Consider the following 288,358-nt stretch of genomic DNA (forward strand, 5'->3'; position numbering starts at 1 on the left):
CACACAATTTTGCTAGTATAAGCATTTCTGTATATGTTGGCATGCTGGAAAGCTGCATTGCAAAATTCAGGGGATTGGGAATTTTGAGGAACAACTGCGTTTCGATTCACATATCATTTTCAGGAAGTGAGAATTGGGTAGGTTTGCCTTTAAATGCCATCTGAATAATAATAATTAAAAAAATGCCCCATCCCTACTTACAATCCATTACCAGTTTGTGTAGGCTGGAACAGCTAGGAAATGGATTATCTACGCCTGAGGAAATAATTACAGCGCACAGGTGATCCATTGTGTAAAATAAGAAGAAGTTGGATTTGTTGAGCTTTAGGGGGGAAAGAGCGAGGAAAGCCAAACAGGGAAAACATGAAATGAAGAGGCTTTGATCACTAGATTGTGTCCTGTAAAAAGTGAGTGAATGAACTGTTGTTATTCCATTGTAAACATCTAGTGTGGAAGCAGCCTAATGTATGCAGCATCAGTTTTTCCCTGGATATCACACAAAAGCTAAAATGACTTATTTAGGGTGAAAAATGCAGCGTTCAAAATGCTGGGACACGTGAGAGTGAGGCGGCATAGCTTGCTAAAATGACCACGGTTCCCTGCTTGCTTTTGGTTTCACCACTGCTGTGTTCCTAGGAAGCCACAGCTGTGCTCCAGGCTGCCTACAGTGTGCTTCTGGATTTTTAAATCAAGGAGTAGGTGACAAACCTACAGAGAATGTATTATGTTCCATTTGAGGAAGGGAGTTAAGTTGAAAGTGTGCTTGCTTGCTTCCTCTTTTCATGTACCCTTCTGATCTGACTTGAAATGAAAATGTTTAAAGGTTGAGGAGCTGTAGCGCCGTGGCATTTGCTGCCAACCCTGTTATTGGGCAAGTGAAGAGGAGGCCTCAGGCAGCTGGTTATAGGTGTCCTGAAAGGGCAAGACATTGATGGTTACTTAATTTATTGCACCCCTCCAAAAAAAAAAACCCAGGAAGATATGCTTGTGGGATTGCTTGCCTCAGCTGCCAAAATGACTATGCACATTGCCTTGGGGTGGGAGCAGATGCCATTGCCTGGTCCACCTCCGGCAGTGAAATATTTGGGGCTGGCTGTGTTTTACCAGCCAGCTATTCAAAGAGCAAGAGCAATGGTAGGGAACGAGGGGCTGTATATGGCCCTCCAGCCCTTTCATTCTGGCCCTCAGAACTCTCCCCTGGCCACACCCCTTTTCCAGACCACACCCCTCACTGACCCTACATTGCAATCTGTGTGGTTTTGCCTACTGTCCTTGAATTCTCATAATATTTGAGAATTAGCTCTTTGCCCTAGCCTCTGACACCGAGGTGTGTGTTTTCAGGCCTCTGCCGTATTCCTGTGACTGTTTTTAATTTTTAATTGTGGTAACCTGCCCCTGGGACCTGCTGGTGAAGGGAGATAGTAGTAGTAATAATAATAATAATAACAAAACAACAACAACAACAACAACCATCACAATCCCACTTGCTCATCCGGAGGGAGGAAAGAGAGGGGTGTGCTACTGTATGTATAATATATTGCATTCCTTTCTGTGACCATTTGGGTCTCTGGCCCCACCCACCCCTGGCATGTAGCCTTCAGAAGTTTGCCCGGATTGGAAAGAGGTCCTTGTGGCTGAAAAATGTTTCCCATCCCTGAGCAAGAGGAAAGAAAGCTGCTCTCTTTCACCTCAGCCTGGACAACATGAGAAGAAGAAGAAGAAGAAGAAGAAGAAGAAGAAGAAGAAGAAGAAGAAGAAGAAGAAGAAGAAGAAGAATAGTAGTAGTAGTAGTAGTAGTAGTTTGGATTTGATATCCCGCTTTATCACTACCCAAAGGAGTCTCAAAGCAGCTAACATTCTCCTTTCCCTTCCTCCCCCACAACAAACACTCTGTGAGGTGAGTGGGGCTGAGAGACTTCAAAGAAGTGTGACTAGCCCAAGGTCACTCAGCAGCTGCATGTGGAGGAGTGGAGACGCGAACCCGGTTCACCAGATTACGAGTCTACCGCTCTTAACCACTACACCACACTGGCAGAATAAGATGATGGCAAGCAAAGGTGGAATAATGGATTGCACCACTTCAGAGTAACAATAGGAATTGCAACTTCTGAATGTTTTTCTGTGCCAGAACGCTCTATGAGTAATTAATACATATCTAACATTAGTATATTAGGTTCCAGATCAGCTTTAACTCCACTGTGCCAGAAGCATAGCTGTCAACTTTCAGATTTGAAAATAAGGGATCAGCAGCCTCGAAAATAAGGGATCAGCAGCCTCACCTGTCCCGGGGACAGTCTACGGGATATCTAACAATCCGGGATAGCAGCGGGAAGCACCGGGAAACGGAGCTGGAATAAGGGAATTTCCTGAAAAAAAAGGGAAGGTTGACAGCTATGGCCAGAAGGTGTTTTTTCTATTTGTAACATAGGGAAATCTTTAAAAATGTGTCAAGCACACTTCTGCAGTGTGCTATGTTCTATCGCCTCTAAATTCCTACACTTCATTCTGCTGCGTAGACCCAGCTTATGTCATTGGCATGGATCCCAAGGTCAGCTGAAATAGGTTTGCATCTGTTCAGGGCCTGGATGGGCTACCACCTGAGAACCCCATTCCTCCCTCCTTGAGTTCCATGCTGGAATGAATCAACATAAAAGAATAAAATCTTACACCTTCCATAATCTACGCTGAATACAGGGAGTGATGTCTTGACAGAATAAGAGGTTGGCATGGCAGCAACTGACTGCAAGCAAGTTATTTGTCTGTTTGTGCACCAACATCTGTTCCCAGTCCTCGCGTCTCTGAATAATCCTAGGAAGTTTCCCAAGTGGAAAGGTAGTAGATTGCTCAAGGTCATTCAGTTGGATAAGCATGTTCATGCGTGTCCCACAGATGGATAATTGAGAGCTGTCGAGATTAACATAAAGATTTGGAAATGAGGAGCAAGCAATCAGAGAAGGGTCCTCTTGATCACATCTGCTGTACATCGCATGCTTTCAAAGAGTAAAGTCAGACAGCACACCTATCGGTTTTGATGAGAAGAATAAAATCTGTAAATAATGGATTGGTTCTGTAAATTTTTTGGGTGGTGTTGGTGGAAAGGTTGTGTTGGTGGTGGGGGTTAAAGGTTGCTATCTCTTGTCATGTCTAGCTCTGACCTGGTGCCAGTCCTCAGAAGATGAACCAAATGTTCCATAGGTTGAGGACCATGAGCTGCAGGCAGGGTCTCCTGGAAGAATGCTGAAGATCCCCTTTGATTGGGGGAAGGGCTCTCTGGTGGGAGATCCTCCTGAAGAATCCTTGGAGGAGGAGGAGGCGGAGTCACCCATCACTCCTTGAGAACATCAGTACCAAAAGGCTGTGACAAGATGAAAGTATGAACCCACACACATCCATCAACATGGGGCCCACAGTCCACAGGAGGGCAATTCGAGAATGAGTTATTAACAGTTAATGGCCTTTTGGCTTTCCTCCACATGAATAGGAGTTCACTTTTTCAATAATAAGAATTATATGTGGGGCATCAGGATTTTAGAGATGCTTAGATGGGGCATGGCCAAAAAAAGTTTGGGAACCACTGGTACAGACCCAATGTACACTAATGGGAGGGCTGGAACTTTTTGCATGTATACATTCAAGCCTTATGCCCAGCAAAGGTTGTGGCACAAAAAGGAGTAGGAAAATGGATATGAAAAGAGAGTATATGAGTACTGGTTCAGAAAGCAGGGTTACAAAAAGTGGGCAGCAATTAATCACACAGCTTAATTCTAAAAAGGAAAGGATTCATAACTACCCAAAGCCCTAGACCAGTTCACCTGTGAGATCACCTTACCCAACCTGTGCCCTCTCGACTGCTTCGATCCACAGAATTGGCACTTTTATAGGAGCCATATATTACCCATTCCACATTTGTAATAACTCAGTCTTTTGGTGTGGCAGTGCCTACACTTTAGAACTCCCTGACTATTGAGATCAAGCAGTACTTCACAGTACTCTTTCTGACACCTGCTAAAACCATTCTTGCTTACCCAGGTGCCTAGAAAGTTGAGGCAATTTTAATCTGTTTTAGTTTTTTTCACTTTTGCATGTTTTAAATCAGGGTTGTGATATTTCTCTCTCTCAAGTTTACTGTTTTATCTTTTTGTAAACCACTTTGAGTTTTTTTTGGGTTTTTTTTACAATCAATCATATAATTTTTTACAGTCATATAATTTTTTATGAAATAAATAAAATAATAAATAGAGAGTGAGCACAGCAGTTAGCTACAGAGGCACACTAAAAATAAAGAGAACTAATGGGAAGGAGGCATATAGCTGATCTTGGAGAAAGTAAAGCACAAAGTCTGGGAGATCTGGGATCTATGCTTCCCACAAGAATTACAGAATCCTAAACCAGCAAGGCAACTGTGGCCCTCACTCATTCCTTGGTCCATAATCCAGCTGAGTGTAGGGCTGATCCTTGATATTGCTGAGGAGAAAAGAGGGGGTCCTGCTGGAGTTGTGAGTTAACTAACTATTGAGAACCTGATGTATACTTTAACTTCTGTGGAGTGGGGAGGGGGCTTCCATAGCGAGTGAATAATATAACACTTAAGTCCATTGAAATGCTTTTTCCTTCTGGTGCACTATTGTGTTTTGTAACATAAGTTTGAAGTGAAGAGTACATGACCTTAATTTTGGGGTGACCGTATCTTTATCTCTCTAATTTCTGAACAATAAATTCACATGAAAGGGGATTTAATTGTCTGCGTGAAGTTCGTCTCGTGCTTACAGAAGGATGGCTGGTAAACACAAGCATTAGTACACTGATCTTTTCTGCAGCTATTAGGGTCAGGATGTTAATTACTTTTATCAGGTTATGTTTGAGATAGGAGCTTCTACAGGGATAACAGCTAGTTCAGTGGGGCGCGGGGGGTGGGAATATGTTATATTAAATTTATGCCAGCTGCAATGATGCCATGCTCCAAGGACATAAACCATGCAAAAAGTACAAACTAGCACCCACTGCTGTAAGGTCCAGGCCTGGACAAAGAGCAATGACATAGGATGTGTCTATGGACCCAGAATCATTGTGTGGGTCATGAGTAAGGGTTTGTTCAAGAATAAGCAATCCCTAAGTCTCATTTACTGTCAGCAGCAGTGCTTAGGGTATTGTCTGGGAGGGTAGAATCAGTGGCGTAGCGTGGGTTGTCAGCACCCGGGGCAAGGCAAGTAATTTGCGCCCCCTAACCCGTGGATTTGCGCCCCCTAACCCATGGATTTGCGCCCCCTAACCCGTGGATTTGCCCTAACCCCCACATGTTGCGCCCGGTGCGGCCGGCCCCCCCTGCACCCCCCACGCTACGCCACTGGGTAGAATATATAAGGTTTCTGGATAAAACATGGGTCTCTGGCTTCTTGCTTCTGATTCTAGGTCCCAACCAGTGCCAGATTTATGTATAAGCTAAACAAGCTATAGCTTAGGGCCCCACTCTCTTGGGGGCCCCAAAAAAATTTAAAGGAAAAAACCTGGATGTACATTTCCAAAATATAAGATAAAAAACAAATAAAATAAAACCTGCATACAGCAACAGTGTTTTGTGTTGTGTATTTGTTATGTGCAAATGGCTTTAGATACCTATTAGGTCCATATAGCATATATTCCACACAAAAAACAGTAACAATTTGTTGTTGACAAAGGACTGCTGGACATATAAAGGGCCCCATTACCTTCAGTAGCTTAGGGCCTCATCAAACCTAAATCTGGCCCTGGTCCCACCCTGCCAAATTCTATGCTGAGCAGACCTTGGACCACAGGCATAGTGGGTGGGGATGCTGGCAGGGTGACCTGAGAAGAACGCAAGAGGCATGCACTCTTCAAATGCACTCTTCAACAAACAGCAGTTCCCTGATTCCTTCTTACCTTAGTACCAGCTATTCCTGTGCTAAAGCAAGGTTGGATCCGAAAGAGTTCCTACCAGAGAGGAATGGCAAACCAAGCTGTTGGACTATGCTTAAATGGCAAAGTTGACTGGATAGCTCAGGAACCAAGAGGACAAAAGCTTTAAAAAAGAATGGGAAAAAAATATAAACTACTTAGGGGACCACTGCAAGCAGATGAAACCATTAACAGAATTTTAATCTCACTTGTATTGTAACAAACGTTATGGACAATATGGATTGATATAAAATGTAGACTACAGAATAATATGCAGTTTTAAATGTTAACAATAGGGCCTATGAAGGGAATGGGGGGAAATCTCAAGATTCAGAGTAATCTCTATATATGGATATGAATTTGGATTGTTGTAAAATTGTATTGGTAAAACTAAATAAAAATGCTATTTATTTTTTAAAAAAGCAAGGTTGGATCCTCTGTCCACAATGGATTTAAGAATACTGCAGAGATCAATTTAGGTTTGAAGGTTGTTTAATATGCTTGGTGGATGGAAACCAAAGGATAGGCAAATGGGGCAGTGTTTACAATTGCAGCTTGACGATATGTGCATGCACTTGTACATCCCACTAAACCAGACAGGCCTGAATAAACATGCATAGGAGCAAGCTGTTGGTCTGATTCTCCTATGTTCCCTTTGTTGCCTTTAGAGAGTGCAAGTCTGATCTGTGGCCAGCGCACACTAGGCCATGAGAACACACTTCTTTGAACAGCAAACCCTGCAGCTAAATCCCTTGAAGGGAATGGACAGGGAGGAGGCTCAATGACCTTTAAAAGCACAGTGAGGAAAGATCTGTCAAATAGCTGCTTTCAAAAGTGCAGAGAAAGGGACTCCCCAAACATCCCACATCCAGCTCTTCCACTGATGTCTTGAAGGGTTGTTTTTGGCCAGAGCTTAAAAAGAAAAGCATTTGTGTCCAGGCAGGAGCTAACTTGTACATTTCATGAGTCTTTATTACTGCAAGCTCCTCCAGGCAACCTATTTGTTCATCCTGATTTGCTTGCACAAGGCTTCAACAGAGGTTAGATTATATGCATTCTTTATAGAGTGTCCATCCTGATTTGTTTGTGCAGCAGTTATTTATTTAAACAATGTGTTTACCAACTTTACTACAACCATAGTCACTAAGTGACTTGCAAAGGTTCAGTACAACAAATAAATATCAGTTGAAACTATGAAATAAAAATGCAATACAATAAAAATGCATGACAGATTTTTTTTTTTTGTTAAGTCTTCGGTAGTTAGAACTTCAGTAGGAAGGAGACTTGGCTGATTATCTATCTCTCTCTCTCTCTCTATCTATCTATCTATCTATCTATCTATCTATCTATCATCTATCTATTATCTATTGTTGTTGTTTAGTCGTTTAGTTGTGTCCGACTCTTCGTGACTCCATGGACCAGAGCACGCCAGGCACTCCTGTCTTCCACTGCCTCCCGCAGTTTGGTCAAACTCATGTTGGTAGCTTCAAGAACGCTGTCCAACCATCTTGTCCTCTGTCGTCCCCTTCTCCTTGTGCCCTCCATCTTTCCCAACATCAGGGTCTTTGCCAGGGAGACTTCTCTTCTCATGAGGTGGCCAAAGTATTGGAGCCTCAGCTTCACGATCTGTCCTTCCAGTGAGCACTCAGGGCTGATTTCCTTAAGAATGGATAGGTTTGATCTTCTTGCAGTCCATGGGACTCTCAAGAGTCTCCTCCAGCACCATAATTCAAAAGCATCAATTCTTCAGCGATCAGCCTTCTTTATGGTATATATATATATATATATATATATATATATATATATATATATACTGTTAAGCTTTTTTTAGGGAGGAAAGTTCCATGGGTGGGGGGGGCAGGGCAAAGTTTAGAGTTTAGGGAAGAAACTGTCAGACTGCAGTAAAGGGAAAAGGGGTTTAGATGCTCACTGAAATATCGCTATGGAAACAATCTGACTCACAGCCAAAACTAAGTCTTCCATTCCAGCGATCATGCAAAAATTGATGGTGGAGTGAGGGGCTGGGGCTGGATGCTCTTAGGCAAAATCAAAGGAGAAGGAGCCCATGATCGACAGTGATCGACCGGTCGACTTGTTGAACATCCCTGCATTATTACATCCATCAAAACTTATTTACACTGTTGAATTTATTTTAATGCTGCCAACAATTTCACGTGTACACAACCCCCCCCCCGTATATTCAATAAACATTTCCCAATCTTCTTAAAATGTATGTTCTTCTTGTTCTCTTATTCTATATGTTAGGTCCACAAGCTGCGTATATTCCATCAGTTTAAGTTGCCATTCTTCTTTAGTTGGGACTTCGCTCATTTTCCATTTTGGGGCTAACAAAACACAGGATGCAGTAGTGGCATTAATAAATAACCTTTTTTGACACCTGGGAATTTCCATATGAATTATCCTCAACAAAAAGGACTCTGAGTCCCCCCCTCGGGCATGGGGGGAGTGCTTTTAAACATTATTTCCCAATACTCTCTTACCCTTTTACCACATATGAAAGACTTGGCTGATGTCAGCTTGAAGGAAGATCTATAAAACTGGGCCTGCGTTACTAAACTTGTCGATCTAAGCTGTGCATCTGAGCCATGGGGGATCACTAACAATGCTTCAGTGATTGGCCAGGGATATAAGAGATTAGGCAGTTCAGGTATACTGGACCCAAATTGTTAGGGTGCTTGCAAATTAATACAGGAACCTTGACCCAGGCCTAGGAGTGTATGGGAAGCCAGAGAAGCCGTTTGAGCACTGGAGTTATATAAAGGCTGATTATCGTCTGTTCCCATCAACTGTCTAGCTGCAATAATCATGTCTTAAGGATATCAGTGCATGCCTCACCATGACCAGTCTATCCCTACCCAAGAACGGAAGTAGTTATATGACAATGAACATCCATCTTGCTTTGCTTGCAGGGCGTTTATATCTTTCATTAGTCCTCTGTCCATCCTCCACTTTTCAATGAGTTTCCCCATCAGCCAAACTACAAAAAGTGTGCTTCTTCTTTTTTAAAAGGGGATTTGTTCATTGGGGCAACATAGCAATGTTATCCACTTAAATGGTGCAAAGCTAAAGTTCTAATATATACTGATATTTCTCCCACAAATGAGTGGGAGTCTGGAGACACACCCTGTGTGTTCATGGGATTATTGCACAATGTTTGTATTTATGGTAGGTTTTTACAGGTCTCCACTTGAAGGTGTTAGTATCAGGAAACGTATCCACCATGTGTCTTCAGGATATTGACCCCAATGTCACCTCTCTGATTTGGGACAATACTTGAGCACTGCAAGGTTTCTGGGTACCAAAGAGCACAAACCTTTTATCCATCCTCACAGGTGAATCAACCAATACATATATACCATTATTGTGTGTGGGGGGGGAAACATTAGCAAAGTCTTTATTATGCAAGACTGGTTGTAATTTTCTACAGCAACCAACCCAAAAACGCATCAAGATAATACATTTTGCAATGTTGACAGAATGGTTTTGAAAACTATAACTTCTGTAATAAAATCTAATTGCATGGATACCCAGTCTTGGTCCTTAGAACTAGCAATTAGCAACATGTGTTTAATATTTCAAAATAAAACCATAACAGCTGCTAATTAGTTAGCCACATTTTGACAGTTTGGTGCTAATAAACCTGAATAATCTGTTTTTTTTGGATGCTAAAAAGATTTGAAGATTCTCTCATTAAGATATTATATTTTTGGTTTGAGGCAATAATATGTAACTGGGAACTCTCTTTCACAAACATGGCAGATTGTATGCTACTTAGCTGAGATCCACAGTGTGCCCTTTGCTATATTTCAGACATGTCTATCCTATTTTGAGCCTGACATCAACCCAAAAATGTCTCACACATAAAGGACATTTCCTGTTTTTACACCCCTCCCATCTTCCCTTCAGCATGGAAGAGAATGAAACTAAGCCAAAATGTTTCATAGGGATAGTTCACATATAAAATCCTCATCACATGAAGGCTAACTAATGGCACAAGCTTTTATGTACTGCAGTCTACTCCTATCAGATGCATGAAGTGTTATCCTGAGTTACAGGTACATACAATTAAAGAGGGATAGTAAACAAGGCAAAGGAAAGTGAAATGCAGAAAGTACAAACAGTAAGAATAATGATGTTAATAACAGCAGCAATTCAAAGAGCAGCTGGTGATAGCACAGATGATAGGAGCCCAAGAAAGGGGAGACCCAAGGGACCCCATTTTGTCTCATACACCAGACATTAGCTAGAGACTCCTTCTTGCTCCAAAACAGTAGACTTTAGCTTTTTGCCTCAGGAATCAGCCTTTTGCAAGCAAAGCATAGCTTTGGTCTCCTCAGCAACCTTTTAACCCGGCTCGAATGGAGAAGAGTGTAAGCTGTAGACTTTTCTGTCACTTTTTTAAACCCTCCTGACTCATTCCCCCATGTACATCAAAAATTGCAATGGTCTTCAGAAGCTGACTTGAGGCTGCTAAAATCCTACCCCGATCTTATGACCATTTTAGACCTTGTCTTCTTTACCTCTGTCCTACTTCCCTAAAAATTGTCCTGAGAGCAAAATAAGCTAGAAAACCCCCAGACAGATGAGATAAAATAGTACGTTGCTATAAATTGTCATGGTAAGTATGTTGTGTAAAATACTACAGCTTGCTTTAGGGGAAGCCACGACTATTTAAAATGGTAGTATAACACTTTAAATTTATGATGTGAATGTGGTGAGGGCAGGGCTGTCTTAAGCATATGCGCCCAGCACCCCCCCCAGGTTGCCCAGTCCCAGGCATGCAGGAAGGTGGAGCCAGCTGGCTATCTCAGGGTCTTGCTGGCTCAGTCACCCCTGAACTTGCAGTACAGAGCTGCCTGCAGCAGAAGAGCCTGCAGTGGTGCTCCGACCGATGGGCAGGCTCTTCCCCGGACTCAGCTCTCGGCCTGGCGCCCCTGAGAGCCCGGCATCTGGGTGCCCCGCACCCCTATCGCCTATGGGTAAGATGGCCCTGGGTGAGGGCCAAGTACAAAGCAATTGATTAATAATAATAATAATAATAATAATAATAATAATAATAATAATAATTTTTATTTATATCCCACCCTCCCCGGCCGAAGCCGGGCTCAGGGTGACTAACATCAAATATATAACATAAAATCAAACAATAATTAAATTACCTCCTAAAAACAGGTCAATTACAGAGTAATTGCAGTGTACATGCAGGTGTGAACCAGGATCGAAGCTTGTTGATTTGAATCTGAGATACCAATGGAATAACCTCAGGCTATGCAGCATCTGGATCCGTATTTTTTTCTTCTTATGAACAATCCCAGAAGATTTCAGATATGGTGATACATCAAATGGAAAGATAAAGCTTTCAGGAAAGAGGGCATATGGTCTTGGACTGTAGCAATTATAAAGTAGCAAAGCCACCCACTCAGTGCTAAAAATGATCATGCAAACTGAGCAGCAAAGTAAGCAGACGGTCTGCAAACACAGTATGTAAATTCTTTTCTAAAAAGAAAATATTGGGGATATTTCCCTTCCTCATTAAAAACAGTAGCACTGTGCTCTAGTGAGTTCAGACAGGGGACTTTCTCAGCAGTACTTGGAGAATGAGGGCCCCTCCAGACATCCATAATGCTTTTGGCTCATGATAGTATTGAGAGAGTTATACACATTCCTGTATTCAACACTATTTGCGCCTGCAAAGGTTTCAGGACACCATACTGCTTTGTTTCCAATCAGTTCACAACTTGTAACTTCCTGCTGAAATTCCTGTTAACTGTTTATACCACAAATGTTCTGGTTTATCTTTTGTTGTGCTATGGGGCAAGAATGGCCCTCCAAGGACACTTTCACACCATACATAGTGCTAATTTGAGGACTTCCGGTTGGAGGAATGGTGGACTGAGATATGGGCGCCCCTGCCCACAGAGTTAATGATGCAGTGCTGAGAGGTGACCAGTATGTAAGTTGTTAGCCATTGTTTAAAGGTGAATATTTATGACACCTGTTGAATCTCTGTTGGAAGAGTATCCACAGGATTGGGCCAGAGAAACTAAAGGCTCGGTTTCATGTCAATGTCAAATGAACCTCATCAACTTGGAAGACAACTAGGAAGGAACTCAGTGCGGGATATCGGATGCAAGCATCTTTCATCATCCCTCCGACATTTCTCTCTCCCCTGCCCCTTGATCACTGAGAGACGTCAACCAACAACATTCTTCTCCGATGTATTTTCCTTGAGACACATCCTGTGTACAGAACCCTCTGCTAGATAAGTTCAACAAACAATCAATCATGCCACTGGGCTGCACAGGCATTAAGCCATAATAGTCTCATAGAGCCTGCCATAGATATACTCACCATCTAGCTGTGCAAAACTGAACATAAAACAAAAATTCAATATATTGCACCAGCATACCACTTTATCTCTCACCTGGTGCATAAAACAATCTCTTCTCTGTCCCATATAATGCATCTACTCTTATACCTCTTATCACATCTATACTAAAAAATGTGAAACATACAGTAGTACCGTGTCATCATTGTAAGACATTCACAAATTTACTGTCCCTTCTTAAGGTGGTGCCGGTCTTAGAGGTGTGTGTGCCTGGCCATTCTTACTTTTGCAAAAAAAAAAAAAAAAAAGAGAGAGAGAGAGAGAGAGATAGAGAGAGAGAGAGAGAGATGGAATGGTAGATGTTCAGGGTCTCTGTATTTTTCAATTAATTAAGATGTATGAAATTCACCGAGGTAGGATCAGAATGCTAGCATTCCAAGCAAGTAACTGCTGAGTTATGAACAGTTTCAAAAAGTTCCGACAGCTCATCATTAGCTTGTACATGCCAAATATGATTTATATCCTGCTGCTTTCGAACTGAAACCAAGCAAGGAAGTTGCTAATCAGCATGGAAATAGCAGAGAACAAAAGGCATGGGCAGAACATTGAAATTACTGTATACAGTTGGAGTTGGTCAGAAGAAACAAGCTTCCGCCATGCATTTGCCAACCTGGGTTAATTGTGTCCTCTTGAAAATCACCACGTGTGGGTTTTCTTCCCAGTTGTATACAGAGTCTGTACATTAGAAGTTCGTCACATGTAGTGCTGTTTTGCTAGGGATGGGGAGAATTATATTCAGTTCACATTTCACGGTGAAACCTCCCTGATGAACACTTCCTCTTTGTTGCTGTGAGCTAGTCTGAAAATGGTTTACCATGGGAAAGTGGCATTCAGACAAATGGTGCTGAGCCCACTGTGTTTCCTTTTTGCTAAATGGAGGCAAAAAACATTCATATAAGATGGGGCCCAAGGAAGTTAATGAACAAATTCATTAAAAGCCCATTAACCAACCATGTAAGCTTTGTCCTTGCATCCACTACAAAGCAGAGAGAGGTTGCATTTGAAATGCCCATCATGTGTGGGTGGCTTGCAGAATAAGAAATCTGCCTTTGTCTGTGGGCTTTAAAAAATTGTGATATAAGCAAGAGAGCATGACCTCTTGCAGCATCGTTACTGCCACTGCTAAATGCTATGATTGCCCTATGAGGTTATTGAGGTCAGCTGCCTGGGGTGTTACTCTGGCATAGAGGTCCTTTTAAGGGTGTAATAATCATAACTCTTTAGTAAGTTTGGGAAACCGAAGAATAACTGTGGGGAGATTTATTTGCTGTTATTAGGGAGATAAATGCACACTGTGATTGGCCATAGTACATATATGGAGCTTTTAATCATACGATTTCGTCTCAGTATTTTCATAAACTCTCCAGCAGAAACATATCAGTGGAAGAATTTGTATGTGTGTGTTTGTGTGTGTGTGAGAGAGATGATATAATAGCAAAAAGAAAAGTACTGTGTTGTTTTTGATATGCATTTTTTTCCAAAGTGAGTCTTTGCTATTATTATTGTTGCTATTATTAATCATGCACCCTTCATCCTAAGGTCCCAGGGTGGGTGACAACAATTAAAACACAATGTTAAGAACAGTTTAAAGCAGCTTACAATTATGGAAATAAGGTGGGTCCTAAAATATACCTCAAACATCAAAAGCCAGGGAAAAGGGGTGTGCCCTGCCGTGAAGTTGAAAGACAGCCTGATTTCAAGTCTCCACTATACTCAGGATTAAAACTGCTCTGAATGTCTGCAGAAATGTGGTTTTCCACCTCTCTGAGAACTCCCCCGAAAGGTTATGTTGCAGGGCTTACGCAGTCCGAAAAGTAAATTAACGAGGCTCAATATTCAGCACGCTCTGGAGGCTGACCCGTCAGAGGTGTCAAACAAAGCTGGTGAAGGGGACATGGCGCCCAGCACTTCCAGGAGAAAGGGCACAAAAACCTCTAGCAGCCCTGAGGAGAGGGATTCGGTGAAATTTATTGCCAAAATAAAATAGGTTCTAGCGAGTGACTGGTCTGCTGCTCTGCAGCCACCTGAAACTAAAATTAAAATGTTACCTGACTGCGTAGCTGATGTAACACAAACCAGCAAATGAAGTGCTTAATGTTAGCCTGGCCACTCAATCTGAATTGCAATTACTCAAAACGACATGAGAAGATCTGGAGTGAAAGATTGAGGATCAGTCTAATAGGGATAGACCAAAAAAGTTTTGTCTACGCAGGATTCCAGAACAGGAGGAAATAGAGGACATGATTGCTTTTATTTTGAATTGGTTTGGCAGTTTGAGCATAGACCCCCCCTGCCCCCGCCACCACTCATTTCCATTGGCTCACGGAGTAGGCAGACCCCAAACAAGGGCTTCGGACATACCTAGGGATATTGTTGTGCATTTCAAAAGATATCAGATCAAAAATTCCATCTTCAATCCCTATGCAACTTCTGTGATCTTAAAAAGGGGAGTTGTTAAAGACTCATGGCAAACCCAAGATGTAGATACCTTCTGGCAGAGGGCTCTCTAAGGGCATATAAACTCATGCTTGCTTTCTTTTGTTGAATGGTTTCATCATTGTTCATCATTGTTCATCATTGTTCATCATTGTTCCACCCAACGTGTATGTCTTTACGGGGCCAGAGCAAGGGCCAGAGCAAGATAACGAGACCCAGCTTTACAGCTGTCAAACATGGCAGGTGCTGCTGAGTTGTATTTGATTAAGGTGTGTCAGCATTTGGGTGTAGTATATAAGGAGCAGCACCTAGCTCTCCCATTACCCTGGGGGATGGGTTGGTGGTTGGGTCTGGTTTGGTTGTTAATGTATTTAGTGTAAAAGGAGTTTTTGTTTTTCTTATTAAAAGCTTGTTTAAGTTATTTTTGAGTCCCCCTTTTTTAATGCATGGTCTCCCCAGCAAGCTCTCTGCACTACTAAACTGCAAATAGCCAACATATTTATGCTCGTAATATTTGTCAATTAGATTTTTTTTTTTTTGAATCTTACACCCAAACTCTACAACACTTCCAGGAGGGTGAAATAATTTTAGGAGGAGACATGAAGGAGTGTCTAAACTCTCAATCATAACTTCTGTGACCCTTGGCAGCTTTGGCACCCTACTGATAAGGAATTCATGTTCTACTCATACTGATCTCCCTCAGTGGCCTGTTTTGATTGTCTTTTCATCTCACAAAGCCTTTGGCCTAAAGTAACATGGATAGACATAGGAATTATTTCAGTCTCAGATCAAGGTCTCTTTGCCTCCAAGATATTCTGATGGACTTTTCACTCACTTTTACTGACAGCTAAATTGGCTAAATAAAAATTACAATAAGCTCTATTTCCAAGAAAAAGCCATTCCAGAAACTAAGGTCTCAATTTCATGGCATGCCATGAAACAAGTTATTAGAGGACGATGTATTAGTGAAGCAACCATAGGAAGAGAGAGAGGAACTTCTCTCCTCCTGACTACACAAGGAAATACAGAATTTGGAGCTCCTATGTTCTCAGTAGTGGTGCCCACCCTGTGGAACGCCCTCCCATCAGTTGTCAAGGAAATAAACAACTATTTGACTTTTAGAAGACATCTGAAGGCAGTCCTGTATTTGGAAGTTTTTAATGTCTGATGTTTTACAATTTTTAATATGTGCTCTAAACCGCCCAGAGTGGTTAGGGAAACCCAGCCAGATGGGTCGGGTATAAATATTATTATTATTATTATTATTATTATTATTATTATTATTATTACTATTAACCTGAGAATGCAGCACATTCAAACTTCTACGAGCTAAGAGAGCAGAGCTTGAATCTCTAGAGACAGATCACATTCTCCAAGCTCTTGTTGTGGTTTAGCCGTTTAGTTGTGTCCGACTCTTTGTGACCCCATGGACAGGCACTCCTATCTTCCACTGCCTCCCGCAGTTTGGTCAAACTCATGCTGGTAGCTTCGAGAACACTGTCCAACCATCTCGTCCTCTGTCGTCCTCTTCTCCTTGTGCCCTAAATCTTTCCCAACATCAGGGTCTTTTCCAGGGAGTCTTCTCTTCTCATGAGGTGGCCAAAGTATTGGAGCCTCAGCTTCACGATCTGTCCTTCCAGTGAGCACTCAGGGCTGAGTTCCTTAAGAATGGAGAGGTTTGATCTTCTTGCAGTCCATGGGACTCTCAAGAGTCTCCTCCAACACCATAATTCAAAAGCATCAATTCTTTGGCGATCAGCCTTCTTTATGGTCCAGCTCTCACTTCCATACGTCACTACTGGGAAAACCATAGCTTTAACTATACAGACCTTTGTTGGCAAGGTGATGTCTCTACTTTTTCTCCAAGCTCTACCATGCACCAAAAGAAGTTACTATGACTTTGGAAATAAAGCCTCGCAACTACTAGCGTGCACACTAAAGAAGTGGTGTTCAAGAAACTTGATTCTCTGCATACACAACACTGAAGGCTACCTCTGCTATGAACATCATAAACCAACCATGAATTTGAACCAGTCTTCAAAACCTCTACATATCTGCAGATCCATCTAAGGATGATATTGACTATTACCTGTTACAAATTGGACTGCTGACTTTGACCGATGACCACAGGACCTTTTTCCAAAACAAGTAAACTTTTTCCAAAACAAGCACTGTTTCCAAAACAAGTAAAGGATACAATTAGACAACTAACAAAAGGTAAATCTCCAGGATCTGATGGGTTCACTGGAGACTTTTACAAAACCTTTTGTGAGGCATTAGTTCCTCAACTGAATGCTTTATTTAACGACATGCTGTCAGGTGGTATTGTCCCCTCCTTGTGGAAGACCTCTAGAATTGTATTAATCTCCAAATCTAATGCATGCCCCTAATGTATTATTGAATGCTGGTGCAAAAATACTATTATCTGTAATAGCCCAGTGACTCAGTGTGTTTATTTCTAATTATATAGCTCTAGGCCAATCTGGCTTAATTCCTCAAGGGAATATTCCTACTGTTGTTAGAAGGGTTCACAATATAATTCACAATGCATACAAATTTTGCCCTTCCGCAACTTTTATTTCACTAGATGCCTTCAAGGTTGTATTGAATGGAGCTATAGCAAGAGACTCATAAAAAATGTTGTTTGGGAATAGATGTTTACACTTAATTGAACAAATTTATTTGGAATCCCCAGCTAACATTACCATTAATGGAATTGATTCAGCTCATTTCATAATGAAATGAAGGACCAAACAAGCCTGTTCACTATTGCCTCTTCTGTTATCCAAATTCAAGGAACTGAACAATCTGCTACTAATGATATGTGATACTAAAAAAGCTCTTCTGTCTTTACAGCAGGCTGATGTTGCTGGGTTAAAAATCAATTACAACAAATTGATCATACTGCCTATTATTTCCAAGATTTCAGAAAGCAACTAGTTATGCTCTAACACTGGCTTTAAATTGCTACATGGTGGGTATAGATGTCTTGGTGTAGTTATAACCTCAGCATTATTGTAAAGAAACCATAGGGATCGCCACAAAAAGACCACAGAAAAACTTCACTCTTGTAAGTGTTTAAATTTAAGCAGGTTAGGTTGAATTGCAGCAGCGAACATGCACATTCTTCCTAACTTTCTACTGCATTTATTTATTATTTTCGGATCCTGCCCATACCTGTCCCTCATTCTCAATTGACTTGATGGCAACACTTGATTAATAATTTTATTTCAGGAGGTAAAAGAAGCAGGAAGAACTGTCTGACCATGTATTAACTAAGGGAGGTATTGGTACCCCAAAACTTAAGTTGTATTATGAGGCTTTCCAGTTAAAATAGTTGACGCTTGTGATTAATTCAACTTTGAGATGGCACTGGACTCCACTCCGTTTATCAAAAATTAGAAAATACCATGCTAATCCATGCTGGAGAGACTGTGATTCCACTGGAACGCTACTGTATATGTGGTGAAATTGCTGTATCATTCAGAAGTTTTGATCACAACTCAAGTGCTAATCCCAGCTCTGGTGGTCTTCTCCTTGGAAGGGGGCAACAATTTCTCCATTGCTGATAAGTCCTTAGTATTCACATTCCTAGCTGCAGCCATATTCACAGTTGTGACTTATTGGAAACCTAACCAACCCCGCTCTCAGGAGGAGTGGCTTAGAAAGATTTGGAACACCTAATGCAATGAAGGAGAGCCCTTAGAGGCAAGTCAAAAATAGACCGTTTTCATTTGATATGACATAAATTCCTTTCCTTTGTCAACTCAAATGCAGAACCCACCAGACCTCCAATTTCCCAGGTTACTATGTGGAGATTAGCCTTCTTTCTTATTCTTCTCCCTGTACATTCTATTTATTATCACTATGTAAAGCTGAAACAAAAAAAAATTTTTTTTCCCTTCCAATAGCACCTTAAAGACCAACTAAGTTAGTTCTTGGTATGAGCTTTTGTGTGCATGCACACTTCTTCAGATACACTGAAACAGAAGTTGCCAGATCCTTCTATATAGTGAGAAGGTGGGGAGGGGTATTACTCAGAAGGGTGGTGGGAATGGGTGGTTGGCAGATAGCTGTGATGAGCCTGTTGACGACTCTTAACGACTGCAATAGGTCTTACAGGAAAAAGCAAGGGGTGAGAAGGTGAAAAATGGCTTTGTCATGTATAATGAGATAAGAATCCAATGTCTTTGTTCAGACCAGGTCTCTCCATGGTTTTAAGTTTGGTAATGAGTTGCAATTCAGCAGCTTCTCTTTCCAGTCTATTTCTGAAATTCCTTTGTAGTAATACAGCTACTTTGAGATCTTGTATAGAATGTCCTGGGAGATTGAAGTGTTCTCCTACTGGTTTCTCTGTCTTGTGATTCTTGATGTCCGATTTATGTCCGTTTATTCTTTGGCGTAAGGTTTGGCCTGTTTGTCCAATATAGAGAGCTGAGGGACACTGTTGGCATTTGATGGCATATACAATGTTAGACGATGAGCAATTAAATAGTCCCGAGATGGTATGTGTGATATTGTTGGGGCCAGTAATGGTGTTGTCCGGGTGTATGTGGCAGCAAAGTTGGCATCTGGGTTTATTGCAGGCTCTGGTGCCAGTGTCCGTGTTACGTCTGGTTGTAGTATTATTGTGGGTTAGGAGTTGTTTAAGATTGGGTGGCTGTCTGTAGGCAATGAAAGGTCTTCCTCCCAGAGCTTGAGAAAGAGAACTGTCATTGTCCAGGAGAGGTTGTAGATCTCTGATGATGCGTTGTACTGTTTTAACTTGGGAGCTGTATGTGATGACTAGAGGTGTTCTGTTATTTTCTTTTTTGGGTCTGTCTTGCAGCAAGTTCTCTCTGGGTATCTGTCTGGCTCTGTTGATCTGTTGTCTAACTTCATCTGCTGGGTATTTTAGTTCTAAAAAGGTTTATGTAAAGGTGTATGTAAAGCTGCACTGTCTGTTTTTGTTAAGTCCTGATTTCTCCCTCTCCTTATCTTGAATTATTATGTGTTATGTTTCATTATGGTCTCCTTTGTTGTGAAAATCACCTATGTAACACATGCTTCTTCTCTCATAACAAAATAACAATAAAGATTTCTTTTTTAAAAAAACAAACAAAAAGCTAGGGTAAAAAATATATATATTCAGCATTTTCCAAAAGCTGTATAATGCACCTTTGTGGGGCATTTCCCCCAATTTAGGGGCTGCCACAGAAAATGCACTCTCCTGCCCCTTCAGTGCCTCTGAGGGTGCTGGAATGACCCCTATTAAAACCCATGAGGGTCTGTAGGAAAGAAGGCACTCTTTCAAGTATTCTGAGTTGTTTAGGACTTTAAACAGGGTGACCACCTTAAATTGCATCCAGGAACTGACTGGCAGCCAATGCAGCTGTTTTGTTTTGTTTATATCTCACATAAGCTTTTCTTTTATAAACAGAATCCCAACCAGTAACCTAGCTGCTGCATTTTGACCCAGTAAAGGTTTCCTGGTCATCTTCATGGGCAACTCCACATAGAACGCATTGCAATAGTCCAATCTGGAAGTTACCAGAGCATGGGGTACAGTCAGTGGCAGAGAGCAGGCAGGGGCAGGGCTCGTGCAGGGGTGGTGTGCTCCCCCCCACATGCCTCTACCTCTGCCAGTGAGTACAGTGACCAAGTCAATGGTGTTCAAATGGGACTGTGGCTGCTGAACCAGCTAGGAAAAGGCCACTAAAGTCACCTGACTCTCCAGTGACTTCCAGAAGCACACCCAAGCTATGGACCTGCTCTTTCCAGGGGAATGCGAATCCATCCAGGTCAGGCTGTCTTCCCACCAGCTGGACATGAGAACACATGACACACAGCACCTGCCTTTTCAGGATTCAGCTTCAGTTCATTGGCCCACATCCATTTGTTCACTGCCTCCAAGCACTAGCCTAACAACACCTCAATCATCTTTCCTGATTCCGATGGAATGGGTGTCATCTGCATATTGATGGCTCTTCACGTCTCCGACTTACAGCTCCCAGAGGTTTCATACAACCTGCTCCCTGTGGGATAGCTGTTGAGCAGAGGGATTGATCCTGTAGGGTATGGGTGCTGCTTCACAAGCAGCTTCCCTGCAGGTAAAAGAGCACCATGGAGAATTTAAACGAACCATTGGTAAGAAGTGTCAATGGGACGCGAGTGGCGCTGTGGTCTAAACCACTGAGCCTCTTGGGCTTGCTGATTGGAAGCTCGGCAGTTCAAATCCCCGCGACGGGGTGAGCTCCCATTGCTCTGTCCCAGCTCCTACTAACCTAGAAGTTAGAAAGCACACCAGCGCAAGTAGATAAATAGGTACTGCTGCGGCAGGAAGGTAAACAGCGTTTCCATGAGCTCTGGTTTCCGTCACGGTTTTCCATTGCTCCAGAAGCATTTTAGTCATGCTGGCCACATGACCCAGAAAGCTGTCTGTGGAGAAATGCTGGCTCCCTCAGCCTGAAAAGCGAGATGAGCACCACAACCCCATAATCGCCTTTGACTGGACTTAATCATCCAAAGGTCCTTTACCTTTACCTTTTTTTACCTATCAATAGCAGAATGTAGAGCAGCATGGCTCTGAATACCAGTTGTTCAAAGTGGAGAGAGTGCTAGACTGGTGATTGGGAGTGGCTGCTGAGACCTGAAAGACCTACATTGGCTCCCAGTATGATTCCGAGCACACTTCAAAGTGTTGGTGCTGACCTTTAAAGCCCTAAATGGCCTCGGCCCTTCTGGCGGTTCCCTCACTGCGAGAAATGAGGTTACAGGGAAACAGGCAGAGGGCCTTCTCGGTGGTGGCTCCCGCCCTGTGGAACGCCCTCCCATCAGATGTCAAGGAAATAAACAACTATCTGACTTTTAGAAGACATCTGAAGGCAGCCCTGTTTAGGGAAGTTTTGAATGTTTGATGTTTTATTCTGTTTAATATTCCATTGGGAGCCACCCAGAGTAGCTGGGGAAACCCAGCCAGATGGGTGAGTAAATAATAATAATAATAATAATAATAATAGTAGTAGTAGTAGTAGTAGTAGTAGTAGCATTCAAGTCCTACCTGGAGGCATCTGGCTGGCCATAGCAGGTTTCTGGATTAGAGGGGTCTTTGGCCTGATCCAGCATATTTTTCTTATGCTTGTGGTACATGAGTGTAGCACTGCATTGTTGCATGAGTGCTTGCAACTGATTCCTGTACTCTTTTCACTTCACAACAGTCATTAACTGTTAGCATGAACTGATAACAGCCTGATATGTTTCCCAAAATGTGCACTGTATGGTTCTTTAAAGGAAACATGCTTCCTTTAAAAAACATTGCTTTAAATATATTGTTTAATATGCTTCCTTTAACAACAACCTTTTCACCTCAAACCCTGTTATGAAATCCAATTTCTTTCCCTCCATTCATATAATTGGTTGTTTCCAGGAGTTCTGCAACTGAAGGCAAAGAAGCACAAGTGATGCTTCACACATTAGAAAGAAAATTGGATTTTTTCCTGTTTCTTTTGACTGTCCAAAACGACAGAATACCAAAATAATATATAAATAGAATGGTGTCTGTGGCTCTTTAACAGAGCACTTCAAAAAAAGAAAAGAAATGGTTTGGAGGCAGGCCCCCTCCTCTTTCTCATTTTCTCTGAAGTGTGGAAATTCAGAGCAGGATTCAGAGCAGGGAGAGAGAGAGAGAGAGGAGTTGCCACGTATACTTTCCAGGTGTAGATTCATAAGGGAGCATCCATTGCACATACCTGTTTGGATGCTCCATTAGCAGTCCTAAAAGAGTAGAGTGGTACTTGCCTTGTCTGTCTGTGCATTTGTCGCTTTTTTCCCTTTTCCTTTTTACATAGACCTCTCGAGTTAAAACTGTGTCGCCAAAAGAGGTTCTATTGCCTTTCCCGAGAAAAGCAGATCTGTGGATCAATGGACACTTTGTGTATCTTTCTCATTAATAGGCTGTTTGTGATTTGGCAGCTTGGTAGCTTTGAGATGATCAGCCTCTTCCCTTGGAGGGCTTAGGGGAGACTGGAGCGGCGAAGCTTCTGCGGGCAGCGATCTGCAGCATGTTTGTGGAGTGAAGTGCTGGGTTTTCTCTGACTGCCCAAAGTTGGAGCGGAGCTTATGTCGTCAACTCAGATTGGACATGCACAGCTCTGAAGTCCCTGCAAAAAAGCTGAAGGTAAGTCCCATATATTACACTGAATACAAGGACAGGAGGGAGGAATGGACTGGGGTATCTGATAGATAAATATCTGCATGTATTATCAACACACAACTCTCTATTCTTCTGCAGTGATAGAATTGCCTTCATCTGACTAGGGCTGATCAATGAATGCCAATGGCTGTGGCTACCAGCAGGATAGCATAAAACAGTGTGAAAGGGCTTTAACTCTAAATATTTGGATGCAATCCCTTTCATTGAACCCTCAGCATGACTCTTTGGGGTCGTTTCCTATGAAGAATGTCTTAAGCTGGGAGAGTTCACTCTGTCCAATCTTTACTCCCAATTCAATCCTCTCTCAAGTCACTTAAGACTTTAAAAAAGAAAGTAATAGAACTAAGGAATACCAGCTGTGTACACACATATTTTGTTTTGTCCTGCTGTGTTGTCGATTCAAGCAGATTTTTGAAATTGACTATTGTCTGGAGGGGGAGACCTAGCCTAATTTGTCTCCAGTCTTAGATTCACTTTTGCTGGAAAGAGAATAGTCTAACGCATCATGTTACTCTTGTCTTCTGAGGCAGTCTTTCCAGCAGATAGAAAAGTCCTTCTTCCACACCTATCAGTGCCTGGTTGTTGTTGTTGTTTTTATACAAATCCCCACCCAATGAAACAGATGAACATACCTGTATCATAGCTTTTTGTGTGTATTTGTGTTTGCTGGGGCTGGTGGTCAACAAGCTGTTTGGAACAAAGGACTGTCATGTGTGAAATATCACCACACAAAGGACCTGCATCTTACACTCCATTCACTATGATCAACTTTTCCTAGGGAGACAAGGGGGAAAATGTGCTGACCAGTAGCTGATGGGCAGAAGCAGCCGAGTGAAGATGGAGAACACTACAGACAATGGACAGAATCAAACAGAGTTCTTGCCGATCCGGGAGGTGGCTACCCTTGAATACCAAGTGGTCACCATCTTCTTGGTCCTCCTCATCTGCGGGTTAGGCATCGTAGGCAACATCATGGTGGTGCTCGTGGTACTCAGGACGAAGCATATGAGGACCCCTACAAATTGTTACCTGGTGAGCCTTGCTGTGGCGGACCTCATGGTGCTTGTGGCTGCCGGGCTTCCCAACATCACGGAGAGCATCTATGGATCCTGGGTCTATGGCTACATTGGGTGTCTCTGCATCACTTACCTCCAATATCTTGGCATCAACGCTTCTTCTTGTTCTATAACCGCCTTCACCGTTGAGAGGTACATAGCTATCTGCCACCCTATCAAAGCCCAGTTTCTATGCACATTCTCAAGAGCCAAAAAGATAATTATTTTTGTCTGGGCTTTCACCTCCATCTACTGCATGCTCTGGTTTTTCTTATTAGATCTCAACATGGTAGCCTACAAAGATGCCACTGTAGTGTCCTGCGGGTACAAAGTGCCCAGGAGCTACTATTCTCCAATCTATATGATGGACTTTGGGATATTTTACGTCATGCCAATGATATTAGCAACTGTCCTCTATGGGTTGATTGCCAGGATATTGTTCCTAAATCCCATCTCGGCTGACCCAAAAGAAAACTCAAAGATGTGGAAGAATGATGTGGCTGCCCCAAACAAGACCAAAACAACCAACAAGGGTATCAACAGTGCTGTGGCTTCCAGAAGGCAGGTAGGGAAATGGCCTGCCAATGGCTTTTTTTTTTTTTTTTTTTTTGGAAACTGTAGTTGTAGCTGAGGTGGGTGGGTGTTCTGCTGCTTTTGGATGTAATGGAACCAACAGGTTTAGGAGCATTGTACCTCTGAATACAAGGGACGCGGGTGGCGCTGTGGGTTAAACCACAGATCCTAGGACTTGCCAATCAGAAGGTCAGCGGTTCGAATCCCCACGACGGTGTGAGCTCCCGTTGCTCAGTCCCTGCTCCTGCCAACCTAGCAGTTCGAAAGCACGTCAAAGTACAAGTAGATCAATAGGTACCGCTCCGGCGGGAAGGTAAACGGCATTTCCGTGCGCTGCTCTGGTTCGCCAGAAGCAGCTTAGTCATGCTGGCCACATGACCCAGAAGCTGTACGCCGGCTCCCTCGGCCAATAAAGCAAAATGAGCGCCGCAACCCCAGAGTCGGCCACGACTGGACCTAATGGTCAGGGGCCCCTTTACCTTTACCTCTGAATACAAGCAATGGAGCTGTGTCTTCACGTCTTGCTGGAGAGCTTCACAGCTCTTCCTGTTGGCATGATGGACTAGATTGACTATAGTCTGATCTAATGAGAACATCTTAACTTTTCTATTAAAAGTCCAAATACCTGACCTAGGACATGCAAAGAACCCTTCATCTGTCTGCAATTGCAGTCAAAGACGGGCGTGGTGACATCACAGGGTGCTGTTGACAGGAGCTACACCTGGGTAGGGTTGTTCTTTGTCTTATCGCTTCTTTTTGAGCAGATGTGATATATATTGTTGAGTGCTGTAAGATCCTAGGAGTTCCAGGTGCATATACCCAGCATTCGTGTTTCCTTTTGGGAGTGAGGCACAGAGGAGACTCCAGTATCTTTATTATATATGGTTTATTACACACATATATAACCAAGAGTGTCTTGCTTCTTTCATAGCTACAGCCTTGAATTCAAACAGTCCCCAGCCATGGCTCTGACTCTCTTCAGCTTGCTGACTTTTACATGCAACCTTTCACCCCCAGGTTACCTGTAAGCCAACTCTGAAACTTTCCTTTTAAACTCTGCTTTGCCTTCCAAACTAAACTCTGAGTTGAGAAAGGGGCTCCTCCCATTTGCTGTCTGCCACAAAGTCCTCCCTCTCTGGTTACCCTAATGGTTCATTACCTTCCTTTTGTCTTTCTTAATTGCTCATCTCCCAGGGGATTTCCTGACGCAGGAAACTGGTCTGGCTTAAATTTTAATGCTTGCTATATCCAATGTCTAGCATCCAGTTTTAACATGTCAAGCATTGTTTAAATTCTAACATTTACTGAATCCAGGAATTTAGGGTGTCTAGCACCCACAAACTCATAACAGTATGGTGTGGATTGGCCTCAAAACAGCCTTAATGGACTCCTGGCTCTGATGTAGCTTCTTACTATGTGCTCAGTCATGAACCCATATTGTCGCTGCAGAATATGGGAAACTCTTAAGAAGCCAAGCAAATGTTGGTGCCAAAGCACCTCAAGAAATCAAATCCAAAGGGATGGGAGTTCCATTGTTTGTTGTTCAACTGAGATGCCTAAGGAAAACTCACAAATAGGTGATAGATGTCCCCTAAATTTTCTCCCATGATTTGTTAATCAGGATGATTGCTTTAGAACATGGAGTTTTTACTTTCTGGCAGTATTATAGCAAATGTAATATTGGGATTTGTAGGATAGGCTCTACCTAGCCCAGTGATGGCCAAACCTGGCCCGCCAGCTGTTTTGGGACTACAACTCCCATCATCCCTAGCTAACAGGACCAGTGGTCAGGGATGATGGGAATTGTAGTCCCAAAACAGCTGGAGGGCCAAGTTAGGCCATCACTGATCTAGTCTAAGGGTCATTATTCCATCATCATAGTTTAACAGTTTTATACAGTGTCCATTATAAACTAGACCAGTGGCGTAGCATGGGTTGTCAGCACCCGGGGCAAGGCAAGTAATTTGCGCCCCCTAACCCAGGGCAAGGCAAGTAATTTGCGCCCCCTAACCCCTAACCTGCCGCCGCTGCCAGCTTCTTCTTGCTGCTGCCTGGGCTGGTCTGGTGTGGTTCTCTCTCGCGCTCAGCGCTGTGCTGGGTGGCCGCTGCACTGTCCCTCCCCCAGATAGTCCCTCGCTCTCTCTCCGCACCGCACGCCTGGCACCCACCCCCTCCACAGTGGGCGGCGACCCGGCGGCTTGGATCGGATTCGCACAGCCAGCACTGCAGTGAGAGAGAGTGAGTGAGCCAGGTAGGGGCAGAGAGCTGCGTGTGCGAGCGCGCCCCCCCAGATGTTGCGGCCGGTGCGGCCGGGCCCCCCTGCACCCCCCACGCTACGCCACTGAACTAGACACTGTACAATAGCAAGTGCAATGCATCCTTGCCAGTATATTCTAATTATGATACAATACTTATGGAAGTGAAAAGAAGCTGGCAAGGAAAATGGTTAGTTTTGCCAAGCATTGGGCGATGGGAAAAAAAATGCAAAAGAAACATTTGGTGCTTGATCTCAGCAGGCTATAATGAGGCTTCCAGTTATGGTTCCTCTTCTATATTTAGTGTAAAATTAACTAGAGGTTTGTTTGTTTGTTGCCAAATTTATGGCCTAGCTTTGAGGTTCTCCTTGCTGTCTTTTGTATGCACTCATGCACAATCTCATAAGTTACCTTATGAACAGAAGCCACACATTCTCATCACCAGCAGCAACTAACTATTCCTAAATGCCTGGGTAGATAGATTCCAGCTTACAGCTGGAATGTCAATAAGTTGATACCATGCACACTTTTTAAAAAAAGGTGTTTTAAAGTCAGGGAGCCACCACAGAGAAGACTCTGTCTCCATATCCACCACAGGGGAAGATCCAATGTACTTCCCCTGGTGATGGAACAAATAGTAGGCTTTGCTGAGGACATGGACAGGATCACACAGGGAGAAATGTTCCTTCGTATACCTGAGCCCTAAGTTGTTTGAGGCTTTGGGAGCCCGTGTGGTGTAGTGGTTAAGAGCGGTAGACTCGTAATCTGGTGAACAGGGTTCGCGTCTCTGCTCCTCCACATGCAGCTGCTGGGTGACCTTGGACTAGTCACCCTTCTCTGAAGTCTCTCAGCCTCACTCACCTCACAGAGTGTTTGTTGTGGGGGAGGAAGGGAAAGGAGATTGTTAGCCACTTTGAGACTCCTTAGGGTAATGCTAAAGTGGGATATCAGATCCAAACTCTTCTTCTTCTCTTCTTCTTCTTTGTAAGTCAAAGGTCAACAGTCAGTGTGGATCCTTCAAGAGCAATGTTATTTGATCCTTGACAGCTATCTCTGTTGGTTCCCTGGCAGCTGCATTTTTGAAAGATCTCAGGGAGGTTTATATTAAGTGGGTTATATATACTTTTAAATAAGGTGGCACCCATTTTGAGGGTGAAAGGACCCGCAGGCCAGGGATTTATCTCTGTCCTGGGTGTGGAGCCAAGCACTGCTATTGGTTGGTTGTTCCTGCACCCAGGGCAATGTCCCCAAATTCCTGTCGCCATTGGCTGATTTGGCCGCAGGAGGATGATCTGGCCTGCAATAAGCCAGTTCACAGTGGAGGCCCGGGACCCGCCCACAAAGCCACCTGCCTGAGATGCTTCTACATAAGGTGGCGCCCATTTTAGGCATGTCCAATTGATGTGTGGCTGCTAACATCTGGGTCCTTTTGGACCTGGAAGAGGAAGGAATGGAGGTGGAACAGAAGGGACGGAAATGGGAGCAGGGTGGGGAGGGCTTATGTGTGCTCCACTGATGTGCACTTTGATCCAGAATGAAACCGCCATGGGAACGAGGAGCTGCTTGTACATAAAAATAAAAGGACAGCTTCATTACAGTAAGTAACTATGTAAGCAGTTCCCAGAGCAGGGGGGCAGGGGTCATTGTGCCTAGGCTACCTTTGTCTAGCAATAGCTATAGCTGGCATGGCAATCCAAACTGCAAAGGGATTCCGTGCCACTGAGGCTACCTGGGGCTCCAATGACAGAGGTACTCTCAGACTACATGCCTGCTATTTCAGGGCATGTGCAACCACCACCATCTGCCCCAACCTGGAAGATTGTCCTCCCAATTCCCAGCCCCAAGATCCACTTACCCATGGGACCTCCAACTTGTTAGCATCCACTCAATTTATTGGCCTTCATCCAGTTAACCTGTAGAGGATTGTGCTGTAAATGTGTGGCTTTAGGCACTTTCTTGGGACCTAGACCTACTAATTAGGGCTGTTGTAAATATAGCATTGGTTCCTTGGGATGAAATGTGATAGAGAAACAGTTCTCTTTCTCTCTCTCGCTCTCTCCATCCCTAAAGTATGCTTGCTTATAAACAATATTGGCAGAATAATGTGCTGCAGGTGTGATGAGCTTCTGGGTTCAAGTCCTCCGAGATGCAAGGTGGTCCTGATGCTGACTGCATTTGTAAGACTGAGATTTGTTTTTCATTGTATCATCACAATCACTTCATTCCTCCCACATGAATGCCTGGGGTTGCTGCTGCTGTTGTTTTACAACAGCAGCAACAACATTCTTTCCAGGTGCCCTTTCTTTATTATCGGGCTCCATGCTGACAGAAAGAGAGGTGTTAACAAGGAGCATCCTTTCAATGCAGCCTTTGAAATCAATGGCATCCTTTACAAAACGTATACCTTTGTGTTGCTGGAAAGAAGTCTTCAATGAAGCCTCATCACAACACTTTCCAACGCTCAAATAGATTGCGGCTTTTGTATATCATAAATTGGCTCTTCTAGTCAAATTCTGTAGAGATATGGAATACTTAACTTGGGGTGCTTCGAGATTTTGAATGTTCTTCAGATATGTGAACACAGATCTGCTCTAGATGACTTTTTGGGGGGGGGTGAATGTCAGCATTCACCGGTGCACCTGAGTCAACTCACTTTATTTTTTTAATTAACAAAATTTGCCTGGAACGGATAGCACTCCCATGTGCTGAATTTCAGCATTCGCCTTTTAAAGGAGAGGACTGTTATTAACTGTTTTATTATTTGTCTGCCAGTATGCTTTTTATTGTGCTTTTTATTATTATTATGGATGTTCTGTGACGTGTTTTTAATGTTGTACACCGCCCTGGGATCTTTTGATAAAAAGTGGTATATAAATAAAATAAATAAATAAAATATATATCCAGGGGTGGGTGGCTATCCTTTGCCCAAGACCAGAGCTCTGTGAACCAAGTCTCTAGGATGCACATTTACCACTAGTCTGACAATTTGGAGCTAAGATGAGAGCTGTTGCTTCAGCAATGAAGGGGTCCCAAGCTATTTGGGGGTCTTGCCTGCTAGGTCTCTTAGCCCCCTTTTCAGGCAGGTGGCTGGCAAATGGGCCTATCGCAGGCCGGATCGTATTCCTGTCGCCAAATGGACCAGTGGCAGCAGGAGTAAGGTGATGTTCCCCTGGACATGGGACCAACCGACCAATTGCGGCCCTTGGCACTGTGCCCAGGGGAAGCTTAAATGCCCAACCTTTTCTCTCGCCACACTGGTTCTGCCACCCTCTCCCCCTCAGATTAGGGTTTTCATGTGCACTTTGACCTTGCTATGGGCAATGTTGGTCTCCTAACCTAACTTGGCTAATTGGCGGTGCCATTTGGGGTTTTGCCTACCTCATAGCAATTGTCACAACTTTGTAAGGCAGATAGGTATTGGGTAAGCCTAGTCTTGGTTGGAGGGAAGGTTGTAGCCTCCACCTGCCCCTCCATGGGGAAGGGTATCCTGTTAAAAGCATCCAGCATCCAGGAGGAGTGGCTTCTGCCCAGACGGAGGCTAGGGCGATACCACTCCTCCAACAGGAACTGCTTGGGATTTGACGTGGGCCACAGGGCGCCCCCCATCGGCTTCACCCGTAGAAACTCTCCCAGTGAACTGGCAGGAGTGACATGCACAGTTGCTATGCCTATGGCCAAACCTCACATCTGTAACCAATAAAGTTGTGCCCTTATTTGATTCCCAATCCAATATCCTGTGTAGTGTCTAGTGATTTACATCTTGGGGAACAGGGTGGTCATGGGGCCTCGATACACAACACCAACACCTTGAGTTGGGCATGGTAGCTCATTGGCAGCCAGTGCAGAACTTTCAGGACCAGTGTCCCATGGTCCCATCAGGCTGCCTCATCTACCAACCTAACAACTGTATTTAGCACTATCTGTAGTCTCCAGATCATCCTCAAGGATTGTTATCCAGTGGGCGCTCGGGTTGTGAACGTGATCCGTGCGGGAAGCACGTTCGCAACCCGCAGCATCCCCAACCCGCAATGTCGCGTCTGCACATGTGCGGGTCGTGATTCGGTGCTTCTGTGAATGCGCAAAGTGTGATTTAGCACTTCTGCACATGCGCAAGCGCCCAAACCCGGAAGTAACCCGTTCCGGTACTTCTGGGTTTGGCGCGGTGTGCAGTGGCGTAGCGTGGGTTGTCAGCACCCGGGGCAAGGCAAGTAATTTGCGCCCCCTAACCCGTGGATTTGCGCCCCCTAACCCGTGGATTTGCGCCCCCTAACCCATGGATTTGCCCTAACCCCAGATGTTGCGCCCGGTGCGGCCCGCACCCCCTGCACCCCCCACGCTACGCCACTGGCGGTGTGCAAACCGAAATCGCGCAAACCGAAGCGTCTGTAACCCGAGGTATGACTGTATATCTTTAAGCACAAGGCAGAAACATTGCCTTTGGCCTTTTAAACTGGGGAGGGGGGTGCTTTTGCTAGTTATGGGAGCAGAAAGGAGGTAAGACTGCTACCTTTGGGCATCAGTAACTGTTTCCCTCTCAAGGCTAATTTTGGATAGGAGGCAATTGTCATCACGATCACAATGCAGGAGGAAAGCCCTGCCTCCCCAACAGCTGTGGGTAGAAATATAAATTGGCATTTGATATAACATGTCATTTGGCTCTTAGGCTGCAGTACTGCGACACATACCTGAGTGTTGGAGTACTTGAGCTCAGGGGTACTTACACTCCAAACATGCATCGCACTGTAACATTCTGAGTTGGATTCAAATAAATTGTTGTACTAGCAAACATGCAGTGGGACTCCCGCACCACACCACACTGCACTGCCGGAGGGTCAAGAGAACACCCCAAAAAGTGTGCAGGGAAATAAGAGGGAAGTTTGTTGCATCACACAGGTAGAAGTGCTTGCACTGACAGAATGTTCGCCTTAGCTGCTATGTTGAATTCCACCCGCTGTGTTCTTGTCATGTCCCAGAGAAGAAAGGATGAAATGTATTACCAAAGCAATGTTTTGCATATACAAGGTCTAAGGTGCAGATATTTGCATCTCCAGGGGATGGTGGAATCCCAGCCACTATTACTCAGAGCAGATGAAACTGCATTTAGTGAGCGGATGGTCTAATCCAGTGAAAAGTGGCTTCATAGCTTCATATTTTCTTTATTTATAACTGGGGCAGCAGAATGCCAAACACAGACATCTGGTCCCATGTATGAATCTTAATCTGATTAATAACTACATGTAATTTTTGTTAGGATGTTTTGTTTTGTTTTTCTGTTTTAAACATAGAACAGTGTCCATTGTGTGCAGCATGTGCCACAGCAGAGATCATTCAGTTTGGAACTAATAGGTGAATTCTGTCAATGTAAAGTCAATGAGCCAAGGGGGTGGGTGGAGTGTTGCTTAGCAACCAGGCGGAACAACCTGAACGAGGGATCAAGTGCTCTGATTGGCTGTGTAGTTCAGAAGGAACTTCATATAAGACCTGAACTAAGAAAGGCAAAACCTCTCCGTTCCTTTCTCCTCAAATTATACACTGGTTTTGTTCAGCTTGCTCAGTGAATTGTTATCAGAACTTAGCTCATGTTAGCAACATGACCTTGATAACATATTGTTCTGGTGGTGGTTTCTGCCTGTACGCAATGGCCAGGCAGTGGTCTGCTTTGGCAATGCTGTTCATCAGAACTCAGGGGAAAGGAGGAGCTGTTTTCATATCCTTTGCAAATTTGAGTCCTTCTAACAGGCTGTGAACCTGGAGCCATCCAGGTGTTGCTGGAATTCAACTCCTATCAGCCCCAGCAAGCCAGCAAATAAATGACCAGCGATGATGGGAGTTGGAGTTCAACAACAGGTCCCTTGCCCCTGCAATAGGTGATCAGCTTTGACACTAACAAATTTCTTCTAAGTTTGCACAGCAGAATCATAGAGAAGTGTACTTTTTTCAATAAACAACAACGGTCCATTTCATTAAGGGTAGTGCAAGAAAGATAAATACCGATTTTTTCATACGCTAGTATTTCATTCTTATCCTTTTCCAGAATTCCCTTTGGGCTACCGTGTTTGTGCTGTGCTTAGCCAAGCAAGTGTCCAACTCTTCAGTGCAATCACACTGCTAATGCCGTCTCTGCTGTGGCCCTGAGAATTTTCTCAAACCAGCCAGGCACCTGCGATTTTGTTCCAGTGTATGCTGCAAGCAGATTGTTCAGCCTAACAATACACTCTCCCCTAAATTGTCCTCTGCTTTTAAAGAACTGAACTGTGTTATCTTACCTTATCCAGTTATAACCCTCCAGGCAGGCTATTTATCGGCTGCTTTTCTATTAAATTTTGAATTTCCACCGTCTTTCTGCTGATAAGTGTTTTTACCTGCCACAGTGATGATATTTTTTAGATGTTATGGTGCATTTTAAATTAGGCACTCAATATTATATGGTTTGTAAAATGTTGTTATAAATTGTGTTTTAATGTGTTGGAAGTTGCCTTGAAAGGGTGTTGTTGTTGTTGTCGTCGTCCTTCTTCTTCTTCTTCTTCTTCTTCTTCTTCTTCTTCTTCTTCTGCTGCTGCTGCTGCTGCTGCTGCTGCTGCTGCTGCTGCTTCCAGACTGTTATTAGGCCTTCCATTTAGACTACCATCTCCCTTCTATTACTCCACTCCTTTGATCAGGATTTTAAAATATTTTCAACACACACACAGAGCGAGACTTGCAGGAATGATCTGCCGAGTCACTCATCTTCACAACTAGACAGGGCTTAGTATCCAGGGTGGGGAAGGAAGCACATACCCAGGTGCAAAACACACCTGGTGAATTTTGAACACTGTGTGTGTGGGGCGGAGGGCCGTTAGTATGATTATTTCTTCATTAAGCTGTCCACTACAGGGGTCGGCAACATGCGGCCCATGGGCCGGATGCGGCCCACGAAGACTGTTTTACTGGCCCACAAGCCACCCCCGAACCAAGCCTCCCACTCAGTGAATCCCCCATGAGCTGCACTAAACCAGCACAGTGCAGGGACTCACCAAGCGGTGCTGGAAATCGCGTCTGTGCATGTCCAGATGCCAAAAATCGCTTCTGCACAGGTGCGATTTTCAGTGTCTGGGCATGCACAGAAGCAATTTCCGGCACCACGGACATGAGCAGACGTGATTTCTAGCATCACACTACGCCAGTCCGGCCCACGGACGATCTCCGTGGGAGTTATTTGACCCATGGCTAGTAAACCTTGCCGACCCCTGGTCCACTATTATGCTATGTATTATGTTTTTATTATCATATTTTGTAAAATATGTTCTTAATGTTGTACACTGCCCTGGAATCTTTGGATAAAGGGTGGTATATCAACCAACCAAACAACCAACCAAACAAACGTTCATGGCTTCCCCGAAAGAATTCTTGAAACTGTAGTTTACCTGTCACAGAGCTACAATTCCCAGCATCCTTAGCAAACTATGATTTCCATAAGCTATATGCTTTAAATGCATGGTGTGGATGGGGCCAAAGTCACCTTATGCAAGAAACCAGTTGCTTGGGGAGAAGAGCCATGGTTTTAAATGGCTTGGTTGACAAGGATTGGTCTCTGGGAACAGCTGACTCAGACAGGCTTGTTCTGCATCCTGGGAGGCAACTTTAAAGCACAGAACTTAGTCTACCAGGCTTATTTGGAGGAGGAGGTGGCTAGAAGCAAGCTAGCGGTACCCCTAGTTTCAGGTCCTTCCTGGCTTATTACACCTGAGGAGCCATGTGGTTTTAACCACAGCGTCTGGCTTGGTTTCTCAGCATAGAGAGCAGCTCACAGACAGCATAGTTAAGAAGCAGAGTCAAGGAAAGTATTAGGGTCAAGGAAGCTTTCATCAGGAGAAGTCTTGTCCAAATGCGGAGAACAAAAAAAAGAACAGCTACTTTGGCCAAAGAAATGCAAAATGAGGATGAAAACAAAAATCAACCAACACATTACTAAAAATATTAAGATCTACAGTAGAAAAAAAGAAAAGAAAACAGTAGAAAAAAGAATAGAAAAAGTAAACACTTTAGAAGCAGGAAATCAGCTAGGGCTGTGGTTGGGACTTTGGGTGACAAGGGAGTCAAAGGTGTGCTAAAGAAGGAAAAAGAGATCACAGAGAAGCTGAATGAATTCTTTTCGTCTGTCTTCCCAGTGGACAAAGTAGGGCAAATCCCTGCACCTGAACTAACTTTCTTAGGCATGGAGTTTGAAGAAAACAGTGGTGACAAAAGATGAAGTTCTAGGCCTTACTGACAAATCAAAAACAAACACATCACTGAGTTCAGATGGCATCCACCTAAACGTGAAAATATTGTCCTTCTAACAAGCATGTGCAACATTTCCCTAAGATCAGCCTCCCTATCAGAGGACTGGAAAGTGGCTAATGTGGTGCCAGTTTTTAGAAAGGGATCCAGGGGGATTTGAAAAATTACAGGTTGGTTAATTTAATGTCTGTTTCAGGAAAAGTTCTATGGTGCATTATTAAAGGTAGAATTAGTAAGCAGATGGAAGAACAAATGGCGATGAAGCAAAACCAGTGTGGCTTCTTCAAGGGCGAGTCCTGTCTAACTACCTTTTAGAGTTCTTTACAAGTGTCAGTAAGCATAAGGATAGGCTGTGATCCAGCAGACACTGTGTGCTTCAAAAAAAGCTTTTGATAAACCCCTTCAAGACTCACATGGAATATGGAGAAGATCAGTTACAATTTTTAAAGGACAAGAAGTGGAAAGTAGGAATAAACAGACAGTTCTTACCTTGAAGGGATGTAAGGTGTGGAGGTCACCCAAGGTTTTGTGCTGAGACGTGTGCTTTTCAACTTGGTCATAATTCACCTATAGGTGTGAGATAGCCAGGTTTGCTGATGACACCAAACTGCTTAGGATGGGAAGAAGAAGAACAACAACAACAGTAACAAGAAAAAGGTGGAGAGGAGTGATTGTGAGGAGCTCCAAAAAAAATCTCTTGAAACTGGGCAGATGAGCGTTTCTGATCATGAGTCCACCAATGAATGGAAAACACCCCTCTTCCCCAATTTCACCCTTCTGACATTAGCAGTCAACAAATTGTTATTATTTTCCCAGATTAGACCTGTTCAGAAGCATAGCATTTAACATTTGTAACTGAAATAGGGTCACGTTCAATGAGACTATAATACAGCACCCTGGGTAAGCTGGCTGTTTGAAGCTTGGAAGATCAAAGTCTCATTTCCCTCATTCAGAACTCAAGAGGCCAAGTTCAATGCAAATTCCACGTTGGAGCATATTTCACTATGGCGTGATCATTCAGGGAAAGGTTGTGCAAGAAATTAAATGTGATAGTGGCAACATTTTTAGAAATAAAAATTCCGTTGGTTTGCTTCTAAAGGTTCTCTTGTATATTGTTACAGCCATATTGCATATTGTCATTTCTCTCTGTGAAATTAAGAAATAACTTTCTCCCTATACTTCTGTATAGATTGATACCTAAAGATTTAGTGGTCACTCTTATTGGAAGCCAGAGGGACTATAGCTGAATGGCAGATCACATGCTTTGTATGCAAAAGGTCCCAAATTCAGACCCTAGCATCTCCAGATAGGTCAGGTAAAAGTCACCCTGAGCACCATATGTCTCAGGACACACACACCCAGCTCAAGGAACAGTGGTGCCCTGCCTGTTCTGATCCCTTGCAGGCCAGGTCACATGTCACCTCAACTAGACCTCTGATCTTAGCATTGTAGTCCTACAGCACTAAGATTGCAGATTATCCTCTGCCTGCTCTTTAATAGTAAACTGGCGGGATTTATCATATTCCTAGTCTTAGCACTGTGGTCCCACAGCACTAAGATGACAGATGAATGTCTGCCTGCTACCTTTTTAAAGAACAGAGGCTTATCCCCAAGCTTAGTGCTGTAGGACTACAGTGCTAAGATTAGAGGTAAACCTTTGCTTTGCTCCCAGCTTGAAATTTGTGAAAAATGGTCTGTGGAGGGTGGGCCAGTTCTGTTGCAGATATTAATATTGCACGACTTGAAGCAATAGGATGTATAAAAACTGACTTCTTTTGGAATAAAAATTGTCCAGACCCATAAATATGATTCAAAAGCTTTACTAACCAGAACTTTCTTCATAACAGATACAAAGACAAATAATGATACATCCAGATACTTCCATAAGGCATATACTTGTCAAAGCATAGGTTCATCTTCTTAGTAATATTAGATTACTCCAAACAGACCTGAAATCAAAAGTCTTTCTCTTCCTACAACCTCTATTTGGCTGGAAATGTTATCTCTCCTAGAAAGACCTCATTAGCACATCTTTCTCTCATGTGGCTGGAAACAAAATACCAAAGGCAATTCCCTTCAAAATGGTGATTTGCAGCTAAATACCTTATTCATGTGATCTAAGGTCATGTGTTCTCGAAGCTACAAAACTGAGTCTAACCAAACTGCAGGAGGCAGTGGAAGACAGGAGTGCCTGGCGTGCTCTGGTCCATGGGGTCACAAAGAGTCGGACACGACTAAACGACTAAACAACAACAACAAAGGTTCACATCAACAGTTAATTATTAACCCATCTAAGTACTTAGAGAGCTCTGCTTTGCTTTAGTATACCCTAATGGAATTTTCCTATGTTAAACCCTTAGCAATATACATACAGGCATTTTCCAGTGTGCAATTAAACAATTACATTTAACAAGTTCCAAATCCGCAGCCTAAAAGAGGGTTCTCAGCTGCTACTCTAACAAGAAAATTATTTTTAGGAAAGGCTGTGCCTGCCACATCATACCGCTTGAAGCGATGAGACGTGATAATTATATAATGAGATGTCCTAATGAGGAACCACCCGCAATATTTCTAAACCTTCCTGGAATTTTCAAAATGACTATCATATCTGTGTGATCAACATACAGTAGCTGTATAGAAGAAATAATGCATTCAGGTCCACAAGCACATCTATAATGGCACTGCGATGGAATGGGAGTCAGAGGGAGTGTTTATTATCTCAACATGATGAGCCATTCAGCATCTGCAGTCTTTTGCAGAAAGGTATGCAATTTGTGAAGGAAGAGATGTGCAGGGGTCCCAAGTATCATTCTGACTGAATACGCACAACACATTTCTCCCTTTGTGTTCTGAAATGGATAATACTCAATCTTTGGAACATGCCAGGCACAACCCACTTTTAAGTCCTGTTGTTTTTATTTGGAGAAGTGTTTGGTTTTTGCCTGTTTTGCATCTTCTGCTATTAGCAAACATTTCTGACACAATCCTCCTAATATTTACTCAAATGTATACAGGATTACCTTATTTTTCCATGTATTCGACAAGGGTGTTTTGACTCAAAAATCATGTCAAAAAATGGGGGTCATCCTATACATGGATGGGGGGGAAGCTGCGAGCTGGTTGGGGGGCGTGCAACTCCCTCCCATGCTGCTGCAGGAGAAGCGTGCTCTAGGAAGCTGTGAGCCACCAGTCAGCTGGTTGGCAGCCCACACTAGTGGCATGGGGGGAGCGGCTGCCCACTCTGCCAACCCCCAGCAACAGCCCTGCTGGGGTGATGGCGCGTGCGCAATTCCCCCTAAAAAAAGCTCATCAACATTGGGCCATCTCCCCTCATTTTCTTTAAATTTAGTCCCCCAAAATAGGGGGCATCTTATATATGGGGGTGTCTTATACACAGAAAAGTTTGGTAAATTCAAAAGGGCTTACTCCTAGAAAAGTATGTTTGGGGTTGCAGGTGTGCAGCACAATGTTATGCAGGTTTATCCAAATGCAAACCCCACTGTGTTTAATCATAGGTCCTAGTTGTGTAGAAGCTCTATACAGTCAGCAAAAACAAGACCTGGAGCTGACTGTGGCTCAGATCATCAGCTTCTTATAGCAAAATTCAAGCTTAAACTGAAGAAAGTAGGAAAAACCACTGGGCCGGTAAGATAAAATCTAAACCAAATCCCTTATGAATACACAGTGGAAGTGAGGAACAGGTTTAAGGATTTAGATTTGGTGGACAGAGTGCCTGAAGAACTATGGGTGGAGGCTCGCAACATTATACAGGAGGCAGCAACTAAAACCATCCCAATAAAAAAGAAATGCAAGAAAACAAAGTGGCTGTCCAATGAGGCCTTACAAATAGCGGGGGAGAGAAGGCAAGCAAAATGTGAGGGAGATAGTGAAAGATACAGGAAATTGAATGCAGATTTCCAAAGAATAGCAAGGAGAGACAAGAAGGCCTTCTTAAACGAGCAATGCAAAGAAATAGAGGAAAACAACAGAATGGGAAGAACCAGAGATCTGTTCAAGAAAATCGGAAATATGAAAGGAACATTTCGTACAAAGATTACCATAATAAAGGACAAAAGTGGTAAGGACCTAACAGAAGCAGAAGACATCAAGAAGAGGTGGCAAGAATACACAGAGGAATTATACCAGAAAGATATGGATGTCTCGTACACCCCAGGTAATGTGGTTGTTGACCTTGAGCCAGACATCCTGGAGAGTGAAGTCAAATGGGCCTTAGAAAGCACTGCAAATAACAAGGCCAGTGGAAGTGATGGTATTCCAACTGAACTATTTAAAATTTTAAAAATGATGCTGTTAAGGTGCTACACTCAATATGCCAGCAAGTTTGAAAAACTCAGCAGTGGCCAGAGGATTGGAGAAGATCAGTCTACATCCCAATCCCAAAGAAGGGCAGTGCCAAAGAATGCTCCAACTACCGCACAATTTCACTCATTTCACACGCTAGCAAGGTTATGCTTAAAATTCTACAAGGAAGGCTCAAGCAGTATGTGGACCGAGAACTCCCAGAAGTGCAAGCTGGATTTCGAAGGGGCAGAGGAACCAGAGACCAAATTGCAAACATGCGCTGGATTATGGAGAAAGTTAGAGAGTTCCAGAAAGGCATCTACTTCTGCTCCATTGACTATGCAAAAGCCTTTGACTGTGTCGACCACAGCAAACTATGGCAAGTTCTTAAAGAAATGGGAGTGCCTGATCACCTCATCTGTCTCCTGAGAAATCTCTATGTGGGACAAGAAGCTACAGTTAGAACTGGATATGGAACAACTGATTGGTTCAAAATTGGGAAAGGAGTACGACAAGGCTGTATATTGTCTCCCTGCTTATTTAACTTATATGCAGAATTCATCATGTGAAAGGCTGGGCTGGATGAATCCGAAGCTGGAATTAAGATTCCCGGAAGAAATATCAACAACCTCAGATATGCAGATGACACAACCTTGATGGCAGAAAGTGAGGAGGAATTAAAGAACCTCTTATTGAGGGTGAAAGAGGAGAGCGCAAAATATGGTCTGAAGCTCAACATCAAAAAAACGAAGATCATGGCCACTGGTCCCATCACCTCCTGGCAAATAGAAGGGGAAGAAATGGAGGCAGTAAGAGATTTTACTTTCTTGGGCTCCATGATCACTGTAGATGGTGACAGCAGTCACAAAATTAAAAGACGTCTGCTTCTTGGGAGAAAAGCAATGACAAACCTAGACAGCAGCTTAAAAAGTAGAGACATCACCTTGCCAACAAAGGTCCGTATAGTAAAAGCTATGGTTTTCCCAGTAGTGATGTATCGAAGTGAGAACTGGACCATAAAGAAGGCTGATGGCCGAAGAATTGATGCTTTTGAATTATGGTGCTGGAGGAGACTCTTGAGAGTCCCATGGACTGCAAGAAGATCAAACCTCTCCATTCTTAAGGAAATCAGCCCTGAGTGCTCACTGGAAGGACAGATCGTGAAGCTGAGGCTCCAATACTTTGGCCACCTCATGAGAAGAGAAGACTCCCTGGAAAAGACCCTGATGTTGGGAAAGATGGAGGGCACAAGGAGGGGGGACGACAGAGGATGAGATGGTTGGATGGTGTTCTTGAAGCTACCAGCATGAGTTTGATCAAACTGCGGGAGGCAGTGGAGGACAGAAGTGCCTGGCGTGCTATGGTCCATGGGGTCACGAAGAGTTGGGCACGACTAAACGACTAAACAACAAGAAAATTTGTGTAGAGTTGGAAGAGAGCCCAAGGGTCATCTAGTCCAACCCCCTGCAATGCAGAAATTACATCCATGACAGATGGTCATCCACCCTCTGTTTAAAATCCTCCAATGAAAGTTCAGTCCTACATGGGCAGTGGGAGTTAAGGTAAAATTGCATCCTATGTTAAATAATATGTGCCCTTCCGTTTGTGGAGGCATCTTTGATCTAGCAGAGGCTTCTACTAATGGGATTTTTTTTTGTCAATTTCCCCTGAAATTCCCTGCCGCTATGGAGCTGTCAATTTTTTTGTTAGATTGTTTTTATTAATTTTCCAATAAAAGACATCCAATTAACATATCAAATCATAATCCAATAAAAATAATAAAATAAAATAAAAAGTTTGAATTATCTTCCAAATTATAATTGTCAATTTTAGTCCTCTTGCTTGCTTATTTTTCCAATCCTAATTTCAGTTCTCCACATTTTGTAGCAATTGGCAACTTTATTTTAATTTAACTCATCATAAAAATTCACCAGCATTTAATGTGGATTTTTCTGGATGAACACATTTTGATTTACAGTTTTGATTAATATACACATATTTGAAAGCAGTTTCCCCTAATATATGCATTTTTGTGAACATTAGGTGAAGACCTGCGTTACAAAATTCGGATAAGTGTGAATTTTGCAGGACACATGTGTTTCACTTCACATATTGCTTTGGAATGTGTGGATTTGATAAGTTTTGCTTTAAATGCATGCTGAACAGAACTCCTCCTTCATTCCATATGCAGCTTCTGAAAATCTACTCCATAAGTTTGGAGGACTGCCTGAAACAGTTTGGAAAATGGGGCGGGAGCTGTAGGAGAAAGGGACTAGGCAAACATCACCTCTGATCTTCTTCCATCAGCAGAATCCTCCAGGAGATCAGTCTCTCACAAATGGAAGGAAATGATTGGATACAACCGATTGTGGTTTGATAGGTTTGGGCATTGCAAAAAAAGTAAGGATCCTGTTTTCACCGATGTGGATGATTTCCTCCCCCCTCTTTTTAAAAGTGAAACCTTTTATTAAAACATAGGTTTGAAAGCCAAACAGATATAGCAGCTGTGATATGACAAGCCCTCTCATTTGCACACAAAAGCGTTGAATGAATGGAGTGGAACGTTTTTCATATTTAGAACAGCATCAGATGCTACTTTTAAATGTGCAGCCGTGGTGGGGAGAGACATCAATTAGCCCTCCACTCGCTCAGTTTAAAAAAACAGCTTTCTTTCTTGTCTGCGTGACTTGTGACATGCCGCTATTCAAAAACAAAAGAATACTAAATAATTATTCCATGCAGAAATCTTAACTTGCATTTTTGGGGGACTGTGGCCAGTACCTTTGCCAAGCCCCTCTCAGTTACAAAAGCTGCCTTCATTTTCTGCTTAATACAGCAAATACTGAAATACAAAGCAGCCGCTGAACCTTAACAAATGAATGAATCAAATCAGGTATTTGGTGAGTCTAATTGAGGGTTGATAATTCTGTTCAGTGTGGGGAAAGCACTGTGGACCTCAAAGGTCATTTAAGGCCACAGAAGGCGACTGCCAGGACCCTATATCCCAACATCAGTACCTGAGTTGGCTGCAAATCACGTATCATATATACGTGCAATTTGCCTCATGTCAACTGCACAGTTTGGAAAGAGCACAGCTGTCCTTAAGTTCACCTGAACCTCCTGCAATAATGTTTCTCTACAAAATTCAAGCAGAAAAGAACACTTTAGCATCAGAGGCAAGGAAGGTCTTATTCTCTCTCCCTCTCCCTCCCTCCCTCTCTTTCTCTTCAACAGGTACATCCATAAACAAGTGGAACCTTGATAAACAAAAGGATTCTTTACTTTATTCTGTTTCTTCCCCATCTTTTACCCTAAGGTCCCAGGGTGGGTTACAAACAATCAAGACAGTTCCAAGCATTCAACAATTAAAAACATGTCCATATATGAAATCAATGCAAACATTTCAAAATAATAAAATATGTACTCAGTTCAAAATAGTTCCAATACAGATGCAGACTGGAATAAATGTGGAACGCTATGTTTTCCAAGCAGCTAGGTCTGACCCCCCCCCCCGAATACTACATTCCATTCCCCTTCCCCCAGACACCCATTCCCTGCAATAGGCCACTGAGTATTGCCCTATTCTCATTTGGCTGGTTTTGGGGGTTATAGGACTGCCCCCTTTGATCCCCCCATTTTTATACTTCTATAAACATTGGGGTTCCCCACAGCATGCTGCAACAGTCCTTTGGCTTCTTAGTGGCTACATTTCCATTCACACCTGAATTCACTGCAAGAGGGAGTAATTGCATGGTATCATTAATGAACTTGGTGCTTCACAAAGTAGCATAAGCCAAGAAGTCAAGTCCCTACCCTGCAGAACTTGCAATTTTATAGAAATATTATTCCCACAAAGCCCTGTTAATGACCCTTTCCTCACGCAACAAAACAGAAGGGTGGTTGCATGAGATACAGGAATGTAAACACACACAAGCTATCCATTCTTGGTTGCGTCAGCAGATGAACTGCAGTGTGCACATTTACCAATGGGAGCCTTTGGGTTTTGGACTGGAGTCTGTGGGCCTCTAGAAGTTGCTGGACTACAACTTCCATCATCACTGATGATTCTCCGTGTTTGGTTGGGGCTGGTGAGAGTTGAAGTTCAGCGACATCTGGGATGCCTTGGGCTCCCTATTCCCAGAGAAGGCTCAAAGGCAAGTTCTCAAGATCCATATTGTATTGAACAGAAAGGCCATAAGGCCTCCCCTGTTCCCACAGAAAGCTACCGCGTAATTAGAAACACTCTTTCAGATAATGGGCCTTGTACAGTGGTGCCTCAGGTTACATACACTTCAGGTTACATACGCTTCAGGTTACAGACTCCGCTAACCCAGAAATAGTGCTTCAGGTTAAGAACTTTGCTTCAGGATGAGAACAGAAATCATGCTCCGGCAGCGCGGCAGCAGCAGGAGGCCCCATTAGCTAAAGTGGTGCTTCAGGTTAAGAACAGTTTCAGGTTAAGTACGGACCTCCGGAACGAATTAAGTACTTAACCTGAGGTACCACTGCACTGGCAATCACTTCTGAGGGCTAGCATGTACATTCCCAGAATAGTATGGTAGATCCTATGTTTGGTGATTAATTTGGGGTGAGGAGAAACCCAGAAGTGCAATTCCAAACAAGAGCAGCATTCTTAATATGGCAGAGTGTTTGCCTGCTGCAGAGTTGCTTTGCTACTTAAGGAGCTTCTCAGCCTTTTTCCTCAGCTGCTATAAAAAGTATGAAATTCAAAGGAAGCAATAGCCTAATGAGAATATTGTACACTTTGGAGTGTTTTCATGTTTTAAAAGTACAACACTTTTACCATGAAGAGGGTCACCGGGGGGGGGGGCAGGGAAAGAAAGGTTTATCTCATCCCTAAATTGAAATCTTAAAAGGCTTCTCAATAAGGCCTATTCAATATGTTTTCCATACAAAAAGATCCCCCGATGATTCAATTTTCAAGTGCTGTTTCAGGAAGACTTGTTCAGAGGGAAGCATCTTGTCATTCCTGAGAGGGCATTAATGAATGGTTGTAATAATGGATTAGGTCAAAACACTTCAATGATATATTTTTAATCTCCTTTCTAAGTACTGTGGTTATGTTAAAACCCACATCAAGGCCAAATGCCTTGGCGATGCTCAATGTCTTAATGATGGATGAATCAGACTATTCTTCATCCCTGTCTCCATGTGTTCATTTAGAAGTCCATTCTGTCCTGTTTCTGCATCAACCTGCCATGCTTCAATATGCATTTTCTTACACAATAATATTTAAATATGCATTTTGTCCCAGTGTACTCCTGGTACATTGGGGGAGAAATCTGATTAAGTGCACATGTTAAAATAACCTAATTAATGCACACTTTCCAAAACAATACATGAGCTGAAACACAGCCAGCCTTCCTAGCCTTGCCAAAGTAGTTCATGTGCTTTACTTCAAGACTGGATTACCACCATATGTGCTCTATGTGGGGCTTCTCTGATTCTGCAGTCAGTGCAGAACGCTGCAGCACGATTGCTGACAGGAGTCAGGCCTTGTGCTTAGAGATCTGCGCTGCTTGCTGATTTGCTACTGGGCCAAGTTCAAGGTGGTACTATTAGCATGTGAAGCCCTTAACAATTTGGGACCAGTTTATCTACAAGATCGGCTTTTGTTGTTTAGTCGTTTAGTCGTGTCCGACTCTTCGTGACCCCATGGACCAGAGCACGCCAGGCACTCCTGTCTTCCACTGCCTCCTGCAGTTTGGTCAGACTCATGTTTGTAGCTTCGAGAACACTATCCAACCATCTTGTCCTCTGTCGTCCCCTTCTCCTTGTGCCCTCCATCTTTCCCAACATCAGGGTCTTTTCCAGGGAGTCTTCTCTTCTCATGAGGTGGCCAAAGTATTGGATCCTCAGCTTCAGGATCTGTCCTTCCAGTGAGCACTCAGGGCTGATTTCCTTAAGAATGGATACTTTTGATCTTCTTGCAGTCCATGGGACTCTCAAGAGTCTCCTCCAGCACCATAATTCAAAAGCATCAATTCTTCAGCGATCAGCCTTCTTTATAGTCCAGCTCTCACTTCCATACATCACTACTGGGAAAACCATGGCTTTAACTATACGGACCTTTGTTGGCAAGGTGATGTCTCTGCTTTTTAAGACGCTGTCTAAGTTTGCCATCGCCTTTCTCCCAAGGAGCAGGCATCTTTTAATTTCGTGACTGCTGTCAAGATCGCCTTACCCGGTGCTTTTTTCCTTAAAAAAAACATGTCAGTAATCACCATGATCCTCTCCCCCTTTTCTCTCATTCTCTCCTGTCCCCCTTCAATTAATTAAAGCCCCACTTTGTGCGACCCTCCCCCTTCTTCAACCTCTCCCCCACCTTGCCCCATCTGCTCTTCACACCCACCCAGCATCCCACCCTCCCAATTCTCCTTTTCCTCCTTTCCTCTCCTCCCAGCCATCACCTGCAGCATCCACACTCACGCAGCCACAGAACGGAGGACTGCAGCGCTAGCAGCAGAGGCTGCCTCCCCTCTTCTCTCTTTCTCTTTTCCCCCCTTCCTGCATACATGGAAAGAATGAGCAGAGGCAAAAGGGAAGCACTGCTTCCGCTTGCCCGGCTGCTCGCGGTGTATAGCGGCAGGTCCGGGGTGTGGTGTGGAGCATGCATTGCGAGGCATCTGAGGGAGAGTGCTGCAACCTGTTGACTGAGAGTGGCAACTACAGTCCCAAACAAGGGCCTTGTTTTACTCGCCACCATCTCAGCCTCCTGAAGTGAAGGACATGAGGCAGGAGTTGATAATGCAGGTGAGTTGTGCACAAGCAAGCTGCCAGCTAGCTCTGCAGAGGCTCCTTTTATTGACACAGTATGCAAACCAAGGCAGGTACATTTTGGGCTGTGACCATATTCCAGTCCTGAGATCGTGGGGTGGTACAAAGTTATTTTGGCACCTGTTTCCACAGCACCATTTTTTCCCCTTGCACAATGTATGACGAAGGAGACAAAGGTCTCAGAGACAAAGGTCACAGACAGGACACGGCAGACTACTGAGACCGCAAAAGGTTAGACAGAGGGCAAGATGTTCAGACAGCTGTGGCCTTATCTGTGAGGGGGAGTGTGCTCCGCACCCCAAGGTCATGCATGTAGACAGCTGAGGCTGCCTGTGGGCAGGAGTGTGCTCCACAACCCAGTGATCATTCCTACAACTCCCCTCTTAAACATGGTTGCTTGTTTGCTCTCCCCACCCTCCATTTACCTTATTGCAAGATTTTTTTTGGGGGGGAAGGTTACGGTACTGTGTACCATTGAGTACCACCAGAAAAAAAGCACTTGCGCCCACTTGACAGTTTAGATCTGCAGAATTGGCACAACTACAGGGGCCACATAATATCCGTTCCTGAGTCTATAAGAACTTTGTAACTCCCTGCCTTTTGAGATCACGGAGGTGCCTTCACAGTATTCTTTCTGGTGCCTGCTAAAAGCATCCCTGTTTAGACAAGCCTACCAGATGCTCAGAAAGCTGAGGTGATTTTAAACTGTTTTAGTGTTGTAACTTTTGATTTTTTAAAAAAAAACAATCAAGTGATGTATATATTATGTGAAATAAATGAATAAGCAAAGTTTGCAGTTCTCTGAATTTTCGCATTCCATTTCTCCAGACAAATAAATGTGTACAAAATTCATATACTGGGGTAAACTCCCAGTACGTTTCCGAGCACAATTCAAAGTGTTGGTGCTGACCTTTAAAGCCCTAAACGGCATTGGCCCAGTATACCTGAAGGAGCGTCTCCACCCCCATTGTTCAGCCTGGACACTGAGGTCCAGCTCCAAGAGACTTCTGGAGGTTCCCTCCCTGTGAGAAGTGAAGTTGCAGGGAACCAGGCAGAGGGCCTTCTCGGTAGTGGTGCCTGCCCTATGGAATGCCCTCCCATCAGATGTCAAGGAAATAAACAACGATCTGACTTTCAGAAGACATCTGAAGGCAGCTCTGTTTAGAGAAGTTTTTAATATTTGGGTGGGGCATAAATTATTAATTAATTTATTATTATTATTATTATTATTATTATTATTATTATTATTCAACTGTACACAAAAATGCATATATTAGTGAAAATAATGTCCATACCCCCTAATACAGAAGCCGCAGCATGCAGTCCACAGTAGCTTACCAGCCTTAGACTCTGAGATCCTCAGCTCACGTTGTAAAGTACCTGACTTCAGTGCCTTTCAAAAATGTATCCCCTTTGGGAATCGATAGAAAATTGCACTTCTCGAACCATTAGCTTTAAGGCATCATCATTAACTTCTGTTGGCTTCCTCTACAGTAAGTGCTTGGGGGGAGAAGGCCTTCAGCCTGACCTCAATAGATAATGCTTTGTTCTGCGTTCAGTTCTCTCTCTCTCTGCCACCCTGCCCCATTTCTGTAATAGTTCTGTCCCACAATCCCATTCACTATTACATTAATGGCTGGCTCTTTGCTCCTGATAAAATGGAGCACTCTTAATTTAGTGCAGTGGGAGAACGCCGAGTTCGAGCTTGTAACTGCATCAGATTAAAATAATTTCTCTTATTCTCTGGACAATTCTTGGGCAGAGGTTGTGCTGAAATAACTGAGATGCTTAAATTGCTTATGATTGGTTAGTATCGTGTAACCCCTGAAGTCTCAGACAAAAAGCTTCTAGCATGGGGAAAAGTATCGTGTAGCAAGTTATCCATTGACCTTTCTTTGAAGGACTGAGTCACTGCAGCACATTAATGAGAGAGTTGGGGCTCAGTTTCAATGATAAGAAAACAATTATGATTATTCAGAAGCAGCAGAACACTTTGCATTTTATTTTTTCAGAATTTGATGGCATGCTATAGAGATGGATATTAATATTATAGGTTTGCCGAAGTAGTGGAACTCATTCAGAGCTCCACAAACATGTGGAGGGATGGGGGAAATTTAATTCAGCAATCAAAGTCTGCTATTATTGTTATTATTATTATTTATTAAATTTATTAGTCTCTTTATCTTGCCCAAGGCTGTCCACAGGAATTTACAACCAGCCAACCCAAAACCCCTCACATATATACAATTAAAACCAAGGGGGAGGAAACTACATTAAAAACACCCCTCCCACTTCTAAAATGCCACAAATGGTTAAAGGCCAAAGGCCTGGTTATAGAGGAAAGATTTTGTCTGGTGCCTAAAGATATATAATGATGGTGTCAGGCGATCCTCCTTGGAGAAAGCATTCCACAAAGAGGGAGCCACCACAGAAAAGGCCTGTTCTCATGCTGCCACCCTGGTAGTAATATCATCATCAAACCTTTTATTGGCATCACATGCAAACATGCAAACATCCAAAACAAATCAATACAGAATTACCACTTCCCCAGTGGCACAAACATTTGCTAAAAGAAAGGAGGCAGAGCAGTCTATCGTCACATCTCTAGGTCTCCAGGGAGATCGGACGTCTGCAGTGTATTTTGACTACAAAAAACCAAGCCACTAACTTGGGGAGCTCCTGATCATTCCCCAGTAATAGAAAATGTATGACCTCCAACTCTGGTTTCCATTTGGGAATGCAGAGTTGACCTAGAAATTGCTGACGGAGATCAGCATATAGTTTACAATTAAGAACCATATGTGTAAGGGTTTCCACCAGGTGGTCTTCACCTGTGCAAGTTCTTTCTCCTTCCACCCTGCCTGAGAACCTTCCCCAAAGGAGGTTTGATGGATTTGAATTAAACCTGGCCAGCGAAAATGCCCTTCTTTCTTGAGAGTTAAGCAGAAATTCAAGGTAATTGTGGTTAGTTTCATGTGCTCAAGAAAGTTGAAAATAAAGAGGGGAACATGTTTTCTCTGCTGCTACTGTTAATTCCTGGCGCTCAATATCCCATAACCTAGTTTTTATTATAGCCTTGGCAGACGGTAGAGACATTGATCGCAAAAGTTCCACCGACAGCCCAAGTTGCTGTACCTTCTTGTTAAACTGTTGTAACCCTGGGGAAAGAAAGGGGTCTAACAAAACTTCGCTGTGGAGAGGATCTTTATCTGATGTAAGGCAGATGTTTAACCAGCATAGAAGAAATCTTGCCCAGATGACAGTCTCTGGTAGTAATATGCATTCCACCAGATTGCCCTTTCCCAATCTGGTGTTCACATTCTCCAGCTTGTTTTCTTCATCCAAGGCAGAGTTCAGTTGGTAGAGCATGAGATTGGGGGTCAAGGGTTCAAGCCCTACGTTGGGCAAAAAAAAATCCTGCTTTGCAGGGGTTGGACTGGACTCTACATAGAATCTTAAGATTCTAAGATTTTACAATGTTTTTAACTTCAACCCTGACACAACTATGGCAGCTGGAGCAGTGGCAGAGGAAGGGGGTTTGGGGGGGTGCAGTCCACCCCAGGTGTCATCACTGGGGTGTGTGTGACAAAATGAGTTGTTGTTGTTGTTGCTGTTTAAAAAAATTTGGGCTCACGAAACTTTTTAGGAGTGATGTGGTGGCTTAGACGCCTGCAGGTTCTGCACTGCCTGAAACAGCAGTATGGGAATTGTGTCTGCCTACTGCCTCTCCCTCAGCCGCCCTACAGCTGAGGGGGAGCGGCGGAGAGGCTCCAAGTGTCGGAGAGGCTCATCCCGCCCCCATGGGCAGATTGCCCTGCCCCTGGCTGCAGGACACCTCCCTGCACCAGGCACCCAAGCAGCTAGCTATGCTGCTGAGTTGGAGCTGCTGGGAGTTGTGGAAGGATGAAATAAACCCTGAAGTGTTTGCTGTGTTCCTTCCCTGTTTTCCCCTCCCTTTCTGTTGCTCACATGGTATTGTTTCCTGTTCCCCATAGGTTACCAAAATGCTGGCTGTGGTTGTAATCCTCTTTGCATTTTTGTGGATGCCCTACAGGACCCTGGTGGTTATCAACTCTTTCCTGTCTCGCCCTTTCCAAGAAAATTGGTTCTTGCTGTTCTGCAGGATCTGCATTTACCTAAACAGTGCTATCAACCCTGTGATTTACAACCTCATGTCCCAAAAATTCAGAGCAGCCTTCAAGAAACTCTGCAAATGCCAGCAGAAGCAGTCGGAGAAGCCCAACAACTACAGCGTGGCCCTAAACTACAGCGTCATCAAGGATACAGACCATTTCCACACTGAGCTAGAAGACATCACAGTCACAGACGCTTATCTGTCATCCACCAAAGTGTCTTTTGATGATACCTGTGTGTCTTCTGAGGTAAAGAAGCACTACAAAGCTTTAAATGTGTCCTTCATCTTAAGGTCCATGAAAAAGGTGTAACTGCGGAAGGTTTTTTGACAGAGGTAGAATTGATGACTAGAATCCAAAATCCAGGTCTTTAATAAAGGGATGGGGATAGTGTGGCACTCCAGGTATTATTGGACTACATCTCCCATTACTACTACTACTACTACTACTACTACTACTACTACTACTACTAATAATAATTTATTATTTATACCCCGCCCATCTGACTGGGCTTCCCCAGCCACTCTGGGCGGCTTCCAAAAAAATATTAAAATGCTGTAATACATCAAACATTAAAAGCTTCCCTAATCAAGGCTGCCTCCAGATGTCTTCTAAAAGTCTGGTAGTTGTTGTTCTCTTTGACATCTGATGGGAGGGCGTTCCACAGGGAGGGTGCCACTACCGAAAAGGCCCTCAGCCTGGTTCCCTGTAACTTAGCCTCTCACAGTGAGGGAACCGCCAGAAGGCCCTCGGTGCTGGACCTCAGTGTCCGGGTAGAACAATGGGGGTGGAGAAGCTCCTTCAGGTATACAGGACCGAGGCCATTTAGGGCTTTAAAGGTCAGCACCAACACTTTGAATTCTGCTCGGAAATGTACTGGGAGCCAATTGTTTATGCTGGCAGGGGCCAAAGGGCACTGGAATCCAACAATAATTGCATGGCCATAAATTCCCCATCCCTGCTTAACCCAATACACATAGAATAATAGAATTGTAGAGTTGGAAGGGACCCTAGTTCAACCCCCTGCAATGCAGGAATATGCAGTTGTCCCATAAAGGGATCGAACCTGCAACCTTGGCATTATCAGCACCATGCTCTAACCCACTGAGCTATCCAGGGGGCTGCTAACATATTTAACAACATTTTGATCCACAGATCACCTTTGTAATTCACATTTCTTCATGATGGATCTCAGAGCAGCTTTCTGTCCAGATGCTGGCTAGACTTTGTATCAACAAATTGGCTTTCAAAGGAAATTAGATAAAGCATGGAGAATAAGGCTATGGATGACTTGGTGGCTACCTGCCACTTCCAGGATCAGAGGCTATGTGTCTCTGGATACCATGCACTGGGAAACAACAGAGAAGGATGTCACCCTCCAGTGCTGCTTGTGGGTGTTTCTTAGGCATCGGGTTGGGCATTGAAGGGAATTAGGGTGGTGGACCAGATAGGCCTTTGGCATGACTAGCTCTTACATTCAGTGACCTCAGGAAGTCGAGAGGCGCAAATCGGAGACCACAGTCTGTGTCGACAAAGTGACTTCCGCTTGTGCAAAATGCTCTCTGGATCCCACTCATTGTTTATTATTTCATTGGAGTGTTTTGAAGTACAGTGGTACCTCCTCGGCTTAAGTACTTAATTCGTTCCAGAGGTCCGTACTTAACCTGAAACTGTTCTTAACCTGAAGCACCACTTTAGCTAACGGGGCCTCCTGCTGCTGCCATGCTGCCGGAGCATGATTTCTGTTCTCATCCTGAAGCAAAGTTCTTAACCTGAAGCACTATTTCTGGGTTAGCGGAGGCTGTAACCTGAAGCGTATGTAACCTGAAGCGTATGTAACCTGAGGTACCACTGTAATGGTCTGTGTTAATCCACTCCAGAGCAATTACAAAAGCCTGGTTGTCAAGTGGCAACAGAAAGAGCTACTTCATGCATCAATTCAGCATTCCTGTGTATTTTATTCTTCTCCTTTTAAAAAAACAAACTATGAAAGTTGGTCTGTCAAGAGGTAGGACACGATGGGTCACATTTGCATGACTTGTTTCCCCTCCTTGCTGCACACACCTCTGACATTTCAGGTGACTCATTATTTCAATTTCTCCTTTCAGGTGCTGTGACGTTGGAGCCTGCATCTGCTCTGTCTCTCTTACTTTATTTGATCTTGCAGAGCCACCCAGTTCTGAACCAGTCTGGTTGTTTTCTAGTTATATTTGATGTGACCGAGCTTGATGTTACAAATGCTGACCCTGCTCACACCACAGGGAAGCTGCTTCGTTTCATTAAACTATGCTTGCTATATGGAAACTAGGAGGCAAATGGCAGAAGTGTGTGCATTGTTACACATTCCTTTCTAAACCATGTGCTATGAAGCGAAAGCTGCCCAATTAATTATCCAGGGCAGGACTCCCCAAACTTGCATCCCGACGTGTTTTTGGACTAGAACTCCCAGGTGTTGAGAGTTGTTAGGATACCCCATTCCCCTCCCAGAGATACAATACCAAAAATGGCATTTGTTCCTCTTCCTGATGCAGCTGCCCACCCTCTATCCCCCACGATGGCTCACAAGGCACAGCAGTTTTCTGCCCCCTTTCCCCCACAGATGTGTTCCCTGCTGGTGGAAGGAAGCTGTGCATTATGGGTATGGAGCCAGCTCCACACAGGTTTCATATAGATAAGCCTACACATCAACACACTTGGGAGATAATATGGATGTTCCTTCAGAGTAAGTAACTCAGGGCAAACAGCTCTGCAGAACCGGAGGAAAGGAATGTGCTTGACAGAGAAGCAAACATTTACACTGTAGCAGTAAGCTTCTTTTCCAGATTTAAAATGTACATAGCAGCAGTGCTCTCTTGGGTTTTAATATACCAGTCTGGCCGACCGCTACTGTTGCTTGCCTCATATGCAACTGTAGTTTAAAGTGATTAAATTGTAATTACAGAGGGATCTTGAGAGCAAAGTGAGGGGAATAGTTTTTCATTCCATAGCAAATAGTAAAATTAAAATTTCTGAGCAATGTTATATTCAGCTGTACCCTGGATCTCAAACGCCTTGGCTCCCGAACAAATCATCCCTCAAATGATCAAAACCCAGAAATGAATGTTCCGGTTTTTGAAATGTTTTTGGAAGCTGAACATCTGACGGGACTTCCGTGGCTTCCGATTGGCTGCAGGAGCTTCCTGCAGCCAACCGGAAGCCGCACTTTGGTTTCTGAACATTTTGGCAGTCGAACAGACTTCCGGAACTGCTTCCGTTTGTCTTCCAAGGTACAACTGTATATATATATGTATGCTTCCTCTGTGAAGAGGGTTAAAGGACCTGTTACTCTCTTAGCATTCTCACACTAACCCAATTCAAGAATTCGCTCTGTGAAATTCAGCTCCCATTCTTCTGGGGCCTCCTTGTCATCTTGGCATTCTGTTTCATGATTCCCCTCTCCCGTAGCTTCTCTGCATATAGTCCCTTGTCCAAGTATTAGGATAGAACCACTTGACACTCCCTTCTCTTGTTCTTATTTCTGCAGCATCCTAACTCCTCTCTTTCTTTCCTGCTGAACTATCTGACTCACCCATGATCATTGTCAGCATGCAGCCTACTCTGCCCCAGCCCCAGCCCCACCACGAGGGAGAATCATATCATTGGAAGTTGCACTGGAGGCCATCTAACACAAGAAAAGCCTGCCGGATTGGGTCAAGGGCTCTTCAGCATCCTGTTCTCACAGTGGCCAACTGGATGCCTGTGGGAAGCCCGGAAGCAGGACCTGAGTGCAACAGCACTGTGCCCTCATGTTGTTTCCAGCAATTGGCATTCAGAAACATACTGCTTCTGACCATGGAGGCAGAACACAGCCAAATATAGCCTTATCCTACATGGAGTTGTTTAATCCTCTTTTAAAGCCATCCATGTTGGTGGCCACAATGAGAGGAGGATGCTGAACTAGGTTGGCTATTGGTTTGATCCAGCAAGCTCTTAACATTCCATCATTCTGGTACCACAATTTTTCACTAGTTCAGACCATTGCTTCATCTAGCTCAGTATTGTCTACACTGACTGACAGCTAGGGTTTCAGACATGGGTCTGTTCTAGTCCTATCTGGTGAAGCGAAGGATTGAACCTGGACCCCTTTGCATGCAAAGCATGTTCTCTACCGCTGAGCTACAGTCTGACCCCTATTTGGTCCCTGAAAAACAGGCCTTGTCTCTTTCCGCACTGCTCAACAGTATTTGTCACCATGGTCAGTCAACGTTTTGTGAATTATCCTTCACCTTCATAATTTTGGATATTTGTGAATATTCCATAGCATGCAGCTAGTTCACCAATGTTTGGTGGGAGGGTTTGCTGTGATAGCAGTTAGCCATTTTTAGCAGATGGATTTTGCCATAAAATTACAGGCAGAATCCCCTGCCCCCACAGTCTCATTCTCTCTTTGTCACATGCTCTTAAAAAGGGGGGAAGTGACTGATAGTGGAGAAATTGAGAGAACGAGAATCAAAGAGTGAACTTGAATCAGAGACCAGTTTGCACAGCCTCAAAGTAGCATTATTCAGATTATTATTTTTAATATTATTACATTGTACTCCGGGCCCTTTGTGACATAGAATATAATTTTGGTTCCAGCGAAATAGATAATACTGAGACGAGAAAGGCACTTTTCCAACAAAAGGCTCCGAGGTGTTTTTTCGGGCTGCAGGCCCTTGAGCAGCTTTTAAAATGAAAATTAAATGGCGGAAGCCACTCTTGACTTCCTCTTAACTCAGCCAAAATTAGCTAGCTACAAGCACATTAGTGCAAATACTTATGTGTGCTGTTAACTGTGTGTGTTACGTCAAGAAATAATTGTGCGAAGTGGGACTCAAATGAGCCTGAGAGCAGAATGCCAACCCATTCTCAGTCATCAAAAATCGCTCACGAGAAATGTTCCAAAGAGAACTGACGGTCCTAAATCTTTCTAAAGCAAATGTGGGGAACTGGATCTGGAATCATCTACCCTACAGGTCATGGACAAGTTTAACAGGTGGGTGGGTCCACACACCTCACAATCGCTTGTGATCCCCCTCCCATAGGTCTTTGCAGAGTGCTTTGCAAAGTGTTCCACAAGACCCGCTTGAGAAGGCAGCACTTTGAAAGGGGCTTCTCTTGAATGCCAGGTCTTGTTAAGCCCCTTTCAAAGTGGTATATAGCTCAGTGCTTCACAAGGGGCCGTCAAGGTTCAACAAGCTCACCATTTTGAGAACCTATGTCTGGAAACCAGGATATATAAGTCGTTACCAGAAATACATGCATACATCCATATAGTGCATTGTTTTGAAAACTTGAATCATATTTTCTATGCGGTGACTTTGCCATATAAATATTACATGGTGAACATTTTTGTTTGAATGTGGCTTGCATATAAGTGGAAACAGAATTAATTAGGTATGCAAAACTGCAGACAACTTTGCATATGAAGCATTACCATAATATCATGATTTATCGCTAGGTGTGCAAAGCTCATTCCGAAGTACAGAAGAATATATTGCCCTTTGAATTTTCCCCCCAACCTGATGTGATTAAATATAACATGCATTTCAAATTCATGAATCTCATTTTCATAGTTCAAGCATTGTGAAAGTGTCTGTTGGAAAACATCTCTGAGCTTGAACTAAATATTTTTATTCTTGTATTTGTGTTTCTGTTGCTGGAATTATGTGTTTTAGTGTGTACAGGATTTTGTAAGGTCTGAAGAAGTGCATTTTACTGCCCGCTTTTTATTTATAATATTGTATATTGTATTGTTTCTAGAAGGAATCATCTGCTCAGTTACTGTTATGAGACCTAATTTTGAGGAAAGGATTTTTGAGTGGTGACTTTGTACTTATTGATCTAGACCAGGGTAGCCAACATAGTGACCACCAGATGTTGCTGGAATACAATCATCTGTGACCATTGGCCATGCTGGCTGAGGCTGATGGAATATTGCAGTCCAACAGAATCCAGTGGGTACTTCCTTGGCTACCTCTGAGCTAGAGAGGATGAAATCAATTTGAGAAAGAACAGTATCGTGATACATGTTGTCAGTATGCTCAGTAATGGGAGCTGCATGATGCCAATTTACTTTTCATGGCTCCATGAATACAAAAATTTAAATAAACTTTCTGATGTGGAAAACCACCCAGTGTTTCTCTGATCAGCGATATAAAAAAGACAGCCAAATTCTTGAACGATTCTGCTGATGGCTGGAGTACTTTATCACTGTCAATTAGGGATGTCAGAGAATTGCGATGGAAACATAAATGGAATCGGAAATCATTGACGTTTGCTTATTCATCTCATGTCTCGAATGGAAATCAGTCCAGTGAATATTATCTGCAAACTTTGATGGGTCCCTCCACCTATTTGCATTAAGTTTGCTTTGCCCTTAAATGAACGGCTTTTGCATTGGAATGAACATTGTGGAATAATGTAATAACAAAGTAATCAATATCACAGATAATTATGAAAAACTCTGCCATAGTGGACAGCAAGATGAATATTGTAGGGGTTTTTCTTGGAAGCTGAACTACGTTGGAACAGAAACAGCACTACATGAGACAAATGTGCACTGGAACAGGAATCAATGCCTTCTTATTTCCATACTGTCAGTGATCTATAATTATATTGCCATTTAACTCTAGAAATGGACTCTAGAAATGGACATTCACAGTGCGTTGTTAGGCATGTTGTATTCAGAAGGCAATCCCATTGATTTCAATGGTGCTTATATCCAGGTAAAAAACTAAAAACATGTTTGGATTCCACTGCACAGGCCCCTACTGACTACATAGCTACACCACACAGAAGATTATCTTGTTTCCTGGGGAAGGGGGACCATTTTAATGTTGAGAATATTTTCTCCATTTCCAAACCCATTAATTGCTATTTTCCCCCAGATGGCAGTCACATACTGACAGAGAGAGATGCCACAATTCAACGTAGCCTGTCTGATATGCTACACGATCCTATCACTGATAGTAAACAATCCTAGAAGGTGGGAGGGAAGAGAGAATTAGTTTCCAAATCAGTCACATGGGTAATTCTAGCCAATTAGGAAAGGATTATGTCATATTATATAGCCAAGCTAATAGGGTTACATGGTGATGGCACTCATAGCAAACATTTCAATTAAGAGAGGGAGAGTTCCAGGATCAGTCTCACTGATAATTCTAGCCAGTTAGGAATCACATTATGAAAGAATGATGTCACACCGCAACATCTGACTTAGCCACATGATGAAGTCATTCACAGTAAACAAACAAATCGAAAGAAACTGCAAGAGAGTGCTCTTTCTGGATCATCCATATGGAATCATGTAGTGGAACGACAGCATAGCACTACACAATCAGTTTGATGTGGGTGCACGATTACATCACAGATGGCAAAAGAAATGCAATGAGTGTAAGACAGCTAGAAAGGTGAATGTATGCGAACTGGTGAATTGTGAAAAATCATGGAAAGGTAAGTCACTTTTCAACATTCTCCCAAAAAACAGCCAGTAGTTTCAGTTTAATCCTAATGCATACCTGTACACATTATGAATGCTTGCCACCACCCCTATAGATCTGTTAGCTGATCATTAACAGGATAGAAACTGACTGTTAACAAGGAGGGGGAATTAAAGTGAAAGGAGTGTAATGCAGTATCCTGCCTCTATTTGTCCATATCTCACACTGTTACTGCACATGGTGCATAGCACAGCTGGTTGGGTGAAGAAATACAATCCTAAATTCCTTCAGCGCATCCTGAACAAGAAACAGGCTGTTCATCGACATTCTTGCTCCAGTGAGAAAACACACACAGAATGTTCTTTGATGGATGCCAGGATTTTATTCTTTGTGACAAGAAGCTTTGTCATGGCTCTAATTAAGAAGCAATCAAATAAATCTCTCTCTAGCTCTCTCTGCCACTTCAGCTCCAGAATGAAAACTGTGAGAACTGTGATGAGAACCAAGGCAAAGTTAGACAGTAGGGCCAAGGGCCAAATTTACCCAGCAGTGATTCCTGTTTGGACCAGGAAGCCATTTCTCACAATCCAAACCCACCTGCCCCAAACCCGATGTCATATTTGATGTCAAGTATGGGGCAGGTTCCAATGTTCCAATAAAGGAACAATCAGGAGCTTAAAACTGAGCTCCCAATTGCTCCAAAAGCAGGAAACAGTTTGCATTGAAACAGCTACTAAAATAGCAGTGGCCAGTGGTATAGCGTGGGTTGCCAGCACCTGGGGCTGGCAGAGGGGTGTGTGGAAGGGTAATGGATGGAGTATGCATGCACATTCAATTGCCTAATGGCGTCCACGTCACCTAGGAGATTGGGGCCACAGAGATAAGAAAATAAGAGTCGTTCCGTTGTCTAGAAAGGTCACTTCCTGGTTCGCGTGGAGAAGTTGTTTTCAATGGAGCCCAGTGATGGAAGTACGCAGCTGGAGAGAGATATAGATCTGCCCCACCCCAGGATACAAAGTTTCTCCACTCGTGCAGTATGTCTCAAAGGGGCACGAGACAACATGTTCCAGCCCTTATTCACACAGTTATTTAATACTATCTTTCTGCACATACTTATATGAAGGAGCGTCTCCACCCCCATTGTTCTGCCTGGACACTGCCGAAGCGCCTTCTGGTGTTTCCCTCACTGCGAGAAACCAAGTTACAGGGAACAAGGCAGAGGGCCTTCTTGGTAGTGGCACCCACCCTGTGGAACGCCCTCCCACCAGATGTCAAAGAGAACAACAACTACCAGACTTATAGAAGACATCTGAAGGCAGCCCTGTTTAGGGAAGCTTTTAATGTTTGATGGACTACTGTATTTTAATATTTTGTTGGAAGCCGCCCAGAGTGGCTGGGGAAGCCCAGCCAGATGGGCGGGGAATGAATGAATGAATGAATGAATAATTATATGAGCTGCCTTATAATGAGTCAGCCCATTGGCCCCTCTGCATCAGCATTATCAACACTGATAGGCAGTGGGTCTCCAAGGTTTCAGGCAGGAATCCTTCCCATCAGTCAGAGGCAGCGATGCTTCTGATTACCAGTTGCTGGAAACCAAAGGAGGGAAGAGTGCTTGAATCCTGCTTGTAGGCTTCCAGCCAGGCATCTGGTTGGCCACTGTGGGAACAGGATGCTGGACTAGATGGGCCACTGGCCTGATCCAACCATAGCTGTCAACTTTTCCCTTTTCTTCTGAGGAATCCTATTCAGAAAAAGGGAATTTCCCTTTAAAAAAGGGAAACATTGAAAGCTATGGATCCAACTGGTTCTTCTTATGTTCTTATGCTCTTTGTAGAGTAGGCTACCTTCCAGCTACACAAAAGTCAGAGATTTACACACAATCCTAGTGATGCTCATTTTCCCCAGGCATCATCGCAGCTGAAGAAGATACTGAATCCTGGTCAAAGCGCTACAGAGTTAGGGCCAATTACAGGGATGGCTTACGGAGATGTCTGGGGTGGTCTAGGAAGAAGCCCACTTGAAGAAGGTCTTGAGCAGGGGTCAGCAAACTTTTTCTTTTCTTTTTTTTAATAATTTTTATTAACCGACCAATCAAATCAAATCAAATCAAATCAAATCACATCACATAAATTCCGAATTACAAAGCTGAATTTTAAATTTTTGTTGAGGGGACCCATATTTCAAGTTCCGAAGGGGGATTCCGATCATCTTCTTGCTGCTGCGTTAATATCCAAATCAGTCCAAATAAAGTTCATAATTCTATCCAGTCTTATCTTGCTGTTTCCACATCTCATCTTGTTCGTATATTTTTTCTTTTTTTCTTTATGATCTCTTCTGATAATCTCCTTAAGCAGATAAACCCCAATTGTAATCCTGTGTGAATTTTTCCGTTTGTCCAATCCTCATATTGAGATGGTTTCCATATATCATTGCTTTCATAAATAACATCGCTCTTTCCATCATTTATCTCGCAAACTGTCTTTCTTAAGTCCCTCTGAGGAGTCTCACACACAATACAAAAGCAGCTCTATTTCTCCTCCCAGACTCAAGTCCTCCGACAGAGCTTGCCAACATGGCGACGGTATTTTTAACTGCGTCATTCCAAAGCTCTTATACATTCCACTATCTTCTTAAAACATGCTTTGGTTAGAAAATTTATCTCCACACAGTCTTAAATCCACAGCTTAAGTCATTAAAACGACATTTCTGACGTGAGGGGGTGGGATTCTTGTTTAATCACATAGAGGAAAGAAAGGAAAGTTTTTTCCCCCTCCCCCATCCAGTCCCTTTGCCGTACCGAGTCTTGGTGTATCTTCTCATGATTTATTCTTGTTCCTCCGACTCGTCTTGTTTATCAGAGATCTCTTCAGTTAGCAGTCTTTACTCCCCCTCCTTCCTTGAAATATGTGCATTCGCTTCATCCTAATTGTTTCTTTTGAAGTTCTTGCAGCTAGTGGCGCGGATCAGAGACAGCGTCCAGGAGCGCCGAGATCCCACAGGAGGGCATTCTGCCTAGTGCCCCCATCCCCACAAATTCGGGGGTGGTATAGGGCACAGCAGGCAAGGGCAGCCCCCCCCCCCACAACCTTGGGGGGGTAGGGAGGCTATTTACTCCCATCACAGCCTCCTAATTACCTCGTGTGGGTCGGAGAGATGTTATTGTCAGCCATCTTCCAATGCGCCTCTAGTGGCCCCTAGGGGTCAGCAAACTTTTTCAGCAGGGGGCCAGTCCACTGTCCCTCAGACCTTGTGGTGGGCTGGACTATATTTTGAAGAAAAATAATGAATGAATTCCTATGCCCCACAAATAACCCAGAGATGCATTTTAAATAAAAGGACACATTCTCCTCATGTACAAACACACTGATTCCTGGACCATCCGTGAGCTGGATTTAGAAGGCGATTGGGCCGGATCCGGCCTCTGGGCCTTAGTTTGCCTACCTATGGTCTTGAGGGTTGGATAAAGAAGCCTGAAAGAGAAGGCCTGAGTTTCGCCACCCCTGGTCCACAGGCTTGGTAATTTTTTCCCACATGGATGGATGCTTCCACACAAGCCTGATGGAACAGCTTAGGAAAATTATGTGTGGAAACAGGAATGAACATTATAAAGACATTAATCCTTATTGGGTTGCTGAGGAAACTGTGGAGAGGGAGGGGAATCATGATAATGTTTAGTTATCTACTTTTTACATTTTAAAAAAATCTCCACACAGACTGCAATTTCCATTGTAAGGCGGAGAATATGCTTGCATGAAAGTGCTTCATAGATTGCACTCAGTCTCCTATAATGATCTCCTTGCTTTCTGGTGGATCTTAGATGCCTATAACGCTGATATCTGGCTGTATTTTATTATTGTGTTTTTTAAAATAAATTATTTGTTGTCAGAGCTGCCCAAGGTCCCAGCTCACAAAGGACCAACGCTGCTTCGTTGTTAAGTACAAAAGTCTTTATTGAAGTTCAGTTTCACTTCCAGAGCCGCAGCGCGCAGCTCTACGTCTCAACTGTCAGACCGCTGATGATCCCTCTGAATCTCCTCCCCCCGTACACCAGTTTAAGACCCTCGCCTTGCTCCACCTTTTCCGCTGCTCTTTCCTCCTCTGGGTCCGCCTGCCCGCCGGGGTCTCGCCCTTTCTAGCCTCTTCTGACGCTGATTCCCCTGAGCCTTCTCCCTCCCTCCGGCGGGCTTTAGGAGCTGGTTCCCCATCCGGGTCTCCTGCTGTCCCCCGCGCCTGCACATTTGAACTTGGCGCGCGCGCCCAGCCAGCAGCTTTCCTCCTGACCGTTTCACTGCTGCTGTCACTGCTTCCCCCTTCGGGGGGGCTAGCTGCAACTGACCTCCCCTCCATTCCCCCACTCTCCGATGGAGGCGTGGTCAGCCCTGACTCACCTCCTCTTCCCGCTGGAGGGGACACTGGCCCTGACACATGTGACTCTTCCCCCCCACTACGCTCTGGTGGGGAAACTGGTCCTGATCCCCCACTGCTGCTTTGGGGTTCCCCTCTGGCTCCTTGTTTCTGGTGCGTCCCCCCTGGGACCCCCCTTGCTCTGACCATCGGCGCCCCCTTCTGGGAATCTTCTGATTCGCTGGAGAAGCTCATGGAATCTCTCGGGCCACTGTCATACTCCCCTACGCTTCCCTCGGATTCTTCCCCTTCGCTCTCCAATTCCTCTCTCCCCAGTGCTCCTGCTCCTGATTCCCTGACATTTGTTAATACATTTATGATCACCATTCTGCTCAGGAGTTCAAGGTGGTGTAACATGGTTCTCCCCAACAAGTCTGTGAGGTAGCTTAGGCTGAGAGGCAGTGATGGACTGGCCCAAAGTCTCCCAGTGAGTTTCATGACAGAACGGGGATTTGAACCCTGGTCTCTCAGGTCCCAGCCCAGTACTCTAAGCACTGCACCACACTGGCTATATGAAGGCAAACTATCATCTTGCTGGTCACTTACTCCCCATGTGTTTGATAATAAAGACTCGGCCATGTTAAAAAAATAAATAAATCCTAGTTTGCAAACAGGTGGCATTGTCCAGAGATAATGATAAAGGCTGTGATATCTCAAAAGCATCGAGAGAAGATGCTTGAAGAAGAATTTCTGTGTTTTGGTGCTGCCATTCAGCCGTCTTAGCCCAATAAAATGTTCCTTGTGAATTCTGTTCCTGTTTTTATTAGCAATTCTTCAAAACGTCAATGCCTCCCATACTCCAGTTTCTAAATTATTATTCTAAATAATTATTCTAAATATTAATGGGCCTCATGGGCACAGATGTTTTATAATAAACTTATCTGAAAGCTTTAGCCTTCAAGGGCACAAATTTGCATTAAAAACAATTAATTTTAATGTGAGAAGAATGTCCTATTTTCCTGTCAGCATGATCTGCTTTGAGGTGCTATTTGTTTCAAGCAAGAGTCTTTGGGAGTCATCCATCCCCCTGTTTTTAATGATCTTGGATTGTATTATGTGGATAAAAGCAATGACTGATGCATGAGACATTTATATAATGGGTAAATTCCTGAATCAATTAAATCCAGCATTTACTTGCATTAAAGCTACAACTGCACTATATATTGAAAGCAGTATAATACCACTTTAAACAGTCATGCTTCTCCCCCCAAGTCCTGGGAAGTGTAGTTTGTTAAGGGTGCTAAGACCTGTCAGGGGACCCCTATTTTCCCTCACAGAGCTACAGTTCTCAGAAAGGTTTAGTGATCAATCTCTTTCCCCAGAAAACTCTGGAATCTGTAGCTTTGTGAGGGAAATAAGGATCTCCTTTCAACTAGTATACTAATAGTTTATGCTATCACAACCATGATGGCTAATAATAATAATAATAATAATAATAATAATAATAATTTATTTATACCCGGCCCATCTGGCTGGGTTTCCCCAGCCACTCTGGGCGGCTTCCAACAAAATATTAAAATACAGTAGTCCATCAAACATTAAAAGCTTCCCTAAACAGGGCTTTCTTCAGAAGTCTTCTAAAAGTCTGGTAGTTGTTGTTCTCTTTGACATCTGGTGGGAGGGCGTTCCATAGGGTGGGTGCCACTACCGAGAAGGCCCTCTGCCTGGTTCCCTGTAACTTCGCTTCACGCAGTGAGGGAACCGCCAGAAGGCCCTTCGCACTGGACCTCAGTGTCTGGGTAGAATGATGGGGGTGGAGACGCTCCTTCAGGTATACTGGACCGAGGCCGTTTAGGGCTTTAAAGGTCAGCACCAACATTTTGAATTGTGCTTGTTGTTTAAAATATAGGCTGAGGTGCTAATACAAACTTAGATACCAGAGTCTGTGCTACTGTCTTCACACAAATCATAGGAGATGAACAACCATTAATTCAACTTGGCAGCACTGGAATGTTTCTACAGGAGGCTAATATTGAATTTTAATTCGTACTTCAATCATTTTAAAATTGTAGAGCATTTTAAATCTTTGCCGTTTTCAGAACCAATTATTTTGGACTTAAAGGAGTGATAATGATAGCATCGCTTTCAAGAGAGGCCAGCTAATCATCTATCGTTCATTGACATATTTTGCTGGGTATTACAACTGGCCTGGAGGAATCTCTTACAGGAAAGGAGCAAGCATAGCAATATAATGAAATGAGGAAGCCTCTAAGTATAGCTCTCCAGCTCTGCCTCACCCCATCCTTGAGTGTTTTTGCCTGCCTTGAATATGTCATTGAACTCTAAATGCCTGTTGCTTACCTAGATGCAGGATGGGACCTCATATATATGTATGAAGAGTCTGCTATCAGCTGAGAGTCCCAGTAAAGAGGAGGGTGTCTGAGAAGAGACAGTGACATGGGACAGTGCCAATGGTCAGGTCGAGAAAACTACCGTTGTTCCACAGGCCTGATAGCAGGTTTAAGTTCCTGCTTCTGAATCTCACTGACGATCTTTTCGTAAAACGCCTGTTTCATATTTCCCCACTACATTTGCTTTATTTGAGTTTTGATTGCATTCCTGTGATAAATTTCGCAGCGATGTAATAAGCTGGAATTGCAAATGATAAGTTGAGTTTTCCATTCCTTTTGTCAGCTTGTCTTGGCTGAGCAATATATCCTGCCAGGAATTAGGTCAAGAAAAATGGTCAAAAGGCATGAAAAAACAAACTCGCTTATTTCCTGCAGATTATTGCAGAGCTGTGAACTTTATTGAGGTTCTGGGTGTGCCAGCTTTACATGAATGCAGGAGAGGTGCCCAAACCACACTAACTAATAACATTATTACCTTGTGGACGTGCACAACCCCCAGATAAAAAAATGTGAGGTTATTAATATCTGCCTTGTGTTAAATGTATTTTCCTACAAAGACAAATACCTGCAGAAGATACTGTCCCGAAACGCAACGGTAAGATGAAGAATGCATTGATAAATTGCTGAAAGGAGATGAAAGGTTTGGCTTATCAGTCTAATCATGAACCTGAATAATTGCACTTCTTTGGGGCAGAACAGAAAGTACTTGGCCTCCTGAGAAATCATTCCCAGTGTGTCAAAAATCTATTACTCTTTGTTTGAATAAGCAGTGCTGCTTGTCGGTTGTAATGAGAGGCAAGCAAGTGTAAAGATTACCTTTACAAGCATTGATCTAAATGCCTGGAGAATAACTTCAACTACATGTGTATACACCTCTTCATTATTAGTATGCTAGCACATCATGAACTACCTTTTGCTTCACGCTTACTATGAGTCATTCCCATAGAGCACAATGTTGCTGAAGGAGCATGCATAGGATTGCACCGTAAATTTCAGACACAATCATCTACAGAGAACATACCCTCCAACAATTCTCTCATGAAAATAGGGGTAATAATAATAATAATAATAATAATAATAATAATAATATCCTGCCCATCCAGCTGAATTGCCCCAGCCACTCTGGGCAGCTTCCAGCATATAAAAACACAACAAAACTTTAAACATTAAAAAACACCTATACAGGTGTCTTCTAAAGGTAGTATAGTTACTAATCTCTTTGGCTCAGGGGTCGCACAACTCCATACCCTCCAAAATTTCTCTGATGTAAATCGGCAATCTTTGTGTTCTTATCTTATATTTTTATGTTGTGAAGTGCCCTGAGATCCACAGGTGGTGGTATATATATATTAATGACACAAATGTTTCCAGGCTTTACTTTTCTGCCTATTTTCTGGTTTTAAATCTCTGCTGTGGTTCTCTCACCAAAGAGCACTTGCCCCAAACTTGGATCTTGGCATCCAGGAAGTCTCCCTCACCCTACCCCTTTGCCACCATCAGGGTGGCCATTTGTCATGGATGCTTTAGCTGAGATTCCTGCATTGCAGGTGGCAGACTAGACGACACTCAAAATCCCTTCCAACTCTACAATTCTATGATTCTGTGAAATCCCATCCTCCATGCACAGAGCTATGCTATGCTTATGAATGGAGTTGGGGAGAAATCCTCAGTTTGCAAGATACATGATGTAGGCCCATTCTATTCTATTAGTTGCATCATGCCTCTGAGTATCAGTTGCTGAGCAGAATTTTGATGAACTCGTGTCCAGCTTGAAGGCTCCCCAAAGGCATCTTGTTTTTTGTGGCGATCACACAGGGTCCCCGGACGTTTAACGGTCTATTGATCCCTGTGCCACCACTATGCTCACTTCCCCGCTGCCACCAACCAGTTACTCTCTGGTAAAACACTGAGTCCAGTCAGTTGTTAAAAGTGAACCAAATAAAACAAGTTTATTTTACAAACATTAACAAGTTTATGGTTTTTCAGATAATACTCCTGTCAGTATCTAAACTTTTGTTTCTTTACCGGCCTCTACCTTCCTAATACCTTCTGACTGATTATCTCAACTGTTTGACTGACTCCTCTTAACAAATTCTCTCACTCTTTCACACCAGACTAGCCCAACCCACAGACTTATCTTCTCTGTCTCTCCTAACTCCAGACTTTCTTCTCAACCATTCATGGAACCTCTGTGCTTAAACCTTATACACAGTTAACTCTGCCGCTTGGGTTCCCATTGGTTAGTCATTTTACAATTAGTTAACCCTTTCCTTATGAACCCAGTATGATGTCACACACATAGGAGGGCAAATGCCACATTGACCTCTGTGACAACAGGATGTTGGACTAGGTGGGCCATTGACCTAATCCAGCAGGTTTGTCTTTCATTCTTATCTCTTGGGATCTTTTATGCTTAGCTTTCCTGAATGCCACTACAGTTGCAAGAAGGCTAATTGGGAAAGATCACGTCTACCCTGGAAAAATATATCAGAGCATAAATTAAACCCAGCTTCTGCAGATGTTTTTTCAGGTTTTTCAGACAGAAAAGTCCCAGGTTCAATGCCCGGCATTTCTAGGTAGGCTGAGATAAGACTCCTCATCTGATATCCTGGGGAGCCGCTGCCAATTAGTGTAGAGAATACTGAGCTAAATGGACCAATGATCTGAAGCATGGGTAGGCAAACTAAGGCCCGGGGACTGGATCCAGCCTAATCACCTTCTAAATCCAGCCCACCCACGGTCTGGGAACCAGTGTGTTTTTACATGGGTAGAATGTGTCCTTTTATTTAAAATGCATCTCTGGGTTATTTGTGGGGCATAGGAATTCATTCATATTTTTTTCCAAAATATAGTCTGGCCCCCCACTAGGTCTAAGAGACAATGGACTGGCCCTCTGCTGAAAAAGTTTGCTGACCCCTGAGAAGGTTATTTTAAAGTTCAAATAAGGCAGGTTCTTATGTTCCTATGATCTCCTCCATGACTAGACAGGCCAACAAGAATCATCCTAATATTTTAAAGGCAACAAATTGCCCTCATTAAGTCAATGTCTACCAAAAGCCTGTGGTAGTGACATTCAAGTACTCAGGAAACGCAGAACATATTCCAGACAAATCTGACATCTTTCCATCTCAAAGAGATGCAGTTGCCTCCCAGCCGAGATCATTTTCAGGCTTATAACTTCTCAGCTGGCAGTCTGTTTCTGATGCTGGCAATAAATACAATTCTATCATATCATTAGATCTGGCTTAATGTGGCCAATATGATGCTGAAAGCAATGGATATAATGAAGATGAAAGCAAGGTCATTTAGTTACGCTGCATATTTTTAAAGGACAAAATAGGTCATCATTCATGCTGTGCTTTGCCTAAAGTGTCTTCAAATGAAGATCGAGAGACTGACAGCTAGTGTTGGAGGAAAAATCCACATGAGTTTATTGGTTGGCTCCTTGCTGCTCTGAAACTGTTAACAAGCTGTCATTCTTGAAAGTCAGTTGTCATCCATTATTTCCAGTTCAAAAGAACTTAAAAGTTCGAGGTTGTTCTCTGAAACTGCGGCTAAAGCTGATAACCTGTGGAAAGTGGATTTTTCATGGCAGGTTTCTGAAAAGGATATAGGATCTGGGGCTACCTTAAATCAATGGTGGTTGTGTAGGATAGCCTGCCCCCTTGCCAGGGTGCTGTCAGCAGCTCCTGGCTGGTTGCCCAGGAAAGTATAAAGATAAGGAGAAGTTTCTTACCATCCTTTTTTATTTCAAACTTTACAGAGAGAGGCTATAGAACCAAGCCTCTTGGATAATGGCGTTATCCCGAGTGAATCTCCACCCCCCCGTCTTTCCCACTTCCTCATTTGTCATCATCATAATCTCCTCTACAGGTGCCGCTAAGTGCCCTCTGTCTTTGAACTCTTTGCTCTCCTACTTTTAAGGCTCGCCAGGTTCTCAGAGATGGTGGGTCTGGATTGCTTTCTAGTGACAACATGTAAGCCAGCTGCTGCTCCAGCTCTGTCTGCTCCTCCTCTCCCATTATTTTCCAACTTTCCCCCTCACCTGCCTCTGAGCTGTGACCTCCCGCAAATCACTGTTGCAAATTTATAGTCTTCCCTTTCCTCTTCCCTGGAAGGGTCAGGATGGGGAGGCAATCTCCAGCACTCCCCCTCCTCTCCCCAGCCCCTGACACTCATATAACCAAAGTGCTTAAGTCTAATTAATACATGAAGGGGTTAATGCCATAGAGTAAGCTGCCCTGCCACACTTAGCTAGGTCACTCACCCTCACCTTGGAAGTAAGAAGTTGAGTTTATTGTTCCCTCAGTCTACCATGTGAACTTCAGTGTGTAAAGAAGTCTGAGCTGGTTGCTCCAAGCCTTTCTACAAAGCCATAATCATGTTCCTGTACAAATAATGTAGGAACTTTCACCACTTTGGAACTAACCCAAGTTTTGCTTCCCGGGTTTTCTGAATGCTGTATAGAAAAGCACATGATTCTGACCTTTGAAGAGTTTGTAAGTAATCCATTTTTAACCAAATGTGTGGTCTTTTTCTATGCAAAGGGAAGTTGGAAACTTTGGAAGGGACTTAGAAGGCCATATTTAAAGCTCTAGTAACCTGTGTTTCCACACTTTACTTTGTAGATTTTAAATCTTTGTTTGTCTTCTCTCAACAAAGAGTACTTGCCCCAAACCTGGATCTTGTCATCCAGGGAATTCTCCTCCTACATACCTAGTTTTCCTTTCCCTACCAACAGGCTGTTTGGGTACTTTTTTGGGTGGAGGTATAAAATGTGGTTAAGGAACCCTCCAGAATTTTGAGAGGCAGGGGACTTCAGAGATAGAATAGAAAGGGTAAATCTGCTCTCATGATGTTGGCTGTTGCCCTCTGGATGCTTTGTTTCTAAAAGAAAAGCAGAGGGACCTTTTCCCTAATATAAAAATGTTTGGATTCCTTAAAACAATAGATCTTCAAGCCACAGCCTCATTCAAGCCACAGCCTTCAAGAAGCAGGGATTTCTCTGTGATGCAACAACTTCTGTGGAACTGTCATCCTTTAAAAGCCTACCAGGCAAGTTCTGAAGGAGATCTTAAAAGGCTTAGGATTTGTGGGTCCTATGTCGTGATTTAATCTGGGGTCCATATGTATTTTCTTTTGGTTTTTATTGTGAACCACTTCAGAGGCTGTTTCTAGCATGTGATAGAGAAGCTATTATTTATAAAGGGATAGAGAGATCAGTTATATGATAACTTACATCCATATTGTGATTTTATTGCTATTTGAAAACAAATAACATAATTTGTATTACGCATTTTCTAAACGGCTTAAAGGTCCTGGAGGGCTATGGGCAGGTTATAAATAAAGTGCACACACACATACACAACAACCATTGAAATTCATCAGTTTGTGACACTTTGTCCCTAGGAATAATTTGAGTAGTCCTGATATTGCATGGATGATGGTGTCTTTAACACTCAGCACACTGCACAAATAACAGTTTGGATAGTTAGTTTCTCCTAGTGTTTCTTTGCTTGTTTTTTTAATATTGCTCCTACTAGGGTTAGGTTTTATGATATGTTTGAAACCTGATCATTTTTTATATGCTGATGATGAGGCTGTGTTCTGTAAGCCACTCTGATTTCACTGGGTGGAGTATAAGTTTCTATTTAAAAAACTGAATATAACATTTGGAAAAATAATTAAGACACTTAAAAGAGAACACCCCAACACACATCCATTCATCTTGACATCATCTCTGAAGATATTCTGCATATCTGTGCCTGGAGCAATGATTTCTAGCTCAAAATAAGTGCACGAAGCCTAATAAAAATGTTATTAGCTGCATCTATGGGAACTTGATGAGATCTTAGATAACAACAGCTCCAGGGTATGTGAATCCCAGCAGAAGATAACTCTAATGTCCATGGCTGATAAATTATATATCGACATTGTTAGCTGTTCTGATCATTGTGTTGTGAAGGAGAGCTAAATTATATTCTTAGAGAGGTTGTAGACACATGGACAATCACCACCCGAATCCTGGAAGGAACATCTCCCTGTGGAAATTGGTAAACATGCATGATGCCTTCACCATAAAGCAGATAGGTGGGATGATGGATCCTACTCTCCTCTCTCTTGTATATGACGTGTCTGCAATCTTTTATTTTCCCTGCTGGCTGGGATGCAGTTGGCATTGTGGTCTAAACCACTCTTGGGCTCACCGATCAGAAGGTCAGCAGTTCGAATCCGCACGTTGGGGTGAGCTCCTGTTGCTCTGTCCCGGCTTCTGCCAACCTAGCAGTTTGAAAGCACGTCCGTACAAGTAGGTAAATAGATACCGCTGTGGCGGGAAGGTAAACATGGTTTCCATGCACTCTGGTGTTCCATTGTGCCAGAAGTGGTTTAGTCATGCTGGCCGCATGACCTGGAAAACTATCTGTGGACAAACACCAGCTATCTTGGCCTGAAAGTGAGATGAGCGCCACAACCCCATAGTTGCCTTTGACTGGACTTAACCATCCAGGGGTCCTTTACCTTTTACGTTACCTATTTTTCCTGCAATATCATCAAACTTCCTATTTTTGTTACATTCCTTTATAGCAGTTCGGTCTCTGCTATATGCCCCAGACTGCGCTTAAGCTCACTGTAGAGACAAGATCTGAATTACAGGCCTTCTGGTTCACTAATCAGGCTAATAGGCACTGTACAAAATAGCACCTTTTCCATACCTGCTAGTCATAGGAAGAACTGGAAGTGTTTTGCTAAGCATCAACATCTTCCCACTCTTGTGACCAATCCTTACAACGTGATTTCACCACATCCCATTACGTCAAATTTATTTTCACAACCCTATGGACTAGAAACCTATTTCAAAACAAACCAACCAGAGAGATCCTTGGGCTGTAATCCATGCATTCATCCTGATTTGCTTGCACAGAGTTTACACAGAGATTAGATTGTATCTGGTCTTTACTGAGCCTTCCTTCTGATTTGTTCCTGCATTCCAGGCATCCTGTGCTCATCCTAGTTTGTTTGCAAGGTGCTTATCCACCTTCCTATTCACCATTTGTTGATTCCACACTTTTCAACACATTTCCTCATCACTTTTCTAACCGCAAAAGGTCAGGTTACCCTCCACTCCCTCTTTAAGTGGATTTGTTGTGCTAATGTGGCAGAGCACTTTAATCCATTTTCCTGGTGGGTGCGTTTCAACCCCTCCCACAAAATACTGACAAACTGGAGCCACCCTAATCCGTATACACCAACCGCATTTGCTCTTTTTGAAAGTGAATTCATGTGCTTGAACACCTAGTTGGCATATCTAGAATTCAGGGCTGAGAGTATAATGTGAATATTCATTTCAGCCAGTAGGGTTCGAAGCGGCAATGCTGAGAGACTGGCAGCCAAAACGTAACCTTCTGAAGCTTAAGTAACTAATATCGGCAAAACGCTTAAGCAACAAAAGATCTATAGGTGCATAAAGGCAGCCTTCCCATCTTGCCAGCTCAGCTGGCATGCAGGAGGGGCGGAAGAGCAAAGACATGCATTTAATTGATTTGTAAAAGATTGAGAATGTCACTGAGGTGCACTGAAGACTGTCTCTTTGGAAGAATGACTAAAGGGATTCAAAACCTTATTTTGATAACAAGGATGATAATAAGAAGAGAAAATGGTGCATGAATCATTCACTGTGCTAGTAGCTGGGGACTGTGAGAACCTAATCTATGACTCTCACCGTCCTCATAATATACCGTATTTTTCGCTCTATAAGACGCACCAGACCATAAGACGCACCTAGTTTTTGGAGAAGGAAAACAAGAAAAAAAATATATTCTGAATATCAGAAGCCAGAACAAGAGGGATCGCTGCGCAGCGAAAGCAGCGATCCCTCTTGCTGTTCTGGCTTCTGGGATAGCTGCGCAGCCTGCATTCGCTCCATAAGACGCACACACATTTCTCCTTACTTTTTAGGAGGGAAAAAGTGAGTCTTATCGAGCAAAAAATACGCTATGTGCTGCAAATCTTTGTCTTGGAGATTGAGCAAAAGTCTTTGCTTGGCTAACTAAGGAGGACCGGTTTAAATGTTATGCAGGGGGAATTGTTGCAGGAATAAACAGCAGGGATAGATGCATCTCTCGATGAGCAGTCTGTAATCTTGATAATTTTAATGGTTTTGCTGTTGGGTTTTTTGTTTTGTTTTTGCACATCTATTGTAAGCTGCCCAGAGGACCTTTATGTTATGGGGTGGTACACAAACCCCATAAATAAATAAACTACAAGCAACTCCCCATTTGTGCAGGAACAGCATGCTCATGACCACTGACGCATGGGCTGCTTTTAGGGCAGAACGGGCTGGGTTTATGTGCATCCTGTTGACCTGTTTAGTGCCTCGGAACGCAACCCCCGTGTAAATGAGGAGTTACCTGTGTAGTAAGCCTCTTGATGATGGAAAGCAGCTGGGAATAGTGACAACAGTGATGAAGGCATATGCACATCCACCCCAATGACTTCTGAATGTCTCAAGTTCTATTACTATTAACTTATCACATTTGTCAGTCACTTTATAACAAAGAAAAGGGCCCCAAGTGCTTTAGCAAGATAAACAACAACAAATGAAAGCAATTTAAGTCCAGTAAAATTCACAACGAGCAATACAAAATACATAGAATGCTCATTCAAGAGCATATGAATAAGGCCAAGTCCTACCCACCCAATCAAAAGATGAGCACCACTGTTTGTGTCATGAGTGTGCCATAATTCAGGGCTGAGGGACCTGTGGCATTCCAGGTGTTGCTGGACTACAACACCCATCAGCCCCAGCCAACATGGCCAATAGTCAGGGATGGTGGGTCTTGTAGTTCAGCAGCATCAGAAGGCAACCAATTCCTCATCCCTTGCCTGATATGTACCTAGGATTGTTAATTTTACTCAACAGCTGAACAAAATGGCATGTTTCATGCAACAGCAATGGATGCTCATCTTTTCCTCACCTTAGGCGAACCACTTCCCTGGACCAAACTGCCCACAAATTAAAAATTGTGTCCTCCTTACTTACAGGAAAAAACTGTATTTTCATTAAAACTGGAACTCTTCATGCCTCCATGGATGAGTAGTCAATGCAGAGGGGCCCTTCAGCAGCTAATCAATATGGCCAATGGTCTGATTGCTTGATGCTGAGCACGCTTTCATGTTGGGCATAATAATTAGAATTGAATCTGGGCTTTTTCTTTCTTTCTCTCTTTCCTATGAATCATGAGCTACTCGGGCCCTAATTTACAAAACATTTAAGCGCTAGAGAGGTTTGGAGGCTCTTGTCAAGGAAATAAGGATGCAAAACGAAAGAGCCCCAGAAGGACCAAAGCTTCGGAGAGAGGGGTGGAAGGAAATGTTTTGCTGACACTGAAGTTTAACCTTTTAAATTAATCAAAGTTGGAGAGAAGCGAGGGATGTCTCTTAAACGCTCACTGTGTTCCACCGAGAGCCCATCTGCTTGAGCCAGGCAAGATTAAAAACAAATCCCGTAGATCAGGTGCACCTGCTTGTATTGTAATACACTGTGGTGTAACGGAAGGATTTGGGGGGGGGGGGGTTGACAAAAGCATGTTGGATCATTAAATGCACACAAGGGGGCATTTCCCCCCTGCAGTGCACTTGTCAAGTATCAGCTAATTGGCTCAATTAATTGGCCTCACATTGTTCGGATCTGATGGGCATTATCACCGTGTCGTAATAAAATCTTCAGAATGATTTCTCTCTGACAGCATTTGCCAAGTTCCATTCGCTGCCTCTCTGTACTTACAGTGTGTTTGTTTGTGGGCATGCATGCACACAGAGAGACATGCATACTTGTGAGTTGTTGCTGTGCTTGCCTGACAAGTGCAAAAGGCAATCACTGCTAAACAAACAAACAAACAAACAAACAAACAAACACTAGAGCCACTGGAATGCTGCAGAAGATGAAGATGGCAGCCGCACTGGAGTTAGCAGGCTTCACTTCTCATTGGTTCTGGCTCTACCTGTCATTGGCTGTAGCTCCACCTACTACGGACCTCCCTGCCTTCTGCACCACCAGGCCTAATGGGCAGCAGCCACCACTGGTTGGATTCAACGCTCCCACAATTCCATCTGCTCTTTGAACGCCAGCAGCTGGTGTGATTTTAACATTTCTTTCTTTCTTTCTTTCTTTCTTTCTTTCTTTCTTTCTTTCTTTCTGACATAGTAAATTGTGTGCTATACTCATTCTGGTTAATTTATTTCTCTGTGCATGGTGTTGTTGTTGTTTTTTTAATAAAAAAAATATGTCGTGTGCACTGAACATGTAGCAGTGAAAGCCCCCTTCCCTTCCACCTGGAGACTGTGGGCTGCCCAACTTATACGGCCACCCTAATCGCACTGTAGAGCTTTTCCTGGCAGTCTTACTTCAGATTGCAGATAAGCAAGGGACTGCATATTCACCTCCTTGCCCACAAAAATAAGCAGAGAAAAAAAACAAAAGCAAATTAAGGGGAAAGGTTTGGCTTTGCCTTATCCCCGACATGTTAATTGTCTCTCTGTGTGGAGCATGTGTATATTCATGCATTCAACAAATATAGTCCACCCACCTACAGGGGAGAGCTGTAACTCAGTGTTAGAGCATCTGCCTTGCATGCAGAAGGGCACAGGTTCAATCCCCAGCATCACCAGGTATGAAACCCTGGACAGCCACTGCCGGCCAGTGTAGAAAATATAGACAATACTGAGGTAGGTGGACCAATGATCTGAATCAGTCTAAGGCAGTTTCCTGTGTTCTTAAGCAAAAAATTAAGTGTCTTGAAAAAACACACCTCAATGAAGCAGAACATGCACAGAGATTTATTTATTTTTTAAATACTGATTTTATTCTCTGCTTTATCATGTTCTATTTTTATTGCTAAACCACCTAGAGGATTTGATCACTAGATGACATATAAATACTGTTAGCAAGTAAAATATATTGAAATAAATGTCTATCTCCTATCTATCAATGCATTCAGTTTCCAGTCACTCAGTGGGTTGCTTTCTTTAAAAAGAAAGGAAAAAAAGGAGGATGTGATCAAATGCTGCCAGTTGCTCCTTTTAGAGCAAGGACTGGATAGAAATTGTTGGTTTTTTCTTTGGAGGGTACAGAGGACCATAGAATAATGCAGGTCTCCCACTCCATGGGTAGAGAGTAAAGATCAATAGGGGGCACAGGTGGTTGACCCCCAGAGGTCATGGAAACCTCCAGTGGCACAAAGAAAGGAGGCATTTGGGGAATCCATTGGATTTAAAGGTAAAGGTACCCCTGACCGTTAGGTCCAGTCACAGACAACTCTGGGGTTGCTGCGCTCATCTCACTCTATAGGCCGAGGGAGCCGGTGTTTGTCCACAGACAGCTTCTGGGTCATGTGGCCAGCATGACTAAGCTGCTTCTGGCAAACCAGAGCAGTGCGCAGAAACGCCGTTTACCTTCCCGCCAGAGCGGTACTTATTTTTCTACTTGCACTTTGATGTGCTTTCGAACTGCTAGGTGGGCAGGAGCTGGGACCGAGCATCGGGAGCTCACGCTGTCGTGGGGATTCAAACCGCTGACCTTCCGATCGGCAAGCCCTAGGCTCTGTGGTTTAGACCACAGCACCACCCACTGGATTTAAAATCTATCTGTTCCCTGACCTGCCCCCAGAATACTGTGGGGGGTGGAATATGCCGGACAGCATACATATCTTCTGTCCCACTGAGATCAATGAGAGCAAAAAGCTTCTGAAAGAAAAGCTTGCGGAAATATAAAAAGTCAAGAGAGAGTGAAAAAAGAACTACGAATCACACCTTCCATTATACTAAGCTGAGCCCAGGAGGGTTTTGGATTTAGCAATTTCTCTGCCTTCGGAGAAAGCCTTCGACAACATTTCTTGGCATTTTATGAAGAAAAATCTTCAGGGGATGGGGGTGGGTCAAGGGTTTGAAAATGGTATAAGTGCAATTTACTCAGAACAAAAGGCTAAGCTAATAGTCAATAATGTGATGACAGAGAAATTTAAGATAGAGAAAGGGACACGACAAGGCTGCCCAATTTCTCCATTGCTTTTTATTTCGGTCCTGGAGGTTTTGTTAAATATGATTAGAAGGGACCGTCTGATTAAAGGTATTCAGGTCGGAGCCAAACAATACAAATTGAAAGCTTTTGCAGATGACCTAGTTTTGATGTTACAGGAGCCAGAATCTAGTACAAAAAGAGTATTAGAACTGATTCAAGAATTTAGTCATGTGGCAGGATTTAAGCTGAATAAGTAAAAAACTAAAGTTCTTGAGAAAAACTTAACACCGATTGAGAAAGAGAGGTTTCAGAAGGAGACAGGTTTAACATTAGTTAAGAAAGTAAAATATCTGGGGGTTAATATGACTGCTAAGAACTTAAACTTATTTAAAGATAACTATGAGAAATGTTGGACAGAAGTGAAAAAAGACTTAGAAATATGGTCAAATTTGAAGCTTTCCTTGTTGGGTCGAATTGCAGCTATAAAGATGAATGTATTGCCAAAAATGTTATTTTTGTTTCAATCATTGCAAATTTTGGACAAGATGGACTGTTTCAAGAAGTGGCAGAGAGACATTTCTAGATTTGTCTGGCAGGGCAAGAAGCCCAGAATAAAATTTAAAATATTAACTGACGCAAAGGAAAGAGGCGGATTTGCCCTGCCAGACCTTAAACTTTACTATGAATCAGCAGCATTCTGCTGGTTGAAAGATTGGCTGCTTCTTGAGAACACAGACATGTTGGACTTAGAAGGTTTTAATAATGTTTTTGGGTGGCATGCATATTTGTGGTACGACAAGGTTAAAGCACATAAAGCATTTAAAAACCATATTGTCAGGAAAGCATTGTTTAATGTCTGGATAAGATATAAAGACCTACTTGAAAATAAAACCCCAAGGTGGTTGTCACCAATGGAAGCAAAGGCTCAGAAAAAGCTCAATATGGAAGCCAAATGGCCGAAATATTGGGAATTTTTGGAGCAAGAAGGAGACAAATTGAAATTGCAGAGTTTTGAGAAATTAAAATATAAAGTGCGAGACTGGCTTCATTGCTATCAAATAAGAGAGGCCTATAATTTGGACAAAAAAATTGGCTTCCAGGTGGAAAAATCAAAATTGGAAACAGAACTGTTAGATCCCAAAACTAAGATACTTTCAAGAATGTATAACTTGCTGTTAAAATGGAATACGCAGGATGAAACGGTTAAATCTGCTATGATTAAATGGGCACAAGATGTTGGACATAACATTATGTTTGCTGACTGGGAACAGTTGTGGACCACCGGTATGAAATTTACGGCATGTAATGCCTTAAGAGAGAATATTATGAAAATGATATACAGGTGGTACATGACACCAGTCAAGCTTGCAAAAATATATCATTTGCCCGATAACAAATGTTGGAAATGTAAAGAAAATGAAGGTACATTCTTTCACCTTTGGTGGACGTGCCCAAAGATTAAGGCTTTCTGTGAGATGATCTATAATGAAATGAAAAAGGTATTTAAATATACCTTCCTGAAGAAACCAGAGGCCTTTCTCCTGGGCATAGTCGGCCAATTGGTGCCAAAGAAGGATAGAACTTTCTTCATGTATGCAACAACAGCAGCAAGAATACTTATTGCAAAGTATTGGAAGACACAAGATTTACCCACCCTGGAAGAGTGGCAGATGAAGGTGATGGATTATATGGAATTAGCGGAAATGACTGGCAGAATCCGAGACCTGGGAGAAGGGTTGGTGGAAGAAGATTGGAAGAAATTTAAAGACTATCTGCAGAAACACTGTAAAATTAATGAATGTTAAAATGATGTTGGACTGAAAATAAGTGGCACTAGCAACAAAGTTAATAAGAATATGCAAAAATGGATTGATAATGGATGAAAATATAGAGTTATAATATGTTAAGATATAGAGTTAAGATAAATGAAAGAGGGTAAGGATTTGCTGATTTGATTATGTAAATGGGAATACAAAAAGGGGAGGTGTGAGGAGGTCAAGGAAACAAACTAATGAGTTTAAAGATATAAAAAAATGGATTTGTTTTTAATTTCTTCTTACCTATTCGTTTTTTGCATTTTGTATTTTTCTTTTTCTTTTTTCTTTTTTATGTATTTTTGTATGTTTTTTTTAATCTCTTTCTTTTTATATGTTTTCTTTTTATTCTGTAAACCTTTGTTGTTTCTAAAATCTCAATAAATATTTTTTTAAAAAAAAAAAGCAATTTCTCTGCCTTCACTTCTCCCTCCCGTCATCTTTTGGATTGTCCTCTTAGAACAGAACCATTAGTAAGAATGTCTAGTGATTGCCAAAAGTAACAAGGAAAACAAGCAATCATCCCCAAGGTTCAGAATTGCTAGATTAGATTAGCAGCAATGAACAATATGGACTGCACCAATAAATTTTACACACCCTTTTAAGTTTGTTTCCTTTGAAAGGAGCACCTGAAATCAATGAAACTGCTCAAATTGATGAGGTGCTGTGACATCATCATTTGCCCTATATGATCCCTGATTTGCAAGGAACGTGCCGTGAATAAGTAAACATACATAGGATGGAAGAGAAAGCAGAAATTAATTTAGTAAACAAGGCTTCTTGGATGGTACAATATATATTATCCAGCTAAGTACTTTTTTCTTGTTGCTGTATATGATGTTGAATAGTCAATAATACAGTGTGAGTAAAATACGCAGGGGGAAAAATCAATCTAGGCCTGAGGTCATAGACAATATTGAAAAGCAGTGCTGCGTCAAATCTCTGTGAAGTTCAGATATTTTGCAAAGTTCAATTTCTGACACTAAAGTTGCCGGAAGAGGGTATGGGTTGAAAGATGGGTGCAGAAAAATTATTCCACACTCATGCACATTTTTGTACTTGGTTGTGGTAACTGTTTCCCCAACCTACTGCTGCTTCAGAGCCATGTTTTAGTACCTAAAATTGAATTTCAACTGTAGCCAGTCAGTCTTCTCCATCTTCTTCCCTCTGCCTTCCCTTCCCAACCCCTTCTTCTAATTTTTATTTTTATTTTCTTCTTCCTTTACTCTTGGCTTTGATTAAATATGTCTAATTTTCTTCATGGTATTATGAACTGACATGCTTCTTCTTTTTTCATTTTACCTTTACTGTTCATTTTTGTTACTTGCATTCTTACAAAAATTAGAAAAGAAACTCCAGCAAACAATACATTCAAAAAGTCTGCAAAAATAAAACATGCCTTCTTCCTTTGTTTTAGGTTTGCCATAGTTCAATAAGTAAAAACCAGGACATCCCAAAAGTTGTTGAGCTTTTTCTTACAAAAACTCCAAAACCCCATGATTTTTCAATTGACTTGCCTAAGATCCATTTCCGCCTTTGAAATCCCGGTAATGTCCAGGAAAATCCAGACGTATGGCAGCCCTACTTGTTTTGACACAGAACTAATGAAAAGGCTTGTAAAACCTAGTTTTTCATCATCTAAAAGCAGATGCTCCACAGAGACAGAAGTAACTACTTGACACACTTTTGTGATGTCTGATTTTCCTTTTGTTAAAAATAAAGTGTTGCTGCTGCCTTCAATAAACAATTGATTTGTTTATTGTGTTTTAGGCCACAAGAGCCCTGCAAGTTGGTTGCTTAGTCCTATTCAGAAATGTAGTGAGTGAAAGAAGCCTTTGATTCAGAGATGCTAAGATTTTGCTTTTCTTCCAAAACGTTAAAGCATTGTTACCTTGATAAAGGATGGAGGTAGATTGAAGAAAGATTGATTGTGGATCAGTGAAGAAGTAGATTGAGTAAATGAAGGCTCTGAATAAAAGAGTCTCAGGTTTAGACATCTGGGAGAATACAGTTGTACCCTGGATCCCGAATGCCTTGTGAGTTGAACGTTTTGGCTCCCGAACGCCGTAAACCCCGAAATGAGTGTTCTGGTTTACGAACGTTCTTTGGAAGCCGAACGTCCAACGTGGCTTCTGTGGCTTCCGCAACTTCCGCTTGAGTGCAGGTAGCTCTGCAGCCAATTGGAAGCTGCGCCTTGGTTGTCGAATGTTTTCGGAAGTCGAACGAACTTCCAGAATGGATTCCATTCAACAACCAAAGTATGACTGTACAAACAGCATGAAAGGTAGCAGAACTGGAAGAAGAAGAAGAAGAAGAAGAAGAAGAAGAAGAAGAAGAAGAAGAAGAAGAAGAAGAAGTAGACTAGAATTGAGAGGTGACTCCACTATAGAAAGAGGCTATTAGGACTGGCTTGAACGTCACACACATCTAAGATGTGCACTCAAAACAGCAATGTGTGAATGAGAAAACACACATTTGGAACACCTACCCAGAGATTGGACCTGGTGTTGTCAGCTCTTTCTCATGTGCACATTCATTGACAAACTAAGATTTGTTTGCAAGCAATAATGGCAAGGTCCCTTGATGCGCAGAAATGGAATGTGCATAAACTGAGAAGCTGGCATAAAGCACACCTGTGTAAATTAAGCCACGGTAGTTACACCAGATCCAAACCCTGTTCAATGGGGTGGGTGTGTGTGTGTGCTGCTCTGCCTAAGCCTGGCAGAGGGAAAACAGAGGGGGAGGAGTTGGTGAGGACAGACAAAGCTATAATTATGGACTGCTTCAAAGGAGTTTCAGAAGCAAGAAGCAAAAAGACCCTCTCTTGGGCTCAAGGGAGAGAAACACATTGTATTGGACTTGCTATGCATAAATAATACTGCTTGCAATAGTTGCCACCCTGCAAGTAAAGAGTCATCTTCAAAGTCTTGTAAGTGGAGTTTACTTCATCACTAGGGCTTCAAGGGTAAAACCACTGTATCCCCCTGTATGACTCAGAAAAATAGCTAACAGGATCCAACCTAAATCCCCCATCTCTGATCTGGCCCATGTCATGCCCCATTTTGGAGCATGTACAGTGGCCTTAATTCAGCCAGCTTCAGCTCAGCTGGCAGAACAAGGATGGCCAAGTTACACTGGTAAATCTTTGGCTGAGCCAGGGTTGGTGGCTAAACACTGACTGAGCCTTGCTGTGCCTGCAATCAGCCAGGTGAGCCAGAGATCCACTGCATCCTAAACAGCTCATCCCTCTGGGTCTTCACATAGGATTGTCCACTAAAGCTGTAGCAAAAATGCAGCCTGCAGTTTCACAGACCTATTCTCGGGTGACTGTGTTTCTGGCAAACAGCTCTGTGAGCAGGAGAAATTCTGAAAAATTGCCCAGTGTACTTTCATGCTTGACCGTGGTAAAAAAAGCTTTAAGAAATGCAGGGGGGGGGGAGTGAGATTTCTAGCAGCCAAAGGCTTCAGATTTAATAACTCGGCTGCACAGGGGGAGGAAAGAGTTGTTTACGTTTCTCCTGTTTGCAAAGCTTCAGGATGAAGAAGGAGATTGTGTAAGTAAGCTGACCCCTCTGTGCAATGGGGAAGGATCTGGAAATTTGTATAAATCCTTTACTTTGACCAAAGACTGACTGCAAGCACGACCTAACTAAATCTTATGCATACATATAATTCCAAAACAGAATTTGCTTTATGGGAGAGCCAGAGCTCCAAAATCTGGAGACCCATCACTAATCAAGCATAATTGAAAAAGCTTTAATATGACCTCAGGGCTAGCAGACACACTATTTGGCAGAAGTATTGGTTCCAGCATGCTCGGCAATGGGGATGCAGTTTCTGAACCAAAAACCAGCACAGTCTGGATCTGGACCATGGCCCAGGGTAGGGAAAGTTCTCCCTTTCCCTCTGTGCCATGTTCTGGCTGGGAATTTGCCTCTCCCATAAAGCTGCTATTTGCTCCTGTACATAGAGCCTGCCTATAAGGAGCAGGTGTAGAGAGAATCTTCTCTGTGATAGTCTCCTGGCTGTGGAATGCCATCCTCTTATAGCAGAAGTGGGTCACCTGTGGGCCTCCAGATGTTGTTGGACGACAGCTCTCCACTATCCCTGATCTTTTCTCCTGGTGCTGATGGGAGTTAGAGACTGCCAACATCTGAAGGAATGTAGATTTCCTCCAGCCAGTGGTTAATTTTTTTCTGGGAGTACTCAAGGGTACGGGACGCGGGTGGCACTGTGGGTTAAACCACAGAGCCTAGGACTTGCCGATCAGAAGGTCGGCGGTTTGAATCCCCATGACGGGGTGAGCTCCCATTGCTTGGTCCCTGCTCCTGCCCACCTAGCAGTTTCAAAGCACATCAAAGTGAAAGTAGATAAACAGGTACCATTCTGGCAGGAAGGTAAACGGCATTTCCGTGCGCTGCTCTGGTTCGCCAGAAGCGGCTTAGTCATGCTGGCTCCATGACCCGGAAGCTGTACGCCGGCTCCCTTGGCCAATAAAGCGAGATGAGCACCACAACCCCAGAGTCGGTCACAACTGAACCTAATGGTCAGGGGTCCCTTTACCCTTACCCTTTACCTTTACTCAAGGGTACAGAGTGTGGCACTCACTCTAACAACTTCATGGTGAATACCAACACGTTTTTTCTGGGCACAAGTGGGATATAGTGGTTAGCGTTCGACTAGCAGCTGGGAGATTGGGTTTCAAATCCCCACTCAGCCACGAAGCTCACTGGGTGGCCTTGGGCCAGTCACTGCCACTCAGCCTAATCATCACGCAAAGTTGTTGTGGAAATTAAACAAGGAGGAGGAGAACCATGTCGCTCACCACAAGCTTCTGGGAAGAAAAGGTAGTATATAAGGTAGCAAAGAATAAAAAATAAATAAATAAATAAATAAATAAATAAATAAATAAATGTTACACGTGTAAGTCAGCAATTTCTTCTCCCTGTTTCCTTTTTTAGGAAATTACATAACTATTTCATGCAGAACAAAGGCCACATTTCTGTGTCAGTGAGACAAATTTATCTGGGTGAGACAAATTGGTGCAATGCTCATTCTTGTCAGCAAGAGTGATTTCACCTGGTGAATTCCCTCTACAAGAGCTTTGTAGAATCAATATTCTGAAGCTTCCTTGCATGTCGACTGCATGAATGTAGCTGACTACGTTGGAGTCAAACTGCCTCAGTCCAGGCCTCTGAGCCGGAAGGCAGAGTTGGATTCACAGATCATTCCCTTGGGGTTGCTTTTCATTGGAAACAATTCAGCCGTTCAGAGGAGTTACAAGGGGAGGCAAGTGGAGGGACAGCAGTGAAGATTTAGCAGCAAAGATAACCAGCTCACTCCTATTCAGACATGGCAGCATCTAATATCTTTCATTAGGAAGAGGAATGGGGGTATTGACACAAGCTGTGATCTTGTCAGTTTTCAGGCTAGGTTAGCTTGAGCCAATGATTGTGGGAGAGATCACTAGGAAAATAATATTCTGGAGATGCCTTATGCCAAGTAAAAGATTTTGCCACATATTCTTCTAATGAAAGCTTAGCTAACTGGTCACTTGATTCAGACTTCTTAGGAGCTGATGCATATGCTCCCAGACAATCTCACCTTCCTCCATATAATGAAACCTCCACAATGCATAATAACAATTTTGGTCTACTAGAGACTGAAACTCTCTCACTGTGGGAACTTCTACACAACCAATGTCTCTTAACAAAACAAATAGCAGAATCTTTACCAGAAGGGACACATTGGAAAAGGAATTTTCCAGTTTGAAAGCCATAATTGGTACACTGGTTGGGTTAGTGGAGAGAGGAATTCTGACTGCAGCCTTGCAGATGGGACCTCCAAGCAAAGAATTTGAAGTTGGTGATGGTTTGGAGGTACATCAAGATGATGGTAGGTCTGAGCTCGCTAAGTCCCTATCAGATTCAGTAGCTAAACAATTAAATGACATCTATCAAGACTGGGACTTGAACTCAAAGATCTGCTTTTACACCAATATGAATGCTCAGGAGATGGACTTGTAGAAGTCATTTTCCATCTGTGACCTAATTTCTTCAGTTCCAAGACTACTGAAAGTGGATGAGAGAGAGGAGAGAGCGAACTGTTTCATTTGTGATAAAAAGGTAAGCCCAATATCCTCTCAACTACATTACACATAAAAAAATATGTTCCTGTTGAAGTTGAATAATTCTGCTTGCACAAATTCTTCCCAGCACTAGTCTAATGTAGGGGTCACCAGTGAGGGGCCTGTGAAGGCCTTCATTGGCACCCCCAGGTGGCAGAGGGGGATATGCTCGGGCTTCTCTTTTTCTCTTAAAATGTAAGTCTCTACCCCCAGAAAGAAAGCTATGAAGCAAAAAGTGTGCAGATACACCTCTAAACAATTTCTGTGAAATGAGCCAGACTGGCTTCTCCCACCTGTGAGAGTGAAGTCAAGACTGTGATTGATAAATTAATTGTCTGGACACCAGGCAATAGTATTCCATGGGGTCCTAAATGGCTGTTATTTTCCCTGTCCCCTTTTTCTGGTGCTTGTAATCTCTGTAGTTTGCCCACTGGCACGACCCCCCTGGTCTAATGTGTTTTTTATTTTATTTTAAAGGATATCAAACTATTGGCAAAACGACTTCCCATTTAAAATCCACATGATTGTGTAGACCCTTGTCTTATACTCTGTACTATTCTAACATTATGTTCATGCACAATTGCCCTATCTGATTCGCTGTGTCTAGAATGCAGTTTTGTGCCCTGTATTAAAAAAAACCCTGGTTACACTTCATGGCAGCTTCTATCAGCTCTACAGCTGTTCACGTAGCAGATAAACAGATGTACCTTTTGCACAGCACATCAAATGGCATCAGGATTGTCAATAACCAGCCAAGTGAGACTTGCTCATGCAGGGGAAAGGCAGTAGGAGAAGTGAGCTGCATACTGAGAGGGTGCATAATAGTTAGCACAGCTTTTAAAATAGGAATGAAAAAGGCAATGGGGGGTTGGGGAGAGGTTTTCTTAATTCACTGTTACAGGTGACTAAATATTGACACTAGATAAAAAAACATTCTTGTTTAGTTAAGTCTACCCAGGTGGCACTGTAGGTTAAACCACAGAGCCTAGGACTTGCTGATCAGAAGGTTGGCAGTTCGAATCCCCATGAGGGGGTGAGCTCCCATTGCTCGGTCCTTGCTCCTGCCAACCTAGCAGTTCAAAAGCACATCAAAGTACAAGTAGATAAATAGGTACCGCTCCAGCGGGAAGGTAAACGGCATTTCTGTGTGCTGTTCTGGTTCGCCAGAAGTGGCTTAGTCATGCTGGTCATATGACCCCGAAGCTGTACGCCGGCTCCCTCGGCCAATAAAGCGAGATGAGCACCGCAACTCCAGAGTCAGTCATGACTGGACCTAATGATCAGGGGTCCCTTTACCTTTACCTTTACCCAGGTGCTTAGAAAGTGAAGATAATTTTTATCTGTTTTAGTATTTTAACTTTTGTATGTTTTAAAGTAGGGCTGTAATTTTTTCTTGATTTTATTGTCGTATATTTTTGTAAAACACTTGAAGTTGCTGTTTTTTTACAATCAAGTGGTATATAAATTTTATGAAATAAAAATGTTGATTCTGTATTTAAATCATGTCAGTGATTTGGACTCTGCAGAAAGTTGAGGTATGCAGTTCATACGTGCATAATTCTATATTCAATGGATATATTGACATGCTTTGGAAAACAGCTGCTTCTCTGGAAGCCCAAGGCCCAAAATAAGAACAGTTCATAACATAAACTGACTTCTTGCATGAGTAGAGATGGAAAGGAAGCAATGGCAAAGAGGGTGAAGACTTCCGTAGGATTTGAGTTGCACCTTGACCCAACTTTCCTTTTGACAAAGCAAAGAGAGTAGTTAGAAAGGGGCAGGGAGGAAAAGGCTGTAGCTGGTTAATGAATTGAACTGGAGCCCTCCTAAGTCCCACTGAGACCATTGGTATTGCAGAGCATGCCTGAAAGCTCTCTTCCTTGCTGCTGAAAACAGCAGACACTGGGGTTTTCAGCACCTTGGAGAGAGGCTGGATGCTGTAAGCATCTGGAAAGCACATTCTGGTACAGTATGCAGCCTCTGACTGAAATCTCATTTGGAGCATTAGGCAGCCTATTAGTTTTCTTCCTCTTCCATAAACATTACGTGAGTAAGTAGGTCGGAGAACAAATTGACAGGTCTTAACTTTGCAGGTCTGTTGAAAGCGTAATGGGCTGGCTCACAGAATAGAATTATCAATTAAATGCGGCTACTGGATTTATAGGGCACCTAAACGTATTGCATTAAAAACCCCAGTTCCTTTTCCCTTTTCTCCCAATACATATGTGGACTGCATGTGTCCTTGATGGATCTGTTCTGCACCCCCAAATATCCACCACCACTGTCAAATTTGGCTCCTGATTCCTTTCCTTGCTGCTTGTGTCCACCGCATTAGCTAGCTTATCACCCCTGCCCAAAATTAGGCTGCCCCTTTTCTGCCCTTTGTCCTGTATCTGGCCCTCTGATAGCATCTTCTAACTGGCAACTGCACTCAGAGGCCTGAACATAGAGTGTGCTCAGTACAGCATGTAACTGAATCTTCCATAACTTATATCTAAATATTTTCCCGGTGGAGCAACCTGTCTAAAATCACCAGCAGAGACCAAAATGTTGTGGTAATAAAAAATGGTGCATTTTCAAATGCTTCTAGCATTTTAATAGGATAGAGGGTGAGAATGAATGTGTGCTAATTATATATCCTTGGGATTTTGTTGGAGGTTTAATGGCCAATTTCTGTTGTTGTTAACATTGCCCTAAAGAAGAGCATAGTCTGAAAAGTGCACATTGGCTTTTGAAACAATAGCACAAATTTAGCAAGTTGTTTTCCTACACCTGCAATTCCCCTCTTTCTTCATTTTTCATGCTTTGCTGTGCCTCTCCTTTCCCCATTCATACCAAGAATGGCAATTGCTGCTGTCACTGAGGCCAGCCAAAATCATCCAAGAGTTTGTGTTTTGCCCAGGCTTCCGTCAACACAGAGATTGTTCATTCACACTTACTGATAAATACAGGGAAGCCTGGGTCTTAATGGGTGGCAAGTAGCGAGCTTTCAGATAGCCTGTCCAACCAGCAGCTAATGTTACTTCTTTGAGAGACCATTAACTAGAGCAGCTGGTTGTCCTTTCAGTTCATTTCTGATAGCAAAGATAATACCATAGCAAGTGTGATGCTCATTTGAGCTTTTCAGTCAGAAAATGCTCAGCAATATGGTTGGAACTGATGCTGCAATCTTGGCTACAGCATGGTGCACATTTCATGTGGAGTCTAGATATTAATTCTCCTCTCATCCTAACCCTTCTCCAGCTTCAGCTTTGTGCCACATAATAGCCCCCCCTCTCTCTGTGTGTGTATCACAGGCTGGACTAAGGAGTAATGGTGTGGGCTGCCCCCCTCCTCCTGAACCTTCCTGAGAACAAGAGGACAGTATAGATTTAGAACAGTGGTTTGCAGAAGGGCATAGTTCAGAGGCTGCAGAGGGGAATAGTTGGAAAATATTGGGAGAGGAACAGCAGAAAGAAGAAACACCAGGGAAGAGACAGCTGGCAGACTCAGTGTCTTTGGAGAGCATTCCTAACCTCCCCCCCCCCCCCCGCTCTCAGGACCAGATGGCCATTAAGAGTAGGAGAACAGAAAGTTCAGAGGCAGAAAGCTCAGATCAGCTGATGACATAGAATAGGAGAGACAGAAGGGGTTGGAGTTTACTTGGAGCAATGCCATTATTTAATAGAGACTGCATTCCTTCATCTCTCTCTGTGAATACTGAATAAATTAATTGGTAAGAACTCTTTTTGTTTTTCTGCTTCTTTGCTGCCACCGGTGGAGGGATCAAATTCCCTGAAGCCTGACAGTGCTCTTGCAACTGACAGAATGGGAAAGCAGTGCCACAGTAGTTCATACATGTGCTTTATTTGTGAAATTTTAATGATAGTCCTGAGCTATGCCAAGATACTACAGATATATGTACATATAAATAAACACACACAGAGAAAGACACATTTACACACACACACACACGTTCGGCAAATTGGCTCCTGCCACGTGGCTTTTACCATCCTCATATCTTAGTTTAGGCATTGGGTAGACGTAGTCTTGGACAGAGGGGAGGTTGTAGCCTCTGTCTGCCCCTCCGGAAAATGGGGTAGCCTATTAAAGGGATCCAGGGGAGATGATTCTGTCTGGACGCCCAGGGGAGGAGCTACTCTTTGATGTTCATCAAGAATTCCCTCTCTTCCGACTGACCCCAAATAAAGTACTTCCAGCAGGCAGACTGGAGGGAGTGTTTAAAATCAATGCCTATGCCAAACCTCTTACATATGTAGTCAATAAAGTTGTGGCCTGATTTGACCCAAAATACAACTTGTCATGTCTCATTATTTAAAGTTAATATGGTCCATTGTGTGGGAGGATGCCACACAACTCTTCATACTGCAAAAGTTCAGCTTTGCTGGTTAAGGATTCCATATGTTGCATCAGGATGTATGTATGTGAGAATGCGCGCGCATGCGCACGCACACACAGAGAGAGAGAGAGAGAGAGAGAGAGAGAGGGAGAAAGAACCTTCTGTTAAGGGCTACTACTATTTCCTCTGCTGCCTGCTCTTTGCAGAATAAAATACCCTTTTAACTTTTGATTGTGAAGTTTTCTCTAGCCTCTAGCCTGTACTGTGTTTGCTTTGAGAAAATGAAGCGTATAGAATTCTCCTCATGATTTAGGCAGGATATAAAGAAAAGCAAAATAAATAAATAAATAAAATGGACCCTATTGAGCTGGAAGAAAACAACACGTTCGCCTGGGCTCCCTCATTCTTACCCACTCAGTTTGAAAGTGATGCAGTCAAAGAGCTAAAACCCAAATATATGAATAAATAAAGCACAAAGCATCAAGGGGATTGGTTTTCACAAAACCCAATGCCGTTAATAAATAGAAATTTAATTCATTGGAGAAGGGAGAGATTGTAGAGAATGGTTATTGCCAAAAGGGAAAGAAGAGATTATCAAAATACAGAAATAAGCTACAACAGGGCGCTCCTGTCTAACGCAATGTGGACCCTTTTGAATGTTTGCCTTCAGAGTTTCTCTCAGGCTTACAGCTGGGAGTTTCTCTCTTTGGTTTCTGTGCTGGACAACAAATGTGGCTTTTCTTTTATGTCATCCCATCTTGCCCCAACAGGTAGCCTGAGGCAAAAGACCATGAGAGCAATTTATGACTAGCATATTCCAACCATCTCCACTCTTCAGTAGCATGTGCCTCACTCACCATCCTCCTTTCACTGGTAGGGACCTCATGGTTTTCTTGCTCCCAAGACAAACGTACACTTGCTAGCTTTAATTCGTTGTCTTGTTATGGACATTTCTCAAAAGTCCTGCAACCAGTAACACTTTATTTTATACTTCACTATCTGGGTTTGCAAGCTCAACCTAACACAGAGAAAACAGAATAATCTGGTAAATTAACACAACATGAATTAAAATAGTGCACATCAGTTACCAGAAGAAACAATGCCATTGCATGAAATGGAGAGAAATTCCTGTTAACAACAACAATAATTTATTATTTATACCCTGCCCATCTGGCTGAGTTTCCCCAGCCACTCTGGGTGGCTCCCAATCGAGTGTTAAAAACAATACAGCATTAAATATTAAAAACTTCCCTAAACAGGGCTGCCTTCAGATGTCTTTAACTTTAAGATCATTTAGATCAAGGCAATTAATCCTTACAAAAGAAACTCTGGGAGTTTGGTGGTACAGGTTTGGGCAGATTGAGCGGATGAGACCAAAAGTGGGCCCAAAGGTCAAGAAGGTGGTTTCTGGATGTGCTGAAGAGGGAAGTGAGGGGCAGGTGGGGCTTGTCAATCTGGGAAGGTAGCTCATCTAGGAGCAGGAAAACTCTGATTCTAAACCTCCACTGCATTGTGAGATATCTTCGGGAGAAGAAAAGGCAAAGGAGTAAACCCTGTACAAATCCAGAGTGTAGTCCCTAAAACGGTTGGATGGCACCTTGCATGCTTCCTTCCAGCAACTCCTGCAGTCAAGCTGGTGCTCTGCTTTCCACTGGGTCACACTGAGGCCAAGAGAGGGGTCTTGTCATCTGGGCAGCCCAGGACCTCCCTACATACTGCCAGGCTTGCACTTCAGTGCTGCTAATGCAGTGGTTTGACTTCACCCCTGGAGGAGTACTCCATTTTCTCTCGAGACAGATGGATGCCAATAATATATATTTATTTTGTTTTAATTCAATTGGCTTTTTTAAAAAGATTGTTTTTAGATGTACTTATTTTTATCTTTAAGTCACCTTGAGTGCCTGTCAGGGGAAAAGGCAAGGTAATAATAATAATAATAATAATAATAATAATAATAATAATAATAATAATAATAATTTATTTATACCCTTCCCATCTGGCTGGGTTTCCCCAGCCATTCTGGGCGGCTTCCAACCGAATATTAAAAACAATACAGCATCAAACATTAAAAACATCTCTAAACAGGGCAGCCTTCAGTTGTCTTTTAAAAGTAAAATAGTTGCTTATTGCCTAGACATCTGCTGGGAGGGCGTTCCACAGGGCAGGCACCACAACTGAGAAGGCCCTCTGCTTGGTTCCCTGTAACCTCACTTTTCGCAGTGAGGGAACCGCCAGAAGGCCCTCGGTACTGGATCTCAGTGTCCGGGCTGAACAATACAGGTGGAGATGCTCCTTCAGGTATATAGGACCGAGGCCATTTAGGCGTTTAAAAGTCAGCACCAACACTTTGAATTGTGCTCGGAAACGTACTGGGAGCTAATTAAGATCTTTCAGGACCGGTGTTATATGGTCTCAGCTGCCACTTCCAGTCACCAGTCTCGCTGCCGCATTCTGGATTAATTACAGTTTCCGAGTCTCCTTCAAAGGTAGCTCCACATAGAGCGCATTGCAGTAATCCAAGCGGGAGATAGCTAGAGCATGCACCACTCTGGTGAGACAGTCTGCGGGCAGGTAGGGTCTCAGCCTGCATACCAGATGGAGCTGGTAAACAGCTGCCCTGGACACAGAATTAACCTGTGCTTCCATGGACAGCTGTGAGTCCAAAATGACTCCCAGGCTGCGCACCTGGTCCTTCAGGGGCACAGTTACCCCATTCAGGATCAGGGAGTCCTGATCCTGATAATATATTTATAACAAGGAGAAACAGAGTTGCATCCTCCCTGTCCTGCTCTTAATACAGATCATCAGTCTGGGCAACAAAGGCTGGCAGGTCCAGTCCCCAAACCCAGATTGAAAAGACTTAGATAATATATATCCTCCAGGACTTCCTGCAATTTGTATCAACCAAGAAAAACCTCATGGCAATTTCAGAAGCTGAAAAACACATCTTGAGGCATGTCCCATCTACACAAACCACACACACACACACACACACACACACACACACACCAGAAATCAGTACAAGCCTCACCCCCATCCCAAACCATGGAAACACATAAGAAGGGGAAGTCTGAAGAAAAGAAAACCAGTGGAATGGACTTTCAAGCTTGTAATGTTAGAAGTAAAATCAAAGCTTTTCTTCATACAGCCGTACCTTGGTTTTCAAACATAATGCATTCCGGATGTCCGTTCGACTTCCGAAATGTTCAGAAACCAAGGAGAGGCTTCTGATTGGCTGAAGTAGCATTCTGCAGCCAATCAGAAGCCATGCCAGACTTCCGAGGCAAAGTTCGCAAACTGGAACACCTACTTCCGGGTTTGCGATGTTCGCGTTCCGAGTTGCTCATAAACTAAGCTGTTTGAAAACCAAGGTACAACTGTACTCTTAAAATATATGCAACAACTTCTCAACATCAGTTATGAATTAATTTTTTTTATAAAAAAAACAGATTAGGACTCTTAGGGCAATTCTTTTTATTTCAGCTAGTTTCAAATTCCTACTATTGCTATTTATCTTCCAGTGACAACCCTAACATTGACAGTACGATCCTCACCATGCCTACTCAGAAATAAGTCCTATTGAATCCACCAGGAACTTACTCCCAGGTAAATAGAATTAGGATTGCAGCAGAACTCTTTACAAATCACAGGCGCTGAGATTCCTGCAGCCTTTGCTGTTACAAAAACCTCTTTTAAAACTAGTCCATTTGTATTAAAACTAGTCCGAATGTATTGTGCCGTGTTGCAAAATCTTTACCCAGCAATTTCTGGTCATTGTTTGTTTATATTCTATTGGGAGGCTATCAAGAGAGCCAGAGCTGGATGCTGCTATTTCACAACAATGTGCTTTGCAGTCACTCATCCTCAATCAACTTGTCTTAGCATTAAACAAGAGTGACACCATAATGGAGATTAATGCCAGTCTAGGGAGTCCTTAAGCCTCTGCCAATGCGAACTTCATTTCCAGGCTCAGTCAGCAGTACATAACACAGCACACCTGCTCTTAATATTAAACACTGGAAGGCAGAGTCCCTTGGGGGCACAAACAGGATTGTTGCAACGCATAATCTCAGGGGTGCTGCCCAGAACAGGGAGATAAATGTAATAAATAAATATCCAGGATCAGAGTTTTGGTCTGGGCTTGATCTATGGCTCATCTGGGGCTGTTGAGTTTAGAAAAGAGGTGAGGCGGGGCATGGGTGTTGGAAGGTGCATAAAATTTTGCATAAGGTGAAGAACGTAAGGTTTTTGACCCCTTCTAATAATGCAAGACGGGACGTGGGTGGCGCTGTGGGTTAAACCACAGAGCCTAGGACTTGCTGATCAGAAGGTCGGCGGTTCGAATCCCCACGACGGGGTGAGCCCCCATTGCTCGGTCCCTGCTTCTGCCAACCTAGCAGTTCGAAAGCACCTCAAAGTGCAAGTAGATAAATAGGTACTGCTCCAGCGGGAAGGAAAACGGTGTTTCCGTGTGCTGCTCTGGTTTGCCAGAAGTGGCTTAGTCATGCTGGCCACATGACCCGGAAGCTGTACGCCGGCTCCCTCAACCAATAAAGCGAGATGAGCGCCGCAACTCCAGAGTTGGCCACGACTGGACCTAATGGTCAGGGGTCCCTTTACCTTTAATAATGCAAGAACCTTGGGGCCGTCCAATGAAGCTGAATGCTGGAAGGTTCAGGACGGGGGAAAAGGAAGAAGTAGGAATAGTTGTGATGGTCACCAGTTCAGATGACATTAAAAAGGGATTAAAAGGTGGAGACAGCTGTCAATGGCTGCAAGCCACAGTGGCTACCATATACTCCTTCCAAGATCAGAGACAGAAGGTCTTTGAACAGCAGTTACAGTGGAACACAGAAAGTTGGCTTATACCAAGTCAGAACATGGGCTCATCTAGCTCAGCATCTCTCTAGGGTTTCGGACAGGGAAATTTTCAGTCCTTCCTGGACATGCCAAGGGTTGAACCTGGGTCCTTCTGTATGCTACAGCAGCAATGGGAGAGAATTGTGCTTGATGATGTTGTTGATGATGATGATTCCCACCTGACTGGGTTGCCCAAGCCACTCTAGGTGGCTCCCAACAAAATATTGAAAACACAATAAAACATCAACCATTAAAAACTTCCCTGAACAGGGCTGCCTGTTTGGCATCTGATGGGAGGATGTTCCACAGGGCAGACACAACTACCAAAAGGCCCTCTGCCTGGTTCTCTGTAGCTTCACATCTCGCAGTGAGGGAACTGCCAGAAGAGCCTCAGAGCTGGGCCTCATTGTCCGAGTTGGATAATGGAGGTGAAGACGCTCCTTCAGGGACAAGGCCATTTAATTGTGCTTGGAAATTGACTGGGAGCCAGTGTAGATCCTTTAGAACCAGTGCTATATGGTCCCGGCTGGCTTCCTGCATAGGGGCTTCCTGCAGGCCTATAGTTGACCACTGTGGGAAACAGGAAGCTGGTCTAGAAATGTACCTGTACTCTACCTCTGCTGTTCTCTTAACAACTGTCCACATGCCTAGCCCAGGCAATTTTCAAGGAGAAACATACAGTATATGGAGAACTGGCCTCTGTGCCAATGGGGAAGAGTTCCTGGTGGGTCACATCCCCCCCCCCCCGATGTTCTCGCTAAACCAGAGGCATGATTAAAATATTCCAGGGTGAGCAATCACGTCCTGGAGAACTGTATTGTCATCTTGCTAAACAAGCGGTGGAGGCCGGTCCCTTAGGGCAAAATGGGGCAGTGCCTGTCCTTGTCTCTGGTTCCACTTATTCTGGGTCTCCATGCCTTCTGCTCTAGCGATCCCCAATGGGCACCAGCTGCCACCATCAACGAGAAGACAGCCTTTACCACAAATCAGTCTGAGTGGTTATCCGTGTGGGCTCTGCTCTCTCAGAAGAAAACCTGCCTGCCAAAATGATTATTAGTTCTCTGTAGCCTGTGGATATTGTACAAGACAGGTGTTCATACCTGCAGGCTTACAATCTAAATTAAGCATTTATTAAAAAGGGGAATTAAGTAAGATGACTTAATGAGGAAACTTGATTACTTCATTCCTAATTATCCCCAGTAACAATTGCTGCATCTTCTAGCCAGCAGCAGCTAAGGCAATTCCCTCCCTCCTTTCTTTTTAAACCATGTTCTCTGTTGCCTTTTGCCAACAGGAGCCATGCAGAATAGCAGGGACTTAAGAATTTGTGAATTATACAGTTATTTTGCCTAGGGTGAATCTTATTTTCTAATAGTCAAAGGCCTCCGTGGTGTCTGTGCTATTCACTACTCCTCACAGTTCCTTATGGCTCATTCCAAGACAGCTTATTCCAGGCCACTGCTTCTGTCTGTGATTTGTTTTGTTTTATTTTTTAAAAAATAGGGGTTTATTAGACACCCACCCACTATTAGAATATAGGCTGTCAGAAGTACAATGACTGTCTGAAACAAGACTGATAAAAGGAAGAAGAATGAAAAATTTGCAGGCATATATTCCTTTACTGCAGAGATGGGGAGCCTGTTATTATACTCTGGTATTATTGCATTCAAAGTCCCATCAGCCCCAGCTAGCATGACCAACAGTCAGGGGTGATGGGAGCTGTAGTCCAGGCTCACAGATTCCCCATTCCTGCTCTATTATTAAGCCTAGATTGCTTATTGGAATCTAGTTGTGTACAGGAAGAAAGGGGGGCTAGCCAAAGTGGCTGATCTTCTGAGTCCCACTATCCATTCATTTAATGTGCTGCAGGGAAAAAAAAGAAATGCAGACTCTGAGATCGTGTAGCGTAGCATTTGGTTTTCGAGCAGGAAGTCTGTGTCTTGCCATCAGCAAAGTTAAATGAGCAGACTTTGAAAAAACTCAGTGTGACACCTTTCACAATGAATAATAGCCCAGCCAACTTCAGGGTAAAAATTCTGTAGAAAACAAACAGGGAGGGTGTCTTGGTGGACAGTTCATAAATATTGGGCTGAGTCCAGCTATGGCCAGAATGCACATAAATGCTGCAACGGAAATAGCTTTTGACAATATTCCTAGCCCCTGTCCCCAAACCGTGACTTCCTGAAAGTGTTACAAAACATAACTCCAGAAGTCACCAGCATGCATGATTCCATGGGGATTCCATTTAGTATATTTATTTGAAATGTTTTCCCTCCCCAAAGACTCTCAGAGTTGTGCACACAGCAATCAATAAAGACAAGCCGTTCCTTCCCCACAGCATTACAATCTAAGGGTGGCATCCAGCAAAGGAAGGCTATGAGTAGACTTCCTTGACCATGGTTTTCTGTGGATCTGTGGGTATGGTTACCATCCAAAAATAACACAATAGGGAATAAAGAAGAAGAGAAGAAGAAGAAGAAGAAGAAGAAGAAGAAGAAGAAGAAGAAGAAGAAGAAGAAGAAGAGTAGTAGTAGTAGTAGTGGTGGTAGTAGTAGTAGTAGTAGTAGTAGTAGTTTGGATTTGATATCCCGCTTTATCACTACCTGAAGGAGTCTCAAAGCAGCTAACAATCTCCTTTCCCTTCCTCCCCCACAACAAACACTCTGTGAGGTGAGTGAGGCTGAGAAATTTCAGAGAAGTGTGACTAGCCCAAGGTCACCCAGCAGCTGCATGTGGAGGAGTGGGGAATCAAACCTGGTTCACCAGATTACGAGACTACCGCTCTTAACCACTATACCACACTGGCAAACTCAAGACACCAATTCTTAATACTCTCTTTCTCTCAAATCACTCCTCAATTGGATGACGCCCTTTTGCTCCCCCAATGTTAAGCATGAACCTTCGCTGCGTGGGGGGAATTCAATGGCGCAGCAATATGATTGTTCTCTGCCAGTGCGATCCTTTTTGCCTGCCTGCTGGAACAATCTCCCCTCCTCTCTGGTGATGTTTTTGGGGTTCTCCTAACCCTCCAGAGCTTGTGCCCATGAGGACTGGTAGGGTAGATGGTAAGGAGACCAACAGTAGAAGGCAGGCAAGTGAGGGTTGGCTGGGGGCAGATTGAGGTTGCTGGGACAGTGCTTCATTCATCCTAATGGATCAGCCTTCACTGTAAGGGATCTGGAGGGTCACAGGTGCCCAGCCCATTCTGTAGCATCTTTCTTGCCAGATGCTATTTCCAGAAAAACTTTACGAAGAGATGTCTCTTGAACTTTCCCCATAACTTTCAGAAACTCTCTTTGGCAGGAAGAAGCTACGGCTTGAATGGATATTCATTCGATGCATCGTAGCTAACCAAATTTCACAGTGGCAGGAAATGGATTGCATTTTTTCCATCTCTGTACAAAGCAGCTGCTGCTGCTGTAAATTATTTCCTTGTAAATTAAAATGTCCTACGCGTTTTGAGCTATTGCGCCTAGTCAGTGGCAGTCTCTGGAAAGGAAGTTTTAATGACATCAACAATTCATACGGCTCTGCCATAATACAATTTATTTGAAGTTTTAAAAAAGAACAAACACATTACTTCACAAAGTTAAAATATGTACAGTTGGCACTGGGGATATGGAAGTTTGATATGTTCATATTAACCTCCAGTGCCCCCGTCACACTCAATTCTGAAATTGACAAATGGAGTATGTGCCATGCGAAGTCCCCCTAAGTTCCTGGAGGTGTTCAGCTAGCCAAAATGCCTCTGGAGAAAAATGTGGGTCGTTATGGGTTGTGAGGTTTTGACTGAGATATTTTGCTTGTAAATCAGGTACAATCCATTTAAGCAAAACTGTAGATGTGGTGCTATTCATACTAAGCTGGTCCCAGTCACCAGCCTAACCAAACCTGCTCCTCGAACTAAGTTGTTATGGTTTTCTTTCTTTCTTTTTTTTAAAGTAATTTTTTAAAATGGCACCCTTTCCTTCTTCTGATGCTGCCTTGTTGCCTTTTCTGTTGTGGCATCCGATGCACGCAGAAAACAAGTTTGCCGCACACCTGTATCTGATCCGTAGAGCTATTCTCCTTATCATTTGACAGGACAAGGTGGATATAGAAGTCTGATTTCCATGAGGTTGCTCCTCACAGTGGTGATGTTCACAAATCATGCTAAACCAGAAAGACACCACCGCCAATCTTGGATTTGTATGCTTCCCATCTTCGCCTATTTCCTCCCACATGGCTGGGAGGAGACGTTTGGAAGCTTTTGCTTTTGGCTAGCAGTGGTTGGTCATGTGGCTTGGAGCAAGAAACCTTGGTCGGTATTGGTTAATTTGTTATTATGTCATGTATTTTTGTGTTTTTATGCTGTAAACTGCCCTGTGATCTTCAAATGAAGGGCAGCACAAAAATTAATTAATTAATTTAACAACAACAACAACAACAAGTCAAGGATAGGCCTTTTAATCCCAAAATTGCATTACAGCACATGTAACACACTCAGATTGAAACCTTTGTGCCATCCTGCTTTAGGAGTCAATTAATGGATAACACCGTATTTAGGATGCAAATTTTTTTACGTGGCAGGCTAAGCACTGGCTGCGCCCAACAGTCAATAATAACTTGCCAAAATCAATTATTTTAACCCATTGCTATTATCAAATGATAAGCTATGCCCTGCTGCTATGGAGGGATGTGTTTAAATTAGACCCACAATAATCTCTGTGTCCCTTAACAGTGGGAACAGAAGTGGCTCATTCCATTTCTTCCCTCCTGCTGTGGAACACAGTGTATGAAATGGGAGATCCAACCATATTTGGAATTAGGATGCTTCTCTATCTTTGCTGGGGATACACTATGAGATGTCGAAATCAATCTTTGTATGCTTGGGATGAACAAGATTTAGATGTGTGCTGCAAAACTTTGATTCATTGCAAGTACTATTCTATTTCCAAAAAGTGTACAGAAGTATCATTAAGAGGGAAATAAAACTTTTTTATGGTTAGATTTGCTCCGTTGGTAACCTTTGGAAGTTAAGCTACATTTTCCATGCTTGCCTTTTTTTGTCTGCTATAATGAAGACTATGTGAAGAAATGAGTAGGGAGCTATTTGTTTTTCTTTCTCTGCCACAAGAGAGAGAAAACAAGCTTCCCACAACTCTTAGCTTCATAAATGCTGACATGAATTTTAATGTTTTAGTATTTAACTTTTCGTTTGTTTTAAAGTATTGCAAATTCTTCTTGATCATATTGTTTTAACTTTTTGTAAACAGCTTTGCGGGTGGGCGGGTGTTTTTTTAACCATCAAACGGTAAATTTTATGAAGCATATAAATAAAAGTGCTGTTGTGTTCAGGAGAGGACTTATTATATAACTAATGAATTGTTATTTTATAAAGGAGCTTTTTCTCCAACAGTAAAATTTAGCTTCGCAGCAGGGCTGGCTGACGAAAGGAAAAATAGGTAAGTGCATCTTGCTTGTATCATGTCCACAAACTGGTTTAATTTTTCAAAGATCTCACCCTCGTCATGATCATACTGAAGAGGATTTTATGTGTGCCTTTGAACAGTTGCAGAGCAGCAACCTTCCTGTTTCTGCAACAGTGCTGAACCTCCTCTTCTCATAAGAGGCTTACCTATGGCATTGTTTAAATTCATTATCTCTTACCTTCAGACAGCAATAGCAGCTGTAGAACTGAGTGCCCTCAAACCCCTAGTTATTCTCCCTCAAATCAGAGCTCCTACCTCAACGTCGGGGGAAAGAAGACAAGAACATCAGTATTATTTATGTATTTATTTATTTGCTTGCTCTTTAAAAACCCACTTTATTTCTAAAAAGGTTGAAGATTTTCATCTGGAACCCAAACACAATCAAAGTTTACACATAATGAGAAGTTTCAGAGTTAATTAAAAAAAAAAATAGCAGAGGAAAGTAAGATGTTCGTGCTAACTATCATTTATCCGATGAGCCAATGCAAAGTGCTAAGCATGGAGACATTTATAGAGATGAAAAAGCAAACAAAACAAAAATGAAAACAAATAACCCCGCCTTTTTAACTAAGGCTGCAAATTACATTTTAATTATTCTGGTAGATTTCCACACACATATATATGGAGTGATTTGACTTAGCATGCCAGATAAGACATTGCTGTAATAAAAAAAAAATGAAGAAAAATGAACAATGTACTTTCAACCAGCTATTATTAAAAAAGATGTGACTGGAAACTATTTGGAAAAGCAGCAAATTAACCATTTCATGGAAGCACCTGCTGGAAAGAGAAAAACAAACAAATTCCTTGCACTTCCTTAACAGAACTGCAACCTTGCACAAATAATGAACTGTTTATTAAAAAATAAAGCCGAAAACTTCTCTCTATTAAATACAAGGCAAATGCGAAGATACATTTTGGTCATGGTGCGATAAATGTTGCTTTTGAACTTACAGCATACCTCTGTACTTTCCTAATAATTTTTTTATGCAGTCACTATTTGAGCCAATTTTGAATGCAACGATAACGCAATACGTTTGGTCATCAGTTCTCAGTGTTCACTTTTATTATGAAGAGCACTTTCGTCGTCAGAACGAACAATCTCTCGTTTGTTGCCTGGAACCCCAAAACGGGGTCATGGGTTTCAAGAGTCGCTACCAACTGCTTTGCAACTTGCCCCACTTGTCTTCCTTCCTTCCTGTTGTAGAGAACAGTAGACAGAGGAGTCGGTTGCCGATAGATGAACACGCGTCGCAGGCACTCGCAAAGGGCAGAATAGGAGTGATTTGGGGCACACGCCATAAACTTCTTGTCTTGCTTTGATGCTTGCACATAACCTGAAGCACACACAGAAAATAAAAAGAAGATAGGGCTACAGTGGTACCTTGGGTTACATACACTTCAGGTTACATACGCTTCAGGTTACAGACTCCGCTAACCCAGAAATAGTACCTCGGGTTAAGAACTTTGCTTCAGGATGAGAACAGAAATCGTGCAGCGGCAGCGCAGTGGCAGCAGGAGGCCCCATTAGCTAAAGTGGTCTTCAGGTTAAGAACGGACCTCCAGAATGAATTAAGTACTTAACCCGAGGTACCACTGTACTGGCCTCTGAAAAATTCAGTATATGAAGTGGCCCAAAGATGTGGAAATTCACCACAAAGTGTTATTCATTAAAAATTATGGGATGATTAAAGCAAAAATGCTTTAGAATTCCCTGTTATTTTCCACAATGAAGATTAAAAACATTGGACTGCCAGCTAAAAAAACCCAAAACCCTAAAGTGTTGTTGTATTTTTTACATCAACACAATCCTGAATTGAAATCTTCCAAAGGGTATAAGATGGGCAATACTACAGCACTCCTTCTGCCAGTAGTGTGCTCAGTGAAATCCACTCAAGTCAGTCAGCATGCCTGGAAATTTTTTATGGATTTCCCCCCACTCTGGAGCAATTAACTTGGAATTGATCCTCAAATTTGATCTGGGAGTTGTCTCGAACTAAGTTCTCCTGAGAGCAGGCCCGCAGAAATTAATGGCCATGACTAACTTAGACCCATTGGGTCTACCTACAACTTAACTGCACACAACCCTGAAATATGTTTTTTATCTGTGGACATAGATTCTATTTATGTTCTCCAGATGGCACTGTAGAACCCTTCATCCATAAAACTAATTTCTATTTAATTCTGAAGAAACTTGGCTTGCTGATGAGATAGTAATTAAGATTTTAGAGATCTCCATTCTCAATTAGTTGGCTATGATGAGGAGGCAGTAATTAAGATTATACTGATTTTTTTCCCCATTGTCAGTTGGTTGCTTATTCCCTTTTAAGTCATTACGGAAGTCAGCTTAGCGTTTAGCTACTTTCCAAGATGCAGCGATTTATCAACCGAGTTTTGAAAGACAGAGAGCTCTGTTATGGTTGAGATCAGAGATACTGCACGGAAATGTTGGAAGAGTTATGGACCACAGCTTTATAAGGAAGAGAAATGCTATTTCAAAAAGCCTTCCTCCCATACCTAAGGCGTTGAAGGTTGAAATGTGCTCCCATTTGTCCTGCTGATCTGGGCGTGGCTGCCAGAGAAGAGCATCGACATCATGGCGTAAGCAGAAGCATGGCATTTCCTTGGGATCCACGACCGTTGAGAAAAGGTACTGGTTGCTTCCAAGATTTACCTGCAGACAAAAAAAGGGGGAGGATCCTTTTAATACAAATGTAAAGCTTATCTTCTTGCTTATATGTAGCATTAGCAGCTTCACAGCAGTTGGGGGAGGGGAGTGAAAGAAAATTGATAGAGCAGGTATCCATGCACTGTGGAGGACCAGCAGAGCTATAGTCAGTTTTGGTTCCCCCCTTGCCCTGACATAGATATGAACGGTGGTTTACTTACACCAAGGAATGTTTTAGTGCAACATTAGATCCATTTAAAACCGCTTCCTCATGGTTCAAAGATTACCCTAAATTCTATTCCTAACAGCCGGGGGGCATGTTGGCTTAGAAGCTGGGACACTGAAGTTCAGACCTCCACTCGGCCATGAAACTTGCTGGTTGACTATGAGCTAATGGCTATTTCACAGTACTGTATAATCTAGCTCCCTGTGTCATCATGAGGTCAAAATGCATGCTACCTTGGACTCTTAGTAAAGGGACCCCTGACCATTAGGTCCAGTCGTGACCGACTCTGGGGTTGCGGCGCTCATCTCGCGTTATTGGCCAAGGGAGCCGGCATACAGCTTCCGGGTCATGTGGCCAGCATGACTAAGCTGCTGCTGGCGAACCAGAGCAGCACATGTAAACACCGTTTACCTTCCTGCCGGAGCGGTACCTATTTATCTCCTTGCACTTTGACGTGCTTTCGAACTGATAGGTACGATAAATAGGCAACAAATAAACCATACAGCACAGCTGTATAAATACATGTATAAATACATTAACCATTTTAGTCTGAATATAATCTTTACTTTTTAAATTTGTTCAGATTCTGAAGTTTCAGACAGGACTGAACCCATTTAAACTATGAAATTACTGGGCACGTTCAGGACGGGGAAGTAAAACAAGTATCAATATAGAGCTTAAGGCTATTGCTAGACATTACTGTTTAAGTATCTAAGCACTGACTTGCACCTCTGTTTCCTGTTTCTCCCCCCTAACGGTAATATTTATGTAGTGTTTGTTACTCAAAAATAAAAATAAAGAAACAGAAATTCAAAACTTCCTTTAGAAAGACTACCAGCGACACCTACTTTTCTCAAAACCCACTGGTGAATTGCCAGGGCTTGCTATATACATTGAACAACAGCTACAATTATAACGGTAAATGAAACCACCAACCCACAAGTGCCACGTCTTCCAAAAGAGGATCTGGGGGAAGAAATGGCTGCTTGCTCACAAGTAGTCCAACCAGCAACCAGTCAGGATGGGCAGCAGCTAAGCAAGGGTGGCGGGTGATGGCTTATAAGTCTCAGAAGGAGCCAGGGAGGAAGAGAGAAGCCAGAGGAAGGCAAAGGCTACCTCTGGAAGGAGGACGTTGCAATGGGTGCCGGGAGTTAGGAGGGCTTATTTATTCCCCCATGACAAGCAAGGTTTCTCTGATCTGCCAAGAGAGGACAGCCTGTGCCTAAAAGCAGCAAGGACAGCTGTCTAGATCTCTGAGTGGTCTGGGACCATGACAGCCCCATTTTGTAAAGATAATGTTTAAGCCAATTTAAGCACCTACTTCTCAGGCGTCTAATGGCATGAAAATAAACCGCTCTGCTTTGCATGCCGAGAAGGATTGAAGCAGATCCGCTAGATGCAAAGGCTACATCGCCAGCAGCTGTTTTTTTCAGAAAAAAGAACAATCTGGCTGTTTCAGCCAAGACAGCAACTTGTAACCAAAGGCAGGGCTAGCCGACATCTGAAGTCCAGAGAACTGGGGGCTTAAGCACCCGTCTGCTCTTCGGCTAGTTTGTTAAATTCTGTATCTACTTCAGGGTTGTTGTTTTTCCCTTTTTAAATATTTTCTTAGTTTAAGAACAGAGGAAGTCTTAGACCATGTCAGATCCAGCTTAGTAATGTATGCACTGGCTGGCAACAGCATTCCGTGGTTTCATGCAGAAATCTTTCTGCACACGGCAGCATCTCTGCCATGCGACTATGACCCATTTGTTTTCTCCTCTAAAGCAGGCTCTCTGGACGTTATTTGTTATTTGTTGCAAAGAGGCAAAACTGTAAGGCCACTGATATCAGGACTTGCCCGTTTTACACGTTTACATTTGTATTCCCAATCTCAGCACCACCAGTCGCTGGATGACACTCCACCCCCCACCCCCCGTGCTGCGGATGAACAGCAGAGACTGAGAAAGGTAACGTTTTCAGAGAAATGATTTTCTAGGTCAGGGAATCAGTATTTCTACTATGATTCTGAGAGTCCCATTGACTATACATCATGCACTGTCCGCAGTAATAACATTGCTGGCAGATTCTAATATCATATGCTGACTCCCTTGAATAAATAATGCCTGAATCCACATTACTTCAAATCCAACTCTGCATTAGGAACACCAGAATGGAAGGCCGTAGAGAAACGTAAGCTTCTCCATGGACTAATTCAAAACAGATTACTGTTATTAATATTATTTCCCTCTCCCCCCGCCCTTTTCTCCTTCTACCCAGTATCGTTGAACGTACACACTCCCCACACAAGTTAAGATCAAGAAGATGTCTCTCTTACTGGGATTCTCATGGTTCATTATAGTTCCTAATGAAATAAGGCAAACCTAATGAATACATTACTTTAGTAGTAGTAGTAGTAGTAGTAGTAGTAGTAGTAATAATAATAATAGTAGTAGTAGTAGTAATAATAATAATAATAATAATAATAATAATAATAATAATAATAATTTATTTATACCCTGCCCATCTGGCTGGGTTTTCCCAGCCACTCTGGGTGGTTTCCAACAAAATATTAAAATACAATAGTCTGTCAAACATTAAAAGCTTCCCTAAACAGGGCTGCCTTCAGATGTCTTCTAAAAGTCTGGTAGTTTGTTTTTCTCTTTGACATCTGGTGGGAGGGCGTTCCACAGGGCGGGTGCCACTACCGAGAAGGCCCTCTGCCTGGTTCCCTGTAATTTGGCTTCCCTGATTCTATTGTGCCTGATTCTATTGTGCATGCATGAGAACCTTAAGCTACCCAACTGGAGCCCATATGAAGGGGTGATGAAGTGCAATCCAGAGAGGTGGTTGGCTAAAATATGCTACATACTGATAAACATTAAATTAACCCAGTATAGATGGGAGGCGGGACACAAAGATGCTTCTCTGCTAGACAGCCTTCAGGATAGACATGTTTCTTGTGCATGCATTCAATTTGTTTTGAGATTTGTTTCCTACCATATGGTTCCCTGAACCTTCTGGGAACCTCACAAGAAAAAAGAAGAAGAAAAAGCCCAACACAGTATCTAAAGAGAGATGAAAAACCCCTGAGCAGAAAAGCATAAAACAGCATACTAGCAGCCTCCAAAATCAATTCCACTTACTCTCCCCGGCACCTACTGGAACAGAAAGCTTTTTGCTACTTAAAGATAAAACCAGAGGCAAACTGCCAAGCTTCTTTTGAGAAAATTCCATAATGAGGCTGCCTCTGAAACATGCACCTACCCACTCACCTGGTGCTCACAAGAGGGTTAGAGATCGGCTAGCTTTCTCAGGCAGCTGCAGGTTGGTCCCAAGGATTATTCTTTGTAATTCAAAATGGACACTGGGAGGGTCTGGGCACAAGTTAACGCCAACTGCATGCAGTGAAGAAGTCTGAGTGAACAGCTATTTGTGCAAAGGCTTCTTCCTGGCAAGCAGTCTACATGGATGTCCAAGTCAGGGCCGGCAACATGGTGCTACTCCTGGTAACTGTGTGATGCCCCCTTCACACAACTCACTCCTTGCAGTATCAGTTTTAGGCTTAAGGAGTAACAAGAGAGGAAACTGCTCAAAATTAGCAATATTCTCTTACTGGTGGATAGCTTCTTGTTTCTAAAATGGAAGAACTTTCGTCAGGAATTACCGTATTTTTTGCTGTATAAGACTCAATTTTTCCCTCCTAAAAAGTATGAGGAAATGTGTGTGCGTCTTATGGAGTGAATGCAGGCTGCGCGGCTATCCCGGAAGCCAGAACAGCAAGAGGGATCACTGCTTTCGCTGCGCAGCAATCCCTCTTGTTGTTCTGGCTTCTGAGATTCAGAATATTTTTTTTCTTGTTTTCCCTCCTCCAAAAACTAGGTGCGTCTTATAGTCTGGTGCGTCTTATAGAGTGGAAGATATGGTTAAGAAACCATAGAATCTTGCAGCTGTTGACTTCCGAGACCTGGACATTTGAAGGGGTATCTACAATGAAATACAGTGGTACCTCGGTTTATTAACTTAATCCGTTCCGGAAGTCTGTTCTTAAACCGAGACGCGCCTTCCCTAATGAGGCCTCCCACCCCCAGTGCCCTTCCACCGTTCGGCTTCCGTTCAAAGACTGAGGTAAAGTTCGCTAACTGGAACACTACTTCGGTTTTGTGGAGTTTGTATACCGAATAGTGCACAAACAGGGCTGTTCTTAAACCGAGGTACCACTGTACCTACATTGGCTCCCAGTACATTTCCAAGCACAATTCAAAGTGTTGGTGCTGACCTTTAAAGCCCTAAACGGCCTCGGCCCAGTATACCTGAAGGAGCGTCTCTACCCCCACTGTTCAGCCTGGACACTGAGAAACTGCCAGCTCCGAAGGCCTTCTGGCGGTTCCCTCACTGCGAAAAGTGAAGTTACAGGGAACCAGGTAGTGGGCCTTCTTGGTGGTGATGCCCACCCTGTAGAATGCCCTTCCATCATGTCAAGGAAATAAACAACTATCTGACTTTTAGAAGACATCTGAAGGCAGCCCTGTTTAGGGAAGTTTTTAATGTTTGATGCTTTATAGCTTTATTATCATTATTATCATTATTATTAGTATTCCGCTAGGAGCCGCTCAGAGTGGCTGGAGAAACCCAACCAGATGGGCAGGGTATAAATAAATTATTGTTATTATTATTATTACAATGACACTGAAATTTGTTCTGTACTGTAGGCGAACAACTGTGACCCTCCAGGTGTTGGCAGATTACAAGACACACCATTCTTGATCACCTTTCCTCATCTTATCGTGCAACAGATTGAAAGCCAGGTCCTTCTCTACAACCATGACTGCCCAAGCAATTTTTCCACAAGTAACAGCACCATACACCTGAGCCTAGTCAAAGACTGCCTTGGTTCATGTGTTCAATGTACATTATGGATGTAGGAACTTGGACCCAGATGGGCAAGAGATCGCAGAATATTGTGGAGCAGGGATAGAATCTGCATCAAGGGATGGTAGAAAAAGTGATCCCTCTCCCTCATCAACAGACAGGAGAGAAGAGTTGCTTGCTTTGAAATTTATCAGGCAAGAAATTAGCTAAAGGCACCTAGTTACCCAGTAATTTTAAAATACAGAAAAGCCCCGCAAGGTAGAAAGGACAGGCCTACTGATATTCTAAAGTAGTCTGCAAAAAAATAATTACAGTTTGCAAGATGGCAATTATTTTTGAGGCACAAAAGAAAATAGAAGCAGTCAATACCAACCCATTGATTACTAGGAAAAGCAGAAAAGAACATAAAGAGACACTAATGGCAGCTATTTCCCTTCATCTCTGACAAAAGAGATGTATCGGTTGTGGATTATTATTTTTTTGGCCAGACAAGATGAATTCACATTACAGTAGTCCTGTGCCTCAAAAAAACACTGGTTATATTACCTTGCATGCAAAGATTAAACACACCCAAACAAGATAATGCAGTTTAGCATGTTGATTAGATTCAGCCACACCTATATTCTAGAGGCAAAAATAATGTGCATCTCTGTTTTCATATAGAAAAAATACATTTAATTGTTAATTAACATCAATAGTAGCTGACAACAGCTAACTGCACTTTTCTGTCTGTGCAGGAACCCTGCACCAAGAATCCATGTCTGAATCACATTAGAAGTTTCCAAATTCACTAATGCTCTCGAGAGCAGTTAATTTCAAAGTAAAATGCGGACTGCTTTCAGCAGTGGCTGCCTCTGTGCAACAACTATGCATAATGCCCGACATTCAGGGCTGTTCTTGGATTCAAGCAGCATTCAAAGCATGGGCAGCTAATGCAGACGATCTGAGCTTGGATAAGCCTTGGGATGGCAAATCTTCATGCAGCTCGTCAATCTGCTAAAGTTGTCTATTTGTAATGCTGATTCCAAATGTCAACTTTTATCGGCAGAATGAGCTGCGTGGACACCTAGAAAAATTGAGGCAAGGGGTGACTGCAATGAATAGCTGGGGCCCGCAACAAGACCTGGCTGCTGATGCTTAAAATGGAAAAACAAAACAAAAACACACAAGTGAGGCGGGGAGATGGTACAGAGGAACTTTGAAACAAAGCCCACCAAGATAAGCTGCATTGTCAAGCTTCTGGCAGTTTGTGATTGATGAGCTATCAGCTGCTTGGTTTGGCTTCTCAGGTGCTTGAGAATGCCCTTGGTTTTGCAGGCCCAGGCAGACAGCAGACACAGGGTGTCTAATTGACCCTTTCCCGGGCTTCCATAGATGACTGGCAAGTTGCAATATGTGAAAGCTTATTTTAAAGCAATGCTCTAGAGCAGCGGTGACCAACTCCCAAGAGACTGCAATCTACTCGCAGAGTTAAAAACTGGCAGTGATCTACTCCCTTTTTTGGGGTTGAGGTCAAAGTTTTTGAGTTTTTTTTTTAGGAAGGAGGAAGGCCCATTTTGGGGGTCGGGTCAAAGTTGTTGAGTTTTTCAGGGAGGAAGTAAAATGTTGAGCTTTTTTTAGGGGAGCCACAATTGTTCAGCTTCTTTGGGGGGAGCCAATGATCTACCAGTGATCTACCGCAGATGTCCAGTGATCTACCAGTAGATCATGATCTACCTGTTGAATATGCCTGCTTTATAGAGGGAGGCAAAAGGAGCTGAGTGGCACCTGATCTCAGACAACCAATCTCTATGGGGATGTTGTTCCAAATACTATATACGCCCTCCAAGTGGCAAATGGACACACAGAAACAAAAGCAAATGAAATTGAAAGAAAAAAAGCACACCACCCCAATCATAGAGGCAAGAAAAAGTAAAAGAACCATGTTGTGGGGTTGAGCTTTGGGGGTGGGGGGAAACAACGACACAAAAACATACAAGGGCTAGAAAAATTCAAGAAGCACATTTCTAGCACCTATTGGCCACAATGACTACAAAAAGAAGCAGCATGATTTAGCAGAGCATTACTTCCAGTTGCTAGATGATACAGACAAACAGGAAGTTATATTCATTGTATGTTGCTCATCAGTGTCTGGCTGGCCAACAGAGTGCTGGATTAAATCATCTCTGGTCTGATCTAGCAAGACAAACATTGTGCTTACTTCTCATATGCATTTATCATCCCATACTAGTGAAAGAAGTTTAAGTTCTGCCATGTCTTTGGGTGGAAGATAGATCAGCTTGAAGAATGCAAATTGTTCAGGCTAACACTGTTGTGCATGCTTTTTTTATTTCTAGGGATTATTTCTGGAAGAAAAATGTGCATTTTGAAACCATACCAGACCCAGCTTAGCTTTGCAAATGTGCTAGCAGTTTTGTTCCCACTCTCCTCACAGCAAATGGCATAATTACATACCAGTGTCTTGCCCATCTAGTTTCAGAAGTAACCAACTGTATGCATCCTGCTCGAAAGGAGCAAATGTGACAAACAGGCATTAAGTACAAAACCATTTGCGTTGAACTGTCTTCCTTGGTTGCCAACTGGTAATTATTTGATACAACTGCATAAAGGGGAGTTTGCCTTTCTCATGAACATGTATTCACTGCTTGTTATCTATGCAAGCACTCCTCTTTTGCTGTCACAGTTAAGTGATTTCTACAAGTTTTTCTGTTTTTAAAATAATGAATGGCAGCAACCTTTTGGCTTAGATGCAAACAAGATGAGCTGTTATTTTCACACACAACTATTTAATAAAGGAGGAGAGAAAGTGCACTGAAAAATCAAAATTAGAAGAACGATATTACAATGGACTATTATACAAAGAACTGTGGACATCGAATCTACTTTATTTATCAGATCTACTTTATTTAGAAAACTTTGAACCTAATAGTGCACAAAAGACTGATTAATTTCCTGAAAGTGGTACATCTCTAAAGTACTGGGGTGTAAAGGTGCACTACTTGCCCTGGACAAAAGGAGTCAAGAAAGAGAAGGAAAAGAAAATCCTCTTCAAGAGCAGCTAAAGTGAATGAAAGACAGATAACTTGACTAGTTGAGCTCATATCTTGAGACTGGCAGTAAGCAGATAAATAATACTAATAAAGGAAGATGCATGGCTCCATTGGCCAAGGCATAAAGTAGCAAATCCCAGAAAAGTAACAGCCCATAAAAATAAAGAATTGCCTTACTATCTCTGAGAATTTTCAATCTTGGAGGAAGCAGGGGGGGCATATACCATATCTTGGCATGATGTAGGAGATAGTAAGTTTGCCAATGAGATCAAAAATATGACTTTGTCTCTCCTTAAGTTAGTGTTTGAAGTGATAACAGAAGAACTGGTACATGATATATACATTTTTTTTAAAAAAAACAGATTTGTATATCTAGCATCTGGAAATGGGATCTCGTCATCGGCGACTTCAAATGCTAAATCACTGCTAAAACTCAAAGATCAGCTAATAGCCATTCTGAATGCTTCCTACAAAGACTTGATGCAAAAGCTGTTTTAAGAAGTCCAGTGTGGAAACCTGTGCCATAAATTCAACCAATGAAATAAACATAAAGGGTTGGATGGAAGGTTAAGCTAATTCCCCTATCATCCATCTCCATTAGGCTGCCCCAAATGCTCCACCAAATCAGGCTGAATGGGGCAGCCTATAGCGAGAAGGGACAGGTAAAACAGGTTATGCCAGCCCCCAATTCTACAGCTGCTTTGACTTCTTCTATATATTTTTCACTCTGCTCACCCACCCAGGTTTCAGTAATATAGACCAGATCAGCCTCCTCATCCACAATCAGGATCATGGATGAGGGAGATCTTATTCAGAGCTGACCTGATATTCAACAGCAGCAGCTGCAGGCCCCACGGCTGGCTGATAGGACAACCACAATTCCCCAGGTGGTGGGGTTGGCACATGGCACAACCATTAAGTGCCTGTGCCATATGCCCTTTACTTGGCCTTCCCTACCTGCCCCTCTCCCAGGCTTCCTCAACCTTGACCCGCCAGATGTTTTGAGACTACAGCAGTGGCGTAGCGTGGGTTGTCAGCACCCGGAGCAAGGCAAGTAATTTGCGCCCCCTAACCCGTGGATTTTAGCAGGGGGCAGAGAGCTGCAAGTGCGAGCGCCCCCCCCAGATGTTGCGCCCGGTGCGGCCGGCCCCCCCGCACCCCCACGCTACGCCACTGGACTACAGTTCCCAGCATCCCTGACCACATGGGAGTTGTAGGCCAAAAACATCTGGAGGGCCGAGGTTGAGGAAGCCTGCCCTACCCTAAACCACTGCAAATGATCCCCCTGCTCTCTCCAGTTCCTCCCCTCCCAGGCACATCTCCCCTCCAATCATCATCATCACCACCACCACCACACACACACATGCATCCATTATAAACAGTTAAAACAATTGTAGCAGAGAAGCTGCCAGATGCATCAATACGACTTGTGCAGCAGTCAAGCTAGGAATAAGCTTTTTCGCCCTTCTCTCCCCTTTGCAGAGGGATGAAAGGCTTGGCCTGCCCCCCCCCTCTCTCCTCTCTGTCTCTCCCATTCACCTCCCTGCCACAAACAGCACCAACCACTTTCAGGCCCCCATAAACCTACATGGAATATGCAGTATATAAACTATGCAAATAAATAAATCTTCAGAATGGCAAGTTTTTCAAATCTTGTACACAGAAATAAAGAAAACTTACCAATATGCTTTACAAGGGAACAAAACATAGCAGCTAAGAGAGGACAATGCCACAAGCATTGTATTTATAATCAAGGACAATCTGCTTTTTAGTATATCTTACACAACTTGCATGCACATTACGTTATTCTACAACACAGAACAAACGACGTGTTGAGCCTGTTCGAAGATCATCTTTCCTGATGAGCGGAGTCCAGGCCCGGCAGATAGGTGGTGAAGGACTAATAATATCAGACCACAATGCAATCCAGTTCTCTGCTGGTAGGCAAGTAATTAAGAAATGCTTATTATCAATATTATTATCTTATGCTTACCACATGGGTGACATTGAAGGTGTTACCATCAAATCTGCACAGACTTGTGCTGTCTTCGAGAAAAATGTCGCATTCTTCCAGCTCCTGGGCATTGCACGGAGGGTTCTCTTTGTTAGGGTCTGGATTCTAAAACCAAAAATTAATATTACTTAGATTTTTAGGCATTCCAAGGGCATATAAAGGTTACACTACTGAAAAATGAGTGAGTGGGGAAAATAGCCACACAGTAAAACTAATATGATAAACAGCCACTAATGCAATACAACATGTACTGTATCAAATATTTCAAAGGTAGTTCAAACAAGCCAGGGCCATTCCAGGACCCCAGCAGGAACCCAGGGGGGCTCAAGTTGATCCGCATCGGCGGGGCTCCCCCTACTGGTGGTTTACCCTTCAAGGCGGGCAGGAGTCAGATATAGTCTGTTGATGCCAATGCCTAAGCCAATACCACTCAAATTCTGTAACCAATAAAGTTGTAGCCTAAATTTTGCCCATTAACATTAACCTAAATTCTGTGTCCTTGTGTCTTTATTCTTCTGGGGTGGCTTGGGGGGGTCTTGAAGTGCAAATACCCACTAATGCAATACAATATGTACTGTATCAAATATTTCAAAGGTAGTTCAGACAAGGTCTTCTTGAACTTTTGGAATAGGAGTGATTTCAAGGAACAAATGCAACATGGCAATGCTCCTTGGGCTGTACCATTTCATACCGCAGCTGAGACAGCAATTAATTCTTCACATAACATGCTAGCTGTACATATTTGAATGTGCCTTTAGCACAAGAAAATGTAACAGCTATGCTGCCTGGATAGCTCAGTTGGTTAGAGCTGTCAGGAGTTCAGCCTACACTCAAGTAGGATCCTGGCAGAGACACATGCCCGACTGGCATGTTCTCTCCCTCCTGGTCGATTGTTCGGGAGCTTCATAAGCTTTCTTCAGCCCGAACATCACAGCGACCGATGCCAACCGACATCGGCACACTTAGGGACCCGCAGAGTTTGTGCATCATGTGCATGACAGACCTCAGCAACTCAGCATATTGGCTAATCTACTTTATTTACATATAAGCACACACGGAGCACTGCAACATGGCTCCCTCTCTCTCTAGCATCAGACAGCAAAGAGAAAAAGAACAAAGGACAATAGTCCCACTTCACGGAACACAGGAACACAAACATCCTGTCTCCATCACTTCCCACTCTGTGGAGTCAAAACATATACCATCATGTGAAAGACAACAATCCTATGACTGCAATCATAGATCAGGAATTCTAACAAGAGCATGGTGCTGAGAATGCCAAGGTTGCAGGTTCAATTCTCATAAGGGACAGCTGCATATTCCTACATTACAGGGGGTTGGACTAGATGATCCTCATGGTCCCTTCAAACTCTACAATTCTATGATTCTATCACAAGTTTCAAGGACACTATTTTCACTATGGAGGCACTGAACACAAATGACCCAGTGCTCCCAGTGAATCTTTGAAATCACAACAGCTCAGAGTGGGAGGCTTCTACGACTTCTAGGGCTGACCATCTGTACAATGGAAAAACCACACACACAGGCCCGACGCAAGGACAAGTAAGACGATAAAGCAATTTGTGTACAGGCAACAAATACTGCATTGTGTAAATGAGCAATACTGCCACAGGCAGAGGTCAAATCAACTGTAAAATGAATGAGGAATATAAGAAATCGGCTTGAGAATTTTAAGTTGGGTTGGTGTTTATATGCTCCAGCAATGCATTCACTTTGGAAGCTGACAAAAATGGGTAACGAGAAAAGCCAACGTTTTAGTTTGTTCATGAACAGGCAAGATGAATAAAAATTAGTTCCCTGGAGTTGTTTGCAATTTGCCAGTTGCCATGCTACCCTTGACTGAATATTCAAGGGTCATGTAAACAAGTCAGGAATCTTCATCTTTAAGCACAGGAGTGCCAGAAGGAAAACTATCCAGGTTTCATATGGACACCATATATTCTTTGTTCGTGTGCTCAATTTGAGTGCAATTTTGATTTTTGATTTTTTTTTGGGGTAAATAGCATTGGAGAGCTTCTTGGGCCTATAAAGCAGGATGAAAGTATTCTAAAGAAATACAAGTGATAAAAGAGGATACTGACTTACTGGGAAACTCGCATTTACTGGAAGAGGGCTTGCTGCGCCACTCTCAATCACTCCCAAATGAAAACTGATTTCTCTTAAAGGGGATAAACAGTTGACTAAGACTAGAAAGAGCAAATCAAAAACTGAGAGCAGAATTTACTTATATATATATAAAATATTCATATATGGATATATCATTTTAAAATATGAAAGCGATTTATTGTGTGTGTATAAAATCAGAGTTCATCAGCTATCATGGGAAGATGTATTTTTAATTGCAGGCATAAGCCTGGAGGAATAGAAATTTTTTCAGGATGTGTTTGACAGTTTAAACAGAATTTGGAAGTTGTTCTTAGGAAAAGCAACACTATACCATATTTTAATACACTAGACTAGTTACTGGGATGCAGGGCCTCCGCTGAGAAATAATGCTCAGCAGCGCAGAAACCATTTGCCCTAGAGTCATTGCTTTTAATTTACAAGACCAAACATTTTCCATGTCTAAATTTTTATGGTTCACAGAAGTGAAACCTTGGTCAAAGGTATTATGAATCCAACATTAAGTTTTCCTCTCCTCCCCCCCTCCCCGAGTGAAACAATGTGAAGGATATGTAACAGATTTCAACCACGGTTTCCTAGATACAGTGGTACCTCGGGTTAAGTACTTAATTCGTTCCGGAGGTCCATACTTAACCTGAAACTGTTCTTAACCTGAAGCACCACTTTAGCTAATGGGGCCTCCTGCTGCCGCTGCACCGCCAAAGCACGATTTCTGTTCTCATCCTGAAGCAAAGTTCTTAACCTGAAGCACTATTTCTGGGTTAGCGGAGTCTGTAACCTGAAGCGTATGTAACCTGAAGCATATGTAACCCGAGGTACCACTGTAGTTATAAAGACAAAAAAATATGAATCTGAGGTTCTTACATTGAGACTTCTGAAATGTTTTTAATATTAAAATCTTTGAAATTTAAATGACTCATTTGTTAGGGAAAACGCTCTTTAAAAAAAGAAGAAAAAGAAACCAGAATAGGAAAGCAGCAGATTCCATCGTCAATAAAGCAGCATGACTAGATTAAAGGTCGAATTCCAATAGACTTAGCTTGACAAGCTAATAGCTTTTACCAATCTATTGCTATCCAGAAGTTTTGGGTGACAATTCCTATCAACCCTAGCAGGCAAGACTCTGTCATCTCAAACATCTGAAGGGCACCAGGTTGGCAAAGGCTAAGCTAAACTTTATCTTCATAGTATGCTTGGGATCTTAAATAGGCTTGGTAAGGTAAAGGTAAAGGGACCCCTGACCATTAAGTCCAGTCATGACTGACTCTGGGGCTGCGGCGCTCATCTCACTTTATTGGCCAAGGAAGCCGGCGTAAAGCTTCTGGGTCATGTTGGCCAGCATGACTAAGCTGCTTCTGGCAAACCAGAGCAGCACACGGAAACGCTGTTTACCTTCCCACCGGAGCGGTACCGATCTATCTACTTGCAGTTTGACGTGCTTTCCAACTGCTAGGTTGGCAGGAGCACGGACCGAGCAACGGGAGCTCACCCCGTCGTGGGGATTTGAACCGCCAACCTTCTGATCAGCAAGTCCTAGGCTCTGTGGTTTAGCCCACAGCGCCACCTGCGTCCCTATAATAGGGTTGGTAAACAAGGTTAAAAACTAACCATGACTTGTTAAGTATTATGCCTGCACCATGTCTGAATAATTACTCTGAAAGGTGCATTTGTTTTTCCACCGGGCTAATCAATCTATTTAAAGATTCTTGCTTTCAAGGATTATCGCCATAGTGGATGTCAATCATCACAGGCTTCTTCAGAGCTGGGATGAGAGATTCTTTCACAGCCAAGATAAGAAACAGAATTTTATCGTAGTTCCACCACTGTGCTGAAACCTGAGATAACGCACCACGATGCATGGAACCTTGAGAGGATGCTGCCTCCCGCCGTAACAAAAATACACACTCAAAACCTGGGATGAGAAAAGTTCACTATGTAAAGTCCAGAGCAAGGTGGGGTGCCTAGGAAATTATTATGAAGGTTAGGACTGAAAATGAAGGGGATTTGAGTGACTTGAGCACAGGGAGCAGCATTTAATCCTATTGATTATAAGACTTCAGGAGCAGCTGACGCAATGGGGCAATGACACCTTCTCAACAGCGGCAGCGCAGCATCATATTCTCTGCATTTTCTCTTGGTAACTTTTAAATGATTCTTCAGGTGCAGAGGGTCCTGCAATCCAAGTCAAAGCATGCTTGGTCCTAAGTAGGTCATACAAAGTTATTGGGACTTCCTAAAACACAAACAGATCTTGAATAGAATTGCAGCAAAGTTATTATAGCCTTGCATATATAGAATTGGGGTTTTGGGGTGTTTTTTTGGAGGGACACTGAAAGAAATGCATATTATGAGTTAAGAGAGTGAACAAAAGCACAGATCTGACATTTCACATTTTAGCTGTTTAACGGTCTTATTATTGTGAATTGTTTAATTGTTCTCCAGGTACAGTATGTGCAGCACAAAATGAAATAAATGGTACAACGTACTTTAAAATATGATTCGCTATTAATTTGTTTCTAAGTGAATAAGTTAACACATATTTAATTGATGGCAGTTCTGTACCATTATCACAAACAAAACAATTTTAATTACAGTGGTACCTTGGGTTACAGACGCCTCAGGTTACAGACTCCACTAACCCAGAAATAGTACCTCAGATTAAGAACTTTGTTCAGGATGAGATCAGAAATAGCACGGCGGCAGCGGGAGGCCCCATTAGCTAAAGTGGTAAGAACAGGTTAAGAACAATTTCAGGTTAAGAACGGACCTCCAGAACGAATTAAGTTCTGAACCCGAGGTACCACTGTACAGTATGCTTTTTGTTCTGAAAACACGCACACACCAATTCCTGCGGTGTTTACTGCTACTAACATTGTGTTCCAGCAGGCAATATACAGAAATATTTCTAGGATTTAAAGTTTTAAAATTTCCCAGTAAGCTATTTAAACAGTAACAGTCCAAAGAATTTTTTTGGGTACAAATCATCCTCAAGAGAACATTTTCTCATACCATTTATTGTTTCATCTGGCTTCATTTCAAAGACAACCGTGTGAAATTCTCCTTCCCACCCCTATCTTCTTGGTAGGTAGTTAGTATGTGTGGGGATGGCATTGGTGATGGAGACAATAATGGATGGCTAATTTCAGCTGACTGGGCCCAGTTTTAAACACATAATTCTTAATCAGGCTATTTGTTACAAAATCAAGGCCTGTACAGATTTCTCCAGTATGATAATGCCTGCCACTTACGTGATACAATTATGCGAAAGAGTATTTTAAGAAAAAAGTGGCTTGTCTAATTATTCCCTTGCTGACGGGTATGAAAAGTTGCATAGTGCAGCCTAATGAGGTACGTTTCTTGCCATGCATGTGATTTGTGAATGAACTAGGCAAATTTTCCACTCTTTAAAAATATAATAAAGGTAATAGATCTTCTTTACCAAGACTTTTTTGCAGGTTCAACAGTTTGCTTTTTTTAGATTATTATTCAAAATATCTGTAGACAGCCTAACATCCAAAAAACCTTGAAGCGGTGTACAAAAGGATCATATATATATATAATGACAACAACCAAAATAAAAACTGCTGCTGGAGGCATTGTAATGGTATCAGCTCCATGATCTGCCCAGAAGGAGAACTGGGAGGATCAGAAGTGTTAGGGCACTGTGGCGGTGAAGGAAGAAACATTCAACCAGCCAAAGGACCAAAGGGCAGCTAGTGGAGCATCAATAGCAGGTCCCAAGAAGGGAAATTTTGGAGAACAGGTTAAGTGGAGCAGCCCAGTGAAACACAGAAACAAGCAGGTGAGGGAGATTGGATACAGAGGCAAAGTGAAGGCAGCAGAGAGAAACAGACAGAGAAGGAAAAGGCAGCACAGAAGGGGAAGGCAGGCAAGTGTTGCCTCAAAAGCAGGCATAGGCAAACTGGGGCCTCCAGTTGTTTTCAGACTACAATTCCCATCATCCCTGACCACTGGTCCTGTTAGCTAGGGATGATGGGAGTTGTAGTCCCAAAACATCTGGAGGGCTGAGTTTGCCTATGCCTGCTCAAAAGTGTTGCCTCAGTATATGTGAAGGAGCGTCTCCACTCTCATCATTCAGCCCAGACACTGAGGTCCAGCACTGAGGGCCTTCTGGCAGTTCCCTCACTGCAAGATGTGAGGTTGCAGGGAACCAGGCAGAAGGCCTTCTCGGTAGGGGCACCCGCCCTGTGGAACGCCCTTCCATCAGATGTCAAGGAAATAAACAACTATCTGACTTTTAGACAGGCCTTGGGGTTGGGGCAAAAGATCCCGCAATTATTCGAATCTTCCAGTGACTCATAAGATAGAATAAAATGCATGACCAACAGCTACTCTAGGAAGGTTTAGCTGAAAGTCTTTAGCATGTGTTGAAAACGTAGGATAGACAACACATATCAGTGGGGAGAGTGTGCCCACTGCAGGTGCTTCCACATAAAAGCTCATTCATGAAATACTGGCTATTATGAAGAGGTCTAGCTCAAGTCTAGCTCAAAAGTTTGCACATTATTCTAGCACAAATAATGGACTACAGCATCTCTGTTGTTTCCAAGAATATTTTGAATCCTAGAAGATTAAGTTGAAACATTATAACAAATATGAATATACATCTCACACAAAAAGCATACTCAATAACACTTCCTATGAATTTGTAGCACATTATCAAACTTTCAGTCAAAATAAATATTTTTTTTTAAAAAACTACCCTTTATATGCATGCCTGTGGGTGAAGAAGGAACAGATTTGAAAACATGGGTGTTGGCTTTTTTTGTTCAAGTAACACCATGTACAGATTTCTGTTCCTGATGTACTTCCTAGACTCAGTTTCATAGATAAGCTATGTGTACCTGACTCCTCCTGTGCCTCCCTGGATGAGGAAGAGACAGAAGAAGCACAAGAAGTGCATGGAAATAAGGATCTTGGACAAAAAAATGCCCCTATTATCAGCTGTGAAATATCGGAAGGCATGCTATCTCAGTATCTTCTGAAGCTGTTGAAAAGAGCTTCAGCCCACAAAAGCTTAGCATCACAAGGCATTTGTTAGCCTTTGAAAGGTGCCCTGGGATGCTGCTCTAATCGCTGTGATAGCACAGCCTAGAGCCTTGGAAACGGATGCTTTAAATTACTGTTGTCATCTCTCTTTCTCTCTTTTGAGGAAGTAAATAAACTACTGAAGAAAGCACCATCATCAGGGTAACAATTGAGCCATAATATGGTCAGCCACCACACAGCCCAACCACCTGCCTATACACGAGTCTTTCAACAGGGAAATCAGTGCAGGCTTCTCAGAGTTAAATACGTCTTAGAATCCATTGCTGTACTATACCACCCTATCACCAATTCAGACACAGGCAAAAGTGAGCCCCGCTTTACCAAGCGTTTGCGGGTGGAACTAGATGCGATAAGAAATGTGTTGGTGCTGCTGAAAACTGAAAGCTTCCCCAGCTTTGGCCGTAACATATAATTATGCAAATGGACGCTGTCAAGTGTTCCCACCAGCACTCCACATTGTTGATCTGCCACTGGAGATTGGGGTGGGAAGCACAACAATGACACCCGCCCACCTTCCATGAAGGAAAGGAGTGGGAACTCAATGTAGCATTGGTGTTTTTAGCAGTTTAACTGTTCATCATAACAACCTTGTCCTGGTTTGCTCCAAGCGTCAAGGTCAACAGTAGGTGGGTGTTCAAGGGCCACATCCCGTGAACATGCATACAAATATATTCTCTCTCTCTCTCTCTCACTCACTCACACACACACACACACACACACACACACAATCTCTCCCCACTGGACTGAAGGACAGACCCAGGAGAGACAGCAGCACTCCTCCCAACCCACCAAACAGTTGCTCAGAGCTTTCAGGACAAACCACACAACTGCTAAACAAATGCCCACCATGAGTGTCAGCCAGTTGAATGTCTAGGGTCCCACTGGGCAACCAGGGGCAGAGATTCCAGCTAGGAAGCGGCCCTACCCCAGATTAGGAAATGTCCCAAGCCTAACCTCCCACAGGGCCCTTGCGGGCCGCCACTTTAAGCAGAGAGAAGGCAGAAAGGGGTGACTCTTCCTGTGTGCCTCCCCCCTGCTCCCCATTGCAGCTGCAGTCCTCTCAGCCTTCAGCTAGTGAAATTAGCAGCAGTCAGGGGCACTAGCAGAGGGCTGCAGGTTGTCCATCCACATGCGTGCTAGGTAGTAAGTTACACTGACTTACGGGACTCGCTTCAGTGAGATTGACTTAAAGATTCTGCTGCAATTTGATAAGACTGATTTCCCTCTCAGAATCAAAAGAGTTCATTTTGATCAGCACTTTACCATTTCATCAGAGGTTAGATGCGTCAGACGTTCAGCTATTGCGGCACTCTTGGCTGGATCCATGACATATTCCCCCCGAGAGTCACCAACAATCAGTTCTGGCCATGAAGGTCCCACTTCCTTCTTAATCAGGAAAATCTCCAAGCTGCAAAGAGATGAGCAGACGAATATTGGTAAATTTGATGCGTGGGACAAAATTATCAGTATCAGGTAGTATCCAGCATTGAAGGAGTGGAAAGGCAGCTCATGCTGTATTTCCCTGTCCCTCCCCACCTACACACATGTACTTTTCCCCCCATGCCCCCCCAATCTTCATCAAAATCTAGATAGGGAATTTTGTGGGCTGCAGTGAAAGGGAGATTCACCTGAAATAAAGCAGAGCAACATTGCACCACTTGCAACAAGGTTCCTGATTTACATGGGAGAATTTGGAATTTATGCACAATGGCTTTGTTACTTCCATAGTAAAATGGTTTTGTCCCCAAGATGCCAAAGCAGTTTGACTTTAACAGGAAACCTGCAAGAGGCTCATGTACTAGCTAGCTAGAAAATTTTAGGAAAGCTTTTAAACTGACACTTGGAACCACGCATAATGAAAGAGTTAAAGGCAGTTCTCTCCATTCTATTCTGACCTCCTACTTCCAGCAATACTTGCAGATCTGTTTCCAAATTGTGCATATAAGTTAGCTTGATATTATACCGTCCTCTATCAGAATGCCATATGGCTGCCCCTTGGACCTTGCCAAAGTTGCTGAAATCCAGGGCTCAATGCAGCAAGCGGCCTTTTAATTTATAAAAATGGGGGAGGAAATATTCTCTAGATTGAATTCAGCAAAGAAGAGGAGCCATATAAACATAACAAATCTCCCATTTAGAGAGTTTGCATCTCTAAATGTACTCCAAATCTTACATGATAAATTCGTATTGTGGAACTCGCAGGGAAGTAACTTGTTTAGTGCTGAAGAATTAATACTTCACTTTGGCACTTAATCACAAGCTAATAATTACTAAGCCACTCTGGCTTTATAAATTCATAATTTAGATTAGCCGCTCATTCCTCCCTTCCCCATGGCCATTATTAAAAGGTCACTCTTCTTCTAAATATTGCATTAACTAGCCAATGAAAGCTTCACTGAAGGGGGAAAAAATCAAATGGGTAAGACGCAGATGTGGCACGACTGGTACTATTACTGAGATATTCCGGAGCAATTCCAAACCAATTATGAAAACAAGATGAAAACAGATAATCAAATTGACCTCTCTCAGCCGGAGTTAGCTGCCAAACTGCCCCCAAGTTGAATTCCTTACAACATCAGATCCTCCCCACTAAAAACGCTTTCCAGTCCCTTATTGGTTGTATCTGCATTCTAGACGAATTACTAAATATGAGAAATGAAGACAAGCTATCAAATCAGGCGCCTTGTTTCCATTAGTGGCCACCCTGGTGATTCTAGCAGGCCCCAAAGCAATAGACTTCCTTTGCTGTTTGCCTCCATTAAGTGGTATTCAGAGATGATGTCTCTGAACAAGGTATCCTAACGAGTTAGTGTCACTAAACCATTTCTTCTCCTTGGCTTATAACTGAAAGCTTTTCTTGTATAGGCTGCTGTTGCTGGGTTACTGTTTTTTTTGGTTGGTGTCTTAATTTTATTGCATCAGACATATTTAAACAGGTTCTTGTATTATGATTTCAATTGTATGCATGTTTCTAAACATATATTGGTTATTAACATACAGCAACGCATATTTGCTACCAATGGAAGCCATATTCGGAAGGCTATTAGTTTTGAAGGGCAGTGTAACGTCTGTTACTTAAGCATGCAGTTGTACATACCACCAGACATCCAAGTCTTCCATAAGCGCTAACATTAATAAAGATTAATTGAGACACAGAAAAGTGAAGTGTACACTCCTCAGAAGACCACCAGGCATATGCAACTGGGCTAGTTCAACAGTTTAAAATACAGTGGTACCTTGGGTTAAGAACTTAATTCGTTCTGGAGGTCTGTTCTTAACCTGAAACTGTTCTTAACCTGAGGTACCACTTTAACTAATGGGGCCTCCTGCTGCTGCTGCTGCGCCGCGCGATTTCTGTTCTCATCCTGAGGTAAAGTTATTAACCCGAGGTACTATTGCTGGGTTAGTGGAGTCTATAACCTGAAGCATCTGTAACCTGAAGGGTCTGTAACCTGAGGTACCACTGTATATATGAAATATCAAAATGATAAATACACACACACTCTCTTACAAAAACACCCTCATCAATTAACATAGTAGGGCCAGAGGTCACTAGTATTTGGCCTACCACTGAGGGTGCTCTTCAATATCCTCCCTCAAACAACATACTCCCTTAACTGAACTGGCAAAGTAATGCCACACAGATGGACGGCTTTGCATCAGAAGGCAAAATGTGCTGGCTTACAATCTGAACCTGGAAGGTCAATTTTTTAAATTGAGTTTTTAATTACATCCACTTAAGTACATCCACTTTCGCTGTATCTCATTGTATGTGTATATTCTGACAAGTTATAATCTATCCAGTGACCATGTGGTGAAGGGCGGTACACAGATTCTTAAATTAGTAGATATATAATGTAGAAGGTAATTTGTGCTGCAAACATAGTGTGTACAAATGAACGAACCCAGCTTCATTCTCTTTTCTTTTTTTGAAGGGAAGATGATGCAAATTAAGTTTACACTCATACACATGCATGGCAACTTGCTTTGTTTGCATGATTTTGATGCAGAAGCACTTTCAAACACGTGGTCTCCACATGCACAGCTGAAGTGGTATCATTTCATTGCAACATTTTATGAGTTCTCTGTCTTAAGATGTATGACTATAAGTGCTGTTAGCATTTCTCATTTTCCTGATTTGTAACTTAGCAGGTGCTAAGACAGGCACAGGCAAACTTGACCCTCCAGATGTTTTGGGACTACAACTCCCATCATCCCTAGCTAACAGGACCAGTGGTCAGGGATGATGGGAATTGTAGTCTCAAAACATCTGGAGGGCTGAGTTTGCCTATGCCTGTGCTAAGATGATCTACAGATCTGAGTGCTAACATCTATTACAGGTTCAAGTGTCAAACCTACCTTGATGGAAACCATCTTCCATGTGGAACAGCAGGGAAGCCACTGTTATAGTAGCCAGAAGTTCATAACTCCTGTCCTCTCAAGCTTTACCATGAGAGTGTACTGTCTAAAGGTAACATTTACGTAGTATGCATCTTCTATTTTTTAAAGAAGGCATTGTCAAACTGGGGACAATGAAGATTTGAGTACGGTGTGTTACCTGCTCTAGGAGGCTGTTGGAAAATGGAGAATACTACTAATTAGCATGCCTACCATGTCATAGTATATTCCACACTATAATTATATATATATTTAATAACCACGCCAAAAAGTTGTTTCAGTGCTAAGGTGCTGTTGTGCAAGTAGGAGGCAAATCTGTGCACAGAAGTGTCTGTTTTTTGCTGGGACCATCACTCCTGCTCCTCTGCCAGGTTATGTGTGCAGCAAGAAGAGTGTTGCGCCACATCCCATGCAGTTCCCCAGTCTTCAGGGATTAATTCTTGGGGGGTAACAGAGACTACAGGAGGAGAGCTCTGTTCTGTGTGCAGAACAGACCCTAGCATCCAAGCCAGAACTCTTAACTACTGCAATATGAGTAATGATAAATATCATGTTTATCCTTCCAACACTTGCAAGTTCTAAATGGAGTGTGCATCCTGGTCACAACCATGCTTATTTGGGAAACAGCCAGTGCTTTCTTCCTAGGAAAAGAGGTGCAGGAACTCCAACCTATTTTGGATGGACAACCAAAGCTGTTGTCTTCACCCAAAAACACCAGGATTACACAGGTCTTCTCAGGAGAGGAGTGTTATGGCTGCAAAAGAAGCTCTGGAAACAGCCATTGATTTTAAATGAGGCTTCCCAAAGTGCATGCAAAAGATTATGTCACTGAGCATGGTCTGAAGCAGATATGTTTCAAATATGTACTTCGTTTTGATCTCTAGTTCAACCAAGGCCACCTGGCTAAGTGCGCTGTTCTCAAAGCTATGATGGGCTTGAATCTGGGACCTGCTGCATACAACACATGTGCTCTACAGAATCAAGTTATGGCCCTTCCAGTACCCCTTCTCCTATACAGAAATATCCGTTAAACTTTTTTTTTTTTTTTTTTTGCCTATTAGAAGGTAGGAGTAGAAAACAAAGGGGGATAAGGAAAAGCAGTATTTTAAAAAGCTTTAAGGGAGGAAAAAGAAAAGGAATCTGGAAGATTGGATCAGTATGCACTTATCTCCATTTCTAAAAATAGAGTACCAAATGTAGCCCATACCACGCCTTTGTTTTCAAACACTTAAATCAGAGGAAAAACTTGAAACACATTTGTTGTCAAAAATGATCCTTGCAAATGTCTTAATTAGCTTTGCGGAAAGAAAAGCCAGCCAAATCAACCCGAAACACTGACAGCTGGAGGAAAGATAATGGGGATAGGAGAAGCATTGAAATAATCCCATTGTTTTCAACAAGCTAATTTAGATGGAAAGAGCTTTCGCTTTCATGATCAACATGTGATATGATTAGAAAAGGCTTTTTTCAATCCCAAAATGATCAAGAGAAAGCACCACTCACTTCACATGTGGTTACAAAATGTATGACTAGAGGGCTATATGCATTTGTATTGAACAGAATTCCTAACCTTCTCTGCAAATAGCTAATCAGAATGTTTAACATGTATCTTTATTTTGGATCTTACGATCTATGTGGAAATTGTTCAATTTGGTTTTGAACTTTCTGATGTTTTGTTTATGTCTACTTTTGTTATGTTTGCAGTTTCGTAATTATATGTCGTAAGTGGCCTTGAGCACAGTTTTAACTTTGGCATACAAATAAAATGATTGATTAAGGCTGTTAAAACAACAACAAAAATCTCTTATAAAACTGGATAGATTTTCAAAACTTTAATCTGAAGCAACAGTAGACGTCTCTAAGTTATCCATGCCGAGATGAGCTAAAGCATTTTAATTTTCAGTCTATAGTTCTCCTCACTGGTATGAAAATAGTGTTGCTTTCATTAAAATAAATTAACCCCCCTCAGAGAAATCCAATACTGAAACCGGCCTAATGAAAGACATTTGTTTAATGATTGTTCCCATTAAATGGACTGAACAAGTTACATTAGCGTCCAGTGCTGAGTTACTCTCTTCCTTTATTTAAGACTACACACTGGATTTATATAGATCTCTAGATAAATAAATCTATATAGATCTTACTATAATGGTGAATACATACCTGTGTCATAATTAATAATAATATTCTGCGGTGGCTCCCTGTTTATGGAATGCTCTCTCCAGGGACATTCGCCTGGTGCCTTCATTATACACCTTTAGGCACCAGGCAAAAACGTTCCTCTTTAACCAGGCCTTTGGCTGATTGACATGCAATGCACTTTTAAAATGTGTTGGGGGGAGATTATTGAGTTGCTTTTGTTTTTATTATATATTTTGTGTTTTTATATTGCGACTTTATATTGTGAACCACCTTGGGACCTGTGGGTATAGGGCGGTATACAAATTTAATTAACAACAACAACAACAACTGCATTTAACCCACTAACTTTGCTGTTGCAGCAGCCTGCTTAGAGGCACAAAAGATAATAGTATTAAATCACAAGCACTCATTAAAGAGAAGACAGGATTTATCAGCAATTCCTATCGAGCAACAAATGTAATGGAAATAGTGGAAGGCCCTTCCTCCTTGTTCATATTCCATTGTCTCACTTTATAAAATGTCTACGTACGACTAACTGTGACCAGTTTCTGTTTCCGTGAAGAAAAGGAAGCAGCCTGAAAGGAAAGAAAGCACACCTAATAAGACAGCTCAGGTTCACAGTATTACACACTTTAGTGCCCAGGGCTATTGAGCTACTTAGGCATTCAGCTATACAGACACCAGACTAGACTACTCAGTACTGCAAGAAATACCTATTATTTTCTTTAATTATCCACGTGGAGCTTTCATGATCAATCGACGAAAAAAGCGTTCCTTCTAATACAGGGCTGAGGGGATCTTTCAGTGCGACACTGAGATGGCCTGGAGAAAAGCGGACTTGAATGTCCTCTTTGGCAAAGTCTTCTGGTAGCTGAAAAGTAACCGTCAAATCATCTTCAGTCTCTTGCCAGTAGTAGAGAGGTTCTACAAACCAAGAACACGAAAAGGAATAGATCACTGATGGTGAGCTGCAACACTAAGAACACCTGTAGGACAGGCAGGGTGGTGTAGTGGCTGGAATGTCAGACTACGACCTGGTAGAGATGTGAAGGCCTGGGAGAAAAAACCTGGAAATTTTCAAAAAAAGATGTTTCTCTCTCCCCTTCCCTGTTTTTTTCTGAAGTTTTCTGAGCAAATCTTTCTAACTTAACATGGAAAACCTGCGCCAGAACAAAACAGAAGAGGGGACCCCTTGCATAAAACAGATACATCGCACTAAGATTACCCTCTGTAATGCTGTGTATCCAACATACCAAGCGCTCCCTGTTGTTTCAACGCAGCATCACATAATCAATTAAGTGAAATGCTGAGCCTGTGGAGAGGGGAAGCAATAATTTTCCTAATCCCTGCAGGTGATCAGCTTTTGTCTCGAGGCATGTACTTGTTAAGTCTGCTGAATCCTCAGGTAATGGTCATCAAGCTATTCACCCTTCCAAATAAACAAGCTGCATCTTGCTCATTTGGAGAACTGACAGGTTGATTTCTGCACAGATAACTTTAAAACCATACTACTAACATTTAAGGGACGCGGGTGGCGCTGTGGGTAAAACCTCAGTGCCTAGGACTTGCTGTTCGTAAGGTTGGCGGTTCGAATCCCCGCGGCGGGGTGAGCTCCTGTCATTTGGTCCCAGCTCCTGCCCACCTACTAGTTCGAAAGCACCCCTAAGTGCAAGTAGATAAATAGATACCGCTTTATAGCGGGAAGGTAAACGGCGTTTCCGTGTGCGGCAATGGTGCTGGCTCGCCAGTTGCAGCTTCGTCACGCTGGCCACGTGACCCGGAAGTGTATTTGGACGGCGCCGGCTCCCAGCCTCTTGAGCGAGATGAGAGCGCAACCCTAGAGTCGGTCACGACTGGCCCGTACGGGCAGGGGTACCTTTACTTTACCTTTACTAACACTTAAGACAGCACTGAATGTAAAGTGCACTGCATTTCTAACACAAATATAAGCTCCAAGACCATGCTTTGTTCCCTAGTGTGCCCTGAAAGGTGAGATAGAAATTTATAAAGCAATAATAAATGAGCTAGTTGTCTAACCTATTGTCAGGAACGCAAGGTTACCTTTTTTGTTTTCCTCTGCTTTCTCCTTTTCACTTTTGTCGTGCTTATCCTCACCATTCTGTGTGAGAGCATAGGGCTTGTACGAAATAACCATCAGGCCATCGCCACTTGGCTCTATAGCTGCATAATGCGGAACTGACTTTCCTTGAAGAACTCGACGCTTGGAGATTTCATACCCATGATCACCTGATCAAGAGAGAAACAATTCCTTTGAATGTGCTGACACTACCCAACTCTGCTCATCCCAGTTTTTAAAGGACAAAAATCCAACCCGCTGGCTGGTTAACTTTAACAGAAATCAACACGTTCCTCACTTGGGAAGATCTTGAACATACAAAAAGTCAATGCAGAAACGTTGAGATAGGTGTCTGCAGGCTTTTCAGTCTAGCAGGTTTTCTGTATTCCTGGCATGACAGACTGCAAGGTAACCCACAAAGCACTACTTGAAAAAAGTCAATTCTATCTGATTGCAGTGTCATGGGGTAACAGTGCGAGAAAGAAGTCAAACAAACACAAACATCTCAAAGGTTTATGCTCTTCGACAAGTCTTCTAGCATAGTACAGTGGTACCCTGGGTTAAGTACTTAATTCGTTCCGGAGGTCCGTTCTTAACCTGAAACTGTTCTTAACCTGAAGCACCGCTTTAGCTAATGGGGCCTCCTGCTGCTGCCGTGCCCCTGCCACACAATTTCTGTTCTCATCCTGAAGCAAAGTTCTTAACCCGAGGTACTATTTCTGGGTTAGTGAAGTCTGTAACCTGAAGCGTATGTAACCTGAAGCATATTTAACCCGAGGTACTACTGTACTGTTGACTCTCACCTACGGGACCGTAATGAAGACTATTTCTAGGCAAATGGTCTCCAGAAACCATTTCTGACCCCATTCCTAGAGGATTCATGCTGCTTTTAAGCTTCCAGGGTACACTTGGCTCTGCTCTCATTACCTCCCTCTCTCCAAAGACAATTAAATTTGTAGCCAATTTGGAGAGTTTGATGAGACCATTTCTTTGTTTCCATATGCCGAGCTTCCTCCTGTCATATTCAGACTAAAACCTATATGGAAGTATGTCCTAAGCCTCTTCTACCCACTTCCCACATCCTCTGAGGCATCCTTGCTAATATTTTTTTTATTGCAAATAGAGAGCTTGGCTAGTTGTTAAGGATTTGCCCCTCTGTATAGCCTTACAGAAGAATAGATCCCTAGAATGAGCCCGTTTCCGCTTTGTCTTAACCTAATTTAGTAGCCTGTTTTGTTCATAAGATGTCCCCTCTAATAACTAGCATCTCACTCCTCTGTTGTCACACAAAAATGCCAGTGTGGATTGGGCTTTCCTTGGATTCTGGCTGCAGGTATGCAAACCCACCCCACCCATCTAGGTGTTTCCATTTATGCCAGACATAGCTTGCAAAACTGGGTAGCCCCACACAGAGGCTTACCTGAAAAATAAGCATATTTCAGAAAACAGTGAAAACCCTGATACTGTATTTTTCTAAGAATTGTTTTCGCCTTAAATACATACACTTAAATAAATACAGCACTTTTCAGCAACCTGTTTCATTCATCTGAAGCAGCTACATAATAAATATCCAGGCTGATAACAAATTCATTTTGCTGCTCTAAAAGAGGCAATTCTCTATTGGTCTTCTAGCTATTTAATTAGCCTTTTCTTTCCTACATTTGCTCTTTTGTGGTTTGTAATTAAAACCCAGCCCCCCCCCTTTAAAAGTAACCACCAGTACTGTGTTGGAAAGACCTCAGGAAATGCATAAAATTAGATACCAATAACTGCTACAAGAAGGCAGCAGGATCTGTTGAACACAGGAATACAAATAAAGGCCATATTAATATTTACCGCAAGGTTCTTTGCACCAGCAGGTAAGCTATTCTAAAAGATGGCTCTGAGGAAACATGGAGTTTCTGTTCCAGCCAGCCATGACTGGTGCCTGAGGGCACTGAGTATTTCTGTACTGATCGGCTGGGGAGGGAAAAGAGAACTTAATACTGCCTTGATCTTCTTACTGCTTAGCCTTCGTGTGGGATGCACAGGAGCTGTTTGTCTATATGAAAGAGTGGCACTGCCGTGAAAAATACTTTTGAAGGAAGAGTGGTACCAGCAGGAAAGAGGAGTTTCACAATGATTTTACAGTGGGCATTGGATTTTTTTTGTAACGTATGTTGTTAGCCACCTCCAGAATACTTAACAGAGAGGCAGGGTACACAGTATTTTGGTGGTGGGAACAACAGTATTGGTAAAACATCATCATGCCGCAACTATCCCAAGCCCTGCAAGAGATAGCCAACTAAGTGAAAAGAAAAATATTGTCCTGTGAAAAAATCAAATCACAGGTTTGGTATTACAAAATGCCATGCGGAGTTCTCCTCTTCAGGATGCTCCATGTCATTCCTTCTCCTTCCATAACCCCTCTATTCCATTAACTTTTGCTCCAGTAAACTTGCATTCAATGCCTTCTAAGAAGGCTCGGTCCTCACTGGGCTGTTTTTGGGGTCCCCAGTGCATCTTAGAAGCTGAGCGTTTGGGCCTAAGAGGTGGTCTGAAAATACCTTTAACATATTTGAAAGTGTTTTCCCTTGTAAAGACTTGTTTGTCTTCTGTGCAAAATGTGGGTTCCCCCTCTGCAGCCTGCTGATACCAGCTCTTGTGCACAGATGCTGCTGTTTGGACTACAGAAGGATCAGTGCTCTGACAACTGAGTTGCAATTAGTATCTCATAATGATTTCAGGGGAGAAAGGAGAAGTTGCAAATGTGCTGCTTGCATCTGCCCTTAATGTCTGGTTCCAGTTCCATGGTTGAAAGCTTGGGCTTTCATTATGGGAAATACTAACAAGGGGCACACAGCAGCCACATTCCCAAGACACCCATTGACTTAGAAGTCAGCCCCATTGATTTAAATTTGATTTACAACATGCTTGTTGCCTTCCTCAGTGACTGTTTTGACTCTCAGGGATCCAACAGTCCCCCAAATGACTTCAGATTCAGATCCTTCACTCAACTATCAAAAAGATGACAAAATTATTTCCAGCTACCCAAGCCACTGGAATGGCAATTTCCTAAACATATAAGGAGTACGAGTCTCTTTTTCAGACACAAGGAAAGCAACAGCAAGTAAAATACTTACTCTCCTTGGTTGTTTTTGTAATTGTGACCCATTCCAAGGAAACATGGAAGCCACTGCCTTGTACATCCAATTCATCTTTTTCTACGCGAAGGAGTAGTACGCCCACTGAATGAGCATCAGACTGCAGAAAGGAGATGCTGTGGACTATAACAAAGGGACTCCCGAATTCTTCATTGAATAGTATCTGAGAAGAGACGGTCTTTGTGAATGCTACTGTGTAATGCCTTCTGAATGCACAATGCATGTTTCAGATCAAACAGATAACTCAAGGATGAGACAAGAATACAGTGCAGAGTGGGGGGGGGGAATAAGATGACACAGGAATGTTGGGTTTTGGTGGCATCTCTGCTCTAGTACCTGGTTCCACAAGAGTTTCGGAAAATGTTGACGAGGCACACACAACACTCATCTTTCCAAGACATCCATCCAGCTTTATTGGCACTGTGAGTGTTATTACTTGAGAGGTTTAAAAACTCGCTGAAAGCATAGCGTCATTTTCATTTCAAGCATAGATTTTTCTTCCCATTTTTACTTGTTTCATGCATATAAATAATTTGATTCTGGTGCCTACGAATCTGACATTCCCACCACCCCTGGAAACTAGATCATTTCCACTATCTAATAAATGTGTGGGCAATGTACAGTCCGAAAAACCAGACTTGATAACAACTCTGCATTTTAAGCCCCGTAATTAGAAGGAAATGGGTTTTGAATAAGGGTTATGAGTTGTCATCAACTTTAGTCAAAAGTATTTTTAAAAATGGGTAGAATAATTGGCTGCAATCATGCTCTGTTACCAGTAAGCACCAGTGTATTCACTGAGCAGTTTTTGAGCATCAGGGAGCAAGCAGAGGGAAGAAGGAAGTTGCTGACTTCTCATATAAATGTTTTAATCAATAAATAAGCATTTGCAACCATTGTTACCTAGGTTTCAGTATCTGTATTTTCCTAGATTTTGTATTAACCCCCACCCCAAAGTTTTATTATATGGCCTTTGTTGTAAACTGACATGGAAATAAAATTCAAGTTATACTAATGCTTGAAAATTTGTATATGCACTTGCTTAGGAAAACTTTGCTTTTTTACACAACTGTTCACAGGAAACAGATTATTACTCTTTCATCTGGAAAATCAGCATGAGCTTGGTTTGCAAACTAGCAAGCTTTCCCCCACAGCATAAAGTACATCTAGATAAGTAAGGCTTTACAGTGAAAATATATGCCATTAAGTTGAAAAAGCATTACAAGCAAGTCTCCTTCCATCAGCTTTCTCTTTAAACAGTCCCCAATGATAAGCAGCATTAATAACTTAGATATCCTGTGCACTGAAAGAGATTTCAGACCGTGGAAAGTCTGAATATAAGCTTTTGTGTCACATACTTTTTATACGATGCACAGATATCATACCCTAGCTGTGCGATTATCTTAGAACCAGGAATTGGTTGTTTTTTTTAATGAACAAGGCAAAAGTCATACAATCCCTGCCTACTGGAGTTACCCCATACATGATTATGAAATTAATTTGCATAACATTTTATTATTAGTAACCAGCTGCTGTCAGAGTTGGGTGAAGTGAAGGGAAATGGGGATGGATTATCTGAGAGAGGCTCAGTCCATGTCTGAAATACCGATTGCCCAGACGGAGAAGCCAGTTGGAAGTTGCTGCTTTTTATGACCCGGTGGGTCACTATTGGCTCTTTGTGTTATCAGATTACTGATGACTGGGTAGCTTTAGTGCTGGGTATTCTTTTGAAGCATTTCACCTGCTCAGTAAGATACATTTCCAATACGTATGTGTAAGTTGGTGGGTTTATGTACACCACCATTTAATTTACATTTCAACCCCTCCATTTTCAAAACAGGTACAATAATGACTTGACTACAGTAGTGCTGTTGTTAATGAACCAACATACGCAAAGTGCTTTGAACCCTCAAAGCAGGACACAGATGACATGTTCTGCTGCTACTGTGTCTTTCGACAGGAAGCAAGGGGAAGAAACAATCTCTATGCTGCATTATTCTCTCTCAAAAACAATTCAGATAGTCAATTTAGGATGCTTGGAAATAAAGCAAGCAAAGTGGATTCTTCAATGCTCAATGAAACCACTTATGGTATAAAGCTAGGATTAGTGCCCATCTAAACGCTATTAATGTTAATATGGAATCCACAAATTTCTTCCACTGTTTATATTAATACTTAATTCTCGTGATGAATTATGGTTGCAGACCTATGACTTGCAAACAAAATCAAATTTCACATTTCGAGTATCAACAAAATCACAGAGTGAATATGAAAGGCACACTTCGAAGGCAGCAACGTCCCCACGAGACACTTTAGAAAGATGCATACTTCTCATATGCCTTTTCACTTAATGTGCTTATATTTGCTTGACTTCACTTCAAATGTACTTTTACTATAATTACCTTGACTTGGTAACACTGAATGTCGTGGGAGAAGCCACAGAGTACAACACAGAACTAGTGTGTCATAGGCAGCGCCTAGCCGAGTTCCCATAAGCTCAGGCTGCAGGGCATAGAAAGGTCTTAAACAGGTAATCACAGTAAACAAATGACTTGGAATGAAGCAGCTTCAGACATTAAGAAGACCATAGCACTTGGCATTTCTACATCTGTTTTCAAATTCACTTAAGAACTATCAGCAGGAGAGATTCATCTGAGTAACTTTGATTGCTTTCTTGATGTGCTATCCAGATGTGAAGTTAGACCCCAGGCTACACATACAGCATGGCAACAAAATGCAAGGGTACAGAAAATTTGGCTGACTTTGGTAGCCAGTCAAAAGGTATGCTGGCCATCTATCCTACGGGGTCCAGATTATAACATGACACCTCCAACTAGAGGTATCTGAAGTGCTTACAAAGTCCAGCAAGATTGTAGAGGTGAGCCCCACCCTCCCCTGTGCTTCCAAGCTTAGGACATGCTGAGAGAAAAGGTTTTGTCCCTGCTTGCCCACATCTCACTGCTTTCTGAGCTGTACTGAGGCTCAGTACAAGATCAGGGAGATCACTTTTCTCTGAGGCTTGGAATAAAACCATTATATATATATTTTTGGAAAAATGTACTTGCCATTAGAAGCCTGTCCAAACGACACCACCACATTTGGAGGCAGTATACCCAAGTATCAGAAACTAGGAAGGCACCACAATGGGTACCTGCTGCCTTCATGCCTGCTTGTAAGCTTCAGAAATCTCTGGGTGGCAACTATTTAAAACCACATAATGAACTTATCAACTAATCCTGAAAGACGTTTCTCACTCTCTCATACAGTGGTACCTCTGGTTACGAACTGAATCCATTCCGGGGGTCCGTTCGTAACTGGAAACTACTCGTAATATGAGGCGCTATTAGCGAAAGCGTGCCTCTCATTGTGTGCGCACCTCTGACGTGCGAATTCCGTTCACATCCCGGGGCAAAGTTCGCAACCGGGAGCAGCTACTTCCGGGTTATCGGAGCTCGCTTGTAACCCATAGTGTTCGCAACCAGAGGTACCACTGTACTTTCTTAGTGTCTCTTGCACCATTCCCTGTTCTACAGTCAAAATTCACCTTCTCTGCCATACATTCTCCTCGCCAGCTGACAGGGTTTCCTAGAATGTTCTTGTACATGTTAAGTAAGGTAGTATGGCTTGGATACCGTATAACCCTGACTGGCAAGTGTTCTTGCACAAATGAAGGATGATCCAAGTTAAGGTTCTGGAGACCTTCTGGACCTTCAAGATGCAGTAAGGGAGAGAGCTGGTTTACGCATGAAGGGCAGGAGGCAGTAACTTCTAGCTTTGCTTAAGCACATTCAACCATATGGAAATAGAAGCTAGGCTTTACAATACTTACTTCCCACTTTTCACATGAGCCATCGCCACGTTTTCCTGTTCGAATCAGATACAGCCTTCCTGTTCCATCTGAAAGCGTAACCCAGGTGGAAGATGTAAAGTGTACAGATGCACAAAGGCGATTATCACAAGCTATCAAGTCTGCAGGAAGCCTGAATACTTCTCTGGGCTTTTTTAAGGCAGTGTCCTGTAAGTAGGAAACAAAAACAGAGCTGAAATTAGACGAATGACAATCACACCTTGATGAACAAATGTTGCTGGCAAATGTTTGCAAGTTCACATATTTTATCAGCAAATAGTTTGGAATACAAGGAGAAGAGACACCTCATCCTTATCTCAGGATAACAAACTGCTACCATCCCCTTATTAGAAGGATGACATATGAACTGAGCCCTAGAGAAATTCATACCAGGAGAGCGAATGATAAGAAAAACCTACAGCTGGTACATGACAATAATAATTTTGAAGATCCAGTTAATCCCATAAAAAAGTTTCAGTGTTATTTGACTCTGTGTAGGTTTAAAGAGATAGATATATCCAAATACGAAAGACAAATATTGGAAAGGTGAAACAAGGCATATTTAATGCATATTTTCTCGTGGCACACACATGTATGACCTTTCTGGAAGGGGGTGTTAAATGATACTCAAATATGTCCAGGTATAATATTCTTCTGGTCCCAAAGAAGATTTTGTTGGATTACATAAAGGTTATGATAGAAGCAACAGTTCCAGAGATAAGTAACTTACTTACAATTGCATGCATTAGTATTGCCATGTAATACTAATTTCACAATTTCCAACAATTTTGCAATGGCTGGAAAAAAATATATGGGATATAGCTTGGTTGGTACAATTGCCTTTTTATTCTAATAAGATACATCCATCATATATATATATCTTTGCTGTGGAAATTGAGAGTTGCTTACTAATTGCCATTACACAGAATTTTATTAATTAACTAGTGTTATTAAATCATCCCTGCTATTATGAATCACTGTTTTTATGACTTAACAAGTTACATTAATTATACATTTAATAAAAACATGAAGAGAAGAATGTAAAAGATCCAGACTGCAGTTATCTGATAAATCGTGAAAAGGTTTCAGCTTCCCTAGATTAGAAGCAGGTTGGGAACTGGCAGCCCATGGAATAAAGCCAGCCTGCAAATTACTGACTATGGGGCAATTCCTTTGGGAACAAATGCAGTTGCTTAGTTTATACCATGTTATACCAGTGCTCCATCTCGCTCAGGACTGGCTGCACTGATTGGCAGCAGTTCTCCAGGGTTTCCGGCAGGTATCTGTCCCAACCCTAAATAGAGATGCTGTGGATTGAATTTGCATGCACTCTTACCACTGAACCACATTCTGAATGCAACTGCTTGTCCTTTGCACACTATATATCTTTTGGCAGAGGGAAGAAGTCATGCCAGCTTGAAAGCTACAAATACATTGAGTAACATGCAGCGCTTATCTATTCAGTTTAGGGAGTTATGGAAGAGTTTCTACTTTTTCTTTTTGCAAACCTTGTAAGCAAAACCTTGTATGCTTTTACTGTTAAAATGAGAGTCAGTTTATAAATATCTCAAAACAAGATGAATCTGAAGATGGCATGCTTAGAGAAAACATTTTCACTGGAAGGAGGTTGACTGTTTTGTTACAGTTAGCAACACTACTTATCTTTGAATGCAGTGTGGGTTAGCACAGTGTGGGTGTGGCAATACTTGTGTGGCTTGCCAGTGCAAAGGACACTGCTGCCAGTAACCAAGAGGGAGCGAGGCAAAGCAGTGGGGATGCAGTGCGGTGCGGGTGCAGTGGCAGAGTCAATCCAATGTGGTGCCACTGCACCTTCCAACCTGCCTGCTGCCTTGCCTCTCCTGGTTACCAGAAGCATCTGCAATGTTTGGAAGCCAGGAAAGCAAGGCTACTCATCTCTCAACTGCTACTGTTTGAATGCATCTCTTTTTCCTTAGTCGTTAAAAAAAATGTATACGTATCTAGAAGAAGATGATATTGTGTTTGCACTAAGGCAACATTTAAATAGTATACAAAGAAAGTCAAAACAATTCTAGCATACTCTTCAGATACATAGTTTAGACTAAGATTTAAACGGGTGTTTTATGCAGATTTGAGCAAACAGGCTTTGCTATAAACTGAGTGTTAAAAATTGTTACCTCAACATGGTAAAAATATCAATATATGCATTTTCAGTTCTGTTTTAGCCCTCAAGAGGAAAAGGGATGTTACCTTCATGCTCTGCTTCCCAGAAGTATTTGGCTGACCACAGCAAGAAATTGGATGCTAGACTGGATGGATCTTGGTTCAATCCAGTAGGGCTCTTAGGTTCTTACCAAAGCAAAATGCCGTGTGTGTGTATTCAGTTTTGTGAGTTATTATTATTTTAAAAATACATAGCCTGCTTTCCCATACACAAAGGGATTGCTCAAAGCGGCTCAGAACAGTAATGCAAGCATGGATCAAATCAAACAAAAAACTGAAGCAACCCCAGGAATATACAGAACAGCACTCAAGACTCAACACATTATAAGCACAATGGAATCAAAGGCTTACTTTCAAAAAGGAATGTTTTGAATTGCCAGTGCAACACAAAATGATGGGTAAACTAATGTAACCCTGTGAGGCAGGGATTTCCACATATTGGAGCAACCAGCAAAAGCTCTCTTGCATGCTACCACTTGCCTTAGGAGGAAATGGCACACACGAGAGAAGCACAACTGCTGATCTTAAAGGATAGGCAGATGCACCTCAGAGAGACCAGCTGTTCAAGTACTTTGGTCCCAAGCCATTTAGGTAATAACTATCACCTTGTATTGCACTTGGAAATGGACTGGAAGAATAGGCTGCATAGGCTTCGCTCCTAATGTTCTTGGACATGAATGATAAAACTAGATGCTTCAGATGCCCTCTCCGTTACAGATGGGACTAAGATGATTTGTTCCCAGACAACCTACACTCTCGCCTAAATATCAAGTTCCCTCTTGAAGTCAGCTTCCATTTTTCAGGGACCAAAAAAGTCTTTCAACATCATGGTCTCCAAGGTAACAGCTCTTCAATAGTTAGCATTTAGTATGAGCACAGTGTTTCTGGCACATACCCACACAGAATGACACCATGACCTGCTTGCTGGAAACAGTTTGCAGATAACTCTGGGGCAGCACCTCACCCAGAGCTGCAATTTCTAAGGATATGGCAGAAATGAGGAAGGGAAAGCTCATCCCATCACGACCAACATAATTATTTGGAAGGGAAGGGAAGGAAATAACTTTGCTTTCAGAGTGAAGAAAGATTTGTGTGTGCGTGAAAACTGTTTTTACGGCAATCATTTTTTTATTAAAAAAACAATACTTCCAAAAGGTTCAGATAAACATGGTGTTTTATACTTCTCTGTACATTTCTATAACAAATTCTGAGTAAGAAGTGAGACATGTTTGTTTCCTCAATTATTTATTGAGGCAGGGGCACATTTCTCAGCAAACAAGTCACAGAAGCACATTATCCATCTCTCACAATCCTTAAGGGTGGAAACAATTATTTCCATCTTTGTCTTACTTCTTAACCACACTATTTTTAAAGTTATACAGTACTACAGTGGTACCTTGGGTTACATACACTTCAGGTTACATACGCTTCAGGTTACAGACCCGCTAACCCAGAAATATTACCTTGGGTTAAGAAGTTTGCTTCAGGATGAGAACAGAAATCGTGCAGCGGCGGTGCAGTGGCAGCAGGAGGCCCCATTAGCTAAAGCGGAGCTTCAGGTTAAGAACAGTTTCAGGTTAAGAATGGACCTCCGGAACGAATTAAGTACTCAACCCAAGGTACCACTGTATTGAAATATTATTCAACAGACTGTAGTCAAATATTCTGCTGACTTTTTCACTCAAGCAGGAAGTTCAGCAACCTTCACTCCACTGCCTCTTTAACCTTGCTTCCCCATTGTCCCACAGAATACCTTTGCTTGCCCATTTTCTGTTAATTGCATTACCCCAAACCAGTTGCTTGAGTTTCCTTGCTGTTCCGCACCGCTTTCCACTAACCTCTGCCTCCCCCATCCATCCTTCCTGCTCATATCAGCCTACTACGTATTCTGTTTTTGGCCATGCCTCCTTAGTTTCTCAGTTCCCATCCACCATGTCTGCCCAGCAATCCTGCCTCTTTCCTAATAGTACGTTGTACTCAGATCTTTATAAACAATGGCAGCACTTTCTGCAAAGGTGTTCTGCGTTCCAGACAACTGCCTTCCAAGCTTGGCCAGGGATAGCTACAGAGGCTTGCCTTTCTTTGTAAAACCCAAAGCATTCTCTTATCTGAATCACTGCCTTTGAGAAGAATCAGGATATTTCACAAATAAGTGTGTGCGCCGGCTCTGGAAGGGATCACAAAGAAAGCTTCTGGAAGCAAAATCATTTCAGTATGCAGAAACCTAAGCACAGAGTGATGATTAGATGGAAGCACATGTCGTACATCTGCCTTCCGGGACTGTTTGAACAGACATTAGAGATGGCAAGATTGTCACACGACCCCATCTAAGCAATTAGTAAGCCTGCAGCTTCAGTTCTAACTTCAAATTTGAAAAAAAGGAATGTGCAAAGTATTGCTCTGTGCAACTAACTGAATAGACATAATTAAACAGTGCATAACCCTGTGAGTGCAATTCTTGACTACCTAAGGTGAAATACAGGGCAGTTAATATCGTGCAAATGTGTTGGGTAGCTTAATTAATAGCAATGAATAGTGAAATAGCAACATTATTGGAGAATGTGTAATCTTTATTGGATCACACAATTAATGGAATTAAGAAATGCCCATATTTAAAGTCAAAAGTGCATTTTTTTTTTTAAAAAAAAATCAATTCTATAGTGTCTGGTCTCTTTTAATTACAAATCATAAACACAAATATGTTTAATGATATTCAAGCATCATACGTTACTGAAAGAAACATGTTAAAAAGTATGTTTATTTTATGAAAACTAGTACAGTGGTACCTCGGGTTACATACGCTTCAGGTTACAGACTCCGCTAACCCAGAAACAGTACCTCGGGTTAAGAACTTTGCTTCAGGATGAGAACAGAAATCGTGCTCTGGCAGAGCGACAGTAGCAGGAGGTCCCATTAGCTAAAGTGGTGCTTCAGGTTAAGAACAGTTTCAGATTAAGAATGGACCTCCGGAACGAATTAAGTACTTAACCCGAGGTACCACTGTATTTACTTGGTGGCATCTGACTAAGTCATACTCAAAGAAGAACCAGTGTAATCAATGGACTTCAGTTTGAGGTGATTGACTTAACTTTTTATTTCTTTTTTCATGGCATCCTTACCAGAGTAATGCTTAAATTCATGACTCTTCCAAGTTGATCAACATAATAAACATTATCTTGGTACCAGGGATCCAGGTGTAGATAATTGTACATGCCAAAGGCACGCATGTGATCCAGGGTATACTGATCATCCCGAAGTTTGACTTCTGCTACAGCTGAAAAACAAAACACAAACCCAGAAAATGTAAGATCCTGCATCCATTAAAAACAAAAATCTCAAGTTACATTTAATAGATAATAATTCTTTGGGACCTATAATTCAAAATGGTAACTTCATTGAAAAATAGAATTGTCCTTTAAGTCTCTGACTTACTGAATTTAGATGTTTTATTCAAACTATATTATTATTATCATCATCATCATCAAATACGGTGAAGCAGATCTGATAAAACAACAACAACCCCAGGGTGCCACCTGCTGCCTCTAGCTTAAGTTGTACATAGGCAAGAGACAACTTTGTAAAACAGTTTAGGTTCTTTTCCCTATTGTCATCAAAGCTTCCCATTTGTTTGGTGTCCCAAAAACATAGAGGGAGAGTGGCAACAAAGCCATAATTGAGCCTGGCAGACCTTCAAAGCGCTATGACCATGTCATTTCGCATAATATTTTCATGAGGTTTGCAATCATTATGGACAAACAGACACACACAAACAGGAACAGTGAAACTTCCACTGCTAATGTTCTAGGCTATCAGGTCCTGTTTCCCAATACCCAATTTATACATAACTTTTGGTGAACTGCTAGCTGAAATACAAGAAAATTGCATACAGTATTGTGTGATCACCACCATCAGGCAGTAACGGAATGGCCATCTTTTCAGGAATGCTAAATCATGGCTTTGTGTTACATTCACAAGCCAAAGGGCTCATGTCCTCCAGCATGGCCACAAGGAGATGTGAAGCCTTTGTTTCAGCTTCCAACTAACCACAAGTTGTTGCCAACACTAGACAAAGTGTGGTTATTGTTACCTATGATTTTTGAAACGAGCCAACTTAAATTTTGGTTAATGATTCTGACTTATTTTAATAAACTACAATTTACTAAATGCAGTTCCTAGACCGCACAAAACAAACGATGAGTTGAAAAAAGAAGCAGATGCTTCCAACATCTTCCTTGAAGTTGCATGTGGGAAAGCACACAAATCCAAGGTTCATATACTTAACACTAAAGAAGAAATTAAGTTAAGGAGAGAAGATACTATATTTAAAAAAGTAATTCTACACCACTCATACACACAGCTCTGTTGGAGCATATTTCCTCTACCCAAGTATAGTAGACTCAGTTATTCTGGTTATCCCAAGCTTCCTCTTCAAGTCAGATTCAACAATGAGCCCATAAAGGTCACTAAGTTTATGGGACTAGGGCAGTGACTGCTCTACTTCATATTCCTCACCTGCCATTGAGTCACTGCCCTGGCCCTGGTGTGTAAATAGTTTCATACCATTCTCTGTCTCCTGAACAGGGCAAGCTTTGGGCTACATCTACAATCTATAAACTGCCACAACTCCTCTCCTTAGAAAGTATCAATCAGGTGACCTGCCAGTAACAGGTGTAAGAACCTGGGTGGTCTTCTATAGCCTCTGGGCTATTCATTGTGCACCAAGATACCAATATATATAAACATTCTCTCTCAATATATAAATCTTCTCTCACTACCATCTTTAAGCAGAAAGCTTTAGAAATGATAGCCAAGGCAACTCTCTGCATTGTACTGCCATCCTGTGGATCAAACCTGCCACAGCTTACTAACACATTTTAAACCAGTGGTTCCCAACCTTTACTCTTCTCCCCACAACCACTTGAAAATTAGGTACTTGATAGACCAATTAAAATGATTTTTCTTTTTGTTGTTTAGCAATCATAATGTGCTGAGCTAGATGCAAAATATGTATCAACTCTCCACTCCTTTCAAGTGGCTTGTCAGACTATTTTCTGCACTGGAGACCTTCCATTGTCTTGCTGCCAGCTGTGGGTTTCTTCTTTGGAAAAAGGCAGATCCTCCTCTCCCCATCACTTCAAGCCCCTCTTGCTCACCTTCTGGGTAGACTGCTGTGTTCTAAGGAGGATGGAGCAGCCTCTGCACCCACTGTTCTTCACACACACACAGCTATGCTGCTCTGCAGAGTTGCTACAGTGGACCATCTGAATGAGACTCATGTACCACTGATGGTTCATGAACTGCTTTAGGAACCCCTGCTTTAAGCACAGTGAAAGCTAACTGTGGTTTAAAGATGAGCATTCACTGTGTGCTGGTGCATAGGAAGAAAATTGTGGCCACTTAACTCTTAATAGCAGAGGAGCAGCAAAGGTGTTGTTTTCCTTGTGTTACGTCCCAACTCAGACTCATGGTTTGTGTCTTGCCAAACAAACCATGAGCTGTAATGAAGTCCTGTTCTTGGCTTAGCACTTAGTGCCCATTATTTCCTTTGGAGAGAGAAACCATGAACCCAGGTTCAGACATAAGCCAAACTATGGCATAGCTTCTGGTAGCATAGCAGCAGCAAAAGCTGGGAGAAGTGGCTGCGAGAGCTGGGTCAGAAACCCTTGTCCAGGACTCCCTGCCATCTGAAGCCAAACATGTGGTGACCAGAGAGAGGGTCTTCTCCAATATGACACCTCATATATGAAATGCCCATTCCAAGGAAGCTTGTCAGCACCAAAGCTAAAAAATTAAATAAAAATGTCCAGGCATTTGAGAATGAGGCAAGGACTCTATGGCAGAGTACATGCATTGCATTCACAAGATCCTGGGTTCAACCCCATCATCTCCAGGTAGAACTGGGAAAGACTCCTGCCTAAAACTCTGAAGAGATACTGCCAGTCTGTGCAGTAGACAATGCAATGTTCAGTCTTAGGCAGTTTCCTATGCTCCTAATGCCTTCAAGCCAATTTTAACATTGTATACATATTGTTTTGAAGGTTGCGTGCCACCCCCGATCTCTGCTGAGCAGTAGCAAGATTCCGGGGGATCCAGGCACTTACCCAGGGTCATGTTTCTGTTGGGAGTCAAGATGCAGCAGAGACCATTGCGTCTTTAAAAAATATGGTTTATTTTACACATATTTATACCCGGGTGTAGCTGGAGGGAATACAGAGTTTACAGCATTTGCATCTCAAGAGGGGCTTGTTCCCCACAGCCATGCAGCATGAGATTCAGATACATATCCATTCCTCTGTCCCAGCTTGCCCTCAGCCAGCCCACCAATATGGTTCTGCCCCTCAAGGCCTCTGCCTCTAGTCCTACTAACTTCATTTCTTGTTCCCAGGAAACACATGGTCCAAGCAACTCCTCTACATCCATCCACTTGCCCCTATTCCAAGCCTAGTTTTAAAAGGTGACAATTTTCTTGTAGCCTATATCATTATAACTTTGGCAACCAGAGCCAAGGATTTCTCTGTGATAGGCCTTCAACACCTTTTGTCCTGTTAACAGCCTCTATCCCAGGTGAGGCCCTGGCCTGGAAAGGAAGCTTGGCCAGTGTTTTCCCACTGGCTTGGAATCTTCCCTTTAACACTCCAGCTATTTTCTAAATGCAACCATTTTACTAATTTCTAGCATTCACTAACTCTAGATTTGTAACCATATACGGTATATATTTTCAATGCTGTTTGTTTACCATTGCATGACGTGCTCTTATAATTTTCTTGCTGTTTTTATCGTTTGTATTCCAACTACTGTTTTTATTATAAAGTTTGCCCACTTGAGAGCTTTTCAACTTTAAAAAATTGCTTATATTTTTAATAACTTACAGTGCAATCCTAAACATGTTTTCTCAGAAGCACTGATATCAGTCAGATTTACTCCCATACAAGTCAGCAAAGAAACTGCAGCCTAAAGATGCAAATAGTAAGCAGACCTAGTAGGAAATAAGGCCAACTAAGCACAGTGGGACTAGCTTCTGAGTAATCATGTGCAGGATCACTCTATTTTTTTAAAAAAAGTGTTGCATGGTGAGGTTAAAAGCAAGGCCTGTGTATCAAAAAAGTTGAAGACATCTGATATATAGACACCAACACCAACTCTCATTAATCTTAAAGTCCCTTTCTGGCCCTATAATCAAGATCCTCCTATCTCTTGAGCCTCTTATAAGTATGACTGGAAGTCTTTCTAGCAGCGATTGCCCTGTAAAATCCAGTGAGAAATGTCAGGCATGCCCTGTCACCATTGTCCCAAATGGATGGCAAAAATGTGCCTTGTTAAAAGATCTTCAAAAACACCCCTTTATCATCCACCAAACCCTACCCCACCAGTTTATTTCTGATGCTGCTTTAGTTTACATGGCTGTTTTGGAATTATTAAAGGTTTCAGTTTTCTACATCAATATTCTGATATAAAGATGAGCGCTAGAAACAGAAATTGAAGTATTTCAATATTGTGGCCTTTGGCTAATTGAACAAACTATGGCCTTTAAACTGTGTGTGGGGCAAGTATTGTTTTGTTTGCTTTTATGTTATGCATGTTTGCATTTTTATTCTGTAAACTTCCCTGTGACCTTCAGAAGAAGGGTGACATACAAATTCAATAAATAAATATTTGGATTTGCCAGTCACTTAACAGTTTTTAACTTCGTCCCCACGGGCACACTCCGTCAGTCTCCTGAGACAGATGAATGCCAACATAACCGATATATATATGTATTTGCCAGCCACTTTCAGCTTCATTTGAAACTAGAGGGGTTATTATTATCCCTGTTAAACTACAGTGATAATTATAATAATGAATCCCCACAAACCCCACTCACATGCAAGACGTTTTAGGCTCCAGGCCTGGCAGAGGAAGGGTTTGTAACATGAACTCTTAATTGTCAAGAGCTTATATCACATACCCTCCAACATTTCTCTGATGGAAAATAGGGGCATTCCATTCCATAATGATAATTTTACTATTTACACTCCACACTTCTGACTGGGTTGGCCCAGCCACTCTGGCAGCTTCCAACATATATAAAAACACATAATCAAACATTAAACATTTTTTTAAATAAAAAAACTTCCCTAAACAGGATTGCCTTCAGGCAGCTCAGGAGTCAGATAACTCCATACCCTCCAACATTTCTTCGATGAAAATAAGGAAACCTAAAGGAAAAGTGGAACATTCTGGGATCAAATCAGAAACTGGGTGGTTTCTCTAAACCAGGGACGTCCCTGGAAAACAGGGGCACTTGGAAGGTCTAGGGTAAATATTTAACAGAATTGCAAACAGTAGCTCACTACCTCCACAGGATGTCATGCTGCTTGCAGGGGCACAGAATAAAAATTTAGTACCATGAAAAAAATATGCTTCCAACATATAAAAATTAAAAAATATATATTTTTAAAACTTCCCTATACAGGATTGCCTTCAGATGGCTCGGGGGTTGGGTAACTCCATACCCTCCAACATTTCACCAATGAAAATAGGGACATCTAAAGGAAAAGTGGGACATTCTGGGATCAAATCAGAAATCGGGATGGCTTCTCTAAATCAGAGACACTTGGAGGATCTGATATCACAGTATCATAAAACTGTAGTGAAGGGGCCATGAGCTTCATCTAGCCCACCCTACTGCAATGCAGGAACCCCCATACCTTTTTTTAAAAAAGAGAAAACTTCCAGTACTTTTTACCCCGCCTGTCTTGCAGGCATAGTAAAGATAATAAAAAGTAACAAATCATCCCCAATAAACACTGCTATAGTTTCGAAAGGGGGTTCATTTTCCTTCCTTGCCCCTCCCCCGGTGGTGACAGGGAGCACTGAAGCGTCCAGGCCCCTCACGGCTTTCTCCCCCATGGTACTCACGCGAGTCCAGGCCAACTTGGTAGCAGGCCAGCGGCTCCAGCGACAACTTGTATCCCTCGAACTTGGGGTCCAAGAGCAGCCGCTTGACGCGAAGGGAGCAATTCGCCGCCGCCTCCATGCCGCCCGGGAACCAATAAAGTTGTTGTTGAAACGGCGAGGAGTCGCGATCGGCCGACGAAGAGCCTCTCGCGGCCGCAAACGATCCTGGGTACTGAGGCACGCCGGGAGGTGTAGTTCAAGAGCGCCCTCTAGGCTCCAGGCTGGGCTCTCGAGAGCACAGGTGAAGGGCCGCGGCCTGCGCTCCCGTGCGCATGCTCCTCACACTGCAGCCAGGATCTCGTCGGTATAGGAGGTCTCCAAATCCAAGCCCTGGCATCCCCAGTTAGGGCTGGAGAGCTGCTGCCGGCCACTGTGCGGACTTCAGAGGGAGCGGGGGTCTGGCTTGGGGGTGCAGTTTAACAGGGTCTACTTCTGAGAAGGTGGCGGAATAGCTCAGTCGGTAAACTATGAGATCTTAGGGTGGGTTCGAGCCCCATGTTGGGCAAAGAAGATTCTTGCATTGCAAAGGGATGGGGTTCGACTGGATGATCCTCTGGTGTCCAACTCTATGATTGCTGGGGTAAAAGCACGTCTTGCAATCTAATCCTGTGGACCTTGCTCAGAAGTAAACTGCACTTTCAAAGGGTTGGGGTTTTTTTTGCTTCCTAGTGACAAGAGTCGATGAGGAGCCCATTAAGTTTGCTAAATACACTTGCGTGCTTTCCTTACGTATTAATTAACCCTGTTTAGCTTTCGCTAGGCATATTTACCTGGGAGTGAAATCAGAAAAGATTTAAGAGTCAGAAATAATAATAATAATTTATTATTTATACCCCGTTCTGGGCGGCTTCAACCGAATATTAAAACAATATAGCATCAGACATTAAAAACTTCCCTAAACAGGGCCGCCTCCAGTTGTCTTTTAAAAGTAAAATAGTTGTTTATTGCCTTCACATCTGCTGGGAGGAAGACCAATATTTTAGCAAGGAATGGGGGAAATTTATAACTTACCTCAAAGACCGTTGTCAACAGTTAAAATCGTTAGTAGGATCGGAATATCACTTGGAGTTGAAGGTTAAATTCTGGACATAATGGAAAAGAGGTAAAGGTTTTGAATTATCATAAAAGATGCGGGAGAAAAGGATTAATAATAGGACCCACAAAGGGGAGGATGGAAGTTCAGGAGATTCCTTGGAATCGTGTTTTTTATTATTTATGTGTGATATATCTCTGTAAAAATTTAATTTGAAAAACCAAATAAATGTTCTTTTTTTAAAAAAAGAAAGAAATTAGCAAAGATTTGCATCTAAGGAAAGCTCACACTGGATGGGAGCAAACTCCTACTGAATTGGGTGAAGTTTCGCAACCTGGACCCCACAAAAAGCAACTTTCCTCCTCCGCCTTCTTTCTATGCCTGCACCACCCTGAATTGAACCCGCGCAAATCTGCGCGGAAAAAACACCCTCCTACGGGTTGCCCGAGTCGAAGCTGCCGAAAGGGATTGTGGGAGACATAGTTTCATCTCGAGACGGGGGGGTGGGGGCTCGAGCAAAGCAGGCGAGCGGCTGGAGGGCCTTCTGGGAGTTGTAGTTCTTTTGCCTTAACCAGGGCTCGCAGAGTTTGCACCCAAGGACTACATTTCCCATGCATCCCTGCGGCGGGGAAGATTAGGCAGGGCGTTGAGATTTCTGTTAAGTCTTGGTCTCGGGAGCAGGACGGGAAGGAATCGGGTCTCCTCCGGGGCAGGTAATCCGACTTGTCGGTGGCAGGGGTGTGGGGGGTGGTAGCGGAGGAGGCGGCGTCTTGGTCGCCTAGACTGAAGAATGGCTCCCTTTCCTCTCCCTCCTTCTCCCTTTTCCCGATTTCCCCACTTGGAATTGACTACTCTCTCTTTCTCTCCCCCCCCCTCCCCATTTCCAGATACGGGTGTCGAGAAAGGCTCTTTCTTTCAGATCCAAGTTCCCCAGTGTAAAATCGGGGTGGCTGTAAAGTCGCCTGACTACAGTAGGTCGCATCTGCGTGTTTTGGAAATTTGCTGGTCAGGCAACTAGAAACGTGCACGCATTTAAAATGGGATGGTGATTCAGGGTGCGTTCTCACGTTAAACGTGACTGTGGCGTGTGCACGCCGGAGTTTCCCCCACTCTGAGAACACATAACGCCTGATTGGTACACCAGTGTATGCGCTTCTGGTTTTGCTGCCGTGCGATAAGCCAGTTGACCAGCCTGGTTTTCAGTATGATTTATTGGCAGCAGTTGTACAGGGCTTCAAATAGGGATCTTTCTGATCCTCTGTGGTGCAGAGTGGGATTGTCCACCAAGTGCTTTACAGTGGTACCTTGGGTTACATACACTTCAGGTTACAGACTCCGCTAACCCAGAAATAGTACCTCAGGTTAAGAACTTTGCTTCAGGATGAGAACAGAAATCATGCTCTGGCGGTGCAGCGGCAGCTGGAGGCCCCATTAGCTAAAGTGGTGCTTCAGGTTAAGAACAGTTTCAGGTTAAGAACGGACCTCCCGTTGCTGCTTCCAGCTTCTGTTTTCTGCTTTTTGCTGAGCACTGTCCATATGCCTTCCTATGTTCTCTGCAAATGCAGAAAGACACGGGTGGAAAGACATCATTGGTGACTACAAATAGTGACCATCAATTGCATTAAAAGCATTACAGTTTTAAACAGGTATAGGCAAACTCGGCCCTCCAGATGTTTTGGGACTACAATTCCCATCACCCCTGACCACTGGTCCTGTTAGCTAGGGATGATGGGAGTTGTAGTCCCAAAACAACTAGAGGGCCAAGTTTTCCTATGCCTGGTTTTGAAGGACAAATGCTTTGTTGTTGTTTTTTCCTTTTAAATTTGACTCGTCATAATGACTTTGCTTCATTATTTCTGATCAGTTTTAAAACTATTAATTGTATCTTCCTTTACAGAGGGAGTGCTGAAATCAGTGGTGATTGAAATCCGTTTGGGAATAGCATAGTGTATGTTCCTTTCTTAAAACGTAAGTTTCTCATCATGCCTCTAGACCAAAATTTTCAAATGTGCACTTTTTGGCTCCTGTCTTTTTCTTTCCCCCTCACAATTTACATTTACTTTTATATACCCCTTTGTGTATGAAGTGAAGGGTCATAGCTCATGGATGGTGCTTTTGCTTTATATGTAGAATGTCCCATGTTAAGTTCCCAGCATCTCAGGGCAGGGCTGGGAAAAATCCCTAACTAAAATACTGGAGGACCACTAACAGTCAGTATAGACCATGAAGCAAGGGTCCAATGGAACACAGGCAGTAGCCTGTATAAGGGGAGGAGCATCTCTTTATCTAACTTGAAATGCACCATTCCTACATCAAGACAGCAAGAGACTTTCATCAATCAACACTTTCAGCCCAGTGCTGGTGCATCTGATATCTGCTTGTCCAAAGCTGCAGATCAATGAAAACATGTGGGGTATCCATTATTGGGATTCTAAAATGATTTTTTTTTAATTAAGAACAAATATTGGGGGGGGGAGATTTAGATTGATGTTGGAGGGGGGAATGTTAACCCTTTCCCTTTTACAGTATTTCCTGAATTTCAGTTGCCCCCAGCTGTTAGTAGTCTCAAAGAAGAAACAAGACTGGTTCCTGTAGTGTACCTTCCTCTTTGGGGCTATTGGTTGCTTTAGGGTTGATTTTAAATGAGTGGGGGGATGGCACAGACAGGACGATACACCATCCTGCCAAAAGCCCACCACATTTTCCCTGTCCCCAGCTGTTCTTAACTGAATCCATGTTTCATTTTGCCAGAAAAAAATTGACCATCATAGTAAATAAAACAATGAGCTCATTTTCACAATATGGTAAGCCAAACCATGACGTACGGAGCCCACAAAAATGTATGTGGTCGCAGAGAGGAGCTTTAAGCTGTTTTGCTGCTCCCTGGTCCTTTTTAATGCTGCAGTGCACTGAACTAAGTTGTTTTGGACTACATCTCCCATTAGTGCTGGCCAAGGATGATAGGAGTTGTATTCCAGGACATCTGGAGGGCACAGGCTGGCAATGGTGGCTGTATACACTTACTTGGGATTAATTGCATTGAATTGAATAGGACTTAGTTCCAGTAAATATGCCTAGGATTGGCACCAGGTCAAAATGTTGGGAACAAAGAGCCACATTTATTGGGAGTGGTTTGGAATTGGTAAAATCTATCAATAAAACATTGCACTTGCATATGATCTCACTGTTCTGGTCTAAGAAAATCATTGTGCTTGACTCTTGAATCAACAACGGAAGTTGTTGTCTTGCCACTGAGGTCCTTGTGTCAGATGGAAAGAATGGATTTATTTAGTATCTTACTACAAAAACAGAACCAACTAACAAAACATTGGAAAATCTCAGAACAGGTCCATGTACTTTGCGATTCCCCCCTGATCAAACCCTGCCCATCCAACCATGTATTGTCACCTTCTGAGACTTGACAACTTTCCTGTTATCAAGTCTCTGGCAAGCAACCACATGTAACTCATGGACTATATTCACTTTGTGTACACCCAATTTAGATGGATGGTGGATGTTGTATCTCAGAAAGGTTCATCTCTGCAATTTTTTTTATTTTTTATTTAGTAGATCGGTTGTTCACAGATAGACTCCCCAAAAAATGAATAAAGATGCCCAAATGAGAGCAAGCATAAACCAAAAGCTAATCGAAACAGGAGAACGAGAACGGTAGGTGGGCTTTGTTTCCTGTTCCACATGTAGAAATATATTGCATCTCTATGGCTGCAGTCATAACCCCACATGGTTAGGATTGGAGACTTCTGTGTTCATTACTAGGGAAAAAAGGTGTGTTAATATACAAAAATAATAATAATAATAATAATTTATTATTTATACCCCGCCCATCTGGCTGGGCCTCCCCAGCCACTCTGGGCGGCTTCCATAGAAACCAAAACTACAGAAAAGTCCTGCTGGATCAGGCCAGTGGCCCATCTAGTCCAACATCCTGTTCTCACAGTGGCCAGCCAGACGCCTATGGGGAATTTACAAGCAGGACCCAAGAACAAGAGCACTCTCCCTTTCTGTGATTTCTAGCAGCTGGCATTCAGTAGCATTACTGCCTCCAATCAAAGAGGCAGAACATAGCCATCATGGGTTGGAGCAACCTATTGCCTTATTCTCCATGAATTTGTCTAAAGCTCTTTTAAAGCCGTTCCCTGCAGCCGTTGTAAATCTGGCTCTGGGGGTCATGGGACAGTTGGGAGGGGTATGCAGGGGGAACTGCAGATGGAGAGGAGAACTGTTGGAAATAACCTCCCTTTTGTCAATAGTGGAGGAATTTGTAGCATCCCCTGTAGCCAGTCGGTACCACTCAGCCTAATTTAAGTACGATTGTACTGACAATAACATTGGTGGGTGGTTGGGACCATGTATGCTGCCCTTAATCACTTGGAGTAAAAAAACAAACTACAAATATAGCTGGTTTGGGATTTTGCTTATTGACTCCTCTGCCCCAACTAGCATGGCTGCAATCCAACAACATCTGGAGGGCTACAGATGTGTCACCCTTGGATTAGGTTTGGCCAGTGCAGATTCCACATTCCAAGCATTTGTTTGTGCTAATCTCTCTTATGTGTGGTAGTTTATATTTGTGGCTTGATAATGCGGTTTACTTTACTGTCCTCTAACGACATGTTGTTTTACAGCCTTAAAGAGTTACTGAGAGCCAAATTAATCGAATGTGGCTGGAAGGACCAGCTGAAGGCACACTGCAAAGGTAATTGTTGGTTGATCTCTGTAATTGTGAATGTATTGACAGAGCTAAGCCATAAATACAAAGCATATGGAAGTGAGTGCCTATATATCTGCATTTTAAAGACTGATAGGTTTTTAAAAAAAAAAAAAAAAACACCTGTCTGTTTCTTTCCACCTCCATTCTAGCAGTTTTAAGCACTGCATTTTAGACCCAGTTCCTTCTAGAACCAAAATGTCTATTCCCAGATTTATTTCACCTTTTGGTGCATAATCATCAGCTGCTTAAAATTTCTATTTTAAAAAAGTTTAATTTTTCTCTCTTTATTATATTTATACCCAGGCTATGCTTCTAACATGCTAAATCTGATAATGATTTCAGAATTAGGTTGACTGAGGTTCCTACTTTTATATGGTCACTAGTTCGAGTATATTTTTCCTTCCTATTTCTGTATAGGTACAATGCAGTCATGACACATCTAATCACTTAAAGTTAAATATGTAAATGCGCTTTGGAATGAGCCGCAATACATGTGTTGAGTTTTTTCATACTGGCTAGGCCTAACATTTTCTAATTTGAAGTATTGTGTGTAACCTTGCTTAGATGTCATCAAAGACAAAGGCCTAGAGCATGTCACGGTTGACGATTTGGTGGCAGAAATTACTCCCAAAGGCAGAGGTAAGAGAAGTAACATTGCTTTGAGACATGCGCAAAGAACAGTGATGTGTATCTGGCTGAGATTTATGTACTGCTGCATCTAGGACAAGGAAAGTGAATCTGGACTGCAGCTTCCATCATTCCTAATCATTGGCCATATTGGCTGGTGCTGATGGGAGTCGGAGTGCAAGAACACCTGGAGGGATGCAGGTTCTTCATCCTTGATCTAGCAGTATGCCACAATTGGTTTATTGTAAACAAGATTCTCTGTCATCTTGAGGCATGTACCTAATGGCGCTCATTTACTTAATTGCGAAGAGATGAATTGAATGTGTTTAATGTGATTAGCCATAGGCAATCAGGAAGGAAGGAAGGAAGGAAGGAAGGAAGGAAGGAAGGAAGGAAAGAAAGAATTGTACTGAGTAAAACACTGGCACAAGCACAGCTCTAGCCACAGGCAACTAGTCACATGTAACAACTGGACATGCGCCCTCAATATTATTGGAAAATGCATCCAGCTAGTTCAGTATTTCCTGATGCGTATTAATGGCTTGGATCCTAATTAGTTCTCAGTGATTGGAAGGGCCTCTTCTGTTTTGTCCAAGCAGAGTTCAAGGTGGATCACAGCAAATTAAACCACTGGCAATAATTAAAGGACATAGAATAGAGTTATAACACAAAAACAGATACAGTAATTTTAGGTAACATCAAAGTTGAATTCAGCCTAGCCTGACTGCCTGGCATTTTTTTACAAATCCATAAAGACTAAGGCTGGGAAATTTCTCTTGGAAGAGAATGACACAAACGTGCCACTGTGCAAAAGTTCATATGATCCATCAATCCAAAGACAGCCCATGGGCTATAGATTGCGACCTGCCAGATGTTCAACAACCCAGAGATACCAACTTCCCAGTAGACCGGAACTATACATGGCTGTTGAGTTTTGTAGAGCCAAAGTTCTCATCTAGTGGGGTTTGTTATTAATCTGGGCTAAACAGGATGAATCTTGAGGGGTATAAAATTGGGCTCTTCACTTCGTATGTATTCTATTAAAATGGTGTTTGCACTGCAGCACTTGTAAGCTCCTGTTGTGACATGTATTGTGGCTACAGCTTGATTTCTCACATCTTTTCCCCACTCTCATCTCTTGCTACCTATTTTTACATTTCAGCCTTGGTACCCGACAGTGTAAAGAAAGAGCTTCTACAAAGAATAAGAACATTCCTCGCTCAACACGCCAGCCTTTGATTTCTTCCATTGAGTCTTACCGTGTTGTATTACGTGAATCTTGCCAGAAACTGGAAGACGTTTTCCCATGCTTTAGGGTTGAAAGTTCACTTTTTTAAAATGTTTAGTTACTGGAAGCGTACTTTGCTACATTGACTTCTTAATTCTTGCTATTTTAATAAAAAATAAAATGAACTGCTTGTGGGTGTATGTTGGAAAGAGATGCCATTTCTTGCCATTAAAAGGTTATTGTGTCGCTTAACATGATTGACATCTTTTTCATCACTATTAACTATTCCAAATGTCTCTTAAAATTGCAGTAGTAGAAATGATAACAGTAGAACACATGCTAGATAAAGTATTTGGTTAACAGCAGAGAAAAAGAAGGATGCCCATATGATACAGGATGGGACAGAGCAGTGATGGGTAGGATTTTGGGTAGATGGGTATTCTCTTAGCCTACCCTTTCCCAACCTGGGAGCATCAATATATTTTGGTGCCCTAGCCTATAGCACTTAATTGTGATGCTGAGTTGAAAGAGATGATATTTTTAAAAGAAGCAATTAAGATTTTTTGGGGGGGGGATATGAGGTCATGGCAAGGGAAGCTAGATTTTTAAGGCAATTTTGACAACAAAATAAGGTAGTATGCCTGCCTGTAAGACTGTGAGATTTGAAAGTGATCTCAGAAACCAAATCTTCCTCTGATGTTATTTTAAGGTCCTGATGGCCTTAAGGAGAAAAAATCTGGACACTAGATGTGCATCTCCCCCCCCCCCCCCCCATCTGATCGAGAACCTTGAAATCCTAATCCATTTTACCCAATGGCATTTTTTAAATGCAATCTTACGTTATCTAGAAACTCCTATTTAATTCAGTGGAATTAATGCTGAGCAAATATGCTTTAGGTTGGTATGTAACATTGCAGACTATGGGATGTATCCAGCTAAGCTTTACCCATTAAAATCAATGGCTCTAAATCGTGTTCATTAATCTCAGTGGGTTTATTCTGAGGAGGATTAGTATTGGATACAGCCTTATTACACAAGAGGAAGGGGTTTGGACTAGAGGATCATCGTGGTCCCTTCCAATTCTATGATGTATTTCCTGGTAGGAGCGGCCGAAACTATTTTTCTATACATGGAATTCAAACAGCACCAGTAGTTAAGAACAGAATGGGCCATTTGCAACAGCAGTTGCTGGTTCCCACATGGCTGGGATAACATTTAAATGACATGTAACTTCTCACTTCTTGTTTATTATTATTATTAATTATTTAAGTTTGTGTACAGCCCTTCATTTCAAGATCACAGAGCGGTTTGCAACAACAAAATACAAAATGAGAACACAGAATACATCATCAAAGAATAACGTGCCACGTCCCAAACGGATGCCTATGTGTATATAAGTAATAATTTGTGTCAGTTTTAAAGCCATCCGAGCCCCCCCCCCCATGTTTTTAAATTTCTGAAGTGAATTACAAATAAACAAAATGTTAATACTCCATTTTTCTGTCAGCCTGACAGTTAATTTTCTTTTGGCTATGCATGCCTCTCATTTTAAAGCCCCGCCCATCTCTCCTCCCCCCGCGCGCCTTCCTCGGGCCAAAGTGCGAGATGACGCCTCGGAAGGCGGAGACAGCACACTGAGGCGCTTGCGCAAAACGCCTTTTCCGCTTCCTGTCTTCTTCCTCGCTATTCTGCGCCTGGTTGGCTGAGAGCGGCGGGGCGCGGTCGGAAGAGGCGGAGTCGAGCTCGCGAGCGGGTCTCCCAGGTGACAGCGAGGCCGGGCTGGCGGCAACGGCCTATGAGGGAAGCAAGCGATGGCAGCAGCGGCGGCGGCGGCAGCAGCAGCGGCGGCAACGGCCACGTCTGAGCGGGAGGCCGCGTCCGCCCTTGAATGAAGGGAGCCCGCGGTCGCCGAGGGAAGCGGCTCCCCCTCGGCTCGCGCCGCCGCCGTCGTGTCGCCTCTTCTCCCGCTTGGCGCTGGACAAGGTGAGCGGGCGCCGGGGAGGCGCTGCCCGCCCTGGAGCCGCCTCATCCCGGGGGGTGAGCTGGGCAGCTGCTTCCCCGGCTCGGAGAGGAAGCAGGCGGGCCCCGTCCCTCCCTCGGCCCGCCTGCGAGCCCTGATGGGGCGGCCGCTGGTTGGCCAGCCGCGGTTCTCCTCCCGCTTCCCAGTGGAGGCTCTACCGCCGGAGCGAGGAGTTCCAGTTTGCCAGACACCCGCTTCCCCTCTGCCGAGCTCAGCTAACCGGGGAAGCCCCAAAAGGTGTTCTTTCCCCCTCCCACCTTGTAAAGTAAGAGTCGCAGTCTTGTTGTGGAAAGCCAGCGGGAGGTGTTCTGCGGCACCCCTTTTGCGAAAAAAGGAGTTTTATTCGGGCATGTTCTTTTTGCTTTATGAGGGGGAGAGAGAAGAGAAGAAGAATCTTTATTTGCAACAGCCACTAGCCATAACAATAAAATAGAATGCGCTGAAGACAGAGGTAGAAACTTAGCTATAGAAAATACTTTTTGGGGGGTTTACATCAATAATCAAATAATAGATCTTATTCTAATTGCCCCGGCTAAAAACCTTGCAGTTTTTCTGTCCCCTGATAATCTCGATGTGCTAAAAGGAAGGACACAGTAGCAGTGGTTGAGTGACCCGGCATGGACAATAATAGAGGGGTAATAACTTCGGTCCTCAAATCTTTATAAAGAGTGCAAGCCAGAAGCACATGAGTAACTGATGCAATACTGCCATCTCCACATGGACATAACTGTTTTTCCAGTGGAATTTTTTGAAATCAACCCTCAAGTCCAGCCGAAGGCAGTATCTTGCGAAAGTGAAAGCGCGCCTGTATTTTGGAATTGTTAAATTTTGCAGATAGGGTGCCAAAGTGTCAAGATGACTAGGTGGAAAATAATCATAGCATGGACAAAATGTCCTTATTGTGGCCAAATTATTCTCTCACTCAATATCATATAGGCGCTGTCTAATTAAATTATTTGCTTTTCTGAAGCCCAGTATTAGTAACTGTTGTGGTGATAAACCAGAAAAGTAAAGCTTTTGGTTGACAATTTTAGTCCAAGCACTCTCATGACAATCTTGCGATGTTGAGGGTAGTAGGCCAGTGGGGTTTAAATTTAGGCAAAGCCATGCAGGAATCGCAACTGAAGAATCCCTGACACATGTCCATCCAACCTCAGGTTAAAAGCCTCTTGAGAGATAGTGCAGGTAAACAGGCACACACACACACATTCAGTATGTTAGTTCCTGAGGTCAGTGGGGAAATGAAACTGGAGGGAATACGGGCAGGGATAACGGCAGTAAAGTGTAAACGTGTGGAAAACACGGTTGCAGTAATCTAGCGGTGTTTATGGTAAACATCCTGGCACTGGTTAGTTAATTAGCATCTGTGGTTGAGTCAAAGGCCATAACCTCGTTTCGAAGCTCAGTTGATAAGCTTGGTTTTCCTTTTTTGGGAATGAGTTGAGTAAAAGTTGGAAGCTGTTCTAAACTAGGTACTATAAATACTAGTGGTAGTTGTACAGTGGTACCTTAGGTTACAGACTCCGCTAACCCAGAAATAGTACCTTGGCTTAAGAACGTTGTTTCAGGATGAGAACAGATATTGCACGACGGCGGCAGCGGGAGGCCCCATTAGCTAAAGTGGTACCTCAGGTTAAGAACAGTTTCAGGTTAAGAACAGACATCTCGAACGAATTAAGTTCTTAACCCGAGGTACCACTGTAGTTCTTTATACAACAGTGCTTCCCACTTGGAACCAAAGCCCACCTTTTAAAAAGGTTTGGGGTGCCCTCTGACATGTGCAGCTAAATAAAACTTCAAGCATTAGGGGACGTGCATCACTAGATAAAAGTTATAGTTCCTCTTCTTCTTTTGAACTTTTACTGTGCCTACCTACATGCATCACTTGTGAGATTGCCTTTTTCTTCAAAGAAATACTGAACTTACTTCTGATATCACAAATTATGAGAACTATATCTAGAGATAGGGAGAATTGACCTTGATCATGTGAGATGCAGAGAAAAGCTCCTTGGCTGTATTTAATGCATGTTATAGTGGATGAGTGGGTGGCGCTGTTGGTAAAACCTCAGTGCCTAGGACTTGCTGATCGTCGGCGGTTCGAATCCCCGCGGCGGGGTGAGCTCCCGTCGTTTGGTCCCAGCTCCTGTCAACCTAGCAGTTCAAAAGCACCCCCAAGTGCAAGTAGATAAATAGGGACCACTTTATAGCGGGAAGGTAAAAGGCGTTTCCGTGTGCGGTGCTGGTGCTGGCTCGCCAGATGCAGCTTCGTCACGCTGGCCACGTGACCCGGAAGTGTCTTCAGACAGCGCCGGCTCCCGGCCTCTTGAGCGAGATGAGCGCGCAACTCTAGAGTCGGTCACGACTGGCCCTGACGGGCAGGGGTACCTTACCTTATACTGGATGAGACTTCAGACAAGTCCAGCATGCTTAAGCTGGTCAAGGAAGGGGTCACTCACTGTAAACTGTTGTATTGACCTAGTATTTGAGGAGGAAAACTCCATGTTCAACTGTCCAGATGTCTTTACTGTATACCTGTTCCCCTAGATTTGATTCATAATAGCACCTCGAGCTGTATAGTTTATTATTCTATTCTAAATAAGTTTGAGTTATGAGATTGACTCTTAAGTCATGGGCATGTCATATTGGCAGTTAAATTTTTAGGATAAGCATTACAGTTACTTTGTGCATGTTTACTTGGAAGCAAGTCCCAGCGAGCTCAGTGGAATTTGATGTTGGTTGGAAGGGAAACTGGCTATCACTCAGGAGTCTTGGTAATTGTGGCTACCAGATTTTTTGCTTTTAAATACAGGGTCATATATTTTAGATTCCATTTAAATTGAACAACTTGAATGCTACACCGTTGATATTTAAAAGGCAAAGCTTCTACTTTATGCATTTGACTCACTCTAGTTGTGACACATTAGGAATGCTGGACATTAGTGGGAGTTGCTGTTTGAGGAATAGCCATTTTTTGAGCCGTATGAGTTGACATTTGTGACAATTTGTTTTTTTGCACCCATGAAAATCCACAAGAGATGTTCATATGCCTAGCATACATTATAGTATGTATTGATGATTACTACTTGTATTGAAAGAAATTAAGGGTTTGCTATATTCAATCTATATATTTTGTCACTTTGAAAAAGCAAAACACCTCTTGGCCCCTAGATGAATTTCCAAGCTATCTGGAAGAGTGGCTAATGGGAATAATACAGTTGTCCACTTACAGCACCCCATAGTCAATTTTGACTGAACTTAACCATCCAGGGGTCCTTTACCTTTACTCCCTTATGAGAATGAGGGGTTATGAACCATATTTTCTCTTAATTGATAAGGGCTGTCCCTTGCTCTGAACAAATTGAGTACTATAGTGCTAAAGAAGAATTCCTGTACCTGTATAGCTAAATGGGGTAAATCAGATAACAAGGACAGGCAGAAAGTAGGGGCAATGCCTATAATTTGAGGGTCTCCTATCTTTTTACTGGGACAAAGGCATAACTTGCAAACCTCTTATCATATATTTCCTTTATTTACCTTTGCTCTAAATGAAAAAGCTCCAACCATTGCATCCTTCACTTGTTAGAGGAGTAGCTTCAGGCCCCTGCTAATTTTGGTTGTCTTTCTCTGCACCTTTTCTACCACAGCAAGGCGCAGTGACTGGAACTGTGCACAGTATTCCATATGAAGTTTGATCAGAGATTTGTATAAGGCCATTATAGTATTGGTCTTTTTATTTTAATACTTTTCCTGTTCATCTCCAGCATGGATTTTGCCATTTTCATAATGCAGGATTGATGTTTGCATTGAGCTATTCAACATGACTTCAAGATTGCTTGCCAGAGTAGTAGCCACTAGATCAGGCCCCGTCATTGTATATATGAAACTAGGATTTTCTTTCCCAGTGTGCATCACTTCCTGCTTAACTAAACACCATTTTCTCTTTTAGTACCCATTCAACTCTTTATTTGGAACTCTTTATTATCCCTTTTCATTTAATCATCCCATTTAATTTGGTGTCACCACAAACGTGGCCACCATATAGTCTAGCTCTCTAAACAACCTACAACAGACAATGTTAAAGAGGTTGTATTGGATTACCCATGGCTTCTGAGATGACAAAGGGAAGTCCAAAAGGATGGCAAACACTATAGGCCAAAAGACCAGTTTTAACTGAAGGGAGAAAAGTGAGTAGGCTGGAGAGAATGCACTAACTGTGTGTTGCTTTGGCAACCAAGATGAACTTTTCTTATATACCTGAGGTATGGCTTGTGAGGACTTGTGCAGAGAGTTATGGGCCATTTACACTTCAGAACAATCCAGGAAAGTAGACTAAGAACGTAGAAGAAGATGATGATGAAGAAGATGAAGAAATGAGACTGGTGAGCATAAAATCATAAAATTGTAAGCTGGAACAGACTCAACTTACAATTCAACCCCCTGCAATGCAGGAGTTCTGCCCACAGCCGTCTCTGGGTGAGCTCAAACCATTAACCTTCTGGGTAGCAGCCAGATGTTCTCTTGGGAGCTACGATTCAATGACAGGGGCTCACTGAATCTGAGATACGCTTAAGGTACATGGTAGGACTACCTCCTTGCAGTGGAGGGTCTTTAAGTTGTGGAAGAAGGTAGAAGGACATTTTCAGAGACAGATACTGTATTTTCAGCCCTTTTTTACATACTCTGAGAAATGCTAGCTCCAGAACTTAAGTTAGTGCTATTATTTACTAGTTCATTGCAGTGTACATTGGTTGGCGGCTAAAGGGGAGGAGCATCATGAATGTCTGATTGTTCTAAATTTATGTTCTTATTTTATAATGCCACTCTTATCTGGTTGCTGTAACTGGTTGGAGCTGTTGGTTGAGAGAGATTATTTTCATGGCAGTTAACAGTTGCATGCTTGTTAACTCTGCAGAATGCATTAGAATCCTTGTGATTTTCAGGTTATGGCTTCAACATCTGTTACTAATAGATACTGAATTTATCCCTGAGAAAATACAGAGCACCTAACTTACCACTTCTGTTTCCATCCTCTTAGGTGTATGTGAACCCTTTGCTTATTGAGGTAACTGTGTTACTATAGGGTTATATCCCCCCACCTCAGTTCTCAGTTGGTGTCAAATTGTTTTCTCTTTCGTTTTTTGGCGGGGGAAGAATTGTGGGTTGTATCCAGCTAAATCATTATTGAAGTAGGTCTGTAGAAATCAACCGTTTTAGGTTAGCCATGTTCATTGAATTCAGTAGCTCTACACTGAGTATAACTTTGTTAGATTCAACCAGTGCTTTTTTCTGGGGGATATGCAAGGGTACGCATACCCCTAAACATTTTGTGAATCTTTGTACTTTTGTCCATTTTCTGTATTTATTTTCCCCGATTTGAACTATAAAATGGTGTTTTTCTTGAGCCAAAATGAGAGTACCCCTAAACATTTTTTTAGGAAAAAAAGCCACTAGATTCAACCCAAAGCGTGAAGATAAACGTTTTTTCTTTCCCAGGGAGAACTCCATCTTGGCCTGCAAACCTAGGCATGCTTAGTTGAAGTAAATATAATAATACACGCATACTTAGTTGAAGTGAATGAAATAATGCTTTTGACATTGATTGGCTTCTGTTTATTTTATACATTAATTCCAGTCCAGGAGAACCTTGATCTTCGAATCTACAGATAGCTTTTTGGAGTGGCTATTTGTCCTGATACACCTGATATGTGCATAGTCAGCTTCTTTGTACATTTTTCTTACTGACCTTTATAAAGCCTCACACAGTTGAGTTACAAATATTTAACTTGTGTGAATTCAGCTTTATACACTTGGCTGAAAAAAGAGGGTTGACCATCCAAGGGGAAGAAATGTTGGCAATCTCACAGTACACTTATATATTTTGAAATGTCTTCAGAAACTTTGTTGCTGTGCCATTGCCAGAAGTTTCCACAGGTAGATAAGCTTGGTAGATGAAGTTGGAGTTGCATGTGTAACCCCTTCTTCTCTCCACTGTGCTTACCTTACTCTTGCCACTGGAGCATCAGTTGCTGCTGAGTATTAAGAGCCTCCCGCCCCCCCCCCTTTTTTTTGAATGATGAAGCACCTTTCCCTCCTAAATGAAGGGCAAGGCAGTAACAGGACAGGATTGTCCGCCTGCCACTATTGCCTTCCATCATGCTATTTACTCTTCTATTCTTCTTGCCATTTACAGTACACTTATGATATATTATGGGATATGAGGATATGCTTCAACCTCATGCTGTCTTAATAAAGTTATTTGTGGTCATAAAATGCAATTCCTATATACAGTTTGTAAAAATAAAAAATCATAGGCATTGTGACATACAGACAAGACCTTGTTAGATAACAAAATTCCAAATATGCTGTAAAGCTCCTGGGAGAACTATACTGTAGTTTCTGTATAATGGAATAGATTTTGGGTTGTGGTACTCTCAATTATTTCACAAAATTGCACTGTTGAAGCTGAAATGGTGATAGTTATTGTCTGAGAATTATTTTTCTATGTCTGAAAGAATTCCTTGATGGTTATTCCCAGGTGAATATGCACAGGATTGCAGGCTTAGTGTTGCATATCATGAGAAAATATAGGGTTAACTGACTTCATGGTGGAAGTAACACTGACTGTTCTGAACTGTAATAAACTCTTGATGAGTGCCAGAATGGTAAGCGTTATGGGCTGTATGTTTACAGAATGGGAGTACAGGAGAAAGTTCATATTTGTATTTTCCAGTTTATGTCTGTCTGTGAATGAGACATAAAAAGATCCAAAATACTATTCACTGCATTAATGAAATCAAGTGAAAAACAGAGTGTGTGATTGACTTTTCATTCATTAGTATAAACTTCTTTTAAAAATTTCAGATTAGCTTCTTGTGAAGCCCTGTTGAAGTGCAGTGGAAATTCACTTGAATAAATAGTCACTAAGTTGATAAACTATGGCAAGTAAGAATTCCTTCCATGCAGGGAATATTTGGTAGGGGCAGAGAAGTGGTTCTTTTGTTCACTTCAGGCTGTTAATGTGTCAGAAGTTATTAACATAGGTTTGTATGGGCAGGCAGGCTAGTAAATTTTCAGTTACAGATAGGTAGCCGTGTTGGTCTGCCATAGTCAAAACAAAACAAAAATTTTTTTTCCCTTCCAGTAGCACCTTAAAGACCAACTAAGTTAGTTCTTGGTATGAGCTTTCGTGTGCATGCACACTTCTTCAGATACACTGAAACAGAAGTTGCCAGATCCTTCTATATAGTGAGAAGGTGGGGAGGGGTATTACTCAGAAGGGTGGTGGGAATGGGTGATTGGCAGATAGCTGTGATGAGCCTGTTGACGACTCTTAACGACTGCAATAGGTCTTACAGGAAAAGTATAAACCAAAAAGTATATACCAAAGTATAAACGGACGTAAATCGGACATCAAGAACCACAAGACAGAGAAACCAGTAGGAGAACACTTCAATCTCCCAGGACATTCTATACAAGATCTCAAAGTAGCTGTATTACTACAAAGGAATTTCAGAAATAGACTGGAAAGAGAAGCTGCTGAATTGCAACTCATTACCAAACTTAAAACCATGGAGAGACCTGGTCTGAACAAAGACATTGGATTCTTATCTCATTATACATGACAAAGCCATTTTTCACCTTCTCACCCCTTGCTTTTTCCTGTAAGACCTATTGCAGTCGTTAAGAGTCGTCAACAGGCTCATCACAGCTATCTGCCAATCACCCATTCCCACCACCCTTCTGAGTAATACCCTTCCCCACCTTCTCACTATATAGAAGGATCTGGCAACTTCTGTTTCAGTGTATCTGAAGAAGTGTGCATGCACACGAAAGCTCATACCAAGAACTAACTTAGTTGGTCTTTAAGGTGCTACTGGAAGGAAAATTTTTTTTTTGTTTTGTAGTAATTTTTTGTGACTTTAAAAATTAATAGTAAGTTGAATGACCTGATGCTGCAGTTACTCAAAACCATTTGTGGAACTTGATAAAGAAGAGAACCACACACTTGAATTACAGTTTTTCCATTTTTATTTGAACTATTTAAGTGTCTGATTCCAAATTATCTTTGTGGGGCTTAGGGAGTGAAGTGCAAAGGCAGTTTAGAGAACCCACCTCTCCCCTAGACCTGATAAATTCAAGAGGCTGCTTATAGTTTGGCTTCTTAATATCTGCTTTCCTTGGTAAAAAAGCAAGACTTGAAGGTGGTCTGAAAAAAATATGTAAACTCATGAATTCAGTGAGCATAAACATAGAAGGGCTGGCTAGGCCTAGTTTGGATGTTACAGCTAAAGAGTGGTTTAGCGAATGGGAATGTGCTGGCTTTGTTCCTGCATCCATAAGGTACTAAAAAGTTGTGTGATACATGTCAGCATAATTGTATTAATTCTTTTGCAGGTGAAGACTTTCACCATGGCCATTACACAGTTCCGTCTTTTTAAAATTTGTACATGCCTGGCAGCAGTACTGTCTTTTTTTAAGCGCTTAATATGCAGGTAAATAGCTTCTCTTGCATGTGATTTTGGTTTAATTGTAAGGTTCCCCCCCCCCTCTTCATTTGTGAAGAACTTTGTTTTCTTATTTAATTTCAGGCTGTGTAAAGCTCTACCTTAATTTGCATGGTTACACGTTTAAATGAGTTGTACCGAAAAGAGTTGTAAAATATATATATATCATTTTATTCCTTTTTGGACTGCTAAGAAATAGCCATGACAGTTGTTTTAAAGCACTGACTTTCACCTCTTCTTTTTGTCATGCTTCATGTCATCTATATAACTTTTTCTGGAACTTCTGGAGTACTTGGAAATGTTGAACAATTTTTTTTCTGGTTTGAAACGACACTTTTAGCAACATAGAAGCTAACAATGTAAACATTTCTTTGGAAAAAGGAAATGCTATGCTGCAAAAGCAACAGAGACTGCTGGGGCACCTTAAGCCACTTATTGTGGCATTAGTGTTTGTGGGCCAGAATCCGCACCTTTGATTGCATAATGAGGTCATTTTAATTAGCTGACATCTGCATTACTGCCCTGGGCTCCTTTGGAGGAATTAATTAAATAGATAAAATCCTGAGTACAGAGAGAAGGGTAAAAAGTCTTCCATTCTTTGTTAGGGACAAAGTCAAGCTGTTCCAGGGAGCAGTAGGTGTCACAATACTTTTCAGCAGTGGGTTTTACCAGAGCTAACTAGATCTTGTATTCATGTGGTTGGGTTTTCTGTCCTCAATATTTATTTGTTTGTTATCTGCATACTCAATATTTTTCCTCTTGATGAATAAGCATAGCTAGATAATACTGTAAATACCGTATTTTTCACACCATAGGACGCACTTTTCCCCTCCTAAAAAGCAAGGGAAAATGTGTGTGCGTCCTATGGAGCGAATGCAGGGGGGAGGCAGGCGAGAAAAGCCCCCAAGGGCTGCACACAAGCTCCGTGCGCTCTTGCGGGCTTTTCCACAGGAGGGAGAAGGGACTGACTGGCCGCATCAGTCCCTTCTCCTACCTCCCAGAAAAGCCAGGAGAAGCCGCGATCTCTTTAAAGGAGTTGCGCGGCTTCTGCCGGTTTTGCGGGAGGTGGGTGAATCCCCCCACCTCCCAGGAAAGCCAGGAAAGCCCTGCGCAGCGTCTCCCGGCAAGGAGAGGCTGCATGGAGCTATGGAGTCTTTAGCCCCACGCAGCCTCTCCTGGGAGGGAGAGGCTGCACGGGGCTAAAGGGGAAGCCAAAACAGCGAGCGGGATCCATCCTGCTCGCTGCCTTGGCTTGTGCCATAGCCACGCGCAACCCCTCCGGCAGGGAGAGGTTGTGCGCAGCCTGTACGCTGCTCTTTGGGGCTGGGGGGGGGATTTTTTTTCTTGATTTCCCCCCCTAAAAACTGGGTGCGCCCTATGGTCCGGTGTGCCCTATGGTGCGAAAAATACGTTAAACATTGAATAGAAACAATTTCAAAAAGTGTGTGCAGCAGTAATTACACTGGTCTAAGGTGCCAATAAAGTGAGATGAGCGCCGCAACCCCAGAGTCGGCCACGACTGGACCTAATGGTCAGGGGTCCCTTTACCTTTTTAAGGTGCCAATGAATCTTTATCTGTTACCCAACCACCACCCCCGGCCAAAAAAACAACAACCATGGACAAATTGAGGCATGCAATTAGTATCATAGAATCATATCATTGGAAGGGACCACAAGGATCATCTAGTCCACCTTTCTGGAATTCAGGAATCTTTCGCCCAAAGTGGGGTTTGAACCCATGGTGCTGAGATTAGGAGTCTCATGCTACCGACTGAGCTATACTACTTTTTTTAAAAAAAAGTAGACGTATGCTTGTTGCTTCTGTAGTGTTCATTCAGTAGTGGTTCTGTGAACTTTAATTTGGTTCAAGATTGAACCTTGAAAATATTAACACTTTACTTAAAAATTAGAAAACAAAAGTACAGTCCATGTGAAGATTTTGGTAGTTACAGCATAGTTCCCATTCCTGGCACGCCTCCCTTATTATTCTCTGGCTTTATACTCACTCACTCACCACCCCCACCCCCACCCCCAATATAAATAGTGAGAAGCATGCATACAATAAGGAATGTTAAACACTGTCCCATCCATTTGGGCTGCATAATTCAAGAAATTTAGCAAGACTTTATCGAACTAAAGACTCAAAGCCGTGTCTTCCAGGCACAGTTCTCTCTTCAAAGTTCAAAGTTCTTTACACACTTCAGTGCCTGTGTTTTGGTACAGAGAAACCATACAGACTACTGCTTCAGTTAATGTCCCAACACAAGGATTTTAATGGCCAGATTCCACAAGAGGAAGAGCAATCGGAAAAGGAAGTGACCTCTTCTTTTTATATATTGTAAAGCGGGGGGAGGCAATAAGATGCTCTCCTTATGGTATGGACACTAACTCCATCAGCCCCAGCCAGCATGTGCAATGGTTGGAGTCAAAGAGAATTGTAGTCCATACTATCTAGATGTCATCACACTGTGTATGTGTTCCCTTCCAAATCACAGATGTGCAAGCAGGAGTCTGTACCTTGGTAAGAAGTAGTCAGGTATGTTGATTCTTATGAAGGAAATCACTTGCATCAGCCGAGAGACACCTACAGTAACTAGGATAGTAGTGGGAGGTCTAAATTAAGATAAAAATATAGACCAGCACTTCTTCAAAAGCAGATATTAATCTTTGCTTGTTCACACAAAAGTTACTAACCTTTTCAATCCACTTCATTTTCACTTAGCTACGTTCAATCATTTTCTTTAACATATTTAGCCTTACTAATAGCTTTTAGCGTTCCGTGTTTTCAGAGCTAAGAAGATCCTTGCCTTTCTTTTTCAGGACTGGAAGAGGGCGAAAACTTAGTGGAGATCAAATAACTTTACCAACTACTGTGGATTACTCGTTGGTTCCAAAGCAGGTAATACCTTTTAATGTCAGTGATTGAACAATAGTAATTCCAAGTGGCTCAGTCAAATATAGATTGTTTTTTATGAGTGTCAAGCTGCAAATAGAAAGCTGAAGTCTCACTGTTTTCACCTTTAGTCAGAAGTAGAAGACTGGACTTCGTGGGATGAAGATGCACCTACAAGCGTGAAGATTGAAGGTGGCAATGGCGATGTGGCCAATCAGCAAAATGGTTTGGAAGAAATGGAGCCTGACTATTTTAAGGACATGACACCAACAATAAGGAAAACACAGAAAGTAGGTTTCAAGCACACGTGACACCAAACATTATGTAACATCTTATGAAGTAGTCCTTATTAGTATTTGGTGCAGAGGAAATTTCTTTGTGTGAATCAGCTGGTCTGGGGCATTTTAGTATTGCAATGCAATAACACGGTTGTATGTGGCAGAGGGATAACATGCAAAATTAAAGGTGTTACTCCATCTTGATCTCTTAACTGGCTAGTCTGGGTTGCTACAAGTACACCAGCATGGATAGTTGCATTATTGCTGCTTGTATCAAATTTTGGAGACTTCAGAGGAAGCTTACTCCTTTCTGTAGCTTAGAACTTCATTTGTAATCAGGTGACTGGCTTGTATGTTTACTGGTGACAGTATGATACGAAGGGAGTTGGTTCAATTAAGCTTTCCAGAGCAGTGTTGACTCGGTTCAGAAGTGTACGAGCCTTCATAAGCTTTGGTTTTGTCCCTTTTCTCCTCCTCGGAATGCACAAAGAGGAAATCATAAGCACCTTTTCTGTTTTTAAACAGGCCATGGGGCTTTGTTTTGCCCAAACAGGGGAAACACCAGTTTGTTTAACTCTGGTTAGTGGAAACACACTGAAATCTGAGACCATGGTTTAATCCTGGCTAAATTCTCGCTGACTACAGCTTAAGTAAAGCAGCGTTACCAAAGTTTGGACATAACGGGAAACCATATTTTAAAATTGGATGCAGATGCTTCTGATCATTTGGCTGCAAGAGGTTGGGAGGGAGAGTGAGCAGCATAAGTCTAAAGGTCATGCAGAGTGGTTCATTGTTTGGGAAGTGTGGGAATGCCTGTGTGCACGAGTTTCCTTCCAATTCACAGATTGGGTGTGAGTCTGTACCTTATTGTCAAGTAGTCAGTTATCATATTGTCATGAGGTATGATTCATTGTGGCCACAGTAGGTTAATAAGCTGAAAATCTTGTAATTCATTCTGTTAATAATGGAGGTATTTATGATATGTTTTCTCTTCTCCAATGTTATATTTCAGATTATTGTTAAAAAACGCGAACCCTTAAGTTTTGGGAACCAGGATGTCAGTGCAGGATTTTCTAGTAGATTAGCAGCAACACAAGACACTCCTTTTATTCATCAGTCTGTAAGTATCTTCTCTGTACTGATCGCTTTCTGTGTTTATGTTTTATCTCAGACGAATGTGTAACTAATTTTGCTTTTTCAGAGGCAGGTTGTTGTTGGAATGTCTCTTAAGGGTACTTTCAAATGCCAAATTTCCAAAGGCAGCACTTTGTTTTAAAGAGTGTATCTTGAAACTTGTTGATTATATCACTCCTACCTGTACTCCTACCTCCCATAATACAAAAGACCTGCTAAATTGCAAAATAAAAATGGTTGAACTGCCAAAGCCTCACCCTTCCAAGCATTGACCAGCTATTTTCGTGGCTTGTTGTAGAGTAGCTTCAGGCATGGCTCACTACACTTTCTTTCCTGCTTATTGTTCTCCGTGGCATGTTAGCCCAGCTGCAGTATTGGTTGATCCAGTCTGCTCCCCCAGCTTTTCAAATTGTAGGATTGCTTCAATTCATTCACTTCCCCCTTAACCCCTATTACAGGGGTATCCAAACTTTTTTCAAAGACGGCCAGATTTGATGAAGTGAACATGCGTGAGGGCCAGCCAAAGGGCCGACCAAAGGTGTTGACCTTTTTTTAGGATTGAAGTTGTTGAGCTTTTTATTGGATTTTACCCCAGGAAATAAACTGCCACAGGGGCCTGATTAAACCGACCGGCGGGCTGGATTAGGCCCCTGAAATGGACTTTGGACATGCCTGCCCTATTACATGCAACAAGTATTTCTATCAAAATTAAGAACTAAACCAGTGCATCCATTTGTTCTCTCTATCGATAAGTGTGGTGATTTTCCACTACCTCCCATGAAAAGGATGTGATGCATTAGACAATTGCCCATAAAAGGAAGTGGTTGTCAACCCCCCAAGCCTGCCAAAAGGCTCCCATGGGTGTCAAGGGGACTCTGCTGAATAGGGTGTGTTGTGTTCAGCGGGGGAGCTTGAGGGTGAAAGGGGGACTGTGGAAAATCAGGTGGAAACACCTTCTCTGAAGACTTCCTGCAGTTCTCCCTTTTCCCCTTTTCCCCCTGTTCTGCAGCCCACCCCATTCAGCAGGGTGCCCCTAATCCTTGGAAGATGCTGAGGGAGGAGGAGCAAAAAAACTCACCTTGTGCTAACTCCCTTTCTTGGGAACATTTCTGGATCCAGTCCTATATATCGTGCCTTTCGTTGACATAAATTTAGGATTTCATGTATGTAAAAACTAGGACGTGACAGAGACATCAGTGATAGTTTGCTTTGTCTGCTAGTAAAAACTTCAGGAGTTTTAGACAGATGTTCCCAAAGGGAATGTTACAATCTAGTTTGGCAGGAACATGGAAGAGTGATGTATGCACAGTTAAGGAATTAATAATGTCTTGGGCCAGCACTAGAAAGCAGAAAATGCTTCTGTGTTTTTGGAAGTTCATTCAACACATAGCTGTCTTCATTATGTACTGTGGAGAGTGGTAGAGTTGCTGTTGCCTAACTAGGATTCCATTCGTATAAATAGGATGACACACATTATTATTCCCTAATGTGGAATAATAGTTTTCTGAGATTTAGCAAGTTGAGTCTCTCTCTATAGATGTGTGTTGAATTCTTGTCCTTTTCCAGCCAGAACTGGGAGACTTGGAGACATGGCAGGAAAACAGAAACGCTTGGGAAGAAGAGGAAGATGCCTCCTGGCAAGCAGAAGAGGTTCTTAGGTAAATTTGCACAATCTTATAATTGGCTGTACTGCAAATATTTGCTGTTAATTAGCAGGCGTTGATTCAGGGATGATGCACTTTTAATCGTGTTTGCATGTAACACTGAGCTATAGTTCATTGTTATATGAATGTACCCTTCAGCTTGTATGCTCCTCCCCAACCCCTTTTCCTTTTCTGATACAGTCATGAGCTATTGGAAACTATTGGGCCATTTTCGCTGGCACAGCGAACTTCAGTGCATGCGACAATTGCGTCAGTGGCCTGATTAGCACAGAACACTGTATGCAACCCATTGCTTGTTTTTGAACAGAAGCATGTTCAAGCGGGTGTTTCATTACACATGAATCCTGAACTGTAGTTTTATTTTAATTGTGGCATAGAAACCAACAAGCTTCATAAACCAGGGTTTGAAATTGGCTTGTGGCGAGTAGAAAATGAAAGCAGCTCACCAGAGGGAGTGGGGAGTGTGCAAGTTTAAGGTCACCTAAGCTCTTCACTGTACTGAGCACAGCATTCATATAAGAGAATTTAAAAGGACAGTGGTACCTTGAGTTACAAACACCTCAGGTTACAAACTCCGCTAACCTGGAAAAGTTGCCTCAAGTTGAGAAATTTGCCCCAGGATGAGAATGGAAATCGTGTGCCAGCGGCGCAGCAGCAGCAAGAGGCCCCATTAGCGAAAGCACGCCTCTAGTTAAGAACAGTTTCAGGTTAAGAACGGATCTCCAGAACGAATTAAGTTCGTAACTAGAAGTACCACTGTAAACAGAAACCCCAAGTATAAAGAGGCAATACAATTACTGTGAAGATTCATAACAGTAAAATCATTGCAATTTGAAAAGCCCCAACACTTTCGTGAATTTAATATTGGAATGCTGTTCCCAGTGCTGCTCACTTGTCACATATCCAGAGCTTTAGGCACCAGGCCAAGAATTTTCTATTCACCCAGGCATTTGATTGCTTCTGTTTAAGGCTGTTTTCTGCTCTTAATTTGAACATTTTATTGTTTGGTTCTGTTTTCTTCTGCAATCCGCTTTTGCAGATTTGGTTTAAAATCAGGATAAAAATTATAGATCATATCCAGTGCTTCAGTTCTGCTGGCATGGTGGACTTTCATGCATGCAGCGGGGCTTCCTCTTCTCTCCGCCCCCCCATCCCCAGATGTTCAAGGGCCCTTCTAGAGCAGATTTTGCAGTGTGCACAGGGAGGAGGAGAAGTCTCATTTACACCAGTGGAAATATAGAATGCAGCCCCTTTTATTTGCTTACTTACTTTTAAAAAATACTATTTATCAATAAAAAGTGGAGAAAAGGCCATATCCAGGGTCTGACTCAGCTAAGAGTTTATGAATGACAGCTTCTCCATACCTTCCTATTGCGTACTTAGTCAGCACAAGAACCCAAATAGCGTGGTTTGAAGGCACAAGAAGCCGTGCCTGGATTGGAGGCTGCCTAGGAGCCACATGTACACCATCTTTCTTTCATGATGGAAGAAAGGCGGATCTGCAGCGTTTGCTAAGGATTCCACGTCATCTTAAGTTGCTGATAAAAAATGGTACAGCGCTTCATTCAAAATCTCATTCTGGTTGGAGAAGCATTGATGAGTGCTGTTTAAGTATGACTATAAAGATGAGCAGGAAAGGTTGTTATAATACACAGCCGTACCTTGGTTCTCAAACAGAATCCGTTCAAGTTCTGATAACATTCAGAAACCAGGCTGTGGCTTCCAATTGGCTGCAGGAGCTTCCTGTACTCAATCACAAGGTTCCAGTTACAGATAGGTAGCTGTGTTGGTCTGCCATAGTCAAAACAAAACAAAAATTTTTTTTCCTTCCAGTAGCACCTTAAAGACCAACTAAGTTAGTTCTTGGTATGAGCTTTCGTGTGCATGCACACGAAAGCTCATACCAAGAACTAACTTAGTTGGTCTTTAAGGTGCTACTGGAAGGAAACAAATTTTTTGTTTTGTTTCAATCACAAGGTGTCAGACATTCGGCTTCCAAAAAAAGTTCACAAAACACTTCAGGGTTTGTGGTTTTCGGGAGCCAAAACGTTCAAGTCACAAGACATTCCAGAACCAAGATACAACACTATACGTATGAGATCTTGGCAAAGAATACAGTGGTACCTTGGGTTAAGTACTTAATTCGTTCCGGAGGTCCGTACTTAACCTGAAACTGTTCTTAACCTGAAGCACCACTTTAGCTAATGGGGCCTCCTGCTGCTGCCGTGCCGCCGGAGCACGATTTCTGTTCTCATCCTGAAGCAAAGTTCTTAACCTGAAGCACTATTTCTGGGTTAGCGGAGTCTGTAACCTGAAGCATATGTAACCCGAGGTACCACTGTAGTTTAAATTGTTGGAAATATTGAATCCTTAAAATAATACCTTCCCTAGCCACCAGAGGGCTCAGTATACATCCAAGCCTCTCCCATTCTTGCTTAAAGAACAATAATCATTCCTTATATTTCACTTTCTTGAGGATTAGTGTTAAGGCCATGGATGGTTTCCCATGCCTTAATCAAAATACATGGTCTGAAATCTTACCCAAACTGCCATGAGAAGGGGTGAATTTTACATCAAACAATGCTCACATCTGTTTTACCTAGCTTATGGTGGTTAACACGTTCCACTGCTTAGCTCTAAATTGTATTGGAAAGTAGATTATATTCCATGGGTAGGCCGCTATTGGTCGCATCTCAGGCAGCCATTAATTCTGTGTCACTGTATTTGTGCACCTTCTGTATACGGAAAGTATTTGCATCCATTAGGTGGAAAGTCATTTCCATCTTTTGCATCCATTGATGCAGTTCTAATTTTTGTCAAATTGCAGGCAGCAGAAAATAGCAGAAAGGGAAAAAAGGGCAGCTGAGCAACAAAGGAAGAAAATGGAGAAAGAAGCACAGCGGTTAATGAAGAAAGAACAAAATAAAATTGGTGTGAAGCTGTCCTAACAACATTTGCCTTGGTCTCACGGAGCCAGCAGTGGGGAGAGAATTCAGCTTCATCATTTTGTATTGATCTCAGTATTTTTAGAACTCCGGCTCACTACTTATTTTAAAGCCATCTTGGAAGAGACGGTTCCTTCTTCCATAAAGCAACTGGACAGTTCAAACAACGACAGCATCATCCCATTTAATCCCATCAAGTTGGGACAGTGTTTCCTGCAGAAGCCCTATCCCCGTGCACTCCCACTGCGAGAAGAGCTGCTACTTCATAAACTCTTCAAATGCCTGTTTTGAAGCTAAAGGGAAAAGGGTGTAAATAATTGAATGATGGCAATCTATTGTCTATTATGCTTATTACGAGAAAGGTGTGTAATTAAATAATTTTAAAGAATGTGTTTCTTCACTGCTTGTTTTCACAAAACCCTGCCTTTACTGCAGTACTAAGTGCCTCATTATAAATTTTAGGGAAGCCAGTTAAGCTGACGGTGTCATACATAGAAGGATAATTTGCTTAATGCCAGCCATGACTTCAGGCAGAAAAGAAGATGTTGCTATTATCTTGCTTTGTTCAATGTACCTGCGATGATGTTTGCTTTCTTGCATCTTTAAACTCCCAAGACAAAAACCCTGCTGGAAGGTTAAGCTGAGATAGCAACTTCTACTTCTCAAACATAGGCAACAGGTGTCTGCCTGCTTTCATGAAAAATTCCAGAACTGCTTGGGTGGTGATCTAGGCATTGCTTATGCAGATTAATATATCAGTGGCTGCTTCTGAACTTTGAAATCCAAGTTTTAAGGGCACAAAACTCCTTTGATATGCTGAAGTCTCAGGGGCGAGGCAATTGTGTAAGTCCCGGCAGGCAGATGGGCTTTCCCTCCACCTACAAAGCTGAACTGTACTCCAGTGCATGCGATCAGGTTTCTTCCAACCTAAGTGCAAAGAAGCCTTTCCTTTCCTGGTAATGAAGGGTTATTGCATCTATGCCAAACATCCAAAACTTTGAAGAGTGTGTCACATGGAAATATTGAGTTGTCAGATCAACTTGAAGCTGGCCTCACTAAGGAAAAAATGGGCAGTTGATTGCACAGGAATGAATTGCTCTAGTATGTATCGCTTAATTTAGCATGCTGAGCCAATCCTTGGGCTGTTTGTCAAAGCTGAAGGCAACTGGAAAAACTTATATGGACTCCTGTTTTCCCAGGTTGTTTGCTTAGGAACTCATCATTCCATGTTTAACTTGCCACTTCTGAAATAGGGGCATTGGTGCTTGTGCTGAGGGCCAGCCTACATTTTACCTTTGTCGTGTAGATAAATGGAGGTAAGATTCCTACGTTAGATTTTGATGTGTATCACTGGCCCTATTTTTCAGGTTGGCTGCCATATCAAATGTGTTGGAGTGTATAAGCAGGGATGTGGGTGGCACTGTGGCCTAAACCACTGAGCCTCTTGGGCTTGCTGATCAGAAGGTTGGTGGTTCGAATCTGCATGACGGGGTGAGCTCCCGTTGCTCTGTCCCAGCTTCTGCCAATCTAGCAGTTTGAAAGCATACCAGTGAAAGTAGATAAATAGGTACCACTGCAGTGGGAAGGTAAATGGCATTTCTGTGCCCTGTGGCTTCTATCACGGTGTTCCGTTTAGTCATGTTGGCCACATGACCCGGAAAACTGTCTGTGGACTAACGCCGACTCACTCAGCCTGAAAGCAAGACGAGTGCCGCACCCCATAGTCGCCTTTGACGGGGCTTAACCATCCAGTGGTCCTTTCCCTTTCCCTTTATAAGCAGGATAGTCACCCATTACAGGAAATATGTAAGCATTTGTCAGTAATTACTTTAATGGGATTTAGTAGCAATTAATTTTATTTAGATCACAGCAATTTTTTTGAAAGAATCCTTTTTTCATTTCTATTACAGCAACACCTAAAAAATGTGCCCTTAATCAGTCTATACCCCAGTTAATTTGCCCTCAGATTTAAATTGGTTCCCAAATCTTTAGTTATCTACCAACTAAATAGGTTAAATCTTACAGCCCCAATACATAATTTCCCCAAAAGAGTGAATTGATTTCAGTTGTAAATAGTCTAGACTAGGGTCCCTGAATAATATTTTGGCCAATATAATGATTATTGTTTTTTGTTGTCCTGGTGGTGATATTACTTGGGTAATTAAACTCTGGGTTTTGTACATGAAGGATGTGTATGAATATTTGCTGAATATAAAATAATCAAAACCAGTGGAATTTGTTTCTTACATGCTTTAAGGGAATGTTGTTTGGCTACACTCTCTACTTGACCCATTCAGTCTCTTAGAAAAGAAAAAATGAAGTTTTATAAAAGTGGCTTTTGTGGGAAGATGTGGAGAGGCAGACGTTGTCCTTTAATAAGAAAGTACATCTTCAGTGCATGGGTCTGAACGAGATATTTATTCCTTTTCACAGTCCCACCTAGTTAGTCATACATTATTGTTTTACTGTGGGGTGGGGTTTTCTTTTGCCTTTGTGAATTATCCAGAAATTTCCTCTTATGAGGACAGCTATATAAAGTAAATGAATTCAACAGTGTGACTAGAACCCCACAAACCTGCTCTCTCTGCCACAGTCATTGTAAGCAGAACTTGGCAAGGAATTTCCCCTGTGGTTTTAGCAGGATTTTATTAGGCTACCCAGAACCAGGGTGGTGGTTACAGGGCAAGGATGGGGAAATGAGCAGACAGCAACTTAAGATTGCGAAGTGGTCCTCATGCTCACTGATTACCTTTCCCTGAACCCCAGATGCCGTTTGCTCCAGTAGGACTCATTTTCAGTATCCTGAGTCTTAACTAAGGGCAGTGTATGACACCAGCAGGAAAGTTCAATTCAGTGCATACGTGTGTTTACCCTTTGTGCGAAAGGTCATCTTATATTTCCCACTTCATATCCATGTTTAAAACAAACCGGTTTCCTACCCTTAGATCAGCTGCGAAACTCCTTGCATCTCTGTAGACAACTCACAAGCTTCCCAGGCCTAATTTACCTGAAGGTGGTAAAGACGAGGGCGGGTGCTGAATGCAGTAAGTGGTAATGAACAAGGTCTTTGTCTTCTTTGGTCACGATAGGAACCGTAACTGCACTGTACAGTGATACCTCTGGTTACGTACTTAATTCGTTCCGGAGGTCAGTTCTTAACCTGAAACTGTTCTTAACCTGAAGCACCACTTTAGCTAATGGGGTCTCCTGTTGCTGATGCGCTGCCGGAGCACGATTTCTGTTCTCATCCTGAAGCAAGGTTCTTAACCCGAGGTACTATTTCTGAGTTAGCGGAGTCTGTAACCTGAAGCATATGTAACCCAAGGTACCACTGTATGCTGCTTTGCTTCAAGATGAGCAAAAGCAATAACATTGGCAAGTGCCTAAACTATGGCTGTGGAGTCTGTGGACCTCCAGATGTTGGATGTCACCTGCTTTCCCTGACCACTGACCAGATGTGAGGGATCTGGCCCTCCAGATGTTGCTGAACTATAAATCTCACCATCCCTGGATCCTTTAGACTGCAATAGCTAATGGCCAATTGCAAATACCCCCTTTTGAGAGAAGGACTGTAGTCAGGCAGCTGCAGGCAATCTTGGAGGACACCCCAAGGATTATTTAGATCCATCCCAATCTGGGTCTAGTCCTGGCCATGGAGCTAAGTTGCCCTTTGTTGCCTTGATGGAGAGCAGGATAAGGGGAGTGTGACTGGCTCCTGCTTATTGATCTTGATCATTTGATACCACCAGCAGGGAACTGGAATTTGGGGGGGGGGGTACTGTATTATTACACTGATTCCAATCCTACCTTCAGGACCAAGTCGGACAGTAGCATTGGTAGAGTGCCTTTCGGCCCCCTGACCGCTATGTTATGGGGTGCTGCAGGGGACTATCTTATCTCCAGCACTATTTCACATCTACATGAAGCTGTTCAGAGCGGTCATTAGGCGTTTCAGAGCAAGGTGCTGATCACACTCAATTCTATTTCTCCATAATATATGAATCACAAGAGGCCGTGTTCAGGAGGTTACTATTAATATTTAAAGCCCGTAACAACTTGGGACCAGTTTACCTACAATACCTTACCCAACGTGTGCCCACTTGACTGCTTCAATCAGCCGAACTGAGACTACTACAGGTGGCATGTAATGCCCATTTTGCATTTGTAAGAACCTGATAGTTTAGTGTTGCACCCTGACTATTGAGATCACTGCTCTTTCCGGCACCTGCTAAAAACCAACTTCTTTAGACAAGCCTACCCAGATGCTTAGGAAGTTGAGGTAATTTTAATCTGTTTTAGTATTTTTACTTTTGCATGTTTTAAAGTACAGTTGTACATTTTTCTTGGTTTTCTTGTTTTATCCTCTTGAGGGTCCCGCCCCCCTGCATTTAAGTGGTGTATAAATTTCATGACACAAACCAACAGTGGGAGGGCCTAAGGTTATCATATCTTCCATTGAGCATGGCAGCCGGTGCTGCTGGGAATTGTAGTCCAACCACATCTTGTGGCCCTCAGCCCCTGGCTACACATTGTGTAATCCCTACTTGTTTTCTAACTGAGGCAAGCACCCAGATCTCTTGCAGTGATCCATGCTCAGCTAAATCAAAGACACCAGTTCAGTTTCAACATGCTTTACTTATAGCTTGTGATTATAAAGCATTCTTCTTCTTTTTCCTTAAAAGATTATTTAACAAGAAAAAAAAATAAGTTAGTACACATACATTTAAAATATTCCTTCATACACTTGTGTGACAACAGTACGTTCCGAGTAAGACTTCATTTAAGACTTTGAACAGACTTCATAAAATATATTCACAATCATATTTATAAACATGGTTAATAACAAGATTCAAGACTCCCCACCCACCCATCTGCAATAACATTTCCCCCTCTCTTTTTAATTTTTGGTTTACGGTCCCCTTGTACACAGGATCAGTGGAATGCAGGGGGCGATTACATAATTAAAGCACCACGAAGAAGCACAGACAGACAATACATGCGAGGCTTATGTAAGCTGCCTTTGTAAGAGTGTACTTTCCCCTCCCATCTGAAAACAATTTGGTATCACAATCCACACATCCGACGACAGAACGAGAAGTGCTTAGCATGCTTCTTTTAAAAAATAAAAATGCACTTGCGTTTACATTTAGCGGCAGAAAGTCTCCGTGCCACCTTCTTCTTCTTCAGTTTCAAACAATGAACATGTTCTGAACTAAATATAGTGCAAATCAAACATTTAGGAGCAGGACGGACAGAACCCAACATTATAGTCACGCAACCAGAACCACACCCACCAGAACTCAGCCTCTTGGCACAACTGTACAGGAGAATTCCCTCTAGGGTCGGACGCTGACGGGTACGTGGCGGAGAGAATTCAAGGCAACCAAGCAGCATCCTCGAAGCAATGCTCCAAAATTGTAGACAGGGTTAGTCCCTCCTCGCTGCGTACTGAACATCCACATTACCGTTGGCAGGATGGGAGCGGCTACGGCCAAAGCATCGACAAAGAAGCTGCTGCTCCAGTATCTTTTCACAACGCTCCTCTCAGACAACTTCGTGACATTCCCAAAGCCTTCGGCGTGATAGTCTGTGAAGTCCAGTTCCTTCATGACTCTGTTTTCGTAATACCTAGAATCCACAGCATCGTGTGCCGACTCCAGCGGGGATAAAAGGATAGCGGAATTCGGATCGCATGGAGTCAAGTCCACGAGCAAGTCTGTGATGCTTTCGAGACCAGATCCATCGGATTCTTTCGAAGCTGAAGAAGGGCTGATGGGGCGTCCCTCGTGTGCCTTGAATATGTTCTGAATCAGTTGCTCCATGCTTGAGCTGTACAGCAACACATCGGCCTGAACTGCCTGCTCCATTGCCAAACTATGGCTGTGGCTGTCATCTTCTTCTTTGGCATTTGTGAGGTTTTTAACGAGATCCAAATGGTTTAAGGGGGAAGGTGTAAAGAGTTCGAGTGTGGCGTCCATCGCTGTCTCTTCAAATACATCGTTCCCATTGGCCACGTCGTCACTAAGCAATACGCCGCTATCTGCCATATCCTCCACAGAGTGGTCTTCCATGAGTATGCTGTCAGCCATTTTGGAGTAGGCCGCACTCGGAGTCAAAGACTTATCAGGTGACCCACACACATAATCTAGGCTGTGATCCTCGTGACAAGAGCCGTTCTGTGCCATTTCCATGCTCTGGAGCAAGGTCTCCAGCTTCTTGTTCTGGATGTTGATGTCCACAAAATACTTCTGAATCCCTTTGTCTTTCTCAGCCAAGCTGTTCTTCATGGTTTCAATAACCTGCTTGAGTTGTTTGATCTCCTTCCTTGCTTCCTTCAAGGCTAGCTGGGCTTCCACCCGATGACACTCTTCTTCAATCCAGTCTTCCCTCATGCGGGCAAGTTGAGATTTGAGTTCCTTGATTTCTGTTTCTCTGAATGGAGGGCAAAACAAAACAAGGCATCATTTCCTGTGAGGAGAACCTGCCCTTTTGAGGTTACCAAGCTAGGAGGGAAACGATATGGTGAACAAGATGCATGAAGGAAGGTAGAGGTTTTCTGCTTGAAACAGACATGGTCATCTCATAGACATGGTTAACTCCTCTGGATACTGTTGGGCTACAAGTCCCATCATCTCTGACAATCATGGTGAGAGCACACCATGTTACCTACTCCTGGGGTAGAGTAAAGGGATACCCATATATCAAGAAATTGGCTTTTATAACAGCAAAACTGTTATATAAACCAGGGGTCAGCAAACCTTTTCAGCAGGGGGCCGGTCCACTGTCCCTCAGACCTTGTGGGGGGCCGGACTATATTTTGAAGGGGGGGAAATGAATGAATTCGTACGCCCCACAAATAACCCAGAGATGCATTTTAAATAAAAGAACACATTCTACTCATGTAAAAACACGCTGATTCCCGGACCGTCTGCGGGCTGGATTTAGAAGACGATTGGGCCGGATTTGGCCCCTGGGCCTTAGTTTGCCTACCCATGATATAACTGTTTCATGGGCCATTGATTGTCCTCATGTTTAAGCAAGAATGTTATGGATGAAACCCAATGTGGTGTGAATGAAAGTCCCCTTCAATTCCAACCCCCCACAATCTCTTGCCCCCTTCTTTCAAATCAGTTCTGGAGGGTTTCTCCAAGTCTCTGGGGCAGATTGGAGGGGGTAAAATCCGTCTTGCATCAGCCCCCAGCCAGTATAGCCAATGATCCAGGAAGATGGGAGCAATGTTTTGAAGGCCATCCATGCATTCACACAGGGTAGCCAATGTGATGGACGACTCGTTGTCAGGAATAATAAGAGTTGTAGTCCAACAGTATCTGCAGGGAACCACGGTGGCTACCCCAGCACTAAAGCCGCTTAATGTACATGTTAAGTGAGCTTCACTGGGAAGGGCATCTGAAATCAGGGTGCCATCACTGAAAAGGCCCTGTTAGTAGAAACTCTTACCTTTCTTGCAGTCTGCTCTCAGATTCCTTCAGTTTTGTTTTCAGGTGCCTCACTGTAACTTCCTTTTGCTGCAGAGGGGTCAGATACTGCTCTGGGCTAGGTGGTTTGATGCCGTGGTTCTCTCCACAAGAGGTGTATCTTGCCGGCCGCCTACAACAGAAAAATGTTGTTGTGCCTGCAAATTTTATGTTTACATTCTACTTAAGGCAAGAACCGGTGATTTAGGTTGCAAATCTATACCGACTTACCTGGGAGTAAGTTGCACTGAAATGGTTGTTCCCTTTTTGAAGCTGTTTTAAACTGCTGAGGTTAAATAACTGTCATTACTGATGATGGATGTATTTAAAAATCTTTTTTTCGTAATGTGGTATGGCTCCTCTATTGTATTTTTGTGACTGCAAGTTGTTTTAAATTGCTTTTAATTTTGTGTTTTAATATTCAACCCACCCTGGTACCTTACGGTGAAGTGAGGTTATAATAAACAACAACAAACTTGATAATGATGATGTCACTATTTATTGGTGTGGTCAAGTTGTTTTTTAAAGGTTGCTTATGTCTGATGTTGGCCATCTTGGGCTTATTGAGGAAAGGTGGAATATAAAAGTATAAACTAACTCGTAATAAACAGTGCTACATCGTGACATGTGGGAGACTACCCTTGGAAGCGCCAGCTGGTGCAAATTGCTGAGGCTAAACTGTTGATGGGGACAGATGCCATCAACAAATATTTCAGCTGCTTACAGCTTCCCATGTGTTACTGGGCCAGGTTTAAGGTTCTGAAAATTCAAGGTTAATCCCAATGTTCAGGGATGATGGGGACTGCAGTTCAACACCTAGAGGGCAACATCCACGATATGGGTGCCATCACCAAAAAGGCCCTCCTGCCTAAAAGGCCCTAGTAAGGCCTGTGCGCTGGATCCCAAACCAAATTGGGACGATCCTGGTTAACCTGGGATTCGGGTGCATAGGACTGAGGCGGCCCCAGATCTACTTGGAACAGATCAAGTCCATTAGAACGATTCAGGGCTCTCAAAGCAAAGGACAGTCTGGCAGTGAGAAGAGAGGGGAGATTGAGACATGCAGGCAGTCTGCGTCTATCTCCCTGCCTCGGACCATATATTTCATCAGGATATAAAACCCCAGGATTAAGCATATGGACTGGGGGGTGGGCAAAGAAAGGGGACCCACATTTCCTCTCCCTCCGCCTGACTGCATGTTTAACTAGGGTTTAAAACTCCACTTAAACATATGGCTAGGAGGGTGGGGAAGAAGGAAAGGCACATGTGTTAAATGATAGTAATTGAGTCAACCACCAAACTGACACTGGAGGCAAACTGTTGACAGAATGCACCTTTTTCTGGCTGCCTGTATCACAGGCAGACATTGTCTCATCCACCATTCCAGTAAGTAAATGAGAAAGCAACAAAAACTGCCTACAAATGATTTCAGAAATATCAGGAAGAATCCACAACTATGATGCTGTTGGAACGCTTTTGGGGGGGTGAGAACCTGTTGGCATACATCTGCTAATTAGTTTTCAGCGCCTTCTAGAGATGTAGTTAATTCTGCTAAGTGTTTTCCAATAAAGTGGGCTGCTTTTCTGCGTTTTTTCCTGGAGCATCTTCCTGCAGGCTCCCTACATCGCTTCCTGCAGCTGCGGTGCCCAGACTGACTCCCCACCTGTAATGTAACCTGTGGTGTAGTGAAGCAGCGACAGGCCAGGACAAAGCACCACCAGCACTTATTTCATGGGTCAGCTGGGGGGGGGGACGCAGAGAGAAGGAAAGGACGTGTTAAATGATAGTAATTGATATTTGCCAGTGTTAAATGATAGCAATTGCTATTTGCCAGTCCTCTGCAGGCCAGACAAATAGGCTTTACTCAGAGAGAAACCTGCCCATCATGCTAAGCATGCATAGCCAAGGTCTGCTTTTATTTTGAAAAACTCTCAAGTCCCTTTATTATCACCAGATATAAAGAGCAAGCTTCTGACTCCCCCCACCCCCCGAACTCTTAATCAGCCTGGTTGTTCAGCAAAGCCAAGAGCAGCGGATGAGGGGAAATGGCTTCGTATTGAAGCCATAACGTCTGCATTGGTCAAAACTTTATTTTTGTTGCCAGGTCTCAGAAGGAGTGGCTCTGGGGGCATAGCTCTGGGGGTTGTCAGGAAGAGGGCCTGCACTTCAGAATTCACCACCGCACCATTGCATGTCAACAATGTAGTTATACACCAACGTGGAAACCATAGTACAGTCTTCTGGTTGCTCACTGTCATGAAAGAAGGAGTGAAAACATTTGCACGCTTGGTGAGCAGCACATGCGCTGCCAGGTGAGCAAATGATGCCTTTTGTTTTAACCCAGAAGGACCTTGGGAGTTTGATTGGCCAATGGCACAAGGAGAACTGTAATCATGGCTGCGACCCTCACATTAGGTACCCAGGAGCTGCCATATGCTTGGTTAGACCATTGGTACATCCAGCTCATACTCTTCTAGTGTCCCTATTTTCCATGCACAGTTTCAGAACTGCGAAAGCCATCCTGGCTTCTGCTTTGATCCCAGAATGTCTCTATTCCCCTCACCAGTGGGCTCAGGGAGGAGGATGAGCTGGCGCTTGTCTTGAGTGACAGGCTGCGAGGGAGCATCCTGTTGCCTTTCCATGGCCACCACTGCTGGCCTCCTCCCTTGGGCAGCTCGTAGCAGCTGCTGGGGGGCAGGCAGAGAGCAGGGCTACCCTGGGCAGGAAGAAAGAGTGAGCAGAGTGCAAGGAGTCTCGACCCTTTTAATTAAAAAATGCTTTGTGCGTCCACATTGAATCTTGCCTGTTTCTAAAATCTACCAAGGAATAAAACAAAATTGGGATTAAGAGGTTTTTCAGGACAGTGGAGGGTGTGTGTTAGCTGTGTCCCATTGGTGGTGGAAATGCTCTGCGGGGGACAAAAAATGGGAGGTCGAGGAGGTTCAGTGGTGGGGGAGTGAGAAATGACTGGCAGAAGCTCTCCAGGCAGGGCACATTCCAGGCCCTTCCTGGAGCTGCCAGGGATCAAATATGAGACCTAGTGCATGCAAAACAGGCATTCCACCACTGAGCTATGCCCTTCCTGGACATCGTATTTCCTGGAGCATACTTAAGTGCTCTAGACGGAGCAGATAGCAAGCAACACCCATTTGCCTCTAGTAAAGACATCAAGTGAAGAAGTGGCCACACAAAGGTCAGGAGGGTCACACATCAAAGGACACCACACGATGCGACAACACCAGAGGCTCTTTTTGCAGCAGCTGCAGGTCAAGGCAATGGCAAGCAGGGTTAAATTCTATACTATCCCACAACAGGGTTGTATAGAAGAAACGTTATTGTAGACTGTCGAGTTAGCAAGGAATACGCAGCCTTTTGCTAAGCTTCTTCCCTCGGAGGGAAATTAATTGGTTTGGCGGGTGTGCTGATGGTGTCGTCACTGCCACCACACCTGTTCAAATGCCTAAAGGATGTCACTGAAACGCCTAGAGAATTTACGAGCCTGATGTACCATGTAACGAAGAAAATCTTCAGTTACAATTGGAGATTCTGATGACAGCTGAGAACGGAGGGGGGCTTAGGTGATTGGCAGGGCAGAGAGAGGAAAAAGCTGCGAGAAGCTCACTTGCCTCAAAATGGGGCTGTTATCACTTCCCTTGTATGAGCCTGAATTGCTGCTGCTGGCCGAAGAAGCCTCATAATTCGGGTGGGTGCTAATGGGACTCAACTGATTTTTGCACAGCATTGACAGGAAGTCCTTTTCGCGGGATGTGGTAGGAGGGCTAGATCCAGACTTGTAGGACAAGGCTCCGTTATTCCGTCCGTGGGGACCCCGGCTGGAGTAGACAGCAAAAACAATGTGTTATAGGGCACAAGGGAAATATACATCAGAGTTACAATCAGTCAATTGCATTAATCTGTTTAAAAGCCTCTTGGTTGGTGGAAAAAGGTATCCCAAATTAATTGGGCAGGGCATCCATTTTTTAAATGTTGCTTTAAAAAAAATAAAATAAAAATAATTAAAATTGCATCTACAGTGGTACCTCGGGTTAAGAACTTAATTCATTCTGGAGGTCTGTTCTTAACCTGAAACTGTTCTTAACCTGAGGTACCACTTTAGGTAATGGGGCCTCCCGCCGCTGCTGCGCTGCCGCACGATTTCTGTTCTCATCCAGAAGCAAAGTTCTTAACCCGAGGTACTATTTCTGGATTAGTGGAATCTGTAACCTGAAGCGTCTGTAACCTGAAGCATCTGTAACCCAAGGTACAGCTGTAGTTGTCACCACTTTCAAAGAGGTATCCTTCCACTCTACATAAGAGGGAAAGTTCATTTAAAGGCAGTGATTTCTGGGACACACAAGCATCTTCCAAAACAGAGGTGGAGAACCTTTATGGCTCCAGATATCCCTGACTACTGGCCATGCTGGCTGGTGATTATGAGAGTCCAACAACATCTGAAGCGTCCAACCTAACAGCAATGACTAGAATGCTCCTTTCTTCACAGCTATTGTTTTTATCCATTTGCAAACCTATGCAGATTTAATCACCTGATTGACCAGCTAAACCTCACGCAATGAATCAGCTTCAGATTTCTTTAACTGGGTGGTAGCTCTAATATGTATTATCTACTAATAGTGCACGTTTACTAAAAATAGATATATGCACATGCATGCTCTCCCATTTCTGTGATGCAATAGCCACTGGAGATGTGATCACCGCTGTATTGATGTCAAACCATAATTACAACTGCAATCCCATGCACACCTACTTTGGAGTAAGCTCCACTGAACTCCACTGGGCTTATGTCTGAGTAGACATATATAGGATGGCACAGTAAATTTCAGGCAAAGGGCTCATTATGATAGATTCAGTCAATCTGAATTTAACACCTCTGATTAAAGCAGCCTTTAGCTGCCTCTTAACTAGTTTTAGTCCTATAAAGACCTGCAATTGCTATAGTTGTCACCAGGAAACTCAGGAGACAAGTTCAATAAATCTACTGCTGGAGAAATAAAAGTATTATTACTGTCCATGGAAGTAATTCAAAGGCTAAAGAAAGAGAAAATAGATGTCTTAGATATATTTGACTTTAATTTTCATCTTCAGGCTTTTACCATGATGTTGTAAAATTGCTACTGTCCCAAACCTAGCACCCTGTTTAGATGTTTATCTTTCTATACTCATCACCCTAATTTAAATGCTTTTTAAAACATCAACTTTTCTATCTACACATTGTAAATATTGCAAAATGAAGCTGGAAAATAAGAGGGCATAGCGTCTGAAAACCTCAATTTCTAGGAGAACATACTGTAAAAGCCATGTTTATTGTTTTACTTTCTAAGAACTTTTCACCCCTTTTTTATTATTATTTAAGAGAGATAGCAAAATTCAAAGGATTTTCACCACTGTATCTGCTGACATGGGATCTACCCAATGTGTGTGGGGGGAGGGGGGAATACAAATTAGGTTAATAGTATACAGTGGTGCCCCGCAAGACGAATGCCTCGCAAGATGGAAAACTCGCTAGACGAAAGGGTTTTCCGTTTTTTGAGCTGCTTCGCAAGACGAATTTCCCTATGGGCTTGCTTCGCAAGACGAAAACGTCTTGCAAGTTTGTTTCCTTTTTCTTAACACCGTTAATACAGTTGCGACTTGACTTCGAGGAGCAACTCATAGAACGCAGTGTACATAGTAGCCTTTTTTGAGGTTTTTAAAGACTTTGGTGATTTTTGAAGCTTTTCCAAAACTTCTTTTGCAGCCATTTGGTAAGTTAAGCTTTTAAAACTTTTTTGGGGGTTTTTGGATTTTGGGTTGGGGTGTTTGGAATTCAAGGACTTGGTGTTGGGGAGGGGTTTGCAAGAATCTGGAAGCTTGTGTTTTTTTCCTGCATTTTTATGATTTTCTGTGACCATTGGGCCACTCTGCTGTTTTTTAAAAAAAATTCTGGATTTGAATTTCTGTGTGCTGGGTGGCTGGGGGAACAGTTGGGGAGGGGTTTGCAAGAATCTGGAAGCTTGTGTTTTTTTCCCTGCATTTTTATGATTTTCTGTGACCATTGGGCCACTCTGCTGTTTTTTTAAAAAATTTCTTGGTTTGAATTTTGAAATGCTCTTTACAGTATGTGTGACTTTAAAGAGCACTTAATAAAATCTTGTTGTACCAAATTTGGCTTTGTTTGGACTTTTTTTGACCATAGGAACGCATTAATTGGTTTTCAGTGCATTCCTATGGGATTTTGTGCTTCGCAAGACGAAAAATTCGCTAGATGAAAAAATTCACGGACCGAATTAATTTCGTCTTGCGAGGCACCACTGTAAATGGAAATTAGCAGCACGGGAAGTCTCTAAAGCAGGCTCTGTCAAACCTGTTGTTCACCTCCTACTGGACGTAAAACAAACAAATAACCCCAAAACCGTTTCTTTTAAAAAGATCAAAGATGGCAACGGCTGAGAGCAGAAGGGGGGAAAGTCAGAGGAAGCGCAGGAGATACACCGCAAATCACGAGGCAGAAAGCTCTGAATTTAGAAAGCTTTTGAACTGGTTTTCCTTCTCTCTTTGCATGGAACACTTTATACAGACCAGATGGCGGAATGAGTTGTGCTGCAGTAAGGCAGCATCCCAAGGTTGTGGTTGGGTTAGCTCCACTCTGATTTGCCTATGTGGACACAATGGAAAGCTGTCGTGGACGCTAGACAGCTGTACTGGACTGATACGCTGAGCAAATCTCTCACAACTGCACCTTGCCCTTGCACAGGAACCAAAACCAAATAGTATATATATATATTTAAAGACTAAAAAAATGCGGCAAGTGGAGGAAAACAGTAAAAGAGGAAGAAAAAAAACCTGTTTGCATTTTGCACACATGGCGCAGCAGAGATATTTTTGGCAAGCGTAATTTGCCTTGTTGGCTCAAAGGATGTATTTGAAAAGGATATTTTATGGAGCTTGAGCGAGGGGATTTTAAGGCTTGGCTCTGTGGTTTCCCCCTCTTCACTTCCTTGCTCAAATAACTTTTTTTTTCCTTTTTCTTTTTTAAAAGATCATTATAAATAGCTTTAACTCAAATATCCTAGGGTGCAATTCTTTTAGGAGAAACTGCATGAAGGTGACCAAGTTACTTGTGCGACTCAAGTTAATCCAGTTCCCAGTTCCAGCAAATTTGTTTCATTATGGTATCAAGCTTCTTTCAGTGGAGAATTTTGTTAGAAGGAGGGGAAAATGGATTTTACTTTATTTTATTGTCTAAAAGAGGGGCATTTTCCAGGTATTAAGCTTTGCTAGTTTATGGCATTTTTATCCTGCCTCTCCTCTGAAGAGTTCACGGCAATGCTCTTCTTTGCAAAATGTCCCCCACAAGCTGTCTCCCTCTCACACAGTTCCAGGTATATTTAAATTATGGAGCTAGAAACCTGCAGGAGGAAGGAGGATAGCAGGGGTTGATTCTGAGTGGGGTAAATGGCCAGTGGAAAAAGGATGGAGCATTTGCCAACCCACACTCAAAATCACAGCTTCCCAAAGTTGCTTTTCAAGTTAAAAAATAAATAAACCCTCAGCGAGCCTCAAGGGAGTTCAGAAACTTTCACTTTGATTTTAAATTAATTGCAGCTTGCAGCAGCATCCAAACTCTGGCCCGTGAATAATCCTAACTATAGTTAGTGGAAATGAGCCAACTTCAGACTATGAAGTCTATGAAGTCCACTTGTTTCAACTAACCATAGTCAAGGTGAACCACATTCCAGGTGGATCTTAGGCAAGTCAATTGAAAAATTGAATTATTTTTTTGGGGGGGGGTTGCATTTTTGTAAAAAAAATGCTCAATGACTTTCGGGGTGTCCTGGTTTTTACTTTTTGAAATATGGCATCCCTAGAAATGTGGAAGCCCAAGACTTGGTGGGGCTTGTTTTCATAGCTGTAAGCAAGGATAGCAGCTTGTATGTTTTGAGCATATGGGAGAGATGATGTTCGTTGCATTGCCAGGGCAGAGCAAATTGTTCTCAGGAGCTCCTGTGATTAACCAGGAATGATTTATTAATTATAAAATGTTCTGTAATGAACTAGAAAAAGTCATATTCTGCACAACTTTGCCATAGTGGGGGTATATATAAAAACACACCATATGTACATGCTTTTAAGAAAGAGTTAGTTGCTAGTTGTATTGATATATTGTCCAAAACCGGTTGGAAGTTCATATAATGATATCAGTTTCATAGTTTTTGACCTGGCAATATATTGCGAATCATGATGTGTGTTAGGGCTGGGTGATATATCATCTAAAACCAGTTTCAAGTCCATATCATGATATTGGTTTCACCATTTTTGACTTGGCAATATATTGTGAATGTGCTATGCAAAAGTCACAATGTGGGGGAAAAACTGCAGCCAGCCAATGCCTCTACATTGCTCCATCCTTATTATAGACATCGTAATATATCAGTATATTGCAATGTTTAGCTGGTGATATATCTCAAAGTTGAAAATCAGATCCTACCCAACCCTACATACTAGATCATGATCTCATGATACACACATGGACACTGTGCACTGCAGAATGTAGTAAATTGTCCTAAGTGAAGTCTGCCATAAAGCAGTACTGCTGCAAAAGAAACTGCAGTGCCCATCCACTCTGTTGCTACTGTTTTTCCAAATCTTGTATCTTCTCGTTTAAGTTTGAACTCCCTCCTCCAATGCCCTCCGGGGCCTTTGCATCCCTAGGACCTTACTTCTTTGCTCTCCTAGTCCTCCTCTAGCCCTTTCCAGATGGCCTGACCCTCTGACTCTGCCAGAGTCTCTTCTCCCTGCTCTGTGACACAAGGCAAGTTCAGCCAATCATCAGAGGCTCCCGTAGCCTTTAGTATGCAACAACAGAGGTATTACACCAGTGTCACAACTTTTCAACTGACTGCAAAGCCCATGCTGCACTGGCAAAACATTACTGCCAAAAATGTGTGCTGACCAGAGAGGATGAAGGTTAATTGCTTTGACAGGGTACAGTTAAGGGACTATACGTCCAGCTGCTTCCCCAATTTTGAATCCTAATTGTGTGTTTTTTATCTGCTTTGCTGGCTTGCAAAATGGAATGTGTTGAATACTGAGGAACAGCCTCTTTTGTGGCATACTTAAAACATTGAGATCAGGTATGGGGAACCTGGAATCCTCTAACTCCCATCATTCCCGACCATTGGCCCATTCTGGCTGGAGCTCATAACTCTAGAGTTAAAGTTCCACAACACCTAGATAGTTGCCTATCCCTCATGTAGAGATTTGCCTGGCTGCCTCCTTATTGTCTTTTAGACAGAAGCAGAAAACAATTATATCCAACCAAATATGATGCTAAGTTCCACTGCTGTTTTTAAATGACTTCTGCCTTTTATGATTTGCCATTAAATTTAGAGGTATCTTTTCTCCTCATCCCCGTCCTTTAGCCAGTTCTCTGCAGCTGAGCAACATTCAACAGGTGTTGAACCCCCACATTTTATGATTGATGTAAACAGATTTTATCTTGTTTGTAGCCTTGCCGTGCACTGCTTAGACACGATGGTATTAAGCCAGGCATGTCCAAAGTCCATTTTGGGGGCCTAATCCAGCCCCTGTGGCAGTCTATCTCCTGGGGTAAAATCCTAAAAAAAGCTCAACAACCTTGGTTGGCCCTCATGCATGTTCATTTCATCAAATCTGGCCCTCTTTGAAAAAAGTTTGGGCACCCCTGGAAGCAATATCTCTGCATTAGATATCAGCCCTCACCTAGATGTCAGATTCTGGTTTGTACTACAAAACGCACTTGCAACAACATGAGGAGACAGAAATGAATTGAGGGAAGGCTCCTGGTCAACCTTCACCTCCAACTTCTATCCTCCACACCCAAACCAAAACAAGCCGATCTTCAACAGAAGCGACATTCACAGGCTGGGAGTTGGGCAAAGATGCTGTTGCGTACTTGCGAGAAAAAGATGACCTCTTGCTTCCAGCAGCAGACATGTGGATTTCAGGAGCTGAGATGCTGCCTGTACTGCTTGAGGAGCTAAAATCAGCTTCGCTTCCTGGAAAAGGAAAGGGAAGAGTAAATGTCTGATGGAAACCATAGCTCAAGGATTGATGTGGTGAATCACTGCCATCCTTCCTTGCCTCTCCCACTGGAATTTGGAAACCAAGCCTGCAGTTTTGCAAAATGTTAAGGGTGGATCCGTTTCAGCTTCTTCACATTTCCTCAAAACTGACGAGCCAAGAAAAAGGATGCAAAAGGATTCTGGAATTTTTTTTAAAAGCTTGGCTTTTACAATATAGACATTTTGAAACAGCCGAGATCTACTTTTCCACCAGGTCTACAATAAGTATAGGCTGACTCTAGCATTCATTTCCTTTATTATTTGAAGTATACCACTTCTCCAAAAAAAAGTCCACAGCGGTTTACAAATACAAGCTTAAAACACATAAGACCAATAAGAAACAAAAGTACACAAGAAGAAATATCAAAATTCATCTTCCAAGGCAGGATGAGGGCCTTTTACCATCTGAGGCCTGCACACCAACTAGAGCTTTGGTAAACCTTGTTGTTAGATTACTGCAGCGCAGTGTACATGGGGGCTGCCTCCGGAGACTATTCAGAAACTCTGTCTAGCTCAAAATACAGCTGCAGAACCGCTTGGTGGAACACCTCTCACCGGTTCTAAACGATCTTCCCTGGTTACTGGTCCATGTATTTCCTTCTTTCTTTTAGCCATTTATTGAACAAACAAAAAAAGGAAAAAAAGCGGGAATAAACATTTTAAAAAATATATACAATTAACACAGCTCAGTTGGTGGGGTATGAGACTCTTAATCTCAGGGTCGTGGGTCTGATCCTCACACTAGGCAAAAAGATTCCTGCATTGCAGGGGGTTGGACTAGATGACTCTCATGGTACCTTCCAACTCTATGATTCTAAGAAGGAATAAGATGCTAAATATGTTCCAAGGTGTGAAGTAATTTGTTGGTGCAGATTCCATTCATTTTGGCAGGAACAGCACTAACCAACTGTCTTGCTGGATCAGTTTCAGAAAACATCTGAGACATGCTGCTAAATGGCTTGTTATCTGCAAATGCCATAGCTGCAATCCAGTTCAGAGTTATAATAATAATAATAATAATAATAATAATAATAATAATAATAATAATAATAATTTATTATTTATACCCTACCCATCTGGCTGGGTTTCCCCAGCCACTCTGGGCGGCTTCCAACAAAACACTAAAATACAATAACCTATTAAACATTAAAAGCTTCCCTAAACAGGGCTGCCTTTAGATGTCTTCTAAAAGTTTGGTAGTTATATTCGCATGGAGAGCAATCCTATGGCCCTGGGGCCACAGGGACACTGGGAATACTGCCACTGCTATAAAACAGAGATGGGGAGCCTCCAGCCTGCATTTCAGGATAGAGAGGGATCTGTCAGAGTGAAGAAACTAGTCTACTGTATGAAAGGTAGAGTCGTTGCCCAACCCACATTTGTCTCTGGCCCCACCCACCACCAGTATGTGGCCCCAGGAAGTGAACGTGGCCCTCACTCTCAAAAGGGTTCCCGTCCCTGTGGCAAAAAGTTTGCAACCAGCGCCTCAACACTGGTAAGGGCAAAGGGGAACTGTTCTGAGGGCATGCCAAAAGAGGCTGTGTGGGTCTGCAGTATCCCAAGCCCTTCTCTTCCCCCAGCCCTCAACACATAAACACTGGAAAGTAATGAAGGCCAGCCCTGGAGTCTGTGAGGTTTAATTCCCTCCCATTGGAATGAATAAGGGGAAAACTGTTTAAAACAAACACACACACACACACACACACACACACACCCAGAAGGGTATATGAAAAGGGGGGTCAATCTGCCTTTAGCTCTTCCTCCTCCTCTCACTTCTGGATTGCTCTTTCCTATATGATTGCTGAGAAGTAAGGAAGTCCCACAGTGTTCCCACTTTCATGCAACCGCACATGGGATCTGCATACCCTCCAACAGGTTGCAGAGAAAAATCGGGGTGTGCATCTTTCGGGGCTGCACTCTTGTGGAAGCCAGGTGACTTGCGCGAGAGAATGGCCCTCCCAAACAGGCATCTCTGGAGGATGTGCTCTTGTGGGAGCCGAAACAGAACATCCCAGGATCCAGTCAGAAGCCAGATGACTTCTGTAATTCCGGGATGTCCCACTCAGAGCTGGACAGTTGAGGGGTATGGGTTTTGAGCTTTAAATCTCTCTCACTTTTGTAGGGTTTTAAACATGCATAAAGATGTACTTCAGGGATAGGGAACCTGTGGCCCTCTAGATATTGTTGAGATGACAAACACCTTCATCTCTGGCTGTAGGCCATTTTGGCTGGGAGATAGAGTCTGAAAACATCTAGAGGGACACAGGGTCCCCCATTTCTGATGTACCTGATAGAAGAAGTAGTTCTAGTCCCCCTCAATTCTCCATCTTTAGACTTATTATGACATTTTAAATATGGACTAGGTGTCTTCTACAACAATGGGGGGGATGTATTGTGGGGCCAAAAGGAGGAGATTTCAGCAAAGGAGGTGAGAGAAAAAATGGAAGTAAACAGACGAGCTGTAAAACCATGCTCCAGGTCAACCTTTTCCACCTACTAAAATAAATGGCAGATTGTGTGGAGTGCTTATGGCACCGGTTACATATTTTTGTTGGCTCAGTGTCATCACAGCTAAGCGAAGGGGAAAGAGGAAGTTGCTGTACTTCCAAACAGTATTGCTGTCCCAGGGACTGCGTCACATTCATGTCTAATTCCAAAGAACTGCAACCGAGATTGGACGGCAGGCAAATCTCCCTGCTAGGGATACACACTATGAACAGAGGTTCTTGCATGAAATTGCAAATTGTCACTCTGTTGAAATTGAGCAGGTCTCTTCTATGGACCACAACTGGAGGTGGTGTGTGCTACCTTCAACTTTGTTGCGCGACGGCCTCTCTTGCCAGTTTCAAGTAGGCAGCTGCTGCAAGCATATAAGGACATTTTAACAATAACAGATGTACTTAGGAGCTATTCCAAGCCATTTCAAGCCAAGTACTTTTGTAGCTGGGCTGTATGCTGACAAGTTAATAAATAATCTAGTCCATTTTTTTCTTTTTCTTTTTAAAGAGCTGAGCGCTTCAAACTAGCAATGAGTGAATCTGTCAGGTTTGGTTTAATCTCGGTTCCTCATCCTACCCCCCACAACCTTAAATTCAATTCTCTGTGTTTCCACATCAGTCTGTGATATATCGTGTCCTCTCTAAAAGAGGGCACGTGTTGTGGTGAGACCTGGAGACGGACCTCCTGATTGTGGGTGGGTCTACTGGATAGCCACAACACCCGATTGGTAGGTCCCTCGTTGCTGGGTTTAATCTGGCCAATGGGGTGCAGTCTAAATGGATCGAGCGACCTATATAAACCCATGCACATGTCCCAGAACTTCCTCTTTCAGCTTGTGCATCGGAACACCTGCCCACCTCTCCCTAATTTTAGGGCATTTTACAATTGACCTTGCTGTGCCATTGTGTGTCATCTGTCGTTGGGACAGGGGCACAGCAGGAATTTCCCCCACTTGGCTGCTTGGCTGTAGCCATTTGGGTTTCGCCTGCCACATAGCAATTCGTCACAACTTGTAAGGTTGCGGATAGGCACTGACCTATGATAGAGCTCTGGGTCAGCGCGACCTGCAAGGATGTAAGGAGCTAGTCGAACCAGTGCCTATGCAACCACTCACTTTTCTGTAATCAATAAAGTTGTGGCCTAAATTCTGCCAAAAACCAAAACTAAAATTTGAGTCAAATATGTCTTTATTTAGGGGGGAGGTCCCTGGGTCTGAACACACAAATATTTTTAAAGTCCTCATTCATTAGCGTTTCGTTGCTAATTGCTCCTAATAAACACTTTTTTTGGCAAAGCAATTTACATACATATATATGTATGCATGTATGCATGTATGTTACTGAATGCAGTTGAAGTAGTGTCTGGGATTGCAGGTGGTTGAAGACCTTTGACTATTTCTGTAGCAGAGACCCTGTCTCCAGCCTGCAAAAGGCATCAAACCAAGGGGAGCTTTTTAGCCACTGTGTGCTCCAAAGAGAAGTACAGTATTCAAAAACACTGGAAGCACTGGGTGCTTCTGTTTCAATTTAAGTCACTTCAAAAGAAGATATCAAAGCACTCCAAATCATTGCCCATGTGCAAGCACAGAAAATAGTAGATCTAGCTGAAAGGCATGGAGAAACTGTTGCAAGGCAATCCTAATTATTGTTATTATGGTATAATGGTATAATTAGGTTGCAAGATCTTAGAAGGGGTATAGCTGAGAGGGGACACGGCTATGGCTATCATGAATTGATCCTGCACTTCTGAATTTGCCACTACACCCCTGATCTCCTCTCTATTGGTATTCCACCATTTCTGCTTAGCTCTACCCTAATTCCCATTCTCTGCTCATTTTATATTGTCTCAAAGACAGAACACAGAAATTGGCGTTTATATATATGGTGGCAAACCCAGCACACAGCCCCACCCAGGCACCCACTCACAAAAGGTAACTTTCAGCTTCAACATCTCTAGACTCATCATTTCACAGTATTTTAATATTCACCAGTGGCTCCTTCAACACGAAATGGAAGATACCCGAAACAGTGTCTATCTCATTGCTTACATTTCAGGGGGTGTATTTACTTAAGCTTTCAGAAAAAGGTGAAAGTATATCACTGTACAAAAAACACACAAAAAAACAAGAGCACATTTTGTGGAGAGATGTGTGTATTTTATGCCTTCTGTGGAGTATAGTTTCGTGCAGGCGTATCCATGGAGACAGATCCTTTAATAACTCCTCAAGTTAGCAGGTCAAGTAAGCAAAGCTATCCAGCTCCATGGCAACAGACTTGAGACGAACGGGGAGCCTATCAGCAAATGAGCAGCATCTCCTTCTCTCTGGGGAAACTGCACAGCACATTATCGCGATGCGCAGGCTGGCTTGCCAAAAGGGGCACTACCCATTTCAAGAAGGTGCAAAGGAAAACAAAGGACTGAACAGCCATTGCCTTAAGGCTCACGGCGTGTAAGGACCCAGACAATGCTGTTTGTTAGGAGCAACTGGTGGTAGACGCAGCATCATTCTGCAAAATACAGTAACTGGGAAGAGGCAAATTGATGTTAGAAAATGCATATAGCTCTGAATATCTGTCCATCTCATCTTAGAGTCCTTCACTTGGGGGTTGTTCTGTTGCCTTTAGGACCAATGTCATTCCATCTAGCAAGACATATCCCTCAGGGTGGCCACTTACGTATCAGCAGTTAAAAAAGTAGGGGAAGTAAAAGGGGACAGAAATTTGCATGCAATTTGCACATGCTAATTTATATCTATGTAGGTACACAAGGCGCTGCCTTATATTGAGTCTGACCTTTACTCTATCCAAATCAGTATCGCCCAGGATGTCAGACAGGGTTTTCCCCCAGTCCTACTTGGAGATGCTAGGGATTGAGTCTGGGGCATTATTCATGCAAAGCTCTGGCCCACGCCCAGAAAGATGCAGCTGTATGGTATATAGATGCAACTCTAGGAATTGTGCCTATGGTATAAGGGATTTTATCAAGAATGGATTGTATTTGGTTTGAGCAATAGTCTGGAGGCAGAATTAAAGGGAATCAGACCTTGAAGTACAGCACGTGGGAAGCTACACGAAATTTATAATTGGCTATGTAATTGATTTGTATTTGAATTGGTATTGCTATTTGGTATTAATATAATATGGCACATATTGGATTTTTGTAATTTAAAATTAATAAAAATTATATAACAGAAAAAAATAGAAACTGTGAATGTAATTTAAATAGAAATGCAATTCATCTCTCCATTGGGGGAAGACTGAAGGCAGATGGGCGATGTGCCTGCTCAGTGTGCTGTCAAGGTGCTTAGCACTGATAGGCACATTCTTCTGGTTCTACATCAGAGGTGGACCAGATAACCCTTCAGGTAGAGGACGGTCCTCTGCAAATTAGGCCACATGGCCACCCTAGTACCAATCTGTCAAGTATTGCCACATGTGTATATTCGGAGCCCAACTTCCGTTGGGGAAAGAGAAGACAAGCTGTTAAGCATCACACTAGCATCCTGGAGGCAACAGCCAAAAGGCAGAACAGAAAATGTGGTGTTCTTGAATTGAAACAAGGAGTGTTCACATTTCACCTTCAATGTGTGGACAATCTTGTGCACCTTTGTAGACAAACCATCAAGCGGTTCACTTGTACAGCTATTCGCATTTAAAGTTCTGCGAATGTACAGTCTGCATACCTCTGTACACAACAGTTGAGCTGTACAAATAAATAAACAAGTGTATGCTGTTTCACACAAGCATTTGTACATATGAAGGGATACCTTGTCCCTGTGTTCAGTGTTGTGTATGAACAAATAGAACTGGACTTGTAGGATGACATTAAGTGAGCCAGAGCAAATGACAGCAAACAACAAGACACACATAGATATAAATGTGCCTTCTCCCAAATTTTCCTTCTGCAGAAGAGCAAAGACAGTTGCTATAAAATAAGTGGCAACAGAAGTAACTGGTAAGATCATCAACCCCCTTTTCCATGGAACTGAAAGCAGGGCCAACATTTTTTTCTGCTCAATAAAGTGGATAACACACACACACAACCTCTCAAAACACACACACACACACACAACACACACACACACACACACAACCTTTCTCAGTATCAATGGTGAAACAGCATAAGCCTATCTTCAAAATCTAATCTCCAGTAAGAATGGACTAAGCAGCATTTTCACTTTGACAATAGGTCAATGCATAACTGTTATCCCAAAAGCCACTCAACCATTCCCATGACAAAGGCACTATTCAACTTAGCACATTCTGTATCTTTGTCCGAACAGCAAACACATTATTCCCCCCAATTTGCTGATCTTTGCAGCAAAGTGAGAACAAAGAGCAGCGATCCAAGCAAAACATTACAAATGTCATTTTTATAAAACACTTTGCCAAGCATGTTTTCCTCCAAGAACAGAATATTATACTTTTGGATGAATGTGAAGTATCATGCTTTGTGTGACTTCCTACAGATCACAAGCTCTTCCTGCAAAGTCATGTCCGTGTCTCTTAAACAGGAAAGCATTAAATGCCAATCAGTGTGCTTTAAAGTGATTGGTCAACTCATAATTTTTTCATTCTGTTTGGAGAGGCCAATGGAGCTGTAGTACCAAGCTATGTCTCAAAACACACACATCAAAGTCCAAATCCTAATAAATCAGATGTGGGGAACCTTTGGCCCTCCAGATATTGCTGAACTGCAGCTCCCATCATCCCAAGCCATTAGCCACGTTTCCTGGGGGCTGACGGGAGTTGTAGTTCAGCAACATCTAGAGAGTTTCCCCAAAGAGGGAGAAGGCTGTGATGCAATGCAATGCAACTGAGCTGAATGGGACTAACTTCCCTGCAGACAGGGATAGCATTGTGCTGTAAATCTCAAGTAATTCTAGCTTAATCACACATTGATTGACTTTGCGCTGAATAGTGTGAAACCAAGAAGAAAAGCCATTAAACATAGGACCCAGGCATTTGGTGTAGTGCTAAGTCAGGGTCCCATCAGTCCCAGGGGCAGAGGAAGGGGTGTGTGGTGGGGACAGGCCGCCCTGGGTGTCACCACTGAGGGAGGTGACAAAATGCCGGGTGGCACTCACCGCGGGGCCTGCAGCACGCCCAAACCATGTGTCTCTCCCGGGAGTGACATGGTGGCTTGGGTGCCCGCAGGTTCTGCGCTGCCCCAAACGGTCTGCCCGCCGCCTCCCCCTCAGCGGGCAGACTCCTCCAAGGCCCCACAGAGCATCCTGCCCCGGCTTGCCCCGCCCCCGTGGGCAGCTGGTCCCGCACCTGGGAACAGGTTACACACACCGCCCCAAGCACCTGATTGGCTTGCTCCGCTGCTGATCAGTGCAAGGACGTTTCAGAGCAGATTTGGGGAGGAACGGGCAGGCAGAGGAAAGGGGAGAAAGCCTTGCGCACAGGATAATTTAATAGCTGCCAGCTCTCATATGGACCTACCTGCCTGACAAAAGCGTTGTCTGAAGTATAGCAAGCTGAAGACATGGAAGAAGCCTTATTTACAGCAGCAGCAAAGCTGCTTATTTCCCTCACTAAGGGACTTTCCTTTTCACTGGAGGAGGCAGGGGGTGAGGTAGGTGCGGTCCCCCCCTGGGTGTCATTCCTGGGGGGGGGTGACATCACCACCCCACCCCCGGGACACTAGCTTTGCCTCTGTTCCTTTTAGAATGCAGGCAAAGACCTCCTTTTTCTGGAAGTCTTCATTTTTTGAAGTGCATCTGGAACCGCTTCATATTTTTGCTTCTGCTAGTTATTATTTATAGGTTGCCATTTTTTAAAAAATAAAAAACCCCTGAGTTTTAGCATTATGCTTGCTTTTGTATCATAGTTAGCATGTGTTTTGTTAGCTGGTTTGGATGTTTTTAGCTGAGCAGCAGCTTAACTTTTTTTAAAATAAAAGGGAAAAAGAACAATTTCTACAAGAAGCATTCTTGACGCTTAAAAGGGTGCTTGCTTTGCTACTGCCCTGACTTTATTCATCACAGGTGGTTTACAGCCACACAATATAGCGAAGAAACGTCTGGCATCCAGACTTAAGAGCGGTTCCAGGAGGATTCCCAGCTCCCACCCCAGTTCAGAAACGTGGAACTTATTGTACATGGTACAGCCAAACTGGGACACATGCACAGTAACACATTTCTGTCTATCTCCCCTGCACTTGCAGAAAGTGAACTCAAAAACAGAACAGTATGCACCCATGAATATTTCCTAGAGTGAGAGACTGGGAGATGGAAGAAAAGATCACAGGTGAGACCTGGAAAGCTTTGTCATTTTCTGTGGGAACCAGGATTAAGCCTTGGATAGAAAGAAAATTCTGTATATTTCTACACTTTGGGGTGGGGGGTATTTTAGATACCCTGCAGCTGATTTTCTCTCCGCTTATTTTTAATATTTTTGCTTTTATGGGAATCTGTCTTTTATTAGAATCTGCATTCTGTTACGTATTTCTGACTATAATTGACTGCTTCACTTTTTATATTATATAGATATTATGTTACATTTCGACATTTGTGTTCGGTGTCGTAAACTGCCCTGTGGTCTTATGACAAAGGGTGGTATATAAATTTAAACAATCGTAATAAGAACAGTGATAATAACGGGTTGAAGCTGTCTTTTTTCATTAAATTTTCTGCTGAGATTAGTGATCTTAGCTGTAACAAGGTTGACCAAAGCCCAAACAACACCACAATACAAAATTTGGAAGAAACCCAAGGTAATTAACTAATAGACAGATGAGAAAAACAAAACAATGTGACCATTTGTCAGCTAGTATCATACATTTCAAAGCAGAGAGAAAAGATCTTTTCATCCTAGCAGCAAAACACCCCCGAATGATGAGACAATGACAACAAAATGACAAAAAACCCAGGCAGTTCCTAGAAGGCTTCAAATGAAGTTTGTATATCAATCAAAGTGTTCAAATGCTTCCTGATCTTCTAGCTACTGCACCAGGCCCCATAGGATGACACTGTCACCTTTTTGTTCGTCTGTAATTTTCTGTTTGTTTTTTAAAAACAACACTTCGTAGTATTTTGCATCATTGCATCTAAACAATTGCGAAGATCTAGCAATCCACATAGCTATGTAAATGTAGGCAAAGTATCTGATTTACAAGCAGTGGGTATTGCATGCAATTTTAGAGACATTCTGACCATCACCTGTCATGAGACAAAGCAAAAGTGCCACTGACAAATCCAGAGACCCAAAAGTGATCTTACCTGGCTTTATGAAGCTTGTCTTTGTTTCCTTCTTATATCGAGCCGGCTGTTGAGTTCCATCCCCCATTGTTCCCGAATTAAATTTCTTCCTTGTGTAGTCTCCTCCATCATTGCCTGTACAAAAACCAACTGGACTGTTTCCAGCATCAGGAGGAGTCTTAACTGGAGAAACGGACTGGCTGCTGGGGCAACCTGTGTCATCTGCAAACAGGAGAGCAAAAGCAAAAAATAAAACCAAAATGCGCTACAGGAGAGATCCTTCGTCCGACTGAAAACAGATGATGGAGAACTGTTCTCTTTTAATTATTATTACTATCTGTTAAGTATATCACACAGCCAATGAAGCATGTGTGTAAATCCTGCAATAGCTAGATAGAGAAGACATTTGCTTTCTGTGGGGGGAATTCTGTGCCTGTATTGAAAAACGTGGAGGGGGCACAATTTCAGGACAGCAGCTGGTTCCTTGGACGTCTAAGGACCGTGAAAGAAAAAAGCCACCATGAATTCCTTAACCTGCTGCTTCCTGGTGATGTCAAAAGAGACCTGCTGAACTGTGGATGCATATACAGCTTTTATTTACAACAAGAGCGGTATCTGGTTCAGGGACACAAAAAAGCCTCTGCCTTGCAACAGGGAGGGAATAAGAAGAGAGTGAAAAAGGAGAATTGTCATTGAATAGGCTAGGGAGCAAGCCTCCTTTATCTCCAAGAGCATATTATTAGGAGTGTAGATTTGGCTTTTGGGGGAGGGGACACACACCTCGTGACACGTGCCCCTGTTCTCCTGCCCCCAACCTTCATTCCTTTCAGTGGCAATGCCTCTGTAGCAATCCCTCACCCACTGACAGGATTTTGGAAGGGGAAAGAATCTGTCTTGAGGGATGTGTCTGCGCCACGTGTCTGCACCTCACGCATCCCCAGGCTGGAAGGGGAAAAGCAACAGCCTCTCAAATAAGCAGGTGACCGGGGATGGGGGTGGGGCTGTCACTCCCAGGACAGCCCTACCATTTGGCCTATGAGACAGCAGCCCCAAACACCAGGTGCTGAGGGTGGGGCCCTCCATCATTCCCCATGTGATTCCTATACTACCATTTCCCATTGCCATTTGAGAAGTAAGATTCAGTTGCCTGCCTGGTGGGATTCTGTAAATGGAAAGGAGGTGTCTATGTGGTGCTATCTTGTCCTTTTCCTTGGGCATCAAACTGACTTGGCCAAGCCTCCAAGCAGCTTGCTACTCTCAGCTGCTGGGAAGATTCCAGGTCCAGTATACCTGAAGGAGCATTTCCACCCCCATCGTTCTACCCAGATACTGAGGTCCAGCGCTGAGGGCCTCCTGGCGGTTCCCTCACTGTGAGAAGCCAAGTTACAGGGAACCAGGCAGAGGGCCTTCTCAGTAGTGGCACCCGCCCTGTGGAACGCCCTCCCACCAGATATCAAAGAGAACAACTAAAAGACTTTTAGAAGACATCTGAAGGCAGCCCTGTTTAGGGAAGCTTTTAATGTTTAATAGACTATTGTATTTTAATATTCTGTTGGAAGCCGCCCAGAGTGGCTGGAGAAACCCAGATAAATAATAAATTTCTTCTTCTTCTTCTTCTTCTTCTTCTTCTTCTTCTTCTTCTTCTTCTTCTTCTTCTCTGACAGCATCAGAGCAGCATGCACACCTCTCAGTTTCCGCCTGTTTATTGTGGGGATGGTTCAAAGAGCTTTTCTGCTCATCCCTGATTCCTTTCTGCTACACCACCTCCAGTTAGGCACCCTGGATCCCCAAATCTGGATAGGATGTTGTTGTTGGCACCCGTCTCTCTCAAGAGGCAATGGAGTGTGCCTCTGGGGTACAGTCAAATCGCTGTGTTAGCAGCACCTAAGTGGCCTCCCTTGGGTTGCAAGTGTGTATGGAGGTCCTGGGCTTCCCAGACGACAAGACAAGTCTTGCTCTTGCTGATGTGGTCTAAAGGAAAGCAGAGCAATATGTTTGGCACCAGCTTGGCTGCAAGAGTTGCCGGAAGGAGGACACTTTCCTAATATAGGGAATGATTCCTCTAATGCATCATTCACATTCTCCCATTCATATTTTCCAATCAAGCCAGTATTTCTCTCTGCCTAGAAAAGCTGATGATGGCACAAGGCAACTGGTACAATTTGAGGAAACAGTGACTGGGGAAGGAGACATCTCCAAAGGGTAAGAATCAGCAATATAGAAATTGCTATTGGAGAATGAATTCAGGTGGAGTTCTGATCTTAATGGGACATGGAAGAGAAAATTTGGTTTACAAACTGAAGGCGGCTAGAAGACTAGAATCAAATCTGGTCAATGCCTCCATTTAAATTGATATCATCCCACAATTCTTCACAAGGGATATCAAACACCACAGATATGTTTTATTAATACAGGGTCCTCCCAGTTCTGTTAAAGGGGTTGTTGTGCAATACCTATATTCTGAGCCTCCGGGGCCGGATAAGTCAGCCCTGGAGGACCACGTTTGGCCTGGTGCCTGAGGTGCCTGAGGTTCCCCACCTCTGGCCTAAGGGGCAGGTTTCTACTATGGTCCGTCTTCATCCAATTATTTTAAAAGGCAAGTCGTCCCCAGAAGCAGTTTGGGAAAATGCCCAAAAGAGTGGAATGCACATCGATTTCTCTATGTCTCCAAAACGCTAGCCAAGTTTTGTTTTGCTTTGTTTTTAAAGCACAAGCTTCACTGGTGTGCAACCAAGTTTAGGAAACCTGCGAAGTTTGGAAATGGTTTAGGAGAGCTGTAAGCTAGATGCGTTTGCTGACAGCCTGGTCAAAGTAAACAGAGCCGGTGTTGGCAACAAGCTGCTGCGTTACAGGGAATCATATTTCATTAGCAAAAGGGAAAGCCTTCAAGACCTACAGCACAGTTTTCCAGGTTTCTCTTTCATAGGAGGGACTGGGATTCTTTGTTCCAGTGGGGAGGGAAGAAGACCTTCAAAAGAGAATCTGCAGGAGTCAATGCAGAATATATTCATACTCAGTCTAGAAGTGCTTACTGACAATCTGGTCAAAGCACTGAACACTCGCAGCCAATTTCATATCCCTCTTTTTTCAAGGAACATCTATAAAGCACTATTATATAAAGCATGTGCAAAGTATCTCCTGTCACCATGAATCATAGAACTGTACAGCTGGAAGGGACCCCGAGGGTCAACTAGTCCAACCCCATGCAATGCAGGAATCAAATGCCGCCTGTCCTAATAATAATAATAATACTTCATATAGCTCATTTAGAATTTCAATAGTACCTTGTTGCAATCCTTATTGTTTGGATAATACTACTAATACTAATACTAATTCATAATAATTCATGATACTTCATAATAATTCATCATGAATAATAAAAAATAAAAAATAAAACTTCATATAACACATTTAGGACTCAGCTCCATTAGTCAACAACCAGTGCTTTGGATGCATTATAAGCATGCAACACCAGATGGTGCTGGAGAGCAAAAAAAACCTCTTTGAGATTTTACATAGCGGTTTTCTTTGGTTATAATGATTTAATTTCTGATCTATTTATAGTGTCCCCCCGCCCCAGGTAGATCCACACTTAGCCTATTCAGAGTTTCAACAGTACCGTGTTGCAATCCTTATTGTCCCCATATTGCAGATGGGAATGTTGTACTTGACTGCTACTTATGTATCACATCCCACAGGGGATACATTCTCCCAAGCTTAAATCACTGCATAGTTTATGGTCAGAAATATGCAGTGTAGAATTCACAAGGGGATAGCCAAGGGATGGTTTTCCCATATGTACTGGGAATGCCAACAGGTAAAGGAATTCTGGAATAAAACCCTAAAGGTTATTAATTTATTAGTGAAGCTTTCAATAGACTTTGATTTCATGACTATGGGTATACTTGGAAAGACAGCTATAGAGAAAAGTGACCAGCTTACCTTCAAAGCTATGATTTTAGTGGGAAAGGCAACGATAGCTTTAGGTTGGAAAGATAGAGAAAAATGGACAGTAGAGGCATGGAATTTGTTTGAATTTATTCAGTCGGACATTGTTGCAGTCATGTCACAGGAAACAACGTGGGAGGTCAAGTCCACCACGATAAGGAACAGATGGAACCCCTATCTTCAATGGATAGAAACTACTGGAACAAAATACATTTTGTGGAAACTAAAGACACTATGCCCGTCGCTGAGGCTAATTGTTTGAACCCTTCCAATGGATGTGGGGAGGGGGTGGGAAGGGAGGGAAAGGAAAAAATTGTACAGGAAATTTAAAAATTGGAAGGAGGTAATATAATGTATGTAAAAATCCCGAACTCAAAAAAAAAAAAATTAAAAAAAAGAATTCACAAGGGGATTCAATTCTACAACATTATAATGTCTACATACGTTTCACAAGAGGAGGAGGAGGAGGAGGAGGAGGAGGAGGAGGAGGAGGAGGAGGAAGAAGAAGAAGAAGAAGAAGAAGAAGAAGAGGAGGAGGAGGAGGAGTTTGGATTTGATATCCCGCTTTATCACTACCCGAAGGAGTCTCAAAGTGGCTAACAATCTCCTTTCCCTTCCTCCCCCACAACAAACACTCTGTGAGGTGAGTGGGGCTGAGTGACTTCAGAGAAGTGTGACTAGCCCAAGGTCACCCAGCAGCTGCATGTGGAGGAGCGGAGAGGCGAACCCGGTTCCCCAGATTACGAGACTACCACACAAAGCTTCCCAACTCCCTTGAGAAGCTGCCAGGGCTTCCAAGCCTTGCTAGGGCACACCACTGATATCTTCACTGTGTCCCTTTCTAATTATCCCCCCCCCCCCCTGCTTAGACACCAAGCAGGACCATGGGTCTAAGCTGCCATTTTAATTTTCTACAAAGCCTTCAACATAGCAGCAGCCCACGGCATTCTGGGAAATTCAAACTGGTGGGCTGCATTGACCCATCACTGCTTGGATCAGTGCAGTCTGCTGCTACCTCCTCCTACTGGCTGGTAAACTCACCATGTTCTACCAGCAGAGAAGGGGGAAATTGGGGCATTTTCTCCTGCGCCTTCTCAAACATGGCTCCAGCCCTGAAAGCTAAATTCAGCCTCACAACTCCTCCATTTTAACTGAAATTGCTTAAGCTCTCCAGCTTTCACGGACATCAGGCTGCTTATCATGGGAACAAACTGAACTTGGCACAGACAACAATTCCTCCTCTTGGCTCCTATCAACATTAATGACCTTTAGACATACCAATAACTAAGCCAGGCTTTTGAATTCAGCTGCAGACAATGAAAGGATTTGTTGCATGCAATCCTCTTTCCTATGACCCTTCTGTTATTTCTAAATAAACGATATACCTAATATACCCCCCTCCCCACAAAGCAGCCACATGGAAAATATACGGTACATCTGGACAGTTGCAGGACCCAGCTCATTCTGCCAGAGACATTTCCACCTCCCCACCCCACCCCCCAGCAATGCATATAAATGTATCAGATGTACATTTGAACTCAAGATCTTTTGCAGGATCAAAATTTTCGCTGTCACCCAAAATAGCAACAGTGCACTGCCCATCACAAGAGGCAAAGTCATTCCTTGATGTAGGACACAGATTACATCCCTGCATATATAAATCAGCCTTCTTCAACCGGTGCCCCTCCAGATCTTTTATGACTACATTTCCCATAACCTCTGACCGTGGACCATGCATTTTCTCTGCCTTCCTCCATTGCCTTGTCACAAATCATCCCACTGCCGGATCAATCACAAGAAGGGCAGTGGGCTGACCTCTGGAGTATCTTGAAGACCTCATGCATCTCCACACTGCCAACTTAGCAACTCTGCTCAAGGTCCAGCAATTTGACAAGATTCCTTACAGGGTGGGGAGAGACACTGCTTTCTTTTAAAAAATAAAATATATCAGAGAGACACATCTACAGACACTTCCATAGCAGTGTAAGAAGCATTTACCAGATTGTGAAGGCACAGCCAGAGTCCTGACTGGAACAGAGAGGAAATTTCCATGTCGTCCATTCGTAACCGGAGATAACATTTCCCCGAGGCTATGACTATCGTTGCGCAGAAGAAATTAAGAGGAAAAGAGAAGGATGGGACTTGGTGGTACCATCAAACCACGAGTTGGTTATCACCAGCTCTTATTCCTCTGTTCACTTGGACATAGCATTTTTTGTTATTAAAAAAGAAAAGAAAAGAAGCAAGGTTCATTCTGTCAGCTTCCTGCTTTCATGACTTGGCAAGTCTTAATCTTGGATGGCACAAAATGTTTGCCCCGCCTTTTTTCAGAAGGCCGTCTGTTACAAACAGTTTCTAACAGACGTCAGCTATAACTTGGCTGACAACTCAGGCAGGATGTTAATCCCTTCGCAGAACAAGCACATAAAAAATAAATAAATCCTCAATAGCCAGGGAATCAAGAACAGGCCCTATTCTTCCCCAAACCACCAAAAATGATGCTTACAGATGACAGTATGTTGAGTTGACAATGAAGATGGCCCAAATGGAACTCCAAAAGCAAGTTTCAAGGCTCACACGCTGATTACGGATTCAAAAGGGACAGCTGCACATTCCTGATTTGCAGAGATTGCAGGATCTAGATGGTCCTCAGTGGTCCCTTACAACTCTATGATTCTATGATTAGGTGACAATGCATATGATATATATATAGTAGGTAAAAATCATACCAAAATGCTGATGACTTTTCATAAGAATTTTTTAATTCAAAATAATAATCACAAACTCTTGTGGTGAACTGAACTTAAGACTGAAAAAAATGAGAAACCAAGAGAAACGGACATTTGCCCATATGGGCAGTGTCAGGATCCTGGAAATTGCTCATGGATGCCAGCCCTCAAACTATGTTATAAGAATGCATGGTATAACAATAAGTAGTGAATTGCAATGAGAAAAGTGCATTCATCACTAACCTAGACTGTCATCTTAATGGTGGGGAACCGAGACAGAAAGTAACCTGCTCAAGGCTACTGCTCCTGGTAGTTAAACTCTCTTAACATATATGAAGCTTCAATCTGATCCAAACCTAGCATCCCAATCCAGATCTGGATCTGCTTGCAATGCACAGACCATGTGCATGTATAGAGCTAGTGCCACACAGTGCCAGAGGATGACTGATCAGATTCCAATCCTCATAAACTTCATTGCATGACCTTCATCCAGCTCCTATCATTCAGCCTAATCTACCTCATGAGAGTGCTGGGAGGATAAATTCGAGGAAGAAGCTGCACTGAGTTCATTGGAGGAAAAGGTGGAGTAAATATGCAATCAAGAGTTACTTGAACCAGTGCGGTGAGGGGGGAGATAGCCCGAGAGTCTGTTCATTAGCCTCAGCTTTTTTTAGCTAGAGTCAGCCAGGTCTCCACCCTCCCAGGCCAGGTGGGAAAAGGTTTGCAAGGCAGGGAGCAGGTCTTCCAGGACTTACAGCCAAGATATACCAAACATTGACTTTAAAAAGGGAGCTGAACTAGCTGGACTGCAGGGCCCCTTCCAGCTCTATAATGCTATGATAATGTAATCATGGAAGAAAATGGAATATGCACAAGAGAATGAAGACTAAGGGCTCAGCTAGACTGGTAAAGAAAAAGTGATTTATGTGTCTTGTATATGCAATATAACATTGTGTCACCAGATGGCGATGTGGAGTCCTGTTTTTCTGTACCTGTTTTCCCTGTTTAAATTTACAACGTTACAGAAACGCCTCTTTGATGTGTTTAGATCCAGCCTAAGTTCTGTCACTGGTTGCATGTGCAAGGAAGCACATGAAACCGCTTCCGACAAACTGAAACTGGCATTATACCAGTGCAATTTTCAGGGCTTTCCCCGAAGAATCCTGGGAACTGTCTGGTGAAGGCACTAGCATATCCTCCAGCATTTCTCTGATGAAAATAGGGACCTCTTATTCAACAACAACAACAACGTCTTTATACCCTCTCCCACCTGACTGGTTGCCCCAGTCACTCTGGGTGGCTTCAAACATGATGTATAATCACTTATCTGCTTGGCTCAGGGGGTTGAATATCTCCATATCCTCCAACATTTTCCCAATGAAAATAGGGACGTTGTAAGGAAAAATGAGACATTCTGGGATCAAATCAGAAACCAGGATGGTTTCTGTGAATCCGGAACTGTCCCTAGAAAATAGGGACACTTGGAAGGTCTGCACTAAGAATGATCTCTTTACAGATCCCTAGTCTCCTTACCCTAGAATTCATGGTGCCCTAGAAAGAGAAAAGAAAACGCTGGCAGCATTAAGATAAATTCAACAGTGTAAATAAGTTTTGATGGGTTCAGTAATAGAATCCTGAATGGTGTAGTCAGTCCTTCCCCCCCCCTAAAAAGATATTTAGGGGTATTCTCATTTTCCTACTCATATTGAAATACTGCCCCCTCAATGAGGCCAAACAAAATGTTTAGGGGTATGCATACCCCTGCGTCCCCCAGGAAAAAAGCACTGGGTATAGTATTTGTAAAATATGCAAGGATTTATGATACGTAAAATGAACCATGGAAAGAGAAGAAGGGGAGTCACTGATATCTTAAGGATGTAAAATGAGTATTTTAAATCATAAAACAGAAAATTTAATAAAAATTATATACAGAAAAAATAAAAATAAATATTAAGCCAGTTTTAAGTTTGTAATGAAGGCCCTTAAGAGCTAACTTGCAATGAATGTACTGTGAGCTTTTGTTTTCTAACATCAACATGCTTTGCAACCATCCATCAGTGCCAAAGGATGCTTTCAAAAGCTTTAAAAGAAATTGTAAAGTGTAACTTCAAAGTCATATGTGCAGATGCATTGAAAAAGAAATGAACTAAAGCAGGGAAGGATGAGGCATACTTTGCCAGGTGCTCCTCTTTTCCAGCTCACTCTGGTGACTGATGTACAAAGCAGGTGAAGACAGAAGCAAAAGTCATCGGGCATGACTTCTCAAGCAGGTGCATCGAGCACTGAGATGAGGGAAACTGCTTTGTAAAGGGCTCTTGCAAGACTATATCAGTTTTCCAGGAGTTGCCAGGCAAGATAATACCATATTAATTCATGTGCATTCTTACCCTAGGCATATGCAGACTCTGAAACAAACCCTGCTGAGTTCAACAAGGCTCACTCTTGAGCAAAAGAATACAAGAATTGCAGCCTAACGGTGGGATCCTGTTAAGTTGTGGGTGAACATATCAGGCGACATAGCGATTCTTCAAACAGCTCTTGTTTATTCACAGACCAGAACAGAACTGAACTGAAGGGTTCAGCCAGCCTGCTTATATAGAGCTCCAGAACAACGTAATTGTAACAACTTTCTGTAACTATCCAATCACTGAACGTCACTTTCGATCCCTTATTTGCATATGTGGACCTGAACTATCTACAGTATCCCCCTGCTGGCCCAGGGTGAGAACTTCAGTACATAACAGATCCTATGCACATCTGCAGAAATGCAAGCCCCACTAAGTTCAATGGAGCTTATTCCGAAGGTTAAATGTTTAGTTGGGGTTGGCGGTTGTTTTAATTGCGGTATAACTGTAAACTGTTTATTACTGCAATTACAGTGGTACCTTGGTTCTTGAACTCAATCCGTTCTGGGAGTCCATTCGACTCCCGAAACGGTTCAAAAACCAAGGCACAGCTTCCGATTGGCTGCAGGAGCTTCCTGCACTCAGACGGAAGCTGCGGAAGCCACGTCGGGTGTTCAGCTTCTGAAAAACATTTGCAAACCAGAACACTCACTTTTGGGTTTGTGGCGTTCGGGAGCCGATTTGTTCAGGAGTCAAGCCATTCGAGTACCAAGGTACCACTGTATTGTTATTGTTGTTATTGGTTTCTGTTGATTTATTGGTTTGTTTGTTGCTCATATAGGATATTTTGTTTTTTAATGTTTGATGCTTTGTTGTGTTTTTATATATGTTGTAAGCCGCCCAGAGTGGTGCGAAACCCAGCAAGATGGGTGGGATATAAATTAAAATAGTAGTAGTAGTAGTAGTAGTAGTAGTAGTAGTAGTAAGTGTATACATAAGAGGTTGGGGATCTTTTGAGCCTGAGGGCCATATTCTGTTCTCAACAGCCACCCAGGGTCCACCTGCCAGTGGTGTGCAGGACAAGAGGCAAAAGTGGGTGGAGCGATTAATGTGAATATCTCCTGTTTCCTTGAATTGTTCTGATGTCTCCTGCTTGCTTGGATGGAAGAATGGAGGTGTATGATGTTTTCCTGGAATATAGGCTACTATATGAAGATAAGTGCCATACTGGATACTATGGGGTGTAATCTACTGGGAGCAGTCATGTACAATATTCCTTGTAATGCTAGAGAAGACATGCGAGGGAATGTTAGGTCCAGCCAGTCAAAACTTCCTGTTCTTCCTGGCTGGAACATCCTTCCTTTTGCATGTGACAGAAGGTGGGCGTGACCTAACCTGTCCAGGTAACAAAAGGAGAGAGCACCTCTCTCTCTCTCTCTCTTTTCCAACTTCCTTTTGTTGTGTGATGCGTTGGACTGCTGTCTTGCAGTCACTGGGATTATTCCCCCATATGGGGTAGATCCACATGTACATATTAGTAACTTTAAGCCTTTAGCCCAGCTTCAGGGATCACACTGTGCTCTGCCTGATCGTGAGTAAACTTTCGTTTTCTTACTTATGAATAAGACTGTCGTGTCCTTATTCTTTTAGGAGGGATTCAAGGGAATTTACCAGGAACGTACAATTCAATCTGAGACAGATTGAATTGTATAATATAGTCAGAGGCTCACATGAGCCTGCAACCAGCTATCTGCTGTGCTGTGTAAAAGGGAATGCACTCTGCTAAGTAAAGAAACTTGCTAACACAAGTTAGGAAGGATATTAGTAAACAATATATCCTCTCCTGCCTCCCTGAACATTCCCACAGATACTCTACCAACCTTTTGCCCCTTGCACTGCCCATCACTGGCGTGCACTAGGGAATGTAGTGCTTGGTGTGAAAAAGATGTCCCATTTGCTGTGAGTGCCACACATGTCCTACTCCCTTGCAGGCAGATCTCCACAGCCTACGTTCTCCAGAGTGCTCAGGAGACACTCTTTTTGGGTTGCCTTTCTCTGGAACACCTAGGCCATGAATGGGCCATTCAAAGCTGAATAGCTGACACTGCTTTGCAGACATCCCCTTTTCCAAGTTGACAAGGTAAATGCAGCACTCAGTAGAGAACCGCTCCCAAGCAGCCCCTACTAGGATAACAGACCTGATGTGGTGAAATACTTGGCAGCTGATGAGGCAGGCGTTGCTGCTGGGAGAATGTTTTTCTCTCCGCTTGACATATGAACCCTGCAGCTGAAATCCAAACCGGAGGGGGAAGGCAGGAGGGTGCCTGTTTCAATGTCAGATGACAGACAGCACGCACGCCAAAGCATTTGTTTCGTTTTATCGAAGCCTAGCATCCAGCTGGAAGTTTTATAACGAGCTCCACATGCAATTGGCTGGAACAAATGTGCGTTTTGAAATCTGCCTTCCCCCCCCTGCCCGCTGATCAATAATTTCATAGAAGAAATAATAGGGGGCAGCCGATGTTAGCCGTGCTCAGAGTAGACCCACTGAAATGAACAGACCTGTCTAATGCCAATGGATTACTCTGAGCAGAACTTAGTTGGATACAGCCCAACATCTTCCTGTGACTTTTGCAGCCCCTCTGAGATCAACAGGCCATACCCTCTCTCTCTTAAAAAATGTGTAAAAATGCAGATGCAGAAATCTTATTCTCATTTTATCAGCAAGGATGCCACTTACAAATGAATTAATCCAGAGTAGCCTCATTTCAAAACGTTTGCAGGACGTTTATGCAGCATGCATAAATCCTATTCCACAGAGAATCCTATGCATCCTTATTCTCACTATATGTAGTGGTATGGAGAAATAAGTCCTAGCGAGTCCAAGGGGGCATATGCTCTAATAATAACAATAACAATTTATTTATCGCTGCCCATATGACTGGGTTGCCCCAACCACTCTGGGCGGCTTCCAACACATTATAAAACCACAGTAAGATATCAAACATTAAAAACTATATAGGGCTGCCTTCAGATGTCTTCTAAAAGTCAGATAGTTGTTATCTGTTTGACATCTGGCAGGAGGGCATTCCACCGGGCGAGTGCAAGTACCCTCTGCCTGGTTCCCTGTAACCTCTCTTCTCACAATGAGGGAACCACCAAAAGACCCTCAGAGCTGGACTTCATTTTTTTTATATATATATAAATTTTTATTAATTTTTCAACACATATTAAAAGACAATACAAAACAATACATAAACAAACAAACATAAAAACACGTATAATTTCTTAACCTCTTTTTCTTAAACCTTATTTCAAGGACTTCCCCATACCTCCCTTTTCTGCATCCCTGTGTTTTTTTTTAATATATAAATTTTTATTAATTTTTCAACACATATTAAAAGACAATACAAAACAATACATAAACAAACAAACATAAAAACACCTCAGAGCTGGACTTCAATGTCTGGGCTGATGCTTCATCAGCTACACAGCATCGAGGCCATTTAGGGCTTTTAAGGTCAGCACCAACACTTAGAATTGTGCTTGGAAACGTACTGGGAGCCAATGTACAGTGGTACCTCGGGTTAAGAACTTAATTCGTTCTGGAGGTCCGTTCTTAACCTGAAACTGTTCTTAACCTGAAGCACCACTTTAGCTAATGGGGCCTCCAGCGGCCGCTGCGCCACCGGAGCACGATTTCTGTTCTCATCCTGAAGCAAAGTTCTTAACCTGAGGTACTATTTCTGGGTTAGCGGAGTCTGTAACCTGAAGCGTCTGTAACCTGAAGTGTCTGTAACCCGAGGTGCCACTGTAGATCCTTTAGGACTGGTTTTACATGGCCCCAGAGTCTGCTCCTAGGCACCAGTCTGGCAGGCACATTCTGGGTTAGTTGTAGTTTCCCAGTCACCTTCAAGGGTAGCTCCACGGAGAGCACGTTACAGTTGTCCAAGTGGGTTTCCCCACTCTGTACCACAGTGTGTACACAGGTTGAGCTGCACAGAGCTATGTTATCATCACTTGGGGTTGTTTATATGTCTTGGTCCATATAGCTCAATATTGTCTTCATCAGTGGTTCTCAAACTTCCTTCCTCTGGGCAACCCTTTCACATTACAAATTTGCTCGTGCCAGGCTGATTTTTAATTGATAAGAAATACATGAGGCAGGGGGACAACAAGAAGTGCTTGATTTATAACATAGAAGACAACTACTTTATAATATGATCATGGGACATGGTGGCTTCATTATGTACCTTTAGGTGCCAGGCAAAAACATTCCTCTTTAACCAAGCCTTTGGTTGCCCTTTTAAGGTGTGGGGTTTTTTTGGGGTGGGGGTGTTATTCAGTTGTTTCTGTTTTTATTTTGATTATGTGTTCTGTGTTTTAATATTGTAATTTTACCCTATGAAATGCCCTGAGACCTGCGGGTACAGGACAGTATATAAATTATTATTATTATTATTATTATTATTATTATTATTATTATGAACAATGCAGCTACATAAGAACACAAATCGTTCCCAAAATATAATTATAAATGATCCTCTTACATATTTACCTCAAGCAGTGCTTCTTTTCTGGGGGGACACAAGGGGACGCATACACCTAAACATTTTGTGAATCTTTGTACTTTTGTCCATTTAGTGTATTTATTTTTCCTGATTTGAACTATAAAATTGTGTTTTTCTTAAGAGAAAATGAGAGTACCCCTAAACATTTTTAAGGGGGGGGGAAAGCATGGATCTTAAGTATGTATACAAACTCAGTGAGAGGTGTGAACTTGTTTTTGCTGGGTAATCTCATTTATATTAGGCCTAATTTGAGACAAACAAACTCTCATCTCCTCATCAACACAAAACAATCTTTATCTCACTCTCATTTTCAAAAGATATCTATCCATATTCTGCAAAATAACAACAACAACAACAACAACAACAACAATAATAATAATAGTTTGATATTCTACCATACTACACTGAAATGTTTAAATGCTTCTTTGATGTTCCTTGAATCTTCCTGCCACACTTGCCATTCTCTCCTGCCACACCCTTTGAGAAGCTCTGGTCTACATTGGCTGGCAGCCACTCTGCAAGGCTTCAGACTGGAGACATTCCCAGTACTGGGGGTCCCCAGATCTGCTGTACATTGAACCTGGGATGTTCTGAACCCAAATTAGATGCTTAACCCTGAGGCCTTTCTCCTGGGCATGGTCGGCCAATTGGTGCCAAAGAAGGACAGAATTTTTTTTATGTATGCAACAACAGCAGCAAGAATACTTATCGCGAAGTATTGGAAGACACAAGATTTACCCACCCGGGAAGAATGGCAGATGAAGTTGATGGACTATATGGAATTGGCGGAAATGACTGGCAGAATCCGAGACCAGGGAGAAGAGTCGGTGGAAGAAGATTGGAAGAAATTCAAAGATTATTTACAGAAATACTGTAAAATTAATGAATGCTAGAAAAATGTTGGAATGAAGTTATATGGCTTTAGCAGAAAGGTTATAAGGAATTAAGTATAAATGGATTTTCAATGTATCAAAGGGAAAAAAATAAGGTTAAAATAAGTTAAGATAAATTACAGGACAGAAAACTGAGGAAGATGGAAAGGATTTGCTGAAACAGTTATTTGAAGTGTAATACAAAAAGGGAGGTGTGAGGAAGTCGTGGAAATAAGTGAATGAAAGATAAGATACTGAAATTATGGATGTGTTTTAAATGGTGTTTCTTGTATTTTGTTAATTTAATGTTTTTAATGTCAGTGTTATGTAGTGTTTTTGTCTTTGTATTGCATTGTATTGTTTTGTTGAATTATTTTTCTTTCTTTTATACCCTTTAAACTGTTAATAAATATTATTATTATTTTTTTTAAAAAAATAGATGCTTAACCCTGAGCTATGCCTCATCTCACTATATCTAGACTGCCTGCTAGCCAGTCAGGGAGATAGGGAAAGAGCAGAGCAGCACAGCAGAGACCCAAAAGGTACCAACTAAATGAGCAGAGCAGTCATAAGAAGGGAGAAGAGCAGGACAACCACAGCCCTACCCCCACTTTCACTTGTCCACCCCCACCACAACCAGCTAGCAATTGTCTGCTATCATACCCCTCTTTTCTATGGGAGTACGCTGGGAAAGCACTGAAAGCAAAAGAGATGGGTACAGCAGGGAGGGTGGCTGTAAACTTCTCCACACATGTGGTTATACTTTATGAGTCAGCAAGTCTTTTCTTTAAGCAGCCCTGCCAATCCAGCTCTCCTCCTGCCCAATTGTGAAAAGCTTAGCAGGGCTGCTTTTGGCACCAATTATGACTGGAGTCCCGGCTCTGTGACTGCCGTGCACTGTCATTCGGGGCTTATTGAACAGCCGCTCCCTCTCCTCTGAAAGACAGAGCCGGAGGCCTGCTTTGAATCCTTGTCACCCTCTTTGAACTATAAGTCCTACCAGGGGAAGATGTGAAAGTTAAAGTGGTAGGCAAAAATAAGTACTTCCTCCACACAGAATGAAGTTGAACTATGGAATTCACTCCCTGGAGAGGCAACGATGGCCACTGAATTGGATAGCTGTGAAAGTGGATTGAACAAATTCATGAAGGACAAGGCTATCAGTGGTTAGCAGCCATGATCTAGCACACTGTTAGATGTAAGGTAAAGGTAAAGGGACCCCTGACCATTAGGTCCAGTCATGGCTGACTCTGGGGTTACGGCGCTCATCTCGCTTTATTGGTCAAGGGAGCTGGCGTACAGGTTCCGGGTCATGTGGCCAGCATGACTAAGATGCTTCTGGCAAAACAGAGCAGTGCACGGAAACACTGTTTACCTTCTCACTGGAGCGGTACCTATTTATCTACTTGCACTTTGACGTGCTTTTGAACTTCTAGGTTGGCAGGAGCAGGGACCGAGCAATGGGAGCTCACCCTGTCGCGGGGATTCGAACCAACAACCTTCTGATTGGCAAGCCCTAGGCTCTGTAGTTTAACCCACAGCGCCACCCGCGTCCCTCTCTGTTAGAGGTAGTAGGACTCTAAATAACCAGTTGCTAGGAACCACAAATGGGAAGAGTGATGTTGCATACAGGTTTGACTTGAGTTCTTAGAAAGCCAATGTACATTCTTAGCAATATAGATGTTCCCCTATAACTAAGAAATCCCTTATGCCTCCTTGTACACTCTCCCTTTGGACAATTGTTCCAAATTGTCTTTGAACTTGAATCACTAAGCCACTGTGTGGTTATAGGAAAATTCCCACTAGTCAAATTAGTAGCAATATCTGCAGGGAATGGAGGTGGGGCAAGACTGTATTTTCATTTGCACGCTGTAATTTCCACACTCAACACTGCTTATATGGGACCAGGTGCAGCAAACATTTGGCCCCCTAGATGTTGCTGAACTGCAACTCCCATCAACTCCAGCAAGCAAGCATGGCCAATGGCCAGGGATGATGGAAGTTGTAGTTCAGCAGCATCTAGAGAGCCAAAAGTTCCATACACCTGTATTAAAAGGTAAAGGGACCCCTGACCATTAGGTCCAATCGTGACCGACTCTGGGGTTGCGGCGCTCATCTCGCTTTATTGGCCGAGGGAGCCTGCGTTTGTCCGCAGACAGCTTCCGGGTCATGTGGCCAGCATGACTAAGCCACTTCTGGTGAACCAGAGCAGCACATGGAAACGCTGTTTACCTTCCCGCCGGAGCGGTACCTATTTATCTACTTGCAATTTGACGTGCTTTCGAACTGCTAGGTTGGCAGAAGCTGGGACCGAACAACGGGAGCTCACCCCGTTGCGGGGATTCGAACCGCCAACCTTCTGATCGGCAAGTCCTAGGCTCTGTGGTTTAACCCATAGTGCCACCTGTGTCCCTTTACACCTGTATTAGATGGTCATTATTTGATTACTGACCCACACATGTGACACAGTGAATCAGTGGGAGGTTGGGTGTCACGAATCAGTGTTGTTGCATGACATCTGCTGGGTCACTTATAATTGAGACAGGGATTAGAAACACCTTTGGATATAAGCTCTCTTTAGAAACCATCTTTTGAAACTGTAAATTGGTACTCTCCTGAACCAATTACCCCTCTCGTTTCACATGCAAACTTAAATTCGCAGATCTAAGCTGCTCCTGGGTGAACCTCACCCTTCAAGAGTCTCCAAGTGTGTAAACCTCAGCTCTGTTTAAAATGGGCATGCCAATTTTTTTTTTCATGCAGCGTTCAAGATAAACACTTACTAATCCAAACAGAAACATCTGATTTCAGTCAGCACCACATGCTTCACGTGCTCAGAGCTGAGTTTCATTGACAGTGACTTTATTTCTCTCTAAAGCTCCACTGTACGGTGCCAGGCAATTGGCAATGTGGAAAAACACAGCAATATATATTTGGTGCCTCTTGGGATACATTTCTGACAAAGTAACTGGAGAAGGGCTGCAGCCTAGTGAAAGAGCATCTGCTTTGCATACAAAAGATCCCAAGTCCAACTCACAGCACCTCCAGGCAGGGCTGGGAGGGAACTTTGCCTGAAATCCTAGAGAGAGCTGCTGTCATTCAGTGTAGACAATGTTGATATAGCTGGACCTGGCTTCCTAGGCTCCCATTATGCAGCAAACTGATTAATTTTCTACAGGTTTCAGTTGGTGTATTTGCTACCACTGACCCCGTTAGGGAAGTTATTCTATTTTCCTGGGTAGAGAGGAAAAGCAATTGGGCTAAAATGCATGGGGAATCTATAGCCCTCCAGTTGTTGTTGGACTACAAGTCTCATGACTCCTGACCATTGACCATGAAGGCAGTGGCTGATATGAGCGGAAGCCCAAGCCCCTCCTGTAATAGTAATAATAATAGTAATAATTTTATTTGTATCCCGCCCATCTGACTGGGTTGTCCCAGCCACTCTGGGTGGCTTCCAACAAATGTAAAAGAATAATAAAGCATCAAACATTAAAAACATCCCTATGCAGCACTGCTTTCAGATTTCCTCTAAAGACTGTACAGTTACTTGACATCTGATAGGACATTCCCTTGAACATGCAATTAAAAGGTAAAGGTAAAGGGACCCCTGACCATTAGGTCCAGTCGTGACCGACTCTGGGGTTGCGGCGCTCATCTCGCTTTATTGGCCGAGGGAGCCGGCGTACAGCTTCCGGGTCATGTGGCCAGCATGACTAAGCCGCTTCTGGCGAACCAGAGCTGCCCACGGAAACACCGTTTACCTTCCCGCCGGAGCGGTACCTATTTATCTACTTGCAGTTTGACGTGCTTTCGAGCTGCTAGGTTGGCAGGAGCAAGGACCGAGCAACGGGAGTTCACTCCGTCACGGGGATTCGAACTGCCAACCTTCTGATCGGCAAGTCCTAGGCTCTGTGGTTTAACCCACAGCGCCACCCACGTCCCTGAACATGCAATTATAATGTGTCTATTACTTTCTTTTTCTAATAAATACCCCATATCCTTTCCCAAATAGCCAAAGGCCTGGCATGATGGGACTTGCTGTTCAACAATATCTGGAGAACATAAGAAGAACCTAATGGTCAGGCCAGTGGTTCATCTAATCCAGCTTCCTGCTGTCACAGTGGCCACCCAGATGCCAATGATCAAGGAAGACTCGAGCACAAGGGCACTCTGCCCTCCTGTGGTTTTCAGAAACTGGTATCACTGCCACCAACTGTCAAGGCAGAACATAGTCACCATGGCTATCATGCCTACTAGGTCCATAAATAGCAACACCCTAGAGCTCCCGGGCCCTAAGGAACTTAGATTAGCCTCAACCAGAGCCAGGGCCTTTTCAACACTGGCTCCAGCCTGGTGGAACGCTCTGTCTCATGATACCAGGGCCCTGCAGGATCTGATTTCTTTCTGCAGGGCCTGTAAGACAGAGTTGTTCCGCCTGGCCTTTGGCTTGGATTCAACTTGATCCCCTCCCCCTCTTTCCTTTTTTCATTCTCCTTTTGTGATGGAACTCCTATTTGGGGACTTCGCTGGCTTTTTTCTGGCCCAAATAGGACCAGTCTGGATAGTTGGCCTTGGTGAAGATTTGACATCCTCAAAAAGTTTTTGATTTGAGTTTCTATTGAAATGAGGCTGCATTTTAATGTTGTATTTTAATATTGTTTTTAAGTTGTATCTTAATCAATTGTTTTATATCTGGTGTTAGCCACCCTGAGCCCAGTCTCGGCTGGGGAGGGCGGGGTAAAAATAAAATTTTTGTTTTTGTTTTTGTTATTATTAGTTCCCCATCTCTGGACTATAATATCAGCATTGCCACAGACACACTGTTTCTTCTTGTACCTGAGCAGAAACTGTTGCTGCTGATGGTCCTTGCAGACCCTCCAGAAGAGCTTAGGGGGTGGAATTCTCTGCTTTCCTCCTCCGAGAAGGGTGACTCGGATGCCGGGGACACTTTCTGGTGGCGGAGCTGCTGCTGGGGGAGATGAGGCCGAAGGACCAGGCGAGGAATGCGGCTGCGGCAGATCTCCTTGTCCTGCATTTTGTGCTCCTTCCAATGACAGAGAAAACGGGCACGTCAGTCCATGCGTATTTCCCAGCCCCGCCCCACCCAAAGGTCTGGCTCAATGTATGAAGTCAGCAGATCAGCTAACACCCCTGGATAGCTCAGTTGGCTAGAGCATGGTGCTGATAACGCCCAGGTTGCAGGTTCGATCCCCATACGGGACAGCTGCTTATTCCTGCATTGCAGGAGGTTGGACTTCAATGATCCTTGGGGTCCCTTCCAAATGGGTATGATCCCCACCAAAAACTGCTTCTGCTCAGGTGGAGCTGCCCATGGACAGCATTCCAGTTGGCCACAGTGAGCCACATGGAAGGGCCATCTCTTTCTTTTTTTTAATAAATATTTATTAGAGTTTTACAAAAAACAGAGATTTACAGAATAAAAAGAAAACAAGAGAAAAAAGAAAAATACAAAAAAATACAAAAATACATAGAAAAAAGAAAATACAAAATACAAAAAAGTAAATAGAAAAAATTAAAAAAACAAATCCATTTTTTCATATCTTGAATTTCATTTGCTTATTTCCCTGACCTCCTCACACCTCCCTTTTTTGTATTCCCGTTCACATAGTCAGTTCAGCAAATCCTTACCCTCTTTCATTTATCTTAACTCTATATCTCAACATATTATGACTATATATTTTCATCTGTTATCAATCCATTTTTACATATTCTTATTAACCTTGTTGCTAATGCCGCTTAATTTCAATCCAGCATCATTTTAACATTCATTAATTTTACAATGTTTCTGCAAATAGTCTTTGAATTTCTTCCAATCTTCTTCCACCGACTCTTCTCCCTGGTCTCGGATTCTGCCAGTCATTTCCGCCAATTCCATATAGTCCATCACCTTCATCTGCCACTCTTCCAGGGTGGGTAAATCTTGTGTCTTCCAATACTTTGCAATGAGTATTCTTGCTGCGGTTGTAGCATACATAAAGAAAGTTCTATCCTTCTTTGGCACCAATTGGCCGACTATGCCCAGGAGAAAGGCCTCTGGTTTCTTCAGGAAGGTATATTTAAATACCTTTTTTATTTCATTATAGATCATCTCCCAGAAAGCCTTAATCTTTGGGCACGTCCACCAAAGGTGAAAGAATGTACCTTCGTTTTCTTTACATTTCCAACATTTATTATCGGACAAATGATAGATTTTTGCAAGCTTGACTGGTGTCATGTACCACCTGTATATCATTTCCATAATATTCTCTCTTAGGGCATTGTTGTTGTTGTTTAGTCGTTTAGTCGTGTCCGACTCTTCGTGACCCCATGGACCAGAGCACGCCAGGCACTTCTGTCCTCCACTGCCTCCCGCAGTTTGATCAAATCCACCTCTTTCCTTTACATCAGTTAGTATTTTAAATTTTATTCTGGGCTTCTTGCCCTGCCAGACAAATCTAGAAATATCTCTCTGCCACTTCTTGAAACAGTCCATTTTGTCCAAAATTTGCAATGATTGAAACAAAAATAACATTCTTGGCAATACATTCATCTTTATAACAGCAATTCGACCTAACAAGGAAAGCTTCAAATTTGACCATATTTCTAGATCCTTTTTCACTTCTGACCAACATTTCTCATAATTGTCTTTAAATAGGTTTAAGTTCTTAGCAGTCATATTAACCCCCAGGTATTTTACTTTCTTGACCAATGTTAAACCTGTCTCCTTCTGAAACCTCTCTTTCTCAATCGGTGTTAAGTTTTTCTCAAGAACTTTAGTTTTTAACTTGTTCAACTTAAATCCTGCCACATGACCAAATTCTTGAATCAGTTCTAATACTCTTTTAGTACTAGTTTCTGGCTCCTGTAACGTCAGTACTAAGTCATCTGCAAAAGCTTTCAATTTGTACTGTTTGGCTCCGACCTGTATACCTTTAATCAGACAGTCCCTTCTGATCATATTTAGCAGAACCTCCAGGACCGAAATAAAAAGCAATGGGGAAATTGGGCAGCCTTGTCATGTCCCTTTCTCTATCTTAAATTCCTCTGTCACCACGTTATTAACTATTAGTTTAGCCTTTTGTTCTGAGTAAATTGCACTTATACCATTTTCAAACCTTTGACCAACCCCCACCCCCTGAAGATTTTTCTTCATGAAACTCCAAGAAATATTATCAAAGGCTTTCTCCGCATCTACAAAAATTACAGCTGCTTTGGTATTAATGTTCACTTGCAACTTCTCCAAAATGTTAATTATATTCCTCGTGTTGTCAGACAAGTGTCTACCTGGGAGAAAGCCAGCTTGGTCTTTATGTATCTCTTCCACTAATACTTTTTTTAATCTTTTAGCCAAAATATCAACAAATATTTTGTAATCCACGTTGAGCAGGGATATGGGGCGATAGTTCTTAAGTTGTGTCTTTTCAGACTCAGTTTTCAGTATAAGCGTAATATAAGCTTCCTTCCATGACTCTGGCGCTTTTCCCCCCTCCAAAATTTCATTACAGACCTCCTTTAGTGGTTGAATTATCCAATCCTTCAAAGATCTATAATATTTTGAGGTTAAGCCATCTGGCCCTGGAGATTTGCCCAACTGCATATTCTGGATGGCACCTTCCACCTCCTGTTCTGTTATTTTATAGTTCAACATTAACTTATTTTCTTGAGAGATTTTTTGTAGTCCATTTGTTTTTAAGAATTGGTCTATATCAAACTCTTTCTGTGGCCCTTGTGTATATAACTGTTTAAGGTACCTCTGGAAGCATTTTCTAATTTCCACTGGATTCTGAATGTTCTTTCCTTCCACTTCCAAATTAGTAATAGTGTTAAGCTTTTGTCTTTTTTTCATTTGCCAAGCTAACAATTTTCCACATTTATTAGCCGATTCAAATGTCCTTTGTCTCATTTGTTTAATTTTCCATTCAATTTCCTGGTTCATCATCTTCATGTATTGCACTTGATATAACTTTATGTCTCTCAGAATCTCTTGTGACTTTGGTTTCGCTCTCAATTTCTTCTCACCTTCTTTTATTTTTTCCAAAATTTTATCTTTTTTCTCATTTTGAGCTCTCTTCTTTATTGCATTCTGTTGAATCAGAAACCCCCTCATAACTGCTTTGCTTGCGTCCCAGATTACTCTTTTTTCAATGGTGGTGTTCAAATTTATCTCAAAATAGTCTCTCAAGGTTTTTTGGGCCTTCTTGGTAACCTCTTGATCTCTAAACAAGGTGTCATTCATCCTCCATCTGAAGGAACCGGTTGGTGTTAATTTCATCTCCATTTTCACAGCATTATGGTCGGAGCAAGTTTTAGGGCAAATTTCCACTTTTCGGGTCTTAGGTGCCAGTCCTCTAGCTATCCAGATTTGGTCAATTCTTGTCCATGTCATTTTGGCTTCAGAGAAGAAGGTTCCCTCTCTACCCAAGGGATTCTTTGTTCTCCAAATGTCAATCAAGTCCATATTGTCAGTCATCTCAAAAAGGGTTTTTGGTAGTCTGCCATCTTTAGTAACTACCTGTCTCTGCGACTTGTCCATGTTTGTAGATACCACTCCATTCATATCTCCCATCATAATAATGTTGTAATCCTTATAGTCTAACAATGTCTCATGCAACTTCTTAAAGAATTCAGATTTCCCCTCATTTGGTGCATATACTCCTACTATCAAAAATTTTTCTCCTTGTGTTTGAATTTCAATTGCCACAAATCTTCCTTGGTCATCTTTAAAAACAAATTTCGGTGATAGGCTCTCTTTTGCGTAAATTACTACTCCTCTCTTTTTAACCTTGTCCGATGAAATAAACTCTTGGCCCAATCTTTTATTAATCAATACTTTCCTATGTAGCCTTATCACATGTGTTTCCTGTAAACAAATCAAGTCCAATTGTTCCTTTTTCAATAAATGAAAGACTTTTTTCCTTTTCTCCGGTTGAGTTAAATCCATGAATATTCCAACTTAATAGTTGCAGACACATGGTGTGTTTATTTTGCTTTTCCTCCAACTGCTCCCAATAATTGTTCTTGTTCTGACGGTGGTATCACTTTCTCTAGCTTGTCCAAACCCAAAGGTAGTGGTACTATGTCTTGTGTTCCTGGTTTTAAAGCTCTTGGCTCTTCTTCAGCTTCTTTTTGCAGGTCTTCTCCGTGTTCTCTCAGAAATTTTTCTTTATCTTCCACTGATCTTATTTTAAACCTTTTCCCTTTAAAAGTAAAAGATAGGCCTTGGGGGAATTCCCACCTAAAAATGGTTCTGTTTCCTCTTAACAGGGCCACCAGATCTCCGTAGTTGGACCTGAGGTCCAAAAGGTGTTTTGGGATATCCTTAAATATCTCCACTCTTGATTTGTTTATTTCCAAGGTCTTCTGGAAGTGCAGACTCAATATTCTGTCTCTCTCCTCTTTTGATCGGAGGGTAATCAAACAGTCTCTCACCCTGTTCTTTCTCCCCCCCTCTTCCAAGTCTAAAAGCACTTACTATCTTGAAGTCTAGCTTGTCTGAATCTAAGTTCCAAAAGTCTGCAAATTCCTGCGTAAGAAAGTCACTCAAACTATCTTTCTCAAGTTCAGGTACAGCCCTGATCCTTAGATTTGTCTGTTTTTCTTTTAATTCAATCATAGACAGCAATGACTTGTGATCCTCAAGCTGCCTACATATCGGTGGTATCTTTTCCTCTACAGCCAATACTTTTTCCTTTGCTTCTTCAGCTGTCTTTCGGTTCAAAGTGGATTCCTGCAGCAGTTTCTCAATAGATTCTGTATTTGAGTTCACCTTCTGCCCCAAGTTATTGATGCTTAAAGTGTTTTGATCAATTTTAGTTGTTGCTTCAGCAACTTGTTTACTTAATTTTTCCAAAGATTCAAAATTTTTTCCTAATGCTGAAGCTAATCCCTCTTCAGATGCCATTCTTTTAAGCCCAACTTGAGCAGGATCTTCCCCTGGTGGGGCAGGAGGGCCAGATGCTGATGCTCTACGCTGCTGCAGTCTAGTTTTACCCGATCTTGTTGTTTTTTCCTGAGTCACATTTGCCATAACACTTTATCTAAGGATCAAGGTCAGTCCCACGGTTACTTGTTTTGTAGTGGAAAATTCCCCTGGCCAGTTTAGAGTGGAAAATTCCCTGGCCAATTGTAACAATTTCAAAGTTCCTCTATGGGGACACAGTAACAGTCCAAACTTGTAACAATAAAGTAACTTTTCCAACTTTCAGAAATCCCCCCTTTAACGAAAAAAGCAACAGTTTCGGGTCCGGAGAAGCCCTTCAGTGTCAAAGTATCTCTCTTACAGAGTTAGCTGTCAAAAAGTTGCATTATCCTTAAACAGCGCGATTCACAATACGGCAGTTCTATTGTCCCTTGGCAGTCCATTCCCAGGCATTAAGTGGTGGTCTTTGTTCCCTTTCTCTCTTTTTTTGCAGGCAAAAAGTACTTCCCCTTCTCCCTCCCCTCTCCTGCACCTCAGGGAGGGAGTTCTCTTTTATTGATGTTATGATTTGAGTCTTTCTCAACGCGATTTTCAGGGTCTTAGCTTAGACAGTCTTTGCTTTGATCTGTTTACAGAAAACGGAAGGCGGACTTCCTATTTACGCCTTCCCGCTTCAGTGCCAAATTAATCCTTTTTTCCCTTAAATTCCCCGATCTTTAAACTTGACCTACTCACGGGTAGTTGTTTAGTAGCCGAATTGTCACAGGAAAAAGGTCAGCACTCTCCGGCAACAGCTGTGCGGCTTCACTCCACGGAAGAAGCAATTGACTCTCAGCGCCGCGCCAGACTCCCTGTTTTGCTCCAGGGCCCTTTACAGGGTTCCCTCGCAGATTGGGGGGGGGCGCTAAGGGTGCCCGCCGAGTCCCACAGTCACAGGCTTCACCCGCCTGTGATTTTCAAAGGGGTCCCCGCTTCGCCGTAGCGGCAAGACCCGATTTCCGCGGAGCTGCTCCCTCAGAACTAGAGGGAATCCGCCATTGCCGATGGCGCCACCTCCGGAAGTCCCATGGAAGGGCCCTCTCAATGGTACAATGTAAGAACATAAAAGCTGCTGGATGAGGGCAATGGCCCAACTTGTTTAGCATCCTGTTCTCATTGTGGACCAGCAGATGCCTGTAGGAAACCCCCAGCAAGAAACCCAAACACAAGATCACTCTCCCCTCCTGTAGTTTTCAGAAACGGGTATTTAGAAGCATTGCTGCCTCCAACTGTGGAGGCAGAACATAGTCATCATGGCTAGTAGCTAAAATCCTGGACCTAAAATTCTGAATGCAGTACAAAACCAGATGGACTGGCTGGATATTTCTTATTTCCTTGATGTAGACTGAAACTACACTGGTGATGAACATGATACAGTGGTACCTCGGGTTAAGTACTTAATTCATTCTGGAGGTCCGTTCTTAACCTGAAACTGTTCTTAACCTGAAGCATCACTTTAGCTAATGGGGCCTCCTGCTGCTGCCGCGCCACTGGAGCATGATTTCTGTTCTCATCCTGAAGCAAAGTTCTTAACCCGAGGTACAATTTCTGGGTTAGCGGAGTCTGTAACCTGAAGTGTATGTAACCCGAGGTATCACTGTACTAAGGTTCTGTGCACCATAAATGCCAAACATAACCTCCCTCCTCCCACCAAAAATCCTGGCAGCTGTAGTTTGTTAAGGGCGCTGGGAATTGTAGCTCTGTGCAGGTTAAACGATGTGCTTTAAATGTATGTCGTGCACACAGCCTAACTGTGGTTCTGCCCATGCGGAAGCGATTAGCAGCGGCTGTTATGGCACTGCTGAACTGAGCAGAGCTTAAAAACGAGGCGAGAATGTGGGAAATGTCACATGCAGACATTGATGTGGCAAGCATCTTTGCAAGCATATGCATTCGTCACATGGTCTACTTGCTAGGAAGATGCGATTTGCTGCTGCTGAGGCAACTCCATCGTAATTGCAAAATGGCTCACAGGGCTTTTCCAGCAATCTGTAAATGCTGGAGTTTTGCTCTTGTGCAACAGTCCAACATATCACCATAAAAGCCCCACTTGTATCCACACCTAGCAGATGGGGGTTAGCCTTCTTTGATCAATATGTGCGTGCGAGTATGCACACAGAAGTGCACTCCCATGCCGGAGAGGTAGAAAAAACCAGAAGTCAACAGCTAAAAGCGAAAGGTTTGCCAGACGGGAGATGCACAGATCCTATGCAAAGACAAGCGAGTACCAGCACTGCAATTACTGTGCTAAAATTGGATCAGCTGGAAAAGCACTGAAAGGCAATTATCACAGCCGTTTGCAGCATCCTTGCCACCTGTATCGGTAGGGCTACAGCCCCCAAGAGGTTCCGGCAAATGCAAAGAGGGTGGGGAAGGAATGCCCAGAGAAAATGGGGATTCTGGTCAGCCTTCCCAGCTTTGGGGTGACGTAATTGTGAGCTAGGTCTCTCCCTGCTCTGCCTCCCCCCCCCCCCGAAATCTCCACTCCAGAGAAAAATCTGCGGCAGGGGCACAGCAGCAGTGATGATGTCAGACTCCATCAGAGATGGACTCGAGGGACACTCTTCTGGGTGATGCTGTTGCAAGGAAGGTGGGGAGGGCGAGAGGCACCCTTCATCTCCCCTTTGCTTGGGGACCCCCACTTATGAATTTCCTTCACCCCGACCCCTTGCCTTTGCCCCACACATCCCCATCCACCCTATTCGACTTCACTTCCTCAAATAAATACACACACCCTGAATCCCACAAATTTTGCCTTAATGATGTCAGACTCCATCAGGGGCGGACTCAGCAGCGTTTGCTCTTTTAGCGTCTGTTGCTGGGCATTTTAGAGATGAGGAGGGGAGGGGAGGGGAAAGTGAAAATATCCATCATCCCACTTTTTCTGCTGGTGTATCCTAGTCTTAAATACCGCTCTTGCCTTAGCCAAAGCTTGAACCCCGGTGCCAGCACATACAACACCCCGCATTCACTCGCACACATTATGGGAAGTATTCACACGTACACGCGATACACAGAACGCGTGTTTTGGGGGCTGCACGTGCATGGACCTGATTTCCTTATCCTCCCCGCCAGCCCCACCGGAGAGCCCTCTTACCTCACCTGGCAGCTGTCCCCGAGGTGTCCCATCCCGCCCCACACCCGCCCCGTCCCACCTGCGAGCCCCTCTGCCGTGCGCTCACCTTGCTGCTTTCCCGGAGGGGTCCCATCCCGCCTGGACCCGGCGACGCAGCTGCGGTGGGAGGTGGCGCGGGGCACTGAGCTGCTCGCCAGGGGAGGAGGCAGACGCGAGGCGCCGTCAATGCCGCAGCAGCCTCCTCGCTCGCTCGCTCGCTCGCTCGCCCTCCTGCCTGCCTGCCGCTGCCTCGCTCGCTCCCTTGCTAGCGCGCAGCAGCTCCAGCCCTGCCCAGCCCGAGTGCTGCCTCGCCCCGCCCTGACACGTGGAGCCGCCGTTGCCGCCGGCTGCTTCTGCCTGGTCCGCTTGGCTGCCTGGCGCTGCTGCAGCCGTGGACGCCTCCTGGCAGAGGGCAGAAGCGCCGCGGGGAGGGAACCGAGGGGCGCTTCGGTTTGCTTTGGGGAGGGAGCCTCTTGCGCCCACTTCTTTCTCTGAGCAGCGCGCGGTGTCGCCTTAGAATCATAGAACTGCAGAGTTGGAAGGGACCCCCAGGGTCATCTAGTCCACCCCAATTGCAAGAATCTCAACCAAAACAGCCATGACGGATGGCCCGTCCAACCTCTAAGGAAGGAGGTTTTTCGTCTTGGGGCGAAGCGGAGAGCGTAGATCGCGGGTGTCTGAGAAATCAGCTGAGACCAAGCAGTACTGTCAACACACGCCTGTAACTACTTTATTTTATTTTTTAATAGAAGAAGTGGATGGAATTTGCCAACCCAGTCGCCTCCATTTCTAAAGGATCGAAGTCTGCCCTCTTTCAAACAAATACATTGGTACCTCGAGTTAAGAACTTAATTCGTTCCGGATGTCCGTTCTTAACCTGAAACTGTTCTTAACCTGAAGCACCACTTTAGCTAATGGGGCCTCCCGCTGCCGCCGGAGCACGATTTCTGTTCTCATCCTGAAGCAAAGTTCTTAACCTGAGGTACTATTTCTGGGATAGCGGAGTCTGTAACCTGAAGCATCTGTAACCGGAGGTACCACTGTAGTTGCATCATACATTTTGAGGGTGGATTTGATGCCCTGCACTGTGGTAATAATTTGCAGGAACTTGACACACAATTTTTATTTGTTTGTATTTATTTATTGCATTTATATGCCTCCTTTTGCCTCCCCAAGGAGCTTGAGGCACATGGTTCTCCCCTTCCTCATTTAATCCCCAGAACAACCTTGTAAGGCAGGCTGGGCTGAGAGGGTAGGGACTAGCCCAAGGTCACCCAGTGAGCTTCATGGCTTAGTGGGGATTTGACCCTTGGTCTCTGCCAGGTCTTTGTCCATGGAGTTTTCTTGGCAGGGATACTGGAGTGGCTTGCCGGTTCCTGCTCCAGGTGGATCACCTGGAGTCCCATGGATTGCAAGAAGATCAAACCTATCCATTCTCAAGGAAATCAGCCCTGAGTGCTGAGTCCCTGAGTGAGCCTCGAGTGCTCACTGGAAGGACAGATCGTGAAGCTGAGACTCCAATACTTTGGCCACCTCATGAGAAGAGAAGACTCCCTAGAAAAGACCCTGATGCTGGGAAAGATGGAGGGCACAAGGAGAAGGGGACGACAGAGGACGAGATGGCTGGAGAGTGGTTCTCGAAGATACCAGCATGAGTTTGACCAAACTGCGGGAGGCAGTGGAAGACAGTAGGGCCTGGCGTGCTCTGGTCCATGGGGTCACGAAGAGTCGGACATGACTAAACAACTAAACAACAACAACAACTCTGCCAGATCCTAGTCCAGCTCTCTAACCACTACACAATATAGATAGCGCAGGGGCTGGGCTGGCCACCTTTGGTGCCCCCTTGGTGCCAGTTCTACCACCACCCCCAGCAGTCCTGCTGTGGCCACCACCAGCTTTGCCCTCATTCTTAGGACCACAGGAAGCTGCCTGACACATGGAAGTGTCTCTCCAATGCCACAGGCAGGGGACACTCCCAGTCTTACCTGGTGATGCTGGAGGGGATTGAACCTGGGCAATTACACATGCAAAGAGATGCTCTGTCCCTGAGCTTCAGCCTTCCCCATTCCCAAGAGGGTAGAGCAGCTGGCAGCCTCCTTGAAAAGAAGATTTATAATGAACTGAAAAAAATGTTGAAATATACATTTATTAATGTATTCTTGGAATAACAGGTTTGGAATTGCCCAAGAAAGATGTTAAATTATTTTTGTATGCCACAACGGCCGCCCAAATATTACTTGCTAAAAATTGGAAAACACAAGAACTACCAACAGTGGAAAATTGGCAGATGAAGATGATGGACTTTTCGGAGCTAGCTGACCTAACTGGAAGAATCCGCGACCAGAAAGAAGAGGAGTTCCAAGAGGACTGGAGGAAATTTAAAGACTATTTGAATAAATATTGTAACATAAAAAATTAGAAATTACTTGAAAGAAAACAAATAGGCCTAGGATTACTTTAAGTTATAATTAAATAAATGGGATTTAGAATGTTAAGAAAAGTGAATAAGATGGAGTATAATTGGAAATTGTTTTAGTTTAATAATGATATTGGAAAGCTGTTACTTTTAACTACAAGGAAACTCAGAAGGGAGGGACTTGAAGAAGTCAACCAAGATGCTTAAAAGGTTGGATTTGTGAAAATTAAGTTTGTTGTTATTGTTTATCTGTTTATTGTTCTTTTTCTTCTTTTCTTTTTCTTCTTTTTCTGTTTTTGTGTATCACTCTGCTCTGTGGTTTTTGTTATCATTGTGGAAAATCTAATAAAAATTTATAAAAAAAAGAAAGAAAAGCGGTTCAGCACTCTTTTACTTTGCAGGATTGCCCAGAAAGAGCAGCAGCAACAGCCCTGTAAGAGATATGGAGCTGAGCAGCTACTGTGCTCCCTAAGACTTTTTGCCGGACAGCTTCCTTACTATCTAGAGAAGGATGGCCAGAGAAGCAGATGGGGATCAGCTGCTAGGCTCTGGGTGATTTGCAGTGGTTCAGCAAGGATTTCCAACTCCCAATTAACCACAGCAGCAACAACAACAACATGGCCCTAAATTACGTAGCTGAAATAAACAATGTTTGCAGTCTCCAGGAAAGGATTTGTGTGTGTGATAACTGCAAACTCCATTCTGTTTTGGTACTTGGAAAAAAACAGATTCCCTGACCTCGGGTAATTCTTTTCTCTGGTTGCTTTTCTTCTCAGATTGCTGATCAGCTACTGTAAACTTTGTGTGGCATCCTTCCTGACATGCTGGTTTTCCCATTCTCTTTTTGGAGGTTTGCATACTCTAAGCATAAGGAGCCTAATTAAGAGGGTCTTGATCCCAAAGTGGATCATGCAGTTTTGAGGACTCCTGAGAAGGGCTTTTATCCAGAGGAGTCCTACAAAGTGCCTGAAGCATTTTTGTAATGAATATGGCTCTTTTTAAAATTAAAAAACACACAAATAAACTGAAGCCCTTTCAGAACTTCATAGTTTTTTCTAGCTATTTTGTAACTCATGACATTACATGGTAACAAAAGCAATTATTAAAAGTTGATCATTCCAAACTCTCTCTCTCTCTCTCTCTCTCTCTCTCTCTCTCTCTCTCTGTGTGTGTGTGTGTCTATATATATTTTGTGCTTGGCTCTGGCTGGTAGATCTCAGGGTTCTAGTCCAAAGCCACAAGAACAATAGACCCTGCAAGCCTGAAGCCTGCCACCCGCTCCTAACAAAGAGTACTTATTGGTCTGCTGGATAGCTCCTTGGGCTTCCTGGGTAAGGTGAAATTTTGAACCATGTGGCAGGGGTGGGAGAAATGGAACAGCTCCGGTCAGCCTTTCAGTCCAGCAGGAAATCATGTAGAAGTGCAGATCATGTGAACTGGGACAGGACATATTCTGAAGAGGTCAGCTGTGTTAGTAAAGGCTCCACAAAGACGTGCAATTCCACATAATCCCTGCAAGTAGCTCTGCTCACTCCTGCAGGTGGGCATTTGGGTAGCATTGCACATCAGAACAGGGGCACCGATGTACTACGCTAAATTGTGACTTCCGAATTGTGCCAAATAATTGTAGTTGGCTGCTGCAGAATCCCAGACCACTGTAAGCTTAACATTCAATGCAAACTATTTCTTTCTTCTTCTTTTTAAAAAAATATTTTTATTAAACAATTTCAACAAAACAAATTATCCATCCAAGTAATCAGTTGCGTCATTTTCTTCCCCCTTTTATCCCCCTACTCCCCATCCCTCCTTCTCCCTCTCTCCTGAGACTTCCCTCAGCTCCCTTCTCTGATTTGTTAGCACTTGTTATTCTCTGCATGTTAAAAATTATACATATCATTACCTTTGTTGTTGTTTAAGTCATTTCGTTGTGTCCAACTCTTCGTGACCCCATGGACCAGAGCATGCCAGGCACTCCCGTCTTCATCATTACCTTATTTGTCATATATTCTATTCATGAATTTGTGAATGTTTATTCAAATAATGCCAACTATTTCTGTTTATATAAATTTAATCTTACAAGGAAACCTGACCGGCAGATATATTTCCAGACCACTGTCTCTTGAAAAACTGCCAGCTTTAAAGCAAACTAGATGGTGATGAAAAGTTGTGATCTGCAAATATTAGCTTTTAAAGAAACAAGTGTTTGCTGATCCAGATAATGATAAACTCTCTCCAGTTGGATTTGCCCCTTCATGGATCACTGCCTTGCCATGGTGAAGGGGCTTGAATAACTCAGAGAAGCTATGAGTTATGCCGTGCAGGGCCACCCAAGATGGACAGGTCATAGTGGAGAGTTTTGACCAAACGTGATCCACCTGGAGCAGGAACCGGCAAGCCACTCCAGTATCCCTGCCAAGAATCCAAACAAGGAGAAGGGGACGACAGAGGACGAGATGGTTGGACAGTGTTCTCGAAGCTACCAGCATGAGTTTGACCAAACTGCGGGAGGCAGTGGGAGATAGGAGTGCCTGGCGTGCTCTGGTCCATGGGGTCACGAAGAGTCGGACACAACTAAATGACTAAACAATGACAACAAAGTTGGATTTGGCCATAAGTCTGCTAAGAACATTACAAGAGCTCTGATGAATCAGACCAAAGACCGATTGAGTCCAGTACCCTGTTCTTTGCCAAGCAAAGTTTGTGGGAAGTCCACTTGAGAGCAGCAGCACTCTTCCTAATTGTGATTCTCAGCAAGCGGGATTCTGAAAGTCGAGACAAAAACTTCAGAAGATTAGAAGAGCTTGCTGGATCAAGACAATTGCCCATCTAGTCTAGCATCTTCTTCTCCCAGTGGCCAGCCAGATGCTTATGGGAAGCTAGCAAGCAGCACCTGAGTACAACAGCACCTCTTCCCTGATGGCAACTGGCATTCAAAGGCACTCTGTCTCCAATAGTGGAGGTAGAACATAGATAGCCATTGTGGCTAGCAGCCACTGATAGCATAATCCTTCATGCAATCCCTTTTATCCCACAATGGCATACATGGGATCCAGTGTTCGCAAGCTAAGTATTGGATTTCACGTGTTTGTTGGCTAACAGAGAAGTGGGACTAGTACTCTTTGTTCACTGTTGTTTCAGGTGTGTGCTATGTAAACAAGTTAAACCTGTTTCTATTTCGCTTTTTAAAGTCCTTAATCTTAACATTGTTAGAGGAGTTTGGAAAAAGAGCACACTAAATATCAAGAGTATTTCTTCTTCTTCTTCTTTGGGGATCGCTCATAGCCGAGTAAGATTGCCTTCCATAAACACGGTTTTAACAGTCAGTTCATAAGTGACTGTGGAGGCCAATTCTGGATCCACATGTCCCTCCACAGTGGAGGCATAGGTTTCTGGGTGGGAGTGAGGGTTTGCCAAGCGTGCCTTCCTCTTAGCATGTTTCTCCCTTTCGACCTGAGTTCAAGCGTCTTCAAAGCCCATGACACCTTTGGTAAAGCCTGTTCTCCAATGGGAGCGCCCACAGGCCAGTGTTTCCCAATTGTCGGTGTTTATACTACATTTTTTAAAGATTTACCTTGAGAGAGTCTTTTGTTGACCACCAGCATTACGCTTTCCATTTTCAAGTTCGGAGTAGAGCAGTTGCTTTGGAAGACGATAATCAGGCATCCACACAACATGACCAGTCCAATGATGTTGATGTTGAAGAATTATTGCTTTGACACTGGTGATCATTGCTTCAAGAGTATTACTGACTACAAGAGACAACTAATCTTGAACAGCATGGAATTATATTACACGTTGACTCCTTATACCAGGGTTGGGGAGCCTGTGGCCCTCCTTATGATGCTGGGCAATCTGACGCAGGCTGCTAGAAGTTGGAGCCCAACAATATCAAATAAATAAATAATGGAATAAATAATACATATCTGGTCATGCTCAAGTTATTACATACCCAGATGTGCATGCATGCATGCACACAAAACTTTAGCTAAAAGTTGAGGGACATTATATGGAGAGCCATGTATTTGGATAGGGCAGAAGCAGCTAGGAGTCCCCCACTTTGGGCGGCCTGATTCAGCCTCCCAAGTGAATTTTTCCAAACTCCACTGATTTTGGCAGCAGTTGTGGTAAAAATAAAAATGAAATGCTAACGTGGACTTAGTGCTAATGTGGAATGAGTGGAGCCAGTGCTCTGCTGGGAATGCATATTGCTCCTGCTCAGGTAATGAGATCTAGCATTTAATGCGTGAAGAGGGAGAGACAACCCACCTTAGCTGATCTACATGAACCTGCTGAGGACACAAGGTTGTATGCTTGTGTGTGTGCAAGAGAGAGAGAGAGAGAGAGAGAGAGAGAGATGGCCACATCCATTGCTGGCATGCAGTGTGGACTTACACCTACAGTTTGGCATAAACATCAGGTGTTGGAGAACAATTTACAAATAACCAATGGCAAAGAAGGTTTTCATTTTTTTCAAAATCCATATAAAGTAACACTAGCCAGTTCCTTCCTGACTCATGGTTTTGGATCATGCATTATTGTCATTGATTATTTTTTCTAAATTGCTTCCCAATATCTGATATTTTATGCTAAAGTCAAGTGTCATATCTCTCCAGCCTTGTATAACCAATATGCTTAACTCTAATTACTGCACAAACAAGTTACAACTATAGATTAAGCTGTTCTGTCACCCTCCCTCATCTTGGGAGGAAGAGTTCCCAAACTCTTTGTTTTCTCTCTTCCACCATGTGAACCTTACCAGTAAGGAGGTCCAAGCTGGATGCTTCAAACTTAGAAGATGTGGCTTAAGCAAGCCATCTTTGGGTTTCTATACGAATAATTTTAAAACATTTTATCATTTTGTAACGTAAGTTATACTGCCAGTCTTTTCTTGCTGCTGTATGGAAAAGCACATGAATCTGACTTTGGAAGAGTTTGTAAGTAACTCATTTTTAACTTACTTGTCTCTTTCTATGCTAAGGGAGGTGGGGAACTTTGGAAGCAACGATGAAGGGTGTGTTTTAAAAGTCTAACCACCTATATTTCCATGCTTTTCTTTGCTGCATATTTTGTAATTTTAAATCTCTGCTGTGGCTCTCTCACCAAAGAGTACTTGCCCCAAACCTGGATCTAGGCATCCAGGAAATTTTCCTTTTATTATACCTTACTAGCTGCATGTTATTCTTTAACCAAATACCTCAACTGTATCTACATTTGCAAACAGGTCTTTCTAACTGAGTCCAAAGATTCTTTATGGAACATTTCCATTGTGATAAATATGTGAATTTGGTGATTATACCTGGCTTGATCTCCATAAATGGAAGATGGGCAGACAATACAGACACAGTTGTTTATCTCTTCTCCAGGGATGGCTTGTTCTCCGATACCCTCTTCTGGCTATCCAGAAATGTGGCGTTGCTGCCTGCAAGGAGAATGTTGTCTCTTTTGGCAATTGGGTTGGACAGAAGGCTTGCACCACAATACATGTGTCGTCTCTAAGACTGTCTGCAAATGACCATTTACTTTGGCTCCTATGCACTCCCGCTACTGGTGTTTGAAGCTGTGTACACATTAGCCGCAGTCCTGTAGTTTCTTGAGAGAAACTGCTGTTAGATAGGCTTTCCATCAAACTAGCTTCCATCCAATTTGAAATTGTAAGCTACATTTAATTCTCAGTTAAGCTGAGGTGTGTACATTTGGGATAGCCACTGTGCATGCACAAATGACAGCTTCATGTATAAGAATATCAGGATCATTGTGTTGCAGACGCAGGAACACCTAAGAGGTACATGCATTGCATGAACACATCCCTGCCCCTCTCTACTGTGTACAGCAAGACACAAATGTGACTTGAAATGCAACAGGGGTTGGGAATGACCTCGCTGTGTTTTAATGTGTAGATGGCCTGAGACGCCACCAGACTCTCTTTCTAGAAGATCGGTCACAAAAGTTGCATTGTGTGTATATTATGTACGGTCCCCGAAGAGAAGAAAGCCAGAAATTGAAAGGGACCATTTCACCAGGCAGGAAAAGCAATTCTGTGGGCCCTTCTCTGTCTTGGAACCATCAGACAATGGGAAAACTATGCAGCGCATGAGCAAATCCTGCTCCTTGACGTGAATAATTTAGGCTTGCACAGGAAGGAAAGAAATGTTTAGGCCCTTGCAATGTAGGTCAAAGCTGACACAAGTAGACTGCCGACTTCAGAAAGGATGTCAATTTGCAATTTTGCAGTGCAATGCGTTTGTTATTATTATTATACTTAGGAGACTTTTATCCCCCTCTCCTCCTCCTTTGTCTTCTTTTTCCCAAAGAGGTTCTCAAGGCAGGTTAAAACAGATTTGCACATTAAAAATCGCACTCACGTCTAGTCACAGGAACATGATATCGACATGTTGCCTGGATTAACCAAGAAGGATTTCTTGCCCTCAATCTAGAATGCCCTTTGTGTCCTTTTCCTGCTAGGCAGCAATCCCGCTGAGGACCTCTGAGGACACAGTGGGACTGAGCATCCAAAAATTGCTCAGCCCCATGATGTCAGCCCCCCCCCCACTTGCTGTCAACTGGCAGTTTGGGTGAATGATGTAATAACAACAGTAAAGTTGTTATCTAGCTCTTTTCAGCCACTGCCTCCTCATGGAGAGCAGGGCCACACCTCACCAAGCTTCTGCCAGACCTGTCCCCCCCCAACCCTTACACACTGGAGGTGAGGGTCTGAAGAGGCAGCTGGTCTTCAGGATTTGAAATCATGCATTTAGATCCCCAGTTGTACTCTACTTGGGTATAGTAGGCTCATCTCTGCAGACCTTTTCTCCAGAGTATCATTAGTGGGGGGAATTTCACTTGGAAATGCAGTGGAGCTGAAGGCTTAGCAAGCCTTTTCTCACTTGCTACAGATGGCTGTCACTGCCTAAGGGAGTCCCTGCAAATAACATCTACCTGTTTATGGATGTACGGCATTTGGTTGCACACAGTTAGCACACTGAGCCACCATTCCAGCATGACCAAAAAAGAGAGCCCAAGGCATGGCTCAATCCAGATAAGAGGAGACGTGATTGATTTGTTGATTGAATCATAGAATTGTGGAGTTGGAGTCATCTAGTACAACCAGTGGTGGAGCAAGCTGAGCGGGCACCTGGAGCGTGCCCTGTGCCCAGGGGTGGGGCTAGCCACCAGCGAGGGTGGGGCCAGCTGCTTGTGGGCTCAGGCAAGCTGGGGCAGGATGCTCTGTGGGGCCTCTGAGGAGTCTGCCTGCCTCCTCCCACTCAGCCGCCCTACAGTTGAGGGAGAGGCAGTGGGCAGACCGTTTGGGGCAGCGTGCAGTCTGTGGGTGCCCAAGCCACCACATCACTCCTAGGAGAGACATGTGGATCAGGCGTGCTGCAGGTCCCACGGTGAGTGCCACCCGGCATTTTGTCACCCCCCTCAGTGGTGACACCTGAGGTGACCTGCCCCCACCGCACCCCCCTTTCTCCACCCTCCTGTAATGTCCATTCTCCTGTAATGCAGGAATCACGATGTGATGGCCTGGGAATCCGATTCAGAGGCTGAACCGGAGGAATCCCAGCCTGCAGAGGAGTCCCCGCCTCCAGGGCCGGCTGAACTGGGGCAGGGCCTTGATTCTGAAGCACCTGCACCTGTGCCGGATCCTCAGGAGCAGGCACCAGGTGAATCCACTCTGGCTCCGGAGGTGGTTGAGGACTCAGTGCCTACAGGTGAGTCTCCCCCTGGGTCCAGTAACCCTTCAGCCTCTCCTGAACTGCAGAGGCTCAGGGCAGAGAGGCGAAGGGAACTGGTTTCTCCCAGGAGGAGTGCTCGCCTTAAGGCCAGGAGAGGCGGGTCTCCTGGGGGCTGGGTCCGCCCCTGGCCTCAGAGAAGATAAAGGCCAGACAGCCCGGTCCCAGGTTGCGGGAGCAACGTCGTTGATGAGCTGTTTTGGCCAGCATGCAGTCCTGTTCCCCCAGAGTTCCTGTCCTTGCCAGGCTTCTCGCTGTGGACCCCGCTTTGCCCGAGGGGGACTGTCTGCCGACCCTCAACTCAGGTCCTGCACCTCGCCCCACGGTAACCTCCCCCCTGGACCAGCACACACGACTAAATTATCCCTGACAGATGACCACCCAGCCTCTGCTTAACAACTCGAATGATCAGGCCCAAAGAGAAAAATTAATCCCTGATTCCATCCCCCAATGTTCTCCTATAGAATGGACATTTTGGCAACTGAGGGAAACAGCAAAATGGCATCCCTCACCAGGGAAGGATGGGGGGGAGTGAAGCTCTGCATTGGGCAGGAATAAAAATCTACACACAATATGTTCCTTGGAGGCTAGATCCTGCTGCCTGAGACAGTCGCCTCATCTTGCCTCATAGGGCAGGTGGCCTTGGAACAGAAAGCTATCACTTATTGCTGGGTTGGGAAGTGGAATCACATATGAACTGTGTGAGTGATGTTGGAAGTCAAGATCAAAACCTGCCCTTTGACTTGAAATCAAGAGTTCTCTCACAGAGATTCCTCGGGGCAGGACTACAGATCTCAGTGTTCTCTGTACATAACCTGTCTGTACAAAACAGTGGGCCACACAGCTATAAATAGAGAGTTTTATCTAAAGAAGATGCCCCATTAGCACAAGGATTTCTACCTGCACAGCAGAGTTTATTCTCCCTTTCCTCTCCCCATATGGCCCACAAATCTTCTCCGGAGGGTTGGGGAACTCCCATACATTTTTTGGGTGGGGGAAACAGGGCCTGCACAGTGAGAGGAGAGAGCAAGTAAGTCATGTTGTGTAGGTAGAACGCCTTGCAGCTAGACTGGTGACTGGAAGCGGCTGCTGAGAACATATAACACTGGTCTTGAAAGGCCTACATTGGCTCCCAGTACGTTTCCAAGCACAATTAAAAGTGTCGGTGCTGACCTTTAAAGCCCTAAACGGCCTCGGTCCAGTATACCTGAAGGAGCGTCTCCACCTCCATTGTTCTGCCCGGACACTGAGGTCCAGTGCCGAGGGCCTTCTGGCGGTTCCCTTGCTGCGAGAAGCCAAGTTACAGGGAACCAGGCAGAGGGCCTTCTTGGTACTGACACCCACCCTGTGGAACGCCCTCCCATCAGATGTCAAAGAGAAAAATAACTACCAAACTTTTAGAAGACTTCTGAAGGCAGCCCTGTTTAGGGAAGCTTTTAATGTTTAATAGGTTATTGTATTTTAGTGTTTTGTTGGAAGCCGCCCAGAGTGGCTGCGGAAACCCAGCCAGATGGGCGGGGTATAAATAATAAATTATTATTATTATTGCATTAATGGGATGACTTTGTCAGATACAATCTATGCTTTTCATTTTTCATGCAAGATGATTATCTCTCGCTCTCTTAATTCTCTCTCTCTCCAGACATATCACTAAGTATTCCGCTTGAGGACAGGATAACAGAGAACCTGCTGTGAACACCAGCACCTTCCAGAGCCATGTTTCACAAGGTAGTGCATATTGCAATGACACCAGTCAAAACCAGAAGCCTTATCATTGTGGAAGTCTCAACCCTGCAAGTAAAGAACCCACATTGCCAGGGAAACTCTACTTTCACTAAGCAGAGATACAGGCTTTTATTTTGCTCATTAGGGAATGCTAAATGTTCTGAAAAAGCAAAATCATAATTAACAACATTTAATGCTAAATGGGAAGCAAGCCTTTAAAACTACAGCCAGTGTCCTGCCAGGGAGCATTCTCATACAGGTTTCTAGGATTTAAATGGTGTGGATGTGACCACAGAATTTGGCTTGTAAGCATCTTCTTATGCCTGGCTTGCACATAACATAAAACCACTATTTACAACAAACTATGGTTTAACATGGGGATGTGGGTGGCACTGTGGGTTAAACCACAGAGCCTAGGACTTGCCGATCAGGAGGTTGGCAGTTCGAATCCCCATGACGGGGTGAGCTCCCATTGCTCGGTCCCAGCTCCTGCCAACCTAGCAGTTCAAAAGCATGACAAAGTGCAAGTAGATAAATAGGTACCGCTCCGGCGGGAAGGTAAACGGCGTTTCCGTGCGCTGCTCTGGTTTGCCAGAAGCAGCTTAGTCATGCTGGCCACATGACCCACAAGCTGTACACCAGCTCTCTCGGCCAATAAAGCAAGATGAGCGCTGCAACCCCAGAGTCGGTCACGACTGGACCTAATGGTCAGGGGTCCCTTTACCTTTACCTATGGTTTAACATGCATGAGTACCTTGAATCTCTGCTGCTCTTGACTGTGCCATGTGAGGGAGGAAACAAGCTTGTTGATATACATATGTAAGCCTAAGTGTCTGGTTTGTTTCCTTCCAAACCACAAGCAGAATCCAGGGTGTGTTCTTGGTTTAACGCTCATAGATTGCTTGGAAGAAGGAAGCCACAAGTTTGGGTTTGGTCATCATAACAAACCAGACTCTGGCCTGATTCCCCCCCTACACTTCAGAAATGGGTGAGGAGCAAAGTGGCTGTGCAGGCTAAACCATAGTTCATGTTAAACTAGGGTGGGCAACCTGTGGCCCTCCAGATGTTGCCAGACTACAACTCCCATCATCCCTGGCAACCGACCATGCTGGCTGGGGATTGGATGGGAGTTGGAGTCCAACAACACCTGGAGGTTAGCCACCGCTGTTTGAAACCATAGTTTAATGCTGCATGCAAACCAGGCCTTAGGGTGCTGGCTGTCTCGCTAGAGATCTATTGTGGGGGCAAGTAGGCTTTCTCTGTGTTTTAAACTGTGCTTCCATCTATGTTCAAGCTGAGCATCTGTGAATAAATGTAAATATGATAGAACCCCAATAAGCTTTTTAGTGACCTTGCAAGGAGAACCAAATACGGGGTAAGTGCTGCACCCATGAACCTTCTCATTGCTCAGAGAAGCAGGGTGACCATAACACACACACACACACACACACACACACACACACACACACTACGCCATCTTTAAAAAAGTAAAACATTATGTGTTGGGGCCAGTGCCAGATTTATGTATAAGCTAAACAAACTATAGCTTAGGGCCCCACTCTCTTGGGGCCCCCAAAAAAAATTTAAAGGGGAAAAAAGAACTGGATGTACATTTTCAAAATATAAGATAAAAAAACAAATAAAATAAAACCTACATACAGCAACAGTGTTTTGTGTTGTGTAGGCTCTTACGGTGTAAGTAATGGGCCCTGCTTGCTTGCCTGCTCCCTAAAATATCACTGGTTTGCTCATTTCTATATGTAGGGTGCTTACATTCTGCATGGACTGGCTGCATGGCAACATGTGCAAATGGCTTTAGATGCCTATTAGGTCCATAAATTACCGTATAGCATATATTCAACACAAAAAAGAGCGACAATTTGTTGTTGACAAAGGACAGCTGGACATATAAAGGGCCCCATTACGTTCAGTAGCTTCTTGGGACTTGCAGTCCTATGTTCCTCCCCCGTCACCTCCATTTGATGTGCAGGATCCTGTCCTTGTGATGGCCTTCTGGAAAGCACGTAAACACACCGTGGAAGGAAATCCACCCCATCTTTGGCTCATGAACTGTTCTTTCCTTCTAGGCAGCATGCTGTATGTTAGCACTCCAGTCTTCTCCTTACTGCTGCTGCTTCAGTGACCAGTGATTTGAACTGACAAATGGTTTGAAGCCAAATGCTGAGATGGAAATAAAATGAAGGTTGCCCTCTCTTTCTTCTCTAGACTGTGCAATGGCTTGCTAAAGGCAGCATAAGTACAGATCAAAAATGTGTAAGTCTGTTGTCAAGCTAGAAGCCAACACTTCCCATTTCTCTTTAATGAGCTACTATACGTGGGTACTGCAACAAAACGTTGCGACGTAGAGCATAGCTGTTCAGGATGCCAGTCATTCCATTCCATTGCAGCCTGTTTTCTGGTTTTGCCTATCTCTCTCTCTCCCCCCCGCCCAATAATCCATTTGTTGGCACAACTATAAAACATATTACACAAATAGAAAAAAAAATCAGCTTTTACATGCAATAAATGTACTGCAGCCCTTCATCTGCTCAAACTCACCTATTCATATTTCAGTACCAAGGACAGAGCAGAAAGTTTATCATACAGCATAATTCACTCATGATGTCATGAATAATAACTCTAAGTCCCTTGTGGAATTGAAACTCTCTCTTTCTCTCTGTTTGACAACTCATACTACTTCAAGGGAAAGTTTAACTTCATGGATTGTATTCATTCATACATCTATATCTATATCCATTCAAACTGGGATAACTCAGTCGGTAGAGCATGATTTCAGGGTTGTGGGTTCAAACCCCACGTTGGGCAAAAGATTCCTCCATTGCAGGGGTTTGGACTAGATGACCCTCAAGGTATCTTCAGATTCTACAATTATTTGATTCTATTTAGCTGTTGATCAATATTTATTTATTTATTTATAAAAATGCTTATATATATATATATCAATTTCATTAAAAGAAAATCAAAGCAGTGTATAGCAACACACACAAACACACACACACACACACAACCCCTACATACAATAATCCTACATAAAAATCACCAGTCACAAAACTCTGGCTAACTGTGGGAAAGTGGGTGTTTTTTAACTGTCAGCAAAAGTCTGGCAGCATAGGGAATTATTCAGCAAGTGTCTAAAAGGGATCAGGCCAAAGCCCTACCTAGTTCATAAATCTCTTCCCACAGCAGATAGACAGATGCCATTTATTCATTTGTTTTCTGATTGCATTCATACGCTGACCTTCTGCCAAGGCTCTCCAGGCAGTTTATAATTTTAAATTACCCAGACAAACAAATGACATAAAATAAAAAAGTTGTCCCGAGGGGAAAGGGGGCTGGATCAGGCCTTCATGTGAGCTTTGCCTCTCTCCTGTATCCGACTCTTTGCTCCATTCCCACAGGGCAGATGATGTCCACCATCAATGATGAATCCTATGGGAATCCCACAAGCAGAGCATGAGGGCAACGGCAATAGCTAAGGCAGCAACGTGGAAGTATGAAATGAACAAAAAAATGAGAAGGACCCAGATTCCATACTAAATCATCCTTTTCCTTCCCCGTGTTTCCATGGTGATAAGCGTTGCTGCTTCTGCTTCTGCACTTCCCGGAGAAGCTGCTTCTGATCATATGCACATCTGGTAGCTGTCACACATTTTTAAAAAGAAGCACACACACACCCCGATGTAATATGGTGTCCAAGACACTGAGCTGTGCATTAGGACAACTCTGGCTCAGTCATAACTCTGTGGTGGTAGATGGAGAAGGAGATCTGGAGGATCACTTCACCTGGAGGACACCACATCTAGAAGACACCACGTTGGCTACCTGATAATGCATGTTATCAGGCTAGTCACAATTAGCCACCATACCTGGGGCGAAATGCCAACTAATTCTAGCCATGTGTCTTAATGTCAACCATAGAGTAAATAGGAAAACTATTTTCTGTGACAGGCAATGGGAGGCAATACTGGATTCTCTGTGTCTAGTTATTCTTCCAACAGAAAAACAGAATAAATAATTCATTCCAAGAGGGGAGTTGGAACCTGATGAGCAGAAACAAAAAATAATGACTTCAAAGGATGGAAAGAAAGGAAAGTCTCTATTTCCCATACATTTTTCATTCATCTTGTTGCTGCTGAGCTCATAGCCATGTTCAACTAGTATTCAGAGAAACATAGGGCCTCTGATCCTGGAAGTAGCAGCAGGTATCATGATGCTTTGCAGAGACAACTTGGGTGTTTGGCATTATCTTCCTCCAGGTTGGTCAGGGGTTCCTGACCTCAAATCATAAAATTGCAGAGTTGGAAGGGATGCTGAGGACCATCTAGTCAAATCAATTGGAATGCAGAAATCTCATAACAGGTGGCCACCCAATCTCTGCTTAAAAACCTCCAAGGAAGGAAAGTCCACAACCTCCCAAGGGAGTCCATTCCACTGTCTAACAGTTCTTACAGTCAGAAAGTTCTTCTCGATGATTAGTTGGAATCTCCTTTCTTGGAACTTGAAGCTAATGCTTCAGGTCATTCTCTTGGAGCAGGAGAAAACAAGCCTGCTCCATCTTCCATGTAACAGCCCTTTAGATATTTGGAGATGGCTATCATATCTCCTCTCAGTCTCCTCTTACCCAGGCTAAACATACCCAACTCCCTCAACTGTGTCTTATAAAGCTTGGCTTCCAGGCCCTTGATCATCTTGGTTGCTACCTCTCCTTGCTTGGGCCATCATGGTGGTGGCCATCCCAATGGATCTCAACAAGATGAAGGCGTGTGTGAAAACCTCTGGCTTTTGTGTGGCTAGAATGCAGATAGGAGTGATATCTATTGATCCACCTGCTGTTGCCTTGGCTTTGCCCGCCATTGGCATGTGCTCTACCCCCATGAATGTTATACACCAGAGATGCAGTTGAAAAAAGTTCCCCTATCTTATCCTAGTCCAGCTTTCTGCACTGCAATGGATCACAGTGTAGTGTTATCTTTGGGGTGAAAGGGCAGGAGACCAGTGGCATTCAACCACTGCACAAAACCCATTTTCATTCAAGATATGAATGAATGGGGCCCTAGTAGTGGTAGTTTCAGGAGAGCATGACCAGTTTGGGGTGCTACAACAATGCTGTAGAATGGAGTGTGAGAGGCGGGTGTGTGTGTGCCAAATTGTAAAGGTAAAGGGACCCCTGACCATTAGGTCCAGTTGTGGCCAACTCTGGGGTTGCGGCACTCATCTCGCTTTATCGGCTAAGGGAGCCGGCGTGCAGCTTCCGGGTCATGTGGCCAGCATGACTAAGCCGCTTCTGGTGAACCAGAGCAGCGCACCGAAACGCTGTTTACCTTCCCACTGGAGTGGTACCTATTTATCTACTTGCACTTTGACATGCTTTCGAACTGCTTGGTTGGCAGGAGCAGGGACTGAGAAACGGGAATTCACCCCGTCGCGGGGATTCGAACCACTGATCTTCTGATCGGCAAGTCCTAGGCTCTGTGGTTTAACCCACAGTGCCACCCGCGTCCCATGTGCCAAATTGTAGCATCACCCAAAGTCCACCACTAGGCCCTAGAACCAGCCTGCTCATTCATTAAAAAACAAGCAAGCTGCTATGTTAAGCAACAAATGTAGATATCTTCCTGCCACCCACCTTCTGTGTCAGCTTGCAACCCATCTCAGCCGGATCCAGGTTGCTGCATGGGGGAGTCTCTGGGATGAATGACATCAGGTTCCATGCAAGATTGCTTTTGTGGCTTCTGGCAGATCTCCATGTGACACCGAACGGCAGGCTCTGAGCAGAAGCAGACAATGCTCAAGAGGCAGCCTCAGCGGTGAAGGTTTGTTGGGAAATTTGTGGCACTTCAAGGCAGCAGCACACTGACCCCATTATGCCAGTCTCATCTTCAAGCACATTTGTTACAGCAGAGTGCAGCTCATTTATATATAAATATAGAGAGGGAGGGAAATGTAAACTCCACGTACTGCATTATGGAAGGCAACGCTCAGGGATGCAAACTGAGTACCCTTATTGAAGCTGAGTTTGAAGAAATGGTCAAGGATGATGTAGAAAACTGATCAATAGTTTTCATTAAATGGCTTTGCAACATGTTCTCTCTCCCATCCCGCCCCCCAGTCATGTGGGCTCTCTGATTGGCTGGGAAACTCAGGAACAATGCCAATGGTAAAGTGAGCATCTCCCAAAGCCATCATTATCCCACAAGAGATGCTGAGGCAATTTGCCAGAGCAGAGCGAGATACCTGCAGAGCACCCTGATTTATTTGGCTACAGTTCAGGGTTATGGGCATTTGAATTAAGGAGGCTGAAGTGTGCTGGACTACAGCCAGTTGCCTGAATGGAAGAATTCTTTTGATTCAGCAAAGGATGAGAAAGTGCCAAAGGGGCAGAAGACACTGTAAAAATGACAATAAATGAAGATCATGCGCCCCCACCTCCACCAATGGGAGAGTCCCATTTATGGAGTTTGATTCATGGGATCCCAGAATCCAAGCCACAATTACTATCAATGTTTTTGTTAGCGGAATGGTTCTCATACTGCATTCCTGAGAAAATTGGTTCACTCTTAGGTGTATCAGGGGTTTCTCAGCGTGAAGACCCATGATCATCAGCGTTTTCCTAAAACACATTTTTTTCTCCTTCACATAAGAGCACTGCAAGGGTTGTCAGTGATTTAAGTCAGTTTTTGCTATCTGTAGTTCCTTCCACCCCTTTCCAAGTCTTGGTATTGATAATTATGATGTGAAATATGTTCATTAATTCTCTCATCAGGAAAATAGATACTGTCTAATGACCAAGTTAGGAACACTGCAGCTATACAAGGGAACAGGAAGGAAATAATTAAAGAGGTAGAAGCTTTTTTAAAAAAAGAAGAAGCAAGGAGGAAGCTACTAATTAAAGGGACAGTGTTATAAAGTTTTTGCTGAACAGGAGATACTTCTAACTAAACATGTACAGTGGTACCTCGGGATGCGAACGGGATCCATTCCGGAGCCCCATTCACACCCTGAATGGAACGTAAGATGCGATGGTGCGTCTGTGCATGCACGGATTGCGGTTTGCAGCTTCCGCGCATGCGCACGATGTCATTTTGAGTGTCTGCGCATGCATGAGCGGTGAAACCCAGAAGTAATGTGCTCCGTTACTTCCGGGTTGCCATGGACTGCAACCTGAAAGCGCTCAACCTGAAGCACATTTAGCCCGAGTTATGACTGTAGTAGAATCTAACAAACGGTAACACTAGTTTTTCACAAGGAATATACAGTAGCACTACATGAAATACTTTTAGCTGATGGTGGAAAACTTGTGCCTCAGCAGTACTAAACAGACCTAAGATTGGAAGCAATACAGGATTCAAAGAACTGTTACATTTGTTCTTTATGTATTCTTGAAAATCTCTGGTAAAACAGCAGTCCTCCACGCCACATGGCAAAGGGTTTTTGAAACTAAAGGGACTTTCAGAGGCAGCTTATGATATGACACGATGGAGTCTGCTGTTCCAAGCACAACCAAAAGGAATCCTGCTGGGTATTTTGAAGCGTTTAGGCAGCCTAAGGTCATTATTTGAATCCTGGCCAAAATCTGCAATATAAATCCAGTGATTCATACAACCTTAAATAACATCTTTCTGCTTCTCTAAAACCTCCCATTTGTGAGGCAAGAGGGAGTGTTGAATGAATGCTAAATAGAATGAATGAATGCTAAATAGACGTTTCAGAGTTTCTGGATTCATCTGAAATGCATCAGGGAGTTTATAGATGTGGAAAAAATGTAAAAAAGCACACAATCAACTGTGTGTTGATTGATAAAACTGACTATTCGATTTTGATATTTCCCCTCTGCTGTTTTTCTAAACACACCATCCATTGCCTCAACAGTGTTGAGCATTTGAACTGCACCCATATAGAGTAGCTGGATCTTCGGTGCTCAAAGTGCAGAGGGAATGTTGTGTTCAGTACCAGCAACCCACTCCCCATTTGTGCTGACATTTCGCTATATCAGAAGACGAGGTTGACGTTTAGATGGCTGGGTGGTATTTATTTTAAGCTAAATGCCAAGACTTCCATTTTAGATAGCCAAAAGCTAAGCCTGCCATTTTCAGGAGATGTCTATTCCCCTTACAGAGTTACATTTCCCAGCGTTCCCTGGGAAGAGGGATGGATTGTTAAACCACTCTGGGAATTGTAGCTCTGAGAAGGGAATAAAGGTCTACTAACGACTGTCGGCATCCCTAACAAACTGCAGTTCCCAGGACTCTCTGGGGATAACCGTGACTATTTAAAGTGGTATGCTGGTGCAGCAATAAAACTGCTGGCACATTTGGGAAGCTAAGTAGGACCTGGTATGATTCCAAATTGGATGGGAGACCGCATGTTGAGATTCCTGCATTGCAGGGGGTTGTACTAGATGACCCTCAGGATCCCTTCCAACTCTACAGTTCTATGATACTGATATAAATATAAGTGTCAGGTGGGACCTAGATGTCTTACAAGGTCCCTTCCAAATTTTATGGGTGGGATTCACCTGACCAGTCCCATTAGTGGGCGTCCTGCGCAAGGACTTGTGCTTGGACAATGGTGCTACCCCTCTCTTCCCCCTGCCTCATAAATTGGCTCTGGGGGGGTTGGGAGAAGCCCCCAGAACAGCCACACATGGGAGGAAAGGGGAATGGTTCCATCTGGCAAACTGAAATACGTTTGTGGCAGCGCTACATTTAATTCTGTGCCACAACTGCCAAGCTGCATACCTTAAGTGAGGGGTCCCCAAACTTTCTTCAAAGAGGGCCAGATTTGATGAGGACCAAAGTTGTTGAGCTTTTTAAAGGACTTTTTTTTTAGAACATATACTGCCACAGGGCTGGATTAAATTGACCAGCGGGCCGGATTAGGCCCCCGAAACGGACTTCGAACATGCCTGCCTTAAGCCAACGCACCTGGAGACATGGATAGTACTATGTTCTGTGCAGTGAAAAAGAATGTATGAAACTGCTGTGTTTCAAACAAAGGAAAGAGAGTAAATGCTGACACCTAGAGGTCAGATAATGGGCTTTGTTTTGCAGAAGGCCATTTATAGGACTGTGTACAAAATGAATGCAGCCGTTTACAGATGTGTCTGCTTCCATGCAGGCCCTGCACACAACTTCCTGCTCAGTTTACCTGTGCACTTATATTGCTTGTGTCTCTTGACACTAGATTGTACCTCTCAATTTACGTGTCAAGTTTAAAAGTGTGAACCATCTCTACACACATTCAGCTCTTTTGTTTTATAATATTTTATTGTGGTGTAGCTGCTTACTATATTTTTATATTCCTCTTGGCTTAAATAAGGCACATAGCATAGCATAAATTATGACAACAAGTGTGGTCTGCCATAAAACATTGCCGTGTCAAGGACTCTGGTCTAGGATGCTAGTCTATTCCATTTCCCCTTCGCATTATCCACTTTTGTCCTCTTAACTCTTAATCAGCATTTCGTGGTCACTGAGCATGCTCAGTCCACAATGGGCTTTTATTTTGGGTCCCTCCCCCTTTTTCATCAGTTTTGTTTGCAAAGGAGTTTTCCTGTTCAGAGGTGGTGCTAAATATACAACAGCACTCACTTCCGAACATTGGAAATGGAACAAACGGGACCTGAAACAAAATATGGCATTGTCAAGTGCCCTTCTTCCTGGCTGGCTGGAACCATAGGTGCCAACGCCCTGGGGGCCTGAGCACCCACAAAATTCCCCATGAAGGGGCTGGGCACCCACAAATTTTGGTGCCAGGGCCATGCACGCTGCATGGTACCCATGACTTCAGACACCAGCAGTCACAGGGCCAAGATGGCATCCCATACCTTTTCTAGGATACTCCATTACATTCCTCCTCCCCTGTGCTTTCCACCCCCCCTCCCTCTAACATTGCCACTGGGCATGTTCTGGCCTTGCTGGGCTTTCCTGTATACAAATAAACCCTGCAAAATACAATTATCATTGCCAACAACAAACACATCCAAATTAATGACAGCATCCTAAAAATGCCCTCTGAAATTATCTTCATTGATCTTTGAAAAGCACTAAGGGCAGGTCTCAAAATTGCCACTCTGTTTGTGAAAAGGTACGGTTGGCTCCAGGAGTCCACATAGGAAAACTTGACAAAAGTAGCTTCTCATGAGAACATAAGAATAGCCTGCTGGATCAAGCAATTGATCCACCTGGTGTAGCAGCCTGTTCTCACTGTGGCCCATCAGATCTGGTGGTCTGGAGGAGACCCACCAACAAGACCTGAGCAACCCCCACCACCCCAGTTGTTTCTAGAAACTGGTACTTATAAACACACTGCCTCCGACTGTCATAGTCATAATGGTTACCAGCCATTGACAGGGTTGTCCTCCTTGAATTTGTCTAAACCTTTTTCAAAGCTATCCCAGTTGCTGGCTATCATTGCCTCCCATGGGAGCAAGTTCCTGCATGAAGTGCTTTATTTTATCTGTTCTGACTCTTTCAACATTCAGCTTCATTGCAAGTCTATGAGTTCCAGTGCTATGAGACAGACAGAAATAATTCTTTGTCCTCTTTCTCCTTGCTGTGGACAATTCTCTTCAGGCTACAGATACCTGACATAGATATGAGTGGGCAGATAGGGAACACAACTTTTTTTGGACGGTCATAACTTTTGTGGAATGTTACTTGCAAGATGGCACAAAGGGGAGAATAATGTCATCTTCACTTTTATGGATGTGGTAAAGGTTGGTTATGCATATTTACCCCAAAGTAAGTCCCAGAGTACAATCAGATTGCAAATGTAGATTGCCATCTGAATTATGCTGACTAAATTTGGTACTAATATAGCATTAAATATAGTACAAAAATGTATTGGAGATGGAAACTAGACAGGACATACTCTAGAGCAGGTCAGACAAAATTAAGTTATTTATTGAGTGACGGCCCCGATATGCAAGATTTTGGAACTTTTGGTGGAGAAATCTCCAAACTGGCCACGAGATGGCATGTGAATATCAAGAGAGGGAACTGGATAAATCCCCTAAAAAGAAATGTTATGATGAAGGAGACTGCTTACTTAACGCCTGCTGAATAAAAACGGTTCCAAGTAGAGACAAAACTTAGATTGCACTGAAATCAGTGGGACTTAGGAGTGTTTGGGCTAGGTCTCAACATATATATTGAGAAGGGATTCATCCACATATCCTGTTTGCTGGTTGTAGTGCAGGTGGCTGCTGTGACTAGGTGGACCTTTGACCTGATCCAGCAGAACCAGTGGTGTTCCTAGGAGTTGATGAGGTTGGCACCCGCCAGGGGTGGGTATGCAAAAATTGCGCCACTCCACTCTGGTCTGGCTCGGTGTGGCTAGAAGACTGCCTGGGTACTCCGCAAGCAACTTGTCCACTGCTCCGTGCGGCTGGGCAAGACACACCGGCTCCTCTGGGCACCTGGGTGGAGGAATCCAGTGTCTGGCACAGGCCTTCACAGCAGCCCTGTGGGGTACCTCCCTCTGCTCCCTGCTTTACTTTCTGCATCCTTCCCCCCTTCCTTTTTGTTTCTCCTGCAACTCTCACCCACTCTCTCCATCCTTCTACTCTCTGAGCCCAACTGGGCACTGCTGGCCAAATGGGGAGGGATCCCCACAGGGCTGCTGTGAAGGCCTGTGCCAGACACTGGATTCCTCCACCCGGGTGCCCAGAGGAGCCGGCGTGTCTTGCCCAGCTGCACAGAGCAGTGGACAAGTTGCTTGTGGAGTACCCAGGCAGTCTTCCCTCCCCGTTTGGCCAGCAGTGCCCAGTTGGGCTCAGAGAGTAGAATGATGGAGAGAGTGGGTGAGAGTTGCAGGAGAAACAAAAAGGAAGGGAGGAAGGATGCAGAAAGGAAAGCAGGGAGCAGAGGGAGGTACAAAGGCAAGAAGGCAGGTAGACTGATGGACCGATGGAGGGGAGGTGGATCACAGCAGACCCAATATAGATGGCCACAGAGAAAGTCACTGGTGGAGTGCGAAAGGCAATGAAAAGCAAACTCTTTGAGTTTTCGTCCATATTCTCTCTCAGCTTCACTCTTTGCCAAGGGTGCAAAGGACAGGAGGGCACCACTACATCTCCCTGGCAAGGGAGCCTAGGTATGTCCCTGAGCAGGACTGTTCCTTTGTGGCAACACTGAGGAAGCTGTGGCTTCAATGTGATTTCTGGGCCAGAGTCCTTTGACTCTTGAGGGTAATAGCAGCATGACTTCCTCAAGCCTGGGAGGTGGTAGCCAAATGGGCCCACCATTGAAGGTTGCCCGGGGTTGCTGTTGAGTAGAATTCTGTCCTTCTGCTCAGAATCCATGGCACTGTTCCCTGAATGGGAGGAGGTTGACCAAGGGATCATGAGGACTCCCATGCAGCCTTACATGACATGGGAACAAACATGGGGAACAAAGGAAGCTGCATTATATCTCTTTCAGACCAATGGTCCATCTGGCTCAGTAGTGGCTACTCTGCCTGTGGTAGACCAGTGGTAGACCACTGCCAATTTGAAGCAGTGTAGAAATAAATAATGAATCATTGGTTGGCAGTTCAAGTGTATTTGTGACTATTTTGTTGTTCAGCTGTTGCTGGGACCCTTTGGGAAAAGGAATCAATGATTGATCAGCAGCAGTACTTATGGCGAACGGGGTTGTGAGTCAGGTGGTCTTAATGTTCTTGCTGAGATTCCCAAGGGATCCCTTCTCACTCTCAAGCAGCAGCATCTGCAGTCAACACTCCACAAGCCTCTGAACTCCTCTCTCCAATCTCTCTTCTCTTTCTGCCCCTGGGAAGTGACAGAAGGGGAGGCTAATGCTGTGCTTAGAGGAGCATGCACGGAAAAAGAAATCCGCAGAGTGATTTCTAAGCCAATTTCTCATGCACCAGGACCAGCTGTGTGACTTAGAAATGGTTCTCTTAATTGCATAGCTGACACCAGGGCACATCATGGCCTTGACACCAGCATTCAACAAGGGTGTGAGAAATATAATCTATCAAGAGCAGAAATTAGAGAAAACATAGCATTGGCTGTTGTTTGCCACTGTGCCATTTGCAAACCCTGTTTCGTTTACCAGTGAGAATAGTCAGAATTAAAATTCCCCCTGCCTTAATATTGCTCCAGGGCATGTAGATTTGGGTTGTAGAACTTGTTTTCAGCACTCAGCTCTGGAACCTGGGAAATTAAAAAAAGAAGATCACCTCTAGGCATGTGCAAAGTGTTTTTATTCACCACTGAATAATGACAACCTGCCTTCATTAGGTCTTGGGATAGGACTTGGCTTTTCAGTGTGTATGTTTTAAGAAAATAGGAATCCAGGGAAACCAGTGTGGTTTAATAGTTGAGGGATGATTCAGGACTGCGAAGAATCAGGTTCAAATCCTGCCTCAGCTAAGAAACTCACTGGGTGATCTTGGGCCAGTAACTATCTCTCAGCCTAACCTACCTCACAGAATGTTGTAAGGTCAAATTGGGAGCAATGAGAACCAATGAGTTCCTTGGATGAAAGTTGGGACATAACTAAATAACTTGGTCCAACAAATTCTCCTGCCTAACCTGCCTGTTGTTCTCCTCATCTTTCTCCAACATGCATCCCCAAAGGAGCTTTCAAAGGGTGCTCTGGCAGGCAGAGCCAATCCAGTCCTCAGGCTGGTACCCCAACATGGCCTCAAACTCACCTGGACCCATCTCCATCCAGGTAAGCGACAGAAGCGGCACTGGTGTTGGGAGGGTTATTCTTGTTAGATTTCTGTTATGCCACTGTGCATTTTTTGGAGTCACAAGACTCTGTTTACATTCCAGACTGTTGGAAGTCTCACGGGAGATGGGAGACTGATGTTGATGTTACTGGTTTCCTGTTTCTTTGTTCCCAGTTGTTCACTGTCTCTCACAGAGAGCAGACACGTATTCTTTTCTGTCCTGCGTAGATAGAAATAAACGTAGCATTGTAGCACCTATTTCCTGGCTCCTTCTGCTGTTTGGATACTCTCCGTAATGGGGGAGTGTGCCTGAAGCCTCATCAAAGGCTTAGGTTGTTAATCACCGTCGGAGCAGAGCCTCGATGGATTCCGAAGTATGGAGGAGGAGAGCTATTACAGCTCGGTCGTACGGAAGCTCCGACAATTCTACCCTACCACATGGGCTGCTACTGCATAAGGAGTTGCATAAACAGGGTGCCACCATGAAGCTGGCCCTGTCTTATGTCGCTCCCTTACGTTCTCACTACTTTCCCAGAGACAATATGCCTCTGAATTCTATTGCTGGGAATTCTAAGTATGGAAAGAGCGCTGTTGCACCCAGATCCTGCTGGTGGGTGTTCCACAGGCATCTTGCATGGCAAGGCCTCCCTTGCTGATGACATTTCCTTCCAATTTCTTAAATGTTGTTTGCCGCTAAATTCGTAACATGGCACCATCTAGGGAAATGCATAAATACCCTAGACTCTTCTGACATATATACCATGAGTAATGGTGACATTTCGTAACAATGCTATCGCACAAGGAGCACAAATAGTTTCTGTGCTTCACTTTGTGTCTTTGTTGAAAGCTGTAGGACTGGATCATGTCGCCTAGGATTTTCTGTGCATGGTTGTCAGCCTTGCGAAGGATGTCATTTGCATGTTGAAGTGATACATCTGTTACCTGCACGAATTTGGGATATTCCCCAATGTTTGAGATGCGCCTAATTGGATTATGTTGCTGAAGGCTGGAATCAACAACATCACACGGCAAGAATTCCAAATTGGTGACAGGCAAGCAAAGTGTCCCCCAGGGCTGATCTGCTACAGGTGCCTCCCGAGTCAAAAATAGATGGGACTCATTTTAATTGGGAAAGACACATGTACATTCATTCCACTTGCCCCCTTTACTTGGCAGAAGGCACAGAAGCAATGCATGGGGGGAAAGACCAGATCCTTGATTCATTGTATTAAGAAAGAAAAACTTGAAGCGGGTTGCCGCTGCCTTTCTCTGGAGGATTCTACCCACCCACGAGATTGGTAAGTCAGTAGTCTGAGTGAGGAACTGTCCAAATGCTGCTTTTCCAAATGCTGTTTAGACTCCAACTCCCATCAGCCCCAGCCACCATGGCCAATGGTTCAGCATGATGAGAATCCAACAGTGTCCGGAGGGTGATAGGTCCCCCATTCATGTGTCAGGGACTGGCACAATACTGACATGTGTTCATCGGGGGAAGGGTTTGGAGTCTGACTTGGCAGAGTGGGATATATTGGTCTGTAGGGACCTGTACCAGCCAGGAGGTAAAAATCAGAGCTGGAAGAAGAGGAGGAAGAGGCGGAAGAGGCAGGTCAGGCAAGTGAAGGGTCGGGTGCTTTCCCACCTTCCCCTGCACCACTGTCTCCCTGAACCAGTAGAGGACTGAAGTGGGAAGAGCAGGAGCAGCTTCCACACAGGCATAGTCTCTGGCTACATGTGAGCAGCCTAGCAGGGGAAGGTATATAAATTGGAGGAGGGGGAGTGGTCCCCAGTTGTTGCAAGTGCTTCATTGATTGCACACCTGGAAATAGTAGGTGCTAGATTGGTTTGTGTAGGTATCCAGAGCTGTGGAAGCGACTAGCACTGCCTTGTGCCACCCTGCTCTGCCCCAGCTCCATTCAGGGATGGCGTTGGGAGAGCAGCTCCACAACTCTGCCCCAGCACACTGGCTGCTATTGCATCTGTGTGTGAACCTGTCAGGATGCTGTCAGCGACTCCCGGCTGGTTGCCCAGGAAAGTATAAAGACAAGGAGAAGTTTCTTACTGTCCTTTTCTTTATTTCAAACTTTACAGAGAGAGGCTATAGAACCCAGCCTCTTGGATAATGGTGTTGTCCCAAGTGAATCTCTACCCACCCCTTCTCTCCCACTTCCTCATTCGCCGCCGTCATCATCACCTCCTCTATGGGTGCCGCCAAATGCCCTCTGTCTTTGAACTCTTTGGTCTACTACTTTTAAGGCTTCCCAGGTTCTGGGAGATGGTGGGTCTGGAATGCTTTCTAATGACAACATGTCAGCCGGGTGTTGCTCTGGCTCTCCCATTATTTCCAACTTTCCCCCTCATCTGCCTCTGAGCGGTGACCTCCCTAAATCCCCTGTTGTAAATCTATACTGTCTTCTTTTTCTTCCTCCTCCCTGGAAGGGTCAGGATGGGGAGGCGGTCTCCACCATTCCTCCTCCTCCACCCAGTTCCTGACAGAACCAGGGTTAAGGGAACCTTGGTGGTTATGCTCTGTTTCCACAGTTGGAGGCAGTACTGTTTCTGAATACTGGAAATTACAGGAGGAGTGTGTGTGCTCTTTGTTGGCATGCACCCAAGGGAACGGGGGCAATTGGCAGGCCCCCAGCTGGCTCCAGCCCACTGGCCAGTGTGCTGGGTGAACTCCAGTCCTTGGTGCCGCATAAATCAGTGACCCAGGCTTTAGAAGACTGAGCACGCTATTCAGCAGAGAAAACACTGCGCAAACAGAAGTGGCACGTGAGGCTGTGTGAGCATATTTACAAGCAGGTTTTATTCAGCGTAGATCAGGACAAAAGGAAACATGTCTGATCTCCTTCGTGTCCAAAGCAAAACAGAAAGCTATACACAAACGGAAGTTCCCAGCATGCAATGCGGGTATGTGTTACAGACATGTGACACGCAACAGTCCCACATCTGTTCCTTAAGGTGGAACGGAATTCTCAACACTCTTATGCTTGGGTCCTGCTTGTGGGTTTGGCCACAGGGAGAACAGGATGCTGGACTAGATAGGCCATTGGCCTGATCCAGCAGGCTCTGCTTATGTTCTTATGAATGGCTTTGGCTTCTGCATTTCCCCCCGCTCAGCTCTTTGAAGTGACTTTTTCTCTTTATTCTCCAGTTTGAATTTTCCTCCAATTAAAGCCTACTGCCTCATTATCGTGACTGTCTTTATTCATTACCATCCCAAAGTAGCTATAATTATCTCTGGGTCTTTTGTGTGTGTGTGTTTTCGCTCTTCCCTGGACCACAACATTACATCAGCCTCTCTCACTAACCTCTGGCTATAGTTCTTCTAACCATTTGGAAAGTTGGCTTAGCAGAACGGCCTACAGTCTCTTTCCTCCATCGAGAAATCATGCTATAAAAAATATTTTTTCCATTCTTTTCAGTTTCTATTACTACACGGACCCTGGAAAAACTCATGCCCAGGCTGAATATTTATGTATGGATACATATGCCATTGTGTTGTGTTAGAATATGATAAGGGGAAGCTAGGAAACTTACACAGTGGTTAGATTACTTTTGGTCTCTAGTGAGCATTTCAAGGAGATTCTGTGACAATATGCATTCCTATTCACCCTGGTTTGCTTGTGTGGTCTTTATACACCTTCCCATTAATCATTCCTCTACCCCGCTCTAATCAGTTCCATTTCCTCATCACTTTCCTAACTGCAGAAAGATTATTATTATTATTATTATTAAAAGTAGTTTTTCTTGTATTAGGGTAACTGATTGCTAATAATAATAATAATAATAATAATAATAATAATAATAATAATAAATAATTTATTATTTATACCCCACCCATCTGGCTGGGCTTCCCCAGCCACTCTGAGTGGCTTCCAACAGAATATTAAAATATAGCAATGCATCAAACATTAAAAGCTTCCCTAAACAGGGCTGCCTTCAGATGTCGTCTAAAAGTCTGGTAGTTGTTGTTCTCTTCGACATCTGGATGGAGGGCGTTCCACAGGGTGGGTGCCACTACTGAGAAGGCCCTCTACCTGGTTCCCTGTAACTTGGCTTCTCACAATGAGGGAACCGCCAGAAGGCCCTCGGTACTGGACCTCAGTGTCCGGGTAGTACAATTGGGGTGGAGATGCTCCTTCAGATATACTGGACAGACTTTAACCTAAATAAATGTTCTACGACTTTAACCTATAGAAATGTTCTACAATAACACAGTGATCTTCTTGGAGACCTTTTTCTGAGTGAACAGTTTCCTCTACTTCATCAGTGGAAACTGATTGTTCTTCTATGCTCTGTACCCTCTCTACTCCAGAGGCAGAGCGGTCATCCTTGTCACGCCATGCTTATTAGGTATCTGGGGTACCTGTGCAGCCATTGCTGAAAAAGAATATTGAATAAGATGAACCTTTGATTTGATGCAGAAGGCAATTCAGAAGGTTCTGGGTTTGCTTTAACCAGTGCATAGCTCACAAAAAAGTGTGTGTCTAACACACACACACACACACACACGAGAGAGAGAGAGAGAGAAATATTAGAAAGCATCAGAAACATAATGACAAACAGGTTTCTTTCTTGCATGTTTTGAAAGTAGTGAGCTATTTCAATAGGCAAAGATCAACTTAATTAAGTAGACCATAGAAGGGGAAGTAGAAATGGGAATGCCTTTTGATTAAAAACATAAACACTGTAGACAATGCTGTTTCCATCTATAGACAGGCTGAGCAAATATAAATTTGGTTTCTTTGTTGCAGCTATTGATGGCATTTGCATCTTATGCAAACTTCATCTTGCTGGCTTGATACTGAATGCATCACATGAAACTTGTATTGTTTAATGTGTTCTATTGAACTGTTAGCTCATCAGTATCTAGACATTCAATTGGAGAAGTTAACAAAGACTCTGTTTTGTTTTTTGAGAGAGAGAACAAGGCAGAAAAGAAATGGGAATTAGTTAAAGACCTACATAACCCTTGATAATTAGTCTTTCCTGCATGATTAAGCAAAGCACAACCCAACCGCATTTGGATGACATTGCTAAATGCAATCTTCAAATTAAAATAGGATTGTTACTTATATCTGATCCATATGAGATGAAAAAATGATCTGATTTTGAGGGCATAATGGTTGGGTTACTTGCCCGTAATCATTTCTTTTTAAAGTCCAGCTACATCAGATGTACACAACTTGTGACCCACCAAACTAATCACAGTTCATTGTCCATGTATGACAGCTCACTCAAGATGCTATAAATGTCCTGCTACTGAAACAACCGGGAGGGGCGTTCTGCTGCATCTCTGCATCCATCAATAGGCTTTCATCAATCATTACAATGAAGTGCTTTCAGAATTAATTGAAAAATGGAAGAAATAGACACCTTATGGTTGCTTGTGCTGGAGTGGAAACATTCTGGCCCTCTAGATGTTGCTGGACTCCAGTTCCCATGAGCCCCAGCCTGTGTGGCCAGCAGCCAGGGATGATGGGACTTGTAGTTCAACAATATCTGGAGGGCCAGTCCTGTTGTAGTTTAACAGCATAGCCTTCTTACTTTTTGCCATCCTGAAGAAAATACTGTGAGTGACAGCAGAATAGGATGCTCCGAACAAAGTGCACAGCATTTTCATCATCCCAAGAGATGTTCCATTCATCCCCCTCTTTGTGACTAGCATTATTAAGGATAAGACGATGGGGATTTGATGCATTTATGTTTGGCTCAAGGAGAGCACAATCCATTTACGGGAGAAGTGGCTTTCTGCTCAGGAAGGATTACTCCTCAAGGGAGCACCCCCCCCCCCCAGTTGAGAACAACTCAAATGCACCTCGTTGTTTTCAGAGTGTATTTTCATGAAAGCGAGACCTTTGTATCAACAACCATCACCAGTCTGGGTAAGTGTGGTGTCTTCAAGGGGTAATAAAAGTTTGAAATAATGGAAACATGCACAACTTGTGTCCCGTGAAACCTGTCATAAAGCACCAGCCATGGATGATGGCCAACTAGAGGCTCATTTACCATGCTTCTGCTCTCTGCAGAAGACATTGGGGCTCTCAATCTGTGGGTCAGGCCACAGCATATGGCAAGTGGGATGTGTTGGTTCAGGTTCCACCAAGTTGGTAGTGATGGTCATCAACCTGGATGACTTTAAAAGAAGATTAGAAAAAAATCATGGAGAATAAGGCAGATGGTGGCTACTGACTCCTATGGTTATGTTCTCCCTCCACTGCTGATACCACAAGAGGGGAGAGCAGTGTTATACGGAGGTCTTGTGGAAACACCTTGGCAGGGCTAGTCAGAGGGATGGGGGAATGAGATGTGACTCTGGAAACCAGTCATGAGGAGCAGTCCAGTGGCTTGGGAGCTGCTGATCTGGACACTGGGGAGGGACTGAGCAGGTAGTTAGGAGAAAGCTCCACTGCAGGAATAGCAAATATCCCAAGCACAGTGGGAGAGGTGTCTGAATCAGTCACTGTCTCACCTCTTTCTGGTGAAGCAGTCATACCTCTCAGGAGGTACCTGAGTCTAGGTCAGACAATGAGCCACCACTATCAAGGAAGCAACACTAGTTGCAGTGGCATGAGAAGACCCAGCCTACTTGCAGGAGGGGTCATTTGTTTACCCAGTTCTGTGGCTCAGATGGGACCTGCACAAATGATTGTGTCTACCCCACTCTTCAAAAGGGGAGTTCCAGGGTGTGTATCAAGTGTTGGAGCGACATCTTGGCTTATGTCTAGCCATGTACCCTAGAGCTCTGTATTAGTTTGTGAAGTGTTGTCATGGTCCGGTCTATAGGTGATCGAAGACCTGACTGAGGACGTTAGGACCGGGGGCAAGATGGCAGGGTGGGAGCAGGAATGAGAGTCCAGGAGTCAGAGGGTCAGGAAGCAAGGAGTCACAAAGTCAAGGGTCCGAGGATCAAGAAGCAGGGAGTCACGAAGCTGAGGTCCAAGGATTAGGAAGCAAGAAGCCCAAGGCAGGAAGCTTGTTGCTGTGGCAAAGAGCTGAAGGGAAATGCTGACCTTATATCCCTTCCTGGCTCTTGCCACCAATGAGTTACTAAGGGACTTCCGGTTAGCGCCGGCGCTTAATGGCGGATCTCAACCGGAGCTCCGGGAGAGATCTGCTTCGCGGGTTCGGGTCCTGTCAGCTACGGCGAAGCGGGGACCCTTAAAAATCACAGGCGCGTTGCCTGTGAACTGGAGACTCGGCGGGCACCTTTGCGCCCCCCCGACGCTGCGAAATAGCTTTTTTAAAGGCTGCGGAGCAGCGGAGGGGTCTTGGAGCGGTGCTGAGAGTCGTCTTCACCCAGCCTGCGAAGCGAAGCCGCGTCGCCATTAGCGGAGAGCGCTGACTTCTTCCCGTGAAATTGGATTAAAAGAACAACTATCCGTGAGTAGGATTGACTGCTAAAGTACAATTGGACTCTAAAATAAAGAAATTGGGCACCGAGACGGATAAGCACTAAAAAGGAAGTCTGCTTTCCGTTCTGTAGCAAGATCAAAGCGAAAGGCACTCTAGCTGTAACTGCTTGAGAGAAACTTGCGGGAATTAAGAAATCCACCACCAAAGCAAAGAACTCCCCCCCCCGAAGGCAGGAGGGGGGGGGAAGAAGATTTTAAAAGTGTTTCCCTGCCAACTTAAAAGAATTGGATTAAGTACCGCTGCTCTTTAACCTGGGATCGGACTGCCGGAGAAAAGGAACCGGCTAAGGACTGTTGCTATAAGAAGTTAAAAAGTATCTTAAATTGACTTTGGTTACTTCCAATTTGAAACACTGTTTTTGTGGTATTACAAAGTTACTTACAGGACACTATTGATCGGGATCCCCTTGAAAGAGAAAAGAAAAATTGAAAGGGACTAGGAAATTTTTATTCTTTTTTCTGAAGAGTGTGGGATTATTTTGAGAAGCATAGAACTGACTCTACGCCCTCTAGAGGACCTACAAATTGTTTCAGCAACAAGTGGAGTTTAAAATTTGAGAACTTTTGTTTGTGAGCTCCAAAGTCTGGGAATGACCTTGACTAAAAGACTTTGTTATGGCAGATGGTAAAGAGAAAGGGGATTTACAAGAAATAACCTTGAGATCTGGCAGACAATATAAAATTGACCCTTTCATGCAAAGAAGGGCTTCTGTAACAGGAGCCTCTGGAACTATAGTGGCTGCAAAGCCAAAAGTGAAAGCAATGTCTACAGAAGAATCATTTGCTAAGGTATTGGAGAAGATAAATGACTCTTTGGAGGAACTAAAAAAGCAAGGCGCAGAGACTAAATTGCAAGTTGCTGAAACTAAAGTACAAGTTGCTGAAACAAATAAAAAAATTGAAGAAATCTCTGGGAAAATTGACCTAAATACTAAAAGTATAACTGACCTTGGGAATAAAGTGAACTCAAATGCAGAAGCAATTGGGAAATTATTGGAAGATTCATCTATAACACGAAAGATAGCTGAGGAAGCTAAGGAAATTGCAACTGCTGCGGAGGAAAAATTTCCACCAGTTTACAAGAAATTGGACGAGTATGAACTGGCACTCTCTATGCAGGATATGCAACGTAAGGAGAGGAATTTAAGGATCAGACTTGTGCCGGAAAAGGAAGGAGACAACTTGGTGGATTATTTGACAAAAGAATTTTCTGATTTTTGGAAGCAGGAGTTGAAGAAAGAGGACTTTAAGATAGAAAGTGCATTTAGATTGGGAACAAGACAGAAGAAGAATCGACCCAGAGATTGTCTTATTACTCTAAGATCAAAGGAGGAGCGAGATAAAATACTGAACCTGCACTACCAAACAGCCCTTCGAATTGAAGACTTTTTTATTGAGATTTTTAAAGACATCCCTAAGAGTATCTTGGACGCAAGAGGACATTATAAGGACCTGGTGACACTGCTGTAGAAGAACTACATACCATTCAGGTGGGAATTTCCCCAAGGCCTGTCTTTTAAATATAAGGGAAAGAAGAGAAGAATAAAGACTGTAAGTGATAAAGACAAGTTCTTGGGAGAGCACGAAGAAGACCTACAGAAAGAGACATTTCCAGGACAGGGGCATCCATCACTGGACACGAACACGGCACCACCGACGGACGAGGAACAAAAACAGGGAGCTGTAGGAGGAAGGAGTAAATAATCCCATCATGGCTCTGCAACTTCTAACCTGGAATTGTAACGGCTTGAACATTCCCAGGAAGAGAAAAAGTATATTTCATGCCTTAAAGAAAGACCAATTGGACTTGATTTGCCTACAAGAGACCCATGTGACAAGAGCACACAGAAAATTACTAATAAATAAAAGACTGGGACAGGAATTTATATCCTCAGACAGAGTAAAAAAGAGAGGAGTGGTGATCTATGCAAAAGAAAAATTGCAACCGAAACAAATCTTTAAAGATGATCAAGGAAGATATTTGGCAATTGAAATTCAATCCCAAGGAGAGAAGTATTTGATAGTGGGAATCTATGCACCAAACGAAGGGAAAGTTGAATTTTTTAAGAAGTTGCATGAAATCTTGATGGACCATATGGATTACAACTTAATTTTGATGGGAGATATGAATGGAGTAGTTTCAACAAATATGGACAAGGCACAAAGACAGGTAATAACAAAAGATGGAAGACTACCAAAGACTTTTTTTGAAATGACTGACAATATGGACTTGATTGATATTTGGAGAACAAAACACCCATTAGAAAGAGAGGGAACCTTCTTTTCTGAAGCCAAAATGACATGGACAAGGATTGACCAAATCTGGGTGACTAGCAGTATGGCTCCGAACATAAAAAAAGTAGAAATCTGCCCAAAAACTTTCTCCGACCATAATGCTGTAAAGATGGTGATGAGGCAAACAACAACTGGTTCCTTCAGATGGAGAATGAATGACACCTTATTCAGAGATGAGGAGATTTGCAAGAAGGCCCAAAAAACCTTGAAAGACTACTTTGAAATCAATTTAAGGTCTGAAGTAGAAAAAAGAATAGTATGGGACGCAAGCAAAGCCGTGATGAGAGGGTTTTTGATTCAGCAAAATACTTTAAAGAAGAGAAAGCAAAATGAGAAGAAGGAGAGAATTTTGGAAAAGATAAAAGAAGGGGAAAAATAATTAAGATCAAAGCCAAAATCCCAAGAGATTTTAAGAGAAATCAAATTTCATCAAACACAATATATGGAATTGATGAATCAAGAATTAGAGTGGAAAATTAAACAAATGAGACAAAAGACCTTTGAATCTGCTGATAAATGTGGCAAGTTACTGGCTTGGCAAATAAAGAAGAGACAAAAACTCAACACGGTAACAAATATAGAAGTGGAAGGAAAAAACATAAGCAACCCAGCGGAAATTAGGAATTGTTTTCAGAACTACTTTAGACAACTTTACACACAAGGGCCGCAGAAAGAAATGGACATACAACAGTTCCTCGAGGAAAATGGGCTGAAAAAGGTTTCGCAAGAAAGTAAGACAATATTGAATCAGGAGATATCAGCACAAGAAATAGAAGATGCCATTCAAGGCATGACGCTGGGCAAATCCCCCGGACCGGATGGACTGACTTCCAAATATTACAAAGTCTTGAAGGAAGGGTTGATACAATCTTTGAAGGAAGTCTTCATGAGATTATGAAGGGGAAAAGGGCACCCGATACGTGGAGAGAGGCCTACATTACACTTATACCAAAGACAGAGACTGAAAAGACCCAACTTAAAAACTACCGACCCATCTCGTTATTGAATGTGGATTACAAAATCTTTGCTAATATTCTAGCAAAGAGACTGAAAAGAGTTTTGATGGAGGAGATTCACGGGGACCAAGCGGGCTTTCTCCCAAAAAGGCATTTATCGAACAATGTAAGGAATATAATTGACATTTTGGAAAAGCTGGAAGTGAACATAAACACTAAAGCTGTCTTGATATTTGTGGATGCCGAGAAAGCCTTTGACAACATTTCTTGGAGTTTTATGTTGAAGAACCTCCGGGGGATGGGGGTAGGCCAAGGGTTTGAGAATGGTATAGGTGCAATATACTCTGAACAGAAAGCTAAACTAATTGTAAATAATGTGGTTACAGAAGAGTTCAAGATTGAAAAAGGGACACGTCAGGGGTGCCCTATCTCCCCATTACTTTTTATATCGGTCCTGGAGGTTTTGCTTAATATGATTAGGAGGGACCAGTTGGTTAAAGGGATTCAGGTCGGAGCTAAACAATATAAACTGAGAGCATTTGCAGATGACTTAGTACTTACATTACAAGAGCCAGAAGCTAGCACGAAAAGAGTTTTGGAAATAATTCAAGAGTTTGGTCAAATGGCAGGATTTAAATTGAATAAGTCTAAGACAAAGGTTTTGGAGAAAAATTTGACACAGATAGAAAAGGAAAGGTTCCAGAATGAGACAGGGTTAACTGTGGTTAAAAAAGTGAAATATTTGGGTATAAATATGACAGCTAAAAATGTGAATTTGTTTAAAGATAATTATGAAAAAACTTGGAGAGAAGTGAAAAAAGATCTGGAGATTTGGTCCAACTTAAAGCTTTCCTTGTTAGGCCGTATTGCAGCTATAAAGATGAATGTATTGCCAAGAATGTTGTTTTTGTTCCAAGCATTGCAAATAATTGATAAAATGGATTGTTTCAAGAGGTGGCAAAAAGACATATCTAAATTTGTCTGGCAGGGCAAAAAGCCCAGAATTAAATTTAAGATATTAACGGATTCAAAGGAAAGAGGGGGGTTTGCCCTGCCAGACTTTAAACTTTACTATGAAGCGGCAGCTTTCTGCTGGCTGAAAGAATGGCTACTTCTTGAAAACACAGACATTTTGGATTTGGAAGGTTTTAATAACATTTTTGGGTGGCATGCATATTTGTGGTATGACAAGGTTAAAGCACATAAAAGTTTCAAAAATCATATTGTCAGAAAAGCACTATTAAATGTCTGGGTCAGATATAAAGACTTGCTGGAAAATAAAACTCCAAGGTGGCTGTCGCCAATGGAAGCTAAGGCAGTTAAAAAGTTAAATATGGAGTCCAAGTGGCCAAGATACTGGGAAATTTTGGAAAAGGAAGGGGACAAATTGAGATTGCAGAGTTTTGAGAAATTAAAAGGGAAGGTGAGAGACTGGTTCCACTACCATCAAATAAATGAAGCGTTTAAACTGGACAGTAAAATTGGCTTCCAGGTGGAAAAATCAAAATTGGAGATAGAACTGTTAGAACCCAGTACTAAGAATTTGTCCAAAATGTACAATTTGCTGCTGAAATGGAATACACAAGATGAAACGGTTAAATCGGTCATGATTAAATGGGCTCAGGACATTGGTCATAATATTTTGTTTGCTGATTGGGAAAAGTTGTGGACCACCGGGATAAAATTTACGGCATGTAATGCCTTAAGAGAAAACATTATGAAAATGATATATAGGTGGTACATAACCCCAGTCAAGCTTGCAAAGATTTACCATGTGCCTGACAACAAATGTTGGAAATGTAAAGAAACTGAAGGTACATTTTTTCATCTTTGGTGGACTTGCCCGAAGATTAAGGCATTCTGGGAAATGATCTATAATGAACTTAAAAAGGTATTTAAATATACTTTCCCCAAGAAACCAGAGGCCTTTCTCTTGGGTATTGTCGGCCAAGGGGTGTTAAAGACGGATATAACTTTCTTTATGTATGCTACAACAGCAGCTAGAATACTCATTGCGAAGTACTGGAAGACGCGAGAACTACCCACACTGGAAGAATGGCAGATGAAGGTGATAGACTATATGGGCCTGGCAGAAATGACGAGCAGAATCCGAAACCAGGGAAGAGAAGCAGCGCAAGAAGAATGGAAAAAATTTAAGGACTATTTAAAGAAATATTACAAAGTTAACGAAAGTTAGAATGATGTTGGACTGGAAAGTAAATGGTTACTATTAGCAATGGTTATGATAAGGAGAATAAGGAAGAATAGTCTAAATTTAAATTAAAATAAGGGAAGATTTGCTGAACAATCGATAAGAATTTGGAATACAGAAAGGGGAGGCATGAGGAAGTCGGGGAAGATAGGATATGAAATTAGGATATGAAATGATACATGTTTTTTGTTTTGTTTTTGTTTTTGTATGTTTATGTTTGTTGTATTGTGTCTATATGGAAAAATAAAAATATTATTAAAAAAAAAAAACCAATGAGTTACTAAGCGGACAAACAGAGGAAGGCCCCAGTCCTGCGAAGCCCTACTGGTCACAGGGCCTGGCTCCTGCATGCACTCCTGACAAGTGTGAACCTTGTAAACTGATTTATGTTTAGGCTGCATAGTGAATTTTGGAATAAAACCTCTGGTAATAGCTGAGCTGAGAGTCCATGTACTGCATGCACAAGTGGGAACCAGGATACTGTTCTGGCTCTTTTGCTTATAAACAATACAGGGTTATGACAAATGTATTTTGTAAGTTTGGCATGGAGTGGGGAATAAATGCAGTACTGAAAATGTAACTATGGTTAAGGTCACAAAACACTACTAGTAATGCTGTTGGACATCCCATCAAATAATTAATACAGAAATACAGAAGAAGCCAAATGGATTTCCCCTTGATGGGGTACTACTGAATCACACTGCTCCAAGGCATGTTAACAGCAATAATGTAAGTGGGTTTAAAAGGGGACTTGACAAGTTCATGGGGGATAATAATGGATTCATTTGTGTAGATAAATATTCAGCTATTACAAAAACACCGCAAGTCTCCAGTACCCATTCCAGACAATGAAAATGACTTTATTAAAGTCTGTCCCATAAGCTTTCCACTACTCAGACAAGTTGCAATCATGAAATAAAACGTGTTTATTTATTTACAAAAGTTATATACTGCATGATTGAAAAGTGACATGGTAGAAGTTTATAAAATTATGCATGCTGCCAGGGCCAGCCCAATACATTTTGGCACCCGTGGCAAACCACAAAATGGCAGCCTCTCCCTGCTAGGGAAGAAGGGTTACATGAAGATCTATATCAGGAACAAAGGATGAGTAAATATTTACATGGCAATCTGCTGCCCCTGTGGATTCTGCCACCTGAGGCAGTCACCACACTTTGTCTCATGACATGAAGGAAGTGGATAGAGAAAAGTTTCTGTCTCTCCTAACACCAGAACTTGTGGACATCCAATGTTGAAAGATTTGGAAGAGATAAAAGAAAGTATTTCTTCATTCAGGAACTTGTTCCCACACAGAGGCAGTGATGGGCACAGACCTGGATGGTTTTAAAAGAGAGTTAAAGAAATCCATGCAGAATAAGGCTACCAGTGGCCACTAGCCAGGATGACTGTGCTTTGGCTCCATGGCTGGAAGCTGTATCCTTCTGAATACCAGCTGCTGGAAGCTGCAAGAGGGGAGAGTGCTCTTGTGGGAATTAGATGGCGTTCTGGCTTGTTCCAGCATGAACCAGTTTTGCAGACCAAGCTGGTGAATTGCATGAGAATCACCTGTCTAGCAAATGAACCATACTGAAAATTCAGGGTATAAGCTATAGCAAAAGCAGGTCTCTATGGCAACCATCTTTTTGGTATTTTGCCATTGGCCTGTTGCCGTCTCTCCCCCCCCCCCCGCTGATCAAATCATGTACAAATTGTTGATCAGAGGCTTTGATCTCCTATCTCATATACAGCAGAACTTGCACAGCTTCACATTCTTGCTACACTCCCACTAACGGTGCAAGAAAGTTTAATTATCATCCTTGCACTTCCCCACTTTAGTTGATGACAATAATTTATCAGTCGTTGCCGAGTTTGATGCTCTGGCAGCTCAGCCAAATCAGAGGGTACTGTAAGAACCACGGTAAGTATCACTGCCAAGCAAAGAGACGAACTCATATGAATTCTGCCATCTGTGATAAATAGATGCATGCTAGAGAATATGGTGGGGGGGGGGGAGACACATCTCTCTGTGGGGGATATGTTAAATTTTCAGGTTTACTACCCCTAACACTTTAGAGTAAAATGGAAGAGCTGGTGAAGGTGGTGGTGGTGGTGGTGGAAGAGAACTGGTGAAGCACAGGATTCCATAATATGTCAGATAACGTGGGAATTGGAATGAGAAGTTTAAAAGGAAATACTAAACAGAAGGGGAATCAGTGTTACAGCAGCAGCAGAGAGAGAGAGAGAGAGAGACAGGAGCCAATTCCAAGGACATCCTTTATATAGACTCCCACTCTTAAATCTGTTGCATTCCACCAGCATGCCGGGTTTCATTCTGCTATCCATAGTTAACAGGGAATCCTGTCATTCTAGATGGATGCAATGGTTATGATAGCAAAGCGACTGGCAGGGACTAGTGGAGGAAGGGACAAGGCATGCAAAATGGCTGCTACTCGAGGCAGTGGGAGAGGAATAGAGGTCTAGAAAAGGAGTAATAGAGATAAATCTAGAGTCTGCTTGGATCAGGCCAAATGCATTTCTAGTCTAGTATGCTAACAATGGCTAACCTGATGCCCACAGAAAGATCACAAGCGGGATATGAGAGCCTTTCTCACTGTTGTGCAACAGGCATTCATAAGCATGGAAGTAGTCTGTGACCAGTAGCCTTTAATTTGCCTTATTGCCTATGGATTTGCCCAGTCCACTTTTAAATCTATCCAAGATGGTGGCCACCAGTAGGTTTTGTGGTAGCAAATTCCGTAAGTTCACAGAATTCCAAATATTGCCTTTGGTCCGACTTGAATTCACCATTCAGCTTTGCTGATCTAGTATTAGATTCAGGTAGGTAGCCATGTTGGTCTGATGCAGTTGAAATATATTAAAAAAATTGTCCAGTAGCATCTTAGAGACCAACTAAGTTTGTTCTTGGTATAAGCTTTCGTGTGCATGCACACTTCTTCAGATACCAGTATTGTGATCTAGTATTGTGAGAGCTGGAGAAAACTCTGTATCCACCTGCTTTACACCATGCATAATTTTATAGTCCGTTTCTTCCCGCTTACTCTTTATTATAATATTTTCATTTGGGTGTATTAGATTTAAAAGTTTATATGCAGGCACAGACACACATACACACACAGAGAGAAAAACAACGGGGGCTGGCTCAAGACATTTTGCACACACAGAAACTTCAGCACTGGTGAGCAGACAGCAACCTTCATTATACCCAATGCAGGCCGCTAGCTATGTGCGTCACAACTGTGTGTTGTCCTCCAGCATTTTGCCACTACACTGTGCCCATCGGCAACCACTGCCTGAGGCAGCTGGCTCATTTTGCCTTGGAAAACTGTTCTGGTGGGAGATCAAAAGAGTCATTAGAACTGTACAGTTTGCAAGCCCACAGTGAAGATAGCTTGTAGAAAAATAATATCAAGCAGTTTCCAGAATGACATAGGAGTTTCAGGAACTCTGGATTAAGCCAAGGAAACCCATTATTTAAAGTTTAATGACCAAGAGGAGCCTAGCTAATGCTTCATATCCCGGATCAAAACGTAGAGACATCTCAGTAGAAGAGTTAGGAAGCCATATTTCTCTTTCCCAAGGCAACCCTGTCCACCTCTGTGATCCCGGTGTTCCTGCCACATGGCACAAAACGACAAACGTTGTGGACAGAAGGAGGAAAATAGGAACAGATGCTCTCACTTCTCTTCCAGCTTCAGAGAAAAAACAAGAGTCAATCTCCCTCTACCATTTTTATAACTGAAGGGTATTTCACTGCAGATAATCAGCACTTATGCTGACATTTGGCAAAATGATGCTTCCAGAAGTATTATTTTTCTACTTGTAAGATTGAAACGAAACAAAAATAAAACTGGTAGTGCAGAGTTCGAATCCACAGACACCCAGTTGGAGATGAGAAGTAGGGGTAATGTATGCAAACTCCTTCTGATGTTACCACAACATGTGAGCGGCATCCGTAAGCACAGTGTGTAGTCTGCCACATTTCACAAACAAAACAGGGATACATTTGTAAAGGTCCTATACTATATCAGGGATCACTCCCTAGGGATGAACAAATCTGTCTACTTAAATTTCTCATTTCTCCCATCACCCACCAGCATTTTAGTTCAAATTTCTCCCAATAAGCATGCATAGAAAAGTTCCAGGTAACCATTCAGTGCAGTGCTTTATTGAGTCCCAGAGCTGACTGCACTGCAAACTAATTGGCCATTTCACTCAGAAATTAGGACACAATCCCAATGGGCCGAGGTTCAGCTTTCCATAATATTTGCTTCCTAGGTATTTATCTTGTTAAGCAAACCTCAGATAATTTAAGAATCAAAGCACAGGATAACGAGTTTCACTTTCTCCTACTGAAGTTTTGACAGTTACTATCAACCAAACTGGCTACATTAATTAATTAAAATGAGACAGCTGTCACTGTCCTGTCCAGTGCTTTGGGTTTATGTCGCAAATGGAATGTTCAGATTCATTTCTTCCTGTATGCAAAACTGGCACACAACCAACTCACACTGTTTTTTAGTCCTAGGTTTTTCAAAGTATTATGCTGTTTCCTGTCCTCACCAGTGGAAAATCCTTGAGAGAATGTTTCCATACTTTGTTGAGGCTTTGTCCTTCATTGTCTACTCCCCTGGCTCTCCGCTACTTTATCCTGTTCTAGACATGGGTGCAGGTATTTCTGGACCTCTGCCTTTAAAGAAAATTGCCCTACCAGAAGCATGCAATGTTTGCCATGTTTCACAATGGGCAAAATGAAGGCTTGTGCTTTTGTGGGTTGAGGAGAGGACAGCATCTATTCCTATTTGGTTTCACCCCCTTTAACAATGGATATAGAGGTCTTGTGCAAAACTGAGATCCTAGGCAAGACCCATTATTATTATTATTATTATTATTATTATTATTATTATTATTATTATTAGATTCCAGTATATTGTATGATCCAGCCCTGTTTAGGGAAGGTTTTAATGTCTGATATTTTATTGTGTTCTGAATATTCTATTGGGAGCTGCCCAGAGTGGCTGGGGAAACCCAACTAGTTGGGCGGGGTATAAATAAATTATTATTATTATTATTATTATTAGTAGTAGTAGTAGTAGTAGTAGTAAGATCTTGAAGAAACTGGGTCCTCTAAACTGGGTTGTTAAAATTTGGATGTACAGTACTGTCAGCATGTAGCAATTGGTGGCAATAGACACACTGGTATTGTTTGGGCTGTCAGGGAAAATTGCCTAAGCTATGCTCACTTGAAGAGCAAATGGAAGCAGGAATGTGCTGTTAGAGACTACTAACCCAAACATCAGCATGCATGTGAAGTCCACAAAGTGCTAATGAGCTTCCACACCAGAGGTGACTGTGGTTTAGCATGAATGTGGAAAGGTAAGGAGACCACTCTGGTCATTCTCTGGTCATCATATTACCTTCAGGGAACCACTGTATCCTACATACTATCTTTGCTGATCTCTCCATTGCCATAACAACAACAACAACAGTTATTATTATTAGAACTGAAATCTGCCACCTGAGGTGGCTCCTGTACATCCCTTCCTCATGATAAGGTTAGCAATCTCTGGTTCTTTTGTCAGGAAGTCCACGGTGAGCCAAAGCCATTTTGCTGCTTGAGGCAAAGAACAAGATGGTGCCCTACTCTGTTTCATGTATAGGAGCTGATTTTGCTAAGACTTGAATCTGACTTCAGTGCTGGTGACAGGATATGTTCTCCACAGCAGCTGAGCTTAGGGGGTTGTTGTTGTTGGTGGTGGTGCGGCACACACAGCTCTGTCTCTAACAATTTGTCATTGCAACCAGCATCCCCTGCCTTACTCTGCCTAATGGTAGGCCTTTGTAAAACATGTCCTGCTTTTGCTTCCTGTTCTTTCCTCTTTCCCCTCCCTCTCCAACAATTAATATTTGCAGCCTTCATACGAGATAAATATAACAGGCCTAAAAATAAAGAAGAACTAAGTAAGGTATCAGTTACCTGTTTTCACTGAAGAGCAGACAGAATAATTTGGGGGCACGTTGTGTAAAGCTCTTTGAGAGCAGGCTGAGAAATAAATGCAGCCACAAGTTACATCAGTGTCAAATTGGTTCTAAGCTAGACAGTTAGAGACAGAACCTTGGCACCAACAATTTGGATAATGGATCATGTAAGGGGAGACATCAAACTTTAAAGCAGTGTGCTCTGCAGCTAGTAATTGATTTCTGATTGCATTTGCACTCCGTTGCTTGCTTTGGGACAGAAGTTGGCATCACAGTCAAGCCACTCAAAAAGTACATTTCACAGTGATGCATAATACTAATAATTGCCATTAGAACATTACAGCAGATAGAAATCTTACAGACTCTCATAAATTATGTGCCATTCCATCCCATTCGTGTTTTTTTTCTTTTAAAAGAAAAAGAGAGACATCCTAATATCTAATAAAATCCAGGACAAATTGCCATCTTTAAAGATTTTCTTAAAAGCATACTGCTTTAATATTTCTAGTATTGATTATTTAAATCATTTATAGGCTGTCTTTAAGAATAAAAAAGTCCTCTCTCAAGAAGGCTTCCACGACAAAAATAAAAAATACATTGGGATTAAACCAAAGCTAGCTAGTTAGCAGCTTCTGCATGTTGGAGCAGATAGCTTATTGGTTGGTGTGTCCGGTTGCTGACATCAAACACAATTGTTTCAAGACATTGCCTTTGCTGCTGATATGCTATTGAAAGAAACATTGGAAGAAGTTCAAGTATAGACACATATATAGCCTAGGACAGTGGTTGAAGATCAGCATTCCCATCTTTATTGCAAGCTTTCATCTATACCATATGATGCCAATGGACCTCTTACAAGAAATGAATAAACACCGAAAGGCCTCACATCCAAAGTCGCTTTGCCATGTATTTGAGTATGCATCAACATTCATTCTGCTCAACGCAGGAGCACACAAAGAGGTCTTATAATGAATTATTGCATATATTAATAGCGCACAGCTTGAAGCAGTAGGATGAATAAAAACTGACACTTCTTGGAATAAAAATTGTCCAGACCCAAAATATGGTTTGAAAGCTTTACTAACAGAACTTGTTCCAAACAGATACAAAACCAAGTGATGATACATCCAAATAGTTGCATAATATCATAGGTTCAGCCTCTTAAAAATATAACATAACTATGATCAGAGCTAAATTAAAGCTCTCTCTCTCCCATAGCCTGCATTCCAGCCTAACGCTATGTTCTCCTGGAGAGAAACTGTTATCACATCCTTTGTCCTTGGTGGCTTACAGAGAAAGATAACTCTCTTCAAGATGACGATTTGTAACTGTATACCTCTCACATGACCTAAAGTAAAACACCACGTGAGAGAGCCAGCCAGTTAATTACCAACCTTATTCTGTCCTGAGACTTCTCTCTCAATCTGGATAACATTCCACAAAACTCCACAAAGCTCTTATACATTTACTGAAGAGAATCAAGGCACATGATTCCAAGAGACATGATTTGGAATCACATTCCCAAAGGATGTTCTCTTTGGAGTTCATGGAGTTATGTAAGAACGAATGAGTTCACCCTTCTTTCTAGGTATGCAAGCACTAGACTGAAACAAAGGAGGAAGGGAGGTTTCATCCCTGTCTGGGCAGAGCCAATGGAAGCAGTGGCGTAGCGTGGGGGGTGCAGGGGGGGCCGGCCACACCAGGCACAACATCTGGGGGTTAGGGTTAGGGGGCGCAAATTACTTGCCTTGCCCCGGGTGCTGACAACCCACGCTACGCCACTGAATGGAAGGGAGGTATTTTCCCACTCTGGGAGGCAGAGCCAATAGAAACGAGAATATTGCTGTGCATACATTTCCCAACCTGCCTTGAGGTCTAAAAAACGGGTGGAAAGTGCTATCTTTTGTTAAAGGGCAGTGTTGTTATTCCTTCTACCTAATACTAATACACAGATTAATAACTGACACTTGTGGGGGCAGAACAAACCTATTTAGGTACCCAGAGAGCTTTTCTTAGCTTCAATGGAATTTTCCATGCCTCTTTAGCAATACACATTCAGAGCTATTTTCCATTTCAATGTATAGTTAATTATACTTAACACGAACCAGATCATGGGTCCATCTAGCTCAGCTATACATACCAACTAGAAGCAACTCTGGAGGGTTTCAGACAAAAGGCTCCCTTAGCCCTACCTGGACATACCTGGGACACAAAGCGAGGTTTTACCACTGTGCTGAAGCCCTTTCCCAAAGGTTGGGATGTTAGCCTATAAGGCTCCAAATGCATTGGGATCTGGTTATCCGAGACAATGGCTTTCGCCATGTCAGATATTCCCAGCTATTGCTAAATTCATCAAGAGGGAACCTGCTGGTTGCGTTTTTGAGACCACATATTTTTGCCAAGTCATAGTGCTGAACTAAAAGGGTGGGGGGTTTCCAATTGGCTTTTCTGAGCACAGGAGGCAAGTTATGCAGTTAGGGACTGTAGCAGGCCAGACAATTCTTCTCACGAAGCTGCTGTCCAGCATAATGAAGTTCTCAAACATCCTTTACCCTGAAGAAGGGCTGCAGCTCAATCATAGAACAACCAGGTCATGAGTTCAATCCCCAGCATCTGCAGGTAGGGCTAGGAGAGACCATTTCCTGAACCCCTAGAGAGCGACTGCCAGTCAGTGCTGACGTAGAAAGAGCAGTGGTGTGCCTCTGTATAAGGCAACTTCCTGCACCTACTCAAAAGTAAGTCCCATTGAGTCTGCTGAGCCTTCAGAAATATCCACTTCTCTTTTTCTAGTGTGGGAGAGCTTAACTGCTGTGTTTGTCAATACATAATAATAATAATAAAAATATCCAGCAACCAAATCCATCTTTATCATGCCTGTTCACTGGCTCATGAAAAAGCTTGTCTGCCAGATCATCAGAATTCAACAGCCACCTCTGCAAGCGTTCACTGAAATTAATTCAAAATTCAGAACAATTTCCTCCGCAGTGCATGCTGCAATTAACCATATCCACATTTTTTTAAAAAAATGATTTAAATTAAATTAAAATGCAAACTCTGTTACAAATGAAAAGAGTATTTGGGATACCAATCATGAAAGTACCTTGTTGCTTTCAGTGGATCTAAGTTTTTGAAATGTTGTTAGCTGGGGATAAATAAATAAAAAACACCTGACATAAAATTAATCTCCATTATTCTTTTCCCTTGACATGTAGTCAGATTTAAATCTGCAAATTCAGGAAGGGTGTCAAGCTTGAGATTGACTGAGCGTGTCTGTTTCTACTCCTTTGCAAAAGTGCAAGAGAGAACAGTATCTGGAAGTCTGCATGTGTGAAACTGGAACATCAGTATTTGAGTCAACAAACTTCAAATCGTTTTAGGTCTGAAGCTGTCACCTCACTGCAGGAGTTAAAGCTAAGGCTGAATTGCATTTTGGTGCACTATTCATTGACACGAAGAAATTTGCATTTTTGAGAGGAACAAACTTTTGTCAAATAGTGATTCAAATGACATAAATATTGAATCTGTTTGGCCATTTTTCATCCAAGTCATGGATGGAAAGTCCTGCTTACACAGACCAGTGAAGCATTATAGGGCAGGCCATGTGTTTCGCATGAAGGCTCAACCCCCAGGCTCAATTCCTAGCATCCCCTGGTAAGGCTTGCAGAGACTCTTGTCTGAAATTCAGGAGAGCTGCTGCCATTTAGTGTAGTGAGCTAGATGGGCCAATGGTCTGACTCAGTATAAGGCAGATTTCCTACATTCCTTCCTACGGATGGTAAGCAGTAGGTAGGTCATCTACTAGTAGCTCTCCGAGGCCTTAGCAGTAGATTATCAAGAGTTTTTCTTGCCTCCAAATACTTTAACAAAAACAACAACAGAGTGGTCCCGATCCATATTGAGACCCCACATATATTATATCCATTAAGTTGAAAATTCCCATGAGTTCCAGTGGAAGCTTTCCCCAATACAAATAAGTATAAGACCCCTGGTGTGGATCAAGACCTCTGCTTTGTTTCAACAAAAGTAGGTGCCAGAACTCACCATAAGAGCCAGCGTGGTGTAGTGGTTAAGAGCGGTAGTCTCGTGTAGTGGTTAAGAGCGGTAGTCTCATAATCTGGTGAACTGGGTTTGTGTCTCCGCTCCTCCACCTGCAGCTGCTGGGTGACCTTGGGCTAGTCATACTTCTCTGAAGTCTCTCAGCCCCACTCACCTCACAGAGTGTTTGTTGTGGGGGAGGAAGGGAAAGGAGAATGTTAGCCGCTTTGAGACTCCTTTGGGTAGTGATAAAGCGGGATATCAAATCCAAACTCCTCCTCCTCCTCCTCCTCCATAAAGTTATTACAATAAGTCACAGAGCAACTTGGAGCAGCCCTGAACAGAGGCCAGTTTGACAACAACTGCGTTCGCTGCTCCCAGAGATGCTTAAAACTATGGCAAGCTAGCTGGTTTGGGGGTTGCTCCTGGTTCTGGTGCAGGTGAAATAAATGCACCCCATCTCCCTCATTCTCTTTGATTCAGGTGGGTGGCTAGGGCAACTCAGAAGGGCTCTTGTGCGAATGCACGTGTGTGCAAGAGTAGATGACTAGCTGGAAAGCTTAAAGCCCACCATTGCTATATGGGAGATGGACTGGAGAAAAGGAAATGTGAATTGGCCACACCCCATAGCTTGACCAATCGTCGCTAGGAATGTTTCCATTGACCATAAAAATATCAAAAGTTAATTGTCCCGGATAGCTACTTTTCCAACTTCACATTTTACATTGCCAGTCCAGTTCTAAACACATTACTTGGAAGCCCAATTGAATTCTCTGCAATTCACTTCCACATAACGCATTTAGAATCAGACAGCCTATTCATTTGTGGGAAAGCAGTGAAGACAAGCAGGGACAATAATCTCGGAGTCTCTGTCTATGATCTGGGAATTCTTGGAGAACAAATGAGGTCCCTGCAGCCTGGAGGTGGGCAAATGTTGTCCTCATCTTCAAAAAGGGGCGGGGCATAGAGAAGACCCAGGTAATTACTGTCTGGTCATCCTGACATCGATACCAGGAAAGGTCCTAGAGCAGATAATTAAACAGTCTGTTTATGTGCACTCAGAAAAGGATGGTCTGATTACTGAGACCAAGCATGGGTTTCTCAAAAACAAGTCATGTCAGACAAATCTCATTCCCTTTTTTGATAGAGTTACAAGCTTGGTGGATCAGGGGAAGGCTGTGGACATAGTGTATCTTGATTTCAATGAGGCTTTTGACAAAGTCCCCCATGAAACTTTAGCAAGGAACCAGCAACCAGGTAGCGCTGACCAGGGTTCCAGCATAGGTCAGCCAAGGGTGAACACCTGGATAAGCGGAAAGCCGGGAACAGGCTATCTCCACCACCCAAATGTCCCCCTGGACTCAGGCACGGGCACAACCCCATCTCAGGGGTTGACCAAACCATCGAGTCCCTGGATTCCTTTAATGGAATACCCTTCACATAGGGATGGCAAGAGCGTTCTCCCAGCCCTATCACCTGAACCAGAGCCTATCCGCAACCTTACAAGTTGTGACGATTTGCTACATGGCAGGTGAAACCCAAATGGCAACAGCCAATCAGCCAAGTGGGGAAAATTCCTGCCATGCCCCTGTCCCAATGACAGACGACACACGATGGCATAGCAAGGTCAAGCGCAAAGCCCTAAAAGTAGGGAGAGGTGGGCAGGTGTTCCGAATGCACACACTGAAAGAGGAAACTCTGGGTCACGTGCATGGGCACAAATAGGTCCCTCAAACCGTTTGGACTGCATCCCATTGGCCAGATTGTACCCAGCTTCAAGGGACCTACCAATTGGGTGTTGTGGCTGACCAATAGCACCCACCCACAACACAGGGTGTTGGTTGTCCAGGTCTCACCACAATACATGCCCTCTTTAAGGGAGGACCCAATTTGGAAGACTTTGGCTCAGCTTCCTGAGCTCTGACTTAGCCCTGGCTGAGCTGGGAAGAGCAATTTATTCCTGTATATTGTCGGTTGGGGACTAAATGCTGACTGAGCGCAGCTGAACTGGGAACCAGCCAGCTGAGCTGGAGATTTGTTGCATGCTAATCTGCTCACCTCAGTGGCCATGGGATTTCCCCCTGAATTATCAAATGGGTCTAAACAGCAGAAGGTTGCCGGGACCCATGTAGTTCACAGCTTTATATAGCAGATCTTGAAGATAGTACAGGAGCTGATAGTCAGTCAGTGAAGGTATAGAAATAGAAAATAGAAATACTTTATTGTCACTGTACCACTTGTTTACAGTGAGATTAAACGAGCCCCCTCCCCCCCAATCTCTCAGCCGTTGTTACACTGTGTGCTGTCGTACGACCACCAACCCCGAACGTCAGCTGCAATGTTACTTTGATTACTCTGCATGGGGTTCTCTGTTCTAGCACCCCAGCTGTGGAAATGGAGTGGGGCTTACCAGCATGTGGGGACAAGTATTTTGGATATATAATAATAGTTGTGACTAAAAAAGAAAAAAATCTATTCTGTTGGGGTGTAGTTGAAAATCTGGATACTGTACAGAATTGTCATATATAGCTAATGTCAATAATTAGATTTCCCTCTGCAAGAGAGAGCAGGAAATGAGCTGAAATTCTGTCAGAAGAATGCTGTGCAGACTCAAAGTCTGAGCATTACACAAATTTACAAGTAATGGCATATTAAGTTGCCTAAAGCTGTTAATGCAGTGGACTTTGTAGAAGAAAAGAGGAAGAATTACAGGAACTCTGTAACTTCCTGCAGTTTTGTGTCCCTATTAATAATCTGGGGAGACAAATTAAACAATTACATTTGCTTCTCGTGCTCTTGGTAAGGTAGATATTTGAAAATTAATGCAATAGGGATGAGAGTGAAATTTGGTTTGGTTCACAGTTTAATGAACCTTCCTTATTTGCTTCAGTATGTGAACCAAAACATAGCTATCCATTGAAATTCTCTGAATTTTACCATCCTGTTCTTCAGCTCCTGGGCTGGTGCAGCAAAGGGGGCAATAAAAGTGTGTTCCTAGACTCAGTTAGGTCATACCCCTTCTTCTTTGAGGAAGGAGGAAGTGAATCCTTCTCTTCCTGTTCTCTTTCTCTCTCTCCGCACCAGGTAACCAATGAAGGATGATATGCATACGCTTGTTTCCAAGCTTAGACCATGTGTTTGGAACTACCTTCTGTATTTTCTGCCCAAGAGTATTTTGCCTGTATTCTCCTTGCAGCTGCATGGAACAACACAACCATCAATTCTTTGAATCTGTAAGTAAATAATTTTAAATTTATTTAGCATTGTGTTGTCTGTTTCTTGCAAAAGGGGTAGAAAGAGGGGAGGGTTGTAAATGGGACAGAAAATACTCACAACTTATATTCCTAACACTATACTGCTGCTTGAAGGGACACGGGTGATGCTGTGGTCTAAACCACTGAGCCTCTTGGGCTTGCCAATTGGAAGGTTGGCAGTTTGAATCCCTGCAATGGGGTTAGCTCCCGTTGTTCTGTCCCAGCTTCTGCCAACCTAGCAGTTCGAAAGCACACCAGTGCAAGTAGATAAATAGTTACCGGTCTGGCAGGAAGGTAAACGGCATTTCCATGTGCTCTGGTTTCTGTCACAGTGTCCCATCGCACCAGAAACAGTTTAGTCCTGCTGGCCACATGACAAGGAAAACTGTCTGTGGACAAACACTGGCGCCCTCAGCCTGAAAAGCGAGATTAGCACCACACCCCATAATCACCTTTGACTGGACTTAGCCATCCAGGGGCCCTTTACCTTTACTTTTTACTGCTGCTTGACTTGACTTTGAATAGAGCTCCATTTGGGTTGGTGCATTGGGGTACACTTCAATGGCATGGCTTTCCCACTGATGAGAGAGCTCCCCTTGTCCCAGCCTAATGCAAAACAAGTTTGGATTGCTCTGCCAATTGGGTAGAGACCTACCCAAACATAGCAGACTACCCACTGCAAACTTTCTCTCTGGGTGCAAACCCATCTAGCATATCTCCACTGCCTGAACCTTTGAATGCCTGCATAGAGCTTCTGCCAGCTAATACTTCTCTTCCATTCTAGGGGCAAATGTTAAGGTAAGTCTCTGTGAGACACTGCTGGTTTTAATCTTTGCACAAAAAGAAATAAACATACAAAATCTCGAAGAAGCACCCTGCCTTTCTTTGACAGAAGGGCTTTCAAAACCCATTTCAAATTTTGTAAGGACTCCTATTCATTTTCTTTGTGTGTTTGCATGACTGATCCTTATCTGTCACTTGTTTATTGAGAGATGCTCACCCTGACTTGACATCTATTATAAACACATATCATCATGATTGCACAGATAATGCCAGTTAAAGAAAAGTGTGACACAAGATTAGTCTTGAAAATTCCCCATGGACTGTAAATGGCTGCTGGAACCCCCCCCCCCCGCCATATATATATAGAGGGGGGGGGGCTGTCTCTCTGAGCACTGAAATGGAAAAAAAAAATGTGCTGCCAATTAGTTAGCTTAATAGGAGCTGTTTAAGACATGCCACTGTGATAAGAAAATCAGGTTAATCACATTTAAAAACAACCTTTTCGAAAAACTATTACAGTTTGTGGTTGATGTGATTGGGATGTTTTCCTGCAGATTATTTCCATCAAGCATATTGCCTTGTCAGGAGAATCACAAACTAAAAAAAGAAGAATTAGTGCAAAACTAAGGAAAAGGAAGAAATTCGAATCAGTTCATATTTAAAGGCAAACTTATCATTTACACTTTCTGAAACAACGTGTAAATAGAAACAGCCATCTTCCAAAAAACTGCACTTCCCTGAATTTTACTCGGCTGGTGATCTGCCTTGCAATGTGTACAGAAATGCACATATTAAAGTATTTGGGAAAGGTTTTTAATATGGCAGCGTCACTGATTGCGAAATGCAGTTACCAAATCCCAAAGGACTTTTTAATTTATTTTTGCAACAGCTGCAATTCCCAAATTGTCTTCAGGACTGCCTCACACGCAGCACATCACAGTTGTCGGGCTGGCATTATAAGTTGGCATTGTTGGGCAACTATTGAAGCCCACACTGCAGTAAGGGGTCGCCTGCCATTTCCTGGATGCCTCTGACTTCCTCTTCCCCCTCCTTGCTTTTGATGCCTCCTCACTTGCACTCTGAGTGAGAAGCCATTTCCAAAGCAAGTAATGATGACAGGTTGGTGCATTCAAATTAAGCACCACCTGCACTCCTGTGCACCTGTTCTAGATGTGAGGAGGGACAAAAACAGGGAAGTGTTTTGATTCTGGACCGCTGAGATATTTATCAGCCAACATATTCTGTCAAGGGTGCTTCCCAGCCAAAGGAATGCACATGGAAGATACTTGTGTTGTCAAAGATAACATTTACAGCAATTTCTAGAGTTCTGCATGTCAGGAGTTCAGCCTACACTTGAGTAGGTCCCTGGTAGAGACACATGCCCGACTGGCATGTTCTCTCCCTCCTGGTCGATCATTTAGGAGCTTCAAAAGCTTTATTCATTTCCGAACATCACAGTGACCGATGCATACCAACACTGGCATACTTAGGGATCCGCAGAGTTTGCGCATCATGCGTAACAGACCTCAGCAACTCAGCATTTTGGCTAATCTACTTTATTTACATATAAACACACACGGAGCACTGCAACATGGCTCCCTCCCTCTCTAGCATCAGACAGCAAAGAGAAAAAGAACAAAGGACAATAGTCCCACTTCACAGAACACAGTAACACAAACATCCTGTCTCCGTCACTTCCCACTTTGTGGAGTCAAAACATATACCGTCATGTGATAGACAACAATCCTATGACTGCAATCATGGAGCAGGAATTCTAACACTGCATACCCCTTTAGCATCTAGGCAGCTATTCTCAGGTCCACCTCTAAGGAGCAGTTGCAGCAACAGGGGACCACTCCTTCTCCCTCAGTTTATGTATAGTACCTTCCCCTGATGGGCCATGCACATGCAGCTGGAGACTGTGTTTGTGTGGAAACTTTCTCTGCTCATTGTTTTTTCAATCCCCTCCTGGTTCTGGGAGACAGTGGTGCAGGAGAGGGTGAAGAAGCGCCCGGCCCTTCACTTGCCTGGGTTGCCTCTTCTTCCTCTTCTTCTGACCCACCCGTGCTCCAGCCTCCAGCTCTCAAGCTTCCCCAGCCTCCAACTCTTGCCTCCTGGCCGGTACAGTTCTCCACAAATCGCTGACTTCCCTCTCCCGAGTCAGAATGCAGCCTCTTTTCCCCCAATGCACACTCATAAGCATCCTGCCTGCCCCAGACATATTCATGCCAGCTCAACTGCTTGAATCAACCATTTCTAGTCCCACTAGTTGCAGGTGGCGTTGTGGTCTAAACCACTGACCCTCTTGGGCTTGCTGGTCAAAAGTTCAGCAGTTCAAATCTCCGCAACGGGGTGAGCTCCCGTTGCTCTGTCCCAGTTCCTGCCAACCTAGTAGTTCGAAAGGACACCAGTGCAAGTAGATAAATAGGTACCACTGTGGCGGGAAGGTAAACGGCGTTTCCCTGTACTCTGGTGTCTGTCACGGTGTTCTGTTGCACCAGAAGCGGTTTAGTCATGCTGGCCACATGACCTGGAAAGCTGTTTGTGGACAAACGCTAGCTCCCTTGGCCTGAAAGTGAGATGAGCGCCGCAACGCCATAGTCAGCTTTGACTGGACTTAACCGTCCAGGGGTCCTTTAACTTACCTTTTTTAGTCTCACTAACGCAGAGAACAGAACAAGTGGAAATCTAGCAATACCAACCAACCAGCTAGGTAGACACTGGAGAGTCAGTACCGTTGTGTTGAAAAGGTATAAGAAGTTGAGTTATTTGTGTGCCGTTTATCATAGTTTGCTCTGGAAATTCCCTAAGCATTGCCCTAGAAGCATATTGCAGTCAGGTTGTAGTGACCCCTGGATCATATTTTCCCCACAAATGGCTTCACATGTGCATTTATCCCACAGTTGAGTGAATGTGCAAAGGAGGGTTGATTGACATTTGATAAAACCATTTGATATTTCATTCTGCACCCTTTGTGTGGGCATAGCATCCTGTTTTAGCCACAATGGGGGCAAACCGCTGATTTGTGCTAAAAGCTGCTAATGAAGCTAATTTTGTAAAAGAGCCAAGGTGTGTCAGACATGAATGCAGAGCAATCTCACACTGACAGAAGTAATCACATCAGATGTTTGAACAAGCATGACAAATGATATAAAGTCAAGTGAAGTATAATAGCTTCGGTTGCAAGAATTGCAGCAATTAACATGTTGATCCAGCATACATTGACTAATGCTATTATAACGCCTACAAAGTTGTAAATGTAGCTGATATAAAACTAGTGAACATCTTGTAACCCCTTGAAAGTAGTTAATAAGTAGAAAGAATGATGGAAGGGCACATGCTCCGTGACCTCAGTTTAAGAATAAAGTTAATCCTATCATGTGTAAATCTTACATGTGGGTACATAGCACAGTGGTTGAAAAGATCAAAGAAGTTGAATAAAATTGTGTTCAGAAAACAAAATCAACCAGCTCCCCTTTTCTGATAGGATTGTATTATAAAGGTGTGTAAAATGCCCACTTCCCCAATCTTAAATTTATTTGGAAAATCAGACATATATGAGAGAAAATGTCAATAGAGTTTCCCATATTGCAGTGTGGTGATAAAGTTGAGTTCCGGAACTGAACAGATTAAATGCTACCAATTTAACACACTATAAAAGATGTCGTTTCCATCTCAAATTTTCCCATATAAGCAAAGCCTTAGTTATGATTACACATCTGGATTACTGCAATGTAAAGCAGCAAGACTGAAAATGACATCAACAGATTGAAAAGAAAGGAATATTGTTTATCCAAACATCAAAATTATTTATGCTAAAATCTGCCTATAATAATATTTTGAGTGCAGCCGTGTTGGCAAAAGCTCATCTTGTTCCAGATAAGGTCATATTTTTTGTTCCTTTTATTGAAGTACATAGAGGACACAAGTTTAATGTTTACAAAAACAAGAAGCTGCTTTAATCGCTGCAGACTTTTCATTTCAACAAAATAAGCCACAAAACCCAAAGTTGGACGCTTCTAATCCCTTACATGGAAATAGTCAACTGCTGCTATTTATCAGTATCCTAATGGCCCATTTTGGTAATCAGGGAATTTAAAACACTCTGTCGCCCTGTTCTTGCACTTGCTTGCAGCTGTGTGGGCTCTGTTGGGCATATAAATATCCCCAACCTGCAAGAGCTGCTCTCTTTATTGGTGTGAGAAGACTAGAGGTCAACATGCATAGATGGATAAGAGCCAGTGTGGTGTAGTGGTTAAGAGCGGTAGTCTCGTAATCTGGGGAACCGGGTTCGCGTCTCCACTTCTCCACATGCAGCTGCTGGGTGACCTTGGGCCAGTCACACTTCTCTGAAATCTCTCAGCCCCACTCACCTCACAGAGTGTTTGTTGTGGGGGAGGAAGGGAAGGGAGAATGTTAGCCGCTTTGAGACTCCTTTGGGTAGTGATAAAGCGGGATATCAAATCCAAACTCCTCCTCCTCCTCCTCCTCCTCCTCCTCCTCCTCCTCTTCTTCTTCTTCTTCTTCTTCTTCTTCTTCTTCCTTCGTCTAAAATTCTGATAAGATAATTCTGATAAGATAAATTTATAGATAGGGGACTATAAATGTGCTACCATCAGCAATACCAAAGGGGAGATTCCAGAAAATGCCACTCGCAGAGAGACTATGCTTCTGTGGAAAGAATCATATAGAATCAGTCGTGCATGTTCTTTTGCACTGCCCCTTGTGTCAGATAATTTGACCTAAGCTCATTAATCAGCTGGTTGTTTGCAGGGAGTGGCAGTCAGACAAATGTAAGGTAGCCTTTCTAATGTTTAACCGGGATGGGGACAAGACGGAGATAGTAGCCAGGTTTCTGCAACATGCAGTGAAGATCCATGAATGTTATACAACAGTATTTTAATTGTTAGATGCAGATTTTGCTGAGTGATTTTATTATACAGAAGCTTTCAGAATTTTGTCTATATGCCAATAAAGGTTTGGCAGCCTTAAGCCACCTTTTGGGTGGGGGTGGATCCTAGGAGGTGCCTAAAATTTTATCCACTTTGGCCAAAAGGGGAACTATTTTTAGATTCCCCATTATAGTGACTAGGGGAACCCAGAGTTCACTTTATACAGAGTAGCTCGGACTCCGGAACACAGATGAAAGTAGAAAGGGCCCAGAGTTACTCTGAAACAGATTAAAAGGTTGGACTGGGGAAATGAACAGATTCAGGTCCAAGGCAAATCTTACACCCTTGGTATGTATTCTGAAGGGGTTCTTTCTTTCTTTGTTGTAGCTGTACATTTTGTAATGCTTTTGTAATCATATTGTTCCATTTATGATGCTGTATGGCTGTCCAGGGCTCCTTTGGGAACAAATGTGTGATAAAAATGGAAAATAATTGTACTTATATTAATAAGTGCCATCAATGTGCCTTGTGCATCATATGGCAACATTGGATCTATCAGGACCTTCTTGTTTAGGAGTTGTGCAGCCTGCCCCAATGCAGTTGGAGACAGCACCAGAACCAGACAATGTGGGGTCCTGTAAGTGTAAATGACAATTTTATATCTGAATTTACTGTAAATCTACTGGTATTTTTAAAAAGCAACCACCAAACAGCAGCATCACCACCTGGTCAGATGAGCCGCCTACCAATACCTGAACTGAACTAGAGAAAAACCTTGCCAGAACATAGGTCAAAATCCATGCATATCATTGCAATTAATTCTTCTCTTTTTATAGAAGCAATTGAAATGCATATGACAGCTTGTTTTTGTGGAACACCTTAAAAAATGTATCTGACTCCATCGTTGCATCTACCTTAGGGATTCTTGTTTTTTTGTTAAATGATTTCATTTGCAATTTCTGTTATGGTACCATACCATTCCCATCTGGCAGGTTTTATATAATGTTTTCGCTTTGCTTTGGAGCGCTCTTCTTATGTCAATTATATTCCAAAGTAATTGGAAACCATTTTAGAAACTATGCTTGCTTTTAACTACTTTTATGAAGGCTTGCTTAGATGCAGTTTCCATTAATTGCACTAAAGGTTGGGGGTGGATTCAAAATTCCCCATGTTTCCTGTTTAGTGGGTTTTTCTTTTTCTTTTTCTTTTTAAATGACCTAGATATTAATTATTTGTTACTTAGTCACCAGGGAATGGAAAATTAAATGTCTTTCTTAAGCAAATTCATTGTGGCCTTTTGCTATATCCATTAAAGGAAGCTGTAGAGATCCGGGCACTTAAATCCTGGTATTGACACTCATAAGATCATAGCAAGTGTCCTATCCTTCATGAATTTGTTGAATTCTCTTTTAAAGTTGTTGGCCATCACAGCAGAAAAAGATGCTTGCATCCTGAACTGTCCATGGTCACATCCTTTAATTAACTCATTATTCTACAATTGTAAACACTGTAATTTTATTACATGCTATATACCCCCCAAAAAGATCAAATTCCCTCGCTAAAAAGCTCAACAATTTTGACCTGACCCCCCCCCCCAAATCAACAACTTCTACTTTCCTCCTAAAAAAATTGATAGATCACTGCCAGTTTTTTATTCTGTGAGTAGATTGCAGTCTCTTGGAAGCTGGATGTCCCTGCCATATACAGACACTTATTTCTCAGTGTCCCTACAGCAGTATTAGATGAAGCTCAGCTAGCTTTTTAGTTTGACAAGCACTGTTTTCGGAGCAGCAACAGTGCTTAGTGATTGCTATTAATAACCTACATAATTCACTCATCTGGACACTGCTTTTTGAAGTACTTTTTAAAAAAAGCTGTAGCATTTTCCTTTAAGAATAAAATGTGAATTTATTCAAAAGCATGGCAGTTTTGAAACTCATCTTCAAGTTTTAGCTTTAAGAAACTTGCCTTCATTATGGATGGAGCAAACAAACATAGAATGTAAATCCTTTTTTGTTTTCATAGTATGAACAGCAACATTATGGTAGACAGGAAACTGTCTTACACCAGGTTAGTCTATTTATCCATCTAGTTCAGGGGTGGATAGCCTTAGAACTGGGAGACAAATGTAGCCCTAGGTCTCTCTATCTGAATCTTCTCTATCTTTGGAACTTTCCTCAAACCACAGCCAATGAATCTGATTGGCCACTTTGAGAACAGGGTACTGGTCTTATTTTTATTTTTTTAAGCAGCAAATAAATATCTTCCACCATGGCTTTAATTCTAACTGCTAGAGAAAGATTCACATACAGTACTCATGTGTTTCTCATGAATAACAATATGGTTATAACAAGTTGAGGTTGCTGTGGCAACAATATTGCCACAGCTTTGGGCAACAACTTTAAGACAATATAATGAGATTCCAGGCAGCTTTTTAAATGGCTTGCTCACAGAGTTGCATTTGTTGACGTCATTTTCTCTGCTTTTATTTGGCTGTAGCAATAGTTGATGAATGCAATATGGAGGGGTCTCAGTTGATAGTTTACCTGTTTTCCTTCTATATTTTCACAAAGTTTGCATACCCTCCAACATTTCTCCAATGAAAATAGGGATGTCCCATTCCACAGTGATAATTTTACTATTTGTACCCCACACATCTACCTGGGTTGCCCCAGCCACTCTGGGCAGCTTCCAACATATATGAAAACATTAAAAAGCTTCCCTATACAGGATTGCCTTCAGACAGCTTGGGGATTGGATAACTCCATACCCTCCAACATTTCTCCAGTGAAAATAGGAACATCTGAAGGACAAGTGAGATATTCCAGGATCAAATCAGAAACTGGGACAGCTTCTCTAAATCAGGGATGTCCTTGGAAAATAGGGTCCCTTGGAGGGTCTGAGTTTGAGCAACCAACAGCAGCCATTTTGTGTTATGCCAGGAGGTAGGATCAGAACCGGTGGGTTCAAATTACAAGAAACGATATTCTGACTAAACACCAGGAAGAACTTTCTGGCTGTAAGAGCTGTTTGACAGTGGAACTGTTCAGAAGGTAGTGGACTCTCCTTCATGGCAGGTTTTTAAACAGAGGTTGGTTGGCCATCCATCAGGAATTCCTTAG

General features: G+C 43.0%; 5 protein-coding genes across 12 annotated transcripts; 3 read left to right on the forward strand and 2 right to left on the reverse strand.

Annotated features, from left to right (window-relative positions):
- Positions 1-22,266: 22,266 nt before the first annotated feature.
- TRHR (thyrotropin releasing hormone receptor) lies at positions 22,267-57,624 on the forward strand. Its single transcript, XM_083622184.1, has 4 exons — positions 22,267-22,913; positions 23,728-24,569; positions 50,187-50,573; positions 52,433-57,624. Exons 2-4 carry the CDS (start codon positions 23,763-23,765, stop codon positions 52,439-52,441), a joined length of 1,203 nt encoding a protein of 400 aa, XP_083478310.1. The 5' UTR covers positions 22,267-22,913; positions 23,728-23,762; the 3' UTR covers positions 52,442-57,624.
- A 41,834-nt stretch (positions 57,625-99,458) lies between these two features.
- Positions 99,459-146,167, reverse strand: NUDCD1 (NudC domain containing 1). Its single transcript, XM_083622085.1, has 10 exons — positions 145,901-146,167; positions 140,122-140,276; positions 134,783-134,968; positions 130,933-131,116; positions 127,795-127,980; positions 126,447-126,657; positions 120,457-120,601; positions 111,958-112,083; positions 101,687-101,843; positions 99,459-100,506 (listed from the first exon to the last, which is right to left on the reverse strand). The coding sequence occupies exons 1-10, from the start codon at positions 146,016-146,018 to the stop codon at positions 100,214-100,216; spliced, it is 1,761 nt and encodes a 586-aa protein (XP_083478211.1). The 5' UTR covers positions 146,019-146,167; the 3' UTR covers positions 99,459-100,213.
- A 1,383-nt stretch (positions 146,168-147,550) lies between these two features.
- On the forward strand, positions 147,551-153,744 carry ENY2 (ENY2 transcription and export complex 2 subunit). 2 transcript variants are annotated; one of them, XM_083622392.1, is made up of 6 exons: positions 147,551-147,685; positions 148,870-148,940; positions 150,540-150,641; positions 151,619-151,689; positions 152,269-152,343; positions 153,494-153,744. In XM_083622392.1, exons 3-6 carry the CDS (start codon positions 150,574-150,576, stop codon positions 153,568-153,570), a joined length of 291 nt encoding a protein of 96 aa, XP_083478518.1. In that variant the 5' UTR covers positions 147,551-147,685; positions 148,870-148,940; positions 150,540-150,573; the 3' UTR covers positions 153,571-153,744. The 2 variants fall into 2 exon arrangements, with proteins under 2 accessions (XP_083478518.1, XP_083478517.1); XM_083622391.1 differs by lacking the exon at positions 147,551-147,685 and adding an exon at positions 147,919-147,943.
- A 1,516-nt stretch (positions 153,745-155,260) lies between these two features.
- EBAG9 (estrogen receptor binding site associated antigen 9) lies at positions 155,261-173,385 on the forward strand. 3 transcript variants are annotated; one of them, XM_083622324.1, is made up of 7 exons: positions 155,261-155,542; positions 163,974-164,071; positions 166,904-166,982; positions 167,108-167,266; positions 168,267-168,374; positions 169,955-170,046; positions 172,880-173,385. In XM_083622324.1, the coding sequence occupies exons 2-7, from the start codon at positions 163,989-163,991 to the stop codon at positions 172,998-173,000; spliced, it is 642 nt and encodes a 213-aa protein (XP_083478450.1). In that variant the 5' UTR covers positions 155,261-155,542; positions 163,974-163,988; the 3' UTR covers positions 173,001-173,385. The 3 variants fall into 3 exon arrangements, with proteins under 3 accessions (XP_083478450.1, XP_083478449.1, XP_083478448.1); XM_083622322.1 differs by lacking the exon at positions 155,261-155,542 and adding an exon at positions 159,766-162,641 and having other exon boundaries at positions 163,484-164,071; XM_083622323.1 differs by lacking the exon at positions 163,974-164,071 and having other exon boundaries at positions 155,288-155,542.
- A 4,227-nt stretch (positions 173,386-177,612) lies between these two features.
- SYBU (syntabulin) lies at positions 177,613-228,219 on the reverse strand. 5 transcript variants are annotated; one of them, XM_083622038.1, is made up of 7 exons: positions 227,884-228,219; positions 219,580-219,787; positions 200,297-200,497; positions 190,404-190,506; positions 184,099-184,305; positions 180,456-180,605; positions 177,613-179,429 (listed from the first exon to the last, which is right to left on the reverse strand). In XM_083622038.1, the coding sequence occupies exons 1-7, from the start codon at positions 227,908-227,910 to the stop codon at positions 178,334-178,336; spliced, it is 1,992 nt and encodes a 663-aa protein (XP_083478164.1). In that variant the 5' UTR covers positions 227,911-228,219; the 3' UTR covers positions 177,613-178,333. The 5 variants fall into 5 exon arrangements, with proteins under 5 accessions (XP_083478164.1, XP_083478165.1, XP_083478167.1 ...); XM_083622039.1 differs by having other exon boundaries at positions 184,198-184,305; positions 227,884-228,192; XM_083622041.1 differs by lacking the exon at positions 184,099-184,305 and having other exon boundaries at positions 227,884-228,192.
- Positions 228,220-288,358: the final 60,139 nt, after the last annotated feature.

This window comes from Podarcis filfolensis (assembly GCF_964270895.1).
Source record: "Podarcis filfolensis genome assembly, chromosome: 7".
Taxonomy (NCBI): Eukaryota; Metazoa; Chordata; class Lepidosauria; order Squamata; family Lacertidae; genus Podarcis; species Podarcis filfolensis.

What these genes read in the sequence shown, in the direction of transcription:
- TRHR (XM_083622184.1), top strand. Translation starts at nt 23,763, where the DNA reads ATGGGCAGAAGCAGCCGAGTGAAGATGGAGAACACTACAGACAATGGA. An exon ending in CTGTGGCTTCCAGAAGGCAG is followed by an intron (nt 24,570 to 50,186) that starts GTAGGGAAATGG and finishes TGTTCCCCATAG; the next exon opens with GTTACCAAAATGCTGGCTGT.
- NUDCD1 (XM_083622085.1), bottom strand. Translation starts at nt 146,018, where the DNA reads ATGGAGGCGGCGGCGAATTGCTCCCTTCGCGTCAAGCGGCTGCTCTTG. An exon ending in CCTTCAATGTCACCCATGTG is followed by an intron (nt 101,844 to 111,957) that starts GTAAGCATAAGA and finishes TTTTGTCTGCAG; the next exon opens with GTAAATCTTGGAAGCAACCA. An exon ending in TTCAACCTTCAACGCCTTAG is followed by an intron (nt 100,507 to 101,686) that starts GTATGGGAGGAA and finishes TGTGTGCTTCAG; the next exon opens with GTTATGTGCAAGCATCAAAG.
- ENY2 (XM_083622392.1), top strand. Translation starts at nt 150,574, where the DNA reads ATGAATAAAGATGCCCAAATGAGAGCAAGCATAAACCAAAAGCTAATC. An exon ending in GAAACAGGAGAACGAGAACG is followed by an intron (nt 150,642 to 151,618) that starts GTAGGTGGGCTT and finishes GTTGTTTTACAG; the next exon opens with CCTTAAAGAGTTACTGAGAG. An exon ending in GCTGAAGGCACACTGCAAAG is followed by an intron (nt 151,690 to 152,268) that starts GTAATTGTTGGT and finishes AACCTTGCTTAG; the next exon opens with ATGTCATCAAAGACAAAGGC.
- EBAG9 (XM_083622322.1), top strand. Translation starts at nt 163,884, where the DNA reads ATGGGAATGTGCTGGCTTTGTTCCTGCATCCATAAGGTACTAAAAAGT. An exon ending in CTCCTTTTATTCATCAGTCT is followed by an intron (nt 168,375 to 169,954) that starts GTAAGTATCTTC and finishes GTCCTTTTCCAG; the next exon opens with CCAGAACTGGGAGACTTGGA. An exon ending in CAAGCAGAAGAGGTTCTTAG is followed by an intron (nt 170,047 to 172,879) that starts GTAAATTTGCAC and finishes GTCAAATTGCAG; the next exon opens with GCAGCAGAAAATAGCAGAAA.
- SYBU (XM_083622038.1), bottom strand. Translation starts at nt 227,910, where the DNA reads ATGGGACCCCTCCGGGAAAGCAGCAAG. An exon ending in GACAAGCTTCATAAAGCCAG is followed by an intron (nt 190,507 to 200,296) that starts GTAAGATCACTT and finishes TTCCTTTTCCAG; the next exon opens with GAAGCGAAGCTGATTTTAGC. An exon ending in GATAACAGCCCCATTTTGAG is followed by an intron (nt 180,606 to 184,098) that starts GCAAGTGAGCTT and finishes TTTCTGTTGTAG; the next exon opens with GCGGCCGGCAAGATACACCT.